This window comes from Crotalus tigris, unplaced genomic scaffold (genome assembly GCF_016545835.1).
Source record: "Crotalus tigris isolate CLP2741 ecotype Arizona unplaced genomic scaffold, ASM1654583v1 scf7180000024408.747909, whole genome shotgun sequence".
Lineage (NCBI taxonomy): Eukaryota > Metazoa > Chordata > Lepidosauria > Squamata > Viperidae > Crotalus > Crotalus tigris.
The window spans coordinates 176,567-464,924 of record NW_024100575.1 but is presented as its reverse complement, the minus strand read 5'-3'; the positions used below and the strand labels follow the sequence as shown (position 1 = coordinate 464,924).

At 36.5% G+C, this 288,358-nt stretch overlaps 1 protein-coding gene across 2 annotated transcripts; it reads left to right on the top strand.

Moving 5' to 3' along the window:
- Positions 1-93,291: 93,291 nt before the first annotated feature.
- Positions 93,292-221,748, top strand: CDH2 (cadherin 2). Of its 2 annotated transcripts, XM_039329711.1 has the most exons (17): positions 93,292-94,005; positions 108,531-108,645; positions 183,832-183,876; positions 187,444-187,661; positions 189,845-189,982; positions 191,817-191,972; positions 192,925-193,069; positions 196,291-196,463; positions 198,741-198,878; positions 199,619-199,804; positions 204,791-205,047; positions 206,536-206,678; positions 208,462-208,695; positions 209,101-209,334; positions 211,994-212,133; positions 218,425-218,589; positions 220,314-221,748. In XM_039329711.1, the coding sequence occupies exons 1-17, from the start codon at positions 93,931-93,933 to the stop codon at positions 220,518-220,520; spliced, it is 2,769 nt and encodes a 922-aa protein (XP_039185645.1). In that variant the 5' UTR covers positions 93,292-93,930; the 3' UTR covers positions 220,521-221,748. The 2 variants fall into 2 exon arrangements, with proteins under 2 accessions (XP_039185645.1, XP_039185646.1); XM_039329712.1 differs by lacking the exon at positions 183,832-183,876 and having other exon boundaries at positions 93,293-94,005; positions 220,314-220,520.
- The last annotated feature ends 66,610 nt before the right edge of the window (positions 221,749-288,358 follow it).

The window sequence follows — 288,358 nt, the reverse complement described above, 5'->3', positions numbered from 1 at the left end:
ATATAGGGAAGCTCAAGTAGGGTTCAGATGGCCTTTTCTCTAAGATGCTTAAATTGGATGTTTACACTGACCAGAAGGTTGAACCTGATGGCTTGAATGTTACCTTCCAACTGTATGACTCTAGGAACAAATCTTCCCAAGTAACAGATGCAAAGCCTTTCTATGAAGTTTGCTTTTAGGTAGCTGCCATATTGTTCAGATGTGGTACAATGAGGGTTTCTAGCCAATCAAAGCAAAGAGGGAAACCAGGAAGAAATCATGATTTGCTTTTGGGCATCCTTCCAACATGAAGAATCATTTGGTAAATACCACAATTTAAAAACAACACAAAATGGTAATTTGTAGCTTTGATATTCCAGGAGAAAAAATATGAGAATCAGACAAGCTACTTCACAGTTGGTTATACCCATGTTATCTAAATGCATCCACAGTGCCACTTTCAAGTTTTGATATTAAGAGATCAAACATAGCTGGGTGGAGAATTCTAGGAGTTGAAGGCCACATATCTTCAAGCTGCCAAGTTTGAGATACACTGAACTACACTAAGCCTTCATCTCCTCTCCAATAGTGGGATGATTCCTGACAACCATTTTAATTTATATCAAGCATCCATTTCCTATCACATTCAGACTGGCAGCTTATGATTTGCAGTGCCTTACCACCTAATAGTGCAAACCAGGTACAATAACATTTTAAAGATAAATCTCAAATCATAGATTGCAGTTACAATGCAATTTTCATACATATTATGGTTCACCCCACAATGGATGCCTGCCTATGGAGGAAGGAATTATAAAACAGAAGAAAGATGAAAGACAAAAATCAATGCAATAGCTTTTGTAAAAACCACCACTGCTACCCCACAAAAAGCAAAACAAATCCCAATGTTTTAAGTCCCATCAATAGTATTTGGATATAACAGACAATTTCTTTCTGATGGCTCTAGTCATTGCCCTACATTATGTTTTGCTTGAGAAATCAAAACATTCTCATTCATTATTCCAGATTTTGAGTTTCTAATTTCTTCAAGGCATCATGATTCTGGCATGCAAAAGCTGCGTTGTGAGTCAAATTGTAATTTTCCAATAGTATTCTTCTCTTGGTGTTAACACCTACTTTTTTTCAGAAATAAACAAAATCATTTTATAACTTCGTGGTGTTTTATTACCGGCTCCACACTCCATCATAGCCAAGATCCATAGCTTTCTATATAAATGGATTCTATTTATTCATTATAGTTTCTTGTGAATGGATCTCTAATCTCTTTCTTTTTTTATAGTTAAAATTACTTCAGAAAAATAAGAATTATCATTCACAAAATACTTTGATTAACATGGCACTTATAGTTCCATATTGCAAACAATAGTCAAGGTGAATTATTCAAAATTAAATAATTGTTCCTATAATTCTTACTATAAATCCATCATCTCAATTCCTTTCTGAAATTTTCAGCAATTGCTCTGCATTATTTTGCTTCTTAATCCTACACAAGTTTCTCATTTTCAATAAAAATCCATCTTGATTTTAACAGCAGCAGAAAACCAATAACCTTTTGTAGTAATTTAAGTGGAAAGTGCTTTATTGTTATAGCTGTTCTTCAGTTACACACTCTAAAGACAAAATGCTATTTGAATTACTTGGAAGTAATTCCCTATACATATAGTAGGAATTACTTTTGAGATTTATTTATTTAAATTTGTTACAAATACTCAACCCAATAGCTTACAGTATGAAAATAGTAAAAACACAGAACTGTACAGATAGTCCAGATTAAAACAATAGCTCCTAAATAGCTCAGCTGATCTAATGTTAGAGCGATTCCTTGTTCCGGCCCCTCAAAAGGCTCATCCTGTAGTGCCGGTGACAGGGGAGTACAGGGCCCTGATTGTAGGCTGCTGTTGCTTAATGCCAGGTCCGTTGTCAGCAAAGCCCCCCTTGTCCGTGATTTAATATTGGACAGCGGGGCGGACCTGGCATGTATAACCGAAACCTGGCTGGGCCCTGAGGGGAGTGTTTCCCTCTCGGAGATGTGCCCGGACTGGTTTGTGGTGCTTCATCAGCCTCGACATCAGGGCAGGGGTGGGGGAGTGGCAGTCATCGCTCGGAAGTCCTTGAGCCCTCGTGGGATTCCTGCCCCGGAGGTTGTTGGGTGTGAGTCCCTCCTATTGAAGTTGGGGTCACGGGTTCAGTTGGGCTTGCTGCTGACGTACCTACCTCCCAGCTGCGTTGCAACAGCCCTGCCTGCATTGCTGGAGTCAGTAGCCAGGTTGGCGGTGGAGTTCCCCAGACTTATAGTACTGGGGGACTTTAACCTGCCATCACTCGGCGATCACTCAGAGGCGACGCAGGAGTTCATGGCTTCCATGGCAACCATGGACCTGACCCAGGTAATTCAGGATCCAACTCATAGGGTGGTCACACACTTGACCTTGTGTTTCTCTCGGGGCAATGGAGACATGATCTGGAATTAAGGGGAATAGAGATCTCGCTCTTGTCATGGACAGATCATTTCCTATTGAGGCTGGACTTCAGAGCATCACTCCCCCATCGCAGGGAGAGGGAGCCGACTAGGTGGTTCCGCCCCAGGCGCCTAATGGACCCAGATCAGTTCCAGGAGGAGCTTGGGGAAATACCTGACTCCCTTGTCCACAACTCGTCCGGGTCCCTGGTTGCGGCCTGGAATGAGGCAGCGTCCGGGGCCCTGGATCGAATTGCGCCTTTGCGACCTCTCTCTGGTGGTGGTGGTCCCCGGAGGGCGCCTTGGTTTACTGAGGAGCTCCGGGAGATGAAACGCCACAAGAGACGTCTAGAGCAACGTTGGAGGGCCAGTAACTCTGAATCTGACCGATCACTATTAAGAGCCTATCTTAGGACTTATTTAGTGGCGATAAGGGCGGCAAAGCGTGTTCACTTTTCCGCACTTATTGCGTCCGCAGAATCTCGCCCGGCCGCCTTGTTTAGGGTGACCCGCTCCCGTCTTAAAGTGGAGGAGGCGGAGGAACCCTTGCAGGGGACAGCTGAGGAGTTTGTTCAGTTTCTGTCGGACAAAATCGCTCAGATTCAGAGAGACCTGGACTCCGACTGGGCAGTGCCAGCCGAGTTGCTAGGGGCTGGTCTTAGTCATGTTATCTGGAGCGAGTTTGAGCCTGTGACCCCTGATGAAGTGGACAAGGCCGTGAGGGCAATGAATGCCGCCACCTGTTTATTGGACCCGTGCCCCTCCTGGCTGGTTTCTGCCAGTATGGAGGTGACACGAGGCTGGCTCCAGGCGATAATCAATGCCTCCTTGATGGAGGGGTCTTTCCCGCAACCTTTAAAGGAAGCGGTGGTGAGGCCCCTCCTCAAGAAGCCTTCCCTGGACCCAGCTGTTTTGAAGAACTTTCGTCCCGTCTCCAACCTCCCTTTTGTGGGGAAGGTTGTAGAGAAGGTGGTGGCGTCTCAACTCTTGTGATCCTTGGATGAAACCAATTATCTGGACCCTTTTCAATCTGGTTTCAGGCCCGGCTACAGCACTGAGACTGCTTTGGTCGCACTGACCAATGACCTCTGGCGAGCCCGGGATAGGGGTTATTCCTCTATCCTGGTGCTTCTTGACCTCTCAGCGGCTTTCAATACCATTGACCATGGTATCCTTCTGCGTCGTCTCGGAGAGGTGGAGGTGGGCGGCACCGTATTGCGGTGGTTCTCCTCCTACCTCTCTGACAGGTCGCAGTCGGTGTTGGCGGGCGGACAGATATTGACCCCTAGGCGCCTCGATTATGGGGTGCCTCAGGGCTCGGTCCTGTCCCCCCTCCTTTTTAACATCTACATAAAACCGCTGGGTGAGATCATTCGGCGACATGGGGTGAGGTATCATCAGTATGCGGATGATACCCAATTGTATATCTCCACCCCGTGCCCTTTCAGTGAAGCAGTCGACGTGATGTGCTGGTGCCTGGAAGATGTGAGGGTCTGGATGGGGGTGAACAGGCTTAGACTCAACCCTGACAAGACCGAGTGGCTCTGGGTCTTGCCTCCCAAAGGCCAACTGGATGGTCCATCTTTAGTCCTGGGGGGGGGCAAATTTACCTCCTTCAGTGCAGGCACGCAACTTGGGTGTCCTCCTGGACTCACAGCTAAATTTGGAACAACATCTATCGACTGTGGCCAGGGGGACCTTTGCACAGGTTCGCCTAGTGCACCAGTTGCGGCCTTATTTGGACCGGGAGGCTTTACTCACAATCACTCATGCCCTTGTCACCTCAAGACTGGATTACTGTAACGCGCTCTACATGGGGCTACCCTTGAAGGGCGTTCGGAGACTGCAGTTGGTTCAGAACGCAGCCGCGAGAGCGATTGTGGGCGCGCCAAGGTACGCCCACGAGTCACCGATCCTCCGCGAGCTGCACTGGCTTCCTGTGGGTCTCCGGACGCAATTCAAGGTGTTGGTTATCACCTTCAAAGCCCTTCATGGCATAGGGCCAGGTTACTTACAGGACCGCATTCTGCCGCACAGCTCCCAGAGACCGGTGAGGTTCCATAGATTGGGCCTCCTTCAGGTCCCGTCGGCCAGACAATGTCGGCTGGCGGGCCCTCGGGGAGGGCCTTTTCTGTGGTGGCTCCGACCTGGTGGAATCAACTTCCCCCCGAGGTTCGAACTACTCCCACCCTGCCGGCCTTTAAGAAAGCCGTTAAAACTCTCCTGTTCCGGCAGGCCTGGGGCTGATGTCCCCGGGGGGCCGGGATATGATCGGACTCGCGGTATGACTGGATTATTTTATTGTTTTATGACTGTTTTTAACTTTGTACGCCGCCCTGAGTCCTTTGGGATTGGGCGGCATATAAATATTTGTAAATAAAATAAATAAATAAATAAATAATGTTAGGCTCTAGTACAACAAAAGTCTTCATGAATATAAATACAAAGCAGCAGAAGGCAGGACAAGAAACAATGGTTGGAAATTGATCAAAGAGAGAAGCAACCTGGAATTAAGGAGAAACTTCCTGAGAGCGAGGACAATTAACCAGTGGAACAGCTTGCCTTCAGATATCATCTGGAGATTTTTAAGAGGCTAGACAGTCACTTGTCTGAGATGGTATAGTTTCTCCTGCTTGAGCAGGGGCTGGACTAGAAGACCTCCAAGTCCCTTACAGCTCTATTCTATTCTATTCTATTCTATTCTATTCAATTCAATTCTCTAAATATTTCCAATTTACAGAATCCAAGTTGAGCTGCAAGCTATTTTCAGCCTGGCTTAATTTTGTGCTGTGGACATCTCCCCAGTCTGCTGTAGCTTTATGCCTATCTTGTCACACCCACCTCCATACCCCTTTTGTGCCATGAACCATCTCTTCTTAGGCTGGTTTGTGGTATAAAATAAAGTTAACCTTATCCTGTGCAAACTAGAAGGATATTTTCATTCGGATTCTATTCTAAATGTTTAGAAGACTGCATAGTTTCTATGTAGCCCAATTAAAATGTGCTTTTCCATGAAATAAATTAAACTGACCTTTCCATAAGTCTAGTTACTTGTTTCATAAAATGATTATTGACAGTCATTGCTTTGTTTCATGACAAGAAAAAATGCTCTCTCATTATTTCAAAGGGGTCATTGCTTTATTTCTGATGTTTGACTACTTTTCTCTTTGCCTACGGTGACACAACATTTGGAAGCTAGCAGAGCACTTCAGCAAAAGTTCCACTAAAACAAAGAGCAGTTGAAGTATGATTTTAAAATCTATGTTGATTGAAGCAAGGGTTCATGAAAAACATGACTGGTTCTAGAAGGAACAGCCAAGCGTTCACTGTGGTGCTTATCTAAAGTTCAAAATGTTGTGGTAGAGAAAAACAATAAATATATTATTTTATACAAAATAAGATAAGATTAAATTAGTATAAAAATAGAGTATATTGTACAAAATTAGATTAGATTGTTGTATTAAAAATACAAAAAAAGAGAAGGAATGTTGGTGGAAGGATGAAAAATCTATCTCTAAATGAACAAACAAGACAGACACAGACTTCAACAGATAATTAGGGCTGCAGAAAAAATAATTACAACCAGCCTGCCTTCCACTGAGGATTTGTATATTGTATAAGTCAGAAAGAGGGTTGTGAAAATATCTACAGACCCTTCACATCCTGGAAATAAACTGTTCCAACTTCTTCTGTCAAGGCAACACTATAGGGCATTGCATGCTAAAACAATTAGACACAAGGACAGTTTTTTCCCCCATGCCATTACTCTGCTAAACAACTAATTCTCACAACACTGTCTTATCCCTGAGGATGCCAAACCACCTAGTAGGGGCTTATTACTATTATCCTTCCCATCTTTCCCATTACCTATTTCCTAGCTTCTTATGACTATAACTTTGTTGTTTGTATCTTATGATTTATGATGATTCTATTTTATAGTTATGATCAGGATTTATCACTTGTTGCTTGTATGTACACTGAGAGCTTATGCACCGGAGACAAATTCCTTGTGTGTCCAATCACATTTGACCGATAAAGAATTCTATTCTATTCTATTCTATTCTATTCTGTTCTGTTCTGTTCTGTTCTGTTCTGTTCTGTTCATAGAAATTAATAGTAAACTTAAAGACATGCATGGTCATATAAACACTCTTTTCATATGCTGCATATTTTTTAATTACAGATAAGCTGCTATTGTGAAAGACGCAGAACAATTTCTTTCCTTACTTGGACACAAAGAGTTTTTAGTATGTGTAATGATGATGCAGTGACATCATCAAAGTTGCTCAGATGGATGCTTGCCTGCCTGCCTGCCTGCCTGCCCACTGCCTGCCGTCCACCTGCCGCCCACCTTGTACTACACTGTGGTACAGGATTTTGGAGAGACAATCTTGTCAAGGCCAGAGATTACTCACCCTGTTGTAAATCTGTGTAGTCTTTTTTAGAAAGAGAATGGCAATCATCATCTTTACCTGAATTTTGCTTTGCCATGCCTGTAATTTTCTTTGGCCATACTGTTCCTATATCTGTTGTTTCTTTTTTAATGGTCATTTACACAAATAACATACTTTGTATTTTGTCATTGTAATTATTGCTTCAAGCATTTTTTTTAAGCTGATATTGTTCTCAACAATCCAACTAACAAACAGGCAAAGAAATGAGTAAGAGAAACTTCCCAAATTTGGTGCTAAGCGACAATACCTTGCATATTTTGAATGGATCACACATACATGAATGAACATTAGAATCCTCCAGAATGTAAGACTGGTCCCTTTATATCCGATATGCTTATTTTACAAAGGGTTTTATTAAAATATAGATTATTGTTCATGTTTTCATAGATGTCTCTGTTACTGTTTCAACAGAGATAGACTAAATCACTTAGTGGAGAGTTGTCATGAATGCAGTTATAAGGATTGCATACTGAGTTTTTAAGATACTTTTTATTGATCTGTCTTTATCACATACAGTGTTGCAGGAGCACCCATTAAGCAGCTGAGATCCATTTTAGCTGTATGCAGGGAATTAAATGCCCAGTTCCTATTAACATTAATCAGAGTAGTCTGCCTAATTCCCTGCACACTATTCTGAAAGTGTACCCTCCTAACTGCCTAATGGGTTGTAATAAGAAAACAGATTGAGTAGCTTTGTAGCTTTTTTTATTTTGTAAATATAATAGGAAACAGTTGATACAGCATAAACAGCAGACTTGTCAATTCATTTACCTTCAAAACAGAACAGTCACTAGAGCTTCACTGTTGTAACTATATGCTGTTGTTATGTGACATGTGAAAAGACTAAGTAATTTAACATATGGAATGGCACAATGCAAAGACATCATGTTATACATATCGAGACCTGCTGGAACTGAGACTGTAGAATGTTCCATTTCAATTAAAATTTCTGCAGTTATGTAGAAGCCAAATTAAATTATATATTTTCAGAGAAGCCAGAATATTTTGTAGGAAAAGAAGCAGCAAATGATGGCCAGCCTATAAGGGTCAGCCCTTGTTTTGATGTCAACAATTATTTTCAACCTGCACAGTGCAGAATATTAATCCCATTTTCTTCTATCGTTTTTCATTCAATCTTACCAAAAGAGAAAAAAGAAAAGAAGGACTTTTTTAAAAAAAAATGCAAAAGAAGAAGAGAATTTTAGAGAAGTGACATTGTCATCGTTGAAATATCAACCTTCCTATGGTTATTTAATTAAAGGATAACAGGTATGAGTGTGAATGTCCTTTAATGAATCTTCATTTCTTCAAGTGCCTGCAGCTTCCCTGACTTTCCATCAGAGCTCCTCCCCAAAAGAAGGACATACAACAAAACAAAAGACAGAAACAAAGGTAAAATTCAACGTGATTGGTTAAAGTTGATACCATTAAAAGGTAGTAATAAACATTATAGATGACCTTAAAATTAAACTAATACAATCAAGTACACACTGCACCAAAACTGCTTTAACTTGTTTACCAAGCTAGCATGGTGTGGGTCATCCATATCTCCTAAGAAAATGTATCCAAGTGGGCTCTCATCACTCATCACTCTATGCCCCAAGTATCTCATGAGAAGAGAGCAGGCGCTCTTGTTATGAGCAGACTGGACAACTAGATTCAAGTAAAGTGTTATAAAATTCACAAGCGCAACACAAGCCAAAAACCAGCTTTCCATTAATGTTGTCTAGCAGCTAGCATAGAATGCCTCATCTCTTGGGGGAATTGAGGAAAAACCTCACTAGTAATTTCAATTTTGTTTTAATGAGATGTGAATTGTTATTTTATTTTTCCATCTGCCTTGAGTCCTTTTTGACAGGAAAATGGGAGAGAAAATGCATAAATAAATAAATAAATAAATAAATAAATAAATAAATAAATATTTGTGTATTTATTTGCAATCCTAGCAAATAAATATTTCCTCTGAGCATCTTAAAATGGCAAACATGTGCTCTAACCCAAAAAAATTGCTTCCTCTTGCTTTAAACAATCTCACCCAACAAGACCTGCAATGGGAAGATGCCACTACATGAACAGATAACTTACCCTCAATTATGGCTTTCATTTCAACAGGGCACAATCACTTACCTGAAAGTTTTAACCTTAAGTTTAATCATATGTCATCTGAAATATTCCACAAGGGGGAAAACAGATGCCCTCAGTGCTACTCCTGATATGGATGACTAAGGCATTATATTTCCTGCTCTTTTGTTCCATTCAAGTGTTTGCAGGAGCACCGGAATCTTTTGTTCTTGTCTTGCAATATTTCTTATGATCAAGTGCTACTCTTAGAATCCTTGCCAAAGCCTGACACTGTTATTTATGAACCATAAATCCTTACTGAACAAGTAATACCAAATAATTTCAATCCAATGCTGTGTATTGTGCTATTCAGTATGAGTAAAGCCATTGGAATCTGGCCTTTTGTGCCCACAAATATTTCAAAATGGGTGCATTCAGCTTTCGCTTTCTAAGCACATGCCAATCAAAAAAGATATTTTCATGCCAGACATTCAAGCCAGGCTTGCTGGTTTTGTCCATGATTTATCCTCCCAGATTATAATTAGAATGAAATTGCCAATCACCTTTTTATTCTTTATTTTATTTGCAGCTTTCTCTTTTTCTTTAAAAATGCAGCACATGATCATCTGTGAAGATCTGCACTGTAATTCAGATGTTGAATAGTAAACTTTTGTGATGAATCACTATCTCATGATCTCAAGATAACTGTCTAGATAATTCCTGTGAATAAATTTCTATAGACTGTGGGAGGGAACGGGAAACAGAGGACGAATAACTTAACTTTGCTCTTCAGATAACTTGGTGGCTATATGAAACACACAGTTTCTTTTCTACACAAGAGAAGGTAGAAAATTCTCCCTAAAAAATCCTGGATAATATTTAGAAAATTTCTGCCGTTACAAAATGTTTATCTATTATAAAAGGCCACACTGCTTGGATCCGTACACTGATACATTGCAACATCCTACTTACTATGTACTTGGGATGAACCTGATGCATATAAAGGCCAACACCAGCTAAAAAACTGCCAGCTGTGACTTCACGCTGTGAACAGATAATAATCCAAAAACAAAAAGTAGGGAAAACCATCACATTCATGATACTACAGTATATATGATATTGGCCCTACTTAACTTGGAATATTTCTCTGTCTTGCCAATCTCTTCCTCTGGGTTAAATATCCAGCTTCCAAAATATTAAAAAAGATTGTTAATTCCTCAGTGTTGACTGAGTAACAAAGAAAATGTTCATTGTTTTCAGAAGACTGCAAAAAGCATGATCAAAATATAATTTTTATGTATAAAATTTATAAATAAATAAACTACAAAACATAATAAACAGTAATACTCATTAACTTCTGAGCTGTCCATTGCTAAGGAAGAGACAAAATATCTAGTGACATTACTATTGAAGAAACAATGTGAGATCCCAAGAATATCTCAACTGTTTGTCTCCATCAGGAACCTACCACACAGACCAGTGGCCAATAATTTCACCTGCACTTGATTTATTTATTATTTATTTTATTTTTAAAATTTATAAGCCACCCCACTCCCAGAGGACTCTGGGCGGCTAACAATAGAAACACCATAAAACATAACAAAACAAACAGTACAAGAACAGTCATCCAGGGGTCAGATTTTATAAACCCCAGGCCTGCCGGAAAAGCCAGGTCTTAAGCAGCTTACGGAAAACCAACAGGGTGGGAGCGGTCCTAATCTCCGGGGGGAGCTGGTTCCAAGACATGGGTTCCATCACAGAGAAAGCCCTCCTCCGCAGCCCCACCAAATGGCACTGCTTGGCTGACGGGACCTGAAGGAGGCCCAGCCTGTGGGATCTAACCGGACGAAGGGAACTATGAGGTAGTAGGCGGTCTCGCAAATAGCCTGGCCCTGAGCCATATAGGGCTTTAAAGGTAATGACCAACACCTTGAATTGGACCCGGAGACCAATAGGCAAACAGTGCAGCTCACGGAGGATAGGTGTAACGTGGGTGTATCGAGGAGCACCCACTATCACTCGCGCGGCTGCATTCTGGACCAACTGTAGTCTCCAAATACTTTTCAAGGGTAGCCCCATGTAGAGCGCGTTGCAGTAGTCCAAACGTGAGGTGACAAGGGCGTGAGTGACTGTAAGGAGAGCCTCCCGGTCCAGGTAGGGTCGCAACTGGTGCAACAGGCGAACTTGTGCAAAGGTCCTCCCAGCCACAGCCATCAATTGATGTTCCAAATTCAGCTGTGGATCAAGGAGGACACCCAAGTTGCGAACCCGCTCTGAAGGGGGTATATTTTCCCCTGCAAGAGTCAACACTGGACAGTCGACATGATCCTTGGGAGGCAACATCCAAAGCCACTTGGTCTTGTCAGGATTGAGCCTGAGTCTGTTAACCCCCATCCAGACCCTCACGGCTTCGAGGCAACAGCCCATCACATCGGCCGCTTCACTGAGAGAGCTCGGGGAGGAGATATATAGCTGGGTATCATCAGCATACTGATGAAACCTCACCCCCTGCTGTCTGATAATCTCACCAGCGGCTTCATATAAATGTTAAATAAGAGGGGGGAGAGGACCAACCCCTGCGGCTACCGCATTCAAGGGGCCTTGGGGTTGACCTCTGCCCTCCCACCAATACCGATTGTGACTGGCCAGAGAGGTAGGAGGAGAACCACCGTAAAACGGTGCCTCCCACTCCCACCCCTTCAAGTCATCACAAAAGGATACCATGATCGATGGTATCAAAAGCCGCTGAGAGGTCAAGTAGCACCAAGACAGAGGAATAACCCCTGTCTGGGGCCCGCCAGAGATCATCCATCAGTGTGACCAAAGCGGTTTCTGTGCTGAAGCTGGGCCTGAAGCCAGATTGAAAAGGATCTAGATAATCCACTTCATCCGGAGACCGTCGGAGTTGGAGCGCCACCACTCTCTCTACAACCTTCCCCAAAAAGGGGAGATTGGAGACTGGACGGAAGTTATTTAAGTCAGCCGGGTCCAAGGTAGGCTTCTTGAGAAGGGGCCTCACAACCGCCTCCTTCAAGGATTGTGGGAAAGACCCCTCCCTCAACGAAGCATTGATCAACACCTGGAGCCAGCCTCATGTCACCTCCTTGGCAGCCGAGACCAACCAGGAAGGACACGGGTCCTATAAACAAGTGGAGGCGCTCATTGCTCCCACTGCTCTGTCAACATCCTCAGCGGTCACAGACTCAAATTCATCCCATAAAACTGGGCTAAGACCTGCCCCAGTCATCTCAGAAGGCCCTGCCCAATCGGAGTCTAGGTCTGTCCGAATCCGAGCGATTTTGTCTGATAGGAACTGCACAAATTCCTCCGCTCTACCCTGTAAGGGCTCCCCAGCTTCCCGAATGTTAAGTAGGGAACGGGTCACCCTAAACAGGGCGGCAGGGTGAGATTCTGCAGACACAATAAGTGCAGAAAAATGCGAACATTTTGCCGCTCGTATCGCCACTAAATAAGTCCTAATATAGGATCTTAAAAGTGTCCGGTCGGATTCGGAGTTACTAGCCCTCCAGCGTCGCTCTATACATCTCTTCTGATGCTTCATCTCCCGTAGCTCCTTGGTAAACCAAGGTGCCCTCCAGAATCCACAATCATGGAGAGGTCACAAAGGCACGATCCGGTCTAACGCCCCTGATGCCGCCTTATTCCAAGCAGTGACCAAGGACTCAGCCAGTTCGTGGAGGAGGGAATCAGGAAAACCCCCAAGCGCTATTTGGAACCCCTCCGGGTCCATTAAATGCCTGGGGTGGAACCACCTAATCGGTTCTGCCCCCTGCGGTAGGGGAGTAGGACCGAGAAATCTAACCTCAACAGGAAGTGATCCGACCATGACAAGGGAGAAGTAGCTATACCCCTTAAATCGAAATCACGTCTCCACTGCCCTGAGAGGAATACCAAGTAGAGAGTGTGTCCTCCCCTATGGGTCGGACCCTGAATTATCTGGGTCAGGTCCATGGTTGTCATGGAAGCCATGAACTCCTGAGCCACACCAGAGGATTCGCCGAGTGACAGCAGATTGAAATCCCCCAGCACCATAAGCCTGGGGAATTCCACCGCCAACCCGGCTACCCCCTCCAGCAGCTCGGGCAGGGCTATTGTCACATAGGTGGGAGGCAGGTATGTCAACAACAAGCCTGACTGAACCCTTGAATCCAACCTCAAGAGAAGGGACTCACACCCAACAACCTCTGGGGCAGGGATCCTGCGAGGTCTCAAGGATTCTCGGACAATTTCTTTCTTTGCTTCCTTCCTTCACAGTAAACAATAGACACCACAGCATTTGTCCACACCTTATCTGACATTTCTTCATTAGCAACTCTAAATATAAGTCAAGCAACATTTTCCCAAATGCTTCTTAGGATCAGTTCACTTGCACAGCATTAATATCAGCTATGTCTGTCATGTCTCTATGGGATTTTTATAAAGAGAAAACGTTATTAAAGGAGATAGTGTGGCTTTTTGTGAATTTGTCATGATACTGCTTATTAGATAAGAAGTATTTCCTGAAATCTTGTCAATCAAAATCACATTATAAATGTTTGCTGCACAGAGAAACAATTGGATAACTTGGCGGATTTATAATGAGGTATTAGGATTAAGTAACTACATCATTAATACATACATACATACATACATACATACATACATACATACATACATACCAGCCCATGGTACTGTATTGACTTCAGGGGAAAAAATGCCACCCAAATAATCCATAAGAATAAATTATAATTTTCATTTAAATAATTACTCTCCCACATATACATGCATATATTCTTCTCATTCTCAGTGATAATGGGCTATCTTAAGGCAAAAGAAAGAAAGAAACTGAATCTCTGTGAGGCTTATTTGTAAGAGAATACAAACAGTATAGTCTCAGCTTCGTCAAATGCTATTTAAGCATTTTATTTTTAAAAAAACTTAAAAAAATCTGTATTCTGCAACTTAGAAAAAATTACCGTATATGCCGGCGTATTAGGCGATCCGGCGTATAAGACGACCCCCGTCTTTATAGCCGGGCCACATTCCTAGAACGTCATCTTATACGCCAGAAACTACCAGTATTTCTGGCGTATAAGACGACTCGGTGTATAAGACGACCCCCGTCTTTGGCGCCGATTTCAGCGCTCGCGGAAGTCGTCTTATACGCCAGCATTTACGGTAAGTGGAATTTATCTGAAATGTTCAGATAAAACAGATGTCATAGTTCAGAATACATGCCAGAAGCCTACAAAGCATGACCTGGCTTTTAAATGATTTGCTACATACAGATTTCCTAATTTTTATAACTTCTGGCTATATACATCTCTCATTTCTATTCATTATCTCTACATGGTCCTCCAGATGCTGATAAACTATGGCTCCTCAAATCAATTTCCTTTAGCCAGATTGGGGAGTTGTTATACAGCAACATCTACAAAGTACCTTCTATGAATTTCCATATTCATTCCCCCTCAATTTTCCAAACCATTCCAGATCCCAATTCCTTTAAAAAAAAAAAAAAACTCTTCTTCATTTATTCCTATGCTTACATTGGCCTATTTTTTCTCCATCCTTTGCTTTTCTTTTATCTTTCCTTATCTTATAAGCAGATCAGGCTTTAAAATGAAAGATGTGCTTAATACTTCAACTTTTGATGAATAACAAGAGTAGGAGTGTTATACAAGTTCATCACCTTGAGTTATTTATAAAAATAATAAAGATGGGATTTAAAAAAATCTAAAAAAAAAATCATTCAACAGTAGAGGACACTTGGTTGTTCAGTCACCTTCTAAGAATGGCAAGCATACAACCTAATCAGATGAAAACATTGCATCATTACTACCATGATAACATTTCCCAATAATTTTAAACACTTTAAATCTCTCTCTCTCTTCTCTCCTCTCTCTCTCTCTCTCTCTCTCTAACACACACACACACAAACAAACGCACACACATACAATCTTATGTCCTTTATCTGTGGTATTCTACAAATCCTTAAACTTCATTGCCTATGTTGGTTGAGAATTCAGAGGGTTGTAGTCTATCTCTTTTGGAAGGAACCATTTGGGAAGGGCTAGGTTGCTGCATAACAAATGATATTTTGCTGCAATTTCCCTTTCATTATTGCATATGTTTTCTATTCAAAGTTAATGGAAATGGAAAAACAGTATTTATAAAGAGAAAAAAGGGGATATAATTATGTATGAACCTTACATAAACAGAAAAAAACACCCACACACATTATCTTTGCATTAAATTTCATGAAGCAAATATGGGTTAATACTATGGACAGGCATGCATAAGAATTGGCCTCTTGATAGATTTTTAGCTAAAACTAACAATTAATCATTACTGGCTGCTCCAGGGCAATTCTACTCACATGCATCTAAGCAATCAAAATCCATGACTAAGAAATTAAATTGGCCTAAAATTAATCATACACAGCAGTGATGATTTGATTCATCCAGATTAGTTACCAAAATTCCTCTAGAGGATTGTATGTGCAGAAGAAATGCCCTCCCTGCTGAAGATGTAGGGAACTAGAGCTGCTGCAGTATTAACCCCAAAGTCTGGTTTATATCTCCAGAGATGAAACGAATGGGAGCATGAATATAATTTTAGACACAAAAGCATTATATAGTATTTGATCTGTAACGTGCAAGATTGGGATCTGTTTTATGTTGTTTGTATGTAAAATATTGTCTTGCTAAAGTCTTGCACACTCCATGGTAGGCAAAAGTCTGATGCCTTTTTTCTTCTATGGTAAAATAAAACTAGACTCATAAATTTGTTATTTGACAACATAATTATCTTGTTCTTAAGTGCCCCTGATTTTACACCACCGCCCGCAGTGATGCCTCCCCAGCATATTACAATGAAGCAAAAAGGGCACAATCTGTCTTTACACTTTACTTCAGGCAATACCATCTGCCAAGGTATCCAGACCAAATAAGGTAACCCCCCCCCATCTGCCTCAATTAGCTGCTTTGCTTTGAGGAAGTTATTTTCTGCACATATGTTGCCCAGAAGACCACTGAAGGGCCACAAAGGTGGATAAAGTGCTGTCTTTCAGATGTACTTCCTTGGAGTATTTTGATCAAATCAAATCACTCTACCACAGTATTGCACCGCTATAATATATAACAGGCCTATGCAAAATTTTGAAAGAGTTCTTTGCTTCAATAAAGATTCACACAAAGCCACATATAGCAACCATAAGGCTTCTGAGATTTCATCTAGAAATGTCTACTGGATGTTGGAAGTGCCAGACTACTCTGAATTTACTTTGAAAAGTGATCATACCTATAATGTTTTAAGAGGAAAAATGCAAAATATATAGCTATTAATTTTAGAGTGGATTCTAGAATGTTTCTCAGTTTAATAAGATTAATAAATAGAAGACAAAGAATTTAACAAAAAATATGAAGATGCAAGATGAAACAGAAGTGAGGAATAAAATGAGTTTTCAGATTGAGAAGGTAAAATATTTGGGTATCATTATGGCAAATATAAACTGTATGTTATTTCAAAATAATAATGTTAGCACTGAAGTTAAAAAAGATGTTAAAATGGGGAAAAGTACACTACGGTATGCAGAGAGAATACCTGTGATTAAGATCAGGGGTCTCCAACCCTTTTGGGTTGGCAGACTGGTAGGAGAGGGAGGGACTGGCACCTTATGCACACATGCGCAAACCTAAATGTGGCCACATGTGCTTGCATGCATACAAACAGGCTGCGAGCATATGCACCACACAAACAGGGCTGCAAGCACGTGCGGGAGGCTCTCACTGATGGCGGCTCCTGTGTGAGGCTTGTGGTGCCAGCACTGCCAGGCTCATGGTGATGCTACCACCAGCGCAAGAATTTTACAGTGGTCCACAATGATGCCACCCCAGCTTGAGGCTCATGCCACCCCCATACATGGATCACTCCATGGCCTGCAGCAATGCCGCCCCGGTGTGAGGATGTCGCTACCCCATGCGAGCATCACACCATGGCCCGCAGTGAAGCCTCCCCAGCATAAGGCTCGCGCTGCCATTCCACGCGAAGCTCACGGCATGGCCCGCAATACTGCTGCCCCAGCACAAGGCTTGTGCTGCCACCCCATGAGGCTCATGCTGCAGCCCACCTGCTGCTTGCGGTGTTGCCACCCAACGCAAGATTTGTGGAAACACTGCCACCCACGCAATACTAGTGGCACTGCCACCGCCTGCACAACACTCGTGTCAATGGTGGCACAAGGGGGGGAGCATGCACACATGTGCCTGCACTGCCCAGCTACTCATGCAGCCCGGTGGCCAAGAGGCCATTGCCTGGTAGTGGGCCACGGCCCATAGGTTGGAGACCTCTTATTAAGATGAACATTTTCTTAGAATGTTATTTTTGTATCCAACAATACCTGTTTTGACTACTGATGTACCATTTGAAAGACGATTTGTCTAAATTTGTATGGTAGGAGGAAAAAACCACAAGTTAAATATAAAGTATTATCCAATGTAAAGGAGACAAGTGGATTGGTCCACCTACTTTGAAATTGTACTTTGTTGCTTGTTATTTACATTGGCTGAAAGAGTGGATAAGTTGAAAAAACATGGTCTGACATCTGGATGACATGGATTTGACAAAACTAAGGTACTAAAGAGAATATATATATATATACACCTGTCATTGCCAACCTCTACATGGAACACTTTGAAACCCAAGCTCTAGAAAAATCGGATCACAAACCCAAACTCTGGCTCAGATACGTAGACGACACCTTCATAATCTGGCCACATGGGAAAGAAAAACTGGACAACTTCCTCACACACCTCAACAGCCTACACCCCAAAATACAGTTCACCATGGAAACAGAAGCTAACAACCAACTTCCCTTCCTGGATGTCTTAGTCTACAAGAAATCCAATGGCTCCCTAGGACACACCATCTACCAGAAGAAAACACACACAAACCGCTATCTGCACGCTCTCTCACACCACCACCCAGCACAGATCAACTCTGTAGCCAGACACTCATCTCCAGAACAAAACGCTTAGCTGACGAACAACACCTAAAACCCGAACTACACACTCTCACCAATGTACTAACATCCAATGGATTCCATAGAAATAAGATTACAAACCTAATCCAAAAAGAAACCCCCACTAAAATCCAAGACAAAGAACAAGAAAATGGCAAAGCCCTCCTCCCATACATAAAAGGCACCACAGACAGAATCAGTAAGATCCTCCATAAACACAACATCAAAACAGCATTCTGCACAAACAGAAAAATATCCACCATCCTTAGAAACCCCAAAGATAAAATTGAATTAGAAAATCAAGGAGTATACGAAATCCCATGCACCACTTGTCCCACCACATACATCGGACAAACCAACAGAAGAATAAGTGCACGCATTGAAGAACATAAGAACTCAGTCAAAAAAGAGGAACCAACATCTTCCCTGGTCCAACACCTTAAAGCCACAGGACATGAAATTGACTTTAAAAATACCAGAACCATTGCCAAAAGTGAACATTTTAATAACAGAATAATCAGAGAAGCCATCGAGATAGAAAAACGCCCACACAGCATGAACAAGCGAGATGATACCTCCCGCCTACCAGCCATTTGGAACCCGCCCTTATTGACAAACGACTCCCTAACCCCAAAATCTTAAACCCCTCTGCAACTCAGACTAACCTGAGCACAACCAAACAGAACACTCCCCCAGCCAATCAGAGCACAGCCAAGCCCCTAACCATTCAGAACACACCTCCACCCAATCAGAACACAGCCAAGCTCCCACCCATCAGTTCATACCCCCACTGGCAGTTAAAAGGAAGAAACAGCTAAGACCACACATTGCTGCTCAAAGCAAGAAGCTAAAAACACCAGCCTGAAGATGACAAATGTGACTTCGTCGAAACGTTGCCAAGACACTTCCAATTCTACGCGGGAGAAAACCCGAACAACCAAAGACCTATATATATATATATATATATCAGTAAAAAAGGAAAGCGATCACCAGGAAGTAAAACACCAAGGTTTTAATAAATAAAATCAAGCTTTCGATGGCTAACATCTGCCATCATCGTCAGGATACAAGTTAGTCAGTGAGGAAACCTGCTTATAAGCATAGCCACACCTAAACTCTACGCATGGACCTTGTAACAGGTCCAAGCCAACTAATCCTTACTTTACTTACAGCCTTCAGTGATTCTTTCTTTTAGCTCTTACTTACATCCACCTAGCTTTCAATGGCTAGCACCTGCCATCATTGTCAGAATACAAGCTAGCTAGTGAGGAAACCTGCTTACAAGCATAGCCACGCCTAAACTCTACGCATGGACCTTGTAACAGGTCCAGGCCGACTAATCCTTGCTTCACTTACAGCCTTCAGCCTTACATACTGAAATGTATGTACCCAGGAATCGCTATTCTTCAATTTTTAATGTAATTTTTAATATATATATATATATATATATATATATATATTATATAGATAGATATCTATATATATATAGTCTATATATCTAATATAATGTTTTTCTGAGGTTTTCGCGGTATTTGTATGTAGGTTCTTTGGTTTGTTCGGGTTTTCTCCCCACGTAAAATTGGAATGTGTCTTTGGCGACTTTTCGACGAAGTCCCATTCGTCATATTCAGGCTGGTGCACCCCTGAAGATGACGAATGGGACTTCGTCGAAACGTCGCCAAGACACTTCCAATTTTACGTGGGAGAAAACCCGAACACCAAAAGACCTACTATATATATATATATATATATATATATATATATATATATATATATATATATATATATATATACACACACACACACCATTGTTACATTTCACCAGAGAAATTGTATGTAGGTACTTCAATTTATGTTGGAAATGGGAACAAGATGAAGAGACATTTTAGTTATTTATTTCATTTTTATTAGATTTTTTTTAATCCTGCCTTTTTTTTATAAATAACTCAAGGTGGTGAATACACATAATATTCCCTCCTCGTATTTTCCAGGCAACCGCAACCCAGTGATATGGGTTAGGCTGAGAGACAGTAACTATCCTGTGGCCATTCAGCCAGCTTTCCTGCCTAAAGCTGGACTAGAATGCACACCAAATACATTAATCTAAAGACTAGTGTTCAATTGAAACCAGAGATTTTTCTTCGGAGCCTAATGGATAGATGGAAAAATAAGTCATGGAACTTTGTTATTATATATAACTGCAGCAAGATCATTATATGCTCAAAAGTGGAAAAGTTCAACACTATCCACAATGCAGAAATGATGGTGAACACGATGGAACTTGCAGAGATGGCTAAACTGACTTTCTTGATAAGACAAAAAACAATTTTATTATTATTATTTATTATTTTCTGGAAATCATTTATAAGTATTTGCATGAAATAACAAAAAAATGAAAAATCATCTGGTTTTGATAATTAGAAAAAAAAATCTAGATAGTAGAAAAAAGACAGCATTTCTTTTTGTAACCATAGAGTAAAAGATAATTTTGTAATCATACTTGGATTTGCTGCAAAGAAAATAGCAAGATTCCTCCTTCTCTTTCTTTTGATCTTTTCTTTTTGCATTTTTTTATTTATCTTCCTTTCCTCTTTTTTTTAGAGTGCTAATTCAGATAAGCAAGATATTTTTCTCTGTAGATACAAGAATAAACATGGTTGCTCCTGCAACAAAGAGCAAGTTTAGTAGCCACATTTTATTATAATATTTTTTCCCATAAGGCATCACCTTTTAATCTGGGATACTGCACCAGAAAAATAATAACATGCAGCTATTGTGCTTCCTCAGTTGAACTGAACAACCGGTCTACAAAACCTCATTAGATTGTTGGCTGAATTGTCCCTGAAAGCTATACGTAACAAGCATACATTAATTATCCACAGTCCTGCAGTAAGGAAAGGGAATGCTGTACTTTCTGATTAATCAGAGTAATAACTCAGTCAATTACACATTTCCATTGAACGATGATGGTGGTAGTGGTGATGGTGGTGGTGGTGGTGGTGGTGGTGGTGATGGTGGTGGTGGTGGTAGTGGTGATGGTGGTGGTGTCAATAGAATGTGGATAATGATCAAACTCAGGAATAAAATCCTCTCATAAGAGGTTCATCTCTAAACCATTTCCTTAATGCCTTAATTTAAGAATTGTTCTTATATATAGATACATGATGATCTGAAACACATTGTGCTAATACAAGCATATGTGCCTTAGCATTCAAATTTCATTGTGGATTCTATATAGCCATACACAAATAAGCCATATAACCTCTAGCACAAAGACAAATGGGAAAAAAGGAAAAGTAAAGTTATTGTGGATCCTGTAGTGGAAATCAAATGGTATAGCTTTTTCATTATGTATATTTTTCTGTCTTATTTTTGTTTAAGTTGATCTAGAAGGGTCAGTGTGGCATAATGATTAGAGTGCTGGATTAGAACTGGGGAGAATCAGATTTAGTACCTCATTTTAGCAATCCAGGTCACTGAGAGATCACAGTCAGTCGCCACAGCTTTTTCTTTCTCTTTCTCACTTGTATTCTTATGATGGTTGGATCCATATACTAGACCATTTTACATATCAAGCTAACCAAATCATTTTATGAAATGCTTTCTTTTATGATTATATGGATAAAATAAACATGTTAATCTGCTTGTCAAAATTAAGTCTTCCCCACTATTTGTGAATGAGAATGCTTCTTTGAGAACCTAGAATAAATTAGAAGGAATTTACTCCCCAAATTAATGTCAAACATAGATTTTTTCCCAAATAACTTAGCAAACAGCATTTAATCTGACAATATAAATACTACATCTCAGTCAAAGCATAGCTCTTAACCATACTCAGGTATACATACAAAAATGGAGTATCTTTGATAATGAGTATTTAAATGATCATTTTGATAGCAGGGGGCAGCCCCTAACCATTTTTGCAATATATCAAAAAAAGTAAGTAGGTTGAGACCTGGTTATTAATTGATAGGATACCATATCTTATTGTAAACTGATAAGTTGAAAAAAATCTTGAAAGAAAGTGATCACAAACTATTTCCATTCTGTTGCCATGAAAACTACTTGGGCAGCTCACTAGCAGCAGAATTTGATTTGATGGAGACTTCAATTTTTAGCATAATCATGTTACATCCAATCTGTTGTTTTTCAAGTATAAAATGATATGAGCAACATAAACAAGTTAGTTGAAATTCATGAAAACACTGGAGTAGACAGTCCACACAACTGACATTGAGAAAATACCCTCCTCCTTTTGCAAGAAAATACTCTTCTGACTGTGACTGAAATGCGTGCTCTTTAATGTAACAAGATACAGTTCTAATGATAATATTCACTGGTTTCTAACCAGGCTCTGCAGGTAGTAACTGTTGAACTGAAACTTTTCACTTGGGGTGATAAGACTGAACTCAAAGTGGCAGTGTTTCAAAAACAATTCAGAAAAGAATCCAAGATTTTAGTTATGTAACTTATTGATGCTGCACATGCAACATGCTTTCATTCACTGGACTTTATATAAAACTCAGCACTGCTTTTCTCCTGGCAGAACAAAAATCATTTTTGCTAAGGATATAAAATAAAAAAATATTTATGAAATTAAGAATCACCAGTGAAGTCTTTTGCTTGGGTGAGAATGACAGTCAGGCAAGAAAGTTCTCTTCCTGTTGTCAGTGTGGGGGAGTATCAGAATCAGGAATTAGCAGGAATTCAAAATAAGCCAGACTTCAGGACAGTTATTTGCACTTGAAAAACCAGTGTATATCTTTTATAAAAAAGACGGTTATTGAATAGGACTTTGCAGATTTTCAAGGGGTTGCTTTCCTCTAGTGAAGGCTCAAGCATGACATCTCCTCCAAGCAGCTTTGTGAACCTACTCTACTCCAAGACTGAAGTCGCTGCATCACTTCATGTTATTACCACAACACTCTTCTATAGTTCCCTGCAGCAGGTCAGAGATGCCTGCATTTGCGCTCAGCAGAAAGAAAGAAACCTTTTCAGTTTTGCAACTGATCAAGGAGGCTGTAAAGCAACATAAAGCATCTCAGAGAAGTGAATCAGAATCTCCTGGCACAAGGCTGGTTCTGGCTCTCTCTGTTATTTTTCTTTCCTGGCCAAGCAAACTGTATATCACCAGGTGACTGAATCAAAGTATCATTTGATTTTCTTCCGTGTCCTGCAACAGCATTGCTCTGAGTTGTGTTGGAAATTGTAAAATGTGGTTTAATCATCACATTTATAGTGAATGGTATTAATCATTAACAAGGATCATTGACAAGGGAAGGAACCAGTCAGAGGATATTTTTTCCAGGCTGCCCTCAAACCAGGAGTCATTCTTTTATATAAGAATTTTCTTACAAGACCATAAATGCATAGGAAGAACCATGAACTGAAATTCTGCTGATTAAAATGAATTATATTTCAGTGTATGTTCTAAAATAGAACAATTACAAAACATTAATTGAGTGGCTCTTAAACCAGTCCAAAGTGTTGCAGATCATAAGACATGAAATGTATCCAAAACTGGTGATCAAAGTTCGAGAAACTGGACAGCTAAGTTACAGCTTCAGGGTGAGAGATAATGAGAACAATATTCAGGAATAATTCAAATTGGTCAAGCAATGGCATTTCAAATAGCAGAAGTACTAAATTTCACAGGATGGGGGTAGGGAACTAACAAGAGTGATACTTTTCTTTTAGACGTTGAGAACCATTGATTAATAGTTAAATACTGAAACTCTAATGGTGCCTTTCCTGGCACAGATGCTACACTTTTGGATGCTGCTTCAAGAAAGTCCTGATCCTGCAAACTGTCTTCCTCATTGTTTCATTCTCAGCAGCACTGTCTAGCACAACTTATGTCTGGTACTTTATCTTGGGATCCATTTTCCATTTATTTTTCCAAAGAAAAATGATTTGAAAAATTTATGTCAGCAAGTGATATCACTTGTTGGATTCATCATGTCCAATAGATATAAGGGTGGGAAATTTACACTTGACTTTTCTTTTATACGACTGTAGGGAATTGTTTTACTCTGTTTTAGATGATTGATCCTCCCAGTTGGTTAGTGGGGCTTTCTAAGATTTCATGGTGAACATTTTCTTGCTTAACGTCTTTGGAAATTCTCAGTCATCCAGGTCATGATTGTCCCAAAGGTGCTTTTTCAAGAGGCCTCTTGAAAAAGAACTTTTGGGACTTTCTTGCTTATTTATTTATCTGAATTTCTGAATGGCACCTCCATTTTAATGGCTATGGTCAGCTTATGGAAATGCAATTAAAGCAGATCTTTAAATATTATTAAAACATTATAAGAATCCTTTTGAATACAAATTAAATATAAATATAAAAGACTTAGATAAAGTTCTAGAAGTATCTCTTCTCAGGAAAAGTTTGTTTCTTTGTTTTTTTCCTACACTATAGATTCTATAGTATAGAGCAAGTTGCTCTATGACTCCCATCTACCCTGCATGCCTTTGTTTCAGGATACCTAGGGCAGAAATGAGTTGCCTCTTTCATCTGATTTGTAGGTCATGTTTTGTTATTTTTTTTTAGTTTATTTGCTCCAGTTTTGTAAACTTTATATTGGTTGTCATTATAAATTATCAAGAGTCTTTGGAAGGAGCAGAATACATATTTTTGTATAAATAAGTAAGATGTTTTGATCCTCTTCTGATACTTTATTTCAACCCCAGTGATGACTTGTTTCCTAGAATGAGTTCTACAAAGTAGAAAACAAAATTAATTGTACATGTCAAATGTATCAATGGTAAGGTCCACAAAGGGTGCACATTAATGACTTAAGAATCTGTGTTCAATTATTCCAGAACACTGAAATGTGCTGAGAGGTAAGTTAGATTCTAAAATAAAAACTATCCAGTTCCTGAAGTTTTTGCAACCTTTTCATATTTCTTTAACACTACATTGAATAGGAGACACATGCAGAAGTAGTAATGGGAACAAAGTAAAATGAAATTAATTCTAGTCAGTAAATAATTATTTAACAGCCAGAAAACATGTATTGGCACTCTTTACTTTTCTTAGCAATTATGTTGTATGAAATCCCCATGAAATAGCAAGTTTCACTGAGATAAGAACTGGGATTTGAACATATCGCAAATATTGTCATTGTTTCTAACCCTCCAACCTAGAGTGCCTCTCAGTTTTCATTGTGTCTAACTGATAACAGGCAGATCTGAGATATAAGAACTTATTTTGCATGAAATTATTACTTATCAATGACACTATATGGTTCCAATGGAAGTAACCCATTTTAAAATAATTTAATGTTCAAATTTTACTTGCAATTGTAACTTGCAATTGTGTGTCCTAATATCACTGTAGCACAAATAGGTATATTAAGAATTATGAATATTGAGTAGTATGGAAGCTACTTTGGGGAACACTTAATCTCTTTGAAAATTGGGATTATTTTCATTTTCATGATAATGGGATTTTTATTCTAAGATTGCTTGAAGGTATGTGCACTAATGGAAAGGAATGTGAATACCTAGACGTTCATTTATTTTTTCAGGGAACAAAACTGTACTGGTAGTGATTTTATTAGATGCAAATAAGTATTATACTAATAATACACAGAGAAGGAGAAGAGAAGGGAAACAAGAAGAAAACTTTGTTCCTAATTTTCAAGATACTTCTCAGCTATGAGAGTCATAGGCCATGAGATATGATTTCTATTTGGATTTCTACAAAGCCAATATCAATCAGAAATTTATATGAAAAAGCTTTTGAACAACATGAGAACAATTGGGTTCTTCTACATCTAAACTCATATTATTTCAGACAGGAAAAAAAATATGAGAGTTGTGGTAGAAAGCAGAAAGTATAAAAGCCTTATACTTGCACCTTACATTCTGGGAAACAAAGATGTCACAAACATGAGCAAATTCTAGCCCTGAACTTTCTTATAGAAATGCTGCTATTTAGGGTGGCCACATATCCATCTTTTCTAGAGTCTTCTTCTAGAGTTGTTCCATCATAATTACTTTTTTCAGAGTGTTCTCTATTTAGGTACTACAATGTCTTTTAAGAACCCTAAAAAGAGTTAAGAAGCTTTGAAGCTACCTGTTAATAACTAATATCAGGACAGTAAAATGAGAGGTCATTTCCTTACTTCTCACTTTAGTGAGGTATTCTGCCTATATTATGCTAATTAGGTCTAGATTTGTCTCTGTATAGATAACTACAGGCAGTATAAAAGGTATAAATCCTTTCTCATTTTTTGAAATGAGACATTTTCTCCTTTCAGGTGATTTGTAATTAGCTGCCCCAGGGGTACTTGTAAACACCCAACAACTATTTTACTTTCTGAAATTAGCATCCAAGAAGCACCAATGAAATTCTTTCTCATTGCTTTCTCTTCTTGAATGAGTACTTTTGAAGATATAATTTTGAAGATATAAAACCATATGATCAATAGTGTTAAGTCCTTCGTTCGATGGCGAATGAAGATCACACATGTTAGAAGTAATGGTTCTTTATTTCTCCTTCTGCTCACTACAACAACAACAGTGAGACTTGCAGGTCTCTGCTTTAGTGTCCGGATCTCCGGGCAAAAAGGCTACAGTTAATGGCGCGTTTTCGCGTCTTGCGCATGCGCGCAAGGCTGGCGCCTCTCAATCTGGTCCCGGGCAGGTTGCAGCAACCCTGGGACCATAGCAATGTCCCGAGCCTGCTTTTGCAGGCTCAGGACACAACAATAGAAACCCAGATTTGAAAGCAAAATCAATCCTTTTTTATTATATCATATTTTTCTTTTAATCAGAATTTTATTATTTTTAAGTTATGTTTTCTCACTGGATCATCATACAATTTAATTCTGTCTGCATAAAAAAGAGTTTAAAGCTCATATGCTTTGTTTTTCTTTAGTTCAAGCAATAAATTTTCTTTGTGATGTCATTAAAAAAAATACTCCACTAATATTTTTTTTTTAATTTTCAGCACATAGTGAATTAAGTGTGCTTTAAATTTTAGAAGAAATATGTAATTGTGAAGTAAATATATCAGTCAAATAACTCATGTTTTGTATTAAAAAAACTCAATTCTTCCAATACTCCTCTCAATTTTGCATGAGTCTATAAAGGGTGTCCTCTTTAGATATTTTGCTTCTCCATTTAATCATTGTGAGATGCCAATTGTGGCACAGGTATAAATATGTTTCAACAATGAGATTAAAATTACAAGAATTGATAGTACTTTAGTAGGAGCCTAAGAAGAATACTCAAAACATAAAAGTAAAGCTGAAGTTGTTTCAAATTGTTTATTTCTGTCTGCTTCAGATTCTGCTTCCTATTTCTGTAAGTCATATCCAGGTAACAATAAGATCTGGCACCATAATAGAAGATGAAAGCGGAGAAAAGATGGTAGAGAAAGAAGATAATTCTTTTCTTTTCCAAGGCCCCATTATCAAATAATAAGTCTCCTCTGCACCCACATTCACACACAAGTATAGCATTTACTACATTCATGAAATATTTATTTAATGATTCTTCTTGGAAAACAATGGTCAGAGAAACTTTTCTAGAGAGGGATGGTAAACTGAGAAGAGATGAAAACCAGTGCAATGAATGTCACAGTATGCCTATAATTAAATAGGCATATTGTGACATAAATTAATGTAAGTACACATCTAGTCATTGTAGTCTTTCTTTCTTTCTTCCGTTCTTTCCTCCCTTCTTTCTTTCTGTCTTTCTTTCTGTCTTTCCTTCCTTCCTTCCTCCCTCCCTTCCTTATCTTTCTTTCGTTCCTTCCATTGTTCCTTTTTCATTTAAAAAAAAACAGAATGGGGAAGTGGAAAATCTAAAATGGCAAAATCATGTAATGATACATAATGATAATGACATTACCATTATGTATCATTATATTATCTTTTTTTGGTAGATAATATTTTATGGATGTCCAGAACCCTTCAGCCGGTATACACTCAAGTTTTCATTTGACTGTGGAACATAATGCCAGAAACAGCATGTGTGAGGGTGTGATAGAAAATCCCAGGGTTTAGTCACTGATGAAAGCGGGAACATAGGATAGGAACATCAAATGATATAATTAAGCAGCTAAGAGAAAAGAAAAATATCTCCAACATCTTTATTTTGAATGCTTCACTCCATCCAAAAAACATTGTTAGAAAGTAATACTAAGGGTTGATGGCTGTATGTCTTCATTTATTTTGGAAGTGTTACACAAGGAACCTTGCCCAAAATTTCAAATGTGCCCCTCAGTTCTGGAATAATGGCTGAGCGATTTTCTGGATGAAAAATCCCATAAAAGTACATATACTTCTTTCTAAAGAATTCTAAAAGGCCCAAATGCAAAAAACATAGAGATACTATCCTCAAAAACTTTCTGCCCAAGACTGTCTTGGCCATTATTCAATGATACCAAGGCATTTAACAACAATGACCTAGCAACGGAATCAAGAATATATGGAGAAAAATCACCTTTATTTTACATTAAAGAAAAAAAGTAGGAAAAGGATATGTTTAAAAATAAAAATAATAAAAAAATTATTTATACCATCAAAGGAGATTCTAATGAACTGCAGATCTTACCCTGTTAATGTGCCTATTATCTATCATACTTCCCTCTGGAATATTGTCCCTCCAGAAATTAGACTGGGCCCCACTCTGACACTCTTTCATAAGGCCCTGAAGATGTGGTTTTGCCAGGGGGCCTGGAGAACCCAGAGTGGGATGGACCTCATTAAATGGTTGATTTGAATGTGTATTGTCACTGGGGGAGGGGGATATTTTATGATTATTTTATTATTTTTAAATTTTTATTGTTTTTTATTTTTTCTACATTGTCTTTTTATTATCTGTAAGCCACCTAAAGTGGCTGTGAATAGGCTATATAAATTAAAATAAATAAATAAATCTGTCATTTGTGAAACTGCTTTGGTTATGTTGTTATACTATTTTTTTCCTAAATTAGCCATTTTCTGAATATGCAGTGTGTTGAACTACAGACTAACTAGAATTAGCAGTGCATTGTAAGCCATATACATGGACAAAATCCCCCCTCGCATCCTGTATTATGCATATATATCTACTAAGTCTTTGGCATACTTAAGTATAATGAATGAGGACCTGACTTCCAGTGATGCTGCGTCAATGGCGGCTTTCTTCTGGCTGCCAGCCCTGGGATTGTGTGAAAAGCACACGGAAACAGCGAAAATCAGCTATCCCATGGCTTTAACACCTCCCCCTCGGGAGAAGAGGGGGGAGAGTTTTCCTTGGTAGAGGTAGAGCTCCCCTGGGCCTCCTTAATTATTTGGAGGTCAGAGGATGAGAGTTCCCTTGGAGCCTGAGTGTCCTCCACACTCCAGGATGCCTTTGCTCTGAGCTTTAGGAACAAAGCAAGACACCGCATCCACATCTGCATTTTAAAGGGACTTTAAAGCAGACAGAGCTGACCAGGAGAAGTAAAAATTGCAAGTGCTGGAAACTTTAACTCAGGGAGAAATAATCTTTTCTATATTTTAATTTGACTTAAAAGGAAAAATGGCGCTGGAATGTTGTTTCTTTGTTTGAAAGGACAGTATCAAGGAAGAGATATATTTGGCAACAAAGTTTGTTTATTTATAACATCTCTCTTTTTTTTTATAAGAAGTGGATTTATACAGGCAGGAAAATGGCTTCAAAGCATTTGGGAATTACTGCTGTTTCTAAAAGTACAATTCTTTCTTCTGTAGCATAACCTGCAGTGCAATCTAAACTTAAATCCTCCCCACCTTCTTCCCCACTACCTGTATTTACACTTAAAGATATTCAAGATGTTTTAAAGCAAGTAACACAAGAAATAAATAAGGAGATGGCTGACCTTCTTGAGAATAAAAATAGAGAAATGAGGGAAGACATATTGCTTGCACTTCAAGGGTTAGCTACACATATTGAACGTTTGGATGATCGGGTGGATGAAGTTGTGGAAAATACTGAAAAACTTGAAAGCAGAGTTGTTAAAGTCAAAAATAAGATTGATATAATAGAGGATGAAGCTACCATCTCACAATATAGAGATATGGAATTTGCATTGTGAATAAGAGATTAAAGGAGGACCCAAGAGAAGATCTGAAAGAGAAAGTGGCAAAAGCTATAGCTCCTATTCTGGGATGTGAACCTGAGGAATTATCAAGAGAGATGGATAAAATATTTAGGGTTAATTCATGGATGGCGAAGCAGAAAAACTTACCCAGAGATGTGATTATTTATTTTTCCAGGAGATCACTTCAAAATATAATTATTCAGGCTTTCTACAAACAGAGATTTCAAATTGCAGGTCAAAATATTATAATCTTAAAAGAAATACCTCCAAAAATTCTTAGAAAAAGAAAAGACTTTGCCTTTCTGTCTGAGGAGCTTAAAAATTGACAGGTCCAGTTTAGATGGGAGATACCTATTGGAATACTGGTGAATTATGCAGGGACACAATATAGACTTAATACAATTTCAAAGGGAGAAGATTTTTATACTTATGTCCTGAAAGCAGGTTCACCACCATCTTCACGACCTAAAGAATAGAAGAAAGGCTGGAAGATAAACAACCAGTTGAAAGTGTAGGAGATTTATTGCAGGCTGAGCCTAATGAACAGGATGATTTAAAGGAACAGAGGATGACTCATGCTGCGTATAGACGTAAAGAAAAGCAGCAGAAGCAGAAGACTAATTCTGGATTACTATAAAACCTGTGGGAGGGGCAGGACCGAAGAGATCAACAGTTGATCTTCAAGTAGTGTTTTAGAGGCTTCAGGCCACTAAATGTTAATGGCCTGAATTTATTACAGAAAAGAAAGAAAGTATTTTACTACTTGAAACAACATAAAAATGACATTGTTTGCTTGCAGGGACTCATATTGTTGCGAAAGATTAAAAGTACTTGATTAGTTCTTAGTTGGGATTGTTGGAGATGTGGTAGTTTGGATGCTATTTATTTTCATATCCGGTGGACTTGTCAAAATATAAAAGCTTTTTGGATTAAGATTTGGTGGAACATTCAAAAGATTTTCAAGAGAAAGATAAAGTTTACTCCACAATTATTTTTATTGGGTGTTATTATAGATTGTAATACTAAAGAAACTAATTTGAAGTTGAATTTGATAACAGCAGCAAGGTTATTGGTAGGGCAATATTGGAAGCAGGATTGCTTGCCTACTATAGAAGAATGGACGCTTAAAGTGTCAAACTTAGCAGAAATGGCTGAGATTTCTGCTTATTTGAAGAATCATTCACAAGAAAGATACATTTCGGTTTGGAGAAGGATAGATTATAATTAGAATAAATATGGGACTAAAAAGTTCTACTTAGTTTATGAGTAAATTTTAGAATATTATTATTATTAATAGCTTATTATAGTGGAATTTTTAGTTTTAATTATATGATATTATTATTAGTATTAGTATTGTTTAACAATTTGGATAATAACTAGTTTAATAATTAGGATATTATGTTTGTTTATGTTTTTATTAGTATTATGTTTACTTTTAATTTGTTTATATTTATGCTAAAGGGGAGTTAAAGCGCATTATGAACTTGGTTATTTATATAATTGGTTAATGATAGTTAGATTAGGATTATTATAATTGTAACCCTGTACTCAGATCTGGGAAGTGGGGGAGGGAGAGGGGTTGGTTTAGGGGTTTATATTGTAACTTTAATAAAACTCTTCAATAAAAAAAATGAATGAGGACCAGAAGCATCTGTAGGGTGGTGGGAGATGTCAAAAAAGTCAAGTTGGTAATCATAATTGTAGAAATGATAACACCCTTTTTTACATGTGTTACATGTAAAAAAGAACAAGGCTTCCTAATTGTACAGTTGCAATCACTTTGTAGGCCAGAGTTTCAGACAAATAATGAAGAAATTTGAAAAAAAACCAATTTAAGCAATGTTACTTCTACTTTAAAAATGGTTTACATTGTATTCAGATACGCTTATTTGGGAAAGATTTTTTTCTCAATAATCTTGATTTAAATCCTATCTAAGAGATGCAAAACTGGGACAAAGAAACTTATATATTATAGTCTGAAAGGAATTATGCTAAAACAAACAAACAAAAAGGGCATAAAATAAACCCCAGATGTTCTGAGGATATAGTGTTTCAGCATATTTTCCTTAAATGGATGTAGAATGTATTGTCTCATTAAAAATAGATTCATAGTTCCTCTGAGTATTCTTATGGAAAGACATTATATTTTACTTATCACATCTTGGTATGTTGGTATGTTGGCATAATACACACACAAACACACACACAAGCTTTCTGTGTTTGTGCATTATTCCAGCAGTTGTGCTAGTGATTTAATTCAGCATTTCCTCTCCACTAGAATGCAAATAAGTAGGAGAGTAAACTGGTATAAACTACAGACTGTTCTTTTACTTTCTGCTATCTTTCCTCAAATAAACTCAGAAAAGTAGAATAATCTGCTGGAGACAAATTAATATTATGTTCCCGTATTTCCAATTTCCATGTTTTGGGAATTATTTTTTCTTTTTTTTATATATAATATTTTATTAATTTTCCATTCAAGCATTTAAAAAGCAATGTGGTGGCTGGGTTAATCAATAATTCGATAACAAAATCTTTAGTACAAATCTCAAGTTACAACATCAAATATTTCCTCTCTTTTTTCTTTACATTTACTGTCTCATATTTAAGCTGATAAATTTCCTATTATATCAACTCAGTAAAAACATTAATATTACATTTATCAATAAATTTTTAGTTTATATGTATCTTAATTATTTTTTACATTCAATCTTCATAAACAATCCATATCCTGTTATTAATTTTTCCCCAGTTTTTAGTTTCCCATCAATATTCCAATTTAACCTTTGATATTTATAATTTCCAGGTTTTAGGTAACCAAGATTTCCCGTATCTCAATTCATAACAGAATCTACCAGTAATATCCAAAATACACATTTTATCTATTTGAATATAATCTTGTTCTATTTCTTAAAGCTATCTATTTCCCACCATATTAAATCATCTACTTAATAATACAATATCCCCTTTAATAAATCAAAACTATTATATATAATACCTGGGTTAATCAATAAATCAAATATATTCATAATAATTATTTTTTTTCTTTTACGTCTAATTTTTAAATATTAAACAGATAAAATCCTTATTTTCAACTAATTTCCAAATATTTTAAATCTAATGACCAGAATTCCCCTTATCTCAACTTCTCCCTTTAACCCTCTAATTAATAATATGAAATCCCCTCTAATAAATCAAAACCCCAATTTTCTTCAGCCTTATTCTGGCTTTCTTCCTTTGCCAAATAGGCTTCCATATTAGTGCTTTTAGATCGTGAAATAGATCTCCTTCTATTATTATCTGTTATTTGAAATAAAGGAGACCATTTAATTGCCATTTTTTGGAAGGGACTAGCCCATTTATATTCATAAAGTTGTCTCCCTATTATTCCAATTCACCATGATTGCCCTGATATATTTATCTTCCATTAAATCTGTTCTTCTTTCTCAAATTTCTTCTGATTTATATAGAAAGTATTTTCCATTTTCAGTGTTGTCACTCCCTTTTCTGGATTTTTCATTAACTGTATTTGTTGGTCAATTGAGTCCTCTGTCTTAATATTTGATTGTTCCACTTCTTCTGTTATCTTCTGCATTGTTAGTTGCTTGGGTGTAGTCAAAGTTTGGGTTTGCGTATTTAAGCTGGCGCCTTGATCTTTTATGTTAGGTTTTATTTTATCACAAGCTGAAAGAATGTTTCATGTATTGCTTTCAACATTGAAAGGATCTTTTTCTGGTATTCATCCATCTCTTTCACGTTTTTATAAATAGTCTTTATAGTAGAAGTCATTTGTCAAGCAAGATTTTATAGTCCAAGGTATTTCATCATCTCATATAGTAACTAATAGTCTTCAAATAAAGAGATAGGAAGGCAATTCCCCATATATAACTCTGAAAGTCAGTAAGGGTTTACATTCACAGTTCGAGTAGGCCAGTTATGCCACCCAGCTGTTCTCTTACAGCTGAGTTTCTCACAGGTCGTTCAAAAGGGGAAAAGAGTCTTATCAAAGGTCTGGGCTTTGAGCCAAACTTCTATTAAGAAATAACAAGTTGTAATACCAAACTTTGCCACAAGATGTTACTGATGCCGTTTAAAGTTTTTTAAGTCCAAAATTTTTATAATCCTTTTACCAATTTTATTTATTTATTGTAGATAAAAGCAAATGTCTCCAATAAAAATAGGAAAAAATTTGGTCCCAAAGTTTCAGGAACATATAAATGCAATTATATTAAAGTTATTCTTTTAATGCTTTAATTCAGTCGCCACTATTCTTAGAGGGTGGGATAGAAATTCCCTTCCCTCTCTCCTCACAGGGAGAAAGATACTTCAGGCAGCTTTTACAGGAAAAGAAAGTACTTAGGGTAAAGAGAAGTTCGAATCTCACCCAGTTTCATCCATGTTGCTTTCAAAGTGCTTGGTGGTAAGTTTGACTTCGGCTGTCTGCAGCCTAGTGATGGGCCATATTACTATGGCCGGACTTTCCTCTGCCGGTTTGGAGGCTTATCTCTGCTGGTTTGGAGGCTTATCTCAGATATCCTAGATCGAGCAGAAGGGCTGCCGCCCTCCTGTGAGCAAGCGGGGGTCCCCTCCTTGCTTGTTTTCCCTACAAGGTGACTTTCAACCCTTTCCAGGGTCCCCCCATGGAGCAAAACCGAACGCGGAAGATGGAGCTCACCTTCCAGTGGCCGGAGCGGCTGTGATGGCAAACTGGAAATTGGGATTTTTTTTTATTGATTGATTCAATTTATATAGCTGCCCATCTCACAGTAGGAACTCTGGGCATGTTACATCATTTAAAAACAACACAATAACCTAATACAAGCAACAACTGAGGACCTAAATGAGTCTAAACAAATAATAATCACATCACAAGCAATAATCAGCATTCTGATCCCCATGCCTGGAGTGCATCCATATCTTAAAGACTCATTATAAAAACTAGCATGTTTTTAATTTTAAATGAGTATTAAGTCTAACATTTTGGAAAGCAAGAAGAAGGGTAAAACTGCAAGAAGGATAACCCACAATTTTGAGAGGCCCTAACAAATGTATAGTTTGACCACCATGGATCTTAACAATATATGTATCACATCAAATGGCAACACCCAGCCCTAAGAATGCTGAGAAGAAGGGGACTTCTTAGCTTCCATGTATTTGAATGTAATTTTATCAGGAATCCCACAGCTGAAGGGTAGTCTGGGATATTTAAAAAAAAATCCAAAAGAAGATAGTGGTTAATCACTTCTGTACTGTTGCCAAGAAAACATGTATCCATGTATGTATTTTGTTTGCATATTTATTTTTCACAGCTTTAGGCTGCTCAATTCCCAAACAACAGCCAGTGGCTTTAAATTTAAAATATAGACACCAGAAGCTGGGCTTGATTCAAGACAGAATTTAAATATATTCCAAGTCTAGCCTTTTGAATCAAACATCATGAGCCCAAAATCAGCAGTTTTACAAATGGAAGCAGGGATTATCAAAGAAGTGAGTGAAATTTCGCCCAGGGAAAGCAACCTGGATACTGTAAACTGTTCATATCATTTAGCTATTATAAATAAACTTAATTGTTGTTGCTTAATTGAAAGATTCAAGCCATTTTATGAAGTAAAAACACCATATTAGTCCAAGAATATTTAATAGTAAAGGTTAAGCCATGAGACAGAGTTAAAACAGAATATTTTGGTAATAAAGCAATCCTATTTATATATGTAAAAATGAATATCTGTATAAGTAAATAAGCTCAATTTGAGAATTTAAATATATTATTATATAATCCCAGATTTAATCATTGATCTTTTCAAAAGATCTCAAGTAGAAAAGTAGCCTAAGTATCTGATGTCTTATAACAATTGGTAATAATATTTTAGAACTAGGACTGTTTTAAGGAATTTGAACATTTGGTGTATAATAACATTAAAAAACACAGTCTTAGGTTCATACTGGTGATGGATTCCTGCAAAATATAGTGTTAAAACTATGTATTCAAAATGGAATGTTTGCAGAACTTGAACAAAAAAATTAAAGTTTTATCTAGAATAGGCATGTCAAACTGCCAGTCCGCAGGCCAGATGCATCACAATGAAACCGTGCCCACCCCATTGCCGACAATAAGGGAAAAGTCGTGATATATCACGTGATGTCACATGACATCACGAGTTTGACATGCCTGATCTAGAAGAAGCATACTGGATAGAAACATCATAATCCAATACAGTAATTCTTAAAAGAATGACCTTGATGGCTTGATTTATCCATTTACTAATAATGAGCTGTGTCAGCCTACAGGTGAATCTTCCTGAAAATACCATCAGCCTAACATAAACATGAGGATCTCTCTTAGTTGCAAAGTGATGGAGCCAGGAAACTATAGCCTCTTCACTTTTGCTTTCTGGGCTCACCTTCAGCCCTTTTCAGTCTGCCATTAGTTGGTTGGAGATACTATTAAGGGGCCTATCTGCATTCCAGTGTATCCCATTTTATTACAAATTAGTTTTATGTCATGGTATTAAACATTTTTATCATATGCTCTCAGTTTCACAACAAGCAAGTGCTCTTAATTTCCTTTCTCTAAGAGAAGATTTTGGGTAAGTGCATAATTCTTGATTTCTCATTAGGAAAATTTAAAAAAAATATTTTCTCAAGGAGTGACATTTCTCAAGCAAAGACATCTCAGATCAGGAAGAAGGGCTTCCAAGAAAAGGTTCACAATAATGGAAAGATGTGCCATGAAAAAACAAAACAATATCCTTACAAACTCAGTTGTGACACAACTGTAAAATCTCAAAATACCATCAAAAGTATTTGCAAAATAATTTGAAAATGCTCTGAAAAAAAGAAAACAAAGCTTCTTTTACAATAAACTGAATGAAAAGTATTATGATTTACCATTGGTTAGTAGGCACAGTATGTCATACCATCATCAAGTGCAAAAATCAAACACTAATATATATTAATATGCATAAAGTGTATGAGTGAATTTCCTATTTACATATTCTTGGCAGAATCAGATCAAGTTTTGCTACTGAAGTAAAAACTCATTATGCATTTTAATAAGACAAGTTAGTTGGAAAAAGTATTACCAAACTTCTATTTCTGGTTACTTTAGCTAAGACAGCTTTACTCCTACATTGGCTGCCAAAATAAGGAGCTCCAAATTTGCAATTAGTGCCAGTGTCAAAAAGAAAGTCAAAAATTGGGTTGGCAGAAGACACATTTTGCTTTTTTTTTTTTGTCTGAATTGGTATAGGGGTTCCTGCCTAAGCAGGGGGTTGGACTAGAAGACCTCAAAGGTCCCTTCCAACTCTGTTATTCTATATAACTCCAGAAATACATATCACTTACACAGCTTCACTGAACTAAAGCAAAAGCTGTGACTGGTTCTTGAGGAAGTGGCTGCTAATCTAGCAGCAAGTATCTGCCAATGTCTCCAAATACAGGCTGGATAACGCTTGTTCTATGGGCTGGAACTGTGCTTGTTTAATTTTTGCAGCCCTTAGAGCTTTCGAGGCAAAAGCCACTGATATTTGGCACATGATAATTGAATAATAGCTACAAAAGGGTTTTTTTTTTTTGTGGTATCTAAAGCAGGACATTCAGATTCAGTCACAGTTTTGTTCCATATAGCATCAACCTTGTGAACTCTCAGGTTTCCTCTTTCCACTATGTATTCAAAATGGTATATAGCTCAGGTGTCAAACTCACCACGTCACATGATGTGTCGTGACGTATCACAACTTTTTTTGCATTGCTGGAGCTGGGGTGGGCACGGCCTCTGCAAGATGCAACCGGCTGGCAGTTTGATACCCCTGGTATATAGCATGTGTATATGTGCGTTTTGTATGTGTATGTATAGATATATACTTTCTTTTGAGAGCAGGCAACAGAATTTCATTTTTAATGTGGGCCAGTGTACTCACAATAAAAAATTGACAATAAAGCTTATCTTTTTAAAGATGAAATGAAAAATAGAATATGTGCAATCAGTTTAAATAATTGTAATGGATCCCTATTTTATTTTAGTCCCTTCCCGTAGCACCATAAAAAAGTTTTCTTTTCTTTTTTTTAAAGAGCAGGACTATCATTTTGAGTTCCTCCAGGAAAGGGAGTCAGTCAGTCCTTGGTGCTGCCTGAGATATTTTCTTCCAGATGTTTCATTACCCAACCAGATAATTGAATCAGTGTAAGTGAATGTAGAGAGGCAGAGGTTAATAAGACCCATGATCCCAGGTATTTTGATCATAGTGTATTTGGCTAAGTCAGGTATTTTGTGTGATACTGCTGCCAAGGATTTTTTTGTTAGTTAGGATCTATGAATGCAAAGAGTGCTTTGATATCAAATGAAACCATGACTTTATCTTCTATTTTTAGGTCTTTGGTTTTCTGGAAGCATTGTAGTGCTTTCCTCTAAGAGATGTCTTCTTTGTAAGTTCCTTGGCTATGTTGTATATTGGAGTCTGTGATAATTATACAATTGGATCAAGAAGTATATTGGGCTTGTTTATTTTGGGGCATACGTAGAAATGTCCCAGAATGGGTCCAATGCTTTTCAGACAGATAGATAGACAGACATGTGTTGTGGATCAGGAACCATATTTAATTAACTTATGGGTTCTAAATACCCCTCCTCTGCCCTTCATATTCTCATTTTCTGACCCTGTCTCTTAAATAATACCCTTATCTTTTTTTATTTATTAATCTTGACTAAAACTTACCTTTAGTAATTAGAATTTTTCTCTTGTTACATTTCCTCAGCTGGGTTTTTAGGAAAAGTAAAGAAAAAAAGATGAAGCCTTTCAATAATCATTGGCCAAAAGGATGAATCTTGCGCTTTCTGTTCTTGCTTCAGTGCATAGTGAAACTGGCAAGCATAGATATTTCATGATGCTGTCTGCATTGTATAATAGGACATTATTTATCTTGTGCCTAAGGCTAGATCTCTCTTTTGCTTCACATCACAATATGCCTTGGTAATTCAAGAAAGTTGGGTGTTGGCATATAGCTGAAATTAGCAAGACCTTTCCAGCTAATATAAGTAATGTGCATGGTTTGTCTAATCTTCTCATTTTGACTTGGTTACGGATGAAGCTGATTGAAAGACAAGAGCCATGCTCACATACCAGTAATATAAATATATATTTTAAAAGAACTATATTTTTTTCTTTTTCAAGGTACAAAAACTCCAGGATTTCTTTTCTGACTCATCAACAGTCAATTCAGATCTCATTAATTTAAACCTGGAATTAGGATCTTCCATCTTTCCTAACATGCATAATATTACATTGTGCCTAACATAATTTATTTTCCATACTTTAAGTGAGAACATTGTAAGCCACACTGCAGATAAAATCAATATCCTGACACTTTGAATAATACAAAAGATTTGAGTTATCTTGCTGAAATCAAAGAGACCGCAAGTTAACGCAAATGAAAAGAGACAGTTCTTCATCCTACTCTGCATAATTGACCCATGAACTGTATTGCTGCAAGGATTTCTCTTTTATAGTTACTACAATACTTATTTTTAAAAAGTTCACGAGAGAAGAGAACTGTATCATGTCTGATTACTCGCTATAATAATCAGAACTACAATCTGTATTTTCAAAGATCGTGTATTTCTGTTAATGAAAAACCAATGTGAAACAATATGTCCAAGTTATTTCTTGATTGCTATTTGGAGATAGGTGTGACTTTAGTGGATATAGGGCTCATGGAATCCATATAGTCAGGTTATATTTGGAGGGTAGCCTCTGAGACCCAATAGGCAAGTCCTCCAAGTGGTAAAGGAGATCATCATAATTTTCATAACATTTTTTCTCAAAAAACTGACTTGATACCGAAAATTTATTTAGTTGGTTAGATAGATAGTAATTTTAATTATCCTTTACTTATTTCATCTTGATTTTATAAATCAGCCTGGAAGCTTACTGAAGAGAAATATATAAATATTTATGATTGGATAAATAATCAAAATACATTTAGACTACAGACAGAATATTTTTTTAAAAAAAGAGCATGATTTTAAGCTGACTACTAAACATGCATAAACATGTAAAATAGTGACAAGAATGCAAAATGTATGATCTCCTCTTTGTGCAATAATATTTAGTGACTGCAAGAGGATTCCTCTTGAAAAAATGCATTTGGGTTTTTGTGTGTGTGTTTGTGTGGGATAATGGGACCCAGCAGATGCCAACAATGGCATTAGTTAAATGGACATCAATGGTGGTGTCTTTTAAAAGAATGGAAAAACATTCTTCTACTGAACATTCAAAACAAAAGTGCAGCTCAGGGCCACTTCTTTATCTTAGCCTAGTGGTAGAATAAATCGTGACTGCAACAAATGTTGCCAAGGAGATAATTGCAAGTGAAAAGTTAAAATACATCAATTTACAAATTTTCAGCTGTGCCTTTTCTGTCAGAGAGCTTTAAGTTCCAGTCTGCTGTGTTACATTAACCACCATAATGCATTTTAGAAGGCAGTGTTTCATTTTAATAAAAGGTGATTGCTAAAAAGTTTGATTTCCCCTTCTTTCCTATATTTTAGATCTGAAAAGCACTAATCTACAGCAAAGGCTACAAATTAGACTAAGAAGTCAGGCTTGTTTTAAGTTGGTTTCCTCCTAGATTCCTCAGTAGAATTTTAGAGCTCCTCCTGCAGTCACTGGCACTGTGGAACTCAGAAAAGGCCTATTGTTTAAGCAAGAACAGAAAAGGAAAATTCTGAAAAAGCTCATCAAATAAAGGATATCATTCTATAATTTTTCATATTTAGATAAGTAAAAGGAGGGAATCTCCTATTCAAAGCTGTTGGTTCTAGTTAATTCAACATGCAGAAAGATTTAATTTCTTCTTTCCTCTATGAAGACAGAATACTATTCAGCTTCAACATAATCTGATTAAAAACACAACCTTTGCCAGACAAATGTAAGGCACTAACAGAAATAACAGGAATTATTTATTTATTTATTTATTTATGAGACTTATATACCGCTTTAAGTGCAAGCACTCTCTAAGCGGTGTAAACCAGTAAGCAATGTATATATATATTTTACATTGCCCCCAACAATCTGGGTCCTCATTTTACCTACCTCAGAAGGATGGAAGGCTGAGCCAACCTTGAGCCGGTGAGATTTGAACCGCTGACCTGCTGAACACAGTCAGCTAAAGTGGCCTGCAGTACTGCACTCTAACTGCTGCGCCACCTCGGCTCTTATTCAGGTATATCATCAGAAGTAGAAGAAGTAAAGAGCCATTTTTAAAAAATGAATAATTTACAATCTTAGAGAGTGAAGAATTTGATTTTTTTGCTTCACTTACGAGTTTAAAGAGAGCCAGAGAAAACTGTTACAGCATTTCTAGAAAGAAAAATACATTCTCACCAGTTAGAGACCTGAATATTCAAAGATATTCTATCAAACATTGTTATATGTTTATACTTCTATACATTGTTACAAGGTGTGATTATGAAAGATAAAAAACTGCTGTAATATTAAAAGATTGACACAATTTTTCAGAATAGAAAAAAACCTGAAGGTTTATATTTTAACTTTTTTTAAATAAAAGAAAAATAGATTTTAAAAAATTGACACAATCCAAACTTATAATCTTTGCTTAATTACATAATTTCTTTCATTTTCTTTCATTTTGTATTGTTTAATTTTTGTTTTAATGATATCAACAATCTGCTATATGCATCTTAATATGAACAGAATTATAAAGGTGATTATTTGCCCTCTGGCTATTAGACAACTGTTAATTAGATTGTAGATTGCTTTGATTTATTTCCAGAAAGATGCTTTGAGAGTATAGCAGCACAAACAGGGCACCTATCTGTATCTTTCCCCAGGATAGTAAGGCTTTGGAATTTTGCATATGCAACATTTTGTAATAGATTTTTTTAAAAGATCAATAACATGCAATGATAATCCTTTTAATTGTTTAATCTTATCCAAAAATTCAAACCATCAATTTTGAGTTTTAGTAAACACACTAAATAAATTCTAAGTGGTTAAAACACTAAAATAGTTTATTTAATTTCCTGTCATTAGTTTAGAGACAATCTTACACCTAACAACCTGTAGTTGCATGTTTATTTAACATGCAACAATCCATAACTTTTGGATTGTTGCTTTGGTAGAATCATGCTGCAAATGCTGTATTATGGGTCCTGGAAATACAATTTGAGAATAAAAGGGAGTGAAGCTGATTGTATTGCAGGTAAGGTAAGACTGATGATTTTCTTCTGTGCTTCAGTGCCCTAAAGTATATGAAAATGAATTCCTCTTGGAGATTTTACAGAAAAGCAGTGTTGTGTCAGTAAGAAGAACGGTTTTGAGATTGTCTCCAGCTACCTGTTTCTTCTACTTCCACATGCGTAATCTTGCTAAGCACTAATGAAGTCTTAGTTGTAATTTTCTAGTGCTTAATCTCCTCCTACCAGTTTTAGTGTCACAAAGCTTCTCTTCAGTTTGTTTGGAGTCTTGCCAAGGCTTCAATGCGTACAACTTCCCCTCTTAAATTTCCTTGGAATGTTTCCAAAAGTAGATCCTGAATCATTAATTCTGATTTCTGGAAATGAGAAAGCAGGATTAGTTTTGGTCTTTACATACCAGAAGAGATTGCCTTTGGATATATGAAAATTATGTTTTCCTTCTATGCCAAATATATTTATAGATTTCCTTTGAAACCCCTTCTTCCAATCTTACTTCTTCCCTCTTGTCTTGTACATTAAAATCTTAGTTAATAGTGCTTTATTGCTATTTATTTTATCTTTTCAATAGATAATGCTTGGAAAGGGCAGTTGGGAAAGCATTAATGCAGTAAGATACAACACAAACCTTATTCTCCAAAAATAAGTATATATTGGATTTCAGTTAATCACAGCTACATTGCATGTTATCCCATGCAATCTGATGCTTGGATAGCTCTAGGGCAGTGGTGTCAAACTGCCCGCTCACATGCTGGATGCATCATAGCGAAACCACGCCCACCCCATTGCCAGCAATGGCAAAAAAGTTGCGATCCGTCACGACACATCACATGACATTGCGAGTTTGACATCCCTGATCTACAAAGTGACTTTCTGATTAGGAATGCCTACTACCAGCTTGGATAAGTGTACTTCTTCACACCATCTTGCACAAGGATGGCCTCCTTACATTAGTTCTAAATTGTTAAAAATACATTTGAATTGCTTTAGCTGGTAGATCATGTTGAATGCAGCAACTGGCTGTGTATGTTGTATTTTTCCTTAAAGAACTACCTTACTTTGCCAAATAGGTAACACAGTAGTCCTTGCATTCTGGAATAATCTCTGTCTTGAAAGTCATAAGACTCATGTCTGAATAAAGCTTACCTGAATTATTTTTGTTTATTTATCATTTTTCCCCCTTCATTTTTAAACTGAATATTAGGATAGTGTAAAATAATCATAAGAATGTTTTGCAACTTGCATTATAGTAAATAGGACACCTGTCTTTGAATAGTTTAAGAAGCCACATCTTTTACAAAGTGTGCCCAGCTGCTCTGGACATTGTCCCAGCTGTTTCTACAAAGCAATATGGCTGCACATGAACATGTTTGTTGAAGCACCCAGGAAAAGATTTGAAGCAGCCTTGAGCGAAGGATGTAGTTAATTGAATGATAGAGAAAAGTTCATATTAGTTCATTTTGCAGATCACCTCTTTTCAATGTTTTTTATCACTTTTTCCAGAGCTATTTTTATATTATTTTAATGTGCTGCTTGTGTCTTAATTTGTGAATGTAAACTGCTTCGAATTTTTAACAATGGAAACAATAATATGATCATGATGCTTTGGCTGTGATACATGCTCCTTCCTGTATCAAATGTTTTAGTTCCTAAGAGAAGAGAAATCATGTTTAGGTGTTTGTCATATATGTGTTTCACTTTGAGAGCGGGCAACTAAATTTCATTTTTGATGTGTGCCACTGTGCCCATAGTATAAAAATGACAATAAAGGTTATCTTATCTTATCTTTATTCAGAGCTATTTTTACATGATTTTAATTTACTGTTTGTATTTTAATTTGTATTTGAAAATGCTTTGAATTTTTAGTAATAGAAAAAATAATAATATGATGATGATGATGATGATTCCTTTGCTGTGATACATGCCCTTTTGTGTATCAAATGTTTTAATTCCAAAGAGAATTAAGAAACCTTTCCAGAAAATAAATGGGACTTTCTCTGTACTCTTTAGTTGGACAGGCCATGTATTATACAGTGCCATTTGAGAAGAAACATGAAAATAATTAGAGAGAATAGAGAAGTAGAAATATACAACTGAAACATACAAATTCAATTAAGGGAACAGTTTATTATTGTTATTTATTTTCTCTATATCTGCATTACATATGTGTTTGTTTTGCAGCTGTATCACATTGTGGATAAGAACTGGGTCAGTTATTCTGCTGTTAGAAAATGAAATTAAATGAAAATATGTTGCCTGAATCTATGCAGGAAAAATAGGTTTTATTTAACACTTCTGACATGCCGGGGTTAAGAGTGAGGTTGGTGTGTTGTCTTACATTGCATGAATATGCACATGAAGGAAAGGATATGCCTCTTAAAAACAGATGCCCTGTCACTGAAGAGCAGGTGGGAAAATTATCACCCTGCAGCAAAATGACTCTGCATTATATCCTGGAAGCCTGGCATCAAAACCTGACATTTCAACACAGGATATAATACAAATTAAAGACTTTGCAGCTATTCATAATTTTACAATGATGTCTGTCCTTGAAACTAGTTTCCAGAGTGATGGGGGAGGGAGATCTGTCTGCATTTAGAAGTGGAAGGAGGGAAAATAATGAAAGAGGAAACTTAAGATCTCTATAAATATGGTTCATAGGAAATGTGATGTTTTTCAAATAATCTAGAGTAACGAGGTTGCAAAGCGAGGTACAATTGTATATATACATTAAAAGCAAAAGTACATAAGCTTTTAAATGCTCTTGCTAGATCTTTGCATAATGTAATGAGCAGCTTTCAAAATCTTGATTTTAAAACTATAATCCAAATTTAGTGGCAAGTTTCTTTAAGTAAAATATTGAGCATTTTATCACAAGGAAGTGCATTTCTTTTTCTTTTCTTTTAAAGTTCAGTACAAACCATCTGGCTTTGTAGGTTTATACAATTAGGTAGTTGAGAAAATTATGCCAATATTGTTTTTGTTCTTTATCTTATTTGTCTCTTCCAAAGTTCACAATTAGAGAAGACAAATTTATTAAACTGGTACCATCCAGACTGTTATTTGTTTTTTGTTTTTCCCAGAAGCTTAAGGCAACATACAGAGCACTTCTCGTCTCATTTTCTTGTAACACCTCCATCAGATTGCAGGTTGGATTGAAAAATGATGGCTGGTTCAACGTCACACCTTGCATGGATAAGAATAAGTCTGAAGCTAAATCTCCAGGTCCCAACCTAAGTCCTTCATGAGTACTTCATCCCAGCAAGATTGGCTACATATATAATCCAATAGATCTGAAAGGTATTAGGCATTAGTACTTAATTAAGCATTCATATGCTAACTGGTGATAAAAATATCTTTTCTATTGTGAAAAATTATGTAAAATACAATGAACCTACTAAATTATGGTTTACTTTGGGCAAAGGTTATCAAATGATGCAATTTTTTAGGTATTAAGCAAATAGGAGAGGAAACTCAAAAATCATTTTCTATCCCATTGTGACATATTATTTACTTTACTTATGAATACAAAACCATTATTTTTAGTTCTTAAAAATTTAGTGGTCAAGATGTGTGGGTTTGCTTTCATAGGAATGCTTTTGCATAATACTGTAAGTCCCACCCTCTTTTAAACAGGGTGGAACTTCCCCTATTTCAAAGCAGAAAAAAAAGATTAAGAAATAACAAGGTTCATTTTGACATGTTTATAAACATATCTGTCTTATCACTATCATCAGTAAGTAATATTTACTGCCTTCATTAGGTTCTGTATTATTTTAGTATTATTTAGAAATCTCTGTCCAGATTGTGATGTCCTCCATGATCACATATATTTCTCATTAATTGGGTTGCCTCTGGAGGAATTTTTTTTGAAACTTGGATCCTATAACACAGGGGTCTTCAAACTTGGCCCTTTTATGACTTGTGGACTTCAGCTCCCAAAATTCCTCAGCCAGCATGCCTGGCTGAGGAATAATGGAAGTTGAAGTCCACAAGTCATAAAAGGGCCAAGTTTGAAGACCCCTGCTATAACCAATGCATCATATTCCTAATCTAATTAACACAGCATCTGCTGCAGCTTCATACTTCTCTGTTTTGAAAAATCAACATCCCATTGCAATAATGCAACACCAATTATTTATTTTCTTCTTTGTGCTAAACACTTAAGTACAATGAAAAGATTAAAATTACATTTGTCCATTTAAACAACTGCTATTGATTTTCAACATGCCTATAAAAATTTATCAGGTACAATAAAGAGTTTCAGAACACCTTCCTTGAACTTAATAGCTTTATCTGAAAATAAAATAATGAATAATGAAAACAATGAATACATTTATTCAGGAACCAATAGGAAATTGTACATAGATTCTAGTTCTTAACAAACAAGTTTTTCTTTTCTTTTTAATGTGTTGATTCTTTTTTAAACCTAATGTAACATTTTCAGTTATTTCAGGAACATGTTAGTATTATTTTATCTCTTTTTTGCCAGGAATCATTTTTTTTTTTTAACCTGGAGAACACACCTGGTCTTGGTAATTTTCCAGGTGCTTGGACAAAATGTATATTCAATTTGCATCTTCTGTTTTATTGGAAGACTATAACGGAAACTCTAGTTGAATGAGTATAACTATTTGTCAAACTATTTGTGCTTTGGCTATAGATCTCTTTCATTAAAGAATGTGAATGGCAGGATTTTAACAGCTTCTATCCCTAAATTACAGTATGATCTTCTGAGTGCTCAACATTCATCTCAGCCAGGATTTATTTAAGATGGTCTATGCACATATATATCCATACCTGCCATAGTTTGGAAGTAAGCAACTTTAAGTAAAACACAGAAAAGGAAAAACAAATAGTAAGCAAAAATAAATGGAAGACTATAAGGCAGGGGTGTCAAACTCACAATGTCACATGACGTGTCGTGATGTATCACAACTTTTTTTCCATTGCTGGCAATGGGGTGGGCGTGGTTTCAACATGATGCATCTGGCCCATGGGGCGGCAGTTTGACACCCCTGCTATAAGGTAACGAAAGGAAGTGCACCTCTCAGCCTTTTTTATTCTTGTAAACCATTCTCACTTCTAGCAACTCCATATGCCACTCCATAAATTGTCTTTTGATCTTTACATTTCTCACTTTAGAACATTATTTCTTCTCTCCATCTGAAAATAACCTGATCTTCACCATTGTCACAACCCAGACAATCTTCCTTAATTTATTTTTTGTGTGTTGTGACTCTATTATCGACATATTTTTGTAGGGTCATTCATTGTTATATTCAATTCACATTCAACTAGCAAATTTTATTTGTTCTTGACTCTTTCTCTTCTGGTTTCCTTATTAAGTGCTTCTCTCCTACTGCATTCAATTTACTTTTATATTTACCCCAGCATACCCATCAGCATCATTTGGCAGATGCCTGCACTGAAAATGATTCTACTCTGAGCTCTGTTCTCACATAGACCTATTAGCAAGATTTATTTAAGATTAAAGGATAGCGGTACAAAAATCTCAGCAAGTTGAACCAATATACTTGAGCATACATTGAAGATAAGACTTTCTGAGTCTTTTGTCACAGCTTTAGGGAAGAGAAGAAGCAGCTGTTTCATTAATAACTGGGGAATCAGCAGCTGGTTGTTTACATAAGAGATGCTTGAATTTTTATCAGCCTGAAAATCAACTCTTACAGTACCTGGTTCTTATTTCCATATAACAAAGTCAGTAGGAACACACTCTTATATGTAGCCATGTTGCTCTTTCAAAGAACATTCATTCCTTACAAAAGATAACACTCTACTCTCTACCTTTCCATCCAGCTTTCTGTCTTTAGTAACTATTCTACTAAGGTACACATATTCCTTTAATTGCTCCAGTTGTGGGTTATTTACGTATAAACTTATAATTAACTGTTCACTCTATTTTCCAAGCCAAACACAGCTACGTTTATTTTTTTTTTAATTTATGATTTTAATTCATCATACAATCAATATAACATTCAATGTAAATCATGTGGGTTTTCTGCCAGTAAGACTACAATATTTGCAAACATTCTTGTCCCCAGCCACTACAGTTCTACCATCACCACAAACATTCCTTATATATAAAATCCATAAATACACTGAACCACCAAGAACATTCATACATAAAGGAGAATATTTGTATCTCAGGGTTGAAATGAAGGGTCCTTAATGCTCTCTGAGCTTGGTTGTTTTCTTAAAGATGTTTCAGTACCCAAACTAGGTAACATCATCAGGACTAGCAATGATGGTGTTACCTAGTTTGGTTAATGAAACATCTGCAAAAAAAACAAGCAAGTTTGGAGAGCACCGAGGACCTCTCAAATATCACACGTGCTTATTTATCCCCCACTCAGTCCTAACCCATTATAAAGCATTAAATTTTTCTCACACATTTTACTACCATTGTAAAGTCAAATTATTATATTCAATATAACATAACTTTCAGCTCCACAATCATGGAGCTGAAAGTTATGTTATATTCCTTAAATCGTGCTTGTACCTTATATGATACAATTTCTATATACCCACAGTTGAAAGCTAACGTTTGTTTCTCATCACATTCATATATTTATCACTGACTTACTGAAGAAGAAACATGTTTTCTTCACATCCCTTCCTGGCGTTTCCCAAATTGTCACTCACTTCTCTCATACTCTTTTGATCAATATTCTGCTCACTATTATAGAATGGAGTATTAAACAAATTTCTTCCACTTGTCAGATACAAATTTAGTTTGGACAAACACATTTAAAAAGTTGCAAGGAGGATTCCTTTATTATGGCAATCAAAATAATGGCAATTCAACTACCCTAAGATAACATAATGTCAGAATTCTAAATTTCAAAACAGAATTTCAATTCAACTACTCCAAGATAACAGATAACCCAGCTATAAAGCTCAGGTAACAACTGTTGAAACTGTTTTTAAAAAGCTGTTAAAATAAATATTCTACTAAGAATTCATTTCCTTTTCCAAATGATTCTAGCCCTTATCAAGAATAAAGTATGAAATGACTGGCATAGATAAGTATATGTTTTAACAAAAAGCAAGGATTAAATAAAAGAAAATAGTAGGACTTAAAAGAACAATACAATTTCAGATTGTATTATCATGGTGGCTTTTCTTACCTATAGAATTATATATATTTTTCATCATTAACCAAGTGTATAGTTTACTGTTTATAGTTTTGTTCATGGTTTGTACTGTGTTAACCAAGTATATTCAGTTTAAAGTCAAACACAGATTGATTGATTGATCGGTCGATTTATTTATTCATTCAAAAATTTATTGACTGCCCATCTTACCATAGGGCAGTAGTGGTGAAACTTTTAGAGACCGAGTACCCAAACTGCAATGCAAAACCCACTTACGCATCACTGGGTGCCAAGTGGGCGTGGCCACTGAGCTGTCAGCTCATGCTCGCTCGCTCACTGTCCGCTCCGACTCGTGCTTGCTCTTAAGCTGTCTGCAGCAAATGCTGCTTCTGCAGAAAGTTGCTCCTTTTATAGCCTCTCGCCTATTCCCAGATTGTGCATGCGCAGAGAGGAAGAGGGAGCAGCTTGGCCCAGAAATGGCTCGTGTGCCACCAGAGATGGCTCCGCGTGCTGTCTGTGGCACATGTGCCATAGGTTCGCCACCACTGCCATAGGGTAACTTTGATTGATCTGTTTCTCCACTGGGTCTCCAAGCCCAAAGGCAGAGCCAATCTTGCATCAGGGGACAAGACATTCCAGAGGAGAGGAGCAACAGATCTGTCCCTTATCTTTTGTATTTCTATATGTTCTATATATGTACATTGCTTATATTATTTTCATTCATACTTTCAAAATACTAAATAAAATATAATATTTAAAAATATACTCTACAGTAGGAAAATAAAAAAGTATATTGCATTCCATTAGCAAACTACATTCATATTTGAATATTTTTTCGACACTGATGGCATTACTATATTTCAATGTTCTCACAACACTCCTGTCTTCCTTTTCCTCATTTTTTTCATTGACAATAACATTTAAAACATTCATTTCAGTTCTATTGCTTACATATTACTATCATTTCTGTTGTTCAGTAATCAACTAGTTTCTGACTCTTTGTGATGAAATGGACATTGTTTCACTAGCAGTATTTTTCAGAAATTTCTTTTTCAGTTCTTAAAAGCCCCTGTGTGTGACATCAGTGAAAGTCTCTCATCACATTGTCTTCTGTCAATCTGCTTTTCAATTGTCTGATTTTTCCAACCATAAGGGTCTTTTCCAGTGACTCTTATCTTCACATTAGGTCTTCAAATCATTTAGCTTTAGTTCAATCTTAGTGCGTCCTGATTTTTCTCCATCTAGTATTGTTCTTGCATTCAAGCAATTCTCAACAATTTTTCTTAGTACCACAGTTCAAAGACATTAATTGTTCTTTGTTCAGGGTTTCACATGGTCCAGTTTTACAGCAATATATTGCAGCTGGGAAAACTATGGCCTTCACAATATGTTGCGTTTTTATCATTTTGTGATGCCTTTGCACTTTAATGCATTAAATCATTATTATAGTTTGGATCATTCCCTTCCAAATCTTTAAAATACCCTTTCCAGCATCATTTCATTTCAGCTTCCTTTTAAATAATTTCATCACTTTTATTTTAATTCTATTATCTCTACTGGAGATTCCTTATTTAGCTGTTTTCAGCAACTTTTAAGACATGTTGTTTTCGAATTCCATCGGAATTTGTCTGCCTCTTTTAATACATCCATTTTTTGTTTTATTGATTATATTATTTCTGAGGATTCTGTTCTAGTGTGAAACCTGGAGAATTTGAACATGACCATGAGTCTATGGGACTTGGGCAGTTAGGGTCCACAGTCTGTATCTTTCTTCTTCCTCCCACAAGCACCTCAACACTGTCTCCCATAGAAATCAATATACTTCCATTTGCTCCTTTTTTTCTTGCCTGGTTGTGGCGGAGCCAGTAATCAATTTTTTAAAGATGGTTGATGAAAGTGACATTAATTATTTATATAATCTCTAGAATAATTAACTTAAAATATGCTTTAAAGGCTTTCAAATTATTTTTTTAAAACTTAAAATTAGGAGAATGCAACATATCCACCAGATAAGGAATACTGTTGAGATTTTAATAAGAATTGGATGTAACCACCTTGCCATTAGAAATGGGATTTAGGAGTAGAGAGGGAATTTAAGTTCAAATTTAACTCAATCTTTTGCCATATTTTTTACTCAAAATCTGCAGGATTTTTCATATAACTTTCAATTCTGTTAAAGTTGGATATGTCTTTGTTAGGTATATATTTAGAATATCAAATTTATTGAGCATTAAAAGTTTTAGATTTGGGGACTTGGATTAACCAAAAACAATTACACACACACACAAAAAGAAATCTGTACCTGATCTGTAGTACTTGACTGTAAGTTTGTTGCTACATCTTATTTATCAACATTGGGCTATTTGGGGAGGGAGGGAGGGAGAAAAGAGACAGATATATATATTTTTTAGAAATCTGGTCTACTTTTTCAAATTCTATTTGTAATTTTTTTCTAGTCTTTTGATCATTATGACATTATAAATGCTATTGCATATACTTTTCTCTGGGAATTAATGGCAATAAGAAAACAATAACTGCTGGATATGGAGGAGGAAATAAGTACCACTGCTTTTGCATGTTCCATGCATAATTATGTTATATATTTAGTAGAGTAAATCTGAAATTCCGTAATGTGAGAAGGTATCTGAAAGGGACTTCACTGATGTACAAGGGATAAGATTTGGTTGAATAGGTGGTATAAATAAAATGTACAGAGCTTAGACTGTACAATGTGAGCAAGAATTTCTCAAAATAATATTAATTAATATTAAAATAAGTAAAAATAAATAAATATATTAAGTGTTGATAAAAAAAAGTTGCCATTCATTCCCTTCACAGTGCTTCTCGATCCAGTGAGAACAATCATCTCCAAAATTAAAAGACTATAGATCGTTCTATGCTAAACCACTATTTCATATCATATTCTGCCTTTTACTTAAATTATTCTAACATAGTTTTCTCTTCAATGAAAGCAATAAATACTAGCATCAAAAAGAAAAAGTACATCATATTATGTTGTGCTAAAGCAATAAAAACTATAATTTTATTGGCAGTTTTACTACAAAATGCCATCTGCATCATATGAGAGAAAAGTACAATATTCATTTCAATATCCAAAAAACTGAAATACCTGCTAAGGGACTTAAAAATCAGAAAAGGATTTCATAATCCTTGCATCGTTGACACAGTGTAAATAATTCAATATAATAGTGACAGTACAAAGATATATGGTCTCTGAACTCAGTAACAGGACAGATTAGTAGGAAAGACCTATGTAAGATGAAATGTAAATTTTACTAATGAGCTTCTTCTGGACAGAAGAAGTTAATAAAGATTTTAATGAAATGAGTCAGCAGCTCTTTTCAGTTCATGAGGACAAAGAAAATTGCATCAAACACAGAAGAGTGGAAAGGGAGAAGGAGTTATTTATACTACCACAGTGAAAAGAAAAGCAGGCAACACATCACTAGAGACTTTATTGTCCATGTCAGCCCTTCAAGGTAAGAAGGAAGGAAGGAAGGAAACAAAATTATGACTCCTAATACTACTTTTATTATAAAATTACAGAGACAGAATTTTCATTGTAACCTTACAATAAAATCCAAATGCCATTTCTCCATCCCTTCTTTTATTTTAATGAGAACCTGAGAGGGTCTTTTGAGACCCCTATTCAGTTTTACCCCAGGTTGAATTTCTTTTTATCTGACTAATGTATTATCTTGAAGCATTCTTCATCCTGTTCTTTTGCCCATTTCAATCTATCATAGGTTATGATATTATTAGCAGTTCCAATTAAATCAACTGGCTGAAATTATTGGTATAGTCCAATACATCTGGAAGACATAACAAATTTGGAAGGCTTTAGACCACTTGTTTCTTTTCTCTCTCTCTCTCTTTTAAGCAAGATGGCACAGTTTTTCTCTGGCAACATTAAAACAATGCTGTTATTTTTCAAGTTGGGATATTGCCATCATATAAGAAATGTTAAGTGATGCCCTACATTTATAAACTGCAATAGAAACACAAACAATGCTATAAAATTGAGAATGCTGCGAATATTATCTGCTATCACAGTCTGTGTTTTTTTCTTGTCTTTCTCTTTATTTTTGTTTAAGAAAACTCTAGCAGTCCCTGGCTTATTTATTTATTTATATTAAATTTCTAGGCAACCCATTCATATACATGACTCTGGGCAAGCATATATACAGTTCAGCATACAAGACTCTTTTGCGTACCTTTTCCTGCTATTAACCTGTCTCTGTGTACAGCAGCACTCATTTAAAAAAAAAAAGCTGAATGTTTTGGCAATCAGTCCTTGATATTAGTTTAATAACTATTAAAAGAAGGTAAAAGAATGAAACCAACCCAGATCAAACCTATGGAAATAGCATAAAAAGAGCAGCCAAGAACAGTCATAAACACCCAAACTTTATAGGCTTACCCATACTATCAAGGTCCTGGGTTTGATAGCAAACCTAGGTCAGCAGGTTTGGAGCAAGCCTGGTTTCTTGAAGGGGCACAATATTCCAGAAGAAGGTCTCACAACAGGATTCTGGGACCTGATAGGTGACATTCTCCCATGGATGGGAGCTGGGATGAAAAGAGAAAGTCCTGTAGCAAATGTGCCCTAAAACATTTCCTGTACGTTTTATTTAACACAGTCAAGGGGAACTTTTACAACAATGATTAATTCAAATTCTCTTGTCATGTTGCATATTCATGCTGAATTAAAATTTCTTCTGTTTACTCTCATACTGAATACATTTTTGCCTGCTTAACAGCAATATTATTCATCCAAGTGGTTTTCATCTTCTTCTGTCTTGCCCCTTCTCGCTTACTTTGATGCCAAGTCATCAAAAATAATTGCTACCTATTTGGGGGAATCCATGTCAAATTTCACATGATTGAAATGTACCACCTACTGGTATCTTGCTTCTTGGGAATAACTTTCTCATTTTTTTCATCCGACTCTTCTCTTTCCCATACTACAGTTATGTTAGAGATAGAAAGAAATTAGGTGAAAGGGAAACAACCTGGAGACAGTGCTAATGATTGGCAAAGCAAAAACAGCTTCTCTTAGACAGGAAGAGCTGATGATAGGGCAAATACTGTGGCATAGATAACTTACTTGATACATGCAGCCTGCTTGTTTTGGAGTTCAATTATCACTTCCTACTTTTTTCCATAATATCAAGGACTGATTGCCAAAAGATTCATGGTTTTTTTTTTTAAAAAAATTGAATGCTGTTATACGCAAAGACATTTTAATAGCAGGAAAAGCTATGCAAAAAGAGTCCTATATACTAAACTGAAGTATTTAATTGTACTTAACAAACCAATATGGTTCTGTCATTAAATGGAGTTTATTTATATGAGCCATAAAATAACTTTCTAACTTTCCCCCGTTCTGGTGCTATTTAAAACACACACACATGGTTTTACTGAGCAATCAGTTCACCAAACAATCAAGTTGCTGGGCCCAATTGTAATTACTAGACAAGGACTATCTCTATTATAAAATTTTTTTAAAAAAGAATGCATAAACTCAATAGTTTGAAGAATAAGCATCCAGAGCATGTTGATTCAGAATATGCTTCCTGTTCACAGAGTAATTCCTGCAGTAAATTTATACATACAGAAATCTAGAAATCTCTCTGGTTCAGCCTTGTGTCCTTATAGTGGCCAGATCCAATGGCACTGGAAGTCCATAAGCAAATGTATTCTCCTATTCATGTATCCCAATGATTAATATATAAAATTATACTCCAGAAGCAATTAAACAACCCTCAAGATTAACATATACCACATTTTATTTGTATACAGTCCAGAGACCCTCTTTGAGGGTGATGGTGGTTTCTAAATGTGATAAATAAAATAAAATCTTCCATGATGAGACCTTTTCCCTATGTTGCCCAAAGCTGTTGTGTGTTATGATCACTAGCTTTTGTTTTGGTAACAAATTTCCTAGTCCTATTTTATCTTTTCTGAATCCCCTACCATTCACGTTAAACTGCTTTTGCCCCCAAAATAAAAAGTTATTGTCACATGTAATTTCACATATCAGAGAGATTGCTGGAGAGTGAGAAAAAAAGAGAAGAAATTTATTAGTGTCTGGGAAATGTTTCTAAAGTCAAACATTTCAGCTTTGTGATCTTCTCAAAAGAGATGGAAAATATAGGTCAGTAACCTTAACAGTAACAATACAAACTGTTCAATATCAGATTGTTGCAGATAAACAGCAAGAAAGAAAGTTGCTGGTTGTATGTATTCAGTATATCTACAAGACTGAAATTCTTACAAAGCTCTACTGGAAGTTTCACCACTCATTCAAGTCTTACAATATAGTTTGAACTACTTACTTGAAGGCCACAGATAAAGTGTTTTTTCACATATTCTAATTTAGGAGTGGTTGGATTTCCTCTCATTTTATATACTTGCCCTTTCAGTATTGGTGGGAGTGGTCTTGGTGGTTCTTAGGTTGTTGCTACGAAGAACAAAAATCAAAAGAAACAATGAAAAATTATAAAAGAATTATAAGGAAACAAAAAGACCAGCAAGGAGAAACCATTCAGCCACTAATGCTGGCAAGGTAAGCTTCTGTATATAAACCAAACCCCAAGCTCATTTACAATTATGATGTTATCTAGTTGGGTAATGAAACATATGGAAGAAAATAACCAAGCTTAGAGAGCATGAAGGAACCCACAGTTCAACTCTGAACTATAAATATTTTCTTCCATCAGTACTTACTTAGCAGTTGGGTTGTCCAGCTTCAGCTCTTCTGACTGTAGACATTTTACTCAAATTAATTGACACCCTAACATATCTGCCTGCTGCCTGTCACCTGGACCAGGAATTTAAATGGGTGGTGGTCATATCCAATTCAGTTCTTAGAGAAATACAAATGAAGAATTGATAGTCAGAGCTCATGGAAAGTCATCTTTGATTTGTAGGTAGGTGATCAGTACCATACAATACAATATTTTGAAATATAATATGAGTTGTAAATATCTGAGAAAGCAAGACAAATCTTTAATTTGTCTATGTTTTCTATGACATTATGTTTTCTTCTGTCAAGCTTTAAATAAGATTTCTCTATTTTATGACCTGAAAAGATTTGTTTTCTTTAAAATAACAATTATTTTATTATCCTGTGAGACACAAGATACCACTTAGCATTTAAATCATGTCAATGGCAGTATTATAGAAGTGCAATTCTGGACAAAAAAATGACACCACAAAAAAAAGACATCCATTATGGTTTCCATTTATTTCTTCTATCTATACTTCAAGATTAAATCTGTTCAATTTCTAAATGAAACAAGAACTTTAGTTAACTACTTTATATCCCACAGTTTTCTCAGCAAGCTCAAGCCTACTATTTACTTTCAGATTGTTCTTTCAGAACAGAATATGTTATTATCTATGCATCATCAAGAGCATACATTCTTCAATAAAAACGTAGAGGAGTTTGATATTGATGAAATGGAATTTATATTATTAAAGCAGTGGTGGGCAACCAAGAATCTTAGGATACATGCAGATTCCAAACTTATAATTTTCAGCTCCCAAGGCCTTCTTTGATTACTATTATATAAAATTATGGCACAACTTCTCACCATTTCAAGTCTGCAAACATATATCAGTTGTAATGCAACAGTTTATATGAAGAGCTCAACAGATTTTTAAAAATTAATCCTAAAAAATTCCCCTCTCATTCACCAGATCCCGCCAAAACCATCTCATACCATGGTCCTAGGTCCCTTCTCCTCCTCCTTGTTTGTAACTTTTATTTGTGTTTCCATCTCTGAACTAAAGTGGGAATGCTCCTTGTTCTTGGCTAGCCTAATTTTTTAAAAATAATCAGAAGAGGATTAAAGATCTAGACAGCAAAGATAATTATTATACATTGTGGGACAAACAAAAAACTACTAGGTGAAAACAAGATAAAACTGAAAATTCTGGGACTGCTGGATTTTATGAGACCTGCCAGATTGAGGAGGAGGCTAAATTATACTGTCATAAGATTGGAAGTTAAGACAGGATGAATACACATGAATATTTATTTAAAAATTAAAATGCATGTATTTATTTAAATTGTAGCTTTGTGTAATATAAACAAATGAAGCAATACAAAGTTATAATGAGGCTCATCATCTAAATTTTGGTGCATAAGATTCTCCCCGAGTAAAGCCATTATGTACTTATGCAGAAGAGTTTATCTTTCATCATCAGCCAGCACATGTGGTTATATGTGGAATGAAAATTTAACTCTGCATTTCCCATAGCAATCCCACATACCTTGGTCCTACAGCCATGAGAACCATAATGTTTAGCTGGTTTTAAATCAGAATTGGTTCAGGAAGAATGTGTTTTGATAACAAAGATATTTATTAATGCTACCAGGACAGGGTGGTCATATTGTAAGCAAGAAAAATTAGGAGCTCAGTTGCTAGCCTAAAATATTAAAACATACAAGTTCAAAACTTGATTTTCAGAGAACGGTAAGCTTAGGAACCAGGATCACAATGGAGAACAAGACTGTTTTGGCAGAGATTTGTTCAAACATCTGCATATGCAAAAAGTAATGCAGAAATATTCAAGCTGAGAAAAGAACTTCAAAAGAAGAAAGAGGAGAAGCACTGCAGAAAAGACAAAGATATGGAGAGAAGAACCAGAAAAAGGAATCTTGGGTCTTTTAAAATGTACTGAAAGGTACAAGTGAGATGGGGAATTTGAATTAACTGTTAAAATTAAAGCAGCAATTTGACAAAATGTTGATGAAATTAAATAAAATGTTATCTATGTTTTAAAGCACCTCCTGCTTTTTCTAACCATTGATAATAGCCATTTCATGCATAACTGATAACTCCAATGTAGACTAGTTAAAAATTGTAGTATATGGATATGGATATGGATACGTATATGGATATGATATGGATATGGATATACATATATGCATAAACAGATACATCATTGCTTCCTGGACCATTTTCCTATCAGTTGCATTAATAATATTCTTTTTTTAATACTGCATATAACTATTTTGCAATTATTTTTAGTCAGGAAAATCCTACAAACTGATGCTTTAATAAGAAAAGTAGACAATCTGCAACAATATTTTCTGAATTTCCTAAAATCACTAAGTGTGCAGTTTATGGGTGGGAGGAAGCTTGTGCAGAAACATTTTCTTCTTTTATAATGATCAAAATATTTGGTACCCAAGGATGTTATTATTGCCTAGCACCACTTAAAAAAAAATGAGTAATTTCTGCACATTGTATTTACTGTATTATAGAAAGTATAAACAATACATATATGAAAACATGCTGAGTATATCTGATAAAAAGTATATAGTGTGTGTGTGTGTGTGTGTGTATATATATATATATATATATATATATATATATATATATATATATATATATATATATATATATATGTTCAATGATGCAATCTTCGATCTCCGGGAAGAGTATACTCCAGTTATTTATTGTTAAAACAACATTTAAAACAATAAAAACAGTTATATACAAGATTAAAACAACTTAGCTTTCGCTGGTCCTCTCCCAGCGTCCTCAGAGTGGGGCTTAGGGGGTGGGAAGGTTCTTTTTATCCCCTTGCTGATCCAATTGCCTACTCATTGCCCTTGTGACAGGGCCACTCTTCCTGATTGCCTGTAACTGCCTTAACTGTTCCGCCCTCTCTTTTTTGCACTCCAATTTTGTATTTTTCTGCTCTGTCATCTTTGTGCCGCCTCCTCCTCCCTGCGCTGTTATTACCAACATACTACTCAATCCCTCCTCTCTACCCAATATATAACGTGTATTATTTTTCCAAGAACTACATGTTATACACCAGGGGTGTCAAACTGCTGGCCCATGGGCCGGATGCGTCACGCCAAAACTACGCCCACCCCATTGCTGGCAATGGGGGAAAAGTCACGATACATCATGACACATCACATGATGTCATGAGATTGACACCCGTGTTATACACTGACACCTCCTATTTACCTAAAAGTACTGGATGCTAAGCTTATGAGCAACTTAATGTGGAGCGCTTGCACATAGATTTCATTCAATTATCACAAAAGTTGAATTTAAAAGCTTACATGATTTTTTCTTACCACAATCATCATAATCATCTGGCTGAAACTTAATACAGTTGCATTAGTTGTTGACTCTATCCTCTGGAATCTGGTATCCTGAGCTTTAAGAATGTTAATACTTTTTGTCTTGGACTAAATGACATTATTAATTTATCTAGCTATGTATCATTTCTGCTTCTGGAAGCAGCTTTCCAGGTTTTCAGGCAAGAGTTCTCAGATCTACTTATAAATGCCATAGATTGAACCAGGCAAAGCTTCGCTATATCACTTATTTATGATCCTGTTCTTTGGAGGAGTCAGTCTGTCTTCATGGAATTCAAGATGGCTGGCAACATTTGTGACACTTATCATCTGTGTTCTTACATGTGTAGATTTTGTTAAGCACTTTGCCAGTTTCTTCAGAACAAAAGAAATACTTTGCAAGAAAGATCCTGGATCTCTTTAGCAAGATTTATTGAGATGAAGGATACAAGAATTTCAGCCACTGAACTATTTCCCATTTAGAACCAATTAAGTATGCCTCTGTGTACTTAACGTTTTACTTTTTTTCTAACAGCCTTCCTGTGAGATGTGGAGAGGCAGGCCTTTTCATTGATTATGGAGAAGCTTGCAACTGGTTATTTACAAAACTGTCTCCTGAATCGTATCTGTCTGGGAATCATTACTAATAACTGCAAAACCTGCTTGATCAGAGCTTATATTGAGATATATATATATAAAAGATTAAGCTGTAATTCAGCCTATCACCATCTGTTACTTTCCAGATACATTGGATGACTTCTACCATTTCCATTATTGGTTTCATAAGTCTAATAACAACTGATTGTTCTGGCTTGGCCTTATAGGAACTGTAGTCAAACACATTTAGAGAGCAAAAGATAAAGTTTGCCTGATATAAATCATTGCCCACCTTCAGACCCATTGATACACAAATACAAGTGATACAAATTTAAAAAGGAGGTGCACATTGTGGTATGATGCATGACATTCATTCTTCATTTTGCTGAAAGTATTGGATCCTGAAGACACCCCTGCTTGGCTGAAGACTCAGTGGCACTTAGTTAGACAAGAATCTTTATTGCAAGAATAAAGGCATATAAAGCAGTTGATCATTTGTTGCTAGTGCCAAAATGGACGTGGCACTCATAGGGAGCTTAAGCCTTAAACCTGAAGTTTTTCCCCCGCACACATCTGAATTAATAGCACTATCACTAGCACTTAGACTTATATACTGGTTTATAGAGTCATCATATTGTCCCCAACAATCTGGGTCCTTATTTTACTGACCTTGGAAGGATGGAAGGCTGAGTCAACCCTTGAGCCAGACATAATCAAACTGCTGGCAGTTGGCAGAATTAGCCTACAACACTGCATTCTAACCACCGCACCACCACAGCTCTTAATCGATACATAGAAGTTCTAAAACTGAGTATAACAATAATATAACAGCTATTGTATTTCTGCCCTGATTACCACTGAATCCCATCTCACCCATTTTACACGGCCTGCATATACAAAAATTCAATGGAGGGCAAGATGTTGTTGTTGCCTTCCAGTCAGCACATACACATTAGATCTGTGTCTGCAGATCCAACGTACTGAGCTAATATGCCCAAGGTGTACACATTAAGCTGGTAAGAAATTTTAGGAGTCTGAGAAAAGCTGCCAACAGCTATCATGTCTCAGATAATGGATAAATAAGCAAATAATAATCAATACATTTCAGAAAATGTCCCTAATAAACTTCCATTCAGAGCAAATGAATACAGGGAGCTGGGTAGTTTTAAATGAAGTTCCTAAGAAATGTATCCTCTACGTAAAGAGTTTTAGGATTCTGAAATCCTGAAAAGGGAAGTAAAAGAAATAAAAAGATTTCAATAGACAGAGCCCTAATTTTTATTTTTATTTTTACTGAAAATGAATATATGGGAGTCTGCAATTGTGACCTGCAAGATGTGCTCCATGTTTCTGTTCCTGCCTGAAAACAACTTGGCATAAATGAAAACTCTGAAGGACCTAAGAGACATAATTATGTACTTCAGGAGTGTTTAAGAGGCTGAAATGAAGCCTCTTAAAATCATTCAGTCAAAAATCAGAAATAACTTCTGATTATACAGAGCTTAAAATGGCATGATTTTCATTGTCTATATATTATTTCCTAGAGTATAAAAAAGGCAAATATGATTTAATAGTGATACTGGAGACCCAGTGAGATGATAGGACAGGAGCATTAAAACGTAATTTGTTCAAAAGGTACATTGGCAATAAAAAGGAAGGAGTTGCACTATGTGTTAAAAATACACATTTCAGCTCAGAAATGCTAATGAATGAATCTGGCAATAATGCACATTACAACTAACAACTAACAAAAGCTGTACTTTTGTTAGCATCTACTGAAACCTCACCAAGCAAATGAATAAAGTTGGGAATAAAGTTGTCCAACATCAGTTTTTTTTCAAAGATGCATAAAGTTATTTTATATATAACTTATACTTTATACTTTAATTATCTTGACATATATTATGACACAAATTGCCAAGAATGATCCTTCCAGGAAATTCCTGACTGATCTTGCCTGCAATTTATTCTTTGATACCTAGAAATCAAAGTAACAACACTTATCAGAGAATAAAATAAAAATAAAAACAATTATCTACTTTGAAACAAGTAGTAATTAGAGAGGGGTCAGCATGAATGGACCATCAGCAGGCACATAGAGATAAACAATATCTACATACCACTGAAAAGAGACAATCAAAAAATCCAAAAGGAAACAAAAAGACAAAAACACCTTCTCACCAGCAATCCACGTGAGTATCAGCAGACATTAACACCAAGATTATGTTATCAAGTTGCAAGATGACTCAAATGTGGGTGAGATGGTTAATATCTTGGAATCAAAATAAAATAAAAAATGATTTTAATAGGTTAGCAAAAGAAGCTGAAAACAATTCATAAATTTAGAATGGGGAAATACCTGCTAATGGAATCCCAATGAAGATAATAAAGACAATAAAAATAAGAAAGAGATGAACCACATTTGTGAAAAAGTACAAAACATATTTAATTAAAAAAAGACAAGCTACAAAAAAATATTAAACATGGGAGCCAGACTCCAAATGGGACTGTGCATACTCAGTAGACTTTAAGACTGAAGAATGTTAAATGTCCGCTAGAAGAGAAAAGGGAAAAATTGAGCAGAAAGAACATACTGATCAGTTTAGGTTGCTCTGTCCCATTTATCTTATTCAATTTTCCAAAGTACCGCAGCTGAAGCAGGGGAGGTAAGAATAAACAGCGATCTTTTGCTCTAGATCCCAGTTGTCATGTATAACACTGAGTATTCTTTTTGATGCTTTCTGATTTAATGTACTGAGTTCAGTGACAAAAGCATCAGAGATGAACGCAGCATTGCATATGATTAATACTAACAATGTATTACTAATAATAAATATTTCATAAATGCTGTCCACATGTTAAACATTGTAAGAAGACTTGAATCAAAATTAACTATGCAGTCTCACAGTCCTGACAGAAAAGAGTGTACTGCAGAAGCTGGCTTGGTTTTTTGTGGTTGATATTACTGCTCCAGCATGCTGCAGCTGCCAAAAAAACCAACACAGTCCTAGACTGATTAACAGAGGTATAGAATCAAGATCATGTGAAGTATTAGTACCATTTTATAATGACCTGGTAAGACCATACTTGGAATATTGCATCCAGTTTTGGTTGCCATGACATAAAAAAGATGTTGAGATTCTAGAAAGAGTGCAGAGAAAAGCAACAAAAATGATTAAGGGACTGAAGGCTAAAACATATGAAGAATGGTTGCAGGAATTGGGTATATATAGTTTAATGAAAAGAATGACTAGGAGTGATGTGACAGCAGTGTTCCCATATCTAAGGGGCTGTTCCCATATCTAAGGGGCTGCCACAAAGAAGGGGGGATCAACTTATTCTCCAATGCACCTGAAGGCAGGGCAAGAAGCAATGGATGGAAACTAATCAAGGAGAGAAACAACTTAGAGCTAAGGAGAAATTTCCTGATAATTAGAACACTTAATCAGGGGAATAACTTGCCTCCAGAAGTTGTGCTCCAACACTGGAGGTTTTTAAGAAGAGACTGGACAACCATTTGTCTGAAATGTTATAGGATTTCCAGTCTGAGCAGGGGGTTGGACTAGAAGACCTCCAAAGTCCCTTCCAAGTCTGTTATTCTCTATTAAATATCTAAATAACTAAAACCAAATAACTAAATATAAAGTAACTAAGACAAGATTATAAATACAAAGTAATATGTCCTATGTGGGAGGAATGGGTGAACTTTAATTATGCTTTTCATCATCACCTTAAAATCAGAAAGGCATATGGAAAAGGCGGTTAAATAAGGCTCAGTCAAAACAGTCTTTAAAATACTTTTCAAACAGCCCCAACCAAGCTCACCAAGTTGTTGTGGGTATAAAATCAGAAAAGAAATGAGTATGTAACTTGAGCTCTGAAAGAAAGGTAGCCAGCAAATGTAACAAATGACCAGATAAACAATAAAAGGTTGGGTTTTTTAGTCATGAGTACTGACTAAAATACAAAACACTGCATATAACTAATACTATAGTCTAGCTTATAGCTATTGAATATTTTGGCCTCACCTCCCACCCAGTTTAGTCTATTTTATGTTTTTAATTAATCTAAGAAATTATCACATGCCTTTCTATCTGTAGTGTTACTAAGTGTGTTAAGTCAATAGGAATAGTTAAGATAGCAAGAATATTGTGAAATACTGATGACTAATACTGTGCTGAAATCTATCATCTATTTTCTGTGATCCTACTACACAGTTCCCTTCACTGAGCAGCATTTCTGGCTGCTATTTTCCCAGGTCTGAAAAAGTCCTATGCAATTTTGGGAAATATTATGACTGTGCTTCTCTACCTCAGCAACTTTAAAATGCATGGACAATTTGCAGAATTGCCCAGCCAGCCAGTTACTGAGATTGAAAAACATCTAACTTCACTGCAGGTTGTAGTTAAGTTACAGGAAATCCATCCCCATCCACAAATACTCTATTTAAATACTCTACGGTTTTGGTTTTTTTAAAAAAATTAAACTGAGGAAGAATGGAGAAAAAGGCAAAGAATTCTACAGCACAGCATTAATAAAGGCTAAGACATTTATTACACCATTAGCTTTTGGAGTGTTTGCTTGAGAAGTAGCTATTTCAACATTGTCAAAGAACAGTTGGAGTGCCAGCACCATTTTCAAAACAGTCAATTCTACCGAGTGTCTGTTTTGTTGCAGTTTCTTTGTACAACCCAGCCTGTCTTTGGTAGGGATGGCCTCACTCACTATTTCTCCAGACAAAGCCTCTCTGGCAAATATTTATTTTCTGCTTGTTTGCCCTCATAGAATGTAAGTTTAAATACCTGTCTGTTCAAATATGTGTGATATAATCATGCCTTCCTCAGCTCTTAATTGTTTTTTTACAAATATTGTCCCTATCTATTCTGACTTGTAATGTATTGATTATTCACATCACTTGGGCAATATTTTTAATCACTCTTTGCCCAATTTTTATGCCTTCAAATTTTATAAAGAAGGCAAGGCCACAAATCTCTCATTTGCTCACATTATTCTATCCAGGGCCTCTAGAAAAAGAAATTGCCCCAGTCTTACATGAGTGGAGCAACTGCAAAATGGTACGATAAATAAAATACAATACATAAAATAATTAGATGAATCAATGTTTTTTCTTAAGGTAGTGACACTAGTAAGTTATAATACAGCTGTTGTTGTTTTAACCATTTAGTCATATTTGACTCTTGGTGACTTTATAGCAAGTGCCCTCCATGCTAAACACTATAAAACATGCAGTATAAAATACAGAAACAAGGGCTATTTCAATGTTTAAATTTTCAGTCCCATATTTCTATTTTCTGGGATGGTGATTTCAACAGATAATATAGAAAAGAATCAAAGATTAGATTGACATGAAATGTCATAAGAACTGAAAAGTGGCATGGTTCAAATGTATATTCTGCCCCCCATTCCTAGGTCTTTCATGGTCTTAAAACAGTTTCTGCCTAGGTGGAAAACTCCAAGGCTGGAGAAGTTGTAGACCTCACAGATAGAGTTACTATAAAGGTAACCCTCGACGTATGACTTAAGTGAATCTGACTTTGCTTGTCAGAAGATTGCAGAAGGTGATCACATGAACCCAGGATTCTGCAACTGTCATAAATATGAACTAGTTGTCAAGCATCTGAGTATAAATCATGTGACCATGGGGATGCTGCAATGGTTGTGTGAAAATGGTCATAAGTCACTTATTTCAGTGTCGTTGTAACTTTGAATGGTCACTAAATGAATTGTTGTAAGTTGAGGACTACCTGTATAAGGGTGCAGTGATCTGGAAAGAGTTAGAGGACTTCCCCCAACTCCACCCTTTGTTGCTACCACTAGTGATTGCCTGGATTTTTGAAGACCAGATAGTATAATTCTACACTCAGCTGAAGTCACTTGGGGTTAGAGAAAATAATTGGAATAAATGTGCAAACTTTCAGAACTCACCTTAGTTTTTAAACCTTCCGATCTTTAACTTTTCTAGCCAGTGAAGAAAGCTTGTTTTTGTCTTTAAACTGATTTTTGTATTCTTCTCTTTCTACCTAATTTACTTTCCGTTAACAAGTACCTATAATATTAAGAGCAATATTGATGTTCCTGAAAAGATCCTAGACATGAGATGCTTAATGGAGGATCACCTCTTTCTTCTTGATAGCATTAAAGATAAACATGTGTCAGCTTCTGAGAAATAGTTGATTGTTGCTAAGAAATTAAAATGCAGAATGGAACGGCAGTGATGTTACATTTCTTTGTAATACATCTAAGAGCTTAAAGAATATTTTAAAAATTGATTTGGGGAGGTGATAAAAGTTCAGAGATTTGAAAAACATAAAACACTACTATTGTTTACTGAAGACATATTCACAAAATTACTCACCACCTGCTAGAAATGTGAATTAAATCCTGAAGAAAATTCTACAGCTCAATACGTCTCTTAGATCTAATTTAGAAATGTGTGTGCGTCAGCAATAGAATAGGCAAAGTGTGGCCCCATTATTGCTATAGAACTGTCACTCTAACTAGTCTTAGACATTATAGCCAATCATGAAGGATTATAAGACCTGCATTCAAAGAACATCTGCACACCCATACATTGCTCATTTATGAATCACTATATTATCTCTGAAAATGTGCAAGTAAAAAGCATTGTTTTTTATGTCAGCCTTCTCCAACTGCCATATTGACTGCCAATGGGAGTTGCACTCCAAACCATGTGGAAGATTTCAGATTGAGGAATGTTGATATAGGTGATATGAAAGCTGTGCCTTTAATCTATGATGTTTATTCCATTTGTGCAAGCCACATGTTGAATCACAGAAGAGAGCTGCAATATGCTGCTTTAGTTTTATTTCTTTGCTAACTTTTCTATTTCCTTATTTCTCAAGGACTCATGATGTAGTATATTTAAAATCAGATTTCCAGAATTCAATAAATCAACCTCATAATTTGAAAAATGAATAATGCATTCATATTAAAACTAATATAATTATAAATAGCATTTTATGAGAAGATGTGAGCTCCCAATGCTCATGTTTCTTTAATGTAAATGTAAGTATATTGTAAATATATACTTATATCTGTTGTAAAAGGAAGTCAGAAGTCATTTCTTTGTATTTCTTTCTTTCTGCACTTTTTTTTGCTTTTTTTCATTCTTCACTTTTTTTCTCTTATTTATTTTTTCTCCTAATTATTAGTCTGTTAATTTTATCTATTTTAGAATCTAATAAAGTTGTTTTAAAATGTTTTGTTCTCTGAATTATCATCTCTTACCAAATCTGTATATTCAAGACAGAGTACCTTCCTGATGGCTAACGTTTCATATATTTAGTAGGTTATAAACAAAACCATGATGGAAACTAAGCATCATCTTTAAATACCAAAGAAACTTCTTAATATTTCATCAGTTTTGAGTTCTGTTAACTACATTCACACAAACTTTTGCAGGGTGGAATGAATAATATTATCTGTTTGCTGTAGCATCAGGAGTGAGGAAGTGATCTTTATTCCTTGGTTACCACTAAACATTTCAAGTCAACAGAAAGGGAGATATATACTCTAATTAGGGATTCCTTTCAAACTGCTTCTTAGGGTCTGGGAATGAAAATGGAGTCACTGTGGCAGTGACTCAGTATGGTGATCATTAGTATCAATCACTAAGGGAGAATGAGTTTTAATAACTATAAAAGTAGGTATACCTCAATTCAGTTCAAGGTCACTGGCCTACCAATTTATATACAAGCCATAATTGCAAAGTCCTGGGAGTATTTTCCATTAAACATGATGGAATTCAGTTTGGAGTAAATGTAAATCCCATTGTGCTAAAATTAAAAAAAAAAAACACCAAGTTATAGGTGGGCTTCTGCTTCACTGGATATAGAAAAATAATTACAATGATATTTTTAAATGGGAAATTGTTCATATACTTTGTGCTTAAAACATAGAAAACTGAGATGGTAAAAACTGCATTTTTATCAGTGTTTTTCAGCAACAGCTTTAAAACAGGTGCTTATCTGCAGGGAAACACTATGAATCATTCTTATGAAGTTTTAAGTATTATATTGGAAATTACTCTTTTCTCACCTGTTCTGATGTAAAAATTAATATGTTATATATTTGTCAATACACCACAGTTAAATCACCAATACTTCAGGGCAGGACCTAGTTAATTTAGTTACAGTAATGATTTGATTCCGTATCACATACTGATCATATCTGTACACTTTCAGGGCCAGAGCAGGATGTACCAAAATCTTAATGTATAATGCTCCACTTATACAAAATAATGCCAAATTGTTTTGGCATTGAACATAAAATGCTGCAACAGCAAATAAGAAAAACTGAAATAGTGAATATTTTGTGACTGTCTCATGACACTAAAATCTGCTCCCTGCAACTTTTTCCTCATTTGCCTAAAGAGAGGATTGGATTTATACATGCTTTTTTTATCTTCTGTAATTTTTGCAGGATAATATGTAGAAATTCAAAGTTGTTTACTATATAACAACTTGTATTGATTGTTGCTTAACACCTGGTAAATAACTTTGAAAGAAAAAAGTATATGTTGAACTTAAACTTTGGTATTTTATTTATTTATAAAGCCTATCCTGCTACAAGTCACACTATTCACCAGATTTTAAAATTATAAAATCAATAAACTATGAGCTGTGGATAGATAAAACAAATTTAACAAGCACAATAAAGGTCACCGTAGTAATACTGTTTTACCCCAACAGGGCAACACCTGTTAGTATAACACTAACAGAAGACTAAATGAAAAATGGGCAAAAAATTGTTCTCAAATAAGAATATTCTGAAATAAGAAGGGGTTCTTGTAACTGTAGTGCATATATCATTGGGAATGCAAAATGCATATTTTAAGACCATGCAAATGTATAGAAATGGTAGCCATTACCAGGAGTCAAGCATATTTTCAGTCTTCTTTGTTTTAAAGAAAAGTAAGTTTAAGATGCAATTAGGTAAATTCAGATAAGGAATATTGACAAAATCAGTTAAACTCACTAAAACATTTATTTAAATAAAACCTCTGAAGAGTTCACTATATCATACCATCTTGCTAAATTCCATGATAATATCTACAAAATTTGCTTTGGGAGAAGAGGATTCTAACAATAGTGTTTTTTTCAAGAGAGTGTGAGTGATTGTGAGTGACCAGTTATAAATTGTGGTATATCAATTTTCATAAATGTTATCTTGAAGCAAATGTCTATGGAATCATAAAAGCTTTCCAAGTCATTAGAACTTATTCAAATATTGGAATATTTGAGTTAAATATGCTGAAATATCACTGCAGCCTGAAATATCAAATCTATTCTTCTAACATTATCAGGATATCCATCCGGAATATATAATTGAGACGCAGTATAGTGTAGTGATTAAGATGCTAGCATAGGTATCGGTTATAGTTAGGATCCAAGTTTTAGTCCTCCCTTAGACACAAAAGGTGGCCAGATTGGATGGGAACTCAGTCACTGGGAATTCAAAAACTATCCATCTAGAAACTTGCATGAGCCAGCATGGTAGATCATACTTTATAATCTTCAATGAAAAGGTCTTTATCCCATCATTTTAGGAGCCAGTTAGTCTAGTGGTTAAGCACTAGGCTGGAAAGTAGAAGACAATGAGGACAATGAGTTCTAGTCCCTTAGCCATGAAAGCCAACTGGGTGACCTTGGGCCAGTCATTCTCTCCTAGCCCAACTCACAGGGTTGTTTTGTGGGGAAAATAGGAGGATGAAGGTGTGTTGGATATGTTCCCTACATTAATTTATTTGTAAAAATAATAAAGGTGGGATACAAATAAATAGATAATTTTTATGGTAATCAATTAAATCAAAGAACTCAAAAAGATATGGAATATATGCAATATGTACAGTCAAGGGGCAGGATGATGAATTCTACACAAGTGGTAGTTCCTCTCTTCCACATTTTAGTATGGATTCTATCCTTTTTGTTATAATTAATTTGCATATATCTAAATCTTAAGATCATTTCCCTGACTATAAATTCCAGTCAATCCAATGGATCTGCTTCTAAATAAATGTGCATATAACATTGAACTGTATAACACTTTAATCACATTCTTCATCTTTTTGTCTGGATTTTCAGTCTTAACTTTCTCCACAAGTCTCGGTTAGCTTAAGTCTGTATAGGAATATGACACAAAGCAGCCAATAACCTTTAATCTGTATGCTAGCATGATATCTATTGTGTTTTCCTAGCAAAAGATAGACATAGACATGCTGGAGGTGCCAGTAATCAAGAACAAGGGAAAGATTATAAATAATCAGATATGAAACAGCAAAGCCATGAGCAACATAAACAGTATTTAGATATAATGTATGTTGTTAGATTACATTGACATTTAAAAAGTATATCTTGGAAACAGATGAAAAACTTTTCTGAGGTTTGCCTTATATTATTATATAATTTTATGTCAGCAAACTGTCGCATAGAAGAAGCATCTGACACGCACAGTGCTGCTATTAAAATAACATCAAGAATATTCACTGCAGAGGAAAAAAAGAATGCCTGAGAAATAGTCTCTGCAGTCATTAAATGTACATCGTCCTTTATATCCTCATTAGATAACTAACATATAAAGTTTTATGTACAGATTAATAGGCAGAGACTGAGGGTATTTTGCTACTGTACGGAATATACAAAAATGCAGTTTCTTCATTGTTTGGAACTGTTGTTGTCCCTATTATGTTATATCTTTCTCACACATTAGGTAAATAATTATGGTTATTTATATGTTATTGATATTTATAATCAACCTTTCTTCCAGAGCAAACGGAGCTGCTCCCAGCTGCTCCCTCTTATTCCTGTTTTATATTAATAAGTGTCTTATGGGTAGATCAGGCAAAGACACAGCAATTGGCCTTAGATTACTTATTGGACTTCACATCTATGAGATGTTAATCTTATTTTCCCCAAAACTATGAGTAATCCAGTGGTATACCCATATAGTTTTTGATATTTATATAAGAAAACTGCATATATGCTGTGTAACTAATATTTTAACTGTGAACGCTACTATATGGTTTGTTATATTTCATTTTTTTAAAAAAATTACACTACACTACATTTGTAAAATATCTAATCAATTGGCTACCAGAACTGTTATCAATGTTGTAATTCTAAATGAATTTTAGATGAATATTAATTAAAGAGAAAAGATTGAATTAATCAAATATTCACTGTTGGAATATATATATATATATATATACATACATACATACATACATACATACATACATACATACATACACACAATACTAAAAATGCTGGGCATCACATTAACCAAGTTAGAAAGAAAAACAAACACCAGGATATAATAAACCAGGCTGTTTAATGTAAACAAGCCTGTGGTTAAAAAGAATCACTACAATCCACGGGCCAATGACGCACTCAAGGAGCTGGACGCAGAGACAGGAGGTTATATGAGCTGGTTCCCAGATCTCCTTTTACTCCAACTCTGACAACGTCGACAGTTTGGCCGACGAAAGCTTAGTGACTCTTTTTAACCACAGGCTTGTTTACATTAAACAGTCTGGTTTATTATATCCTGGTGTTCGTTTTTCTTTCTAACTTTGTGTGTGTGTGTGTGTGTGTGTGTGTGTGTATATGTATATGTATATGTATGTATATATATATATATATATATATATATATATATATATATATATATATATATTCAAGAATATTGGTAAAAATGCGACTCCCAGGCATAATTATAAATAAAAGAATAAAACACGATCACCGGGAGGGTTGAAGTAAGAATACTTTACTAAAAATATACTTATACTAAAAAGTTGCCAAGCTTTTTAGTATAAGTATATACTTATACTAAAACACAGTCTGGGAGCCGTGCACAAACGTTACTTGAACCTACTTAAACCACCTTTATTGCAATGGCCTTTTAGCCCTGACGATGCTGGGGAGTTCCCCCAGCGAAAGCTTGGCAACTTTTTAGTATAAGTATATTTTTAGTAAAGTATTCTTACTTCAACCCTCCCGGTGATCGTGTTTTATATATATATCACTTTGGCAGTACTATTTACTATTCATTGTTTTTATCATATGCAACAAACAACACAAATATATAATAATGCATAAGACATACTAGTTTAAAAATAGCATAGAAAATTTGCAATAGAAGTAAACATTTCCTCTTAAATATGAGGCAGAATGTAGAATGAAAGTAATCTTGTTTGGTGTCCTTCAACTTGCTTGATAGAGATTCCCAAGAGCAAATGCTAGGAAATTCTGGACTCAGCGTGCAGTGTTTTAACAGCAGAAATCTTTATAAATCAATAACAATATTTATACTGTCTTAAAAAAAATCCATTTAAAACATACCTCAGATTGTTTTACCCATCAGTTTTAAGTACAACTCATCACCACAGAAAGGCGTGTTTTTCATCAGCTTAAACTTTTAATTTTCTTTCCAGACAATAACAATAATCATGTCATTGCCTTTGGACATAAAGTCTGAAACTGAGCCTGTTTTTAAAATTAATCTCATTATTCAAAGTCACAATGCTGCACTATTTATAAAAATAGCTTTTCTTACAAAACAGAATATTTTGTAGGAAATAGTACTAGTTATACATTACTTAATAGTAATTTACTATTAATAATATCAACATTGTATGATATAATGCCCACTAAAAGCATGTGCAATGTATGAAAACTAATTCTACACCTGGTTGTTGTTTTTTAACTAATGTGTGCTCTTTGAATATCAGGCAAGTTGTAGGTTCTTTCACAAAATGTTTTTCATCTGAAATAACCCAGCACAAAATATCCATTTACCAGATGGCAAACCGGTGATGTTGATCCCCATTATCTCCTAGCTTTCTTCTAGGATATGTCCTACTATCTTAGCTTACCTCTGTCTTCCTGTTTTGGGCCAGAAACACATTCTTCCAAAACAAAATCAATAACATAAAACTGCAGCCACCCCTTATTTTATTATAATCCCTGGAATCTCTGTGAGGTTCAGAAAGATTTTTGTAAAACCAAAACAGCTGGAGACTGGCACTTTGTTTTTGAAACTCCTCATAAACTGTGTATTTTTAAAAATAAATAAATAAATGATAGCCTACGAAAGTCATTGGAGGTTGGCAGAATGCAGATTAACAGATGATGATGATTGATGATGGTGGTGATGATGATAATGATAATAATGATGGGCAGCAAATCTACCTCATGCAGAGAGGCTTTATAATTTTGAAAAGTATCATACAAAGATAGTAGAGAACCGGTGGCAGATAACTTGTAGTGACTTATCTTCTATTTTTTTCTGAAGCAACTACTCTTGGTTTACTTTTCATTATATAGGAAAATAATTATCTTGCACATTTATTTCTATTGTGATTATAAAGCCAGTATTAAAGATTATAAAAGAAGGCAAAAAAAAAAACATAGGAAAACAATACAATTGTGAAAAACGTCAGGGCATGAGACTTTTTAGAAGAGATCCTATTTTCTGCTTTTTAAAAAAATTCTGTCAGACTCAAATTTTTTAGCAATACAAGCAACTTTGAATATACCTTTCTATCTTAGAAAAGTATTACATTGAAGGACAGTGAAATGTTTATTGCTTCCAAGTTACAAATCATAACCACTGAACGCTTTTCTGTTAAACCATTTATGTTCCTAAGAGATGATCAAACAAGTATGCTGTTAGATATTGCATAACCCCCTAAAATAAAAGCCAAATAATATATTTTTCAAATAAGGATACCATTATGCAACACAAAAAATGGAGATTTAAAGTTCTGTTAGCAGCTATATCCTCAAATGTTTTAAAACTATTGTAGAAAGACTATTATAGAACTATATAATGGAAGGTATTGGTGTTTATTAATGTTATGTCTTCTCATAAGTTTTTTCTATCTAATTTAATTTAGAGTTTGAAAATCACAGAATAAATATTCAATGAATCCAACAAGACAGATGTTTAAGGTAAGAGATTTGGTAAAAGACAAAGAAAGAACCTATAGAATTTTCTGAACCAGGGACGCCGTTTTCTAGGTGAGGTGCCAGAGAAGGTCTTTTTCCAGCTAAATATAACTTAAATACAATTATGCAACCACTCTCTTCCCCTTATTAAAATATTTCACAGAATACCTTTCCCTTCACATTTTAAATTAGTTAACAATCGTAACATTTATAAATTTATAAATGTTGCATTTATAAATGCAAATAATTACTCATTAAATATGGTTCCATTTGCAAATAAGCTTCCTCAAAGCAGCCATGACAAGGCAAGCTTCAAGTAGATGAGCGACTTCCGTGGTTTGAAGGGTCGCTTTGGCAGAAGATTTTACTTGTGATAATATAGTAAGTGAAGCTTTTCTACAAAAATGTGTATAAACTTATTATTCAGGAATAATTTACATGAGTGCAGTACTGCTCACTTACAATTATTTTTAATTAATTTAGTTTTATTTTTTATGACTGAATGTTTTAATGTTTTAATTGCTTTATATCATACTTGACACTGAGATGGGTGGCATATATATTGAATAAATAAAAAAATAATTGTGATAGAAGATTTCGTTTCTGAGGATTGATATATAAATTAATGGTGTTAATTATTGGTTGATCCAAATTACATTTCCTGAAATTTCAGTCCTCTCAAAACAGTTTAAAGTAGCTCTTGCAATAATTTTAAAAACAAATACTATGAAATATTTTATCACAACAATAGGTAAATATCATGAGTCATATCTGAATTTGTGACAGCTATATAGCTGAAAGATATGATCCCACATGTCAGCAAAAGATGATGAGCAAACATTCTTACATTCACAAGATTGCTATTTCAGTTAATAATTGGATTGCCATGTACAGTAGATTGACAGCCAAAATGACATCTTTCAAGCATGTTATAAAATCTATTTTATTTTTTAAGCTTTTAATAAAAGATAGGATAGAGAATAAAGGAATTTTCCAGGATTTGTTCTATGAAGAATAACTGGTACAGATTAATGCATATGGAGATTTACAGTATATATTTGATACTCTGAAAATTACCTAGAGATTTTAAATAATGAAATACACAAGACAAAAAAAAATCTGGTTATCAGAGTCTGGTATTACAAAACCATGCATTACATCAGTTGAACTTATTTCTAATCAAGTCATTTTGGAAAGAAGAACAAGTACTGCATCACTTTGGCTCATTTCACTGATGCATTTCTCTGACGACAGAATATATATTAATAATAATAAAGTTGGAAGGGACATTGGAGGTCATCTAGTCCAATCCCCTGCTCAGGCAGGAAACCCTATACCATTTCAGACAAATGGCTGTCCAGTCTCTTCTTAAAAACTTCCAGTGTTGGAGCAGTCACCACTTCTGGAGGCAAGTTGTTCCACTGGTTAATTGTTCTAACTGTCAGGAAGTTTCTCCTTAGTTCTAGGTTGCTTCTCTCCTTGATTAGTTTCCATCCGTTGCTTCTTGTCCTGCCTTCAGGTGCCTTGGGAAAATAGCTTTACTCCCTCTTCTTCGTGGCAGCCCCTGAGATATTGGAATACTGCTATCATGTCCCCACTCGTCCTTCTCTTCGTTAAACTAGACATACCCAATTCCAGCAGCCTTTCCTTATATGCTTTAGCCTCCAGTCCCCTAATCATCTTTGTTGCTCTTCTCTGTCTCAACATCTTTTTTACATCATGGTGACCAAAATTGGATGCAGTATTCCAAGTGTGGCCTTACCAAGGCATTGTAAAGTGGTATTAATACTTCACGTGATCTTGATTCTATCCCTCTGTTAATGCAGCCCAGTACTGTGTTGGACTTTTTGGCAGCTGCAGCACACTCCTGGCTCATATTTAAATGATTGTCCATTAGGACTCCGAGGTCCCTCTCACAGTTACTACTATTGAGCAAGGTACCCCCTATACACTACCTGTACATTTGGTTTTTCTTGCCTAAATGTAGAACCTTACTTTTTTCACCATTGAATTTCATTTTGTGAGATAGCGCCCAGTGTTCAAGTCTGTCCAGATCCTCCTGTATCCTAAGCCTGTCTTCTGGAGTGTTGGCTATTCCTGCCAGCTTGGTGTCGTCTGCAAATTTGATGATTTCCCCATTTATCCTCTCGTCCAAATCGTTGATGAAGATGTTGAAGAGCACTGGGCCCAGAACAGAGCCCTGGGGCACCCCACTACACACTTCCCTCCATGTAGATGCGGTTCCATTGAGGACCACATACTAAGTATGGCCGGTCAGCCAGCTAAGGATCCATCTTGTGGTGATGCTGCCTAACCCACATTATTCTATCTTATCATTTTTCTATCTTATCAAGTATGAAGCTCAGGGTTGAACTATGAAGATCTTGATGCTCTCTGTGTTTGATTGTTTGCTTCCAGACATTTAATTAACAATGGGCCCTATCCAACAAAATGAGTTTCAATGTGGAGAAAAGCAGTTTTACATTTAGGCAGGAAAAATCAAAGGTACAGCTTGGGTGAGACCTGGCTCAAAAAAGTAACTGTGAGAGGGACCTTGGAGTCCTAGTAGACGATCACTTGACTATGAACCAGCAGTGTGCAGCAGCAGCCAAAAAAGCTAATACAATCCTGGGTTGTATAAACAGAGGCCTAGAATCAGGATCACGTCAAGTATTAGTACCACTTTATAAAACCCTAGTAAGACCACACCTGGAATACTGCAGCCTATTTTGGTCACCATATCACAAAAAAGATGTTGAGAGTTTGAAAAAAATTCAGAAAAGAGCAACTAAGATGATCAAAGTCCTGGAGACTAAAACATAGGGAGAACAGCTGTGGGACTTGGGTTTGGCTAGTCTAAAGAAAAGAAGAAATAGAGGAGACATGATAGCAGTATCATGTGGGGCTACCACAAAGAAGAGGGGGTCACGTTATTCACCAAAGAACCAGAGGGAAGAATGAGAAACAATGTTTGGAAACTGATCAAAGAGAGAAAAAACCTGCAATTAAGGAGAAACTTCCTACAGTGAGAACAATTAACCAGTGGAACACTTGCCTTCAGAAATCATGGGCACTCCATCACTGGAGATTTTTAAGAAGAGACTAGACAGTCACTTGTCTGAAATGATATAGGATCTCCTGCTTGAGCACAGGCTGAACTAGAAGACCTCCAAAGTCCCTTCCAGCTCTGCTCTATTCTGTTCTGTTCTGTTCTGTTCTGTTCTATTCTATTCTATTCTATTCTATTCTATTCTATTCTATTCTATTCTATTCTATTCTATTCTATTCTATTCTATTCTATTCTATTCTATTCTATTGTTGTTGTTAATTGCGAAGTCGTGTCTGACCCATCACGACCCCATGGACAACATTCCTCCAGGTCTTCCTGTCCTCTACCATCTTCTGGAGTCCATTTAAGTTCACACCTACTGCTTCAGTGACTCCATCCAGCCATCTCATTCTCTGTCGTCCCATTCTTCTATTGCCCTCAATCTTTCCCAGCATTAGGCCCTTCTCCAGTGAGTCCTTCCTCATTAGGTGGCCAAAGTATTTGAGTTTCAACTTCAGGATCTGGCCTTCTAAAGAGCAGTCGGGGTTGATCTCTTCTAGGACTGACCGGTTTGAACGCCTTGCAGTCCAAGGGACTCGCAGGAGTCTTCTCCAGCACCATAGTTCAAAGGCCTCAATTCTTTTGCGCTCAGCCTTTCTTATGGTCCAACTTTCACAGCCATACATTGCAACTGGGAAAACCATGGCCTGGACTATACGCACTTTTGTTGGCAGGGTGATGTCTCTGCTTTTTAGTATGCTGTCTAGATTTGCCATAACTTTCCTCCCCAGGAGCAAGCGTCTTTTAATTTCTTGGCTGCAGTCCCCATCTGAGGTGATCTTAGAGCCCAGAAAAATAAAATCTGTCACTACCTCCATTTCTTCCCCATCTATTTGCCAGGAATTGAGAGGGCCGGATGCCATGATTTTGGTTTTCTTAATGTTGAGTTTCAAGCCAACTTTTGCACTCTCCTTCTTCACCCGCATCAAGAGGCTCTTTAGTTCCTCTTCACTTTCTGCCATTAGAGTGGTATCATCTGCATATCTGAGGTTGTTGATATTTCTCCTGGCAATCTTAATTCCAACTTTTGATTCATCTAGCCCTGCCTTTCTCATGATGTGCTCTGCATATAAGTTAAATAGGCAGGGTGACAGTATACAGCCTTGCCGGACTCCTTTTCCAATTTTGAACCAATCAGTGGTTCCGTGTTCAGTTCTCACTGTTGCTTCTTGACCCGCATATAGGTTTCTCAAGAGACAAATGAGATGGTCTGGTACTCCCATCTCTTTAAGAACTTGCCACAATTTGTTGTGATCCACACAATCAAAGGCTTTTGCATAGTCAATGAAGCAGAAGTAGATGTTTTTCTGGAACTCCCTAGCTTTCTCCATGATCCAGCGTATGTTGGCATTTTGATCTCTAGTTCCTCTGCCTCTTCGAAATCCTGCCTGTACTTCTGGTAGTTCTCGATCCACATACTGCTGGAGTCTAGCTTGTAGGATTTTAAGCATAACTTTACTAGAATGTGAAATGAGTGCAATGGTGCGATAGTTTGAACATTCTTTGGCATTGCCTTTCTTTGGAATTGGAATGTAAACTGACCTTTTCCAATCCTGTGGCCACTGTTGAGTTTTCCAAATTTGCTGGCAAATTGAGTGTAGCACTTTTACTGCATCGTCTTTTAAGATTTTGAATAGCTCAGCTGGAATACTGTCACCTCCACTAGCTTTGTTGTTGCTCAGATTTTCTAAGGCCCATTTCACTTCACATTCTAGGATGTCTGGTTCGAGGTCAGTGACCATCTCATTGTGGTTATCTGGGATGTTAAGCTCATTCTTGTATAGTTCTTCTGTGTAATTTTGCCATCTCTTCTTAATCTCTTCTGCCTCTGTTAGGTCTCTGCCATTTTGGTCCTTTATCATGCCCATCTTTGCATGAAACGTTCCCTTCATATCTCCAATTTTCTTGAAGAGATCTCTGGTCCTCCCTATTCTGTTGTTTTCTTCTATTTCTTTGCACTGTTCATTTAAGAAGGCATTCTTATCTCTTCTAGCTACTCTCTGGAATTCTGCATTCAATTGGGTGTATCTTTCTCTTTCTCCTTTGCCTTTCGCTTCCCTTCTTTCCTCAGCTATTTGCAAAGCTTCCTAAGACAGCCATTTTGCTTTCTTGCATTTCTTTTTCTTTGGGATGGTTTTAGTTGCTACCTCTTGTACAATGTTGCGAACTTCCATCCATAGTTCTTCAGGCACTCTGTCTATCAGATCCAGTTCCTTAAATCTATTTGTCACCTCTACTGTATATTCATCCGGAATATGATTTAGTTCATACCTGAGTGGCCTAGTGCTTTTCCCTACTTTTTTCAATTTAAGCCTAAATTTTGCAACGAGAAGCTCATGATCTGAGCCACAGTCAGCTCCTGGTCTTGTTTTTACTGACTGTATACAGCTTCTCCATTTTTGGCTGCAGAGCAAATAGTCAATCTGATTTCTATGTTGACCGTCTGGTGATGTCCATGTGTAGAGCCGTCTCTTGGGTTGTTGGAAAAGAGTGTTTGTTATGACCATCGTATTTTCTTGACAAAATTCTATTAGCCTGTGCCCTGCTTCATTTTGTACTCCAAGGCCAAACTTTCCTGTTATTCCGGTTATCTTTTGGCTTCCTACCTTAGCATTCCAATCCCCCATGATGATAAGGACATCATTTTTTGGCGTTAATTCTATAAGGTGCTGTAGGGCTTCATAGAACCGGTCAATTTCATCCTCTTCAGCACCAGTGGTTGGGGCATAGATTTGGACTATTGTGATATTGAATGGTTTGCCTTGGATTCGAATTGAGATCATTCTGTCATTTTGGGGATTGTATCCCAGTATTGCTTTTCGTATTCTTTTATTGACTATGAAGGCTAGTCCATAGGGGGATTCTTGCCCACAGTAGTATACTTGATGGTCATCTGAGTTAAATTTACCCATTCCTGTCCATTTTAGTTCGCTGATTCCTAAGATGTCGATGTTCACTCTTGTCATCTCTTTTTTGACTACGTCTAGCTTGCCTTGATTCATGGATCTTACATTCCAGGTTCCTATGGAGAAAAAATCTTTACAGCATCGGACTTTCCTTTCACCACCAGATATATCCACAGCTGAGCGTCCTTTCGGCTTTGGCCCAGTCGCTTTATTCTTTCTGGCGCTACTAGTACTAGCCCTCTGCTCTTCCCCAGTAGCATATTGGACACCTTCCGACCTGAGGGGCTCATCTTCCAGCGTCATATCTTTTTGCCTTTTAGTACTGTCCATGGGGTTTTCATGGCAAAGATACTGGAGTGGTTTGCCATTTCCTTCTCCAGCGGATCACATTTTGTCAGATCTCTCTGCTATAACCTGTCCGTCTTGGGTGGCCCTGCACGGCATAGCTTATAGCTTCATTGAGTTACGCAAGCCCCTTCGCCACGACAAGGCAGTAATCCATAAAGGGGTATTCTATTCTATTCTATTCTATTCTATTCTTTTCTATTCTATTCTATTCTATTCTATTCTATTCTAATTAATTGACTAGATAACATCATCAGAGCTAGCGAATATGGAGTTTACTCCCTGTTTATTTTCCATTCCCAAGTTTTCTTGCTCGCCTTCTTGGGCATCTCATTTGGGGAGAAAAAGAATCTCTGGTACAAATGAAAGAATGATCCAGGATTTCTTTCTGTATTTTTCTGGTAAAGAAATGAACCAGAGAAGAATGAATTTTAAAAGGTAGGAACTTATCTGCTGTTTTGAGTTGACCAAATGTGTATATAGGTTAGAACTACGAGGTGTCCACATAGATATACAGACCAGCTATAAGTACATTGGCATCCTATAGTGTCATGGTAACCATGAGGATGAGGCAAAGAAGGCAGAAATATCCAGTAGCACCAAAAGATAAGAGCTAACTGAATAAAAATAACAAGTTCTACACCATCAATATGCACACTATGCCAGTCATCAGATACCCTGCTGATATAGTGAATTGGCCAAGGATGACTTTGAGGCTGCCAATGTGAACACCTAGAAGTTTGTCACAATGTACAGAGATTTCCATCCAAAGTCCAACACCCAGCCAGAAAGAGGACAGATGAGATCTGGTATCAAAGCCACTGTCCTGGATAAACCCAGAGCAGCCAAGAGTACATTAGTAAGATAGCATCCAAAGCTACTGAAACAATTCCTGTGGTAGCAGTAGACATGGATGGGATGAGGATCAAACAGAGAAAATCTCATGGCAATACAAGACCCTACATGGGATATACCATTGACAGATAGCTGAGGTAGCTAATGCTGGGAAAACCTACCACTGGGTGGAAAAGACTGAACTAAGGCACAGATCATAGTAGCATGAGAAACAGACAATAAGGACCAAATCCACAGAAGCAGAGGTCTACTACATTAGATAGGTGCAAACTATGCAGAGAGGCCTCAAAGACAGTCCAACACATAATGGCAGGGGTAAGATGCAAACAGGAACATCATATATTGAAATGTACATCCATGTGGCTGGTCAGAAACATCAGCAAAGTGTATGGGCTACACTCTTCCAACTCCAGACAGAAGATTCCACAGAAAATAGTGGAGAGTAACAGGGCTAAAGTCCTGTGGGACTTCCAGATCCAGATGGACAGGCAGGTACTGGCCAGTCAGACATCATGCTATATATAAGTTTTACTGGACCTGATTTTGCTTAAGTGTAAGAGAAATTTATTTGTTTTGATAAAGTGCTAAATGATTTTTATAAATTTGTTTATTGTCAATATTTAAAACTTTATGCAAGTAAGTTATTCATAAACATTTTTCAATCTTGAAAATACAAATAGAAGAAAAATCTCTGTGCATGCTCTAGAGATCTGTTTCCTTCCTTCCAAAAAGAAGCGGAGAAGTACTTATCTAGAGCTAAAAAGCAAAGGAGAACAAAGTAGGACAATTTCAGGAACAGAAAGTAAGTCTATTTAAATTTGAAAAAGAAGTTACATTTTAGTACATGTTGTCATATTTTGTTTCTGAGAAAACTCTGCAAAATATTTTGCTTTTGTAAATGTCATGACCAGGATAAATGTTTCTGAAAATGCTAATTGTTTATCTTTGTGTCAGCAATTTTTAATCATCTCATCACAATATCCACAAAACAGATTTACTAGCTACCATCTCAAATGTCACTCTGCTAGAGGTGCTATGGGAGTATTTAGTAGTAAAGGTCACCATGCAGGCATATATACTAAGGCACTTGTCAAAGTGGAATTATTATGACTCATCTGCACAGGCAAATTGATATAAACATAGAAGTAAAATTTCACACTTTATGATTAAGAGTATGTTAGGAAAAAACAACGTATGACTTCCAGCACTAGGTATCAGTACTGGCTCCGTATATCAATTCAGAAGTCTTACTGCTAAACTATAGTTCAACATGACCACTCTAAATTCAAAACATATTCATCTTATGGAAGATAAGGGAGTCATCCAAAGGCTTCCAAAGTAATTATCCATGTTTATCAGTGCAGCGTTGTCCTAGATAAAAATATACAATTGTAGATTTAAAAACTTGAATTTTATATGAAATTCCATTTAATTACTTATGGTAAAATGTCATTAGTTTATAATTCTAGCTCAACAAAAACAGGGTTGTGCCTATGCCTGAAAATGTGTGACTCAATTGTCAGTAGTCCAATACAGGTAGTCCCATTCAAAATTGTGACAGTGCTGAGTGAAACTACTGGTCCTTAAAGTTCTGGTTGTCACACCGGTTCAGGTGATTACAATCTGGATGTTTGGCAACCAGCTTACTTATGATGGTTGCAGCAATCTATAGTTACATGATTGCCATGCGCAATCTTCCCTGCCAGTTTCCCACAAGAAAAATCAATGAAAAAGCTGCCAGGAAAGGCCATAAGCTGCTCCAGTAAGTCTCTGCCCAGCTGCAGCCAGCCTTGGGCCTGAAATTGTTCTAAGGCCATAAGCTGCTCCAGTAAGTCTCTGCCCAGCTGCAGCCAGCCTTGGGCCTGAAATTGTTCTTGTGTACCACTGCAACCATCTGCACAGCTCTCCCGACCTGGTAGCAGCCAACTACCTGCCTGCTAGCTTGCTTGCAAACTGCCTGTGACCTGCAACTTCCTCCCTACTTCCTCCACTGATTTTGCTTGTGGGAAGTCAGGAGGGAGTTGCAAGTAAGTCCTCTCTTAATGATTCATGTTCCTTATGTAATCATTTAATCCTTGCTGTTGCTAAGTGATGTGGTCATGTAATATCACACTTTATGATTTCATCATTTAGCAATGGAAATTCTGGTCCCAAATAGCATCGTTAAGTGAGGACTACTTGTATTTCAAGAATGGCCTCAAGAACCCACTCATATATTCATATTCATATTCATATTCTCATATATATAATATATATATATATATATATATATATATATATATATATATATATATATATATATATATATATATATATATATATATATATATATATATATATATATATATATATATGTCTCTGTGTGTGTGTGTGTGTGTGTGTGTGTTTTCTGAGATTTTCACGGGTATTTGTATGTAGGTCTTTGGTTGTTCGGGTTTTCTCCCACGTAAAATTGGAAGTGTCTTGGCGACGTTTCGACGAAGTCCCATTCGTCATCTTCAGGCTGGTGTTTTCAGCTTCGTGCTTCGAGCAGCAATGTGTGGTCTTAGCTGTTTCTTCCTTTTAACTGCCAGTGGGGGTATAAACTGATTGGGTGGGAGCTTGGCTGTGTTCTGATTGGGTGGAGGTGTGTTCTGAATGGTTAGGGGCTTGGCTGTGCTCTGATTGGCTGGGGGAATGTTCTGTTTGCTTGTGCTCAGGTTAGTCTGAGTTGCAGAGGGGTTTGAGATTTTGGGCTGCCTTGCTATTTTTTGGCTTCGCGTTCGTGGTCGTGCTTTCTCTTCATGGAGGGTGTCAGTTTGCTTCATGTATGGATTGGAGGGGTTTAAAGTGGCTAATGATGCAGCTGTGGTCTGGCTTCTGGTTTGTGGTCGTGCCTCGTCATCGGTGTGGCTTTGGGTTTGTTTTTTTCGTGGGATGTGTGGTCACCACAGCTGCATCATTAGGCACTTTAAACTTCTCTCTCTCTCTTCTCTCTCTCTCTCTCTATATATATATATATATATATATATATATATATATATAGATATATATATATATATATATATATATATATATATATATATATATATATATATATATATATATATATATATATATATATATATATATATATAAGTTGTTCGGGTTTTCTCCTGCGTAAAATTGGAAGCGTCTTGGCGTTTCGACGAAGTCCCATTCGTCATTTTCAGGCTGGTGTTTTCAGCTTCGTGCTTGCTCCTCGAAGCACGAAGCTGAAAACACCAGCCTGAAGATGACCAATGGGACTTCGTCGAAACGTCGCCAAGACACTTCCAATTTTACGCAGGAGAAAACCCGAACAACCAAAGACCTACATATATATAGGAAGGGAGGGAGGTTAAAAATTTGGGTAAAAATTCGACTCCTGGGTATATTCATATTGTAAAGCAAATAAATAATGATCACCAGGAGAATAAATGAGAAAAACATTTAATAAAACCTAGCTTTCATGGGAAGCTTCCGACATCGTCAGGGTTAAAAGCAGTCGTTGGGAAGAAGCTTATAAACGATCACTAGGCACCTGCATCTGGCTTCTGGACCGCATCACCGGTCCCAGTTCGATCAGCACACACACACACACACACACACACAACCATACAGGCACTTAATCCAGAAACCCCATCTTCTAATTTCCTTGCTTAAGACTGTGTAGAAAAATCACATATTTATGCAGTTTCCATTATAACATTATATCTAATTTCTTTCATTAATTATTATTTCAATTATTTTTGGTTATGTTTTTATGATGTTCATTGGCTTTATGTAACCTGCTTATTTAAGCATTAGGTTTGGGGTCTGGCCAATTTATTGATACCAACCCTGTAGTTCTTGATTTAGGTTTCTCCAGATGACCTTGGTCAGGATATTTGCTTTTAGATTAGTTTTCTACCTATTAATAGGATGTTGTTTTTTCTGAACACTGCAGAACAGAGTTTCAGCTTTCATATTGCTTTATGCATAGCTGGATACTCATTTGTTAACAGATGTCGAAAGCTGGAGATTGGTATCCCTCGTTAGCACCCCATGGCCCTCTGCTATTGGACTCTGGACAGTATGAATTTTTAGTGTTCAGATTTATTAGCCTGCATTCTTCCTAGTTAAAGTTAATGTACAGTGAAATTCACACCAGCACAAAAGGTAATTTCAGACACTTAATTAATCCCTACTTAAACCTTATTTAGATAGCAGAGGTGATGATACATTTCCTTATGAATGAATCTCCTTTTGCTAACATCTGAACCTAGTGGTCCTTCAAGAAGAACTTATAATTCAAGGTGACTAAAAGCTTTACTAGTTGGGTCATGAGTCACATCCTGTCCAATCCATTTATAAAGAACATGATAACGCTGCCCGATTTACAAATAGTGATGATGCATGGCCAAACATGACTGAGTCTTCATCATCTGGAGAAATTCAAAGCGAGCTTCCTTCTGTAAAGAAAGAGGATTACATTTTTCTCTCTTGCAGAAATAATTATTTTGATTATAGAAGTTGAACCTCCAGAGTAGCTTGTTATTTACCTATATTTTAAAACATGCTACCATTTATGCTATTTTTATTTCCCTTTATTATCTTTTTAAATTTTAATATATCATAGATAAGGCAAAAAATACTGTCTGAAATTATGGAGGTGTAACTGAGCTAGATAGACAGTAGTTTGACATGAGGCAGCTTCTCATATGTGATATTTGCTCGGCTATGCAAAAATATTCAAGGGGTGCCTTGCGAAGAGCACTGACGCAAACAAAGCACCTATCCTCAAAGCATAAAAACAACTGAATCTCCCGGAAGGTTAACTACAGCTGCTTTAAAAGTTATTACCAAATGTTTGGTTTGCTTCTCTGACTAGCTCATGTTTAAGTATTTTTGTGTATACACAAACACATAAGCAGATAACCAGGGAAATCAAGGGAAAGCACTGCAGAAAAAGCATTTTTTGGAAGATCTTAGTTTTCGTATAAAGCTATTCTTTTTAGGAATCTGGACTACAAGATGTGTATCTCAACTCTATCCCAGCCTGGCTACAGCAAAGAAATGTCCAAATGGTCTTAACAACCTATGTATTGTGTATTATAATGATCAAGTGAAATATGACTAGGACATAGCTGGCCCAGTCTAATAATTATTCATAACTTAAAAGACATAAGCTACATTTATTGTTGACTGGAAGCTTTTTATGACTTTTTGTATACAATGAAAGAAACCTGTGATTTATTTTTCTGATGATTAGACAGCATAAATTATAATCTATGGAAAGAAAAGTGATGTAACTTTATGAAGAATGTCGGAAGCCACTTCTTTCTTTTCTATTTTTCTTTAACTTTTCTTTACTTGTACTTTTTTTTAAAAAAAATCCCTTACTATATATTATTAGTTCTTTTTATTTAAAAGTTTTCATTTTATATATACTTTGTATGTCTATGTGTCTGTGTGTGTTGCGTGTAAAACTTTTAAAGGAGAACAAATACAAGTACTAACAGCTATATATTACATATAGATATCCAAATACAAATGGGAATGTTCAGAGTGTACAACTTGTTCCAAAGCCAGAATACCAGAATGAAATAGAAAGAACTTATATAAAAAATTTACACCTTGCCTGATTTTAGTTTATCGTGCCCCGTAACTCATTGTTGACCATCTAACAGTACAAAAGGAAATCTGGAGGGTACAGAGATTTGCTCCCTTCACTCACTAACATTTCCTTAAAGAAGCCATATCTTTTTGTGGGTTTGCTCAATAGCCATGTGATCCCAAGAAAATACATATTATAGTTAAGGAAATATTAAGAAAGTGACTGAAAAGTTTATCAAGGTACTGTTGTCACCTCCTTAACTCAAGTGTACATTATCCTGGGGTCGTGTGAACCTAATAAAATACACAGCTTCTTTTAAGAATGTGCCAGTTGACATTGTAAGCACAGCTGCATCACTTTTTAAGCCCTTTTCCACTTCAGGTGCGCCTCAGAAGAAAAACAATTACACAGTATTTTATCAGAATGCTATTTCATATTTCCTTCTGCAATAGATTGAAAATGGAATCAGCAGAGTGAGGGGGTTCTTTTCAGAACTGAAACACAGCACCAACAAAGAGACTGTTATCTTCCCTGTATTTCCAGGTAGGTTTTTTAATATTAAAAAAATTACCACTTACTGATTTTCCTAATTTCTACCTTAACACTTATCACTAAGTCTATCTACAGTATACTATACTATGCTGAAATCTATGTCTATGCATTTATCTAATCCCTAAATAGTCTCATAAACAGTTCTATTCTCCTAATAAAGTCTTAACCATTATTAGCTATCTTCATGTTAACTGGGTCTGTTGCTATTAGCTGTTGTTCTGAACTGCTGGTGAAGCATTGGCTTTGCAACTTCTCAGTCTATGCTGGGGTAGGAAAAGGAAGATGCTAGCTGGTATAGGTTTTCAGGGTGTTGAGGATGATGGGCTCTGCCTCTCCTTTCAGCTGTTTTGCTGTGGTATGTTGAAGTCCAAGCCTCTTTCTCTTTCACCATCAATTGTCTGCTGAGCTGAAGGGCAGTTTTTTTCTCTCATCTCCCATGTGACACAAATCTTCTTCTAAAATACACCCACACATTCACACTCTAGTGTTATTATTGTTTTCTTTTTTTTTAGTTGGAAACCAAGCATGGTCCACTATACTTCAATTTCCTCTTCTTCCAGGAAAGAAAACAAAGGACAAAGGAAGAGCTCACGCTGGCCACTGCAATTCTTTCCTTCCCCAAGCATTAGCACAATTTTTCAAAGCAATTGGACAAAGAGGAATTTGAAGAAGTCTTTCTTTTCTCAATCAAAATTATTTGCTGAGCTAAGCATACTTCTAAATACATATTTTAGAAAAATATTAAATTTAGAAAAATACAACATATAGAAACATCTCCAAAATATACTTTAAAAACACACACAACGAAATCAAACAATCCTTAAAGAAAAAAAATAGAAACCAAAAAAGAGAATGATAAAAATTTTCCCAAAATGAAAAACTACTTTCTACACTAAACTTAGTCATTTGTTTACTAATAAATGCCATATAATACTATAGTATAATCTAAATACAAAACATATTGTAAAAATATCATAAAATCTTTCAAAGTATCACATATAGCTTTGATTAGTAGAGAATAATGCCTTTTCCAAGACAGATAGGTTACCCATTTCCAAGAATCCTTTGTTAACCTGTAGAATAACATCACCTACCTGCTTGGGTCCTGCTCTCTTTCCCCTATCATCTCAAGCTGAATAGAGAAATGGCTACTTTCATTCTAATCAACTGGACATGCATACATCCTTTATGTTTATTCTGGGTTATTTATTTATGTTTATTCTGCCCCATTCGTAGATAGCATAAATATAAATGATATTTTTATTTAGAAAAAAAGTACTATTGTTAAAAATACATTTGATTTGAGTCAAGGCACTGCAACCAACTGGGAATAGTTTCAGGTCCCTAACCAACATGCCCCAGTGGAGGCAGATTAAAGTCAACTTTAGTTGCTCTACTATTAAGGTAGCAGTAAAGTAGTGTTTGCTGTTTTCTATTTTTATTTATTTCATTGTCATTATTATTATAAATAACTCAAGGCAGCAAACATACCTAGTAGTCCTTCCTCTTCCCATTTTCTCCACAACAATCCTGCGAGGAACACTAGACTGACACAGAGCAACTGGCCCAAAGTGACCCAACTGGCTTTCATGCCTAAGGTAGGACTAGTACTCACTTTGTAGCTTGAGGCCTTAACCAGTAGATAAAACTGGCTCTCTTTTCCCTTAGCATTTTTTTGTTGTTGCTAAGGATATGATCTGATATGCTTCATTAAGAATGTAGTTGCTGATGCAACTAGGTGTTGGGAACTGACCAATTCCTATCACCTGCTTTAGACTGCTGAAGATACACACAAACACATTATCCTTTGATCAGCAGGTATTGCCTTTGGTTGTGATTTTGCTTGGGTTGCTATGAAGAAGAAAACCGATTTTGCTTGGGTTACCGATATCTGATCCCAGCACTAGTCAAGTCTTACATGGTTCTTTTAAACATGAATTTCACAATCTTTTGAAAAATTCATGAAATTAACACTTGTTCTAGCACGTGCTAGATTTTATTTGTGAACAAGTCACAGGTATGGCATTTTGTCACATCCATGGCCCATGACTGGGCAATTTGACAGTTGGCTAAACACGTCAATCACCTATTATTGGAGAAAAACCTGTGAGAAAAATCCTACATTCCCATTTTATTATAAAAGTCTGAAACTGGTTCATTGTTTACTCCAGTGGTTCTCAACCTTTGGGTCGCGACCCCATTTGGGGTCGAACGACCATTTCACGGGGGTCGCCAAACAATGTGATCCGCCATTTTTTCCCTCAGCTGGCGGCACCATGCATGTGTGCCGTGCGTGTGGCGGCGCATGGGGCAGCGCCGCACATGCGCGGCGCGTCCTTATGACTGGGGTCACCGGTATAAAAAGGTTGAGAACCACTGGTTTACTCAGTCAAGATTATGAAATCAACACTCAGTCTCCAAATAGCTTACTTGTGTAGAGCTTGGTCAGTCACAGAAAGGCCACATTAGATATGTTCCAAAGATGAAAGACACTCCCTCCCATTGTCATTATAAGCTGTACAACTTTTATAAGCAACGAAATTATTCTTATTTATTTGTATATTGCCTTTATTATTTTTACAAATAACTGAAGGCAGTGAACATATTCAACACACTTCTTCCTCCTATTTTCCCCACTGAGGTAGGCCTCAGATAGCTTCCTATATGGATATAAATGAAGTCATAGTATGATAAGCATCTGTAATGATATTTTAAAAAAAATATGAACTAAGCAATTTTTCCTATTGCAATGTGGCAAGCTGTATTACATGACACTGTACTACATGCTGCTGTACTGTGCCCACAATGGCATTTAACTCAAATTAAGCAAACACACTCTATTTTCCACATTACAATTGACCCTGGAATTTTTGTCTTCACTGCAGTCGTAAGTTGAGTCATCATGTGATTGGCCTCAATTTTTCAATTATTTTTGCAATGCCTGTTGAGTCACCATGATCATTAAGCAAATCATGTGGTTTTAAGCCTGAATTCAGCTTACCTAATAGGTGTTTTTTCCTAGAAAATGGCAAAAAAGTCATAAAATGTGATCATGACCATGGGATACTGCAGCCATATCCGGTATGATCCGGTTGCCAAGCATTTGAAATGGGATCTCATTGACTGCAGCGGTCATAACTTTGAGTGTGGATTGTTAACTTTGAATGGTCATTAAGCAAAGTCATAAGTTGGGCTACCTGTGCATACATCCCTCCCAGTCCACTTGATAGGAAGACTGATACGTTTGATAGTTAGTTTTCTATTGGCAGGTGATGATAGCTGGGAGGGAACTTGAATTGCTTTCATTTTAATCAAACTCATTAATATGGCAGAATAGACTTCTGCAATGGGGACAGCAATTTTTCTACCACCATACATTTTATTGACTAAAGGATTAGTGATAGTACTTGAATGTGCCCATGTGGCTATGCCCAGTAAAATTAAGTCATATTTCTAGTCAATTTGCTTTAGTATATGGCAACTGTGCAGAACTGAAACTCAATGCATCAGAATCAACCTGTGCTTGAATATATTCCAAGCTACTACATTTGCCTAATGGAGAGATCTTCTTTACATTACTGGTGAACTAGAAGTATTATCTCATTTTTGCTAAGGATATAAGCAAGAGAAAATGTTATTGAAAAGCATCAGTTGGCAGGACTTGCAAATAATGAAAGAATGCTGAAACAAGCAGGAAACTGGAAGATATAGCCCTCCCCTCAGGGAAGACAGGGCAAAGTCTTCCTCTGGTGAGCTCCCACCAACTACAATGTAGAGGTTGAAACCCCATGGATGGCTGCTATGCATAAGGCCACTCTGCACCGAACTTAAGTTTTTACATGCAGAGGGGAATGGCTTCATTTTGCCATTTTCCTTTGCATGTAATTTAGCCTGTAAGCATACTAATAAGAGTTCTAAGTAAACCTGCATAAATTTCCTTCTGCTTGCAACTGGTACAAGGCCGTTTATGAACCCACAGTGTTATTGTAAACAAGGAAAACAGCTGCAAAGCTCAAGAATCTCTATTTCAGCTTGCAAGAATTAAATTGGGCTAAACAGATACATTTCCAGCAGTGCAGCAACCTATGCTTATTTACCTGGGAGAAAGAGGTTTTACCACAGCAGGACTTATTATACAGTGAGAATACACAGGTTTGTCCTTATTGAATTAATATTGCTACTATTTTTCTCTATGTGAATGTGCAAACATACGATTTGGGTTTGCAAGACAAGTGAGAAATGGTTTATGCCTGTACATTATATGCAGATGAGGATCAATTCATTTTAATGCCTTATTAAACAAGCAATTAGTTACTCAGTAATAATTATTTAAATCAGTATCAGTGTAATGTTTTGTTCTGGCCTTGATCTTTTCTGGCAGGTGGTCTCTGCCCATGTACTGTACACATTCATGCATTGGCATATTACATGCATGCCTGCTTAGTGGGTGAACAAAAACCACCTAGAAATGATTTCAACAGGAGTTGATCGCTCTAGGTGACAAGGATAGGAAGCTGGATCATGTTAAGTCTGGTGCCTTTATATCTTTATTTTTAACTGAGGATGGGTGAGTGTTAAATGTAAACTTGCCTTGTTTTGGGGAGGCATGAACTTTATTTCGGTCTCTGTCCAATAAACTTCATTTTGAATAAGACACCCAACTATTTTACCTTACAAGTAATAAACGCAGGCACCAAACTTGGATGTCTAAAAATCCTTGGCTCACTTTACGTGGAAGCTGAATATTATAAATGCACTATTTTCCACCTTTTCAGACAAAGTCCGTTTTAAATAACTATTTAAGAATCAAAACAGCCACTCGGAGCACAGTGTATAGCGCCCATCCCCCCCCCCTTGTGCTTTTTCTCTTCTAAGGCTGGAGGCTTTGAAGCATGGACGCAAAACAAGTTTGCTCAGTGACCTGCAGGGTGACGGAAGATCCTTGCCGGCTCTGCAAATGACCCAGCACTGATACTTGCTGTTAACGGTGCACTCAGCAACCTTCCTAATTTCCGTTATGCAGCCTAACATTTTTGGCCACAAGGATTGGAGCTCAGCCCGGAGCCAACCAAAGCGTATTTTCCTCCCTTTTCAAAAAACAACATGAACAACAACAAAAAAAACAAACCCCCAAACCAACCACATTTCTTGACCAGTGAAGCAGGTAACGGATCGTAAGAAGGCGGGGAAAGCAAGATGGAAAAAGGCCATGGACGGAGACAAAAGGCTCGCTAAACCAATAACCGCAGGGCAGGAACTTTCCTAATTGGCCGGCTGGTCAAATTCCAGGCTCTTCAGCACTGGTGGGAGAGGAATAAAAACAAAAGCAAATGCCGCCGCCACCACCGCCTTAAATAACGATTTTTTTCCCCCCTCCCCAGCAGGTGGCTCCTTGCGAAGCGCCTTCAGACAATGGGAGCCCAAGCAGCGTTCCCTGGCGTCGACCAGCTCTTTGCTTTTTCGGCGTTGCAATTTCTCCCCTTCAGTCCGCAAATAAGAACACTGCCGAGCTTTCTCACGCTGGTTCATTAACATTTCTTCAATTCTTCCTCCTCCGCCTCCCCGGTCCACCTAAAATCACCCTCGCATTCGCGCGCGTGTTGTTCGTGCCATGCTAGACACACCCTGCCCCCTCCCAGACCCGGCAATCATTTCTTCGGCGCATCTCTGGCTGCGGCTGCAGCACAGGAGCTCAGTCTTTGGCGGTGGGGTAGCAAGCTGTGGGCGGCTGCCGGCCGAAGCAAGGGCCGAGCTGAAACCAGTGGTTTCTCATTGGCCGTGAGGCCGGCAGGGAGAGCCTGGGAGGAGGGCGGGGGGGGGGAGAAGAGAGGAGGCGAAGCCGCCAGCGGCAGCCTCGCACAAGGAAGAGCGCACACGCACGCATACACGCGGGCGCGCACACAGGCAGCCAGAAGCACGCAGCGCGAGCAAGGCAAAAGCTGCTTCGGTATTGTTATCCTTGGGAACGAGCGGAGGCGGCGGCGGCTGTTACCGCTGCTCGGGGAGGCTAGAAAGTGAAGGAGGCAAAAGGGAGTCAGGGCTAGCATGCAGAAACCGCTTAGCCGGCATCCGAGCGGCTGTGCCAAGGCACAGTTGGGGACGTACTAAGAAGGGGACCGACTTCGTCGGCGAAGGCAGCCTGAGAAACAGGAAGCGGAGCTATATTCCAAGGAGCCGCTACCCCCACCCGCCCGGATTTTAGACTGATTAACCCGCTGCCTTTTGTGTGTGCGTACCGTCGCCGGTACCCAGGACGCAAAGAAGAGATAAGGAGCCAAGCTGCCGCTGACCTAGAGCACAGTCGCCCTTTCCCTCGAGACCAGCCTTGCCGATCCTCCGCCAGCCTCTCCTGCTTTTCTCTTCTCACCTTGGCCCAAGGCGGTCGAGGCTCCCTCCCCGACCCGCGGACTTTTCGCCCCGTTTAGCTCTTTCCACGTTTGTGCATCTCTCCTCCCTGCCTTCGCCTCCATGTGCCGGAAAGCGGGAACGACGCCTCGGATCTGGCCGCCGCTGCTCGTGCTTGTACTGGCGGCCCTACAGCAGGTAAAAAGAGGGCGAAAAAAAAAAAGGAAGAGTAAAGGAGCTGGGCTCCGGGCTCTTTGTTCCTGACGATCCCGGCGAAGGGCGGTGGCGGGGGTTGAGGGACGCTACGATCGGACGGGCGAACTGGCATTGGGGAAGGGCGACTGCTCTTCAAACGCCTTGGAGGCTTGGTGGGCCTGCGGTTCAGGAGGGCAGCGGTGCGGGTTCTGGCGAAGGGGAAAGGACCGGGCTCTGGAACTGCAATTTGAGCAGAAGCAGCCTTGGGGAAGAGGCTTCAGCAGAAGCGCCCTCCCCCATACACCACCACCCGGCAATCCAGGAAAAGGAGTCGGGGTGCATCGAATGGGAATAGAGAATTTCACACTGCAGAGCCGGCTTTAGATTGGAGGTGGCGGAAGTGTCTGCTTTCTTGTCATCTTGCAACGGGAGTTAGAGACCCGTTCTTTTCTAGGACTGAGCAGAGCAGGTGGCTGCTTCGGCGTCAAGTCATACTTGAGGGATAGGTCAAACCCAGAAAAGAGATTGCGGAGTAAAAGGGGATAGGCGAATAAGTTAGAATCAAGTTATTCTCTCCCCACTGTTATGGGATATGGCAGTGGGCCTTCCGCGCGTGAGAGAGAAAAAACACAAAGGTGGCTGGGGGAAGAGCGCCGGTTGCAAAGAAAGGGACTGTCTGGGAAATTATTATATGGAAAGGCCAAGTAGGGCAGGTGAATGAAATGAAAATTGGGCTAGGTGCGAACAAGGATCTTTTTTTTACTTGAAGAAGACTAGAAACGGGACAGTCTTGGCGCCATCTCTTCCTAGGAGAGGAGCGTGGGAAAGGAATCACCGCTACCACCCACATCTTCCCCTGGGATTATGGAAATAGTAACGCCTTTCCTGCGGGCAGGCAGGAAACGAAACGCGCGGACTTGGTGATTTCGAAGTCTAGATAGGATGGTGGAAGTTACGCGACTAAGAAAGTTGGGCTTGTTTTCGGGAATTTTTTTCCCTCGAGTTTGGGAATAGAGTGCGGATTCTGTTCACCAATAGGCGTGGCGAGAGCCTCCCCAGCCTCGCTTCTCTGACTATCCGCTCACCCCGTTTGCCTGGAGCTCACTACGGCAGATGCTCCGCGTTGTCCCTAGTCATGCAACCTTGGAAGGTCGAACTCGGTGTATCATGGCACAGCCTGTCCCGTTTACTATTTCCGACTCCTTTTCTGTCTTCCTCGGTGCACTCAGGCAGGAGAAAAATGGAATTTGAATTCCTTTCCCAAGTCTACCGTTGAATAACGAGGGATTCAAAGTCGTATTAGTGGCCTGGAAGTATCGGGCAAGAATCGGGTGGCAATGTGCCAGATAGCCGCGCAGCGTCCAACAGGAGGGGTCAGGAAATGAGCCTGGAATGACTCTTAACAAAAGTAATTTACAGCCCCCAAAGTTGCAGTGGGTCAAACGTGTTTATAACGCCCCCTTCTGTGGACTCAGGTCCTGTGAAGAGAAGAGCGCTAAGCTGTTACCTCGCCCCTCAGCTCTATCCACTAATCTCTTCCCGGGAAGAATTTAATCAGCCTCTGCCTCCGCTCCCCTCCCCTCCCCTCCTCCCCAGCTTGGCTCCTGCTGTTTTCTGCTGCTACTGCAGCAACTAACGAGAATTTCCACGGGAGTAACCTGGGTTACTTTGGGTTAAAGCTTTATCACCTCCCTCAGCCAACAGAGGCTGGGCTGGCAAGTAGACTATTCCACCTTTACTTTTGGTTGAACTTAGTGCGGGCATGTATCTGCTACTTGACCTGCCACTGTTTTTGCATTTGGAAATTTGCAAGAAGGAATGTACGTAAATCTGTCCTTATTGAGAGTTAAGCATTTTCAAAGTTGGGGTTGTCTCCAAATCAGGGTTTTTACATTTGCTGAAAGTTTGAAAGCCAGTGTATGCTGATGGATTCCTTATATAGTACATAAAACTACATTGATGATAAAATGTAGTGGTCTCAACTTCCCTTTATTGAGTTTATGAGCAGCTGGAGATGAGCTTTGCACCATTATGTGAGTACAAAGGAAGTCAGGTGCATCTTCCAATAGGATTGGGATTAGGCTGAGGTTGAGAGGATGAAAATTACAGAGGGTCTGGGCTTTCCAGAATAAGAGTTTAGTTAACCCAGACAGAAAATGCATGGGTGGTACAGATTTTGGAAACTGATAATAGAGTTGTCATGGCTCATTAAATGAATCCGTGATGTTCATGGAATTGTCCTGGGCTGCAAGGACAGTCTAGATAATAAAAAAGGGTCTTGTTGCAGGGTTGTATCTTGTGAAGCAGGTATTAGTTAATAGAAGCTGTAGGCATTTGTCTGAGTTGAGGACTTACAGTATGCATTTTTGTACTTATCCTGTGGGCAGGGAATGTGGTTGTTTGAGGCCGGTTTAGATTAAATACATTTTATTTGATAGCAGGATATGTGCATTTGAGTTATGTATGTGCTTGCAGGAAAGCCTGGAAGTATCCTTGAATTGGTACCAGGGTTTGATGAACAGGTTGGACACTAGTTCTTTAATCAGTGTAAAAGGCAATCTTCATCTTAGTGCAAAAGACAAAGAGGAATACATTTCAGAGACAGATGGTACATCTGGCTCTTAATGGTATTTCTGGTTGGAACATATTTTTTAGAAAAGGTAAAGGGACTTTCTGCAGTGAGCTTGAGAAAAGAGTATTTCTGTCTGTATACGTGTTAATGAAGGGGGCTGCCTTTTGGCGCTGAATAGTGTCTGTTTTAAATATTGTGTGGCTAGATAATTAGGTACAACTGAGCCTTAATCATGGCCATGGAGCAGAACTCTATTCTGGAAATATGAACTGGATATTCCATTCACTGCCTCTAGGATGAGGAGCACTTTCTCTTGCTATAATTTTTATCTTTTTTTGCTAATTTTTGGTAACTTTAATGGTTTCTATATGCATTTAAGGTGTTCAAATATTTAATATTAAGCATTCGTGAGTCAAGAATTAGAATTGGATCTATAGTGAGATAAGAATGGAAACCATTTGTTCCCTGTTTATTAATATTTTCTGTGCTGGTAACACCTTTCTTGATCTCTATCAACCCATTGTCTGAATCTATATGATATATTTCTAATGGCTAGACTAGACAATGGAGATTGGTGCAAACTGTCAAACTAAACTTCATGCTATATGGAACTGTTGCCACTGCTTGTTTTTCTTGTGGCATAATCTAGAAATTGTGTGATTTTTTTTGTATAGTGCAAATCCATGTCTACATCAATCAGTGGTTAAGAACAAATTGGAAGGTGCATAATATAATGATGACATCCGTAACATATAGTTCATATTAATCAGAAAAGAGGCTTAGGGTTCTGTGTTTCAAATTAACCTTAAGGTACTGTTAATAGATGGGACAATTTTATACCATTATATTTCCTTTAAGTATATTTCATAGTTGTCCTCTATTACTTTTAAAATACTTTTTTTTAAAGAAAAAAGTTTTGTAATATTACAATTTTGTCCTCCTTCTGTTCCTTTCCCCCAAAAAACAATTTTCAATAAAAAGTTCTTATTTCTGTTATTCGTATTGGGAAATATCCAGGATTTGATATTTTGTTGCTTGTTTGTTTTGGTACTAGTATTAGTGATATAATCTAAATGTTAAAATAAAAAAAAAACTAATGTTGAGATTGTTCATTCATTTTCTGTGGAAGCTGAGAAGAATTTTTTTTTAAAGAAATGCTTTGTTTCCTTATTAAACAGTGAATTTCAAATATGTAATGCAGTATTAAATAAGAAACTAACATTGGAAATAATGAAATTATTTGACAAAATTCATGTTAGTCTGGTCAAGATGACGTACCTCTAAACATTACATAAATTAATGTTTTACAATTATTATGATACAATAAATAACATTACAAATAAATATTTAAATTATATTTACAATTGAAAAAATTCAGTTTATTATTTCAAAATATTATCCTTAGAAATTGAGCAATAATTTGAAGAATTTTTGATTAATTTTTACTTCCTTGGCTTAAGCTTACTTTGAGAGAATTATTACTGATCATCAGTAATTAACATTATCATCATGGTCCTGTTCTATTTGTGATGGACTTAGAACTGGGTTAACAATCTGTTCCTTCAATAGAATTATACTGCCATCAGGGAACAGTTTTTCTCTATTTTCCTGTCCGCTCCACTGTCCTGTGTACTATGAAAAACCGATTTTGAAGATAATGGAATCTTCAAAATCAACCTCTGTACATACTTTAAACCCAAGAATGTATGCAGTACAGTGAGACATGTGCAGATCTGTACATTGGAGAAACAAAATAACCACTTCATAAAAGCGTGGCACAACATAGAACAAATCCATCAGGACAAGATTCAGCAGTCCATCTGCATTTAAAGGAGAGAGGCCACTCTTTCGAAGACAGCAAAGTCCACATTTTGGACAGAGAGGACCGCTGGTTTGAAAGAGGGATCAAAGAGGCCATCTGTGTCAAAACTGAAAAGACCTCTCTCAACAGCAGGGGAAGGATACGACATCATCTATCTCAAGTCTACAAAACAGTCCTTTCAACTGTTCCAAGAAGGCTCCACACCCATTTGCACTATTCAGGTGGCTTTGAGGACGCAAATAAATCTCCAAGTGACCTCAACAACTCTAAAGGAATGCAAATGACCAGTTGTCTACAAGGAATATAAATCCTTCCATTCCCAACCATCCAGTCAGAGCTGAAGAAGCTTCTTGGATAAGAAGTGAAATGTCTTCAAAGATAAACAAAGTCCAATTGCCTCTTGAACAAGTGCCTTTGGAACTTCCAGACCAATTGTAACAACTGCTTGGAAGAAGTGCCTCTACTTTCCTCTCCTGTATTTGAATCACTTCCATCAAATCACCAGGATCTTCAAAATCCTAGGATTTTGTTGTTCTAATTAGAATGGGCCTAATTTTCTGTAGCCATTGTTGCTTCCTTTGCCTGATATTTCCAACAGGGTTGCATGGTTTGAATATTTTTTTGATCATTTATTCACCATAATCTATGGCTAGCCATGGTGACAGAATAGGACACCTGTGCAGTGATGTCACAGTTTTGCATATTGTATATCCTGACATTGGACCGTATATGCAAATCGTGGGACTAATATCTCCTCCCCTCCCTGATAGATCCCTGTGAAGGATTATCAGTAATCTGATAGATAATCAGTAAGATTATCTGGGACAGAATGAAAATAAAGCTTGCTACAATATTAATAGAAGCAAAACCTTATAAATTAAAGTAGTTTAAAAAGAAGGCTTTTATGTCATTGAATAAAATACTCTCATTTTACTGATGTATATGAATGGAAAATGTTTTTATTACAATTTAAATGGAAATGTATTTGTTAGATAATTCCTTGTTATCTTTCTGAGTTCAAGATGGCTCAGATAGGGTTTTTTCCCTTTGCTTTATCCATACAGCAATCCTGTAAACAAAGGTGAACCAAAAGTGATTTGAGATGCTTCAGACAAAATGTCCTAGATGAAATAGAGCTATTTTGGACTGTACCACTTTGAACCCTAACTATTATATAAGTGCTGATCACTATATTAACAATTTTAATTGATGCTTATTCCTATGCACTCTTATACAGTCATTATTAAACAGGAATTCCTAATTTTGACTAAGTGTTGTGTAAGTAGGACCAATTTTATTGATTAGTATTATGCAGGTGATTTCATTTTAGCATTTTCTTTAAAAAAATTAAAAAATGGTAAATATGAAGATGGACTGGAAAATGAAAATGCTATCTAATACCAGGTTTGTATTTTTTCCCCAATAAAAACTATTACTTTTCTGTGTTAATTATTGTAAGCTATTGGAGAGACTGATATAAGCAGACAAGCAGGCTATGAATAAGAAAATACAGGCAGATATTGACTTTATATATTATTAGCACAATGATTGGCAGCACATACCATCCAGATATTTGGGTCTGACACACAAGTCTTTAAAAACACTAGTATGCATATGGTTGCAAATCACATTTGAATTTAACTGAGTTTCTCATTCATTTGATACTGTGGTTTTTATACTATGATGGTCTACTAATACAGCTTATTCATACAGAAATAGAAATTAGGCGTGATCCTTTGTCATTTTTTGTCCAGTATTCAGAATAAAAGAGACGATAACAAAATGTAGCAGAAAACAAAAGGTCTTATTGAAATTTCAGGAATGAAAATAATATAGTGAAAGTAGCTAAAATACTATTCAGGTAGTCCTTGCTTAAGGGCAGAAATTGGGACCAGAATTTATACCACTAAACAATACAGTCATAAAACACAACATAGGTGACCATTCTGTTTAGCAATGGAAATTCCATTGTTAAGTGAGTATATCATGTAACTACAACTTCTGACTTCCTGCCAGATTCCCCATTGACTTTACAGGAAAGGTTAGGAATCATCATCACAAAACCATGGGACACTGCAATGGCAGAAATCCAGGTTGCTTGTCAACCAAGTTGTTGAACCAGAGTAGTTGTTAAATGAGGACTTTGAAATAATGCTCATCTGAAATCAAGTTCTTAGTTTTACTAAGAAGAATAAAGGTAAATGTTTGAGGATTGTTAAAATGTGCATTTTATATTAGAAATGAAGTAAATTATTCGAAAATATTAGTGATCTGTTTCAATGCTAGCCACAGCTATATAACTTCTACCTTGCTACAGTTAAGGAAAAATGGCAATTAGTTTATAGAATTTAAAGTATGTGGACAGTCAGTTTCAGGAAGGCATTGTTCCATCACTGTATTTTTTGTTTTAATACTAGGGCTGTGCATGTTTGCATAGGATTCTGAAGAAATGTTTTGCAGCTGGAATGAGCACAACTCTCTCTGTTATTAAACGACCCTCCCTTTTTTTCAGGATTCCACATGAAATTGAAAAAAGGTGCAGCTGCTTTAAGAGCTTCATGAACTGTGGTAAATCATTTGCTTAAATCAGCTGCATGTTGATACCTGAAAAAAGGGCTGCCATGTGGTAAATAGTAGCTGAGTTTGCAATTCACTTTATGAGCAGTTAGGTGAAATTTATTTCAAAGCACAACACGGTAGTCTGTGAAGGGCAAATGACAAAAAAGTATCATAGTGTTCTTATATAAACTTGCTCTTGTTCATCTGTGTGTGATGAAGTTGCATGTATGTTACAAAAAAAGATGGCACTTGCCATTTTGATTAAAGTATTGGATGCTTTGGACATTATACAACATGATCCCAATTTTTCTTATGAGAAGTTAACAGGAAGGATTCTAAGATTTAATGGTACAATTTAATGTGGCCAAATTGTTTAAAATAAAGCAATAAATTGGTGTCCTCAACAGAACCTGCTAAGTCATTCCAGATACTGCAGAAATAAATAAGTTGTATTTCTGTCTATTTTTTTAATACAGTGATATAAGGTTGTTGCTGTCTTTGCTTGCATTGATTATGATGGAAGAAAAAAGGTCCCATACATCTCTTAGCTGGCTTAATTTTAAGGGCCCGTCAGTGGGGAATGGAAGCATTTTAGTTCTGGTAAACCAAGTTTATTTTGACTTTCACTATTGACAAGGTCATTTGGGTTTTTAGCCCATGGAAGAATCTCCCAACCACCTGTATCTTTATAGCCCTTCCAGCAACTACATTTGTGGGTTATAATGTCTTTATCTCTGAAATTCCAATATAAGCAAACTTCCTATTCTGAGGACTTTTTAAAATCAGAGTTATATGAATTTGAAATCTAGGCTTGAATTTGCTTTTATCAAAGTAAGTAAACTGAGGTGTAGCACATGTAAGTTCTTTCTTCTCCAGTTGAACTGCAAACCTTTCTTTTACTTGGTTTGGAGTTCTCTATAACTTTATTTTGTCAGAACATACATCTTCAAGTTACAGAGTCATCCAAAAATAAAAAGGTTGTTTAAATATAGCCAGATGTTCATTTATACTGAAGATTACTTTGAAGATTTTAAGAGTTTTGAGACACTAGGAAAAATGAGAAGTATTTATTTAATTCAAAAAGTTCATTATTTGAAATTGCAATAGTATATTTAATGAGATTCAACCAGGATGATAGTTTCAGAGTATTGGGGGAACTATTTATGTATTTAGTACAACATGACTTGAAGACCTACAGTTCAGCCCAGGTGTTTGTTCTTAATTTTAGAAGAAATTGACATTTTGCTCAGTGACTTATTTATTATAAGGATCAGTAGTGTATTGAAGTTCAAGCGATACTATTTATAACAGTTTCAGAATTGGTTAGGAAAAAATACGAGAAAATGAAAAGCGTAAGAAAAAATATTTTTTCTATTTTATAACATATAATTAGGGAAACCAAAAATAAGTTAATATAAAAACAAGATAGAGAGTTAATCATAATATCAATCATAATATTAATACCAGCTCCTACTTCATATTTATTTACAGTTTATTTACATAGGCTCCATAGATATATTAGGGCTGCCTTTAGTCTGTAGCTTAATTTAGAGTCATACCCATCTACTCAAAAAGATTGAAGTAGTTATGGTGAAGCAGACTGGTTAGCAAAAGACTTGAGACAAGTCTGTATATTCATATTTGTAAATATTAAATAGATATGCTGTTATCTCTGGGAACACTTAATAGACTGTTGCTGACAGGACTAAAATGACAAGGTTTTATGCATTTGTTTATAGTTAAGAAATGGGATATGAGAGGGCAAGATCGTTTGTTGCACTTTTAAGAGGCGGACATATGCCCATAAAATTATTTATATTTGTTGTGAAGAAGGAAGAAGTGGATTCCTTATATATTTATTTTTTCTTTTTCTTCCCTTTGTTCTTATTTTTTTTTTCTATTTTTTCTTTTTTTCTGATCTTATTTTTTGTCTTTCATATTTTTTAATTTAGTTTTTTAGTTTGTATTCATTTATATTGCAATATTTAGCAAAATTATTATTAAAAAATGCCTGTATGCTATATTGAAGCCTGCATGTGGACATTTGGTTCAGTACCTACAGCCTATTGAATGCAAGAGGAGAATCATGTTGAATTGTTTCCTTCTCTAAGTGTTGTCTCTGGCAAAGTAAAATGTTAACCATTCTCTTTAAAAACTTTAAAGTCTTTAATGTTTTCTACGTGAAGGATTTTTATTCTCCAGGGTATATTACTTATGTGAGTTCTTAAGTAGAAACTTTAATTGGCTCTAATAGTCTAATATATGATTAGAATAGACTAAACTCAATGAATTTGACCATTGCAAAATCTTGAGTAATTATATATTACCAGATCAGCTTACAGACAATATGACCACAAGAGAGATATTTGATTGATAATATCAATAAGGAATAATTGTTAAAAGCCTATTATTGTTGAGATTTCTTTCTTTATAAATGTCTTAAAACTTCTAAGTACTGTACAGATATTAGAAATAATACAGATTCTGTCTATAGACTTTCTGCCTCAGATAAAACTAACACCCAAGATCTTGTTGAAAATTGATATTCCGTGACCTAGCTTGTTAAATTCATTGTTTGGTTCTAATCATTGTTCAATGAACTTTGCTCTAATTACTTCCCCTAAAGGTTTTTTTTTAATTTCTTGATTAATAAGAACTTAAATGAGTCTTCTTATGGTGAGCTATTGAAAGTTAAAGAAATCAAAAGTTTTCTAAGGATGTTATGTAATTTAAAAGATTAATAGGAGTGTTTTTATAATACTCTTAAAAATCTTGTATTATGAGATGTTTAAAAAAAACATGCAGAGAAACATTTTTTGCCACATTTCATTTTTTTTTAAATTAAACATTGTGAATTTTTCCCATTTTTTAAGTTATTGTGATCTGAAATTTCTGGAATATGTAATGTTTAAGAGGATGTTGCTTGGTTTGTAGCCTCATGTTGGCGAAATAAATGATGTTATAATGTACTTAATGTAGAACAAAACATCAGAAGCATGAATGATTTGTTTGTCTCTCTTTTAGGCAGGTAGACATGAGCCATGACCAATCAGAATTATTCCTTAGTAAATCAGTATATAGACCAAATTTCAGGGAGTGAATTGTCCATCTCCTTTCTCATTGTTTGAGCTTCATCATGCTTACTTTATGTTCTTTGCATTTCAGCTTTCCTTCTATGCCTTCTGTTATAAACTAGAGAGATTTTGGCTGGCTAATGCTTTGGTAATATAATTTGAAAATATTATGTGGTTTTCAAGAGGGTGCTGTAAGTTTTCCTTCTGTATCTTTGACAATAAAGTTAAAAGGTTTGTAGGGTTGGGTATTCCAGTCAGTATATTTTTCTAACAGAAGAGAGATAATAAAAGGCATCAGTTTTCCTAGTTTTAGGACTTAGTTTTACTCTGCTAAACAACAACAAAAGAACAGTGAAAAGGAGGATGTATATTGTAGCTCAGCACAGTATTCTACCCATTGGAGAAACCACAACCCTTTTGAATGTCAACTTTCTCTGAAGTTGTCAGTCATCGAAAGGTTATTTCCAATATTAAGGTATTATGGTTTAAACGTAAAGCAAGTGTAAATCATAAAATAATGTATTACATGTAAGAAAAAGAGGGTGGGGCTGGGAAGGATGTATTACTTAAATGGATATTCCCCAGCCTTATACTTTTCAGTGTCCCCAATCTTTCTGGGCTGATGGGGTGCTTATTTAGAATTTTTAGACTGTTAATTGTACTTTCATGAAATATCTGCCATGATATGCCCAGACCCAGAATGGCTATACACTAGGACAGTGGTCTACAAACTTGGCAATTTTAAGACTTGTCAAGTTCAACTCCCAGAATTCCTCAGCAACAATGCTGAGTTCTGAATTCTGGGACTTGAAGTCTTAAAGTTGCCATGGTTGGAGAACCCTGTACTAGGAGGTAAATTAAGTACTGAATTGCAGCCCATTATCATTTTATTTTCTATAGAAGCATCTTAGCTTGATGAGGAACTGAAAGGCATTTTTAGAAATACAGGCTGTGCTTATAGTAGGTGTGTGATTTGTAGCATTCCAGCTTCCTGTTCATTTTATTTTAATTAAAAGTCTCTAAAAATAGGTAAGTCAGGGAAATCACCAAGGATTGTATTTGAGGGTACATTACTTGCCTGAGATGACATTGGAGATTCAGGTTCTTTTAATGATGTAAACAATTTTATATATGCTTTTTTGTTATTAATCAGGCATTAATATGATCAGAATTAAAAAGCTGATTATTGGCCCTGTGGCTGTCACAGAACTGTAAATTAGCTTGTAGAATGATTTGGATTTATTTCCAGAAAGATACTTTGAGTGTATGAGGCACAAATGTGGCACCTGTTTGTAATATTTCCCAGGATCGCATTAGAATTCTGTATATACAAAAATTTGTATAGCTTAAACAACAAAGTTCAATAATGTGCACGTGATAATCCTTACCACAGGGGTTCTCAGGTCTGCTGCCAGCTTCCCAGTTACATTAATTTACATAAGCAAACAGCATATACATGGGCAGCACAGCCTTCCATGTGATTAGGATTATGTCTATTCCTGTTTCCAGCACTCATGTAAAGTCCCTTTCTGTGAGAATGATGTGAAAAGGGGTAAGACGCAATTTGAAAAGTCATCTTGAAAAAAGCCCAGATCTTTTATTGGGTTTTTCAGCCTAAATGATTTAAATTTAGTAGTAAAATAGATACTTGCTGACTGATTTTTTTTGGATCTATCTCTTTATAAGAGCAAATCTGAGGTTTCCACTAACATAATAACCATAGTTTTAAGTCTGTGCACTATATAGATCAAAATATAATGTTTGTGGAATTTATATTTGTGGAATTTATCTTTGGTTTTCATGAATATTTTTCAACAATCTGTTGTAAGCACAGTTTTAAAGTTCTTTATGTGGATCTGCCAAGAAACACCAGTTAAAAATCTAGACAATTTGTAATTAAAATCACTGTATTTTATTTATTTATAAATAAAATAATTTATTTTATTTATAAATAAATAAAATACAGTGATTTTAATGATCTGTCTTTAATGATCTATCTATGATCTATCTATCAAGAACATTTTGGCTTATAGTAATCAGACATGGCAGTAAAGTTAGCAGTTGATCTAGCACAGTTGACTTTCTGTGAAGGAAAGGCTGATTCCTATAAGTACTCTCTGGGTTTAGTAAACTGTCAGGTTTTATGCTTTATGATAGTATCTTATATAACAGGGGTCTTCAAACTTGTCCCAACGTGCCTGGCTAAGGAATTCTGGGAGTTGAAGTCCACAAGTCATAAAAGGGACAAATTTGAAGACCCCCGTTATACAGCAATATTATACCCAGAGTGCCAATCAGAATGTTGAAACCCAACATCCATAGACATGAAAAAAAGTAAGATGGTGGTGGTGGCAATGCAGTTGAAGCCTCTTCATTATACACATGTGTCATGTTGGCATATGTATAAAAACTTGCATTGCAATGTGTCAATCTCAAACTTGGCTTTTATGATTTCCTTCAATAAATGTCAATTTTTAGAACTAAGAAACAATATATTTAGTGCCACTTAACTGTGGAGGTTTGGGTACATTATGCTATTTCCTGTCATTTTTACCAGTTTGAGTAGGATTGTAGTATAGCCTGAATTTTAGAACCATTTAGTAAGACTTATATTTCATTTGCATCAGCTGTTTCATTAAAGTTATCTAGTGATATCTCAGCATTCTCAAGAATGTTGATTGATTTTTGCAAGGCATACTTCCTGGCATTAAATTTGATAGAACAATACCTATAGAAGGATGTGATTTTAATAGGTATCAGGACAAGTTTAATATGTTTTAGTTGCAATATTAGGAAATAACTTAAACATTTAATAAAATAAAAACCTTTGCTTATCTATTTTGTATAACAGTTCACGTCTATAAAGGGCAATTAACATATCCCCAAACATTCAGAGAGAACAACTTTTGATTCAAACTACATGATGAGCTGCTATGTACACATCACTGACTCACCATGAAGCAATAAAGAATAGCTAGTTTGGTTTTTCTGTGAAAGGTATAATGAATATATTAAATTCAAGTCTACTGCTCATAAAAGATTAAAAGAGGCTTTATTATTCCTTGAAGAAAAAACAAAAACAAAGCAGAGCTTTACATGCAGGAAAGAATGAGACAGTTTTCTTGTATGGAATGGCAGGAAGCAGTTTTAGGATTGGCAGTATGCCATAACTTACTGATTGAATTAAGTTCCCTCATTCCTCATGTGTTTCTGGCTAAGGAATGTTGACAATTGACTAATTTGGGGAAGAGACTAGTCTTGTTTTTTTGGGGGGGGGGGAAGAAAGCTTGCAAACAAAAGCATTGAAAATCTATGTTCCAAAGTTTTCATTTCATCGCACATTATTTTAATATACAGGAGTTTTTTTTAGTGTAAATGGTGTGCTGGAACAGATTGACAGATTCCCATGCATTTTATAGACTTGTTTAAAATCCTATTAATCATACAGCTGCCCTCCTAGGAATTATGTGTTTCTGAAGAAGTTCAAAAGGTATCAACTCCCTCCATATGTAACTTACAAACTTATGGAATGCATTTTGGCCTGAAATATTTCTTGTGTTCATTCCCTCTCCCTACTTCTTTTTAAGATGTAACCCTAATACTTAATTTTATGATACAAGAATCATTGCCACTCACATCAAATTATTTGGTGCTGTGTTTTGCTATGAGATATACAGGAACCTAAGATGGAAACAGATGTTAATTTTCCACTATTACGCCAATAGAAGTCCTCTTATTAAAAAGGTTTACCTTAATAAAAGAAACAGAAATCTCTCTCATGCATGGCTTGTTAAAACTAAGCTTGTGATATGTAAAGGTAAACTTATTGATTCATGAATAGATACACTTTCCCTGATATGAAAAAAAGTATCAATTCAGCCAAATTAACTATGGAAAATGGAAAGCAGTTTTCCATTCTGGTAACACAAATCTTTTATTTAGTCTTCCTGTATTATGACAAATGTTTTATGAGACATAACATGCTTTCTTAACGACATACTTGGTGTTTAGGTAGACCAACAAATTATATTTCTCCAGCTATGTACGTATATAAAGACTAAGTTGAAAAGATAAACCCAAAAATATATCGATGTTCTTAGTGATCATCTTCTTTATTGTTGTTAAAACTCACAAATGTATCATGATCAGTATCAGTACAAACTTCATTTTTTATAAGATTTAGTTCTAATGTGAAGAAATATGATTGTCCTCTCCCATAATTCTATTTCAGACTAGGTGACTGTTTTAGTTCAAACATTTGGTGGATTAACAAATCAAGTTTGCATATTATTTAGATCTTGCTGGACAAGTGAGATTTGTTCCTTCCATTCCAGTTATCAGAAAGATTAACCCTTTGCCTTTGGAATTCTAATTGCAGCCATTTGGAAACAAAGAAGCTGTTTGTACAAGATAGTAGCTAAATCACAGTTCATGCCAAGTTGAATGTTTCTCAGTTGAATGGGTTTGCAAAGTATTACATAAATTTTGTCTCGCATTTCAGGCACCTATAAAGGCAACTTGTGAAGAAGGCACATTATGCAAGACTGGATTTCCTGAAGACATTTACAATGCAATTATATCAAAGGGAGTAAACGAAGGACAGCCTCTTCTGAATGGTATTGTTGAACCTAAAACGTAGTTTCTTATTCTGTTTTATACATGGTACTCAATTCCTCTCTGAATACTGGATTTGGTGTAGTGAACTTTGAAACAATACCCATATTAGCTTTTTGGGGGGGGGGTATTCTGCAGAAATTGCTATTTATTAGAATATCCCTTGGGTAATTCACTAGATAAAATGTTTTTGTTTAATAAGTATAATTCTCAAGGTTTATTTATCAGAGAAGAATATTATGTTTCAAAATAAGTTCCACTACTACATCAGAAATTGATTTGCCTGCTATGTGGCAGACAGAACATCCATAGAAAGTTAAGACAGTGTAATATTTATTCCTTTGTATGCCTTTTTTCTAGAATAGATATTTTGTGAGTTTTGAAAGCTTTTTGTGAATTGTATGCTGACTGCTTCTACACATGGTAGGCAAACTCTACATTTGGATTTAAAATACTGCTTTGAGAGAAACACAATATCTTCAGTGTTTTTCTTTTCCCTACATATAATTTTAAATTGAACTTAACTTTTTTCATGTTTTGGTTTGCAAAAGGTTTGCAAAAGTAATGTAACATTTATTGTTGTCATATAGTTTACAAAAGCTACAGAATCAACATGCAATTATATAAATATCCTTTTAAAAACAAAACAAAACCTTGTTTGCACTTTTTCCAAATGCAGGGAAGGATGAGAATACAAATGTGAATCTGTAGAAAGACACAGACAATCATAACTTTCTCTACTCAATAATTCTCAAAATTTTAATTGGTGTTTTATTTGTTTCTGTAATTTGAAGAACAATATTCAAGCCCAGTCATTTCTCTGCTTTGCTTTCTGCCTGCCTGATTAATAGTTCTGGAGAAGTTAAAAATTTGTATATTTTATAATGCTTACATTAATATAGTAAAGGAATTGTTGCAGCATCAGTGTTGGTATACTTTGGTTAATATAATTATTTCTGCCTTTATATTTGTCCATTCTTTGTGCTAAATAATATTCATATTTATTTATATACATCTGTATATTTGACTGAAGTTTTAATGATCAGTATAGATTTTTGGCATATGAAACCATATTTTATAATTGTGAATGACATTGAAATTACTTTGTAGCTAATTTAAAAATTACAATGCTAATCAAGAAGATTGGTTTCAGCAAGTTCCAAATTTATGTTAAAAGAAAAACTAATTTGATTTATTCCATTATTTCACTCCAAAATAAATATAGTTTCATGGATCAAGAATTAAATAAAGAAAAAGATTTTTAAATGAGGCAGCAAATCAAACTGATCCTTGAAATAAAAGCTGTCTTTGTGTTTAAACTATTTTGCTCAACAGAATTTCTTGCAGTTATGTTTTTAATATTTTATTACAATAATTGATTCCCAAATCAATTTTAAGTTATTAAAAACCTGACTTAATAAAGTACTCTAAAACAGACAAGTATATTTCATATATTTGTTTAGAACTCAAATCATTTTTGAAAATAATGACAGAATATTCTGCAAAAACACTAACTAGTAGTTTTGTTTTATGGTGTGCTTTTCCCGTATAAACAAAATAAATATAAATAATATAATATTCTTAAACCAGTTCTATATTTAAGATACAAATTCATATTATCTAGGATAGAGTTCCTAACAGGTTTAAACAGAATGTTTGCAATTGATTTCTTTTATACTAATCTTATTGATGAATATTTTCCCTCTATAAAACAAAAGCTAAAAGCAAAACTTTTCACTTTTAAATGTTTCTATTCTGGATTTTTTTAACAACAACTTTTTGTAAGTAATTTGGAGCCTTAAAACAAAGCATCAAATTTTATCTAGGTCTTCGTCCTCAACTTCTAATAGGGATTGTTGAAGAAGAAAACATTTGGAAATAACAGAAGCTAAAACAATTGTACATACGTAAAGAGTAAAATCTTTGAGGAATTATGATCTTTGTTATGTATCATTTAAGAATAGTCTCAGTTAATTGGTAATAGACGGTGAGAAGCGATTTTCTTGCTCAAGTTCTATCCAGGGCAGACTCCTTTGAGCTCACTCATCCTTAAGAGAGATGAGGAAGGAACCAAGAAGTTAAATTAAAATTAAAATTAGATTAGATTAAATTAAGCTTTTCTGGAATAATTATAAATATTTGGGATCCTTGTATGCTAGTTTATCATATATTTATGACTCTGAAGCTATAGTTTATGACACTTTTTCATTGTGTCACGTTAGGATTAGCTACAGTTGAAAATTCAGGTGTAACCCTAGTTTGTAGTGAATAAAAAATTCCATAGCTGGCTATCGGTGGGAAGTAAACAAAATTGTGCCTTAGTTACATAATTGTGGTTTAGCAATATGTTCATATATATCAATTGTATGCTTCGGATTTTAATTAGACATAAAACATAAATCTACAATTCATTTGGATCAGGAATAATAATAAAACAGTCTCATACTGGTTATTTAAAATGAAGTAGTTCTTTTTTTTTCTTTAATACCCATGCTCCAAAAATGAGTACTTTTCAAGGCCTTCACATACATTTATTTTCAAATACTGTATTTATTATAAAGGAATACAGTCATAAATTCAATATACTATTGCCCCTTCCGTTCAAGAATCTCCATTTCCATTTTGTCCAGAAATCAAAGACTTTCCAATTTTAAAAATAAATGATTTGGGGAAAACACCAGACTTATTTTTCAGTAAATACCATTAGCAGTTTAGTTGATGACAGATTGACTGTGCTCCGCTTTTATTTAATGCCTAATTTTTAACAGCTTCTCCCACCATATGCTGAAATATATTGGGACTTTAGCTTCCAAGAATTCCTACCAAGTATGGAAGCCCCAAATATCTGAAAGGCATTAGATTACAATTTTTTCCATTAATGATGTCTTCACATTACATTACCATATTATGACCTTATTGCTAAAAATAAAAGCATGATCTATTTATCATTTATTAGTACAAACTAGTTTGAAGTAATTGAGTCAGTAGGTTTCTTCACCTGAATTCCAGAATCTTCTATATTTTCAATGAGAAAGGGTGTATAAATTAATTAATTAATGAATTAATTAAATACATACATACATACATGCAAATGGTTAGTACTTTTCTTAAGCATATGAGGCAACCACTACTTTGAAACATTCGATGATATATTCAAAATATGCTTGCTTAAAAGCAGTTTATATTTTGTTTTATAATGAATCATCCTATGGATTAACAGGAGTTACTTGACATCGTTTTTTTTTTTCTTCACAGAGTAACATCTTAGTCAAACTATTTTAATGGTTAATTTTCATAAAAGCACCGACATGCTTGAAAGCACATCATTTGCTGGTTTAAAGGCATCGTTGGATGGCTTTGACTTAAAATTTAATTACGCTGTCATTTTGAAGTACTGTTGTTGTCTAAAGTCCAATTTCTGGTTATTAAACTGGATGCATGTGACAACGGAAGTTAAGTGTAATTTGCAGAGAACCAGAATGTGGGTTTGGGGGAGGGGAAGAGTTCTAGGACTTGACACAAAATTCTGTAAATTCATTTAAGTTCTTGGGACTGATTCAGATTTATATCAATGTAAGATTTGAATTTTGCACTTTAATTCTTATGTATTTTCTGTAGAAATTGATGTAGTTTAAAGATTAAACTGTCAGTTTGTTGAAAAGGTAGAGATTTTATTTTGTTAGCAGTAAAATACAGAGAAAAGACAGATAAACTAGCTAAACTTTTCAGTTGTTTTTCTTCCTATTGAAATTTAAGACAGGCAATTTCTGTACATTGTTTCTCTTCAAAGTATAAAATTTATCTTAAAAAAGACTTCCAGTAGAAAACAATTCCATATCTTCTGAATGCCTTCTTACATCCCTGCATTCCTACATGAACCTTGGCAACATTACACTTTTATCAGCAGATGCAGCATTATTTCAAATTCAGCTTGGATCAGTTACAATGGGGGGAAATGTGCATTTTATTTTTTTCTCCATAAGTATTTTTTGAAACTTGTTGATTATAATTAAACTGATGTATATTTTTTGAAAAAGTATTACTGAAATATTTTTTCTAATACAGGTAATTTCTTAATATTTTTATAAATTATATATTTTTTCTTATTTTTAGGGAAGGGACATTCATTTCAATTTTTCAAAATCAAACTAATTGCATAATTCTTTTAATGTCATAAGTCATAATGTCATAAGTCAAATTTTACATTAGGCCTGTTCATTTAATGTAACAAGAAAATTCAAATGTGCTTTTGTATACTGTATAATTTGAAATTATATAGTTTTGCATTTTCCTTATTATATGAATTTTTTGCCAATTTTTTCCAAATGCATAGATTTCTATATGCATTTTTCCTAAAGTATCCACATTCTTTAAAAGATAACTGCATCACGAAATTCAGAGGAAAATGATTTTTTCAGTTTCTGTATTTATGTTTCTTTATAGCTGTAATTACTTTTTATTGTCTATATTTTAACTTATTTTAATAGTGCATTCTATGAAGATGATCAAATGGATAATATAAAAAGCTATTCCTTTTTTGGCTATTGCCAACTGTGTTTTGATAAGCCAAGTGCTTAAGATGCTGGCAGAAGAAAAGTGATTAACAACATTATTCTCAAATTAATATTTCTAGGTTATTTTCTAGAATAAAAAACTTTACAAAATGACTTTCACATAAAAGACCATATACATGTGCCAGTTTTAGTGAAACTTGCATCCAGATTGATAGGTTTTTTTCAAAAAAATTGGACCAATTTAAGGATAATAGTGTATCATAGCTGTTGGCCTTGATGGCATTGTGACTACCTCTGAAGGCATTCTGCGGAAAGACTATTGGAGATCCTTGTGCAGTTGTTTGGCCACTGGAGATGGGCCAGGAGTCTGATCCAGCAGATTACTGCTTATGGTCTTCCTCAGAAGAGTGCTGGTAAGACTGGAGATTTTTGACATTAATGTGTTGGTTTTCTATAAGGAATGAAATTGCCCAGTTTGATAAATAGCATGAGTTGTACTGTGCCCTACAAAAAACAGTTAGTACCTGATTAAAAGGGAATAATAAAAGTTGAAGGTCATGAAATGTCTTAATTATCAACAAATATGTTTCCACATATCAACAAATGTGAAAGCTATTTGGCCAATTCACTAGTATTCTTAACAGGAGTGCTGTTTGTGCACATGAGAAGTGTTGAAAGAGTCACGCCTAGCTTTTGAAAGGAGATGGCCCAAAGACACTTTGAACAATGGCTTTAGATGACAGCTTCTCTAAAGGATTCTATGAGTCCTAACGTTCAGTCAGCATTATTTGTCTGAATATCACCAGCTCCCATCTTTATATAAATAAAAATATTGAACATAATAATAAGAAATTATTTGTTAATTATTTGTTTTGAATAGCACTTTTTAAAAAAAAGCATTTAGCTTCTATAGTAGTCCCAAAATGTTTTTCTTTCTAATAATAGTGGCAAAATAATAAACATTACCCAATATTCTTTATACTACTATACTCCTTGTTTTTTAGACATAAATCCACATTTCAGCAACACATGATGAGAACTGTGGATAAATGTTTGGGCAGGTTTTATAGATTGCTTTAGCAGGGAGAGAAGAAACACAGATGAAAGCCAAGAGGGAACATATTGTCTAAAGTAGGCAGATATCTGTTTTCTAGTTGCAGCTTACTATTAACAAATGTGAGCACAGCAGGAGATAGAGCAGGAAGTGTAGTTAAGTGGTATATTAATTGTCCTTTCTAAAGGAATGGAGCTTTAGATGGAACAGAGATAGGGTATGGAATCAAAAAAACACTTACACTAAAAAAACAGTGTGAGTAAAGGAAGAAAATTAGTATAAGTTATGGGTCTGAATGCCTGTTTTGAGGAGCCTTATGTCCTAGTTTTACTTGTTCTCAGTAACAAAATGCAAAGAAATAATTTTCCACTAATTTTCTGTAGGAAACTAAATGTGACTATTTAAAAACAACAACAACAAAAAACAAATAGAAGCCATCCTCCAACAAAAAGCAAAAACTCTCCCAATTATTTCAGGGCCTATGATTAGCAGAACTCAATGGGACTTTGAGTTGATTGATTATGATGTGTTACATTTTTCTCAGATGTTTCTGATCATTTTATTCTATTTTTTTTGATAGAATTTTATATCTTTTTTTGTAAGTTAGCTAGGTATAAATCCAATAAATATATAAAAAGTGCAAATGTGTTAAATGGAAGATAGAAAATTACTAGATAAATATAATTTGTTTTTAAATGGCAAAATTTGGAGTTGCTTAAAATGCTAAAAAGAAATTAGCTCAGTGTTATAAAACGGTTATCTTGATTCTGAAGTACTGTAGACAATTTTATCTTTGGTGCTTGGCTGGTGAACTTTCTGGTATGCTCAGCATCCAACTGATCTCTTTATTTGGGAATGGAATGTTATTCAAAGTACAAATGTGCTTCTCCCACCCCAGGCAACCTCCTTCAGGTTGTTATCACATTTACTAAAAATGGCATGGGATCAGACACAGCTATTTGAATATAAAAGGATAATATTAAAAAAATGTTCTATTTCATATAGCAATTCTGCATTATTAAGTAATTACTTTAATTCTCCAGCATGATTGGATGGAGAATCCACAAGTGGGTTGTCTTAATCTTTCTGCTCAAATAAGATTAAGTCTGGAAAGTTGTCACGCCTCTGCTGTGCAAGAGCACCCCAGTTTTCGACTTAGTCTCTTGCTCAGCAGACGCGTAATTACTCCTTTCTACATTTAGCAGCAGGTTGTACAATTCCCTTGTGGATTTCTTTCCTAAATTGCTGTTCTGAAATTAGACTCAATCAAATCTTTAAATTATAATTGGACATTACATCTAGCTAGGGAAGCTTCCTTGATTGCAGGATTTCCCTGCAGGCTGCTGCCTGCCTAGGATTGGGGATGGGTCTCCTTACACACGAGTCGTTCTGCCGCTCGTAAATTGACTGGTGCTGACCGGCGCTGACGTGACCATCTCAAAGTTCTGCTGACCGGTGCTGAGCTCTGGCGCTCTAAATTGTTGCACCAGACCGGAGGTTTGCCGGAGGCAGATTCATCGGCCTCGACGCTGTTTAAACGACTCTCCTTAGCCTTAAACTACCCTCCTCGGCCTGCAGGAACCCTCTGGCGGCCGTTTTTTTCTACCTTTCTTAAGCCAACTGTCCAGCTTTTCAACGCAGCACAGACTCTTGTGGAAAAATTTGGGCAGGATTCCTTGGGGGATTCCAGAAACAGCACCAAACGCCACTAAATTCGTTCCCCTGCTGATCGGCTCATTGCCGAAGTCAGCGTTCTGCCTAAGAACTTACTGTAATTTCTGTGGCTTTCCCTGAGCGCGAAAATTGTGCGGCCGCCATTTTGGTGAGGCTCAACAGCTGGGTTTGTATTCCAGCCTCAGAGCTTATAGAGACAGTTGATTTTGGCGTGAATTCAACGCGGACACCATTTTGGACGATTTCAATCCCATTGCTGCCCTTTTGAGATTCAACAGGCACTTCTGAGGAGGGCAATCTCGTCCCAACAGGGACGCATTGCCTACATAATTACCCCCCACCCCCCTTTTCTTTCAACCCCTCAATAGCCAGATACCTAGAATTAGGTATTCTTTGAGGGAGGTGACTGATCACCGGTCACTTACAGCACTGGGAGGGCACGAAGACACGGGAATTGGCTCCACTAAAGCGCTTATCTCTATCAGCCACCATTGAAAGGTACATTAGCTGGAGAAGCTCTTTATTCAGGAGTGCCACATAGATTGGCTCCAGCATCACAGTTGGAAACGAATTGCCCAGTTAGGATGGCAGATAACTACATTCCTCCACCTGCACAGAGCATTACTGACTCCTCCGCCAGAAAGAAACACAAGTCCTCCACAATGGAGGCGGCAGGGAGGCTTAAGGCAAAAGCCAAAGCTCAATCCTCCAAAAAGCCTTCCAAAGCAGCTGAAAGGGAGGCCAGCAGGCATCATCAGGCCTTAGAAAGGGAATTCTCCAAGGCACAAAGGCTGACTCCAGGTGAGACAGCATTTAACATGCCTGCTCCACCTGTGATGTCACTATTTGAACCTCAGTTGGTTTCTCCTACTATAGCCCCACAGGCATGGTCCCCCCAAAGGGAGACCGTGCAGGTAGAACCCATCATTCCTAGCCAGAATTTAGATTCTCAAAGGGTTGCCACTCCAGGACAATCCAGGGCACAAGCTATTTTTACACCCACAGCAGCAGGGCTTCGCACCACCGAACCACAGGCAGCATGGTCAGATCATTTCCAAGCAATGATGGCTCAAGCCTTTGCCCAGGCTATGGCCTCTTCTGTTTATCAGAGGACCCAGCAGGAACCTGCAGCTCCATCGAGGTCACACCCCCAAACAGAGGCCCCTACACTTCCTCATTCGGACCCCTCGATCGGATCCTACTTCCAGGACAAGGAATAGGACTCTTAGGACTTCGAGCCGTCGGGATTTCTTCTGTCGGATGATGAGAAGACCTCTCCATCAAATCCGTCACCTTTCACCGGCTTGTTTGACCAATCCTTGTTTGGCTCACTGCTTCTAAAAGCGTGCACTTCAGCTAACATTGCTCCGGAACAGGAGGCTAAACCGGCTCCCTCTACATCTCAGGACTTGAATCCATTGTATTCTGAGCCAGGGGTACCACAGAAGCACATTCTCTGCCCTTCCTTCTTTCGCAACACGGTTCAGAAGAAGTGGGCGAACCTGAGATCCCTCCTTATTCTGGGGGCTTCAGAGAAAAAACTCTTCAATGTGGCCCCTTCCTTCTCATCCTTATTAGAGGTCCCTCTAGTGGACGAACCATTAAACTCTCTTTTTTCTAACCCCACTATTCCAGGGGACATGACCGAGGCTCTCAAGGCCGAGGACAAGAGATTTGAATTGGCCTTATGCAAATCCCATCAGGCTTCGCCATTGTCAGTAAAGGCGTCTACATCCCTGGCCTTTTTCGCCCGAGCCTCCATCTGGTTGCGTGAATTCCAAGATTTGATTCCCCCAGACCAGGTTCATGCCCATCAGAACCTGGGTAAGTTAATGGCCACATCGCAATATATGGCGGATGCTTCCCTCCATACAGCGAGGTATTCCTCACATGCCATAGTGGCAGATGTCTCAGTCCATAGGCTACTGTGGCTTAAGCAGTGGCATGCGGACTTGAAAGCCAAGTGGTGTCTGGCCACTACCCCTTACAGTGGGGGACATCTTTTTGGTGAGGCCCTCAATCCTTACCTGGTTGAGGGTAAGGACAAACGCAAGGTCATAATGCATATGAACAGGAGAGGGGATAAGAGATCTGGTGGTGGGGCAATACAGCATTACTTTCGCAGGCAGTCCTTTCTTTCGGCTTCCACTTGGGACTGGCCTCAAAATCCTTGCCCCTTTCCTCCAAGAGCAGATCGTCCCCAGAGCCGTCCTGCACCCAGGGCCAAGGCGCAGTTCCAGACCAGGCGGTCCTTTCGGGGCTAAGGAGGACATCCCTTTAGAAATACCAAGTGACTCCAGGGACGCTTCTCCTATAGGGGTTGACTATCACTCTATGCCAATGTATGGGAAGCCACTACCACAGAATGCTGGGTGTTAAACACCATTACTCATGGTCTAGCCTTGGAATTTTGGTCCATTCCTCCAGATCACTTTTGGTCTTGCCCTACCCCCAAGAACGCTATCAAAGCAAGCCTCATGTCGAAGGCCATTTCCCATTTATCGCAAATAAGGGCCATAGAGCCAGTTCCAGAGGATCAGAAGGGACTGGGGTTTTATTCCAATCTTTTTGTCGTCCCAAAGTCTTCAGGGGGCTGGAGGGCAATTTTGGACTTAAAGCGGTTGAAGTACTACCTAACTTACAGAAAGTTCAAAATGCAATCGCTCCAGTCAATCCTAGCCAGCATCAGGAAGGGGGATTTCCTGACATCGATAGACCTCACAGAGGCATACTTGCATATCCCATCCTTCCTGGGCATCACAAGTTCCTCAGGTTTTGCCATGCCCATCAACACTACCAATACAGAGCACTTCCATTTAGTCTCTCCTCGGCCCCCCGAGTATTCACAAAAATATTGGCCGTGCTGGCCGCCCACCTAAGACAAATTCCAATACGGGTCCAGTGTTAACCTGGATGATATTCTGATCCAGTCTCCATCTTCCAGTTGGCCCAATCGGATCTATCCTTTACCATCAGAACCCTTCATGCTCACGGGTTTTCCGTCAACTTTCAGAAAAGCCAGACGGTCCCATCAACCCGTCTCCTTCATTTGGGGGCGGTCATAGACACAGACACTTGTATGGTCTATCTGTCACAGGATCAGTGGGACAGCATACGGGCCCTAGTTCGTCAGGTCCGCAGGGAGAGGGTGGTCATCCTGACAATGTTGTCTCAGTTCTTGGGGAAGATGGTGTCCTGTATAGCAACTGTACCATGGGCACGGCTCCATGCCAGGGACCTACAGTGGCTTTTGCTCCCATTTCAAAGGTTGCGCATCAGTGCTTCCAACCAGAAGGTATGAGTTCCGCGTTGAATTCCCTTTGGTAGTGGGCTTCCCCAGCAATGACGAAGGGCACTTAGTTCAAGGAACCAGTCAGACTCCCCCTGACCACGGATGCCAGTTTGTTCGGCTGGGGAGCGCATCTTCAGTTGGAGCTGGCTCAGGGTCGATGGTCCAAGACAGAATTGAAAAACAACATAAACTCGTTGGAGCTCCGGGCCATACAACTGGCCTTATGCCACTTCAGCAGCAGGGTGGCGGGACAGCATGTCATGGTGCTCAATATTGCTGCAAATGCTCACATGAACAGACGGGACCAGGTCCAGGCCTCTCATGAAGGAGGCCCATTTGTTGGGGTCTTGGGCAGAGAACAATCTTGCTTCCATCAGGATGGAACATATCTTCGGAGTGGCAAATCAGCAGGCGGATTCCTTGAGCAGATCAACAGTGGACCACTCCGAGTGGCACCTGGACCCTGGCTTGTTCAGAGAGATCACGGACTGGTTTGGCCATCCGACCTTAGACCTCTTTGCATCTCCAGCCAATTCCCAACTCCCAAGATTTTTTTCCAGGTTCCCATCTCTGAGAGCAGAAGAGACGGATGCCCTTCGCAGTCCCTGGCCCAGGGAACTGCTGTACGCATTTCCTCCCCTACCTCTACTTCCAGCGATGATCTGCAAGGTCCTGCATGAACGGGCAGAGGTCATTCTGATTACCCCGCATTGGCCGAGACCCCCGTGGTTCGCCGACCTGATGGAGCTTTCCATGTTCCGCCCTTGGAGGATTCCTTCGGGTCGTGTTGCCCTCAGCCAGGGAGTCCTTCAGCATCCAGATCCTCAGTGGCTTCAACTAATCACTTGGAACTTGAGTGGCAGGCCTTGACCCGAGATTAATATTTGTCGAGGGTGATTGCCATGATCCAACAATCCAGGCGCCTCTCCACGAATAGGATTTATGATATCACATGGAGAAACTTTTGTCTCTGGTGTGCAGGACACAAGGTGGAACTCTCAGACTCCACTATCCCGATAGTTCTAGAATATCTGATGGATGGGCTGGACAAGGGGTTATCCCCAGGCACCTTCCGCAGACAGGTTTTGGCCCTATCTACGATGCTCCTGTGTGACAAGTCCGCCCCCTTGGCACACCACCCTATGGTGCATTCCTTCCTAAAAGGGGTGTCTAATTCCAGGCCAGCAGCAGTCCGGCATTATCCCTCTTGGGACTTACCCCGGGTCTTACAGGCCCTCACCTCGCCACCCTTTGAACCCATTACCACATGCACTCTGAGGTTGCTGTCTATGAAGGTGGCTTTCCTTGTAGCAGTCACGTTGGCCCGGCAGATTTCAGAGCTGGCTGCCCTCTCCGTCAGAGAGGGCCTGTGCGTTTTCTAGGCAGACAGGGTGACCCTGCATCTGGACCCTTCATTTATTCCCAAGGTTAATTCCTTGTACCATAGGTCCCAGGAAGTAGTGTTTCCGAACTTCTGTCCTAATCCCTCTCACGAGCTAGAAAGACAATGGCATACTCTGGACGTTCACAGAGCCCTGCGATGGTACATGAAATGGACTTCTGCCTTCCGTAAATCCGAGGCACTGTTCGTTTCCTTTCAGCCCTCTTCCATGGGTCAGAAGGTTTCCTCCATGACCATTGGGAGGTGGATTAGGGCTTGCATTGCCCAAGCATACCGGTCACAATTGTTAACCATCCCTGGCCGCATCACTGCTCATTCCACCCACAGTGCTGCTATATTGGCGGCTTAGGCGACCCAAGCTTTTATCGTGGAGATCTGCAGGGCGGCGATGTGGTCCTCAACTTCCTTGTTTGTCAAACATTACAGGATTGACAAATTTGCCTCCTCGGATGCCTCATTTGGACGGAGGGTATTACAGCAGGTGGTGTCTGCCACTGGAACTCAGGCCCAAACTAATCCCCCCTCTTAGGGACAACAGGGCTTTCGTATATCCCACTTGTGGATTCTCCATCCAGTCATGCTGGAGAAGGGGTGTTGCTTACCTGAACACCTTTTTTCAGCATGATAAGAGAATCCACTCCCTCCCTTTTAATGTCTGTTTAATCCTGTGTCCAGTATAGGATGAGCATACGCGTCGGACTAACATCTGTGCCTCGCCTTAGTAGCAAACTGGGGTGCTCTTGCACAGCGGAGGCGTGACAACTTTCCAGACTTAGTCTTATTTGAGCAGGAAGATTAAGACAACCCACTTGTGGATTCTCCATCACGCTGAGAAAAGGCATTCAGGTAAGACAACGCCCCTTCACATGCAAGGCTGGGAATTAATAAAAATTCTTCTAAAACCATTGAGGGTAGAAAAAATTCACAATTTCAACTTTATAAATATTTGTATCCCACATTTATTATTTTTATAAATAAATCAAGGTAGAAAGCATCCCTATTTTCCCCACAACAACATCCCTATTTTCCCCACAACAATTTTCCCTACAACAACCCAAGTGAGTTGGGTTGCGAGAGCATGTTACTGGCCCAAAGTCATATAGCTGGCTTTTACGCCTAAGGCAGGACTAGAACTCACATTCTCCTGGTTTCTAGCCTGAGGTTTTAACCACTAAACAAAAGTGGCTCTTCAATAGAACATGACAATATCTCTAGATAGATAGATAGATAGATAGATAGATAGATAGATAGATAGATAGATAGATAGATAAACTTTAAATGTTGCATTAGCTTCAGTAACCACCATGATGATTCCATCATCTATATTTTTTTTGTTCACACTTTTGATTTGCCACAATGCAGATAAAAGAACTATTGATGAGTAACTTCCAAATTGCTTCATGTGAAATTAATATTTTTTTAACAAAAGTTATATAAATTGAAGACTCATTTATAAATTGGGAAACTATTGTTGTCCAACAATACCATGTATAAATTCTTAGACCATTTCCAGAAATATCTGCAGGAAGGTGGGATATGTCAATGAACAATGAACGTGGTATGATGCTGCAACACTGCTTTCATCATTCTGATTAGAAGAGCCAGAATTTACGGATCGTTTCCATAAGTCAGCCAGTCTCAATAAATAAAACTGGCATTCTGAATAACACGTTATAAGACACTAAATCGATAACAATACAAATTTATTTATTTATTTATTTATGAGACTTATATACCGCTTTAAGTTGAAGCACTCTCTAAGCGGTGTACACCAGTAAGCAATGTATATATATATTTACATTGCCCCCAACAATCTGGGTCCTCATTTTACCTACCCCGGAAGGATGGAAGGCTGAGTCAACCTTGAGCCAGTGATATTTGAACCACTGACCTGCTGAACACAGTCAGCTAAAGTGGCCTGCTAACTGCTGCGCTCTAACTGCTGCGCCACCTCGGCTCTTCAGTGTTTGGAATGGTATACACAAGTTTTCAAAAGAATAAAAGTAGAGAATAGAAAGTTAAATCTTCTTATAATTATGGTTGGAATTTTTTTGAAAGTGTAATTCTGTTATTTAAAAAATAATAATATATGTTTTATACTTTAAAAAGTGTTGTATAATTTCCATAGAAAGGAGAATTCACCAATGGATTGCTAACCTGCTATCTGATGAGAGCCAAACCTGATACGTCTTCAAGAGCTGAGACCAAGTTAAGACTGGATCTCCTAGCAAGAGGGGCATGTCAAGTTAGGCTACTTGGTCTCAAGAGCAGGCAGACAGAAAACCCATTGGTGGATTCTCCATCTCCTGTACTGGAGGAAATCCATGCTGCTCGATGTGTAGCTGTAAATATTAATAAACTCATAACTAAACACATTGCCAAAGCATGATGGTTAGGTGGCATAAAAGAATATAAAATGATTACATACATAATTCTAAGAAGGCTATTGGTATAATAGATTTAAAACTGTAAACTGATAAAATTTAGTAGTCCCAGCCTTTTTCCTCTAAATTGACTAAATGCTAATTGGAATCCTCCCTTGATTTGCAAATTCTAATTTGGAATCCCCCCTTACCTTTCTCATAGCTCTGGGATCAGTGCTACTTTGGATCACTTTGGTCAATGCTATTTGGGGAGTGGGGGGGGGAGGCTTCTGCAACTTTCCTTCCCTCTTTCCCCAGGGCTCTGGGGAAAGATTTCGGACAGGCTTTGCCTAGGATATCCCTTGTTCTCCCCCCATTTCTTAAACAACTGAGCAGAATCTCGTGCTGCAGGCTTGAGATTCTTAGTTGAATTCGGGGCCTCTAGATCATCTCCGGTAGCCGGGAACACCTGTGCATGCCATTTTGGTTGCCGTCTAAGGCAACGAACTCAAAACTAACTTTTTTTGCCTGCCGTTCGGAGGCTACCTTGCTGAACTTGTTTTTGGCACAGCGCTTAGCGCTGCCATGACATCCGGCCCCAGCACCTGTGATCTTCATTTCGAAACCTCCGGTGCCGTTTCCAACAGGGAGCACGTTGCGGCCGCCATTTTGGGGCCACTGCCCAGGGCACGAAGTAAATAAAACACTTTAAATTTTCACTCGTTTGGGGTCTTCTCCTCATTGTTCGGGATAGGCCGCTTGTGCTTTGGGGGTTAGGGTCCTTCGGCCCCACTGCAGCCCCGTTAATTTAGCAGCATCTTGACGGACCCACCGCAACTGCCATTTTGAAAAATGCCACGCTGTCCTCCATCTAGGCCACATTGCAGCCCTGCCTAAGTGACTGTCTGCAGGCCTCTTCACATTACCATAGTGGAATTTTCTTGACAGATTGGGCCAAATTTTCTAACCATTCTTCATTGCAAATTATTTATTACAATTGACCACATTGTCCAGCCGCCATTTTGAACCTAATTCTTTCTTGCCAGGCCTTTTCTCAGGCCCTCTACGCCCTTCATTGGGAGTTTTTGCCTTTTCTGGTAGACCTTGACTGGCCACCTAAGGCCTCCGCGCGGAGCCCAGAGCGGGTCCCCAACCGTGCCTTCGGCATCTGACTCAATTGCCGTGATCAAAGCCCAGATAGATTCTTTTTGGTCAGGAGGTCAGGGATGCAGTCTTGTTACTTGTTCCAATTTCGCTTTCGCCAACTGCTTGCCTGCCAGAGCTTCGTCTCAGTTTTCCTGAGACTGCTCAACCAGGATGGAGGACTCAACGATGCCTCAACCCATGGGCACTGCCTCCCCATCCTCCAGTTACGGCTGCCACAAATCCTCTAATCAGGAGGCGGCAGGCAAGCCCAAATTTAAGACTAAGACCACTCTCAAGAAGCCTTCCAAGTTGGCGGAAAAGCAAGCCAGCCGTAGGCACCAGACTCTGAAGAAGAGGTTCTCCAGAGCTCAGAGGCAGGCCGGATTAGAGGCGGATCAAATGGCGGCCCCTGAATTTGACCTTCCCTTAGGCCAGTGTTTCTCAACCTTGACAATTTTAAGGCATGTGGACTTCAACTCCCAGAATTCCGCAGCCAGCAACGCTGGCTGTGGAATTCTGGGAGTTGAAGTCCACATGCCTTAAAATTGTCAAGGTTAAGAAACACTGTCTTAGGCCCTTCAACTTTGGCTCAAGGCGTGTGGTCCCTCACAGGGACGCCTGTCACGCTCAGCTCTCCTTCCGCATTGGTTCAACACACAACAACATCTCCAGATTCAGCCTCAGAGGCCATCTTCACTTCTACAGCCACAGGACTCAGGGGACCGGACATCGGAGACATTTTCTCTGACTGCCGCCTTGAGGCCTTGCTATCCAAGGTCGTGGACCGAGCTCTAGCAGAACGGTCCTTCCATCCACCTGGTCAGGGAACTTCCACATCAGCCATGCCACCTTATGTTCCTCCTATGGGGCTCCCTATACTTCAGGAGCCCACGTCTCCCACACACTCCTCCATGAGGGGCTATTCTTCCCCGCAAGTTGAGGAACAGCTGGACTTTAATCTGTCAAAGGAGGAGGAACTTCCCCCTAGCCCTCCCCTTCGGGAGGCCTGTTCAATCCAGCCCTGTTTCTTACACTGCTTCGCAAGGCCACATCAACGGCAAACATAGGGTCCGATCAGTTCCCTCAGTCGCAGGCAACATCGGATTCCAGCCCAAATCTGATATTTTTTGAAATGGTGGCAACCCAACATCACGTTCCGTGCCCCTCTATTTTTCTTAAAGGAATCAAGAAACAATGGGCCTCCCCTTCCTCCTTTCCTTCTGTAAGCGGGACTGACAAAAAAATATTTAGCACCTCCACAGACCTCACTGATGCACTGGAGGTCCCCAAGGTAGACGAAGCCTGGACCACTCTGGTATCCCAGATTGCAGTCGCTGGGGACATGTTGGAGGTGCTCAAAGCGGATGACAGAAAATGGGATCAAATTTTCCGGAAGACCCATTAATCAGCAGCATTGGCAATTAAAACGGCCACTTGTGCATCCTTTTTTGTCCGGACTACCCTTTTATGGCTTCGTCAGCTTCAGGCCAGAGTCCCTGCTAAGGAGATTCGGACACACCAGGACTTAAGCAAAATGGTGGCGGCCACTGAGTACGCTGCAGATGCAACACTTCAGTCAGCCAACTTTGCCTCTAGGTCTCTAGCATCCAACATCACAGCCAGAAGGATGCTATGGCTGAAACACTGGCAGGCTGACGCCAAAGCCAAATGGCATCTAGCGACTGCTCTCTATCTGGGCAATAATTTATTTGGGGATGCCCTGGCTCCATACCTTGTGGAAAACAAGGACAAGTGGAAGGTCATGGCTCACTTGAACAAATGGTCCAACAAACGTCCCGCTCCATATTTTCGTAGGCAGTCCTTTCGGCCGGCAGCAGGCCCAACAGTTACTCAGCTATCCTAGGATTCGCGCCTTCATCAAGGGTGTGTGCAACACCAGGCCTCCCGTGGTACACAGGTACCCCTCTTGGGAATTGCCTCACGTCCTTTGCGCTCTAACAAAACCACCCTTTGAGCCTATAGCTACTATTTCGTTGCGGAACCTGTCTCTTAAGGTTGCTTTCTTAATTGCCATCACGTCAGCCAGACATATCTCTGAGCTGGCTGCTCTATCGGTCAAGAATGACCTTTATATCTTTCACAGCGATCGGATGGTCCTTCGCCTGGACCCTGCCTTTGTGCCCAAGGTAAACTCGTTCTTCCATAGAGCACAAGAAGTCATCTTGCCAAATTTTTTCCCCAATCCTTCCCATGATTTGAAGCAGCAGTGGCACACACTGGACGTCCGCAGGACACTGAGGTGTTACATGAAGTACACGGAGCCTTTTTGTAGATCTGAGGCCCTATTTATCTCCTTCCGTTCAGTTTCTCTGGGACAGAAGGTTTCCGCTGGCACTTTTGGCAGGTGGATCAGGGCCTGTATCATGGAGGTGTACCAGTCCTCTTCCCTCCCGGCTCCAAGTCATCTTACTGCCCATTCCACCCACAGTGCGGAGACCTTTGCGGCATGGGCCACTCAGGCATCCATCGAGATTTGCAGGGCTGCGACATGGTCCTCGCCCTACCCGTTTGTATGCCATTACAGGATTGACCGCTTCGCTTCAGTGGAAGCCTCCTTTGGTCGGGGGGTCCTTCAGCAGGTGGTCTCTGGGGACGTAGATCCAGCCTTATCTGTTTCCCACCCTTAGGGACAGTGAGGCTTTGGTATGTCCCATTGGTGGATTCTCCATCTCCTGTACTGGAGAAGGGGTGTTGTCTTACCTGAACGCCTTTTCTCAGTACGGAGATGGAGAATGCACACCCACCCTTTAGGTCAGTTAGGCCGAATTTAAGGGTTTGAGAGCCAACACCTCGTCCACCTTCAGCCACTTTCGCCCTCGTTAAGACTGGATCTCCTAGCAAGAGGGTGTGTGTCAAGTTTGGCTACTTGGTCTCAAGAGCAGGCAGACAGAGAAAACCCATTGGTGGATTCTCCATCTCCGTACTGAGAAAAGGTTCAGGTAAGACAAAGCCCCTTCAACTTCCAATTGATGGAGAAATGCAATCTGACTTTTTGTTCCTTTATTTTCCTTTGAGTACTGTTACTTAGTATTATTCTTGCAAATAATGATTTCATATGATTGTACACCACTGTGTATCAATTGTTAAGTGATTCTTGAAATAACTTACAAAATGGAACATTATAAAACAGAATAAAATTACTTCTAATGGTGACTTAAAACATAATGTATTAAATGAAATAATACTATTTATACATTTATTCAATTTCTATACAGTAGCTGTGACTATAGTCTTAACTATGTAAAATATTTGATACCATTCATTTTTTATTAATCTGATGTTCATTCTTATGAATGATGTTGCTGATTTTGATTTAGCTCTACTGTGTGTATTGATTTAAGCCATTTCAGCCTCATATAAAGAAAGAGTAGAAAATGATGATAATAACTGTTTATTTAGGCAGGCAAGCAGTGTGTAATTCCTATGACTTCCAGCAACAAGCCTTTTTCTGCTTTACAATAAAATATGCATACTTTTTTTTAAAAAAAAGCCTAATCTAATTTTCTACAGAATTGGTTTTCCTATGATTTAATTATTGAAAATAAGTTTATAAATAATCGTGACTAATATGATTATAACTTTTGGATATTTATGATCCTGAATCAAAGATTTAATAACAGAAGCAACAATACAATTAAAAACATTCATTCCTTCCTTCATTCATTTATTTATTTATTGTATCTTACCCCATCATTAAATTTTAGCTAATTTACATTATAAAAACATTAAGGGAGCCTATAATGGATATTAGGATTCAGGCTGGGTCATAGCACTGATGTAACATTGGTCATACTTTTCAATGATCTTAGGATGGGGATAATACAGGCATCCTGGCTTCTTTGATGTCTCATCAGCCTTCAGTACCATTAATCATAGTATCCTTCTGAGATGGGAGTGGGAAGCATGGTACTGTAGTGGTTATCTTTTATCTGGTGTTGATTTCAATCATCATTGGTAGAGGATGATTGTCAAAAATCCCCATTTTGTAGATATATATCTACACTGGAGATAAAAGGCTTTTGATGAGGTTCCACCCAGGCAGGTGTTATCCACTGACTCATCCTGTTTAGCTCCCTTATTCACCAGGGAACTGGAGGAGATGAAGCAGCAGAAGAGATGACTTGGCACTTTGATGAAATAAGATGAAAGATGAATCTGACCAAGCAGAGGTTTGTTCAGGCCTACTCTCTGGTGATAAGGGATGATTTTGTGATACCTGCCATGTTTTCCCGAAAATAAGACTCTGTCTTATTTTGTTTTTTTCCTCCAAAAGAGGCACCAGGTCTTATTTTCAGGGGTATCTTTCCCACATCTCGCGGCAGCGACAGCCCTTCCCAGCCGGCCCACTTCTTCTGCGTCCAAAGGAGTAGCTTCATTCTGCAGCTGAGAATGGCGCTCTGGCCTGCATTTTGCAGTCAGGCCTTCTGAAAAGTCTGGAAAGGCCTCTGACTGTGAAATGCAGGCTGCAGCTCCATTCTCAGCTGCAGAATGAAACTGCTCCTTTAGCCACAGAAGAAGTGGGATTGCGAGGCAAGTGTGTGTGTGTTTTAGGTGTGTATCTCCCCCTAAAACTAGGGCTTAGTTTTGGGATAGGTCTTATAATAGGCCCATCCAGCCCCCCAAAATCAAGCTAGGGCTTATTTCCAGGATAGGTCTTTTCTTTCAGGAAAACACGGGAGCAGCTTTATCTAGGGTGGTAGGCTTCCTTTTAGTGAGGAACAGCTGCTGATAGCATTTTGCTCTAAGATTCACTTGAGTCTTGACTCCCCATGAAGAATCCTATGTTGTGACAAAGGCAATGTCTTGATTATGTGAACTGGAATTTCCAGATTTCTGGAAATCTGTATATGATTTGTAACACCTGAAGTATTGATCCATATTCTTCCTTCTTTCTTTGGAGGTCCAGTGGGGAGATCCAATACTCTTTAGTTTCTCCTGTAGCCTTGAGAGAGGCTGTAGTGTGCCCCCTTCATCATCCAGTGATGAATCACTTCTGTATCATTGTCAAAAAATTTACTTTTGTGCAAATCCATAAAATTGCTAAAAGTCAGATTCAGAAAAATGAACAATGCTTGAAAACAGATTTGTGACAAAATGTCATAAAATAAAATTATTAGATGAATGAAAAATATGAAAAATATTTATCAAGATGAAATTAAAAGAAAGAAGAAAAAACTCTTTGTGGGTCAAATATGGGTTGCTTTAAATTTTTTGATCAGTACTTTTGTGAAGTAGTTTTATTTTTATTTGAAATGATCTTCCAGAATAGATATTAACTATATATTATACATAATTTAAACATAATTATTAAATAGAATTACCGTATATTCCGGCGTATAAGGCGACTGGGCGTATAAGACGACCCCCCAACTTTTTAGAAGATTTTCAGGCTTTAGAAAGTCATCTTATACGCCAGAAAATACAGTACAATATTGAATTTCTGTTTATTGATGAGCACAATAGGAGCTCCTTTGCTGCTAGAAAGCTTTGTCCTGTCAGTGCTTATTTCTGTAAAAAAAATAGGGCTGGCCACTAGGGGGCAGATTGGTTTTAAATTCAGAGAACAGCTACCCGTATATTCCTGTGTATAAGACGACCCCTGACTTTTGAGAAGATTTTCAGGCTTTAGAAAGTCGTCTTATACACCGGAAAATACGGTAAATTTCTTGTTATCATTGGACAAAATTTATAGAAAAGCAACATTTTGCAAAACAAATGTAGGGGATTTGTTTGAATTCCTCCAAACTTATTATTAATGATATACATTAATAACCAAAATGTATTTTAGAGACTCTTAAGCACAAAGAATTGTGCCGTTTTTGTTATTTTTTTCTTCTTGAACTGTATATCATGCATGATCTGGCAAACAGTTCAAGGTTTAGCTAGGTTAGATCAATATGTTCAGATCACTTTGTTTAGTAAAATCGACGCAATGTAATGAAGTCTGTTCTCCAATTCCTTGCTAAGGATCACTACAGGGAATAAGAAGGTGTCTATTTTATTATAAATCATGAAAACATTATCTTTGAAGATTTTCCCGTTTTATATAAGGATTTAAGTATATCTTTCATTCTGTTTTGCTCACATTTTCGATATACTTTGCATTAAAGTGCCCTAGGAAATAAACTTTCATTTATATCAGTTAATTTTGCTTAGAACAGACATGTCTTTCCATACATAAGCCCATGAAAACACAAGGGCATACATTTTATATTCTCTGTTATAGCAATATCGTCCTTTTTTATTTTTTCCAGTGCACTGGAATGGTGGAAGTAAATTATGGAAAGGAGCTCTGTATTTCAGCAGAGAAAGTCTTTGAAAACAAAACAGAATCAAATTTGGTTTGAGAGAGAGAAAGAAACAATAGCTTTGAAAATGGGCTAAATCTGCTACAAAGAAAAAGACTCCCCTCCGTGCCCTCCCCATGCGACTAGCAGTTGAGTGATGGTTCAGGATGCTGTCTAAAATGCCAATAAAAGTTATTATTGACTGCAGATTTGGAGTTCCAAGTTCTTGGAAGTCAATCACATGAAATGTTGGAAGAAACTTGAGAAATATCACATAAGCTGCCTTCTTACAGCGTATAATATATAATAATGGAGTATAAAATTAATTTTTTTCCTCTTGCTGAAAGGAGTTTTCATTTTATTGCTTCATAAATGCCAAGATCATGTAATGCTATTGAGGTGGTCACCTAATATTCTAAAAAGATTTTCTTTCCTCTTCCATTACATTACAGTAAATGATTTAATCATTGCTAACTAATGAATACTTTAGTGGTTAAGTAACCTACTCTTACAAGTAACATTTAATTTCATCATTTTAAAACTTTTTAATATAATAAAAATAGGCCAAAAATGGGCCAAAGTTCTTAGACAGAGAACATTTTTTATTCCCTATAATGATGAATAGTGTTTGGAGTCCAATTGACTTCATTTTCCTTAGTTAACAGAGTGCTTCTCTTGTTCTGTTTTCTCACCATTGATACGATGGAACCCAAATCATTTTATAATACCATGTACCTAGCAGGGTCCAAACTGTCTTTCTAGGAAACCAATAATACACTTTTATTAAGAAGATTACAGGTTTGTTTGCAAGAAATATGAAAATAAAATCCCATTTTCTCATTATAGCTCACAATCAGCTTCAATAAACTAATAATTCAGGAATTTATTTCTGTCCAAAGCAGTGAAGATATAGTATCAAATTAAAAATGTTCTCCTTCTACTTTGTGGCTTGTATGAGTAATTTTCATTGATGCTTTAAATACATTTTTCCCCTGATTAAAGCAAATATTAATTAGAAATAGCATTTTTGTTCTTTTTCCTCTGAAACTTTTTTTTTCACTTATATATTCGGGGATAAATATAAAAGTGTTATCACTAAAAATACAAATCTATCAAATTGAAGATAAGTAGGCTAATCAATTTTTCAAAAGTATGCATATAGGAAAATATTGTATAAATCTGTTACCCTGTATGCTCTCATCTTCATTGATTCATAAAAAGTATATGTTTAAAATGCTTATCCAGAAATTCATTAAAATAATGTTTTTGTAAATTTCAGTTTTCAAGAGGCAAATGTTTTTTATTTGTTCCTAATTTTGTACTATATAGAAGTCAAAATCAATGCAGTATGATAAAATAGTATAAATAGCAATAAAAAACAGGTTGTTGAATGATATTTTACAACTATATCCAAAATAATTGCATAAATAGAAAGACATCACCATGTTGTTGAAGGCAGACATCTGGTGTAATTTATCCTTATTCCTGTCTGTTTTTCAGGCCTAAATCATGCTTATGCATAGGACCTTTTGTTTTAGAATAGGAATATGGTAGCCATTCTTGAATAGTATGAATTATTCTACAACTATTTGTAGAACTCTTGAGTAGTAAGATATTAATCAAAGAAGCAAAGAGTCTATTATAGGGGTGTCAAACTGTTGGCCCACGGGCCGGCCGGATGCATCACGTGGAAGCTGCGCCCATCCCATTGTTGGCAATGGCAAAACCGGTCCGATATGTTACGTGACATCATGTGACATCGCGAGTTTGATATGCCTGCTCCAAAAAGTTCTAATTAACTATATTTTAAGTATCAATTTAAATGAAACTATTATTTTCATTTATTGAAAGCATTAGGCATATCTAACCTTTGTGAATTACCACTGTTTTTGCCATGTCATCTTTTTTTTTTAAAGGAAAATAATATTTTGCTTTGAAATACTCTAATCTAAAATCATTCCATGTCATGTTTCATAGACTAAATAAAAACTAAACTTGGCTCTTTTATGACTCGTGGATTTCAACTCCCAGAAGTGGCTCAGCATGGAAACCTCTCCCTTTCCTCTCAGCATGGCTGGCTCAGGAATTCTGGGAGTTGAAGTCCACGAGTCATAAAAGAGCCAAGGTTGCCTACTCCTGGTATAGGACATTTGTGTAGAACTACTGACTCGTGTTAGCGGTATCAATAATAATAATAAAAAAGGTGGGCATTAGCTGTAGTGATACCTGATACCAATTATACCAGATTAAACTGTGAATGAAGTTCACAAGATTACTCATCCACAGAATGGTAGAAAAATATAGATACCATATAAGGTTGTATATAACAATCATATGACCTCAAGGATGCTGCAGCATTCCTGCCATTGTTCATAAGGGCGAAAGATAGTGGAGATGCTGCAGTGATTTTAAATTCAAAACAAAGTAACTTTTTGGAGGGGGTCTGCCATAACTTCAAATAATTGGTCGTAAGTTAAAGGCAACCTGTAGAGAAAATTAGATTCTTGGTATGTTGAACTTAGTCTTACTACATATCTTCTAGTTTGTTATATGGAAAAAGCATTTCTTCTTTCCACTTCATTTTTTTAATGCTGATTTTGTCTTCCACTGGAAAAAGTTGAAGTATTAAAGGAATAGTGCCTTCTCATCTAGAGCTCCTGCCAAATTTTATGTGTTTAAAAATGTCTATGATTTTATTAGAACTGTGAATGAATATTCAAGCATTGGCTAAGTGATAATACTATATTCTAATTATGGAAAACTTAACCAAATATAAGGATCTGTTTTGTTTTTAGGAAACTTGTTACTTGATTGCTTTCAAATTGGACATTGTATCTTGCAGAACATAAATAAATATGTAAATTACCTTACCTTAAATTATTTTAATATAGAGGTAACTAATTTGAGTCAGGTTGCAGCAAATTCAAGAGCAAATTATTAAGGTTGATCAGCTCCATAATAACAAAAGTTATCAATATCCATTAGGTTATATTGTTTAGCTTTCATTAGGAACATTATTTTGCTTTAATTTCTTAAAAATTCTAGACACTGCACAAAATTGTAAGAGTTCATTACTGTCTATTCTGTAACTTATAGGCAGCACAAAATGAACACCAAACTTGGAGTTAATTCCATTATATACAAATTAATACTTAGAAATGTCATGTATCACACACAAAATTATATTCTTTCTAATTTGGAATTGGAAATGAAGTATCATCTAGAGATCTTTAGGGGGATATTAAATAAGGATGTCTTTTTGATTTGTATGCTAGTTTATAAGACTTGTATAAACTGACTAGGGTAGCTGATCTGGTGCCTTCTTGTTTTTATTGAATTGGGAATTGCAGCCCAGTACTGATGGAGGATAGAAAAGTCTGTGTTTGAGCAGTTTTTAAAAAACAGCTGAAACAAGTTTCACATCTTTTGGTTATTTCATTCCTTTTACACATAATTACAATGAGGTAATACAATGGTTCACAATCTGTGGACTATATATTTCTGGGGGTCCACAATGCCATCATAGGGAGTCTGTGAAAGTGTGAAGAAATGTTATAATTTAAATCTTGAGTTACGCCTTGTGGGTCCAGGGCCTGTGGCCACAAAAGTTATTTAAAGAGGGTCAATGAAGAAAAGATTGAGAATCACTGAGAAAAGGTTTTGTTTCCAAAACTGTAGAATTTCCTGGAAATCTTGCATCAAATTTAATATTGCTAAAAGTGACATTGTGGGATCATTTAATATCTATAATGTTTTGTCCTAGCATATACGATATGTTTTGCATATAGAAAAACATTTCAAGCCAAATCAGAGATTACAAAGTTTAGTTCAGTGTTTTTCAACCTCTTAACTTTAAGAGGTACCATCCTGAATTAATATTGACTTATGAAATATGGCAGGCCTTGTTTACACATAATGCCAAGGGATAAACCATGATCAGCAGACCGCAAAGGCTGGATTTGTGCAACATGCTAATAAATATCTTTGTAGCATAGTATAATATATAGATACAGACATGGAATTATATATATATTAGTGAATTTTCTCTTGGAATGCCTGTACAGCTTTCTGGCTTCTACTTCCTTCCAAATTGGTTAGATATAGAAAGAGACAGAAAAAAGAAAAATAATACATTTAACTTTTTAATGTGGTACATAAAATGTATCTGAGTAAAAACGTGATTGAGATATAAAGAGTTCCTCACTGTTGTATGTTTTAGTTTGGTGGCAAAATAAATGTATTAAACTGTAGATTCATATACCCCGTTTATATACCAACATTATCTGACAATTGCATTTTTGTTCCAAGTTTAAGTGTTTTAAAGAAATAGAATATAAGGGGTGTAAAAGAGACAAGACTACTCAATTTCACACCTTTGGCTTTTCTTTGCCTCCTAAACATTTCCTTACTCTTTGGAATTCCTTAGTGCTGCTTATTGTTTTGTATGCAACAAAACAATGCATTTGCACTGCAGCCTAGGAGTGGGAGTCATGGCCTTACTATACAAACAGAAAATCCCTTTCTCTCCAGACTTTCCACTCAGCAAGGGTAGAGAAGAAAGAAGACACTGTGAAGGTTGTAAATGATTGTAAATGGGCTATAAAGTTATTTTTTTTAGTACAATCATAACTTTGAATGGTTGCTGAAAGAATGGTCAGTGAAGACTATCTGTAAATTACTACAGTTGACATCTAAAAGTAACAAAGCTATGGATATTTTGTAGAATTCATTTTCATGGTTCCATCCACTATCAAAAACCTGAAGGTATTTAAAATCCCCCCTTTCCTGCCTTGTATAGAAATACCTTCTGTTTCCACACTGCCACTTAAAAATCCAAACTAAAATGTTGACATATGTCTGTTTTAGCTTTAAATTAAAATGTCAGCTCTGAAATGAATATTACAAATTAAAATTTGGTAAACTTCAAAAACTGAATTTTTATTTTAAATTCCAAATTACACTGTATACAAAAAATGAAGTACTTATAATACAATTTCAAGTTGAAATAAGTGACTTTTAGAAAAATAATGTGGAGGAAATTTTAATGAAGTTTAGGAGTCTTCCATTTCCATACTCTTTTTTGTTTTGTGTAATAAGTCCAGATGAACATTAAAATGTCTTAAAAGTCACCAAAAACATTTTGATATAGCTTAATTAACAGGAGAACTGTGTGTGTTTCCTGCCTTGAACTATGTATAAAATAATGAAGGTAGGATATAAATAAATATGTCTTTCTCTTATTTAATTTTTCAAACAGGTAGAACTTTTAACTTTTTCATTAAGCTAGATTAGTTTTATTAGAATGAAAATATAAAAGCTCTGTATAAAACTACTTTTTAAATTGTGTGTGATTTGCTGTTGAAACTATATAAAGATACTATGCATATTAACCATGCATGTTTTCTACCAGTCCTTTTTGCAGCTTAATTATTAAAAAATTCCAGTTTCTTGTAAAATGTGAATGCACAGAAAAAATAATGGCAAAATATAATGAGAAAAATACATTGTTGAATTTAATAGCACAAGCAAGAAATGGTAAATTCCTTTTTTTCTTGATAAAATATTTGTACATTTATTTTAGACTAAGCTTGTTGAAAATTATAAGAAGATTACAAAAATAATAGATGGACCAAATTATATAACATTTTGTTAAACATCTTATTGTTATTGTTACAGATATAGTATAGTGGCTGGGATGAGGTTAAAGAGGACATTGACTACCTTGTTTTTCTTCTGCAATCAATAAATGTCTACCTTGTTTTTCTTCTGCAATCAATAGTTTGATATAGAAAGCAAACAAATTAAAATGGTAGAAATTGTAACATTATTATGAAATCATTTTAATAACTGTAAGCCCTGGAAATTATTCCTTCTGTAGTAATTATACAAAATGACCTCTCCCTTAAATCCGGTATGTGGACAGTAAATTATTTTCTCTCTCCAAGTATTAGTATTAAGGACAATAGTAGGCATGGCATTAGTTCCTTTCTCTTTTATAGACACTTAATGTTCAGAGAACAGCGAAATACAGTACTGAGTAGAATATCAATTTCTATACTCATTAATAATAAAAGTAAATCATGTGACCCATACATTTGCTATTCAATCAGCCTCAATACCAGATCAATAAAAGTTATAATTAAAAGCATTATTTTTACTTTTGTAATCCATATATGGTGGAAAAGGCTAGGAATAAAAATTGTTGCATTTTAATAGCACTAAAAATGCTACCTGTTATTCAGTTCACATATAAACAAATGAAAAAGGACTGCAATTTATTTGTAACCTTTATATAACACTACTGTTATTCTTATGTGGTTTTGCATCTGCTTCATGGCGTATTGGAAAATTAAACATTAGTAAGTCCCACTGCTTTCTTATAATAATTCTATAGAAAATGCTTATACATTTGGTTCCTAATAAAATGTTGGAGAAGATATGTGTTCAGACGACTATATCAATTTATAGCCATTCTGTCATAATGGAGGATGGGGGGAGGAAAGAGTCAGAGAAATTTTTCATATTTTTTTTGTCAATTTTTTGTTACTTCTTTTAATATTTACTGAAGCTTTTGTGTAGCTCAGCTTACAACTTTGTAAATTGAAATTACATTACAAAATGTCCAAAATAATTATTTTATCTTCAACTTTATTCAGTGCTAAAGTATTTCTTAAGCTTTTTTCCTCTTGTGGCCCCTTCTACTTTTAAAATTTATGGACCTCCTCCAAAGAGTTTTTGTTTTATTAGTTAAATTTATTGATATTCGCTGCATTTAAATTAAAATTAACACATTAGTTGCCACTATCACTTCTCACATTTGTTTGATGGGATTTTAATATTGTGATATTTTTCAACATAGGCTGGGAAATAATTTGGATTGGGAGGAAAGTTCTTGGTCCAAAAGTTTTTCAAGATTGTTAACTTGTTTCTGAAAAATGGACAAGAACAAATCTCTCTCTCTCTCTCTCTCTCTCTCTCTCTGTGTGTGTGTGTGTGTGTATGTGTGTGTGGTGTGAATGAATTTCTAAAATAGGAGTGATACCTGTGGAACCTACACAAATTCTCATAAAGATGTATGCCATCAGATACTGCTTGGAAAGAATTTGAATTCCTTTTATAGTAAAATTCCTCCAACCTCAGAATAAAGAAAGGAGAACATAGACCAAACAATCATAATACGTAAAGGTATAAATACAGTAGCATCAGGGTGCGGTGAGAATGAAAGATGGTGTGAGACACAAGAGAGAGTGGGAGGAATAGAACATATTTCCAAATATTTAAACATCTTTTTTTCTGAGTTGGGATATTTTAGTTGTATATACTTCAGTTTGCATTTTTTTTCTTAAGCATTTGTCTTGGATTTGTCTCAAAATTATAATTTATTGTTAGCTTGCAAGAAGTGATCATGATAAAGATATTACAAATTTTTATCTATAGAATACATAGTTTCTTATATCTACAAATTATAAAAAAAATCTTTATTCTTCTACTAATGTAAACAAAAAAGTAATATAATAGAGGTCTGTTCAGTACAACTATATCTTTTTCTGTCCTACACAGCTGCAGTAAGATCATGGGAAAAGTAAGTTTGTTTGAAAGAGCTGGCAACATATGTTATGTCCCTTGTGCATAGTCAGAAATGCATTTTTCCCTTGGAATCTGAAATTGCTACACAATCTTATTTTTGCAGTGTCATATATTTTCCAGACAATGTTACCAACTTAAAAGACTTTCTTAAACATCTAAATATTTTGTTAATGACATTGGCTTTATCAGTTACAGCCCATTAAAAAATTCTGGTAGTACTAAATACTTGTTTAACAGGATCCTTTTACTATAGACTGGAGTAGGTACAACATAAATGGGAAACTATCAATTAGCAATTACAATTTCTAGTAGTTGTTAAACAATTGATGTGGTAATTATGCAAAATGTATCATGTAAATAGAGTCTCAAAAAAAGTGTGTGAATGACATGTTTCACAGAATATTCTTAGTTCATTAGATAGTCATCAGAAAGCCATTTTCTGCTTTCTTCCCATGCACTGTATAGCCAAATTAGAGCCAGGGGGACTTTATTTAATGGATGTAGTTTGGGGATTTGTGTGGCCTTTTCTTGTTTTTGTTGTGCTATTAGTCATCCAGAGCTGTGTTTCCCAAGATGGGTGGCCATATAATTCTAATAATTAAAATACTTCTTTTTCTCAACAATTTAATAATCCATTAAGTTTCATATATGTTAGGGTAGGGGTGTCAAACTCAATTTCCTTGAGGGCCGCATTAGCATTGCAGTTGCCCTCGGGGGGCCGAGTGGGTGTGGCTAGGGTGGGTGTGGCTTACTGGGTGGGCATGGATAGAGTGGGTGTGGCCTACTGGGTGGGCGTGAGTTTGGCAGGCAGCGGGGTGCTTTTCTCATAGCGCCAAGAGGTTGAGCCGGGCGATGTGAAGCTCACCAACTTTGCACCTTGCTGCCTGCTGAAACTGGGCAGGCTGGGGGCTAGGCAGCATTGCACTTCTCATCAGATTCACGCCACCCAGTTCAGCTCTTGGCACTGTGAGGAGAGCGCCCTGCTGCCTGCTGAAACTGGGCAGGCTGGGAGCTGGGCGGCCTTGTGTTTCTTTTGGGATTTGCACCGCCCAGCTCAGCTTCTCGGCACTGTGAGGAGAGCCTCCCACTGCCTGCCGAAACCCTCCACTTCCAGGGGATTGTGCATTTCTTCATTCCTCACAAAGGGTGACACCTCCCCAGCATGCACCAAGGGGGTGGGGCCGATGTGGCAGGGGCTGGTTCCTTACTGTTTCCAGATGGCCTTGTAGAGCTAAGACTGACTGCGTTTCAGCATAGATGGCTACCACAAAGTTGTACATTGGCTCCCGGCCGGCATGGGCCAGGGCCAAGGCAGCGGGGGCCATTCCCTCACTGTTTCCAGGATGGCTTCATGGGCCACATGAAACCACTTCCCGGGCTGTATCCGGCACCCGGGCCTTGTGTTTGACATGTCTGTGTTAGGGTGATAGATGATGGAATTCACATATAAAATTATCAAAATAGCTACATCCATCCAATAGCTTTTGAGGAGAGAATTTATTTCATAGACATTGTTGTCTTTTCCAAAACAGTATTGAGTTTTTTTATGCAGTGTATTTCTGGATCTATTTCTGCACATCATCAAATATTTTTATTATTCTTATTTAGAGACCACACAAATCCAGAAAAATTTTGAGTGATTTACAGTTAAAATATGATCATACATAGCTATAAATGTAGAAGAAATATTATGAGGACTTCATCATTTACATTCAACTTTACCCTTAAGAATCACTATTTGAGATTTTGAATTTACTTATGTTGTCCTTTAAGCCCATAATTTGTAATTTGTGAATATAAATTCAGAGAAGGCTTCTAGTATCACTTGGCAGTTAGTCATTTTCAAAACAAGATTGGAGATCTAAGTAAGAAGCTATCTGTTCTTCATGAACTGTGAAGAGACAGCATTGTAGTCAAGTTAGTCCCTTTTATTAAATTTCTGTAGAAAAACTACGCTAGTATTAATGTTGTGGTCAACAGGATAAAAAGAGAAAAGCCAAAATACATTTCAGATCATCATTTAGATTTCCTCTGTGTTTGTTCTGAGGAAGAATATTTTTCTGGGCATGTGTAGTTAAGGCCTTATTTATTAGTATCGCCTAGTAATTAAACTGTATGGTACTGGAAGAAAAAGCATTTCTTTATGTTTTCAGTTATGATGATTTGACTCTCTCTGTGTTTCCCTGAAAATAAGACCCAACTGGAAAATAAGCCCTCACATGATTTTTTAGAATGTGTATAATTTAAGCCCCACCCCCAAAATAGGACCAGTTAAAATCATCAGCCAGATGGATGCATTTAGTACCTAAATATAAGCCCTAACCGGAAAATAAGTCCTAATGAGTCTTGGAGCAAAAATTAATATAAGACCCGGTCTTATTTTTGGGTAAACATAATATTCACTAGTTAGCTTCCACTTTTGTACTTTATACTTTTATCAAAATGTTGGACTAATGGGTTGCTAGTCCATAAGAAATGTGATCATATTTATATTTATTCTTTATTCTATATGTAGGATGTAGGATGTACAGTATGTAACATCACTTTTCCATATGCAAGCTTTAGTTAAGATTACAATATTATAAAAGAATTAAATAGAAGTTTTAAACTTCTGGAACTTCTTCAATCTCAGTCTACCAGCAAACATCTCTTGTGTATTTCAGTAAATATTCATTTGGAAATGTTCTCACCTTCATTTTAATTTTAAAAATGCAGCAAAACAAATTTAATAAATAAAACAACCATGCAGTTGCACTTTCTTATTAATCATACATCAGGCTATAAACCCTGCTTAATTTAAAATTAAGCTAAATTAAAATAAATTAAACTCAATTAAAGCAAGGTTGGGAGTGGTGGTCTCTGCTGAAGCCCTCGGTGGAGGCTTTTGGGCTAAACTTCAAATGAATTTTAAATTTAAATAATTTTAAATTGTTCAGTACAGTATATATAACCATTACTTTTTGCATAGGTTTTAAAGAAGAAGCTACCTTGCTAAGTGGAGGTAGATCTTTAAAGAGAAAGTACATGGCTTCTAATGAGAATGATAGCCCAGCATATTGTTTTACCCTGTATTTCTAGTAAGTAAAACATGTGCAGTGGTATTCTTTGAATGTCCTTGATCTAGAAAATGTAGTTATTGGAATAGATTAGAAAGAAGAAAACTTTATGTAAAATTGTGTAATGCAACAGCCCCCCAACCTTTTGGGCACCAGGGACCGGTTCAGTGGAAACAGGGTTTTTCATTGACCAGAAGGGGGTGTGGTTTCTCCTGCTGCCTGCATCCTGCGAATAGGGCTTTGCTTGTTTGCGTGCCCTGGTTTTTGGTGTGCTGTAGTCCAGTGCCGGTCCATGGGCTGGGGTTGGAAACCCCTGGTGTAATGTCATATATTTATAGTTACTAATATTATAGTTAGGGGACTTAAAGCTTCTGTATGTAGTTGCACCCATACATTTCATTAGGGCTTGTCTAGATTACTTTTTTTTTTTTGGCAAAAATAAAAGAACAAAATAAAAGAGTTTCCCCCTTCAGGGTACTGAAGCTGAATTATTTAGGCAGAAAAACAGTTCCTCTTGAACAGAATATAATGTAACTCAGGGTTGAACTGTTCGGTTCTTGGTGTTCTTGGTGTTCTCTGGGCTTGTTTTCTTGCAAACATTTTCATTAGTTGTCCAGGTAACATTAGTGTGAGAGAAACTGGGATTTGCTGGCTGTCAGTATGTAGTAGCTTGCCCCAGCACTGATGATGTTATGAAGCCTGTGAGGAAACATCTGTTAGAAAGCAATCAAGCTCAGAGAGTATCAAGAACGCACCAGAAAGACACATCTCATCCATGGAATAATACAGTAAATAAATTAAATAGCTATTCTTTCATGATACTCCAAGTTGCTGCTTAAAGCAAATGATAATGTTTATAAGTTTAATGATAGGACTTGGATCTCTTTTGCAATATGTTTAGAGAGATGTTGGTCTACAATAAACAACATTTTATAGGGAAAAATCAAACATAGGGAGAAAATATAATTTGAAATGGCTATACAAATAGTCAGCTCCACAAGGAAGATCAGACTAATGATTTTGTTCATTGTATAATTAGTAAACTTAAATAGATTATGTTTAATATGTTTGCATAATCCTGTATTTTGCTCTGGGAAGTCGGGGGTGGGGGGGTGGGGGGGTGGGGGTGGATGGGTTGAAGTTTAAGTAGTTCAGATAAAGTAGAAATAGTCCTATTGTATATAATATTAATGTTTTAATTTTGAGAGAGGAACTGCTCGGGCATTTCCCCTGGACCGCATCAAGAGGGAGGAGAAGAAGGTGAGAAGTTAAGTAGGAAGGTTGAGGTGAAGGAGGAGAGGGGGTGAGTGAAGAAAAAGAGGGAAAGAAGTAAGTTGGTTTGAGGTTGGGATGCGGTTTGGGGGGAAATGGGCGGGCAAGACCAAATGTGGTGTGTATCAATTTGTTTTATTTTTTATCTGAAGTATTTGTAAGATTGTTATGTATTGTAAAGTTGAAAATAAAAATTTTTACGGAAAAAAAAAGGAAGATCAGACTAAAAGCCAATGCTTTGTAGCTCAGGACTACTTTTATTATAACAGGCACAGTAATACAATCTTTCCACTTTGAATCTGCTTCCCTCCACCCCATTGTATCTTTGTGTGAATATGTCTTATCTGAGGTCTTTTCCTCAAGTTAGTCTTTTTTTGGCCAGGCATATCTGGCCATTTTCTCAAGTTACTCTCTTGGTAGCTCAATCTGCTTATCTGTTGTAGCCTTGGTAGTGGCTCTTTCAATTGCCCTTCAAGGTCATTCCCTTTGCCCTTTATAGGAACAGAATGTGTTCATTATAGTTATTTGTAGAAGTACTGAGAAGATAGGCAACTTGCCAGTTTGAATTACCTTTCAGATGTACTAAATGTCAGTGGGCCTTATCCTAATATATTGGTCTGGCACCAACTGCATCCTTGCTGAAGAGTATTGCCAGACCAAGGCATAGTTGTGATTTGAGACTATCAAGAAGCCCCTGGCTGTAAAATGTTTAAAACATGCTTAATTTTGATAATCCCTTGTGCTTGGTGTGCTGTTGAAGTTGACTGTTCAAATAGCTCTGAATGGTCTGGCAGCAGCTGTTTGATTAAAAACTGAGTACCAGCCTATCAGGATACCTTTGAACTGGCAGTTTCCCAAGTGTGCAGGATTGTATTTCGTCTGTTTACCATCATGACAGCTGGAGCTGTTTAGCTGCTACTCAGTATTTTGTCTTCCTCCAGTGACCAAAATTCCACTGACTGATTACAATGAAAAGAAAAAGTTAATGAAGGCATATGTTAAAGAGGTTTAAAGCTACAGGGGGTTGGAGGATGGAGGAACAAATACATTATAAGACATTATTGTTGAAAAAGGGGAATAACCTATTTAAATTAACTATGTATTTTTGATACATGCATTTATGTTTAACCTAACTGACTTTATAGTTTGTTTACAACTATAAACTAAAGAGGTTGAGTAAAATTTAACACAGCAAGAATTGCTGCAGGACAACTTTATGAAATATGTTATGGAGAAAACTGCTTATATTGTAATGGTATGTTTGAGATTCCTGTTGCATTCAGTAGTTGTGCAGGATGATAAAACGGGGAAGTTGTAATAAATGCCAATTGCGAAGCATCCAAATTTTGAAGTGTGACATGTTGCAAAGGTCGTAAGCATGAAAAATGATCATAAGTCACTTTTTAAAATTCCTTTGTAATTTTGAATGGTCACTAAAAAGATGAATGTAAGTCGAGGACCACCTGTGCAGCATATACCACATAGGTTCCTGGTTGACAATGGATCCAGTATATTGAGAAAAAGACAGCGTGTCCAATCAGAGCAACAATAACCATCAAAGCCATTTTGAATTTAGTAATTCTTTGTGAACATATCACCCCGAGGTTTGTTCTCACAGCACCATGAATTGCTCATATGGAAGCCCTATGTTTGAATGGAACAATGGGCCAAATTGGCAGGTAATTGCAGTATGTATTTTCCACTGGTCACTACTTGTACTTGTAGCACTTTCCAAAAGTAAGTTTGTGGAAATTTTGAATTTGAATTGTGATTCCTGATTTGTTATTTATCTTACAGTTCAGAAAAAAAAATGACTTTAAATTTCTGATTTCTAGTTTGTAGAGGATTCTCATTTTATATATAACATGAGGCTTTTTTTTCATTAATTTCTTTCTCACATCCTTGATGTTTTAATGTCAGGAAGAAATAAGCTGGCAGAGTAGGGCAATATGCCCTGACACACTCCTTGTTATAATAGGCCAAAACTTTTTACTGTTCTATGCAAATATGGCTAGTGGATAAACAGTGGAAAGAATTTGAAAGCAGCTCTGGTTTTCATTGACCCTGCAATGGTTAAGTCATTTTTATAAGAATCAATATTATGACAATGAAATATGTCTCATGGTTTATGTGTGCAGCCATTCAGTGAAAAAAATGAAATATTTAATCCACTCCGTTAGAATGACTTTAAAATCATTTAAATTAACAAACAAGAAAACAACAATAGCAAGCTCTATCCTTATTTGATTTAGAATTTCTGAAAAATAGGCTAGCATAGTTGTGGATATTGACTGAAATTAGGTATACATCAGTGACTTAAGTATATCAAATTATTTTGATATAACTGTAAATATAGGGAAAAAACCCTTCCTTTCTGAAACATATTGTATTGTTATACATCGACTGGCTTGACTGCCTGCCTGCCTGCCATCCATCTAGTTGGGTTAGCTCTCAGCAATCACATAGATTGATCTTAGGGATGATCAGTTACTGACCTGATTCTTTAGATCTTCCAACAATGTATCCATTGCCACTGTTATTGAGTCCCATGCAACTTGCTGTTGGTTGTTCTGTTGTTTGCTTTTCTTCTTCCAGGTTTCCAGCATTGTAGAGCACTATGGACACTTACACTTTGCATAATGTGTCCAAAACATGATGAGCTTGTTCATGAAAAAAAAGTGGCTTTATTTGTTCTGTTTTCTGTGCTTGCTTATCCAGCGTATTCTCAGGTCTCTTTTGTTAAATATAACATTACATAGAAAAAGAGCATGCACATAACAACATATACCTGAGTTGGTGATGCTCAGAAAATACATGCACATATATTAATAACTAATAAATGCTGTCCTCACATAATTGGTGAGCCTGAACCTCTTGTGGAGATTTGGGGATTTGTCTGGAATTGAGTAATGTAGTGCAATATAATTAAATACGCATATATTTATCTGTGTACTATTTCTGGCACTTTCAGGTTAGAGAATTTAGTTTATGTGGTAGAATAGTAGAATTAAAAGGATAAAAAGCAAAATATTCTTGCTTGAGAATGAGACTCACAACAACTGTTTGCAAAGCATTGTTAGAGTCAAGGTATTCTCAAGATAGAACTTTAAATGAATAAATATGTAACAACTGTAATAACATTGCTGTTGTGGATTTGCATATGTGGTATTCAGCCATGTGCTTTTACAAGAAGAGCAGGTGGCTTGCAACTCTCCTTAGTCCAACTACTGAACATGTGGTCTGCAGATGATGAAGCATCTGGGGGCCATAGATTACCTACTCAGCAATTTTAGAAAAGATTTTCTGAAATATCTGACTGTGTTGCACTTGGAGCTGCTGGTATTAAACTCTGAAAATTCTTTATTATTATCCATTCAATTTCATATAAGATGGTAAATAATTGAACAGTATTTTGTTTTCCATTGTTTCTTTTGGATTCTCTTGATGTTATCTCAAATTAGGAATGAAACATTGGTAACTGCACTAGAATCGAAGATGAACCTCTTTATTTATTAGGTACAAAATCATGCACATCTAAGGATGTGTTTCATATAAGTTCATTTCATAAAAACTAGAGGAACTTAATGGTCCTAAAGGGGCTTTCCTGGTATCTTAGATGTTTATTTTTAAAGTAGTATATATCAATTTTGAAGACTGCAGTTTGCATCTGTTTGCATCTGTTTGCATCTAGTCTAAGATATGTAGATATTTCCAAGAATAAAAGTGTTTATAGGATTTTACATCTCTACATTCTTTGCAGTTAACCGTATCCAGCAGGTATGTTAATAATTTTACAGTTATAGTTGCATTATTTTAATGCTGCTTTTCGATAAAAGTGCAACAAAATAATTAAGCGTTAAAATGCACCATCAATTGGATATCCCATGAGCTTGTTTTTCTTCATTTAACATGTAACACTTAAATGCTACACAAGGCAACATTGTCAGTGTTTTGACATAAGAGAGCGGAGTTTGCTGATTCTTTTTATATAGTACATAACAGCTTGTCCTAACTCTCTTGATTGTGGTTGTTATAGTTTTGTGTCTCTGTTGTGATTGGCCTACCTCTCTTAGTTGGCTGCATTGTTTCTTTGTAGATTGATTCTACCTGTTGTGTTTTTTATCTGTATGTGGTAAGGGATCATGTGCCTCAGGTTGTTTGCTTAGTATAAAATAGTATCATTAATTGTATTACTGGAAGAATTTTAATAAATACAACTTATCTCAGAATGTTTATTTTGAATTTTTATCTGCATTGAAATGGTTAAAGGTAGAAATTTCAATAAGAAAAATTATCTGATATTTTTGTCATAATGTCATTTCTTTTAAGATAGTCCTCAACTTATGACAACAGTGAAGCCTGGAATTTTGGTTGTAAGGTGTTGCAATCATAATTTGAGGCACCACATAATCAAGACACATTTTTATGACCATCTTTACAACAATTGTAAAGGAGGTCACTGTCATTAAGTAAATCACATGGCCTTAAGTCTAAATTCATTCTAAGGCAAGAGTTAGCGCATTTTCCTCCTGTAATATGGCTGCTTTGCTGAAATATTAAAACTGGTAGTAAATTGGTAAAATCCATCTGTATATTCATTCTTACAAATACCACAGTGTGTATAACCTTTGAACTTCTGACAATATACAAAGGAGGAACCTTGCATTAGACTACTATAGGTAGATTCCCCCCCCCCCCAAAAAAAAAAATTCCTATTTTTTTTCCTAGTTGTGAGGAGAGCATTTTTTTAAAAAGCAACACTTCTAGTTGTATGTCTGGATAGATCAGCAAACTTTCAGATTTACTTACCACCATTTAGATTAACTTATCTATTTTTGTACATCAGAAAAAGCACCTAAAATGCATAATAAGTGTTATACTGTTTCAGCACTCCTCCCAACTAGTAGTTCGAAAGTATGCAAATGAAAGTAGATGAATAGGTGCCACTTCGGTGGGAAAGCAACAGTTTTCTCCAGCATGATGACTGAAGAATCCACCAATGGGTTATTTTAGTCCTCCTGCCCAATCAGACCACGTCAAGTTGTCATGCCTCCTCATTATCTGGGAACCTCCCAGTTTTCATCTTGGTCTTTGCCCTTAAGGACGGGATTTCTTGATTCTCTCTCTCGTTGGAGCAGGTCTGATTAGATTTATTGATTTATTGGTGGATTCTTAAAAAGTTAGCAGAATTAGTGGAGTTTATTTCCCTTTCTGAATGATCTGTTTCTGTCTTTCTCTCCCTTCAGGGTTAGATTAGAACTTCTTTCTAGGAGGTGGGGTGGCCCTTCCCCTTCCCTGAATTCAGCACTCTGCTGAATCATCAGAATAATTGGCTTAAGAAGTGGGGAGAGATTTTTCCCTTCATGGGGGTTGTAAGGGGATTACTTGCAACTTCCCAGCAACGCGTGTACAATTGCCTTGCTTGGTGGCCGCCATTTTGAAGCCTCGTGGCTTCTTCCTAACTGGGCTCAGTCAGGAATTCCTATAGCGGCCGCCATTTTGGATTTGTGAAGGTCCTTTTTCATGAAAAAGCAAAAGGTAATTTCTCACGTGGCAAGGAGGTCTACCAGACGGTTCACTCCTTACAGTCGTCGGCAGCCCTTTCGGGCAGGGGCGGCAACAGAGTCTGCGCAACCATACCGTCCGCCTGCTCCTAAATCAGAGCGCTCCTTTGATAGGGCAAGTTATAGGGACAGAACCAAGTACCAGCCACAAACCAAACATTCCTTTCGTGGCAGAGGGGGTCGGAGGCAAATGACTTAGAAGGAGCTCCTCACATTTTGCGGCAGACTCACTTACTTCACATGCCAATGGGAAAGCACAAACACAGACTCCTGGATTCTACATACAATCAGAGAAGGCCTGTCCCTGGAGTTCAAATCCATTCCATTAAATCACTTCGTGTCTTGCCCAGCCATGAGAAACCTGGTAAAAATGGGGGTCATGGAAGACACCATCCAACATCTGCTCACCACAGGGCAATAAGAGGATGTTCCCCCAAGCCAGGTGAGGCAGGGATATTACTCCATCCTATTTGTAGTCTTAAAGTCTTCGGGGGGATGGAGAGCGATCCTCGATCTCAAGGGACTGAACCTCCATCTTCACTATAAGAGGTTCAAAATGCAAACACTGCACTCCATCTTAACCAGTATCAGGCGGGGAGGTTTGTTGACCCAATAGATCTGAAGGAGGCGTATCTACACATTCCTATCCTCCTAGATCATCGCAGGTACCTAAAATTCTGTTATCTCAACTGCCACTTTCAATACAGAGCTCTTCCTTTCGGCCTCTCCTCAGCCCCCAGGGTCTTTACCAAAATCCTGGCAGTGTTGGTGGCTCACTTGAGACTGATCCCCGTACGGGTCCAGTGTTATCTGGATGACATCCTGATCCAGTCCCAGTCAATCTCAGCCGCCTATTCAGACTTGGCCCTCACCTAAAGACCCTTCAGAACCACGGGTTCCTGATCAATTTCAAAAAGAGCCAGATAAATCCCTCTACCCGCCTGCTTCATCTGGGAGTGTGATAGACACAGAATCGTGTCATGTGTACCTGTCAGAGGAGAGACACAGGAGCATCAGGGACCTGGCTCACAGGGTGTGCAGAGACAGGGCTGTGGCATTGGCCACGCTTTCTCAACTCCTAGGCAAACTAATATCATGCATAGCAATCGTGTCGTGGGCCCGGCTACATACCCGGGATCTTCAGTGGTTCCTACTTCCGTACCAGAGACAGCATACCAGTACATCCAACAGACTGGTTCGGATTCCTCATCAGGTACGTTTATCACTTGGCTGGTGGACTTTATCGGCCGTTCACAAGGGGACCTTGTTCAAGTAGCCCAGTCGACTTCAGGTGACCACGGACGCAAGCCTCTTCGGTTGGGGGGCTCACCTCCAATCCCAGATAGCTCAGGGCCGGTGGTCGCAAACAGACCTCAAACACAACATAAACTGGTTAGAGCTCTAGCTCTCCAAAAATTCCACACAGCAGTCAAGGGTCAGCATGTACTGGTCCGAACACACAACATAGCCACAAAAGCCCAGGTTAATCGGCAAGGGGGCACTCGGTCCAAATCTCTCATGATGGAGGCCCAAGCATTGAGTTCCTGCGCAGAGAAACACCTGCTCTCCATCAGAGCCGAGCACATCTCGTGGGAAGCAAATCGACAGGCAGACTTCCTCAGTAGGTCGACAATAGATCATTCGGAGTGGATGTTACATTCAGATATCTTCAGGGACATATCAGTCAGATTTGGCCATCCAATTGTGGACCTGTTTGCCTCCCCGGAGAAAGCTCAGCTGCCCAGATTCCTTTCTCGGTTCCCCTCCCGGGGAACAGAGGGGATGGATGCGCTTTGCAGCAGGTGGCCACAAGGTCTCTTGTATGCCTTCCCCCCATTGCCTCTACTTCCAACAGTAATCAGGAAGATCCTGGAGGAGCGGGAGGAAGTGGTCTTCATCGCCTTTACTGGCCCAGGAGACCATGGTTCGCAGATCTGGTGAGTCTTTCATCCTCAGCTCCGTGGAGGATTCCCAACACCCAAATACAGCTGATATAGGGGGATCTCCAATATCCAGACCCCTAATGGCTTCAATTGACTGCCTGGCACTTGAACGCCGCACCCTAACCGGGGAATCTTACTCGGCGGTGGTGATTGATATGATACAGGCAGCCAGGAGACCGGCAACGAACCGAATTTATGACCATACGTGGAACAATTTCTGTCATTGGTGCGACAAGAAGCACGTAAGTCTATCACAGGTGATAATTCCCAGGGTACTGGAATATTTAATGGAGGGCGTCAACAAGGGGTTGGCGCCCAACACTTTATGCAGACAGCAGCTCTGTCCTCGATTCTGTCATGGGACTCCTCGGGCTCTTTATCACGGCATCCAGCCATCCGGGCCTTCCTTAAGTGGGTCACAAATACCAGACTACCTGTGATTCATAGGTATCCCTCCTGGGATTTACTTCGAGTTCTTTAGGCACTAACATCATCTACCTTTGAACCACTCAAAACGTGTTCATTGCGACACTTGTTGCTCAAGGTCTCCTTTCTAATTGCCATTACCTCGGTAGGCGCATTTCGGAATTAGCTGCCTTATCGGTTAGGAAGGACCTGTGCACGTTTCATGAGGACAGGGTAGTTCTCAGGCTAGACCCTTCATTCATCCCAAAGGTTAACATGGTTTTCCATAGGGCGCAGGAGGTCATCCTTCCAAACTTTTGCCCTCACCCGTCACATGAATTGGAATGACACTGGCACACTCTGGATGTAAGGAGAGCCTTACGTTGCTATATCAAGCGCACGAAGCCCTTCCATAAGTCGGAAGCCCTATTTGTGTCCTTCCAGCCTTTGTCAATGGGACAAAAGGTATCAGCTTCCACCATAGGTAGGTGGATCAGGGCCTGTATTTCAAGCACTTATGTCTCACTTGCCTTGCCAGTTCCTCCTCATGTGACAGCACACTCTACACGCAGTGCTGCTACAACCGCAGCGTGGGCAACTCAGGCATCCATTGAGGACATTTGCAGGCCGGCGACATGGTCGTCACCATCACCGTTCGTTAGGCATTATCGTTTAGACAAATTTGCTTTGGCTGAGGCCGCTTTTGGTAGACGTATCTTACAACAAGTAGTCACACCATCTGGGAATCCGTTCCCTAATGACTCCCACCCTTAGGGACTCGGGAAGCTTTGGTACGTCCCATTGGTGGATTCTTCAGTCAACATGCTAGAGAAGGAGCGTTGGCTTACCTGAATGCCTTTTCTCAGCATGATGATGAAGAATCCATTACCTCCCATATTAGAGGTCAGTCAGGTCCAGGTGGGATATTTGTTCTGTTAGTTTCTTTTATTACCAGCTGAGAGTCATCACGTCGAACTGTTGTCAATGGCTTTGCCTGTCGATGAAAACTGGGAGGTTCCCAGATAATGAGGAGGCGTGACAACTTGGTCTGATTGGGTAGGAGGACTGAAATAACCCACTGGTGGATTCTTCATCATCATGCTGAGAAAAGGCGTTCAGGCAAGCCAACGCTCCTTCCATGTACCTTTGGCATGTAGTCATTTTGGCCACATCATGACAGAAGCGTTGTTGGACATCACTGCATCCCTCAACTAAGAAACTGAGATGAGCACCACCCCCTTGAGTCGGACATGACTAGCAGGGAAACCTTTACCTTTTATCTTTTTTATTGCTTCAGATGTCTAGAAGCTATTTCTCACCCTGAGAACTAGGTGGATTTAGCTATTTGGTGATTCTTGCCAGTAGTGGAGAAATGATCAATGAGGAAAGCAGCATCTTGCCATATGCATATATGAAAAGAGTGGACTTTGAAGTGGTGTAACACTCTTTCATTTTGATTAAAGTGGTGGATCAGGAGGATGCCTCTGGTCCTCTTTTTTTGCTGTTATGGTATTTTTCATCTATGAAGCTCAAAGAATGGAAATATGTTCACACAATGGGACTGTTTACTTTCTTTGCCCAGAGCTTCCAGAATTTCCTTTAGAAGATTCCTCAATTTGTTAGAATAGATATTGAAGTATTGAGAAAGTGGTGCAATGGAAGAATTGTTGATGTCCAATTTCATTAATTGAAGTAATTTAGTTAATGCACAGGGACTTAATTGAATTCCTGGTCTGTCTGTCTTCTCTATAGACCTTTGAATTATATTAAAATAAACTGTATGATTTGGCAAGATAATTCAATAAGCTTCATAGTCAAATTAGATGAATAGTGTTTGATAACTTTTAGTGAAGAACAACTGTGCTGATTCTTGTAATAGGGCATTATTTGGGTTGTAACATACTTGCTGTTGTTACTCATTTTCAGTTGCTGCTGAGCAACAACATCTAGTTTCAATTCAAACATGGTAACCATTACTGATTCAGAAACTACCTCACAAGAAGTAGAATATAATCTTAACAAAATAAACCATTTAGTTAATTATGAACAACTGACATCTCACCAGCTGCGTGCCAGTCAAAAATGCGAACCCTGCTGAAGCTTAAATACTATTCTAAAGGAACCAGTATTGTTGCTTTTTGGAAAATGCTGTTTACATCAGAGCAAATAGTATTTGGTTCTTAAAATGCCAAATGTAAAATTACAATTTACAGTCTGATTTCAACTCTTAATGAATGGTCTGAAAAGTGAAGATTCTACAAAATGAGATAAACCTCTCTGTTTGTATTCCAGTTTGCTTCTTGTTTGGATTGTCTGTTTTCTAAATGCCATGTGGGTTTAAATTGTATACATTATGATTTAGTAATTAATATTATATATTTATGTAACATTTAATATTTGGATTTTTCAAATCCAGAATGTTTGGAAATAAGAGAAACACTTCAACTCTTCCTTTTCTTTAGTCTTGTTATTGTCTCTTACTTTGTCTGTCATTACCAAAAAATTAGAGATGATAGAGCTGTTTTCCTACCATATCTAATTTTTAAAAAATCAGTTTATGGGAAATAAGAAAGATGTAGTGGGTTATGCTTAATTCTTGGTATACAGGCAGAATGAGAAGATACATATTTAAACTATTTTTGTTAAAGTGTCAAACAAACTCAAGTCTTTTGCCAAATTACTATGAATGTCAGAATGAATCCCAAAAGTGATTTTAGTGCTGGGCATATATTTTCAACCTCTCATCAAAATACCAACAGTGATTTTCAGAAGGAATTAATTGATTATCTTAGTCCATATGGACTGAATAATCTTAAAAAGTACTCGTATTTAGGTGTGAAACATGTTTAAACTCTTTAAAAAATAGCCAGCATAGTACTTTAAGTCTTAATCTGTATTTAAGGAGAAGGTTACTAAGGAAGGCCAACAAAGACACATTAAAATTCGAAAGAGAAAATATCTACAGAAACAGAAGATTAGAATAAGGAATATGAAATTAGAAATTGGACAGACCAACATGAATAGCCAAAAGCGTGTGTGTGTGTGTGTGTGTGTCAAATGGATTAGTAAATATTCAAATGATCAATCTGTAAGTGTAAAAATGATTTTATGGGAGCAAATGTAAAATGATGTATATTTGAGAAACAGTGCACCCTGATCTCAAACAGTATACTTGCTGTATTTCAACTGTAGATAACTAAATCGCACATCTTGGGAACACTAGGTGAATAGCTAGTATCCACCCAGTCAATTCAATATGGCTGGGTTGATGTATTCTAGGATCCTTCAATTAATTAGGAGCCTGGAAGTGTGCCTTCTCTATGTAGGTAGTCCTCAACTTAATAACCACAATGGAGCCCCTAATATCAGCTGTGAGTCATTATGATTATAAGTCGCACCATTTTTACAATAGTCATAAAGCAAGTCACCGTGGTCATTGTTTCTTTATTCAGGCTAAATTTGAATCAATTATGAGAAGATTAAAAACTCTCTTAATAGTATGGTAGAGACAAAAATTATATGTGGAATGACTTTGGTGCAAAAAGAATGAAAAGTATCTATTACATTCAATATTTGTTACTGAATTGTACTTCAACTTATGAGATGAGCATCCATTTATTTTGTAATTTAAAGAATAACTTTTTTTATCTGACATATCAGATCATGGTCATTAAATGCTACCTTTATTGAAAAAGCATTCCATTTTGAGGGAGATAGGTGGTTTGGAAACATGAAAAAAATAATTAATTGTATCTATATGTTTTTTCTTCTGCAAATGCTACAATAATAATATTGGTGATGGGTGAAAACATGTGTTGAGAATTCCAAATATTAAATATATGAATGGAGCTTGTGTATATGTGTATTCTTCATAATGTTTGAAAGTTAGAAAATCTTTGTTATGACTACTCTTCTACTTATTTAGTTTCATGAAGCAATATGTTTTTTTAAAAAAGAAATTTTGCTTTAATGCTGCTGCACCATGCCATGCCCATACTATTTTTGAGAGCAATGTTTAATTTAAAAATGATTTATTTTATTGTCATCATTGTTTGAAAAAGAAATTCAGACCTTCCTTCGCTACTTTGAACAGTCCTTGGGATTCTGGCCATTGTTAATAAAAGCTGGGTATGATTAGGAAATCCTGAGCATTTAAAATCTAATTAAGTCGATTTATATTGGTCACGTTCATGTTTCTACTATAGTTTTCAAATTTTAAAATATATCCCCCATTTCAAATTTGACTGATTATTAAAATCTTGCAAGAGAGGCACTTCTGAAGATCAGCCACTAAAAATATAGAAAAAGCTTGTAGTAAATAGAGTAACATTTGGTTTTCCATTTTCTCTGCTTCAAATAAATATACATTTATTTTACCATCATTTTAATTGTTTTTCTATTAATTTCATGATACATTTATGAACTTTTAAGATTTGTATTTTAATTTTAATTCTTTTTAGGATTCATTTGAAGAAGGCAATAAGATAAAAATAGAAGAAACACGAATGGTTTTCTTTAGAACAACTACTAGTTTTGAAGAACAATATTTCATCCAAATTTTGTATTTACAAAACTGAAAACCAGTTTTGCTTTAATGATTAAACATTTTCTTTCTAATTAGGAATAAAGTAGCTCATTAGAAAGTAAGATTGAAATTGGAGGCGATTTGAAAAGCAGCAGTGTTTATTTAATATTTGTGACAGCATATAATAATATTTGGGAGTGTTTGTGTATTCTTAGGAAATTCTGTAGAAGAGGTTATGCATGTAGGTCATGCATAGGAATAATTTCTTCTTATTTTTTTCTTTTGTCCTTTAATCTTGGGTAAATTAAAGTCCCATTTTTCTATATATATTTTATAATCCAGCTCTTTAATTCAAACATCTGTTTATTTACATGATTTTAACAATAACCATGGGCCAGTTTCCAGTACATCAAATGATTCATGTTCTACCTACAAAAAAAGTAAAGTTTAGAAACAATTCTATATTATCTTTCCATATAATCAATACCTAGTTCTTGTTTCTTCTTCTGCATTGAAAACTCGATTTATTTTGAAAATAACTTGACTGATATCACCTATATTTAGTGTCTACAATGAAGAGTTGAGTGACAATATACTGTATAAACTGTTATGCCGAATACGTCATATACTTTTCAAGAAAAATTTACAAATGTCTTTGTGTGGTACATAATATCAATATTAATGTACATACAATTTAAGCATGATATATACCCTTTTAGCAGTATCAGTAAGCATTATCTTACGAATTTTATGAACATTATCAGAATATATGCAGAGGGGAAAAAGATTGTATGGTAAGTATTTTGTTTTATGGTTTGGGATATAGCAATAAACAGTTACTTACTTTATTCCCCATCTGCTTCACTACTTTGGATCACGTTTTGTAATTATTTTCATAGGATCATTTAGGCCATCAACATTTAGATAATATTGAAAGAAAACATAAGGCAAGTCTATACAACAGATGTCTACTTGTTTTATAGCTTCTTTTGTGTCCTGATTTCTTATAAGAATAGACCTGTGGCCTATTTAAGTGTAGATCGCATTCTTTTTCACATTGTCAGGGCATGTATTGGGTAGAGAATTTATTTATGTAGTTATAGGCAGCCTAATCCATATCCTTCAGTTGAATTTACTCCCAAGTAATTTGGTAAAGTTTTGCATTCAAATAATCAAATTGGTTTAAATTTTTAAATCTATTGAAAAAGCACAAACCATTTCCAGCTAATAATATTTTAAGTATGATACTGCAGCATTATTCATAAAGCATACACTTTTCACGTTAAGGTATCTAAAACTATGATTATGTATACAAATCCAACTGAAAGGAATAAAATTAAAATGAATGAATGTGAAATGTTTCAACAAGCAGGAAGATCTTTATTCTGACTTGCAGACAAACATTCTTAGCCAATACTCATATCTCCTTGGTAACTCTCTTGGTTTTCTTTAATATTCTGAGAACTAAAGTTGGCAAGATATAAGGACCAGAGGCTGGATGGAACTGACAAGTTTTCTGTGTTCTGCAGTAGGCAAATGTGCATGTGATTTCTTTTGCTGAATGCAAAACAGCTTTCTTAGCTTTCAGTTTTCCTTAAGAAAGTTCCTGAATACAAAGTGTAATATTTATTATAAGATTTATTGCTCTGCCAAGTATGAAAACTAACACTGAAATGTACATATTAACACTCCTAATTGTATGGGAGTGGAGCTTATACATTCACAACAAAATAAATCCATGTTTGCACATTGTCTTGCAAATCTCCTAACCAAGGATAAAATAACCAGTATCAGATTCAAATTACAACTCAAATGAATTAGTTAATCCAGAAAATGTGTTAAAATAAAACTGGAGGCTCCTGCACCAATCCTAGGCAAGTTTCAGCATTCCTTGTTATCAGCAATAGCTACCCTACATCAAACATTCACCTCCCTGCTTGACAAATATAATGGGACTTCTGGCAAATGTTCTGCCTTCCATGTTCATTATGAATTAAGTATCTGCCTAAGTCCGGGAATCTACCACAGACTACTATCAAGAAGGATGTATAATTGGCCTAATGACAGAGGGAGCTGAACAATGGGATACCTATTATGTGATACAGAATAGTCCAAATTTGGGCAATTTTGCCAATTGTGAGACTTAACTTTGATCAATGAATTCAAAGAACTACCAACTGTGAAATCAGGCACTCTGACAGGATAAGAACTCAATGCAAAAGTACACTGCTAACTTTCTATTTTTTGCATGGAATGTGGACTGGGATGAAAAAAGCCTAATCAAATGGTTTAAAGAAGAATTATCAAATAATAGTATGAGTTGAATTTAATTGTCAAGGCAACTCAGAAACTGATTGCATTAATCCAGATGATATACTTGGGAGAAAGTATGCCAGGACAGTACAAAAGAATATGCCACTATTCTATTTTATTTCATTCTCCTCACTTTTGACCTATATCTCTGAGACTTCAGGAATTAAAAATTGTTGGTCATTTTATGTTTCTCTTTTTAAAGAATCTATACATTTTGCATGTTGAGTGCTTTAACATATTCTCTTCCAAAGCTTCAACTAAATGCTGTATTTATGGGAAAGTAAAGCATTTTAGTAGGTTCCCTATACTCTCCAGATATGGCCTGTCACGAAACAAATCTTTTAAAGCTTTAAGCAATTTCCTGAATATGGGGTTGAATATCTGATTAGTAGAACTTCTTTTCAAGACTTTACACTATTATTTTGTCTTCAAATATAGTGGCATAATGCAAAGTTAAAAAATGAATGTCATGATCCAGTAAGTAATTTTAGCCATAAATTACTTAACCTCTTAATATACCCAACAAATAATAAGACATATTAATACCACATATTTACAGTATAGACAATGTATATAGGACTATTGCTGTGATGTTTGTATAACAGCAGATTTTGATTTCCTATTTTAATTAAGTTCATTTGGAATAAGATGTGTGTTTATTGTAAAGGCTTCAATAAATTGTGTTAAGCCTAAAAAGCTTTCAAAATAATTTTGTTTATGTATGTACAGGTAGCACTTGGCTAACAATGGTAATAGGAGGAAGATGGGCAGTTTTAAACATTTGATAAATAAATTAATAAATAAATTGGGACTGGAATTTTCATCGCTTAGCAATACAATCATAAATATAATACCATGTGACTGAAACTCCTGAGATTATTGTTAAGCGAGTTCCAGGCAGATTGTTGTTAAGTAAGGCACAAGTGGAGTTGGGGATGCCTGCTGCTGGGCCTGGGGACAATGTGCAAGTAACTCATGAGATACAACCAGATTGCTCCCAAGTGGAGAAGGCTACAAGTGACTTACCAGAGTAACTTGCAACTTTCCCTACTAGCTTCCCCATTAATTTTGCTTATAGGAAGCCAGGAGCAAAAGTCATAAAAGACTATCACATGATCATAGGACTCTGTAACTATCATAAGTTTGAGTCAGTTGCCAGGTTCCCAAATCATAATCACATGATTGCAGGAATACTGGTATGGTTGAAACTTAAAGAAGTGTTTTAAGTACCACTCATTCAGTGGTGTTCTAATTTTGAATGGTTGCTAAATAAGGATTATCTGTAGTGTCATTATGAGACAAAGATGCACATGACAGTTTTGAACTAAGAAAAATATCATTGTTTTTATAAACTAGATTATAGTATTGATGTGGTACCGTAAGAAAGTTACAGTAGAATAACTAATTCTTATGAATCTTCCTTCACAAAATACTAAGTCCTTAGAGTAAAAGCAGAGATTCCCACAAGATACGTTCGAAAAAAGTGGTGGATTTTACTGAAGTTAATAGGAATATTTCTCACCCAGTGTAATAGAAATATAAGACATTAATTTGCAGGTATTTATTTTACTCACCACCTTTTGAAAGATTTGATAAATTGATTAACTGACTAGCAGAATAAGCATGCAGTCTGGCTATCTAAATGTTAATTTGCTCAAAAGCGTCATTCTTTTCTATGCAGCAAAATAAAACAGAAAAATATTTTTTTGATACAAAAATAATCCACACCAAAAAATGTTTGGAAATTGAGCATTCTGGTTAATATTATAAATTGATGATATTATAGATTTCAAAGTGATGAACTTTTAAATATATCAAAGATCTTTTGCTTTCCTAACTATTCACAATGCAAATACATTTTTATATTTCCTGCTATAGAGCCACTGTGTGTATAATTTTACAAGTATTGAATCAATTTCAATATTTTAACAATATTTGAGTATATAAGATACTGGAGGATTGCTGTAACTAGAGATTATTTAAATTGCTGCCTACACTGGAAAAATGTAATGTTTAGAGTAGGGGTGTCAAGCTGCAGGCCCATGGGCCAGTTGCATCATGCAGAGGTCGCGCCGCAGCTCTAGCAATGCGAAACAAGTTAGGATACTTCACATGAAGCAGTGAATTTGGCACCCGTGGTTTAAAGAAAGCCAAGCTAATCAGTAATAGATTTAATAAAGGTAGTATTTGTCTTTCATAGTATACATTATAAAGCTTACTACAAATATATCAAGGAAATCTGATGTGGTCGAAAGGTATCTGCATTTATTTCCATACATTTAGCTCCCTTTTTGCCATCATTAGCTGCTGTCTAGGATGTATTAATAGCAATTTTCCATTGATGGCAATAATTTTTGAACTAACTTTATAATTGACAATTTCTGAGCTATGAGTTCCAATAAGTGATGAGATATATACATCCATAACGAACGGCTGCTGGAATTGGGTATGTCTAGTTTAATTAAGAGAAGGACGAGGGGGGACATGATAGCAGTGTTCCAATATCTCAGAGGCTGCCACAAAGAAGACGGAGTCAAGCTATTTTCCAAAGCGCCTGAAGGCAGGAAGAGAAGCAACAGACGGAAACTAATCAAGGAGAGAAGCAACCTAGAACTAAGGAGAAATTTCCTGACAATTAGAACAATTAACCAGTGGAACAACCTGCCTCCAGAAGCGGTGAATGCTCCAACACTGGAAGTTTTTAAGAAGAGACTGGACAGCCATTTGTCCAAAATGATATAGGGTTTCCTGCCTGAGCAGGGGGTTGGACTAGATGACCTCCAAGGTACCTTCCAACTTTTTTATTGTTGTTTTGTTGTTGTTGTTGTTAATAATAGTAGTGAATTGATTGTACCAACCAAATCTGCAGAGTTATGGTTAATCAAATCTTTTTTTAAGGATCCACATCTGGCCAAATAAAATATATATCACTATAATGAATAAAAATGCTGATGAAAGGGAAGCTGAATAGAAAACATCAACATAATCTCCATATGCTATATTTTAAGATTTCACTGACTTCCTTTGAACATAACAGAATATCTGAAATCTTATTTAAAAACGTTCTTAAATGTATCTTAAACATATTGTAGTGAGGTTGCAAAAACAAGAGTTTCTGTCTGTAGATTCTAATGTTAAATCTCTCAAAAGTTCCAAACAGTTGAGTCAAATTGAGTGCTGTTTTATTGCTTTAATACTTCCTGGCAGTTAAAAGTATTCCCAGTAATTGTGTAGCATCCTCCTCACACAATCAAGTTAAGACATTTGAAAATACAATATACTCATTCATTGAAGCAATCATTTATAGAAGGAAGGAATGAAGGCTATGGAATAGGTCTAACTGCAGAAGTTATCCTATTCAGTCTTCAAGGTGAGTTGTTTGATTTTTAAAAAATGAATGATTTTGATTTTCTTCCTGTTTTCAAGAGCTTTCACTGTTACAATCCTGAGTTTTTGAGGTAACAGTGCAGATTTGTCTTGGCTTAGCTTTTTGATATACTTGTTTTATTCTTGCCAAATATGAAATCTTTTCCTCTTGTTAATCATCTACAGTTCTGTTTTGTTATCCCTTTAAATTATACAAACAAAACTGTAGCTTGTAAATGCAAGTATGGTAAGTAATTAAAGGTTTTCTTCCCTAGTCTGTCAATACCTCTTAATAATGCTGATAGTTTTACTTTGTAGAATTTATCTTTGAAATTCTACTTATATATGTAAAATTAACTCCTGTTTATATCTTATATCCTCTGAGGATATTATGGTACCATGATTCCTCTTTAAGTGGTAAAATGGATGCTAAATTCTGCTTTAATCAGCTATTCATCTTACCAGCATTTTTCACTGCACCCATTCCCTTTCCCAACCAGGAAACATGAAAGAAAACAGGCTGAAAGCCTCAGCAATTTTACTCGGCCTTTTCTTTCTTTTGTTACTTAATACGTTAGATTTTGGTGTCTCCTAGACAACAGCATCTAAAAGGCTTTCTAATTTCAATCCTTTTTGGCTTTTCCTTCAGATCAGTGATGTCTACTTCCGCAGGCAACTAGTTATCAACATTTGTCCAGATTTTTTTAAAAATAGCAGACATCTTAGAGTTTCCCTGACTTTTTCCAAATAATCTGGTTTGCATTCAAGAATTAGACAGAAAAAAAGCAGCTTATTCATAGCATTATCACTACACATTTACATTACCAATAAGGCTGTGTAATTAATTTTCTTTTAAACCTGTGTGAATCTTTTAAAAAGGTTTATTATTTCTAGTACTAATGCACTAGTTTTTATATACTTCATTCAGGCAGCTTTTTTGGACCAAAGTACATTTGGACTTGTAAGAGCATATAACAGGCACGTTCACAAAATATCTGCACAGGAAATTACCAGTTTACAAAATGGCTGCCATTGTAACCATACTAAACACCAATTTACCATAAAATGAAATAGATTTCCATGGGTTTTTATCCTTTCAGTTACACTACTGTCGACCCCAAGATATTTTGCTTTGTATAACACAAGTTTTCTATTTATGTTAATTAAAGTAATCCTTAGGAAGAGGAATCATAAACTCTAAACCACATTGTCAAATCTTGCTTTAAATATGTATTTGAATTCAATGAGACTTATTTCTAAATATGCATGATATGCAGCTGTTATTTATTTAAAAGTAAATATTCCATTCCAACATTCATAGTGATGACATACAGTAATTGATCCCAGCATGGAGGGAATTTCTAGTAGTCAGTTTTAATAATTTGTGACAATACCTGCTCCTTTATATCTTTAAGTGATTGGTAGCCATCCTATCAATATTTATTTAGAAGTTGTTGGTCTTGCAATAACTTGGTCCAGATAAGAAGCACAGATAGAAGCTGTATCTTTATTGTAAGGCAGGGGTGTCAAACTGCCGGCCCATGGGCCAGTTTCATCATACTGAAACTGTGCCCACCCCATTGCCAGAAATGCAAAAAGTTGCGATACATTGCGTCATGTGACATGGTAAGTTTGACATCCGTGTTACATTAACAGAAACTTGCAAGTTTGAAAGTACCCCTCCTACATGCCACTTTAGCTGTCGCCAAAGGTAGGAATGATCCCTTCTGAGGTACTTTTGCTAACTGTCAGAATCCAATCATATTTCATCTTTAATTATCAAATATAGAAACTCCCAATTCTGCCTTCTTTGGATTCTGCCATAAGAGGGAGAGAAGGGGGAGAACAAAGGGGCTTTATGGCCCTCACTTCCTTCAGTACACTTCAAAGAGCTGAATGCTGAATGTGTGTTTATTGTAACATCAAAGCATTAGCACTAGAGAACCTTATCATAACAAAGCAGGGTACTTGCCTTTCATGTAGTTACCTGAAGTCTCCATTCAGACGGAAGAAAGAAGAAAGGGGGTGGAATTGTGATACTTGAAACTATCACTGGAAGGGGGGTTGATTGGGTGGGACTACTGGGGAACCCCTTAAAACCTTGAATGGAAGAGCTTGAACCCCAAGTCCTGTCTAGCATGCCTGCAACCATTTTCTCTTAATAAAGGATTCCTGTTGGAAGAATTATTCCAAGAGTTCTGTCTTCTTAAGATGCAAAGTGGGGTGGGTCCTTACACTAACTTTCTTCCTCTGGGTCAAAATTTTGTTTTCCAGACCATTGTCTAGAGCAGAGGTCCACAACCTTTTGGGCACCAGGGATCGGTAACATAGAGAGAGGGTTTTCCATGGACTGGAGGGGGCATGGTTTTGTGTGGATGGGGCTTTCCTTGTTTCTGCAGACTGTTTGCTGGCATGACGTGGACCGGTACTGGTCCATGGACTGGGGTTTGGGAACCCCTGATCTAGAGTATACAGTACCTGTTCCTATCTCTCAAAGTCATTCCTACTCTCTTCTATGAGTCATTTTCTAGTTTACCTGTGGGTGCAATTCAAGGTGTTGGCATCTATCTATAAAGTCCTATAGGGTCTAGTTATTTGTGGGACCATCTGCTTTCCCTAGTCCCTGCTTAGTTGGTCCAGTCTGGCAGAATTGACAAGCTGTAGTTTCCTTCAGTTAAGCAAAGCCATCTGTTGGGACTATAGCTGCACACCTTCTCCATAGGAATGCCTGACCTCTGGAATGAAGTTCCCCCTGAGATTTGAATGCCGTCCCCCTCCTGGTTTTCAAAGGACCATGGTGACAGGCTCTTTAACAGGGATGATTGATGCCTCTTTTCTTCTTTTTTTTTTGTTCTCTTCAGTTTTTTTTTCTGTGCCATCTTTTTGTTGTTGTTGCATTGTTATATTGTTTTGGGTGGTTTGTTTTTAAATATTTTTAACAATTTGTAAACTACCCAGAGTCACTAGGGGTTAGATGGCAATTAAATTAACTTAATTAAATTAAAATTAATATTTCTCTGTAAGGGATACAATATATTAGAAAAGAATGCTATATTTACAAGTGCTTAAAAAGTGGGTTCCAGTTTAAGGTTTGAAATTTTACTTCCATTGTATGTAACAGAGGATCATTCCATGTCAAGCAAGAATCAAATTATTTCCATTTATTGTTAAGTCATACGGTAGTTTGATGTTGGCTTCTTGTGATGTGTGAACACTTCTATTATGGTAGGATGGGATTATTCATGTTTCTCAGTATAAAATAAATCCCATTATGAGGTAGTATAATGTGTAAACCAAATATATGTAGTTACTTCTCTTAAGTTGTTATTATATTGGCTAAAAGTAGGTGAATATGATGACATTCTGTTGTCCTGTTTTAACTGCTTGTTTCATAGTTGTGACTTCTGCTATGAAATATATAAAAGTGCAGACAAATAATTCATATTGATGTTTTCAGAATCAGTCTAGAAGACATATATAGAAATCTGTTATCAGTTGTGCATCTCAAGAAAAGCTCACTTACTCTGAAATATAGATTGGCACACACCAGGCATGAAATATTGTGACAGAAATAGTTACCAGTATAGAAGCAGGAAGAAACAAATTCCAAATCAGACATTACTAAATGTTATTATTATTTGTAAATAAATAAAATTGGAAGGTGGGAAATAACTTGTTGTGGCCTAGACATTGTTACTAAGTATATGTAAAAAAAATGATTTTCTTCCAAGTGCAGGATAAAATGCATTTTAATAATTATAATTGATAACTTTAAGTGATACAGCATTCACACACAAGTTGATTTAAATGTTAAAAAAGAAGCAATTTACTGAAACTGTTTTGGCCAGTTAACACCAAGATTCTGATATTTATTTACACTATTCTACTGATCATTAATATCTGAAAATGCCAGTCTGCTTTCTTGAAGTGTCAAGGCTCCTGCTGACTTTCAGTTCTGCATGTAGATGAAAGAAATACATGCCTTTGAAAAGCTTTTTTTTAAAAAAAATATATTAGAATGTGTTAATGAAGCTTTTGACAGTGGATAAAATATTAAAGATAAAATATTCCATCGTAGTGAGCATGACCATGTATATTTCCAATTTTCTTTTGCATATTATAATGCTTGGTTATTAGCTAGAGCAAGTGTGGGAAAATAGTAGTAACAGAAAATCTGATAATTGCAATTTCAGGAATAAAATTAATGTGAAAAAGATAATTGTTTATAACATTTCCAATAACTGAAATATGTAAGTTTCTCTCCTGCGAATACTTGCTTGCTGCGCTGTAGCTTCAGTTATATAACTTACAGTGACCCTAGCAGAATGGAATCAATAGTCTAGGGAGATAATCATTTCAAGATGCTTAATAATCATGTTCTTTTTAATATCTTTACTATGCCACATTCAGCTGCATTTTTTCTAGAAGCTCCAGTAGTTTCCATAGGATTCCATCCCAGAAGAGTTTGTCAGATCCAAATAAAAATAGCAAAGTCCTCCTACAAAGGTGTGTGTCTGTGTGTGTTTACCCACCTATGGCCTTACCCATGAGTATGTATGGGTTTTTCAAACTGAGGAAAAAAATATACCCACAGAATTAAATTTTTGTTGTGTATTTTAGCAGCCAAAATGTTCTTATTTGTATGTACAGAATGTTAAAAAAGAAGTATACAGAATATGCCTAGTTAACTGTTCTAAGTACATATTATAGCTTGAAGCACTTTTGTTTCATTTATATATATGCTACTTAATTTGTTCTTTATGTTATAATCAACTGCATAGTTAGTAAGAAACTGTTTAATATCAGATATATTAAATAGGAAATGACATATATAAAGCAGTAAATATTCAGATTTACAGTTAATTGCCAATTATTATATTTAAAGCTTTATAAAGATGTGTGATGGACTTCCGGTGGTGTAGCGCTGGCGATGGCGGCTACTTTGTAGCCGTCCTCCTGAGACAGCGTTAAAACCGCTGAGAACAGCAGGCATCAGCTGTTCCGCGGTTTGAAACCTCCTTCCCGGGCCAAGGGAGGGAGGGGAGTTTCACCCTGAATAGTGGTTGAGCCTCTGAGATCCTCAAAGGAGTTTCTTTTGGGGTGAAAGGAGTGTTCCCACAGAGTTCAGGGTGTCTCCGCTTCTCAGGTGCCTTTGTCCCTTGTTGTTTGGGACAAAGCAAGACGCCGCTCCCACCTCCGCGCTTAAAGAGAACTGGTGAGTTATTTAAAAAGCGGACAGAGCTGATTAGAGGATTTTATTTTTTGATTTTACTTGGATTTTAAGTCTGGATTTCAAGTTTAAAGAGTTACTTTCATTTTCTTTTTTTTTCCTTTGTTGAGAGGGAAAGTAAAATGGCGATTTGAAGTTTTTTCTTTTAAGGAGACAGAATGGATTTTGTCCATTTAATTATTTTTTTTCTCTTCTTTTCTTATTTTTCTTTTTCTTATTACAATGATATTTTTGAAGGAGGATTTGGGTTTTTTGAGTTAATCTTCCTCTCTTTTGTTTAATTCTTTTTTTTCTTTTTTTGTATTTTTTAAGAAGGAGGAAACAGGAAAATAATTTTTTTTCTTTTAAGATGGCTTCAAAACGCCCAGTAATTTCTACAATTCCTAAGGTGATTTCTTCTTCGGTGATATTACCAGTGCAACAATCTAAATCAATATTATTATCCTCTTCTCCTGCACAATCATTAACGGTAAAAGATTTGCAAGATGTAATGGGAAATGCTATATCTCAAATTAGGGGAGAAGTGAAAGAGATTTTAGTGGAAAATAACAGGATCTTGAGGCAAGATATAGTTTTGGCTTTAAAAGGACTTGCCTCTGTTGTTGAAAAGTTGGATTTTCGTGTTGAAGAAGTTGCAGATAAAGTGGAGGTCTTGGAGCGAAAATTTGATGGCATGGAAAAAAAGATGGAAAATTTTCAAGATGAGATTCTTATGTTTCAATATAGAGAGATGGAATTCGCTTTAAGAATCAGAGGCTTGAGTGAACATCTGCAAAGAGATCTGAGAGAGATGGTTGCAAATGATTTTGCTGTGATTTTGGATAGAGAAAAAGAGGAAATACTCAGAGAAATTGAAAAAATATTTAGAGTTAATTCTTGGGTTGCAAAGCAAAGAAATCTGCCAAGAGATGTGGTAATTTACTTTGGGAAAAGATCCCTACGCAATGAAATTATACAAGTTTTTTACAATAAGAGGTTTCAGATTGCAGCATAAGATGTTATAATTTTAAAGGAGATTCCATCTAAAATTTTAAGAAGAAGAAAGGAGTTTGCTTTTTAGCAGATGAACTTAAAAAGAGGCAGATGCCATTCAGATGGGATATCCCGATTGGAATAGTGGTGAGCTATGCGGGGACACGTTATAGACTTAATACTGTTTTTAAAGCAAAGGAGTTTTATACTTCGGTCCTGGGAGCACGCTCATCGTCACCTATAAGGTTTAAAGTCTTGGAAGAGAAGAAGGTAGAATTGCAGTCTGAAGAAGCTGTATTGATGAAAGTTGGAAAATCACAGACTGAGGGGTCTCAACAAGTAGAGATGAAGGAGCAGAGAATGACTCGGGCAGCATATAAACGCAAGGAAGAGGAACAACAGAAGAAGGAGGTTAAGGATGTTTTACAAGAATTTGTTTCTTAGTCTGTGGGAGAAGCAAGACCTAAGAGTTCTTTGGCGCAATCTTCAATGGTAGATCTTCAAGCAGTTTTTTTGAGGTTATTGGTTAAGAGAGATGGGTAAAGAATGTACAGATTGCTTCAAGGTTATTGACAGATTATAGTCCATTGCGGATGGAACTGGTCATTGGAAAAGAGGAGAGAAGATTATGGAGAATGAAAACTTTAGATAAGAAGTGTATGTTTAGAAATTTAAGGAGCATTTAAAGGAATATTTTGTTTTAAATATGTATAAGGGAATTTTAATGGTATAATTAATGTTTATATGTGTATTTTGGATTGTGATGACAAAGAAAGAGGGATAAATTTATGTATGATATTAGGGAGATTGAATGAAAATTTTAGATAAGTAGTGCATGCTTAGAAACTTAAGGAGCATTTAAAGGAATATTTTGTTTTAAATACGTATAAGGGAATTTTAATGGTACAATGTTTATAATGTGTGTTTTTGATGGTGATAATAAAGAAAGATGGATAAACTTTATATAATATAGGTATGATATTAGAAAATATTGTTTAGCTTTTTGAATAATTTGTACTTAAAGTTTATAATATTTTAATGGTGGATTAGATTCTAACTAATTCACTTTATATGCAATATGATATTTTGTAATGTTATTAAGTTAGAGAGATGATTGGTTTATTAATTGTGAAAGAAACGGAAGTTTTGAATTATAGATATGGATAAATTTTATACAATATAAGTATGATATAAGAGAATACCATCTAGCTTTTGAATAATTTACATTTAATTTTCCTCTTTCTGTTCTTTATATATAATGGAGTTAAAGTATTTTACAATTTGTTTACTGATTGTAACTATATTTGTTTAAGGTTTATTTGGGTCTAAAAAAATTTTTTTTCTTTTTTTTCTTTTAAGTTCTAGTTAAGCCTGTATTCAGCTCTGGGAAGATTGGGGGAGGGTTTTGGGGTGGGTTGGGAGGGACTGGGGAAGGGGATTGTACTGTAAAAATTTTCAATAAGAAAAAAAAGATGTGTGATGTGCCTTGTATACATTGCTATAAATCAGTGGTTCTCAACCTTCCTAATGCCGCGACCCCCAACCATGTGGTCGTAAGTTGAGGACTACCTGTATTTTCCTGCGGGCGGGGAAGGAGGAGGTGCGCATGCTCCGCCTCCTCTCCTGCGGCTGGAGCTCACGCTGGGCAGGCAGAGGGTGCACGCAGACCGTCTCCCAGCAACGGCCTCAGCCCGGGAGCGCCACGCATGCGTGGTGCCGCCCCCTGCGCCGGCCGAGGCGTAGCTGGCAAGCGGCAGAGATGGCACAGGCCGACCACCGGCTGGGCCACCAGCTGGCCCAGCCTAAGGAAGGTACGCCACCCGCCGGGCCCCACGCATGCCAGCAACCTTCCCTGCGCCCGCTGGCCTCCCACTCCGACCCTCTTTTATTTACATTTAGTAGTTGCTCAGCAGGGAGGGGTGGAAATGTCCAGAAATCTCGCCTTAGCTGCAGACAACTTGCAGCACCATTTCCAGACTGGAACTTTTGGCGGGCTCGGCAAGGCAGAGACAGCCTGGACAATTCCTATTGGCTTTTAAAAGCCAATAGAATTAGACTCTATTCAAGAGAGTCTATTCTATTGGCTTTCGAACGCGAATAGAATAGAGTCTCTTGAATAGAATCTATTCTATTGGCTTTCAAAAGCCAATAGAATAAGAGGGAGTAGCACAGCTAAGGAAAAGGGGGGAAAAATGGCAGACTGCGTTGTTTGGTGACCCCCGTGAAATTGTTGTTCGACCCCAAATGGGGTCATGACCCACAGGTTGAGAACCACTGCTATAAATAATTATTTTTTTCCAAAAAGTATATGGAGAAGCATGACTTTTGACTAAAGCTCAGGTACATTATGTACAAGTTAATTTTGACCTATTGATCATGATACTGGGCATTTTTATATCCTTTATCTAAACGATTGATGTAGAATATATAATATAACTTTTCCATTTTTTTCCCTGCAAAACAACTTGTGGAGTATACTATTTTGTTAGTGGCCCAGTGTTGTTCAGTAAGATTTCATGACTAAGGAATCTGATCTCCTCAGTTCTGTTCCATCATTTCAACCATTATATTTCAATGGTTCCATTTCTATTTTCAAATTTCACTGTCATTTTTTGGGGGGTGAAATCACTGCCTTTGTTCATTAGTTGAATAATGTTAGATGGTGAATGATATTCACTTACTTTCCAATTTTATCTTAGGAAGATACTGACTATATATCATTATTTAACCAGTTTTACTGTATCATACCTAAGCAGCCTAAAGTGCTTACCAATATCTCATGTGTTGGACTTACAACAATAGGTATATAATTAGTAATAGCCAGTATAGTGTAGTGATAAAAGTATTGGACTTTAATCTATATAATTATGCTGGAAATTTTACATAGAAACATATAACCTGCTAAGAAGTTGGAGATTTGAATGCAGAAAAATAATTGTGTGATGCAGAAAATAAAGGGTGAATAATAAGGCTACATTCTCATGTATGCCATTTTAAACTTTCAGAGAAAAGATAGAACATTAATTCAATACATAAAAAGGATTAGCACTATATCAAACTGAAGAACTTTGGTGCTTTACCAATGCTATTTTTCATCATTTTTCATGGATATCACCATACAGTCATTATATAACTACATTTGACATAATAATTTTTATGGCTTCTTCAGTAAAGTAGTGGCAAAGTAGTCTTAAGAAAAAAACATGTTACAAAAGCAAGACAATTTTATTAAAACACCTACAAATGAATTTTTGTCAGCTAAATCACAGCATTATTTTTCCAAGAAAAAACACACTGTTGGCAAATGAACAATTTTTTTTTACAATCAAGTTTCAGACATGACTAATTATAGATCAGCAATTTACTTTATACAAATTATGTTTTAATTAGTTCATGCCTTATTACTTAAATTACGGGATGTATGTGTGTGTGTGTGTGTATGTGTATGTATATGTATGTATGTATATATATGTATGTGTGTGTAGGTTGCAGCTTTTTTAATACCTTATATGCAAACGTGGACAGTATGGGATAATTTTTGTATCGAAACATTACCATTCAACATTATGTCAACCTTTCAACAGCTAGCAGGCAAGAAAGTGGCAAAATAGTTTTCAAGAATACCAGAGTTCTGATAAGTAAATTTATTGTAGTAAAATTAATGAAACCATTATGAAAGAATTGCCATGTGTAATGTGTAAGCCTATTTACAATTAAATGAAAGCTCAATTTTGTTTATTAAATTGGGCCATTCCAATTGAAATCAGCTCCTAAATTCTCTCTTTTGTTTTAATAATGAACTGAAGTGGAATCAGTTTGCTTATTTGTGACTATGAGAACTTGCTGTTTTATCAGTTCTCCTTTCAAGATTTATTCTTCTCCATTCCTGGTGACTCTTTCATCTCTCTCAGATTTATAGCCGGCTTAGGAAGGACTTTATCTACAGACTTATTTTTCTTAAGGAGCTCGTGTATGGTCTGAACTTCATATAGAAAGTACAAGGCTGCGGGGCAGTGAAGGCAGAAATAGCACATCTGAAATGGTGACATGTGAGAAAAGGATACCTTTAAATATGAAAAAAAGAATGTTCCACACAAATGGGAGGATGAGCTAAGGTTTTATGTGCATATTCAGCTATAAGTAAGAGGTCAACCAGTTGACTTGCTGCTGATTCACATTGCTCCAGGATGTTTCTTCTGCCTGATTTACTATTGGCGAGGTGCTATAATTAAAGGATAAATGCAGCTGAACATCAAGTTGAAGAAAAGTCCTCCAAAACCAAACTGTATTGATAGTATCTAAACCAAGTAAGGACAAGGACAGGATGGGCATTGTGCATCCACCCGTGCTCTACTTGACTTCTCTGCTGCTTTGATACCATCAAACATGGTATTCTTTCTGGATTGGCTCAAAGGATTGAGGGTGGGCAGCACTGTGTTGTGCTGATTTGCATCCTTTCTGTGTGCTGTGTGCACAATTATTGGACAAGTGAGTATTTTGACCATATCATCATTGTCATGCATATTGTCCACCTCCAAGCTGTTAAACTTGAATGCTTATCAGGTGATGTGTATTTGTATAACGAGGGGGGTCTGGCCTAAGGAGATCAACACCCTACATCAGTGTTTCTCAACCTTGGCAACTTTAAGATACATGGATTTCAACTCCCAGAATTCCCCAGTCAGCATGAGTGACTGGGGGATTCTGGAAGTTGAAGTCCATGTTTCTTAAAATTGCCAAGGTTGAGAAACACTGCCCTATATCAAGGTGAGCATAATGATTAGGCAGTTTCTTTTCTTCAGACAAAATGGGCCAAAAGATTTAACTGATTTTGAAAAGTCAAAAATTGTAAAAAGTCTTTCAGAGAGATGCAGCATTCTTGAAATTGCTAAGATATTGGGGCTTGATCACAGAACCATCAAATGTTTTGTTGCAAATAGTCAACAGGATCACAAGAAACATGTTGAGAAAAAAAGACTCATATTAACTATGAAAGATTTGAGAAGAATCAAATGTAAAGCTACCAGGAACAATTATCCTCCAGTGCTGTCATATTCCAGAACTGCAACCTACCTGGAGTGTCCAGAAGTACAAGGTGCTCACTGCTCAGAGACATGGCCCTACCATCACTGAACAAGACACATAATTTGAAATGGCAAGACTGGGCCAAGAAATGTCTGAAGACAAATTTTTCAAAGGTTTTATGGAATGATGAAATGAGAGTGATTCTTGATGGACCAGATGGATGGGCCTGTGGCTGGATCAGTAATGGGCACAAAGATCTACTTCGACTCAGACATCAGCAAGGTGGACGTGGGATACTGGTATAGGCTGGTAATATTAAAGATGAGCTAGTTGGACCTTTTCGGGTTGAAGATTGGACTCAAAATCAACTCCCAAATCAACTGCCAATTTTAGAAGACACTTTCTTCAAGCAGTGGTGCAAGAAAAAGTCTGCATCTTTCAGGAAGACCATAATTTTTATGCATGACAGTGCTCCATCGCATGCATTGAAGTATTCCACTGCGTGGCTAGCCAATAAAGGCCTTACTTTAGCTGGCCACAAACAGGAGTGTATATCAGAGGTACTGACCCTTTGAGAGCTGAATGCAACGAAATTTCATTTTGATGTATGCCTATTGGTATACATTCAAAGTGACAATAAATTACTGTTATTGTTGTTGTTGTTGAAAGAATAATGACATGGCCCCCTTCTTCACCTGAGCTAAACACTATTGAGAACTTGTGGGCCCTTCTTAAATGCTAGATTTACAGTGAAGGAAAACAGTACACCTCTGAACAATGTGCTACTCCACAAAACATTGATCGTCAGCAGATCAAGGAACTGACAGACTCCATGAATGAAAGGCTTATGACTGTTATTGAAAAGAAGGATGCTATATCGGTCACTAATTTTTTTTTTTTTTGAAATGATAGAAATGTTTATTTGTACATTTTGAGTTGTTTGTTTATTATTCTCACTTTAACAAATGCAAATAAATGAGTTAGATGGGCAAATTTTCATTTTTTATTTAGTTTTGTTGTGAAAAGGCAAAAAAGGGGGAAGCATGGATACAAATAAAAATGTTGATAGAAGGAATTTTTAAGATAATTATTGACATGAAACAAGAACTTTTCTTACTGAGACTTACGGATATTCAGTTAGAAAAGACTTATGGAAGATTGTGATAATGATGATAATAATGATCACAACAGTGAAGTACTAAGATGTCTACAATAGAGGAATATGACTGTAAAGATGACAGATGACATTCTCAAAAATGATAAAACTGATTTGTTTGGTCAGGGATAAAATAATAGGTACTCTTAAAAGACTTAGAAGCCTTTTTTTATGGAAAAGAGTAAAAGGATAATTTATGGGTTTCCTGATTATAAAATGAATATGGGACAGAAGAGATCTCTATAATGTAATTTTAATAAACAAGGGGAGATAATAACTTTATATGTAACTGCTACAAAGATTGGAATTCGCTTCTTTGATTATAATTTCCTTTTTTATTTAACTGCATTGCTTTCTTTTATCTTTTTCTCTAACTTTTTAATATATTTCTTGTTCTTGTTTCTTTTATCTATCTAAAAATTTTCAATAAGCATTTTTTTTAAAAAAATAGGTTTCATTGGGATAAATTAAAGTACTGATTACAGCAAAAGCAAATGGTCTCTACTACTACTATAAGTTACATTATATTTGGTGTTTTTTTTTCTTCTGTCTTCAGTATATTAATAATATACTTTTTATTCTTCCCAAATAACATTCGAGTAATTTTGAATCTTGGACTTAACGTTACCAACCACATTTTTGTCGGTTGGAGAATTATTTATAAAACTACCATATTGATTCTAATTATTGGTATCTTATATTTAAAAAAAAATAAAATACGTTTGCTAAACACTGGCTTTCACAATTTCTTAAGAATCCTAAAACCTTTTTTAAAATATTTATACAGTTTTATATTCAAAATATGCAGATTATGATTACCTGTTGAAATCCTGTATGTTTTATCCTGCATTCCATTCCATTCCAATAATGAAATTAACATATCAGAACAGATAGATCTTGCATATAAATCAAGCTATTTAGATTTTTTATTAAAATATAAGATATTGTCCCTGACTAATCAACCAATTTTAAAAAGCAGAAAAAAATTAATAATTTTATGTATTCTATCTACTTTATTTTCAAGAGTATCCTGATACCATCAAGTTGAGGTTGTTGAACCCTAAGCACTGTCATTTTCTAGCTTCTATTTTGGTCAGTTGTTTTTAGCAATGTACTTGCTAATGAATTGAATTTTCTCTTCCTTGCAAACTCAATTCCCCTCTACAATTTAAATGAATATAGCTTTGATTTTTAGTAAATAGATATGCAAGACTTGGATTCTAACTGCCATGCAGATGGTATTCATCAGTTTGTTGAAATGATGGTGAAATAGATCAGTTGTTTTAGCTGCCAGTATTGAATTTTGACTCTCAGTGGCTGATAACAGGCTGTTGTTTCACGCTTTGCAGTTTTCTTCAAAATAGCAGTTCTATGTATTTGTTTTACTGGCTGAGTTTATTCTCTCTAGGATAACATTTTGTGTGTTTTGCACTCATATAAAATATTAGAATTTGGACACACACATCATGTATTTGCTAAGAAAAAATAAAATAAGTAACTTTGAAATTAACAAAAATAAAAGATATAACTTTTCAGCCTAGTGTTCAAAATGTAATTTTTAGGCAATTGGATATGAAGTAGTCACAATTGCTTTCTGCACATGAGGAAAAAAAAATCATTAAAAATCATTAAAGTTATTTCAGGACAGGGAAATCCTTTTACAGGAATAATAAATAAAAGCTATAAAATATTGTAGTCTTATAAATACTGTTATAGTAAAAAAAATCTCAATTTTGTATGTAATTAGACAAACACAGTACATTTATTTAGAAGGCACCTTAGAGATTATAAAAACAGTTCCTTTTCAGTGTCCATGCCCTGTTTAGATATTCCATGACTGTGACTACAAATAGGAAAATGTGACATCAGGCTCAATTATTGAAAACTTTATGGACATCTACTATGGAAGTGGTTTGTTGTGCGTTCTGGGATACTATTTCAACTTCCCAGTGTAGTCTGCAGCCCCAGTAATCCTTAGAAATTTCCTATCTAAGGTCTACTCTACTTAGTTTTAAACTTGGGCAGCATCAGCCACTCACACACTCTGCGCACTATTCCCATCCCATGCACCATCATGCATTGTTTCCAGCCTTCTCCCACATCCCTGCCCATCCCTTGCTCCTTCCTCCCTTTCTTACCTATCAGCCAGCCTGATATTTACAACTTCCTATCAGCTTTCTGAGAAGCCGGCATGAAGTTGCTTCACCTAAAAACCATGGGATGATGATATTCTAAGTAGTGCAATCATGCTTCACAGCTGCATTACTTATCATTGGAAATTCCAATCCCACTTGCCATATAAATCGAGGACTACTATACCTGGATCCCAGATAGAGTTTTCAGCAATATTCCCTAAGATGTTCCATGATATAAGGCATTATTCAAGGAATATCCAGATATTAGTGATCTACAACTTCCAGCCAGTCCATCCAACAGGAACAATGGTAAAAGATGCTGGAAATTGTATTTAGCAACATCTGAAGCTACACATTCCCTATTTCTGCACTAGAATATTTTTGAGTAACCAGCAGTATAGTGAACTATAGTATTCAGGAAACAATACAGAGAGATCTCAACTTACAACCATTCATTTAGCAACCATTCAAAATAACAATGGCACTTTAAAAAGTCCATTGCATTTATGACATTGCAATATTCCCATGATCATATGATCAAAATTTGGGTGCTTGGCAACTGGCATATATTTTCAGTAGTTGCATTTTGTCAGGGTCATGTGATAACAATGTGCAACCTTTCTAGTCAGATTCAAAAAGCAAACTCAACTGGGGAGGCTGGATTTGTTTAACAACTACACAATTCACTTAATAACTGCAGTAATTAGCTTAACAACCATTGGAAAAAAGGCTATAAAATCAGGTACAACTCACTTAATAACCATCTTGCTTAGCAACAGAAATTCTGGTTCTAACTGTGGTTGTAAGTCAAGGACTACTTTAAGAAATGAAAATTAATATTACAAAGATCTTACATCATTCCTGAAAAATCTCTCATTCTCCTGATACCCAAATGTGAATTGGGCAATAATTTCTGATGTATTTTACCTTACTATAAATGTCTTACGCAGTTACTATTTTTTAAAAAATCCCATAGTGTCTGATATCTGCAACATCCAATCTGGGCTTAAAATTCACACAAATTTGAAAAAGTGTTTCATGTAATATTCTCATAATCTGTAGTCCTTTCTTCTTTTTTCCTCTGTCTTTTTTCAGGAGAAGGTAGGAATGAATATTTTTGGTTCGACTTTTTTTTTGTTTCCCTTTGTTTTCTTCTAACAAACATCAATTTAGCATTCTGTCAACAGAATGTGTAAAAATGTCATACTAATGTACATTCTGTGTAATCTTTTTCTGGAATTATTTTACCCCTTTAAAAAATATTGCCTACATTTTAAATACTACCCAAAAATTATTTCTGGTAGATATATTTTTAATTACAGGGGTGATTCTGTCTCTCTTTCATTAAAAGAAAAAATATTTCCATTTTGTAACAGTTTTAATAAGATGAATAATGATAATAGGATTTTAAAATTATTTTGCTAAAATAAAGATACATAAGTTTTTCTTATTTTTTTTACTTGCATCATATAAGCTTCATGATAACAGTAACAGTGTTAAATATGATAGTCCTTTGCGTCCATATATGAGTCACACCATTCTGTAAACTGCGTCCTTCAAAGTCAAAAAGTAATATAGTAGTAAGAGATTAAGGATTTGAGAGTGAAAGATGTTATGTCTTATACATCCTAATGCATTGTATTGTTTTGATACAGTGATGTGTGTACAATGTTGCTTAAAAATCATTGGCAGTCTACTATTCAGATAACTTCTGAATAGAGAAGAGAAGATAAAAAAGTATTCTATCTATTAATTACAAATTAGCATGTCACTATTATAAGCATATAATTATTTGACTTTTTGATGCAGAGTTGAGTATTGCATTAAAAAGCAGATTGCATCAAAGTATTTGTTGTATTTATTTATTTGATTTTTATCCTACCTTTATTATTTTTATAAATAACTCAAGGCAGCAAACATGCCTAATCTTCGTCCTCCATTTTCTTCACAACAACTGGGATTAATTGGACTGAGAGAGAATGACCGGCCCAAAGTCAACCACATGGTTTTTTCTGTAGCCATGAACTGATTCTTTAGGTCTCCATTGGAGGGAGAAAGAAAGAGGGGGAAATCTTAACTGTTTCTAGCATGCATTCTTCTGGACAGATAGCTCCTATCTGTCCAGGGATTTGTTGGAATCAGCCTCCCAGCTTAGGAATCACAGCCCCAAGTGCTGCTATCATTACTGGGACCATTTTGGAAAAACCACTAAAAAAACATAGGAAACAATACTTGTACATGAAATTATTCTATTTTTTTCTTTTATAATGTTACATTAAATGTTACAGTTCAGTAATTGATGCCAGTTCCCACATAGATACTGAGTATTAGTACTACCTCAATACATTGCGTAATTTGCACAACATTGTTTTTGCATTGTGTCTTAAAATATGTCTTAATTTTGTGCTAATATAAGAGAACCTTCCTAGCATGTTCCTAGTATGTGTGTTGCCCATCTGTTTTCACATTCAGGCATCTTCCTTGAATTGATGTCTATATTTCTGCTGTTTATCACTTATTATCTCTGTGTCTATGTGTAAGTAGTTCTGTGTAGTGTTTTGATGGGTATAATGATTTCAAAGTATTTTGGATGTGCTCCTTTCATTTCTAGCATGTCTTGCACTGCCCTGTCTCTCATATTTACTGACAATCTTTATCTGAATGTAAGGAGGCACCTGACTCACAAAAAGAAAAAAAAACCTACCTGTTTTTGTATTTGATAATGCTTGATAATCATTATTGTGCAAATTATTTACTCTGATGGTATGTGCATCTGAAGAGGTAATGGAGGGGAGTCTTGGCAGCACAGTTCTTTCCTATGGAAGAAGCAGTACATTCCAGAAAGAAGCCCAAATTAGGGGATTGCACAGTCCCAAGGTGGTTAGGGGAAAGGGGAAGTGGTTCAGGGTTAGGCATATCCTAGATTCTGTTGGGATATATCTATTAGGGCAGAGGTTTATAGCTTTAGTTTGGCAAGATTCTGTCCATTAGTTATAGGAAATAAAGGATGGAATTTACTATGTCTTTGGCTTGGGCCTGACATTTACAGAGTGTATACTCAAATATATATATAATTTCTTTCCAAGTCCCCTTGTCAGTGTGAGGTTGCTAATCCAGGTTTTTGCATGAATGATAGAAAGAATTTAATCATTTACCACTTTAAAGGATCTTTCATGTTCAATTTGCATTGTGGCAACCCCCCGCCCAAACTTAAATCATTGCAGGCAGTTTGCAAGCATGGATAAGGTTGGTTCCAACCTATAGTAAGAAGGTAGAACAATTTACTGAGATTATTCATCTTAAAACCAAAAATAATTTGATTGTGTGGTTCACTGAAATACATCAAATATTTTATAATTAAAAAGAAAATGAAAGACAATGTTTTAGTGTTGTGTCTACTATCAGCCAATGAAATTTGTAAGAAGAGGAAAAGTTCACAGTCACAAGTCACTAGCCCAAGATTCTGCAAGTGATTTCATGCCTAAGGCATAACTAGAATCCATTTTCTACCCCAGTGGATTAACCACTACCCCACACTGGCTCTCTAATCCATAATATGAATGTTAGAAATTTTAAAGTCTTTTTTAAAATACATGCTCAGAATTTGAAATTTTCTGATGCAGGAGTCTCTTTGGCACCTTCTTGTTGTTATTGTTGATCATCAATTGTTAAATAGGTATTTATTCCAGCAGGCCTTCATTAAATTTGGCTGATTTTATTGGTATTAAAATTATTGTTGTATCTCTTCAGATTATTTTTGTTTCATCATTTAACTGTTTTATTTTTTCTTGTATAAGTGGAATAGCCTTGGATATATTTGGGTGCAAAGTAGATTTTCATCTACATTAATAAATAGTATTAATATTTAGTATTGCTTTTTCATTAACCAGAATTGAACATTCAAGAAAATTATTTTGATTATTTTGATGCTCATTTTTAAAGAATTGCATTATTTTATCCCTCTTTAATTTTGCTGGCTTCAGTAGAGTTCCACAAGAATACACAGATTTATTATACTTGCCATCTGTTTATTAAATAATTGTAATAGCCCAAGAGAGGCTGAATTCTCTCTATTATATTTGCATTGGAAAATAAAAGCTGTTGTCCAAATACAAATATATTATATTTCCTCTAAGATGTTTACCCCTTTCTGTTATATTTTCCACTAAAATGAAGGCAAAAAAAGAGGTAGTACTATGAAGGATTTTGTGTCAGTGACTGGGAGTGGCAAAAATTGAAAAGGATCATTGAATCGAATATAATTTGGGTTATATTGGAGTAACCTAATCTGTGCTTTTGCTGACTGTCACGATTCCTGTTTTAAAGAGCTGCATAGGCATTTCTATGAAACAGAAGTAACTTTATCCCCATTTTCTCTCTGGCATGCTTATTGTGACTTTATTCAATAAGCAAAGAGAATTATGGGAAATTAAATAGAACGTTTTAATAAAAACGTGTAAATGAGATTCACTGAACATTTTTGAGATTATCCTTTACCTTATAGGTAGTTTTAAAAATAGACGATTTATGTTGATTTGATTAGCTGAGGGATAGGGGAATAGCATTAACTAGAATGTTTTTTAAAAAAACTGATTGCAAAACATAATGTAAGATCAAGACTTCAAATCTTGAAATGTAATTTCGACAAATTAAATAATTTTTCCCATTTAGTATCTTCTATAAATTGTAGGCAGACATTCTAACCAGTTTTACAGTGACCATACTGATTGCTTTGATTTTTTTTTTAAAAAAATATTTAATTAATACAATAATCCTAATCTTTTGTTACATTGCATGTTCTTCAGAAACAAAACGATGTAATCTAATAATTAGTGAAATCATTGTTTTAAGTTGCATAAACATTTTCCATAATTTTTGTGCATCAAATTAATTACATTGTTCAATTCATTTATTGTTGTTGAATAGTGTCTTCCATGTGTATTGCTACTGCTAACCACCATTGAATTGCCAGCTACTAGGCTCTTCAAATTGTCTAGCAATTTTGAGAGTTACAGTCCCCACATGTTAGGAAGATGTTTAAACAAAGTTAATTTCATCTTGTATTTTATGTGCTTAGCTGCAGGAAATTCCTACTGAATTGAGCTAATTTCTGAACTACCATGAAGATTTAATGCAGTAATAACATATAAAAAATAAAAATGGGCTTTTTAGGGATGGGTACAAAAATAAATTTTGCTTCCAGATAGGACAACAGCTTCCTCGAAACTGCTAAAACAATCCACTTGGCTGTTTTCTGAGAAAAAAAAGCAGGCATAAAATTGGCATGAGTATTCTAATGGAACAAAACAAAATATTGTTGAATATTCCTGCTATCTAGAAAAGGAAAAGGAAATAGAGATAAGGTAGGACAAGTCAGCTACTGTCCGGCATTTTTTGCAAGGCAGCAAGTATTTTGTGCATGCCCAGGTCAGGATTATATTAGGAGTTAGTTTCCTAGGGCAGGAATGCAGAAAATCTAAACAGGCAACTGCCATGTAGATCTGAATATAGCAAATGTGAGATCAGTTTGTTATTTATTAGTGGAAAACATGGGGAAAGAGGACCCCAGATATCCAAGAGGATATCATGTTGGGAATCAGCTTTAATATTATTTCAGGTTTATGAGAAGCTTCAGGCAAATTCAAGCTTCTTGTAAGGAGCCTGATAGTTCATGCTTGCTAATAGTAGCCAATAGGATTTCTCTTCTTAAATACTTTTTTTGCTGCACTTCTCTTAGTTTTTTTTTTTTTTTTTTACTTCCAACTCTTTTTAGGTAAGAGATCCTGGCCTAGAAACCAAGAGTGAGTGCCTTAAGCATGAAAGATGGCTTAGTGACCTTGACCACTCATTCTCTTTCAATCCAACCCAGTTCACAGGCTTTTGTTATGGGAAAAATAAAAGGCAGGGCATTTGGATGCTTATCACCTTGAATCGATCAAATATATAAAAGGAGACCACAACAGTAATATAATAGTAATAATATGCCAGAATTGAGAAGACAACAGCGGACAGCAAATAACTATGTCTGCAAACAAGCTGAAGAAATAATGGACCACCTGGTTAGTTACTGGAAGAAGATCAGGTAGTCTGATTACAAACAACAGCATGACAAATGGGGCATTGGAAGATCTGCAAGAAATAGAGAAAGTAATAAAAAATAAAGGTGCTAAACCGCTAAAGAACTTTAGGATTCAAACAGTTTGAACTGAGTTTGTGATGCAACACAGTTAAGTATCACTGTGATAATGGTAATTGCCTGACAAATGAAAGCATTTAATTGAAGATTATTAATAAAATACATGAGATTAAAAATGTACAACTATTATGAATTATTTATATCATTAGAAACGAATGTACATCATTTATTTCTTCAATGTACTGTAAATGAGATTGCATACTTCACACCTTGCTCTTCAGTATATATGGGTTCAGTTGTTGTACATCAGATTTAATAAAATATAGTAGTCCCTAACAACCATTTATTTATTGATCGTTCAAAGTTATGACCATTCTACCACCCCTATGTGATTGCAATTCAGGCACTTGGCAACCAAACCACATTTACTGTCAATTGCAGCATCCTGTGGGCAGTTGATCACTATTTGCAACCTTTCCAGCCAGTTTCCAATAAGCAGCAAAATTGAGAATGCTAGATTTGTTTAATGACCACATGATTCAGTGATTCACTTAACGCCAATGAAAAAAATTGTCATAAAGCAGGTCTGGTGACATAATGATTAGGTTAATGATTGTATTCCTTAGCAAGCAAAATTCCAATCTCAATTATAACCATAAATTAAGGACTACCTATAACCTTATATGAAGCAGTAGGTGTGAACTTAAATGGACTCCAGAAAATGGTAGAGGACAGGAAGACCTGGAGGAATGTTGTCCATGGGGTCGCGATGGGTCGGACACGACTTCGCAATTAACAACAACAATAATCTTATATACTAAACCAAGGAAATCAGGACATATAGTGTAACTGAATAAATATTTTTCTCCATTATTAGTTCACTTTCTTTCTTTTTTTTTATTAAAAGTTTTTACAATTTTACAATAAAATCCCTCTCCCACTACCTCCCTACCCTCCCAAAAACCCTCCCCCCCTCTTCCCAGAGCTGAATACAGGGTTAACTAGAACTAAAAATACAAAACATTTAAACTTAAGTAAACCTCAAACAAAAGTTACATTAAAAAAAATCCAATATATATATATATATAATAAAAAAGTCCAATATATATATATAATAAAAAATACTTATTATCTTAAACTTTAAACTTTAAACATAAATTATTCAAAAGCTAAATAATATCTTTTAATATCATACTTATACTGTATAAAGTTTATCCATCTTTTCCACACCAAGAGATATTTCTCTTGCGATTGATCTTTCAAATAAGCCGAAATTTTTGCCTTTTCAGATAAATAAGAAACTTTAAAAAAACCATTCCTCCAAGGTAGGCAAAAATTCCTTCTTCCAATATTGTCCTATCAACAACCTTGCCGCTGTAATTAAATTTAACATTAAAATAATTTCTTTATCATCACAATCAACAATAATACCTAACAAAAACAATTGTGGAGTGAATTTTATCCTTCTCTTAAAATTTTTTTGAATATTCCACCATATCTTTATCCAAAAAGCTTTTGGTTGTTGGATATTCAAAAATATTGTCCAACATTTACTGTTTCTCTTTTGAGTAAAAAAATTTATTTGCCGAAACTGCATAGGTGAATGTCAAGTTTCAGGTTCACTCCACTCTTCTCAGATTACTAATAATTTTTTATTTTTCCAAACTCTCCCCCATACATATACCGTAATACTTATCAGATATTAAGATACATTCCCTCCACACTCACTCTTCTCTACCTTCTTTCTCCCTTTCTTCTCTTCCCTACTTCCCTCTTCTTCCTCTCCTCTCCTTAACCACTCTCCTTCCCTTTCTTCTTCCTCCAACCTTCCTACTTCCTTCTCCCCTCCTTTATCTTTTCTCTCTCCTCTCGTTTCTTCCCTCTCATCCCTCTTCAGATACAATTCCAAGCAGAGGAAAAAAAGTTTTAAACGAACAGTCCCCCCCCCCCCCGCCTTCCTGTCTCTGGCTCTTTAAGCAACACAGCCAGCCGAAAGAGACAGGGGGGAGAAATCTCACCACCAAAAAATAGTTTCATCTCCTTCATATGCATTTTTCAATAAATTCTCTCATACATTCTCCATGAAATTCTTCTCATACAAATATTTACTATTATTTTCACAGTTAGGGAAAAAATGGGTGGGTTTTGAAGGCTAACACACACTTCAACAAATTAATTCATTCAGTTCCATACTGACTGTTTGCATAAAACCATTCCACATACAATTATTTCATTTCATACTTTCTCCAGGCAAACCATATATTCTTAGCAAGGCCTTTTTGTATTGTTGTTATCAGAGAGGGCTTTGAGCCTCTTCCAAGTCTTGGAATAACACAGAACAACACAGACAAACGTATATACACAAATACTGTTACAACAACATTTATTTAGACATATAACTTGTCTTGCAAGAAGCGAGAAAAATGACAAGATGATTTCAACTAAAAAGTGGTTTTGAGGGCCCTAATCATCTCCCATTTTTCTCACCATTCCAAGCCCAAGCATAATATTCTGAGTGGCCACACACACACACATAACACACAACACAACCAGACATTTGTCTGACGGTTAACTTAATATATTGCAAAGTTTCAAAGCACTCTGAGGGAGTACATTTTGAGTTATGACTCTAACTAATAAGCAAAGAATTAGCCTCTTCAGAAGAAGCTGAAAATCCAATTAAAGATGTTTTTAGAAGGAATAAATTTTACTTAGTTGATGGGTCCATTTTTTTCTTTCTTGCCTGACAGGACTGAACACTATAGATGTTTATACTGAAGCCCAAGGTTCAAGATGTAAGTTATGCTCTATCTTTTAGCCTAAGCGTCCGATGCTCAGGATTCAAAGAACACTGTTTTCCTATCTCAGCCCACCAGCTTCCTTGTGTCTGCCCCAGGTTAGAGGAGGAATCTGAGTTCCTCCATGCCTGTCCTTGCTTTTGCGGGGCCGAGATAACTTGCAGCCCATACTTACTCACTGAGGGGTCTCGTAAGACGAAAGTGCACTTAGGGGTCTGTTCCAGATGATGGAAAGTATGTTGGCAGCTGCTTCTTCCCGTAGGGGTCCCAAAACAAAATGTCCCTGTTGAGGGCACCAGCTGTAGTAATCAGTCCTTAGTCATTGAAGGGTGCAAAGAAATGGCCCCATTATTAGTTCACTTTCATTATGGTTTTTATATAAGGGAAAAGGATCAGAATAACCCACAGAATTGGGATCTTGCAAAATGAAAACAATCATGACTTACTGTATAATTACATAGTATTAAAATGCAAGAAACGGTATTTATGTAGGTAATTTTTGGTCTGATAGCTACATTCACGTATGTCTATGATGAAACATTTGTATAAATAACCTATCAAAACATGATTCAACATGTTATTTTTCACTAATTGAATAATTTGTTTATATGTATTTCAGGTATATACTGTATTGAATTCTTTTTTACACAGCTCACTGCATAGAGTTTTCTGCCTAAAATATTTCATGTAGCTTGATCCTTCCCTCCCTGTAATTAAAAAACTAAGAGTTCTATTTATCTTTCTATCTCTGAAGGGTTTTTTTTTCTTTTTAAATGAGCAGATAAATAAAAGAGGAACAATGAGAAAGGAATATATTTAATTGCCAGGAAATTTTAAATCCACTGGGGGAAAAAATGGAGGGAACAGAGAACAATGCTATTTCAATCCCTTGCATTCACCCTTCAGTACTATTGCCAAAAAAAACTACTTGATGGTGTCTCTATGCAGGTAATCCTTTTTTAATGACTGGTCATCGAGGGAGCATTTGAAGTTATGATGGACCCCCAAAAGCTACTCAAGACCTGGTTCCAGAATTCTGACATGTGCAGATGCATACACACCCAAATTATCAAACAAGTTTAAATTATATTGGCTTATATTTTATAATTTATTTGGATATACTTTATAAGCATTTTTATTTTTTACTGTGAAAAATTGTTTTTATTGCTTTCTGAGTAATGCATTTAAATTGCAGTTTAGCTAAAGACAATGTCACAATACTGTGAAAAATGTGTCATCCTTTTCATCAGTTTAGGAAAATAACGCATTAATAATGACTTTCTACAAGGGGATTTTTTAATATAAAATCTAACCAATAATAACTTAAAATACAATTTTTTTCTCTTGAAAGCAGAAAGTTAGCTTGTTAACTGATCCAAGTTCATCTTTACAAATTTAATTGCTCAGCAGTTAACAAAGGAATCCATACATCTGTGTGTGCACAAGCATATACGCACAGGAAGCTTTTAACATGAGTACTTTCAAAGAATGATTTTGCCAGGACACTGTCAGTTTTATAAATTTTCAGCAAGATGCTGTTAAAAAAACAATTCCCCTTGAATTTTATAGTACCGAGTTGCCTCAAAAAACAATATCAATCAGGAAGGTACTAGCTTTCCTTTAGATATTTAAGCATATTGAGCTACAGAGAGACATTGTGATATCCATTTCTTAAGCTGTCTCAGATAAATTCTGGAATCTAGTCAGTGATTATCCAGATTATATTCCCATATTTCTATTAGACTTCTTCGGGTCTGTAAGAAGGAACCTATTTCCTACTTTAAAGGGAAGAAAAGGAGAGAGAAAAGTATGTTATCTAATGTAGTGGCATGCAATTTGTAGGTTCTGTACTTTTATAGCTTTTTATATCTTGTGGTAGTTCTTGTTCATTTATATGGTTATTGCTTTGACCACTTGTTGTATAGCTAGTTGCTCTTGAGCTCATAATAAGTTGTTGCTTTGACCACTTGTTGTATAGCTAGTTGCTTCTGAGCTCATAATAAGTCATGTAAGGTATTGTACTATAGATGTGGGTCTGTTTTTTCAGAATATATGAAATAATGTTAAGCTGAATTTTCAAGATTTTTTTATTAAAATATAGTATTTGTTGAGAAGAATTCTTCAAATTGAGAAGCAAATCAGTGATATTATTTACAACTATGATGAGCTGTGGAAAACCCAAAATTGGTTGGGATAGAGCAGCATTTCTCAGAGTATGATCTGTAAATCATTGATTGTCAGCTGAGTTATCTGCCATAACCTCCACACATTCATGGGTCACAGTCTATTTTCCATTTCAACCCTATATCCTTTAATAAGCCAGCAATCAGGTGCCAAGAGTCCACTTGCTTCTTAAGTCTTTCTTTCTAAGGATGATTTACAAGAAAAGATACAGGACATTGAATTGTGGTAAATACAATAGGAGTAGCAACCAGTGCCTTATGGCAGAGGTCCCCAACCTTTTGGGCACCAGGGATCGGTTCTGTGGGGAGAGGTTTTTCCACAGACCAGAGTGTGTGGGGTTTTGTTTACTGCCTGTACACAGATGGGGCTTTGTGTGGCCTGGTTGCTGGCATGCCGTGGCCTAGTACTGGTCCACAGACCAGGGGTTGGTGACCTCTGCCTTATGGCCATAAAGAAGCACCCCAAACCATCATACCTTTTCTTGGTCACGTGACCACATATTGGACGGTTTTGCTTTATGACTGATCATGGCATTCCAGGGTCACATGGCCAAAATTCCTGATGGTTTTTTTTTCCTGATTTCCAGCAAAAAAAATGTTCATTCAGATGAATGGGTTTGTTTAACCACTACCATGTTCTCTTTACAGTGAAAAAGGCTGTAAAATTACTTCCAGTCACATGGGTGCCTTGACTTAAACCACAGCAACTTATTACTGTAATTATAGCCTCAATATACATATAGAATAACTTTCTATAACCTAGGTAGGTCATCTTTTAACTCATGTGATCCATAATAGAAATGATACTAATTATATGAAATGTGCGTAAAATTTATTTTTTATGTTCTCCATAATAAAATTTCATAATGTCAGATTTTAAGGATACTTCTTTTAATCTATCTAGTAGTATCCTAAAAGATAGTATATATGTATAAAATATTTCTTTCTCATATTTTACTTTGTTGTAATCTGGGATTTGCAAATTAATGGTCCAAAAGAGACCAAATCTCAGGCTTTCATATTCTAGAGCAGAAAAGGTAGAAGGCAAATGTTTCAGAAATACGTTGGAAAAAAATTGGAAAGTAGTAATAAAGTAATTATTACATAATGCCTTGTTTGGTTATCAAACAAATAAAAAAAATCATATACTATTAAAAACTAAGCTTAATGTACTAGGGCGTGCAAAAAACAAATCAGTAGGAGATCTTAATTAAAACTTTTGCTTTGTTTTCAGTTAGCTATTGATTCATCGACATATTTCTTGCAAACAGTCTTTTAAAATGAACCAACATTAGAGTTGACTTATTTACAACAAATTATTCAGAATATCAGGGTTTTTAAACCTTTTTTATTATATATGTTGTGTTTTATATATTTGCAGTAAGATTTAGAAGCTGTGAAGCACACAGAAAAGTCCATTTTGAAAGCAGTGCACCAGCAGATTTCCGAATTGGTGATGATGGTGTGGTATATGCAGCTAGAAGCTTTCAGCTTTCTCCAGAACCTATTGAATTTTTCCTGTATGCCAGTGACAAAGAAACAAAAGAAGAGTGGCAAGTGATCATAAAACTAGGTCTTGATCCAAAGGATTCTGTAAAGGTAAAATGTCTTAATATATCTTAGAAATATATATGAGAATGGGGTTCATAATTTATCTTTTTTTGCCTAATTTTATGTGTTAAATATTATTAATTTTCAAAATACATTTTTCCATTATCCCATCTCACTGAAAATATGGAAGTTATTTGCATTTAAAATTTGCCTTTGTACGCGAGTACATTTTTAAAAGGTAGAAATTTAAATTGGAATGTCAAATATAATAAAAAATAAATAAATAAACAATTTGCTTTCCAGACCCATCAGTCACATTTATAACATTGGAACTTCAGATTTACAAATGTAACAGGAAAAGCAATTCTGGCAGAAAGTATTTTCTCTCCTTTGTGCCTCAATAATAAAATGTTGGGGTTGCATGTGTGTAAATTATTCATAACTCTACTGCCACTTTATAGAAAAGAGCCTCCTTGTGTGAAGTGCTCTCAGCCAAGGTGGAAAAAAATCTTGCTCAGTCCTGCTGCCAGTAAGCATTGAAAATGTGCATTGTTTGGTATTCTGCTATTTGTTTTTCTAAAAAGTATACTGGATAATTTATGTCAATAGATATGTACACAATAAAATTAACAATTATAGGCATATCTAAAAAAACATGGATTTGATTCATTCATGAAATTGATTTATATTGATATGCCAACATGGAACAGAGAATGAATTTACATTTAAATAATCAAGAGATAGCTCCTGAACTTGGGCAAAAGCTTATAATAATGAAAATTTTCATGCTGGTAATCTTGCTTTTTTCAGGGAGTTGGAATTTGCATTGGTGTTTGCTGGACTGTGACTTCTCCAAACCTGTAATCATATTTATGTAATCACAGAACTTGCTGTTCAGCTAGGATATCATATTTTTTCCAGCATGTTTTTACATAACATAAGCAAGCCCAGTCTTTTAAATAAGGTCTCAGATATACCTATTTGTGTACATTGAGTAGAACTTACTAAGTTGTTTGCTATTTCATATTTTGGAGAACTGTATAAATTGGGGGAGAGATACTTTAAAATTCTTGCTAGGCCAAGCTACTTGGTTGATTGAATACATTTGGTTTGGTGGGCCAGCTTAAAATTATTTTTTTATTCTGCATTTGTAGCTCATTAAAAGCATCGCCAAGTATATAGCTGGGCTTGTATATATATATATATAAATACTGGGTATTTTTTATAGGACTCTTAATTCTGGTCCTGAGCATGCTCACTAAAACTTTATTTAAAGATCAACATATTAATGTTTTAAACAAATAAAATATATTTCTATCTATTTACCAATAAATTACCTTAGTGCTGCAGGCGTCCTTTATCTTTTCCTATTAGATTATCTTACGTAAGATAGTTAAGATTATTCATTATTGTTGAAAACATCTGGCTTCCATAATGTAAAAAGAAACCATTATTTTTCCTATTCCACATTTAACTGAAAAGACCGAGTATTGTTTTAAAGGATTGAAGAAATATGTCCTTCTTTGTTTTCACCATATGCATAAGCAAGCTAGCAATCTGCAAGCTTGCTAGCTTGCTTTTGGTCAAGAACCAAAAGCCAGAATGCTTACAGATGCAGAGAAGAAATGTTGACACCCTGCAGAGATTAATACCTACTGTGTAAAGTAGGCCATCTACAGCATCCATCATGGCTGACATAGGTTTAAAATAATTACAACATTAATTCTATGGGATTTAATAGGGTCATAAATATTTGAGACAGTCCTTACTACTATGTATTAAAAGCTTCCTTAGAAACTCAAATTATATTTTAGCATACCCAGGTCTAAATTTAATGTACAGTAGCACATTACCTGAACTGTAGCTCCAACTAATGAAAAATATCTAAAGGCATACTGTTAAATTTGCAATGATATTAACTAGGTTGTAAGTGGAACATAAAAAGTATAAGGTATATAGAAAGAAGTTCTAATAAATTGCTTAAAAGTCCACTTTCTTTCTACAGACTTCTGATAAAAAACAAAGTAGGTATTTACATGGATCTTTTTTCTTATTCCATGTCATGTCATTTTGTGAATTTGGGGATTATACATTGTCTTTGGAAGCCTTATTTTATATCATTTAAATCTTTGTTCATTATGTAAATATATTTAAATATGTATATGCTGCTTTCTATTTGAAAAAACTTAGACAATTAATCTGTACTAATTTTCATTATCTATAATTGTAAGGAACAAAAGAAAATGGAAGACATTGTATTTCCTAGACATCACAGTGGCCATCTGCAAAGACAGAAGAGAGATTGGGTTATCCCTCCAATCAATTTGCCAGAAAACTCCAGAGGGCCATTTCCTCAGGAATTAGTTAGGGTAAGGCAGAGAACAGAAGAGTATTGTTGAAGGAGTTTAATAATGTTTTTCTGTATCAAAGAGCTGAGATGAAAAAAAAAATCCATGTATTCTTATAAAAAATGAAACCAGGATATTTACATGTAAAGGAAGAAAATAAACCAAACATGAGAATTTGTGTTGTATTCCTAAACAATTCTCCCTCAGTAGAAATCATAATAGAGGTAGTCCTATTATACTCTCAGTATTATATGTACTGTACTGTCAATAGAAAAAGAGAAGAAATATGAAAGAATAAGATAAAACTGTCTTTATTTGTCCAGGTATACTATAAATAGCTTATCAATATGATAAATACAATTGCACAGATTTTAAAAAATTGAAAGGATACTAAATTCTGATAGAATGTAAAAGACAAATTGTTATACAGTAAACCTTCAGATTAACAATATCCGTTTAATGGACTTTGCATATAACCAACAACATTTTCTTCCGGGCATTATTTCAAAATAAAGGAACAAAATCCCTTGTATTCATTTGCTTTAATATATGCCATTTGAAAAATGATATCATTTTTGTAAGTTTATATCAACTGCATAAATTTATGTCATTTGTAAAATGGTGTCATTTATAGTGATAACAGACATTCAGATTTGTGTGGTTCTCCCCTCAAATGGCTTTAAAGTAATGATTTACACATATTGTACATTCAATCCATATTTTTATTGAATGATTGTTGATATGTCTCTCTTTGGATTGTGAGTTGGGAGGCATATCAATTTTATAAATAAATATTTTTATATTTAAAAAATAAAAGATCAGAAAGCATTGGCCTAAGAGAAACCTACAAAAACTGTGGTTGTGCAAAATAACTTTCAAGAAGATTTTCTATTACCACTACTGCTTGTTATTGCATTGATTCCTCTTTCAACAATACTAATCAAGTCAGACCATGACTATCAAACATCAAAAACATCTACCAGACTATCTACTTTAGTCCTCTTTACATGAACTGTCTGATGATGTATGGAATACTGTAGAATCTTTGCTCAGCACTGTCTGAATATATAGCCAACTATTATAATGGCGTTTCTTTGGTGAAAGGAACATTTTCCAGTTGTCTCATCTTTCTAACAGAACAGGCAGTTTTGTTTGTTACTATGGAGGATTTCTTTTGACAGTAATAAATATATAAATATATATTAGGCCAGTGATGGCGAACCTTTTAGAGACCAAGTGCCCAAAAACCGCCTTGCCCCTGTCTGTCCTTGCCTCTCCTGCCCGTAGGGTGACCCACCACCTCCATGGCCCGCCACAGCAGATCGCCCAGGCGGCCCAGCAGCGTCATAGCGGCCACGCCCTCTGTGCCCTGCAGCATCATCTGTATGCGATGGGGCACGAGGGTGGAGTCTTGTCCCCATTGCCCGGCTGCCATGTCCTTGGCTGTGCTGTTCTGTGCAGGCTGCACCCAGGGTGAGTCTCCCCGGGGGGGGGCTGCTGGTGAGGAGGGGGCCACGGGGGTGGCAGGGCTGCGGCGATGGTGTGCATGCCCATAGAGAGGGCTCTGAGTGCCGCCTCTAGCACCCGTGCCATAGGTTCGCCACCACTGTATTAGCCATTGTGTAGATTACAGGTGCCAGTAGTACCCTTTATTAGTAAGAAGTCCAGTGTAGTTCACTTAAAAAAAGTTACCTTGCTGATTTTTACAATTAAAACAAAAAGCTAGATAAGAAAATGTAAATGATTTCTATGGCTGTTATGTGGTATGCATGCATGTGCATATTGATAGTTTTTTTTTTAAGTATCTAGTACTTCTGAATATATTTAATGAACTCACCATCTTCTTGGTATGTAGATCAGATCTGATCGTGATAAAAGCCTTTCCCTGCGATATAGTGTTACTGGTCCAGGAGCTGATCAGCCTCCAACTGGCATCTTCATCATCAATCCCATTTCAGGTCAACTATCAGTGACAAAACCATTAGATCGGGAGCAAATTGCTTCTTTTCATGTAAGTTTTTAATTAACTAAGAATAAAGTTTAAAATCAAAGATCTTATCTAGAATTACTTTCTCAGTTTAAGATTTAAAATTATGTGAATGGAATTAACTCAGATTTGATTTAATGAAATAGACAAAAGAAGCAAAATGAGAAACTATTATATTTTCTTTCAATTTCCAGTTACAAATTCAATCACATAATTTAGAAGAATGTTTTTAATGTGAAGCTTTATATGAGTATTAAATGGTGACAGTTATTTCAGAAATAAAAAAATAATCTACCATGAGATTTTTTTTTAATTGTGTATAGTCAGTTTAAATATAAACACCTTTGGGGTTGAAATTAATTGCATAAGAGAAAATAGATAAGAAGATGCATGGATAAATGGATTACTAGAAAAACATTTCTTGTTTGATGAATATTAAAAACTGAAAAGTGGAAGAGAAGGACATCTCAAGCAGCCCAACATGCCATCTAATTGTTGTTGCCTCTGGCAACAGACTCCAGATAAATTTTGCTTTGGGTAAAAAAGTATTTTCTTGGGCTATCTTACAAATTAGTCTCACAATTATTTTCATTATAGTATTATGATAATATGATGAAAAAATTTCCTACCTTCAGCTAATTCCTCCTGCTTCTGCTCTTCCTTTTTTTCTTCCTTCTTTCCCTCCTTTCTCCCTTCCAGGATAACATATTTTTTACTGCTTAGTATAGCAGCTTGTTTTGCTACTTTTAATAGCTACTTGCTACTTTTAGGCATTATGGGATTTTGATAATTCAAAATATTACTTTTTAAAATCTGTTTTCAAATGTCTGAAATGATCAAAAGAGGGTGACAAAAGAAGACAAAATAAATCAAGTTAGTTGATTTTGTTTAAAATGTCCTGCTATCAACAACAATTACCTTGTCTGATGATATCTGCTACAGGTTTTTCTGATTTTTTTAAAAATATCTTTTGCAGCTAAGGGCACATGCTGTAGATGTAAATGGGAACCAGGTGGAAAATCCCATTGATATTGTTATTAATGTCATTGATATGAATGATAATAGACCTGAATTCCTACATCAGGTTTGGAATGGGACAGTCCCAGAAGGATCAAAACCAGGTAAAATATTAGAGACTTAGTCATTTATTTAATATACTATACATATTATATATATTATATTTTAATATTGTAGAGACTTTTAAACATTTAACTTAAATTACACTAAGAAAATATATAGAAGTTAAATTGTATTTGTCTCAATAAAGAGAATTGGCTACAAGTTTCAGTTAATCAATCACATCTGTATTGGAAGGAGACAGAACTTGCCAGAAGCTGCTTCTTAATATCCCTCTTCATTGACTCAAAATAGCTTAATTTAGTTCACTTGATTTGACACAGGACAAATTTGTCCATAAAAGAAATCAGATCTGGATCTTGATTCAGATATCTGAAATTTCATGTTTCCTGGTGTTGACAGTAAAAAATAAACAGAATTATTATGGGATAATTACTACTTATGTACAAATTTGACATGTTAAATGATCTACTTTATGTATTCTTTTTATTGTAAATATCTGTTTGGTGTGCTATTAGCCTATAGAATTACAATTGTCTATGTCTAGGTTTGTAATATATCTATTTTATAAATTTTAATGAATTGATATTTGTTTCTGTTCCATGCTCTAGTTCAGTGATTCTCAACCTTTCTAATGCCGTGACCCCATAATACAGTTCCCCATGTTGTGGTGACCCCCAAGTGGGTGTGGCCACCAATAAGAGGGAGTAGGACAGCTAGGGAAAAGGGGAAAAAATGGCAGACAGCATGGTTTGGCGACCCCCGTGAAATGGTCATTCGACCCCAAATGTGGTCCCGACCCACAGGTTGAGAACCACTGCTCTAGTTGTAAAGACGATGACAGCTTTGGTAGTGATGGTATTATGTTATATTTAGACACAGTCTGCCAGATAATTCTGGCTTGATTTGGGACTTTGGACTGTCTGATCCTTCCCAAGGATTTAGGATAGCTAAATATATAATTGTAATATATGCACAGTTCCACAATGCAACATTTTGTAATTATGAGCCATCCCTATTTTATCCAAATGCTTTCCAGATCTTTTGTTGTTATGGTTGGTCACACAACCCGCCAGATCTGGCATTTTTACCAGCTATTGAGTACTTTCCAAGGATATGGAATAGGTAGATGTTGTTTAATGGTGTTGCTGTTTATTTTTTGTTGTTTATTCTTATTATTAAAAAATTGACATTTGACTCTAAAGTTTGTGGTAATGTCACTGTGTGTTTTAAATTGTAGTATACTAGTGAATTATGGTAGAAAGAAGCAGATTTAGAAATGGATGGCATGTAGTGTGGTAAAAAACCCTAATAACATAGCTGTAACATTGGTATATTCAAAGCTTTATTATCTTATTGTAATGTTAAAAAGGACTCTTAATATACTATTATTACCATCATGCTGCAAATATGATGAGGGAAGAACAGTTGGCCTAAAATCATCTAGTGAGATACTTGGAACAAAGAATTTCTTAATTGTAATTCTGAATCTTAAGTATCAAGCAACATTCCAGAAATTCTTTAACTATGTCCTGTATATTAGCAAATAAAACTGTATCCATTAGTAGAACAGATTTTCTATTGTTTTGCAGTAGCCTGACTAGCAAATCAACTGTATTATGTTATAAGATCTTTCTGCAATTGAAGGAGATGCAGGAAGAAAGCATAGATGTGAGAACTGTCTTGTTTTATGCAGTTTTATCAGCCCATTGAGAAGGATCAAGATTAGGCAACTTGATTGGAAATATGCTTTATTGATACAGGCTATTGTTACAGATTGTTGAAAGTCTAACAGCATTTCTCTTCCTTCTCTCCTATACTCAGCCATTATGTTTTATCCTTTTTTAATGCACACACATGCACTCCTAAATTAAATTTGAAAATTTACAGTACAGTCATTGCAGTAGAAGTAAGATTAGGTTAGATTATGACTGGGGAAACCATCTTCTGCCATGGTTATATATAAAAAGGCTTTGGGTCAATTATTTTGTCTTGAACCAATCAACCTTATAATTGTGAGTAAAAATCAGAAAGAGTGAATTATATTTATGTCTTTAGTTTTTAGAATAATATTTGGATAGAAATTTAACAAATACATTGCTGTGGATAGAGAGATGTAGAGTATACATGTAGATCTGGGCATCTAAAGTTAATTTCTTATAAATTGCTGGGATGCTACATTGTCCAGAAAATATATTAGCAACTTCAATATTCAAAAAAACTCAAAATCATAGTTTCACTACTCAAATTTGGGTTTTGGATATTAAGTTGTTATTCTGAAAGGAAATATTGAATTAAAGAGAACTAAGATATATACAGTATGCTTCATAATAGAAACAGAATGTTTCTTTAAACTTCAGTAGACAAATTGTATGCCTGAGTGGATGATGAAATTATATTAACAGGAAATTTAAAAGTGTGATTTATAGTAATCAAGTAGATCCAGAGAGAATCTGTACAATTACACATGCCAACTGTACAACCAACCTGGCTGTAGACATCTGTTTGTGACTTGGATAAGCAAATTTCTGATTAGCTCTTAACTTGGAAGAAATAATTTATGATGTATGTATGCAGTATATTCTGATGAATATTGAACAAACTAAAGAATGGATTGTTTATTTTTTTAATGTGAATTTTTTTCAAATCCAGTGATTTATGTGGATTTTAATAGAGTTTGGTCATTTTCTTCCTCCTTCAGTAAGCCAGACTTCATTTGAAATTTTATGCTGAATAAATGTTTACTCTCCTATCCTTTAATTCTCAATTCTGGAGCATGGTCAGATTTGTCCTGAGTGTATATTAGAGGTTACACTCTCTTTAATTGGTATGTTCTTTCATGGATTTTTGAAAACAGATTATATCTCATCACATGCCAACAGCTCTTACTGCTTCAAAAATCTGCAGTTTAAATGGTCACTATAAATGCCATTTATGAGCATTTTTATGAGCCTGTATGTTGAATTAACAGGCATTGTCTTACTACAATATTGGGGTTAATTTTCTATAAGATAGGTCAACGAAGCAGCAATTTAAACAGAATAGTTTACTTTTGCTTTAGTAGTAGGTGAATTTTTATATTTTATAAACACATGGCTTTTTTCTTTACTATTCCTTATTAATTACAAGCCTTAGAAAAATGCTTGATTTGAAGGGATATGATGTGTTTTATCAGAGGAAGTAAATATTTAAACCAAGGCTGATGCTTCAAAGTGCCTTAGTAAGACCCAAGTTTAATTCGGAGGATTATTGGATCTTTCATTAGGCACCTATGTGATGACTGTCACTGCTATTGATGCTGATGATCCCAATGTTTTGAATGGAATGCTGAGATACAGAATCTTGTCACAAGCCCCAAGCACCCCTTCTCCAAATATGTTTACAATCAACAATGAAACAGGTGACATTATCACAGTTGCAGCCGGACTTGACAGAGAGGTGAGACAGGACTGGCATCACACATCTTAAATTTGTTTGTCTTAGATGAGTGACTGATTCTGAATGTGTACTAGGAGGTTGAAAAACAAATAATTGAGATTTCATTTCCCCGTCTTCCTCTGTCTGAAAATGTAGATATAGATATTTTTAATATTTAGTTTCTTTCTGGCTTCTGCTTAAATCTTAGGACAAGCAAGTCATACGATGGGTTTGACTCCATTTTGGACCCTGTGATTCTCTGGAATCTCTCAGGATCTTGCACTGATTTTGTGTGCCCAAAATACAGTCCACCCTCCCCCTTTTGTGTGCATGTATGGCAAATTAAGAAAATCATGTACAATAACTTTTAACATATTTTCATAAACCACCATTGTATAGCTTAATCAGAAAAACCCACCCATACCTCCATAACAAGCAGGACTGTCCTCCCAATAAATTAAGAAAAGATTATCTCCATAAATGAAATCATGATTACCATTTATCTCTTTTCTCCCCAGACATAAAAAATAATCTTCAAAAGAGAAAAAAATTGTATCTCATTACTGAAATTTTTCATTCATTCATCAATCAATTTGTATAGCTTCCTGTATGAAACCAGTGACTCTGGGTGGTAAATAATGATAAAAGCAATTAAAATAAAAGCATGTTAAAATAATTAACATGATACAAGAAAGAAATACAAATAGCAGCAAGAGATATTGTAATCTGTTGGTACAAACATAACTAGGAAATAGAGTCCTTCATACATTCGGGAACTTATGCCTTGGCACACAGCCAGTCTGATAAGCCAACAGGTTCAGGGCCATCCTAACTCAGGAGGGAGGATGTTCCAGAGGTAGAGTTTATGACAGGCATGTCTCCCAATCCCTGCCAGCTGATATTCCTTGGCTGACTGGACCTGGATCATGCCCATCCTGCCAGAGTGGATTGAACAGGTAGAAGTAACTGGGAGAAAAGGGTCTCTCAACTAACTTAAAGCCCATGAAGGGGGGCTTAAAGTTGACAACCAACATCTTGAATTGCACCCAATTCGGGCAACCAGTGTAACCCATCAATATGATAGAATAATAAGTTTAAATCTTGAAATTTAAAAGAGTTCTTTAAATAATTTGGTTTTCCTTAAACTTAGATAGGTTTCTCTGTATAGAAAACAAATTTGTTTTTTATGTTACTTTATGAAATGAAATACATAAGAGCATTCTAAAAAACTGATTCTCCAGGAATTGCATTTTTCTTATAAATATATACCATTTTTAGCTGTATCAATAAACTACTCAGGGCTGTAACATTGTAAGGCAACATCAAAAAAGCCCTATCTTTATTAGTTTTCTTCTTAGAAGATGGTGAACTTTATGCATTAATATCTCTATTTCAGTCTAATAAATATTAGGATGCTTAATCTTATTTTTAAAATATTGAGGAAAATAATATTTCTTTTATAACTGATAACGTATCATATCAGATACATTACCAAGAAGTTGCAAGTAAATGCATCATAAAATACATTAATTATTTTCAAACAATTTAATTCTTGAAGTAAGAGAATTCCTCTTCTTAGGGAAGAATGTGTTCCTCTGTCTTTGGCTTTATTCCAACAATGCTTTAAGAACAGAGTTTCCCACCACTAAAGGCTCTTTTTTTTTTTTTAACCAAAAAAGAAGCTAGCTGTGCTGTTGAAAAAGAAGAGCTATCTGGTTTAACATTAAAAAAAATAATTTAGTTTGGGACTAGTTTCTCTTATCCTTGCCTCCACTGGTTTCCATAGTGATGTGGATAAGTTGTTGCCACCGTTACTTCCAGTTCCCCTCACCACAAAGCCTTGGCATTTTGAATCATTTGCCAAGAATGTGCCTTCCTATGCCTTCCCATGCTTAGTTCTTATGAGCCTTATTTTAAAAACAAATGCTAACAAAGCCCAACCTACTTTAGTTGTGACTGTTGCACAGCATTTGTGATTTTAAAATGATACTCTATATTTTCAAAAAGTCCTCTTCAATTGATTATTGCCTGTATTAAAAAAGCTGCTCTTATATATAGTTCTCCCCAAATGCTACCAAATAAAGCAAGAAAACAACACTTGGAATTTAGGCTTGTTCATTCTTCTTAATTACTGCAAGTCCAGTATCAGTTTAAGTGACATTAATAGAAATGAGCAATGTGATAAATGTACTGCATCACAAAAAAATATCACTTTATTGAATACTTGCTAACCACTTGGAATGTTGGCTTTATCTGTAACTGCTCTTGATGTCATCTTGTGGTGGTGCTTTTTTTTAGAAAGTACAACAGTATACATTAATAATTCAAGCTACAGATATGGAAGGAAATCCAACATACGGTCTTTCAAACACTGCAACTGCTGTCATCACAGTGACAGATATCAATGACAATCCCCCAGAGTTCACTGCCATGATTGTAAGTATGCAGTAAAGAAAAGGGATGTAGAATGTGAATACCTCTTATTTGCTTGCTTAGTAGACTAAATGCATTAAATATGTTTCTTATGAGAACCTCTGTTCCATATTTGCAGCCTCTCTAAATGAATGGAGCCAAGCTGTATTAGCTATTCAGTGAATTTATCTGACTTCAATAAGATAGTATTAACCATTATTGCACTATAATTTTGAATATATAAAAACAACATTACACATACAAATAGTCATTGAATTAAACGTATGTATTCTTTACTGAAAAAATTCTTTGTATATTAAATGTATAATTATTTTTTCCTGGCTCTACCAACTTTTTGTGATCAAGTGTGATCTTCAGTCTGAAAAATGACTATGGATCAATGAATTAGGATTACTTGCTACCTAAAGCACCAAATAAGGAAATGACACCTAAATTGTAGTGTTTGCCTAATGAACAAAAACATGTACTTGATTTTTTTTGTTCTGTGTCTTGAGTTTCAATCCATGAATTGCAACCTTCTTATCTGGGCAAGCTCAGGAAGGCTGGTCTAGCTCGTTAGAGTCAAACAGACATTAATTCCTTTAAAATATTAACTAATGTTCCCAAGATAGTATTTCTGAATGAAGATAATAATTTAGAAACGTGAAGGATCTTCAGTGCTTCAGCAGAGAAACAACATGATAATATTTCACGGATACTGAGCTGACATCTTGTACATAAGTATGTATGCTTTATATTTTTAGTTCTATGGTGAAGTTCCTGAAAACAGAGTGGATGTTATAGTAGCTAATTTAACTGTGACAGATAAAGATCAACCACACACACCTGCTTGGAATGCAGTATACAGAACGACAAGTGGTGATCCCACAGGCCGGTTTACCATTCTTACCGATCCAAATAGCAATGATGGGTTGGTAACTGTTGTGAAGGTATGTATTTGCCAAATTAAGCATGAACAGATGGGACATTGACTACTAAACTAGTTCCATTTTTCTAATGGCAAAATTTATCTATTCAAAGCCTCGGTATATACACGTGGTATTAGTCTACAATGGTTGTGTTTAAAGAACCTAGCTAATTTGTTCAAAGGAACTTATTCCACAGTATATCAAAATTACAAGTTTCTGTGCAACTGATTTTAAAAATTGAAATACTAAATAGTCTTAAATGATTTGATGTTCGACTTTCCTTTTCCAAATTGACTAAATAATATTTTCAAACTAAAAACAACTTCAACAATTCTGTACTTATGTGAAATATATTTAATTTAATATTGTTAAGATGCAATTTTGTCTGATTTGTATATGTAATTCAGAAAGGTAGTTTAGGATTATTTCTACATGAAAGAAAGTGGCCAAATTGAAATATTTCAAATCTACATATTAAGAAATCTGATGTGTTTTGTGTTGCACATTTTTTAAATTTGCAACAAATGGACTACATCAGGGATTTTCAAAAATATTTTAGATCACAAAACCTATTAATTAAAAATTACAAAAACTCTAATCTAAAAAATGGTATCATTTTTGTTGTATTCCAGAAAAATTGCTAACATTTAACTTTCTATTCAAGTGAATTTTTTAATTTAATTTAAGTCAGATGGCTATCAGCTATTAAGAAATAGCCACATAGAAAAACACATAGCTAGCAGCCAATTGTGGCTAATCAACGATTAACATAAACATTTCACAGGCTCTGACAAACCAACTCCTATACTTAAGTACACAACCATGTCTTTATAGCTTTGGCAATGTCTTGCATGATCAAGACCAATGTGATCCAGGGGATACTGTTGCAAAACCCACACTTCCTGGGTTTTCACAGGAAGACATTTCTTAACCAATAGGACCAGAAGTATGCTTGTCCTGCCAAATCTAATGGGAAAGGTAGAAGTGTTTGGTGGAGAGGCAAATAACCCAGCTCAATGCTGTGAAGAGTATTCTGGTGACCATCTGCATCTTGAATTGAACCCTGAAACATACTAGCAGCCAATTCCGTTCAAATAAGAGAGGTGTTACACTGAAGAATGCTTATAACTGCTTATCACACCACATTTGTGAACCATCCACAGTTCCAGAAACTCTTCAGGAGTAGTGGAATGGTAAAAAAAAATTGCAGTAATCCACTTGAGAGTTGACTAAGCCATGATTGTGTGCAGAGGCCCTGATCTCGGAATATATGCAATTGGTACACATTATGAAGTTATGCAAAAAAGCTGGCCTGTTCTTGAAAAGGAGAACCTTCAAATTGTGCACTGGTTCTGCTTGAATAGTGCAGCCCTATCTGGATTAAGAGATAGAAGGTGCCAAGAACCAGAGCCATGTAGTCTTGCTGGGGTTGAGTAGAAGCCTGTTCTTTCCCAAAGTCCCAGTTTCCACACATCAAGAAACACTTCCACTATATCAGTTGGCTTATGGTGGAAATATAATGTGATATACCTTCACATATTGTTGGATGATCTCATTCATCAGCTGTAGATGTCATGGTCCACTAGGGTTACACATAACATAATTTTAAAAATCTGAATTAGACCATGATATTTAATTTATAAATAGTAGAATTCTGATTGAGAACAGTAGGTTGGGCTGCTACAGATTTTTACTCTTGTTTTATGAATTTTAGCAGTTGCTAAAATTAATTGCATTATGTATAACAAATTATGTTATTTAGGATCAAACTATATGTGCAAGCAGCAGATCAATTTGTTTTTAAAACTCCCCAATGAATATAAATCTGCAGGTACAAACATAATTTAAAAGAAAAGTAGTGGCGACATATGGAGAATTGGATCAACTATGTGCAACCTGAACTTCCCATAGTCTCTTACTTCCTGCCTTTTTTCCCCTATTTGGGATCACTGCTATTACCAAGCTTGCAATTGAAGTGAAAATGGAGCTTAAGAGATGGACCTCAAAGTAGTCCCATGATGCCTCATTATATTTTTAAAATCATTGTCATCAGTTTAAATATGATGTGGCAAACTTACATTTAAACAAATACCACATTTATGAAGATTGCCACATCACAAATTTTCATTACCTTAGTTAGATTTTATGTTCATTACTTTAGTTTGCAGTAATAGATCCTGCCCTGAAGTGTAAAAGTAGCATTAATATGCAATGCCACAACTGTATTTGTAAGATGATTCAGTTTATGCATATCTGATAATGATAGGGAGAGAAACAATCATTTATGCTGTCATTCTTCATGACATATAACGGTTGCTCAGGCCAAGTTTCTTGTTTGGTAAATTAAAAATAATAGATATTATAAGATATTTTAATCACTTTCAGTACATATACTACATTTCCTTGCATATAATATTCCCAAGCACTCAAATCAAAGAGAAATCAAACAATAGTTTCAGTATTGTAGAATGTCTCTTATATTAGTATAAAAAGAGAGTCACTCTTCATATTTCTACATTATTTTGTTGTATATTTCCAAAAGTATAACATTTTTCATAAGAAATACATGATGATGTACTTTATATTCATGCAAAAATGAACCACTCAAGATTACAAACCAAAAAGGTATGAAACGAAAAACAAAACAAAAAAGCTAAAATTGAACTAAATCTCTGTAAAGAGGACGAAATGAAAGGCTCAAAAGCATAATCTATTTGAAGTAGCTCAGTTTGCTTCAAATTAAATCTTTTTAGACCTGTCAGAGTACAAGCAAGAAAAAAAGAAGGTAAAACTGAATAAATAAATGTGGAAGACTTCCCCAGACAAGCACTAAGCCCTTATTAGCCCTAATACAGTGTAATGATTCCTGAAAGGATTATATTTTATTTGGTAAGCAATCCCTGATTCCATGAAAACTGTACCTAAATTTAACAGAATAAACAACTAAATTGGAAATACGTTTGCAGTTTTTCAGCTCAGGATACTACTAATAATCTAAAAAAATTAATATAGGAATTGCCTTAACTACTTCCATAATATATGGAAGAGAAAATTACAGATATTAGGGATATCTTGATTTTTCTCCTCTTTTAAGCTATAGTACTTCCGGATATCAGACCTATGCTATGCCTTCAGCAAACACTGCAGTGGTCAACACAAAAACTTAAGAACTATACCTAACAAAAGAGTTATTTCACATCTTCAGATTTCTGGTTGTCAAAGGAATATACCTTATGACATGCATACAGCTTGGGTGGGAAATATATATATATTTAACTCACAAAAATACCCTGTCTATCTAATTCCAATTGTCAGCTTCTATTACTGATTACACAGTGGTGATTACAGATCTGCAGGGCCTTTCTGCAGTGACCATTAAAATATAAAATATGTGAGAATGGCATCCATTGGAGATATTTGATATAGGGAGCAAGTAGCAGAATATGTCTTATGACTTCACAATGAAACTGCTTCTTATTTAGTTACTTAAGGGCAGAGTTTACATTGTAATGTTATGATACGTACTTAAACACTTTAGTTTCGATAAAGATTAGTGTGGACCAAATTTAAAGTTAATAATTTTGCCAGATCCATATTGAGCTGCTCTACTCAACACATAATGATAATAGCAACTGTTCACAACCACTATAAATTCAATATAATCGTTTGTTATTTATCCCATACATAATTACATAATAAAAAACTGACCCTCAAAGAGTACCTATACCAAATACTTTTGATACTAAACACTGGAATACAATAGAAATAATTTTATAAGTGCAAAATAGCAGTTATATAATTGAACCATAAACAAATTCAATTAACTTGTCATATTAAAGTAACAGAGTCACAAGGGGGCTGTTAAAAATTCAAAACACATTAAAATTGTCCCAAATTGGAGGAAGTAGCATCCAACAAACATGTAATTTTCTAAACACACATTTAAAAAATCCCCATATGTATCTTCCAACTGCCCTTTGAAAAATGCTGACTACTTGCAATACTTAAAGTACAATATATAAACAGCTTCATATGGAATGAAATGATCTTTCTCAAGCTAGAAAGAAATTCCAGAAGCTGTTGAAAACAACTGCAAATTAAAATCAATTAATCAGTTCATAGAAAAGAACATTAGAGACTATTCTAGTCTTTGCATGTTGTTCCAATTAACAGATCTCCATGAGTAGACCCTTGTAGACCATAATAGAAAAGCCTGAGAAGAGCATCTTTGGGCTGTGAATATTCCCTATTGAAATTATGCATATGTTTTTATGGCTGCATAGAATGTATTACAGAGCCATACTGATTTGCAGAATGAAATATACAAATCAGAGTTGTTTTAAATTAACTAGACATTCAAATAATCATCAGAATGGTGTCTCTATTTGTAATGCAGTCAACTTTTGTCCAAACTAAAAGTTATGAGCCCACCACTTACTTACTTGTAAAGTCAGTTTTCAAACAGCTTGCACAGAGATTCTGTTTAAAAAACAGTTGAAATATTTATAGCCCACTTGTACTACATAAGACCCAACAGAACACTGAGGCACCTTTGAGTGTTTGTGCTGTGGATCAAAAAGTGTCATACTCTTCAAAATAAAAATGAAATAATCTGAGTAAACATTGAATTATTTAAAGTGGGACAGAATAGTTTAGGTTTTGTTTGGTTTACTGATTGATTGATCATGTGTCATCTAGCATAGTCATTAAAAATGTAAGCCACTAGAGATCTGTTTCATGCAAGGGAGTTTGGAAGAGCCAGTTATAATAATAGCTCTAGAGGGTAAGAAGCAACTTTAAAAGTGAAAAGGTCAGGTTTCTATAATAGTAATCACAAGGCTTTTACATATACTTGGTTCCTTCAAGTTGCAGATCTCTAAGATTTTCAAGAATCTTTAAGCATTTCTGTAATATTACAACTTCTCTTTTATGTTGGTATATTGTACTTAATTTTTTTTTGTGTAGCCCATGACTAAAATAACTAATATTCTGTTTTGCTTTTGCCAGCCTATTGATTTTGAGAGCAATAGGAAGTTTGTATTGACCGTAGCTGCAGAAAACCAAGTGCCCTTGGCAAAAGGAATACAGCATCCTCCTCAGTCAACAGCAACAGTATCCATTACAGTTATTGATGTGAATGAAAGCCCAACTTTTGTCCCAGTCACAAAGCTTATACGTCAGGAGGAAGGGATTCTTCCTGGGACTGTTTTAACATCATTCACAGCTCAGGATCCAGATCGTTTCATGCAACAGACTACTTTAAGGTAACATATAACTGCCTACATCATTTGGTTGCCTATAAATAAATGACTCCTTCCTTTTTTCTTTTGCGTGCAAGAATAATTGGAAAGTTGTTTAAAAAAGTATTCTTCATCTAAATCTCTATGATTTACAGATAACGTTTTATGCATCTGCACATACAGTGTTCTAGAAGTTAGAATTGTCTGGTGCAAGCAACAACTTCATGTCTATCCCATTAACACAGCTCTGGGCAAATACTTTCAATTTGTTTTTGACTGAAATAGAATTAGTATCTTTATCCTTGAACTGATCATTCTTCTAGTTTATAAAAAAAATCTACTATTGTTCCCAAATTCTATCTATCTGTGTTTTGTATTAATTGAGTTTCTGCAACTGTCATTCTCTTATTCTCAAAACTTTTATTTTCCCCACAGCATTCCTTCAGGGTAGCTTCATATCAGAGTTCCAATCTGTCATGGTCTGTTACCCTAAATTCTCTGTCTTGTCCTTAGTCATTTAGACCCACATTTGCTAAGTCCTCTTGCCAGTTGATCTGGAGAACTCTGTGTAGTATAAAAATAACTTCCTTTCCTCACTTTTTGCAGCCATTTTCTTTCCACCAATAATTTTGGCCTTCCATTTGAATCGAAAAATTGTCATGGTCCAACATGTGAACTAGATCTGTTTTCTTAGAGCAGGGGTCTTCAAACATGGCCTTTTTATGACTTTTATGACTTGTGGACTTCAACTCCCAGAATTGTTCAGCCAGCGTGGCTGAGGAATTCTGGAGTTGAAGTCCACAAATCATAAAAGGGCCAAGTTTAAAGACCCTTGTCTTAGAGTAATGCAGCCTTTGGAAAAATTGTCCTGCCTTTCGTCACCAGACCCTCTCCTATTCGTATGTCTGTCTTCCTATGCTACCTTTTAGCCTAGATTTTAGCTTTCTATCTGTACCAAGCATGCGATTAAAGTGTTTTCCATTGAATCAGTCTGGTTTAAATTTTAAGGACTCTGCAAATATTACTTGCAGAGTAGAATCCCCAAAGCAAGTAAAATTTTTATTTCTTTTTAAATTATTCTTGCTTAGAATTGAATTAACATGATATTCCACTTCACAGATAATTTAATGAGACTACAGCAGATCGTGTACTTTTTAATCATTGAGAGTTACTTTTCATCAGTGATGTAATTTGAATTTTGAATGGTTATGTAATGTTTACATGACAATGCTTTTAGATACTATACAGTTTTAAGCCATTGTATATATCTAGGGATATCAAAAAGTATTATGTAACTTTGAGTAATATATATAGCAAATATATAAATATGAAAAATATATTCAATAATATAAATTATTTTGCTTATTACATAAATATTTTCTCTAGATAGCATCTTTTGCAAAACCCCAAGTCTGTCATGTACAATTTATTTTCTATGTGACCTTCCTGCTGATGATTTGTTTAACCAAATGCATCCAATGTTAATATAGTGCTTTATGTTAATTTTTGCAGATATTCAAAACTTTCCGATCCAGCCAATTGGTTAAAGATTGATCCAATTAATGGTCAAATAACAACAACTAGTGTTCTGGACAGAGAATCACCACATGTGAAACATAATATGTATAATGCTACTTTCCTTGCCACCGACAGTGGTATGTGATTAATTTCAAAGGCTTATCATTTGTATCTTTGAGTGCTATGAATATCATCAGCAAAACAAGAATATGAAATACTGATATAACTGCTGTGTTATAATCACAATAAATTATAAGAGAAATTCCCTGGATATATAGGTATTGTTGTGGAGAAAGTAATACCTGAAAAGGAGTTATTTACTATTCTGTGACACCAATACTATTAGCAATTGGAAAGCCGAGAGCTAAGGGCCAGGATAATCTTGGCATTTTCCATTGACCTGGATACCAAGGACTGTTGAGGTTGGATTTTTCCCATTAAAGAAAAAAAGTGTGACTAAGGGAATCAGCCCATTCCCATGTGTTTGCTAGGAAAGATGTTGCTGCTCCAGTCTTGATTTCAGTTCAGTTCTTAAATCATGAACTTAAAAATAAGCACTTAGAAATTTTTGAATCATTGTAACTAATTTACAAATGGGTTAAACAACCTAACCTATTCACAAAATACTATTTTCATGTGTAAAATCTTCTTATGGAACTTTTTATTTCTATTATATTCTTTGCCATTGTCTGTCTGCTATCTTTATATTATTTATTTAGGAGCATATGATTTCTATTGTTAAAGTTATCAAATGATCATAGTTTTATGCTTAGCATCAAGGAGCTGTAATTTAGAAACCTCATTCATTTTAATTTTACCTCATTAGAATGTAGAGATACTAGAACATCTGGCAAACACCATGAGTCATTTTTTGTTTAGGTATAAAACAAAATATTCCTGACTAAGGAGGTATTTTTAACTAAAGATGAAGGATTCTTAAATACTATATTACTCAACAGTGGTGAGGTTTCAAAAGACCTGGAATCCTTAAAAAGAACTGTACAGCATTTTCTTCAGAAGGAGGTGGAAACAAGTAAGATGGCTGCCATGGTTCTACAATCAAAGTTCTCTCCTTTGTGTATACATGAGATGTTGCATGCCCATTCCAAAGGAATACACTGGAGCTTTGAATCCAATAGTGTGATAGTCATGAGCTTTCTAATACTTCACTTTTTAGATACTTCTATCCAAAATTACCAATTTCTACAGTCTGCTCTTGACACCTGTAAAACTTGCTCATTTTGAATGAAATAAAACCTCTTAATTCTTGAAACAATTTACAATTAAGTAATAAATCTATATAATTCTATTAGAAACCCAAGCATACTTTTTCTGTATCTGCTTTGATACAGGTTTTTAATCTAGTAACATCAGATAATTTTTTAAGCTCCAAAACAAAGTTATTCTAAAATTTCATAGGTTATGGCAACCTAATGAAATATATACCAGTGACATTCCCACTTGTTTCCATTTTGTAGTCAAAGTACTGCTACGTTGATGCTATTTTAAGGAAATGTGGTAATATACTGTACAACTTGCATGGTGTTCAGCTCCGATACAGAGATTCAAGCCTTATTCAGGCAATGTCACTAAGTTGGCATAGAAAAAAAAAACAATGTCTTTAATCTGGAAATACACATAAGCTTCAGAAAGTCAATTCAGTATGAAGATACTCTTCTACCTTCAGTCTGAATTGGAAGTTTTGTTCTTACACTTGAAAAACATTTTTCCAAGTCTGCAGCAATGTTTTTTTTCTGTCAGCTTAATTTTTATGTTCAGAAAAGAACTCTTTGTAGTCAGAAAAAGATGTTATTTAGCTTGTACATTTTTCTGTTAGTATGTTCTTGTATGTTCAGTAAGTAAAACAATCCTTTTTAATAGAAAGTATGCTTGTTTTATTTTGTGTTTGTGTCCTTAAAGGAATCCCACTAATGAGTGGGACTGGTACCCTTCAGATCTATCTGCTTGACATCAATGATAACGCTCCCCGAGTAGATCCTCAAGAAGCTACAACATGTGAAACACTACAGCCCAACGCAACAAATATCACAGCAATAGATGATGATATTGATCCAAATGCTGGACCATTTGCATTTGAATTGCCAAATTCTCCTCCCAGTGTTAAGAAAAATTGGACTATTATTCGCATTAGTGGTAATATATATTCCTTTTTATGACAAATTTTATGTGTTTGTTTTGTAACTACTAGTAGTCCCTATTAATTTTTATTTCTAATATTTTAAAGTGATTGTAAGAAAATAATATTCAGTTGAATTAAACACAGTACTAGGAAACTCAGTTTTCCCAGTTTTGGGATTTTTCTATTGAAGAAATTTGTTCATGGCATTAGATGATCTGATTCTAAGAGCTGGAATCAGCTTCTCATAGGTCTTTATATGCTTTTGGAAGAAAATTCAAACTAAGTTTTCACTTTGATGAAAGCTTACCAATAAATAACTTAGCTATTTCAGAAAGAGATTCTAAGCAGTTGTTCTCTGGTTACTTCGATTAATACCACAGACCATATTTATCCAGGCTTCTTTTCTTTTCTTTTTTCAGGTGACCGTGCCCAACTGGCTTTAAAGATCAGGTTCTTGGAGGCTGGAATATATGATGTTCCAATAATAATAACAGATTCTGGAAATCCTCCCAAGTCTAGCACTTCTATTCTGAAAGTGAAAGTTTGTCAGTGTGATTTAAATGGAGACTGTACAGATGCTGATAGGATTGTTGGTGCAGGACTAGGCACAGGTGCTATCATTGCAATTCTTCTCTGCATCATCATACTACTTGGTAAATCTTCTAACATTTTAGCAGTAATTGGGTATGTTATTATATGTTCTGAAAATGTTAAAGATTGATTTACCATGGTATAGATTCTTTATACATAGATGGGCTGTTGATGATTGATTTGAGAATATATAATAGGCAATGTTCTTGCTAAAACTTATGACTTCTTTCTTATGAGTATATTCTGAAAATATCTTTGAAATTTTAGAGCAAGCATTCTAGATGACATCTGAATGTCTTTGTGAACGGAATGGAGAGAGAGAGAAAAAGAGACATGAGATAATGTGTGTGTGTGTGTGTGTGTGTTTATAAATTTTATTTTTCTCACTTCTGTGCATGATAATCTCAAGTCCCCTACCACTGGCCTGGGAGTTTGAGGGTTCTTCTAGGCAAAGATTTCCAGTGTTGTTCCTGGGATCTGTTGGAGCCTCTCTTTCAATTTACCATCACTGGAACCACTTTGGCCTTAACTTTCCTCATCCTCTCTAATTTCTCCTTCAAGTCCAGTTCTTCATATTTTTCATACATACATCTTCCTAACATGGTTGTCACTACATTTATCACCATTGTGTCTTCTAGTCTTTGTCTGCTACCACAACGTTTGTTTGACCAGTACCTCCCTATACATGTAGATCTGGAAGTCCCACAGTACCTTAGCCCTTATTATTCTCCATAACCTCTGTGGAATCTCTCACATGGACAGGAGAGACTAGCCTAAACACTGTTCATATGTTTTTGTACGCAGTGCCAGCTACTTGGTTGTGCTGTTCAGTGTATACCGTTATTATCTGTATCTTACAGCCTGCCAGTACATATTGGACTGTCTCAGAGGCCTCTCTGCAGTCTGTACCTTCGAATTTGTATAGTGTGGTAAAGCCCTGCTTCTATGGATCGGGCTAATGTCAGTTCTTGTGCTGCTATGATCAATTCCTCAGTGCTGTCTTTTTGTCAATTGTTTTTCAGGCATTGATAGGATTTCCTAATGTCAGCCAGCAAGCTATCAGTGATACATCCTATGCAAGATATTGTCTTGCCATGGCTTGATCTTCCTTCCATGTCTTCTGTTGCCCTAGGCCAGTGGTTCTCAACCTTTCTAATGCCGTGACCCCATAATACAGTTCCCCATGTTGTGGTGACCCCCAAGTGGGTGTGGCCACCAATAAGAGGGAGTAGGACAGCTAGGGAGAAGGGAAAAAAATGGCGGACAGCATGGTTTGGTGACCCCCATGAAATGGTTGTTTGACCCCAAATGGGGTCCCGACCCACAGGTTGAGAACCACTGCCCTAGGCATTCTCTCAGCAGTTCATCTTTTGGTGCCATTTTATGTGTATGTGATAGATAGATAGATAGATAGATAGATAGATAGATAGATAGATAGATAGATAGATAGATAGATAGATAGATGAAAGAGAGAGGTCAAGATCTATAAATGCATACACACACATATATACACACAGAGAGAGAAACGTGTTTAAAGGTTGTATACTGACAGTAAAAGTAACCAATAAACCAACAGCAGCAAACCTATGTTATGCATTATAAATGCTTAGCAATTATCACATATTTTTCTTCTTTCATTTATAAGTATAAAAGTTATGCTAAAAAAAAACAATGGTAAACAAGATCTTTTGAATTATATGTTTCAAACCAGATAATGAGACATGGTCTTTGTTACAAACAGAGTGGTTTGGCATTCTGTATTGTTTCATCCTAACTCTCCCTACATGCCATTGATGTTCTGTTTTATACTTCATTACATAAAGAAATTAGAAAGCTAGTGTGACTGACCTCAAATTTATGTAATATGTGTTATGGCTGTGTTAAGCATTCATGACACATACATCAGAACACACTCTCTCAAGCACTAAAACTGGCATGTCTTTTCAAGGCTAACGTGAGAGCTTCAGAAAGTACTCTGACTCCCTCTGCGTGCATGTGCATGTACAACCAATTTTCTCTTTCAAGTGCACTAATTTATCTAATTATAATTCACTATAGTTTACAGCTCTGAGAATAACAGTTACCAAAACATTGAACTTATGCAAAGTACCCTGCTTTCATGAGAAACTAGCCTACTCCCTTTGACACTGAAAAAGCAGAAGGAAACACACTAGACTTCGCTCCCTAAATCACTTAAATATAACTATCTCATTTGAAAGCACAATGCTCACTGTAATTCTTGTGCTGAAACCCTAACCTTACTTCTAAAAAACTCTAGTAATCAGAGCTATTAGATTCTTGTATCTTAGATTGTTTCCTGTCTAGATTGTAAGTAGAGAAATCTAACAGTTGATTGTATTGTATATCTGCTATTGCTCTTCATTTATTTAGCATATGGCTGCTATGGCTCCCAAACCGATTTGATGCATTCTGAATGAATTCTAACCAATTGATCATTCTCCCTCCGCATAATGCAGTTTCTTACACCCTCTTCTTTAATATTATCTTTTTGATGATTTTTGGAATTCTCCAAGTCCTATACATCCTATATAGTGTTAGGGAATGTAGTAGAAGGAATTTACTGCTTCATTCTTTTAAGTTGCTGAAGCACATAAATTCCCGAACAGATAAGTACTGAAGGTGTTCATTTCTTGTATTTTTAAAAAGAACAATATAAGAAGAAACAAATAAACCTTCCACTTTCTTCTGCATTTCATCTAGTTCTAGTTCTAATGTTTGTGGTTTGGATGAAGCGCCGTGATAAAGAACGTCAGGCCAAGCAGTTACTTATAGATCCAGAAGATGATGTGAGAGACAATATTCTCAAATATGACGAAGAAGGTGGTGGAGAAGAAGATCAGGTAAGATTATGTGTTTATAAATGAAATCTTTATACTGTATTATACTGTATTGCATTGTACTGTAGTCATTATAAGACATCAAGCAAAAAAAAAAAAACAAAAACAGGAAACCATGAGTTCTAGTCCTGCCTTAGGCAAAGCTAGCTGGGTAACCTTAGATCAGTCATTTTCTCTTAGCCCTTGGAAGAAGGCAGTGGCAAACCATTTCTGAAAAACCATATTTCTGAAAACTTTCTGAAAAATTGCGCCAAGAAAAGTCCAGGGACCTCTCCAGGCAGTCTTCAAGAATCAGACATGATTGAACAAAAGAAAAATACATACATGTATTGTTATTGTTATGTGTAAAATCACAGCAGCAAGTTTTTTAGCTGGTATTAATCTTCATATGCATTGAGTTCTTCCCCAGAGCCTACATTGCTGTAATGTATTGGTGTACAAGATGTATAAATCCAAGCAGTTGGACTTTGGAAATTAACAAATGGCAATTTGGTCAGTGTACAGATTTTCTAAGTGCATCCAAAAAAATTTGATAGAGCACCCAGATAAACCACTGGGACCACACAATCTGTTTATGGCACAATCTTTCAATTTTTATTTTCAGATCTTGAAACTTGGTGATCTTTTCCAATACTTCATCTTCTGTTCTACTATCCCCTTGTATTGCCACATCAATTATTCACACTTTCTTCTTTTTAGCCACAATTATATCTGTGATTATGAGCCAAGACTTTATCAATCTTTATTCAGAAATCCACAAAATTTTAAGTTGCTCATTTTCAGTTACCTTTTCAACTATATGTTCCCATCAATTTTTAATTTATTGGTACACAATCAGTTTTTCAGATATTACAGTGAATTATTTTGATGACTCTATTTTGTTCTTATTTGGAATCAATTTGTGCAATCTTCTTGCACAAACTGAGTAAATGATCTACTGGTTCTTCTGCTTTTTGTGCAATCTGCAAATCAAATAAAATTTGAAACATTTGATGATTTTTTAAATTCTGGCCTTAATTTTCTTAGTTCCAATAACTTGCTCTTGAAACAGTATGGTTTGTTACAAAATTAGCCAGATGTTTAGAGTGGATTTGACATCTTTATCCATCTATTCCCAAGGACCTGGATAGGCAGATGTTTGTGTTTGATAGTGTTAATAGTATCAATGCAGGAAATAAAATGTTCCGAATAAAGTTATCTTTTGCAATTGAGTGATGGCGATGCCAGGGGTGTTCAAATGGTGGTGCAGTTGTTTTGGGATTGCACCCCAGGCACCTATTGCTATTGGTACTACCATTGTTTTATTTTGCCACAGTTCTAATTCTGTTTGCAGGTCTTTTATTTTGTTAACTTCTCTAGTTTTTTCTCTTCTATTTTGTGGTTTTCAGGTACTGCTGTGTCCACTATCTAGACTTTTTATCTTTCTTATGGGTTGTTGTTAAATCTGGGACGTTATGTGACAAGTGTCTGTCAGTTTGAAATCTAAAGACCCTTTCCTCATTTTCTATACTACATTTTATGGTCCAACCAGTTCTTGCTTGCAGGCAAATGTTATTTCTTGCAGATCTTCTAATGCACCATTGTTGTTAATTTGTCATGCTGTTGTTTGTATTCTGTCTATGTGATATTATTACAGCAGCTAACCAGGTAGTCCACTGTTTCTTCTTTGCAGAGGCGGCATTTGCTGTCGCTGTCTTCTCAGTTCTGGCTTTGTACGCATTGTTCTTAAGGCTTGGTCTTGTGCAGCCAGAATTAGCCTTCTGTCTTTCTTCAATTTTCAACCAGCCATTGCTAGATCTTGCTGTTTTCAGCTTTGCATGCTATTTTTTTTTAATGTACTGTCCATGTAATACTTCACCTTGTCATGTCTCTTTTCTCCATTTGGTCTTTCTTGTCATCCAGTTTGGTTTCTACAGTACTCAGTAAGCTTTCCTAATATACTAGCTTCAATGTATCTTCTTCACTGTCCTTTTTTTTATCTTCAACCATTTGATGTGCTTGCAACATTTCATATCTACCTATTTTCCTTGATAAGTAGAGTCTGTCAACATTTTTGCAAGGATGAAGGACATAATTCATAGTCATTTTCTTCCTATTCAGAGCTTTTAGTGCTGCTCGAATATAGTCCACTATTCCAATAGTGAATCTAATGGTTGGAATTGTCCAGATAGTATTTCCTCCACTGAGTTTGATTCTGAGATCTTTTTCACTTTCTTGATGTATTAATTTCTAATCTCCTTGATTTCACTGTGCTTGATGTTGTCAGCCTGAAGGGTGCCCAAGTATTTGTGGTATTTGTCCACACTATGAGGTCTTTGGTGCTCTCTGAGCTTGGTTGTTTTCTTGCAGATGTTTCATTACAGAACTAGGTAACATCATCAGTACTAGCAGTGAAGTGCAGAGACCCCCAAGTATCCCACAGTTCAACCCTGAGCTACAGATTTTATCTTATGTTCACCCTGACTCATGATGTTATTTCAATATGCCATTTTGCTTCCTTCAGTTTTCAGTATTGTCTCCTGTTGATGATAAGGGTGGTATATTTGTCTAGTCCAAATTCCATTGCAGTAATTTGGTTGTGAAAACAGAGTCTTGAGGAACAGTTCTATTTCACTTGGCCTTTTCCAACACAGTTTCAGATCATTGATGTAAAGGAGATGGATAGCCTGGTAGATTTGATGTTTGATAGCCATGGCTTGACTTGTTCAATATTACTGACAGTGGAATCAGTGCAATGCCAAAGAGTAGTGATGAAAGTGAGTGTCCTTGAAAAATTCTTGTCTTGATATTAACCTCCCCAGTCTATAATTATTGACCAACAACTGTTGTCTTCCTTTCTTCTATTGCTCTTTCGCACAAGCCTTTGATGTTTCTGCTGATTTCTAATATTCCCACACACTTGATTATCCAATCATATGGCACGGGGTCAAATGCCTTCTTGTAATCAATACAAACTACACTCAGTTTGGTCTTCCTTCTCCTGCAGTATTCCAAAAACTTGTCAGTTAGGAACTGATCTTTATATGGTTTGTTGAACAGTCAACTATATAAGGAGTCCCCAACCCCTGGTCCGTCGACCAGTACTGGGCCCCGGCATGCCAGCAACCAGGCTGCACAAACAAGCAAAGCCCATCTGCAAGATGCAGGCAGCACACAAAACCACGCCCCCTCTGGTCTGCAGAAAAGCCTCTCTCCACGGAACTAGTCCATGGTACCCAAAAGATTGGGGACCTGTGAACTAGATGTTTAGATTAGATTTGGCAGATTTATCTACTAGCAAGTCCTTCCCAAAAATCTGTGATATTATTATGTTTGTATAATCAGGATTGTTTTTCACATTTGTGCTTTTTATATTGTAGGTGTGAAAATCAAGCCTGTACATTGCCACAACTGCTTGTGTTTGAAAGCTGTCACTATGTGCATCAAAAGAGACTAATTCTTTTCTCTGTAGGGAAAAAAATAGAGGGCTTCTGATTACTTTGAATAGCTTTTCCCAACCTCCTTGTCAACATAATTTGATACGTTTGCAGGCAGGCATAATCATCAAATAACAAAGTTGGCTGCAAAACACCTGGGATTACTAAACAGGAATAATAATTTCACTCTATTTTATACCCTTTACTCATGCAATCAAAGACAAAGATGTATGTTTGTAAGGATGATTCAGAGCCATCAAAACACATAGGATGGCAGTCATTGAGAATATGACTACATTCAAAAATGTGTTTTGCATTAAAATTGATGCTTATGGTAGTACTTGGCATAATGTAAGGTTAAGAATTAAAAAAAATGTAGAGGAAGAGGTCAGTTTTTCCATTACTATGAGTAACTTAATAATGCTTTTATTGAATTATTTCTTATTGGATGAAAGAGATTATCTAGATTTTTATCAGTCATGGTTTAAACCTGGATATGGGCAGAAATGGCGTTAGTCATGCATTTGGATGAAATGGGAAAGTACATTCATCCTTTCTTTGCTTGATATCTGGATGGTGATCTCCCTCTTTTTATGTCATCTGTATCCTGTATCATACTGTATCCTGGATTAACTCTGAAGACTGGGTAGCATGGTATAGGGCTCTTGACTTTTTTTCTTCAGGGTAAATTCCAGTTGGCAAGGATTGAGGAGGAGAGGTCCTACTCTCAGCCCTTAGGCGTCAGTATTTTATCTCTGCTCTTTAACTTTTACATGAGACCACTGGGTGAGCTAATCCAGTACCATGATGTCTAGTTTGGCATATCTAGAGAATTAAATAAATTAAATACTAGAGAATTAAATAATGCTGTTGATGTCTTATCTCATTGTCTAGAGCAGTGGTTCTCAACCTGTGGGTCGGGACCCCATTTGGGGTCGAACAACTATTTCACGGGGGTCACCAAACAATGCAGCCCGCCATTTTTTTCCCCCTTTTCCTTAGCTGTGCTACTGCCTTTTATTCTATTGGCTTTTGAAAGCCAATAGAATAGACTCTCTTGAATAGAGTCTAATTCTATTGGCTTTCAAAAGCCAATAGGAATTGTCCAGGCTGTCTCTGCCCTGCTGAGCCCGCCAAAAGTCCCATTCTGCAAACGGTGCTGCACCAGTTGAGTAGTCCTCGACTTACAACCGGTTGAGTAGTCCTCGACTTACCACCGGTTGGGGGGTCGCAGCATTAAAAAGGTTGAGAACCACTGGTCTAGAGGCTGTGGATGTCTGAATGGGAAAAAAATAGGTTTCAGCTGAACTTTGGCAATACTGAGAGGCTTTTAGTAATTGAGACCTTCTTTTTTCTGGAATTGTGCCTTCTTTGGTGCTGGATGGTTTTATGCTGCCCAAACATATCCTTCGGGCAATCTGGGCATCCTCCTAGATACACAATTTCTGCTCAAGGAGCAAATAACAATCACATTAGAAAAGCCTTCACACAATTTTATATTGTGTACCAATAGCACCCATTCTTAGATCCTTCCATTTGTAGAATTTTAATGTGCTCTATATGAGCTTTCCTTGATCGTCCAGAATCTTCAACTGATGCAAAATATAACAGCATAGGATGTTATGTGTGTTCCTCATTGATACTCTTCTCCATGAGCTACATTGGTTACCAGTTTGTTTCTGGTCCAATTCCAGATGCTGTTTTTGACTTTTAAAGTCCTACAGGGTGTGGGACTGGGTTATTTGAGGTACTGCCTTTCTTCAATTACATCTTCCCATGCCACAAGATCTAGCAGAGAGGGCATCCTGTGGCTTACATAAAATAGGTTTTTATGTAAAAAATAAAAATTATGTTTTTTATTATGTTAGGCAAGTGACCTTTTTGTAGTAAATTTTCAGCTGTATTGTTATAGACTGAAGAATTCTTGCCATGGGTTTTCTGTGCAGGAATGAAAAATATAACATAAAATCCAGGCCTATTAATCTCAGGGACAAATCAGATCAAATTTCTTTTTGCATCCAATTGGATAATAAACTGAATATTTGTTTTTGAAAAAAATAAAAATAAACGATTAAATGTAGATTTAGAATTACAAATCACAAGTTCTTAATTAATACAGATATGTTTGTAAATAATAATCCACATAAATATGTTTATATTTTTAAAAAGTAAGAAAGGTTTTAAAATTGTATTTTTGTTCTTATAGCCTTAAATTATATATTTGTAGATTTTACTGTTTGGAGGGTCAGGGATGGCAGCTGAAGTTGTTTGGAATGCCTGCATCACAAAAGATAGGAATTAATCTCTGAGTCTAAAACAGTGGTTCTCAACCTTTTTAATGCTGCGACCCTCCCCCCCAACCGGTCGTAAGTCAAGGACTAAACTGGTCGTAAGTCGAGGACTTTCCCTGCCTGGGAGCACCACGCATGCGTGGTGCCGCCTCCTGCGCCGGCCGAGGCGTAGATGGCAAGCGGCAAAGACGGAGCAGGCCAACCACCAGCTGGCCCAGCCCAAGGCAGGTAAGGCACCCGCCGGAAAAAGGGAAAAAAATGGCGGACAGCCTTGCTTGGCGACTCCCGTGAAATGGTCGATCGACCCCAAATAGGTTGAGAACCGCTGGTCTAAAAGAAGACATTTCATATTGTTCTCAAATGTTCTCTAAATGGGATGTGGGGATTCCAACATCTTTTCAGAGGTCTGCAAATCAAATAAAGTAAATATTTTTAAATTTCTTAGATCAAAGCTCTTTGAAATCCTCAGTCATTTTTAAGAATATAAAAGGATCTTGAAACTAAAGTATTTGAGAACCACTGATCCAGACCAGCTCTCTTGGATGAAAAAGCAGGATATAAATCAATATCTTACGTATCATTTACAGGACTATGATTTAAGTCAGCTCCAGCAACCTGACACTTTAGAACCAGATGCCATCAAACCTGTTGGAATAAGGCGGCTTGATGAAAGACCTATTCATGCAGAACCTCAATATCCAGTTAGGTCAGCAGCTCCTCATCCTGGGGACATTGGAGACTTCATTAATGAGGTAAATTGAAAGCTGGAGAAGGAGGGAAAACATATGCCTACTAGGGCCAATTATGAACAGCATTTATATCTAAAGAATAATGATCTTTAAGGAATTGTTGATACAGTTACAATGATGCAGATATAAATATTGCTTTTACGTTCAAAAGCATTTAATTTATTTAAATGGGAAACGAATCAATTAACTTTCTTGCATTGGTATTAGTCATACTAAGAAAATATTTGTAGCTAAGAATTGAACTATGGAGTTCTTGGTGCTCTCTGAGCTTAGTTATTTCCTTGCCGATATTTCATTACCCAACTAGATAGCATCATTAGTGATGATGTTATCTGGTGTGGAAATGAAACGTTTGCAAAAAAAACATTGAAGCTTAGAGCACCCCACAGAATAAGGGATCTCTGCATCTCTCTGGCAGGGGGGTAAGGGAGACATATTTGACATCACAAAGATGCTGCAACTTGTGGACTTAAATTAAATTTAATAATGCAAGAATGTACTTGAATCATCACAAATGCCATCAATTTGATAACACATGGTTTTATGAATGCACTGCATTTTAGTACAGTTCAATACCTGCTGAATTTTCAATAGATAGGGTTTGGGATCAGTAATCTCTATTTGTCAATCAACAAATGGGAAATTGTATGAAGAAATTATGTCATGCTAGCTTTTTCTTTTTTTAACAACCTGGGGAGTGCAATTTTTCTTTTCTGGAAACAATTATAAGTTAAAATATTATAGTTCTTCAAAATTAACTTACCTTTTTAGGCAACATTGTGAAATATTAATCTGTTCTTTTTTCAGTGTTCTAGAAATTTTTATATTACATGTACATCAGCTTATTTAGAACATGAAATGCACAAATTTTAACTTTTCCATAATGCAGATTTTGAGTCTTTAGCCACACCTTTGTAAAACTATCTTTTTTCTAACAGTTTGCACATAAAGTGCCTTTTCTAGAACATTGAATATTTTTATAGTTTTATCCTATAAACCCAAATAGCATAAGAAATTGTACATCATCCAAAGCCATCAGTCGATACTGAACTACTATAAAATACAGAATTTAAATGACAAATTGCACTGAGGGTTTTCTTTAAACTATTGCTGGGATTTTTGATAATTTATTCGTAGTCAATATCTTGAGAGTAAAAAGATTAAAAGAAGTGTCCTCAATTTTCTTCCAAAATTGTACTTTATTTTTTTTTAAAGTATGAAAGGAATTGACATGTATGTTTATGTGGACAAATGAAGCCTAATTTTATTTGCATATAGTTCTTTTTTGTTCTAGTTTAGTTTTCAATTTTAAAAAATTCAAGAGACACAACAAGATTGCCATTTAATTCTCAATGAATATTTTCATGCCAGCTATTAATAATTTACAATGTGTTAAATAGTTAAAACTGTTGAACTAGAATGAAAGAATGTTTTAACTGGTAGCCATTCATATTCACATGGCATTCTTTTACAGTTTTTATTCTTGTTGCATAGACATAAAGTGTTCCAATCTCTTTAATAATTAGAAATTATATAGAGCGAGAGGCAGGAAGGATAAGCAAGTAATTATAGCTCTCCTTACACTTAAGTTATTTCTGGAGCTGCTGCTAATCCAGACATTTTCTCATGGAGTAATCACTCAAGTTTGGATCTACACCATTCATGTGAGAAATGATTGGGGTAGTGTTCTTATTTTCTTTCTTACAGTTTTCTCCTCCTGTTTACAGGGACTAAAAGCTGCAGATAACGATCCTACAGCTCCTCCATATGACTCTCTTCTAGTCTTTGACTATGAGGGAAGTGGTTCCACCGCTGGATCTTTGAGCTCCCTCAACTCTTCAAGTAGTGGTGGCGAGCAAGACTATGATTATCTAAATGACTGGGGTCCACGTTTCAAGAAACTTGCTGATATGTACGGGGGAGGTGATGACTGAATGCCTTAGTGGCCAGCATTGCATTTGGACAAGTACAAACCTTTTCACTGGTATTCCCAACAAGCGTACAGAAGCTAGGCTTTAACTTTGTAGTCTACTAGCACAAGTGCTTGCAGAAGGCTTTGGCATAGGCTGCAAACCTATTTGGGCTCACTGGGAATATCAGTCATCCAATGCTTTTTGGAAAAAAAAAGGAAAACAAACAATTGAGCTCAGTTACACTTGAATTTTACAGTACAGAAGCACTGGGATTTTATGTGCCTTTTTGTACCTTTTTCAGATTGGAATTAATTTTATGTTTAAGGCTTTAAATGGTACTGATTTATGAAAAATGAAGAAAAATCACATTGGGGATGGGGAAGAAAGTGCAGTCACCAATATGCTTCAACATGCTTTTACATTGCATTGCTTTTGTTAAAATAACAAAATTGAAAAAACCTCATGGGAACATTTTGTTATTGGGGACATGTGGGGAAAGAAGGCCATGAAAAAGATGTACAATACTTCTAGTTTTAGATGCTAGGGTTTTTCACTAAAATTCTAAATCTTATGCAGCTGGTTGCAAATAAAGGGAGTTTTCATATCACCAGTTTGTAGCAAAACTGATTTTCTTTTCTTATGATAGAATGTTTGACACATTTTGGTCTTAATCCATATACACATTTTTTTAAAACATTTTCCAGTACTTTTTTTCCCACTTCACTGTAAAAATGATATGTGTACATAATGTTTTATTAGCATAGTCTTTGGGAAGTGCTGAAACTTCCAAACACGTGTATGTATTATTTGGACTATGGATTCAGGTTTTTGCATGTTTATATCTTTTGTTATGGGTAAAGTATTTACAAACAGATTGCAAACAAGTGACATTGATCCAATTGTTGAGCTGTAGTTAGAGTACTCAAGGTTTGAGTTTTTTAAATTAATTTTTTGTTTGTTTTATTTGTTTGGGGAGGGCAAACAGTTCTTAGCACAAATGTTTTACATAATTTGTACCAAAAACAAACAAAAACTGTGTGAGAGCGAGAGAGAGAAAGTGAGAGAGACAGAGAAAGAAAGACTGAAAAGTCAAGGGGTAGCCTTATCCTTACGGCTCAAGTAACTACACAGTATGTTAAACAACCAGAAAGATGTTTGACAACAGCTTTGCCTCTGTATTATGTACCAGAATATAAATGATACACCCCTGACCCCACTGTTCTGAATAAAATGCTAATTTTGGATCTTGTGACTGAATTGTTTTTTTTTCTACTTGAATGATCTGTATTGAAATTGCAACAGTAACAACAACCACTAATAGAAACTGCTAATAAAAATAGTTAATGCTTTATTGTTGTCTTCCTAAATTCTAACAAATTTTAAGTTGCTACAGGAATGACAATTTGTATACTAGGATTCCATAGTTAGAAGGACTGCTTTCGATATTACAATCAATGTTAAATCTTCACATACAGTTTCTTGAAGCATAAAGATATTTTATCATTGAAGAAAAAATGAAAGCAAACTATAGTTGCATAGTGATCAAGATGTTGAACTAGGACCTGGTTTAGATCTATTCTTAACCATGGAAGCTTACCTAATGACTTTTTGCCATTCATCAAATGAGCTTCCAATTTATGTCAGTCCAATATAAATTCCTAGTTGTTGGAGAAAAAAGTTAAGAAAATTTTTTTTAAAAATTGAGTGGGGAAAAAGTTGGATTAAAACTTTAATAAATATACATGTATTTATACAACATGAGTGCTAGGTTTGAGTTAAATTTATATCAAGATTTTACTACAGACAAAACCAATGAAGGAATGCATGGGAGATGAGCAAAAGTGTATGTGTTGTACTCTGGAAAACACATCTGGACAAAACACTAAAAGAAAAAGCTTGAAAAAAATTCCATTTATTTTGCCACATAATTAATCAGTTCTGTTTGAGTAATCAGTGGAACAGCTTGCCTCCAGAAGCAGTAAATGCTCCAACACTGGAAGTTTTTAAGAAGAGACTGGACAGCCACTTGTCCGAAATGGTGTAGGGTTTCCTGCCCGAGCAGGGGGTTGGACTAGATGACCACCAAGGTCCCTTCCAACTTTACTACTATTATATTATAATAGATTGCCATGAAAAAAATGGGAATTATGGTGTACCAACTGCTAGATCTAAGTAAAACATTTGGAAGCCGTAACTTCATTTTAATTATCATTTTGGTATTTTTCTTCTGTCTTATACATGTCAACTTGATAAAGTGTGTGAATTTAATGTATTTTCACTGGTTTTTAATCAGAATCACGAATATTTTCCTTAACATGTTAATATTTGAGTTTCCTACAATTCAGAAGTGAGATCATGAGATTGAAAGGCCATCTGAAGAGAGAATCGGGGTGAAGCGTCAACAAGACCTTATATAATTACATTATTTTTGCAACTATCAGAATGTGAATTCTTGGAATAATTTTTTGAAGTTTTGTAATTTTTAAGATTCTGTAATTTTTATTAGACTCAAATAAGTCCAGCTTTAAAATAATAATGTAAAACTTAGTTTCATTGATTTCAGTAGTATTTTTCCAACATGTGGATGCCAACTGTCACAAAGTTAAAATTATTTTAATTTTAATGAAAATGGTTGTTGATGCTGTATACAATAGAATGAAATAGGGTAAGAGTACAGTTTAAAATAAGATCAAAAACACAGGCAAAAAAGCAAAACCAAAGTAATAACCAAAACCAGATTTATAAATATAAGTTACAAGGCAAAATGATACCTTTTGGTAATTTGCATTTCCAGCATAACTGCAGAGACCATTAAAAGAGCAATGGTTTCTTTTATTTTGACTTTTCTAAATCACAATAAAATAGGAAATGTCACACATTGTGGAAGGATATGCACAACCAAAACTTGCACATCACTTATGGATGGTTGCCTAAGGAATTGAAAGTATATTACATGCTAAGCATCTGAGAGGAATCCAACTGATACCTAGTCTTGACCTTTTCCTGTTATGTTGCCAATGAAGATACTGGACTGCATTATGAAACATAGTCTATTGCATTAAGATCAACTGGCATTCTGGAAGCGTATCTTACCTGCCTATATCTGTCTGTCTGTCTATCTATCTCCTACCTACCTACCTACCTGTCATCTATTTGTCTATCATGAAATTTAGTTGCCATCTATCTGCCACATTTCAGTGTTTTATAGCAACTGTTACAGCTTCAGTTCAATTTGGCTTCTGGTGATTTCACGGACAAGCCATATATTTTTCTTGGCAATGTAGGACCTGGTTTAGCAGTGTCACCTTTGAGGGTTCTGTCTGAAACTAACTAGCATTAACCTAGCCTACAGTTCTTTACCAGTTTTTCATGATGATCCTCTAACTACTAGCCAAGATCAGCCAAGGTCATATGCTGCTACATATAAACTAGATTTGTTTCATAGAAATTGTGAGCAGTAGCATAATGAAACTTAGTATTCATTTCTTTAACTTTGCTTTGACTCTGCAAAAATATTGTCTGCGTTTCACGCTGGAAATGAGTATTTTCTATTTTGTGGGAAATGCCAGTTTCGATTTCCCCCCCACAAAATGGAAAGGACTATCTTGAGTTTTCCTGCATAGGAGTTTCCCAAAGGTTTATGAGTCCTTTGCAATTGGCAGCTGGCATACTGTTTTAAAACTCAGATGTCAAGGAAACATAGGAAACATTTTGCTTCCCTCAGCTCCACGCTAATAGTCGTACTGTTGCAGAATCACTATATAACAGTATATTTGATGAACATTGGAAAGAAAGAAGGTGGGAAAACATTCAGTGGTGTTGAATTAATGTTAGTTTTTGGTTGAGGTTTGAAGTCAGAGATGTATTAGAAGTGTTTCATCTTGATCTACTCTATAATGTACAAGCTCAGTTCTTTGCTCTTGCTTTATGTTGATGCTTTATAAAAGGCTTATAGTTTCCTCTAAAATTTTAAATGAGAATATGCTTTCATTAAAGTTGAAAATAATAGTAATATACTTTGGGAAGTAGATAAGCTGCTCTCATTATAAATAAGAAAATTTTAGTCAGTTGCTTTAGGTTATTGTTCGGTACTTTGGTCCAGATGCTGCTCTGTTAATGTTTTAATTAATGATGTCTGAAACAAACTATTCACAAGTAGGAAAGTTCAAAGGTTTTTCTTGCTCTTTTTAAAGAATGTCTTGCCAGAATTGCTTCACTGATTGTCAAAAGGTCAGGTGAGAAGGGTAACTGATGGACATTTAAAAAAACTGAATACTGCAACTTGTTCCCACTCTTGTACTTGTATACCAAAGAAGACATGAAAAAATTAGTCAAAGATCCTGACAGATCCATAACTGTTATTCCAGGCAATGTATCTTAAGTAAGTTGAATGCATAATACTATTATGAATATTTTATGTGTGTGTGCACACATGTATCTGAGAAAGAGCATAGAAGGAAATTTTGCAAGCACTTCCTAATATATTTCATATATGCATCACTGAACAAATTTCCCTGACCTCTCATGGTATAGGTATAAGTATTATTAATACTTATTGCTCATCAAATGCAATAGAAAACTCTGTGCATGGCTATGTATGTTTTTTTACTTCTGCAGGATTTGATAATTTTCTATTTTGTGAACTGCTCAGAAAATGTTTGCTTACTAATCTACAATCATTGTATCACTTTTAATATTATTGTCTAAGTACACCAAGTTCTTTTTCTGTATCAATATTGGTTTAAAAACACACCAGACTTAAGACTTCATAGTTTCAGAAAAGGTCTTTTCCAGATAGATTATGTGACCTTCTATGTTAAGAAAGTGCTGGGTACTGGGTATGTATCAAAATAGTGTTCCATCTGTAAGCTATGAGTTTTCCTTTAATTCTGTTAATGCTTACATTATATATTCAGTACCTGAGAATGTAATCAACCTACTGGCATTATTTCGTTCCTGTACATAGCATCTCAGGGATACAATCACATAGACAAATGATATTGCAATTTTATCAATGGGTGTGGGGGATGGGGAGATATTTTATCTTATTTAATATAGGTATAAAATGAATAGTAACAGGATAAAATTGGTTATATGGAATTTTGTTTATTGTGGGCATTTTTTAATGCCATCCATTAAGCCATTTTGATCATGAATATTTTAGTGATCTTTTGTCTGAAGGTACAGTTTGCTTATTTCTACACTTGTAGTTCTGTTATGTGTAATTTAGACAATTATGTTAATTTTATTGTTTTACATAGTAACACTGACAATCACGTCCATTGCAGCCACATCATTTTAGTAAATTGGTGGCAAAAACATTCTTGGGAGAAATACATGTTAAATTATAGAAGTCAAATTGAGCCATTAATATGTGTCAGATGTATGAAAGAACAGCTGGTTCAAGTTGGTGACTTACGACTTGAATATGACATTATTTCACTGTTCTGCTGAAATAATAAAGTTAACCTCATTCATTCTCAAAGGATGAGAACACAATTATTTACCTACCAATGTTTACATTTTGATTCATCAAACTTGTATATGCCTTTACATATTAATTTAAACTCTAATTGTATTTTTAAAACTTTTAAAAATGTTTCAAGATGCCATTAAAAATACATAAGATTTAAATGATCATGTTCTTGCCAAACCTGAAATGGCATAAAGGTGTTGTGCATGTACCTTGTCCAATCATTTACAATAGTCCCCCCTTTTATAAGACATTCCAAAAATGTGGGACTGTGTAAAGAGTCATTTGCCTCCTATGAATAAAACATGTACAACCCATCATTACCTGGAAAAGAACTGCATGTACCTATTCTGTATGAGTTCATCCCTTAATTCAGTTTTTATTTCCTCTGATTAGGACTTAGAAACTACATGCCCAAATTCTGTCTTTTCTGAAACCTTTCTCCAATGTATTTTGCCCACTTTGCTTTGTCTCCCATCACCTGTGGACCTACCTGATTCTGTTCATATTGACCTTAGCCAACATGAAGCCCTATACATATTAAATTCAATTTTAGGTGACAAAATAGTATTTATTCAGTGACAGATAGAAATTTGTAGTTACAAAAAATGATTATGAAGATTTTTAGGCATCCAGGTCATAGTTGTCCCAAAGGTGCTCTTCAAAAAACAATTGGACCTTCTTGTTTTTTTCCTTGAAAATAGATATTTCATGTATAGTATCCTCAAATGCCAACAAGATGCATTCTTCTTCAGGCCAATCAATCAAGCTTTCTGTAGGTCTTCCCAAAAAAGTGCCCAGTTCAAATTTACTCTCTGGTACAAGTCATAGAAGAAGTTCAGTTTGACTGCACACATCCAGCATTCTTCCTTTCCATTTGTTCCAGAAAAAACTCTAAACAGTTAGTGAAATTCAATAGCATTCTCATCAGATATTTTCAGAGTGGAAAACAATGTTCGTGACTTGTTGAAAAGCTAACAAATGCTCCTTTCAAGTCTATTGACAAGCAATTCTATCTCATAATGATATATGACAATGCAGTAAGCTGATTTTACTAGTGCTCAACTTAGAACCATTTGTTTAATGACTGCTTGAAGCACAACAGCACTGAAAAAGTTTTTTCACACTTATGACTATTGCAGCATCCTCAAGGTCACATGGTCAAAATTCAGGCACTTGATAACCGGCATGTATTTATAATGGCTGCAGTGTCCAGGGCCATGTGATCACCTTTTGTAACCTTCTGATAAGCAAAGTCATTGGAAAGCCAGTGTGGTGTCCTGCTTGCTCTCTCTCCCTCCCTCCCTCCCTCCCTCCCCCCCCTCTGTCTCACACACACATACACACACCACAGGTGGTAGGAGAGTTCATTTAGGCTTCCAAGGCTGAATTAGTATGCCCCAACAATTCTCTTTGTTGCAATGAGTTGAACAGGCTACTCAAAATAAGCCATAATTAGATCACTGCAAAGACAAGGCAAGTCGACTAGGCAAAGGCAAGTCCACAAGGCAAAGTCCAAAGTTGAAGAGCATGATACTGAAGTTCAAGGCACGAATCTTGAGGCTGAAGGACACACAGTAAGGAAAAGGCAATTCTTCTTTATGAAGAGTGGCAGCTGTATGCCCTTCCACCCAAGACCTTTGTTCTTCCCAGCTGCAGCTGTGCCTCTCCTGTCTCTAGTTCAGCTGGATCCTCATCCAGTTGCTTCCCTGTGCTCGGCCCTTCCCCTCCTGATATACCCGGGACCAGCTCATCCTCCTCCAACTAGCATCTTTAGAAGTGTCTGGGGAAGTGTGGGGGGGGGAGTCATCACAGCCAGATTCAATTAACAACCATGTTACTAACTTAACAACTATGGCAAATAAGGTTGTAAAATGGGCCCAAACCCACTTAACAACCATATTGCTTAGCAATGGAAATTTTGGCTAATGGGATCGTAAATTGAGATCTACTTGTATTCAAAGTACATGGTAGAAGGATAAGGAATGCCTATTTTATGCAAATTTGCTTGAGAATAGAAATAATAGTTGAATGCTGTAGGGAGTATTCAACTGACAAAACAGAATTTACATGTTTAATTTTTAAATCCTCATAAAGACATAAAACCAAAGGTAGCAGAGTATCCAATTTATTTCTACATCAGATCAACTACTATCACATACTATAGAAATATAGCTAAGCAATGACAGACCTCACTGCTGAATTATAGATTCCTGATTTTGCTATTTTGATGTATTTTATTATCGATTTGAAACATTTGCAAGCAAAGCTTGTATTGACCTATCAAACTTTGGCTAATACTTCTTGTTCATTATTTCCTTACAATAATAATATATTACTTTTGTATATAACATATTCATAACCGTACTTTATCAGCAAAACTCAGGATGATATAAATGATAAAACTAAAAAGCTCATTAAAAAAAACAAATCACAGTAAAAGAGTTGCCCTTGTGTTCCAAACTTTCTCAGTGATACAATGGTTAATTTAATGCATTCTGAAGCTCACAGACAGAGAATGTTCATTCCCAATTCCTCCCTAATAGCTGGCATTCAAAGCATGCCATAGTGATTCCAGAGCAATTAAAAAAGATGAGCAAATTCCACAAAGATTTCATTGTCTTTTAAAGCCATTTATTAAAATCTAGCCAGATTTTATTGTCATTATTGTAGTGACATGGAAAGGCTGCTGGGCTTTACTTTAGCTGTCTTAAGTCTTAAGGCACTCCAGAAACATATGTAAATTTAAAAAAAATGAATAAATAGTCACAGTACTTTTGCATTTACCAGATTAAGATGTAGTAAACACCACCATGAGACAAAGTTCTTCTGATGCTGAGGACAATCATTGTGTGTCATAGTCATTCCCATCGTTAGAGAAAGTAATGCTGTTTCCTCATATAGCTTGCTCTGAATAACTTTAACCACTGCCAATTGCTAGATTAAATTGTTGGCCGGATTTTTCTTTTGGATATTGAAGACTTGGTGATTTATGAATCTACGGGATGGAAAATTTTATGTTCCACCCACATCAAAGAATGTTGTATCTTAAACTGTGTATGTATAAGTCCAATGGGTTTTCGTGTGTGTCTGTGAGAGAAAAGGCAGCAAAGATATTTTCAAATCCAAATCAATTTTCCAAAAGCATTTCCAAAAGCAAAAATTGTCTTTGTGAAATATATTCTTTTCCATACTGTGGTTTTTATGTTGTCTTATCTTTTCTCACAAAGCCTGCTGCATTTTTGTTTTCTCAATTTTTCTTGTTAATATGTTTATAAAGATTTGCTGTGCAGAGCCCAGTGATCTTTTATAAATGTGGAAGTGTCAGTATTTTAATACAACTGATTTATAGACTTATTCTTTCAGATATAGCACTTCATGTTAAATATAGCTATTTTTTTCTATTCTGCCATTTGCTCACTTTCTTTTAATTTGATTTCTTTAATATTTGTAGCAAAACACTATTTTTACGAAATTATGTCATAAAATGCTCATATTTGTGTAATATAGTATGAGTGAATTGAATTAGCTTGAAGTCATTAAATAGTATTTAATTCATGAATAGAGAATTCATGCATATTATATATACATACATATATACACATACATATATTTATATATATATAAATCTCTCTCTTGTGCTTTCTGAATCTGAGGAATGAATAAGAGAATTTTGAAAATAATTCTTGTAGTACTGCCTGCATTGGAAGATAAACTTCATTAATGTGCTGTGTGTGACTATAGATAAAGAGATCTGCTAGAGTCTTTTCTTCAGTGCAATATCTCAGAAAAGTTAGATTATTATATTACATTTGTTATCTTCAGTTCTGTAGGGTGAGTTTATAAAAATCCAGCTACCTCCCTGCTCTATAAATCAAAAGTAATGGTCAGATAACAGCAAAAAATAAATTCTGGCTCAACAGCATTAATTACTTGAGACATTGGAGGATTGAATAAATACTGGGGGGGAAACATATACTGTGGAGGTGTCTTAGATAAAGAGATTTTTCTTTATCTAAGAAAAGTTGAAAAGGCACAACTAAACAAGAAGTTCTGTACATCCTACATTCTTGCAGAAAGTTTTTGTTTGTTTTGTTTTTTAGGTCTAGCATGAGAGTCCAAGTAGTTTGAGGCCAGAATTAATACACTGTTTTTCAAATTCATGATTGAATTGTGGGAGGGAGGGAAGGAGGTTAAAGACTTCTTATGTCTAAGAATGGATAATGTAAGTCACATCCATAGTATGGGCTTGCTTATAAATATTTATATAAATGATTCTCTAGCTAATAAATAAAAATTAACGAATAAATAATACATCCTGTTTCCAGATACTAACTCCAAATATTGTGCATTTATAAGTACTATATGCTACGAAAAACAATATGGTCTAAATGTGGTGATATCTATACCTTTTTAAAAAGCATTATATTGTTTGGGATTAAGATTGGAGAGTTTAAATCCAAATCTTATCTGAGCAAAACCTGAAGTCTTTCAGTTCTGCTCAGCTGCAATTCCCGTGACTCCCCCTCTGAAAGTGATTGAGGAATGTTGGCAAATAAACACCACACAAGTTAGCATGCCAAAAAGACCTCGTTATGCAAAGTGGTTTGTCATATAGGAAGAAAGTTCATTAACCACCCGAAGGCACTTTGGGAAGTTGTGAGGCAGCGCATTCAGGTGGAATGGGAACAAACAAATAGTATACATGTTGAGGATAAATCTCTCCAGATTGTGAAGGCATGATTGTATATTGGTTTTCTGGGAGCCGTTTAAACCTGGAAGATGACAGGTAAAAGGGGCTACAATGCTTATCTTTCTTTTTAATAATCTGAATTGTATAATCAAGGAACAGAAAATGTGTGGTCGTTCAAATAGTATTAATCTCCAATTTCCATCTGCCATTGCCAGCATGACAGTGACAAGCCACAATAGGAACTATAGACCAGCAACATTTAGAAAGCCACATATTGACCATTCCTGCTATAAATCATTGCTTCGGTATAATGAAATAAGAAAAACTTGAGTTAATATTCTATTTTTAAAAATCTTTGACTTCAGCCATAATCTTAAAGATAACTCCTTTAATAATTCTGTAAAAATGTGAGTTACTTTATACTTTGATTATTGTCAGTAAACATATTTGACATACATTATTTCTCTAAAGATACAAAAGATTTAGAAATTACATATTAAGCCCTAACTTTATCTGGTGGTGAAATAGCAATCTTCTTTTTAGTGATGCAATCTGCCACATACTTGTACACGACACTGACAGTATGTCACTGACTGTTTCACAACCAGATAGTTTACAAGCAAAAGATTCATTGAGGTCTGTTCATGAAGGAGGCAGGCCCTTGGCAAAATGATATTGGTAATACCATCCTGTTCCCTGATGGTCAACATTTTACGTTAATATGATACATAATTCAACACAATCAACTTAAAACCTCCTTAATTGGAGATTAATACATTATTGACAATCAATTATTTCTTCCAGATTCATGATAACTCTGCATCAAGTGGAAGATCAAACAGATTCCTTCCAAACCTAGCAGACAACTTTGTCTCCCAAAAAGTAGAGAAGGGAAACTAGGGGATTAGCCATTTTAGATCTAATTCTCACTAACAGAGATGAAATGATAGAAGGTGTTGAAGCCATAGGAAATTTGAGAGGAAGTGATCATGCAATATTGGAATTCAACATTATGGAAGCACAACCAATAGAACACAGTCAAACTAGAGTCTTGGACTTTAAGAGAGCTAATTTCAATAAACTTAGAGAGGACTTGGGAAGGATTCCAGGGATGAGAATCCTCAAGGGGAAAACAACTCAAGAAGCTTGGGAAATTTTGAAAAGTGAGATAATAAAAGCCCAGTCTAGCACAATACCAACAAAGAGGAAAAATAATAGCTCTCAAAAGAAACCAGCATGTCTGCATAAAAAACTCTCTGATAAATTGAAAGATAAAAGGACATGCATAGAAAATGGAAAGAGGGGCAAATAATTAAGTCAGAATATCAGCAAATAGCCCGAGCCTGCGAAGATGAAGTGAGGAAAGCTAAGGCTCAAAATAAACTAAGGCTTGCAACCAAAGTCAAAAATAACAAAAAAAAAACTTCTTTCAACATGTAAAAAACAAGAAAAAGGTGAAGGCAATGATTGGTCCATTAGTGGGTGAAAGTGGCAAGAAGGTGACAAGCAACAGGGAGAAAGCAGAACTAACTCATTTTTTGCATCTATCTTTACACAAAGGGAAAAAACAGACCAACCTACCAAAAATAGTGCCATAAAAACAGAATAGAAACACAAGTTAAGATAGGCAAGAAAACAGTAAATGAGCACCTGTCCAGCCTAGACGAGTTCAAATCACCAGGACCAGATAGATTACGCCCCATGGTTCTCAAGGAACTGGCAGATATGATCTCAGAACCATTGAACTATATTTTTCAAAGATCCTGAAGCACTGGGGAACTACCGGAGGACTGGAAAAGAGCTGATGTAGTTCCCATCTTCAAAAAAAGGGAAAAAAAGGAAATTACAGACCTATCAGCCTGACCTCAATACCTAGGAAGATTCTGGAAAAGATAAACAATGAATCAGTAAACACCTAAAGGCAAACAAAGTCATTACTAAAAGCCAACATGGATTTGTCAATTCTCATTGCATTCTTTGACCAAGTGACAAAATTAGTGGATCAGAGGAATGCTGTGGATATAATTTACTTGGACTTCAGTAAGGCATTTGATAAAGTAGATCGCAACCTACTACTTGATAAGATAGAAAAATGTGGGTTAGACAGCATCACCAGCAGATGGACCCGTAGCTGGCTGACCAGTATTCAGCATGTGGTCCTCAATGGAACCGCATCTACGTAGAGGGAAGTGTGTAGTGGGGTGCCCCTGTTCTGGGCCCAGTGCTCTTCAACATCTTCATCAATGATTTGAACGAGGGGATAGATGGGGAACTCATCAAATTTGCGGATGACACTAAGCTGGCAGGAATAGCCAACACTCCAGAAGACAGGCTTAAGATACAGGAGGATCTGGACAGACTTGAACACTGGGCACCATCTAACAAAATGAAATTCAATGGCAAAAAAGTAAGGTTCTACATTTAGGAAAAACCAGAGATACAGGTATAGTATAGGGGTTACCTTGCTCAATAATAGTAGCTGTGAGAGAGACTTCAGAGTCCTAATGGACAATCACTTAAATATGAGCCAGCAGTGTGCTGCAGCTGCCAAAAAGGCCAACACAGTGCTAGGCTGCATTAACAAAGGGATAGAATCAAGATCACCTGAAGTATTAATACCACTTTACAGTGCCTTGTTAAGGCCACACTTGGTCACCACGATATAAAAAAGATGTTGAGACTCTAGAAAGAGTACAGAGAAGAGCAACAAAGATGATTAGGGGACTGGAGGCTAAAGCATATAAGGAACAGCTGCTGGAATTGGGTATGTCTAGTTTAATGAAGAGAAGAACGAGGGGGGACATGATAGCAGTGTTCCAATATCTCAGGGGCTGCCAGAAAGAAGACAGAGTCAGGCTATTTTCCAAAGCGCCTGAAGGCAGGACAAGAAGCAACGGATAGAAACTAATCAAGGAGAGAAGCAACCTAGAACTAAGGAGAAACTTCATGACAGTTAGAACAATTAACTAGTGAACAGCCTGCCTCCAGAAGCAGTAAATTCTCCAACACTGGAAGTTTTTAAGAAGAGACTGGACAGCCATTTGTCTGAAATGGTATAGGGTTTTCTGCCTGAGCAGGAGGTTGGACTAGATGACCTCCCAGGTCCCTTCCAACATAATCATCATCGTTGTTGTTGTTATTATTATTATTAACTTGGGGACAGCAAGAAATTTTGTATTGAGTCTTCCCTTCAGAATGTGAGATGAATATAAAATTCTAGAGGGACCTCACTGATATGACTAATTGAGATAGCCTTTAATTTTTTTTCCCATCACTATAGTCTGTGGCAAAAAAAGAGAATAGTTTCCCATTATTGCCTTTTGCATGAACAGTGCCAGATGGACTAACTGCATCATTACTGAAAGGCCTTTGTTCCAGCTGTTGTGAGTAAAGGGGGAAAAATAGGATTATCTCTGTGAATGTGCTTTCCACTTTTAATAACTGTCTCAGTGTGGGTGTGTATTTATATTCAGGAGCAACATTGTGCTCATGAATAACAAGAAGTGCTAAATCTGAATTGTAAGGCTACCCTTCAAGCATTCCAACATAGCATTAGATGTAGGCTTCCAATTGCTGAACAAATTTTAAAAATCAGCATATCTACCTGGTAATAGTAATAGTAATAGTAGTAAAGTTGGAAGGGACCTTGGAGGTCATCTAGTCCAACTCCCTGCTCAGGCAGGAAACCCTACACCGGGGGTAGGCAACCTTGGCTCTTTTATGACTGGTGGACTTCAACTCCCAGCATAGCTGGCTCAGGAATTCTGGGAGTTGAAGTCCACCAGTCATAAAAGAGCCAAGGTTGCCTACCCCTGCCCTACACCATTTCGGACAAATGGCTGTCCAGTCTCTTTTTAAAAACTTCCAGTGTTGGAGCATTTACTACTTCTGGAGGCAGGCTGTTCCACTGATTAATGGTAGTATATTAATTTGAAAAGAAAAAAATGAGTATACTAGCCCAGAGGCCTATATCAGGAGGCCTTATAGTTGAGCTATATTCTGACAGTGTTCTTCACTTCTTTGAAACTTCTTTGAAATCCTATTTCCTACAGAGAGGGTCAGTATATTTATATTTATTTTACTATGCAATTGCACCAAGAAAACTGATGCACTAGGCTTCCAGAGCAGGGATGTGAAATGTGGAGTCTTCTAGATTAAATTACAAATCCCAGCATCCTTTACTGTACAGCCATACAGTCTGTAATCCAACAGTATCTAAAGTCTTTGTATTTGGTAAATTGCATCCAGTTTGGACCGAAACAGAAGAAAAGATTCTTGATAGAGACATACCAATGCAAAAAATGTTGCAGATGAAAGCCCATTATGGATAAGGCATGACTGATTAAGTATCAGCCCACATGATATTTTTGCCAATATGCCAGGAATATCTTTGCCTGGAACTTTCTGCTCCACCTTTGCCATTTTACAATGACTATGAGTAAAAGTAAATGATCATATTTTCTTAAATACTACTTGGGAGGGCATAGTATTAGTTGTGTTATAAATGTGATCAGTTAAAGAAAAAAATTTATCTACATATAGATATAACAACATCATACTAAGCCATAAAGTGGTTTATCTGATCTTGTTATATAAACCTGGCTACTATGATCTATCAACCTTAATTTACAATTTGGTGTATTATATGTGAAGAAGGCAAGTACAATTTATACAACAAACCAAGATTAATATGAACCACATGACAGAGAAAGATTGACCAGTACAGGTGAGGCTACCCATAGAAAAAATATATAAAACTAATATACAGCTTTTATTTTGGAAAAGAACAGAAAATAATAGATTGGCTCTCTCCACTGAGGTTTGTCAAGACTTTTAATAGTTGGGGCAAATTGGATTTGACATATAAGTACTGGAACACTAACTCTGTTGTTTGAGCTGTCAACTGTATCATCCATTTGCTTTGATGTTTGAAAAGGGCACCCCACAATCACTGAAGTACAAAATAATCCCTATTCCATTCCTGGTTACTCTAAGCTACACTGGGTCCAAGTTATGCAATCACACTTCAACTTAGCTAGGTCAGCTTTTCTTTGGCACTATTCTCTTTTCACATGGGGTTTCATAAATCTTCAGATACATTCCATATACTGTTGCCCACTGATGAATTTCCTCCCTGCTGTCCCTTCACTAATCTGGAAGCAAAACAGAAAATGCTAGCACTTCAAAGCTTTTGCTCTAAGTAGGCTTCTTGCCTCAGTGTCTATTCATTCCATTCTACAAAACCCTTTTAGGGTGCATTTGCATTTAGAAGTATATAAGGGAAGGGTCAATATTATTTGGGAAAAAATATCAAAAACTGAATAACATTTCAGTCTGCCAAACCTTTCCCATTTATACAAGACAGAAGAAGGCATATAGGCCAGCTAATATCCCAGGTTGTATCTGCTATGTGCAAAATTCAGTATGGCAAAGAAAGTCTTTCTTGCAGTCTAATCAGCTAATTAGAGGTTTTGTCACAGTTTTATGCTCTTGCTATAAAGTTACATTGGCTGAGGAAATTGCACCTTATCTCCAGCGCGTTAGGAAAAGATTGTTTGCAAGTTGAATTTTTTCTTTAATTGAATATCCTGGGATTTACATGGAGGAAAATAATGCCTACCAGCAAGTACCCACTTCTAGTTACACTCCTCAATTTTTAAAATAAAGGCTAATTTTCTAGCTTTCCTCACATGTACCTCCTTTCTTGCTGTGTTTTTTCCCCTGGTGCCTACTGCCTTCCAGAAGCAACACAAATGGAATCCATATTTAGAAATGAAACAATTTCTACAGCCTGAGCATTATGCAAAACACCATTCAAGTGTGGGCATACAGGAGAATAAGAAAGCAAACTATGTTTTAAAATAACAACATGATTTTTGGGGGGAGGGGATTACATTTATTCTTTTGTCTTTTTCTTTATCCTCAATTTGCTCATATAACTTTGTGATTCGCCATTAGTAACGTTAAAAAAATAGCCAGAATCAAATTCATAACAAATAAAGTATGCTTGGATGGAATATAATATGCCTTTGTTCATAATTATTCACATTAAAAGATATATTTTTATACCACATTTCTGTGTTAACCTTCTTAAATCAGATTATTTCTTGCAAAAATAATCTACTAATCAAGTACAGTGAACAGATACAGTTGAGTTATTCATTTTAAATAAATGTTAAAGGTATTTGGCCATGAATACAATTTAATACAGAATTTATTGGCTACTGCACAAAATATAAATATTGAGGTTTACTTGTTTATAATGTCTTCATTGTTGATTTTTGCAAGTAATTGTACAGAGTCATAATACCTACTTTTTCCACAATGTAAAACATCTCTTATAGATACGAATTTTAATAAAATCAATATTGAAGAATTTATACTTATCTGTATTAACTGCATTGCATGAAGATAAGCCAATTTTACTTTAAATGTGAACATTCATCATGTTTGAGAATATATTAAGCGGTTTATTTAGGATTAGGGTTTCATGTTTGATATTTCTATTAGAAGCAGACAGATATTCACAATGGTTTTAGAATAGCAGTTTCCACACAATAAACTGGACTTCGGTCAAGCCATATTTTACAGTATGGGCAACAAAGATTTACACAGATTTAACTATAGTAATTAAAATGGTTTTTCTCCTCCTTTCTATATTATATTTTCTCCGATATATATCCTTTCTCCAAAAAGATTACACAATAATAATAATAATAATAATAATAATAATAATAATAATAATAATAATAATAATAATAAAGTGAGGCACTACCTTGACGTGATTGTGGGGCTTGTGTACTCTGAGAAGGTGAGAGCTATGCCAGAGGTTCAACCATACTGGACAGGTCTCATCAGAGGAGTCAGACAAAGAGTGTGTCTCCCATAAAAAATATGGTGAGATGTAAATTGCAGAATGCCGTACCGGCTCGGACGTCGCCCGGGTTAACAAGGTCCGTGCTAGATATTGGAGTTCCTGGATATCTGGTGAAAAATGGGTTACAGGACTCAGGACTGTTGGCTGAGCAACCAGGGCCAGCAGCTGCAGAACTACTGGAAGAAAAGATGTTTACCCGTCGCAGATACACAGTGATTGAAAACAAAGAAATAATGATCTGTTACTACAGATCAAGTCCAACAAGAAGAGGATATCTAAAACGAATGCACCAGTTCTGGAAAGAACAACATCCAGAATCAGAAATAACAGAACAGAGACTAGCAGATCAACGCCGATTTATAACACGAAATAAAGTATTCACAGAAACAGAATTGGACAAACTGCAAAGGTTTACCCAAGGCAAAGAAATCAAAGCCTTACCAGAAGTAATTCAGAATGTAGAGGCAAACCAGGGGGAGTTGGCAGTGAAGGAATCCAGCAGAGATATACAACTGTTCTCATTTGGAAACCAGGCACCTCTTCCTCAGGAAGAACAAAACCCTCTAACTAAAGAAATAAAAGAATTGAAACAAAGAATAACTGAGCATCTAGAACAGCACAAAAACAACAGAATAAGGCTACCTGCATTGAAGCTTGTTCCAAAGAAACAGCTAGCACAAGCATTAAAAGATGCAAATACTGCAATATCAAGTATAAGCACCAATTCACTGCAAGAAACAAACCAACTAATGTACAGCACAGCTGCAGTTATAACAGAATACCTGGGATGCAAAATCAACAAAAAAGAAAAACAAACAAACAGTGCACCAGAAAAATGGAAGGTTAGACTAGAAAATAAGATCAGCAAGTTAAGATCACATGCAAGCAAGCTAGAACAGATGAAAGAAAAGAAGCTGAAGAACAAGAAGACCAAAGAATACCTAATCAAGAAATACCACTTAGAAACAAGGAAGATCAAGGAAGCACTGGAAATAATAAAGCAACAAATAACAGCTATAGCCAGGAAAATCAGTAGATATGAAGCTCGAATTGCAAACTATAGGCAGAACCTCCAATTTCAATCCAATCAGAAACGTTTCTACCAATCCATCAATGGAGAAACTGCAAGGAATCAGTCAGTACCTGACAAGGAAGAAACAGTGCAGTTCTGGAAGCAGATATGGGATAACCCAAAGAAATACAATAAGGATGCGGCTTGGTTAAAAGAGGTGGATGCAAATAAAACAGAAGTTGAAATGAAAGAACTAGTAATAACAACAAAAATGGTAGAAAAAAGAGCAAAGAAAATCAAAAATTGGTCAGCACCAGGTGAAGATGAACTGCATGGGTTTTGGTTGAAACATCTAACTGTTATACACCCACTCATTGCCAAGCAGTTCAACAATATACTACAAGGAGGAGAAATTGAAAAGTGGCTAACAACTGGGAAAACCTACCTAATAATGAAAAATCCAGCAAAAGGGGCAACACCAGGTAACTACAGGCCAATTACCTGTTTACCAACAACTTTCAAATTACTAACTGGTGTGGTAGCTGATGCAGTACAACAGCATCTAGTTGAAAACAATCTCTTTCCACCTGAGCAGAAAGGAAACCGCCCCAATAGCAGAGGAACAAAAGATCAACTCCTAATAGACAAAATGATCTTGGAAAACTGCAAGAGAAGGAAGACCAACCTGAATGTGGCATGGATTGACTACAAAAAGGCATTTGACTCTCTGCCACATGATTGGATAATAAAGTGCCTAGAAATAACAGGAGTCAGTAGAAACATCAGAAAATTTGTGCAAAGATCGATGGCACAATGGAAGACACAGTTGCAGATCAATGGTGAGAGGCTGGGAGAGGTTAATATCAAGAGAGGAATATTTCAAGGAGATTCATTATCACCATTACTATTTGTTATTGCACTGTTTCCTCTGTCAACAATACTGAATAACTCAGGACATGGCTATCAAACATCAAAAACATCTGCCAGACTATCCCACCTCCTTTATATGGATGATCTGAAGCTGTATGGAAAAACATCATCTGAAATAGAATCGCTGCTCAACACTGTCCGTATATATAGCCAAGATATTGTAATGGAGTTTGGCTTGGACAAATGTGCCACACTTACTATCAAACAAGGAAAAATAGTGAAAACTGAAGGAATCAAGATGCCCCACGAAAATAACATTAAGAGTCTGGATGAGGAAGAGTACTACAAATACTTGGGTATCCTTCAAGCTGACAACATCAAGCACACTGAAGTCAAGAAAAAGATTAGAGGTGAATACATCAAGAGAGTGAAGAAGATCTTAAAATCCAAACTCAATGGAGGAAATACCATAAAGGCAATCAACACCTGGGCAATCCCAGTCATTAGGTACACAGCTGGAATAGTGGACTGGACTCAAGCAGAACTAAAAGCAATGGATAGGCAGACCAGAAAAATAATGACAATGAATCATGCCCTTCATCCACGCAGTGACATTGATAGACTTTATCTACCAAGGCAAATAGGTGGGCGTGGAATGTACATCTACATCAAGAATATCTGAAGAACAATGATGAAGATGCACTGAAATTAGTATATCAGGAAGGGACTACTGGAGAGACCAAACTGGCCTACAAGAAAGACCAAATGAAGAACAGAATAGAGGCATGGGAAGACAAAGCACTACATGGCCAATACATGAAAAAAATAGCTGGGAAAGCAGATAATAATAAAACCTGGCAATGGCTAAGAGCAGGAAAATTGAAGAAAGAGACCGAGGGACTAATTCTGGCTGCACAAGACCAAGCCTTAAGGACAAATGCATACAAAGTCAAAATTGAGAAGACAGCAACAGACAGTAAGTGCCGCCTATGCAAAGAAGCTGAAGAAACAGTGGACCACTTGGTAAGCTGTTGCAAGAAGATTGCACAGACTGATTACAAGCAGCGGCATGACAAAGTAGCAACAATGGTGCATTGGAAGATCTGCAAAAAATATCATTTGCCTGTAAGCAAAAACTGGTGGGATCATAAAATAGAGAAAGTCATAGAAAATGATAAAATTAAACTGCTCTGGGACTTCAGAATTCAAACAGACAAGCACCTGCAACATAACACCCCAGACTTAACAATTGTCGATAAGAAAGACAAAAAAGTCTGGATAGTGGACGTGGCAGTGCCTGGAGACAGCAGAATAGAAGAGAAAGAACTGGAGAAGATAACAAAATACAAAGACCTACAAATAGAAATAGAAAGACTGTGGCAAAAGCAAGCAAGGGTAGTACTAATAGTCATAGGCTCCTTGGGTGCAATCCCAAAACAACTGGAGCACCACTTGAACACAATTGGCATTGACAGGTTCGCTATTAGTCAATTGCAAAAGGCGGCCTTATTAGGAACTGCTTCCATCCTGCGACGATATCTGTAATACCATCAAATATCCACATCTGCCTATCCCAGGTCCTGGGTAAGGACTCGATAGGTAGACAAAATGCCAAATCCAGTCTGAACATCTGGCTGACTTTGTGATGATCGATAATAATAATAATAATAATAATAATAATAATAATAATAATAATAATAATAATAATAATAATAATAATAATAAAGTTGGAAGGGACCTTGGAGGTCATATAGTCCAACCCCCTGCTCAGGCAGGAAACCTTATACTATTTTGGACAAATAATGGACTGGCTATCCAGTCTCTTCTTAAAAATTTCTAGTGTTGGAGCATTCACCACTTCTGGAGGCAGGTTGTTCCACTGGTTAATTGTTCTAACTGTCAGGAAGTTTCTCCTTAGTTCTAGGTTGCTTCTCTCCTTGCTTAGTTTCCACCCATTGCTTCTTGTCCTGCCTTCAGGCGCCTTGGAAAATAGCTTGACACCCTCTTCTTTGTGGCAGCCCCTGAGATATATATGCTTTAGCCTCCAGTCCCCTAATCATCTTTGTTGCTCTTCTCTGTACTCTTTCTAGAGTCTCAACATATTTTTTACATCGTGGTGACCAAAACTGGATGCAGTATTCCAAGTGTGGCCTTACCAAGGCATTGTAAAGTGGTATTAACACTTCACATGATCTTGATTCTAGCCCTCTGTTAATGCAGCCTAGTACTTTGTTGGCCTTTTTGGCAGCTGCAGCATACTGCTGGCTCATATTTAGATAATTGTCCACTAGAACTCCAAGATCCCTCTCACAGTTACTACTATTGAGCAAGGTACCCCCTATACTATATCTGTGCGTTTGGTTTTTCTTGCCTAAATTTAGAACCTTGCTTTTTTCACAATTGAATTTCATTTTGTTAGATAGTGCCTAGTGTTCAAGCCTGTCCAGATCCTTCTGTATCTTAAGCCTGTCTTCTGGAGTGTTGGCTATTCTTGCCAGCTTGGTGTCATCTGCAAATTTGATGAGTTCCCCATCTATCCCCTCATCCAAATCGTTGATAAAGATGTTGAAGAGCACGGGGCTCAGAAAAGAGCCCTGGGGCACCCCACTACACACTTCCCTCCATGTGGATGCGGTTCCATTGAGGACCACATGCTGACTCTGGCCGGTCAGCCAGCTACGGATCCATCTGGTGGTGGTGCTGTCTACCCCACATTTTTCTATCTTGTCAAGTAGTAGTTGTGATTGACTTTATCAAATGCCTTACTGAAGTCTAAGTAAATTATGTCCACAGCATTCCTCTGACTGATTATACTCAGGAGAAAAATATGTGTGTCATCAAAAAAACTGGTTGATTATACAGTAATGTTTATGCTGAATTTGAATGTTTTCAAAATTTCTATATCAGGCAAAGTTTTTTAAGTGACACAACTTTACTTTAATAAAAGTTGCCTAGAATAATGACTGTAATGGAGTCTGCCCAGTACAGTCACAGGTGATTATGGTCATTAAGCAAGGGGGTCATATGATTACCTTGCTTAATGACCTCCATCCCTGCTCTCCCTGATGCAGTCGTTAAACAACCATGTGGGTCATTGAGCAAAGCATGGAGTGAGGGTGAAGGTTCATTCTCCGAGGTTGTGGATTGGTTTCTGAACGTTTCATTACCAGGCTGGGTAACATCTTCAGAGGCATTTAGGAGATGTCTGTGTCAGTGCTCTTCTATTTATAAGGGCTTTGGGTGTGGGTGTATCAAGTGAGGATCTTGTGATGAATCATCAGAGACGTGTCTTGTGATTGGTCTTGTGATGAGGTGGTTACTTTAGGCCAGGATCATTGGAAGGTTAAAATAGAAAAGCACTCACATAGACATCCCCTAAACACCACTGAAGATGTTACCTAGCCTGGTAATGAATATTGTGCAAAGAAAGAAACAAAACCTTCCCAAGTAAATAAGTAGACTATTTACCACCTTCTTTTTCCTGAAATAAAAGATGTATATTTTGGCCACTCTTTTTAAATGTAATTTTTTTCCTGTTCCTATTGTCCTACTCCCTCACAGAACATCAAGAACAGTACTTTATACTGTATATCCAAGCTGCAAGCCAAGCAGAAGTGCAATGATCTTTGGAACTCCACGGATATTCTGTTTCTATTTTTCATACTGAATCTTTTCCAAAAGTAGTTTCATGTTCTCATATGATCCTTTCATTTTAGCAGCATGAACTGTAGTTTATTTCCACTATTAAAAAGGACACCTTTCAAGCTAATTTTCAACCTAACAATGAACAAGCACCACTCATTTACATTGTGACCATAGCTAAGATTTCCATAACTGAACACACATCTTTACAAAATATTAGTCTATTTTCTTGGGAAAAGAATTCATTAAATTCATTATGGTGGTTATGAAATATTTAGTATTATGAAAGAGAAGATTCCAGTTTTTAATTCTAAATCTAAAAGTTTAGCCTGCTTCTCAAACATGAATTAAGATCATTCAGAACCCATTATGTCATTAAATGTTGCTCATTTGAAGAGCAGACAGCTTGAAATATTGGGAAGGACTAATATTTTTCTCTTTTCTGTTCTGTATATGCACTATCATCACTAAATTCATTACCAATAAATGTTGTTTTGGGAGGTTTTGATACAGGCAACTCTTTATTACTGTATGTGAGACTAGCCTCATTGCAGATGATAAATCAGGGTATTTTACAGAGTACTTTCTTTTGGGGGTGATCTTGGTTGTGCTTGTTAAGGAGAAACAACAGTCTAGTTAACAGTCTATTGCTCCCTCCAAAGCTTAGGAATGGCAAATGGTATATGGTGGGAGCTCTTTAGGCATCCTTGTTGAAGTCTAACACATGTCACAAATGTGAAAGACCCAAATCTTACTTTGGTCATTCATTTTACAACTAAAATAAATTCACAATATTTTTTGACAAGTAGGATAAAGTTTTGTTTCAGAGATTTAAATGTTAACTTATCACACACATAGCAGAAGGTATCAGGATGGTCTATAGTTTTATGGCATGATAAGGGTATATAAATTAACACCATACCTTTATATTTAATGTAATGTTTAACTTGAATTCAAAAAATAACCTGTTGTCCAGGTAGAGACTGGGTTCATGTATACCCATGTATGAACATGATTCAAGCTGCACAGTTTGCTGTTCTGTGAACTGTCATGCCTTCTGCCTTTGTCTGAAGATTTATGCTAGAGAACAAAAAATAACTGGATTCTCCTCAATGATTGTTATAAATATGCTACTGTAGTTAAAATATAGTGACACAATGTCATTAATTGAACAGATAATGAAGATGAGTGTCCAAGAACTAAGACTAATAGAAAAAAAATCTGACTTCATTTTTTGATTCAGAAAGAGTCTGCTTACAACACCCATTACAATGCATGTGGCAAAATTGTTGTGGATCAGTGTTGCATAAAAAACAATACAAATAACTCAGAAGATTATTGTTATAATTTTGTCTGAAGCACTTTGCCATTAATGGTGTCCTCCTCCTTTGTGAAAAAACCACTTAAGCAAAATACCAACTGTATTTTTTCTGAATCCGGAGGACTAATTTGCAGGAGAGAGGTCTCACCCACTTGAGGGAATGTATCCATCTGTCGTTCAGGGACTGTTGCAAATTATAATGTTTCCTGCTTGAATGTGTCTTCCCTTCTTCCACCTCCCAGCAGGAAGTCACAACCAATCAGTGTGCAGGACATGCACCCCAAAATTGGGATTTCAGAGATGTGTGCATCAGACCTCTGCAACCCTCTGCAACCTCTGTTTAGCCATCAACTTCTATGTCTGAAATATCCACCCAGAGTGTGACACTCTGTGATGCAATATTTATAAATGTATGTATTATACCTTTGGACTGTATGCTCCAGCCAGTATACCAATGGCTTCCCATTAGTTTACCCCCATAGCAACAACAATGTAAAGACAGTTGACAGAGAGATAACAAGAGGCCTCAAAACCTCCAAGGAAGTCCTTGCCAACCCAGGTTTCAATTTGCTTCTCCCTGAAAATAAGTGTACTTCTGGCTTACAACTTGTGTAACACAGGGAGAATGCTACAGTGAAATTAAGTTTACATATACTTTTGGGCATATTGTGACTCTTATATGCTGAAGAAAAACTATGGCACTGGGCAATAAGAAACTTGATATTGTACGCACCAATGCCATGATTTAAGCAAACTTCCATTTTTGAAACTAGCCAGCTAACTAGTAGTCAAGATTTATATAAATTAAAATTGAATTATGTTTAAGAATTTTTTTGTTGATTGCACAGGGGCAGCAGAATTGGTTCAGCTATATTGTATCTTGGCTGCAAACTGTCAGACAGTAACAAGATTGCAATAAAATAAGATAAACTTTATTGTAATTTTTTTACTGTGGACACACTGGCACACATTAAAAATGAAATTCTGTTTCCTGCTCATGTATATATAAAACATTGTACTGCCATCCAATAGTCATCCTATGTTTTGCAGGCCAGATATGATAGCTTTATTTGTTTGTTTGTTTGTTTATAAAATGTAATGGCCATCTTAAGTCTTAAGAAAATATATCACCCTTTCTGCCTGGTTTACAGACAGTTCAGTCATGATATTACACTGAACCATAGTTCATCTATTCCTTATTTGTGCATTCTGATTCTTTTCAGAAATGACAGCTTTGCTTCTGTCAAAAGGTGGATCGTTCATTTCATCTTTTCATTTAACTTGTTGGTTTTCAAAAAGAGCTGATAAAATTCAATCTGAAACAAAAGGAAAATTATTTTTAAATGGGAATGGTAAGAGTAAAGAATATTGAATATGTATTATATATGTGAAATTGTATTTTATTGTCTGCTGCTAATTACCTTAATGTAGAAGCATTTCAAAAACATATTCAACAGTTTCTTCAAAAGTAAGATGGAACCCTTCTGTCTTCAACCTGATTTTTTTATATATATCCTGAGAAGGTATGTCTTTTAAACTATGCAGAGCATAATCTTCAGTTGATTCTGAACTCTATGCCAGTGATGTTTTTAAAGAAAGCAAATAATTTTAGGGCTAGGGAAAGAGGGACAGAGAAAGACAGAGGACAGAGAAATAAAGAATTTTATTTCCCAGAATAAAATCTATAATGGTACCCAGAAAACATTATTCTGTGAAAGGCAGGGAACATTTTGAATAGAACAAATGAAGAGGTTGCTCTCCCCACTTCTACCCTCCCCCAGGAATTACTTTTTTATATTCAACAACAACTATACATCAATTGTAACTTTGAGGGTAGCCAAGCTTCTAATCTCAGCCTTTAAAATTACTGAACTACTTTTATCTGCTGTTAGCTAATCAAAGGATGCTGAGTGCCTCCATCTAATTTGTCACTTCAGACTTTTCTAAAATCAACAGTGATAACAGTGGGTGAAAAATGTCCTATTCATATTTAATGATGGCTCCACAATAGACCCCAAAGATCAATATTAAGATCAATTATTCATTTTGTTCTGATGGCATGGGAAAACTGCCATACTGCCCCTTCTTGCATTGTCCTTAGATCTAGGGATATTTGCCATTATGAAGTCCTATAATAAAGGAAAGTGCCATTAAATAAGGACATGTTTAACCAATAAAATCTGTTTTATTCTCCTTTCCAACCCTTCAAGTCCACCATGATGTTTGTTTCATTTCCATTGGATTTTTTAAGGGGTTGATCAAGTAAAATAGAAACTGGATGGTTTGGGAACTTGTAGTTTTGACCTTTTTTTGTTAGCAGAAGTCCATTAGCCATGAAGACATGGCTTGCTCTTTTTACAATATAAGTTTTCAGTCTCGGTGGTGGACTTAGATCATGTTACAGTTTAAACAGTATAAGTAATGAAAATTTTGGGCAATAATGAATAGTGAATCTTGATAGGTCTATCCAGAAAATCACACATATTGTAAGTAGGTTTGTATTGAGTCAATTTATTCCAGATTTCCAGCATATAAATTATCAAACAAGTAATTTGTAGAGAAATTCTAGCAAACTAACTCCATAGAACATAGATTTAAGTCAAACAAAAGGATCTATAAAAACAACATTGATTCTTCACTATTTACATGGTCAGCCATGTAAGGAAACAGCTAACTCTTTAAGTAAGTAAGATCTTAGACTATGGTTCATTAGGCTTGGGCTGGGGAATAGATGCTAGATTGGGGATGGAATTAACTATCTGAGTTGGAAAAGCTTTTTCATTTACTCAACAAGGAAGCTGTTCAATTAACTAATACCAGAGAGAAAAAAATTTCTAGGCATAGTTCTTCAACCATGATTCAGTTTTTGATATGAAGCCAAAAACTCTGAACCTGACTGGCAATCTGACGTGGCCCCAGATATTGGGAACAAAAGTCAACTTGATTTAGATTTAAGAAAGAAAAGAGGTACATATCTGTTCTTGCTGAACCAAAGAAGAAAAGAGACATCCCAAAAGTATTTGTTCATATCTCAGGAGGAATTTGCTTGCTACCTTTTCATGAAGGAATGTTGCAAATTGAAAGACATAGAACAGGATGGACTTTGATTGCAGTATCAAGTACAGTAGCCTTAAGAAAGTAATCTTAACTGTAAGTACAATATTAAGTCCACCAATAGAAATAATTAGCAATTACAAAGAAATCTGAGCATGTGATATCCTAATACTTCCATCACAACTACACTCTGCCATTTCAATCAATATTTTAATGAGTTTTTTTGTCTCCATACTTTGTGGTGAAAAATACAATAATATAAGATTAGGTACTGGCATGAGACACTTCCTTTTACTTATTAAATCAAAGGAAAATAAGCAGGAATAAAATGGTAGTTAAGTAATAACAAAATATGGCAGTGACCCATAATATGCTAAAAGATTTCTCCTCAAAAATGATTAAGGCTGTCAATTCTTTTAGCTGTAGTTTTCATAAAGCAGAATTCTGTAATTGATTCCACCATACAAAAGTTTTATCGATTACAATTTTAGTCTGACAAATAATCCAGTAGTTAAATAAAACCATTCCTTCATTATGTGTTATTAAATGAGACTCAAAATTCAATGGATTGAACTGAAAGTATCCACAGGAAGCCAAGGTTTCATCAAAATGATACTATGATGTTTCAAAGAAAGCTCCATCCTTAACATACTTACGTGCACAATTGCAGCATAAATACAAAATAGATGAAGTTTGTTCTGTCATTTGCCCCTCCTTAACGCACCCCCCAGCCAATGGATAGAACATTGAAACTATGGATTCAAACATGTGATTCTGTTTGATTGCAATACATCTATTATGTTGCAACTTAAATGTTTTCTTTCTCTTTTTAAACCCTAATCCATAGAAATTGACAGACCAATCTATAAAGATATTTAGATAGAACTTTTACCTATAGAAGTTTTCCATTCACTGGAAGCACTGATAAGAAAATGGTGCATTTGTAAACTCAAAAAAGAAAAGAAAATATAAAAAGCAGAACATTTCACAACTGCAGCTTCCAAGCAGAGACATTCCAAATACTGGCATTAAACAAATTAAGACTGATTTTAAAAATACAATGGAACACTACCAGCACTCTACCTCCAAAAAGACCCCTACTATCTTTAATCGCTACTTTAAATGATCCCATCTGGCTTTCAATACAATTTCTTTTTGACCTTTCAAGAGCACCAAAGGGCATCTGATTCTGGAAGATCATCTCTGTAGAGCATAGTTTAGTTTAGACCACCCTCCCTTTTCTCCTTAAACAAAACCCCAGAATTTCTCCTGTTTTAAATTTTATCTTCTATTGCCTTTCCCAATTAAAACATTATTAAAAGCTGAAAATTCTTGAAGTCACTAGAAGGCATGGGGTAAAGTGTTCTATTAATTCCTGCTGTTCAGCTAGAACTTTTAATTATATATAGCCACTTTTCAACTGCTTTTTATTGCGTACATGTTTCTTCAAGTTACTTGTTCCCTCCTATGCTTCACAATGGTATCCTTCAGCACTGCCCTTGCATAAAGTTGAGGTTAAAAAAAAAAATACCAGCTAGTCTCCTCTCAGTTCTAGAAACACTTTACCATAGTAAAACCACACAGCACTGTGTTTTGTCTGGCCATACTGGAACATCCATGCAAAGAAACTTAGACAAAGCTCTTGTCCCCTGCTGACTAATGGAAGAGTGAAACTTGAATTTGGTTGCAATTTTTTATTGTTGTTATACCCTATAACAATCATTATATTAATAATTACTATAATTCATTTTCACCAACATTATCACAGTGCTATATTATGGTTCAAGATAAACTAAAGAGATGGGAGCTTCCGGTGGGAGGTGACGGCGATGGCGGCTAGCTTTTAGCCGTCCAGCTGGGGAAGTGTCAGAGCCGCGGAGCGCAGCGCGCATCAGCTGGCCCGCGGCTCGGAAATCCCTTCCCGGGCAAAGGGAAGGGATAGAGAACGCAAGAGTAGAGGTAGAACCCCTGAACCCCCTCTGGATTTATTTCTAGAGGGGGTGAAAGGAGTGTTCCCTCGGAGCTCTTGCTGATCTCCGCCTCCCAGCTGTTTTTGCTTCCTAGGAAGCAAAAGAAACCGCCGCTTCTATCTCCGTGTTTACAGCATTTTGGTGAGTAATTTTTAAACGGACGGAGCAGTTTAAAGGATTTTTTGTTATATTTTAGGTGTTTATTTTTTTTATCTTTTGATTTTTACTATTTTTCCTCCTTTTCTTTGTTATACTAGTGAAAGGACTTAAGATGGCGTTTTGAAAGTGTCGGAGTTTTTTTTTCCTTTCTCTTTTGTTTTACTTTCCCTTTTTAAGGATTGTTTTTTGCTTTTGCTTTTGCTTTTGGCTTAGAATTTTTTCTTTTGAATTGTTTGCTCTTTTACTACTTATTCTTGGGATTTATTCTGGACTTTTAATGATTATAGTTTGTCTCTTTTTAAAAATTCTTTTTTTCTTTTTTTCCTCCTCCCTTTTTGGCTGGAGGGGAAAGGGAAGTGACAATTGTGCTTTTTAAAATGGCTTCAAAGAGGCAGCAGCCTTCCTCAGTACCCAAGGTTATTTCTTCTCCTATAACTTCCACTGCACAGCTACAACAACAATCTAAACATGCACCACCGGCTCAGCCACCACCCTCCCCTCCTCTACCTGGACTTTCAGTGCAAGAGGTTAGAGGCATAATGGGAGAGATTGTAGTTCAAATGAGAGAGGAAATGACTCAATTTGTTTCACAGATTAAATCAGAAATTAAATCTGATCTCAAAGAAGAGATAACGGGGATAAAGTCTAAATTGCAAGAAAATAATAATGAATTACGACAAGATATACTGGCAGCTGTTTCAGGTTTGGCTACTGTGGTGGTTAAGCTCGATGCAAGGCTTGAGGAAGTGGAAGACAAAGTGGACTCTTTAGATGACAAAATTCAAGACGTGGAAAGGAAGGTGGACTCCTCACAAGAAGATATTTTGATGTTTCAATACAGACAAATGGAGTATGCTCTGAGGATTAGAGGCCTCAAGGAAGATATGAATCAAGATTTGATGGAGGTGGTTCTTAGTGATCTGGCGCTGGCTTTGGATATGGATAAAGGAGAATTACAGAGAGAAGTAGAAAAAATTTATAGACTCAACTCCTGGATTGCTAAGCAGAAGAATTTGCCCAGAGATGTGGTGATTTACTTTACAAAGAAGTCCCTGCGGAATGAGATTATACAAGCTTTTTACAACAAAAGATTTCAGATTGCCGCCCAAGATGTCATCATTCTAAAGGAAATCCCATCTAAAATTTTAAGAAGTAGGAAAGACTTTGCTTTTTTAACCAATGAGCTTAAAGCTAGATCGATGCCATTCAGATGGGAAATTCCGATGGGTATTGTTTTGAGCCATGCTGGGACACGTTACAGATTGAACACAGTTGACAAAGCTAGAGATTTCTATACTTCGGTCCTGAGTGCAGGCTCAACTTCATCTGGTCGGAAATCTTTTTTTTTTTTTTTTTTTTTATTGAAATTTTTCAAAAGTTTTACAAATAAAAATCCACCCCCCCCTCCCCAACCACCCCACCCCCCCCCCGACTTCCCAGAACTGAATATAGGATTATTTAACAAATATTTTAAAAATAACATTTGCAATTTATAAAATAATTAATAATAATAATAAAAATCACAGTAATAATATATATAGAAATAATATACATAACATAAACTTTAAAATGAATAATATATACTAAAAAAGAAAAAAAATAAAAAATAAAAAGAGAAGAGAGAGAGAGAAAGAAGAAAGAAGAAAGTAGACGAAAAATAAAGCATATATATATATAAAAAAAAAAAAAAATATATGAATAATAATACATTAAAAATGTATATATATAAAAAAGAAAAAGAAGAAAGAAAGAAAGAAAAAACAATCATTACAAATTATAAAAAGGCTAAATAATATTTTTCCATATCCAAATTATGTTGTATAAAATTTATCCATTTTTCCCATACCGCAAAAAATTTTTCTTGAGATTGCTCCTTTAAGAAAGCCGAAATCTTTGCCATTTCTGCCAAATACGAAACTTTATGAAACCATTCTTGTAAAGTAGGCAAAGATTCCTTCTTCCAATATTGTCCTATTAACAACCTAGCGGCTGTAATCAAATTTAACATCAATATAACCTCCTTAGCATCACAGTCAATAACAATACCTAGTAAAAATAATTGCGGAGTAAATTTTACCCTTCTTTTAAAAATTCTTTGAATATTCCACCATATCTTAATCCAAAAAGCTTTTATATGCTTACACGTCCACCAAATATGGTAATAGGTAGCATCCAAATATCCACATCTCCAGCATTTCGGCTGTAGATTAGGGTACATAATGGACATTTTCTTTGGGTCAAGGTGCCATCTATAAAACATCTTATAAAAATTCTCTCTTAAATTTTGCGCTTGTGTGAATTTAACATTTCTTATCCAAATAAGTTCCCAAGTATCCATTGAAATCGTTTCACCAATATTCTGTGCCCATTTAATCATACAATCTTTAACTAGTTCAAGTTCTGAATCTAATTCCACTAAAACCCCATAAACTCTCTTAATATGGGTTGGCCTTTGATCTCTTACTTGTTTTAAAAAAATTCCATCTTCTCTAAGCCAGCCCATTTTACAATCCATCTTCCATCTATCCACTATTTGTCTATATTGGAACCATGAATAAGTTAAGTTTTCATGTGTTAATTCTTCCAAAGATTTTAACTGCCAGTCTTGGCCATCCCATCTTAATAACTGTACGTAAGAGACCTTGTCCATATTTACCCCTTTCCTTATACCTTCTATGGCATGCCGAGGTATAGCCCATAATGGTATTTTGAAGTCACTTTTATAATACTTTCTCCACACTCTTAGCAAAGAGTTTCTTATAATATGAGACTTAAAAACCCAATCCACTTTTTTATTAAATATTAAATAGGCATGCCATCCAAAAAATAGGTCCCAGCCTTCCAAATGAAGTATTTCTGTATTTGTTAAATTCACCCAATCGCTAATCAATGTCAATACTACAGCATCATAATACAATTTCATATTTGGTACCTTGAGTCCACCTCTCTCACGAAAATCTTGCATTATTTTAAGTTTCACCCTTGGTTTTTTCCCTGCCCAAACAAATTTATTAATACCTTTTTGCCATTCATCTAAATTACGTTCGTTCTTTAAGATAGGTAACATTTGGAACAAAAAAATAAACTTTGGCAGGACATTCATTTTAATAACTGCAATTCTGCCCATAAGGGATAACTGTAAATTATTCCAGTTTTTTAAATCCTTCTGTACCTCCATCCACAGCTTTTCATAATTATTTTTATACAATTTTACATTAGAAGCAGATAATGTAACCCCCAAATATTTTACCTTATCAACAATTTCAAAGTCTGTTAAGTTAACTAGAGCCTGTTTATCACCATTAGTCATGTTTTTAGCTAATATTTTGGTCTTATTATTATTAATTTTAAAGCCAGAAACACGTCCATATTGTTGAATCAATTGTAATAATTTCACCACCGAAGAAACAGGTTGAGACAAAGTAACAACCAAGTCATCTGCAAAGGCTCTTAATTTATATTCTTTTTTATTAATTTCTATTCCTTTTATTTCTTGAGACTCCCGAATTTTAATCAACAAAATTTCCAGTGTTAAAACAAACAATAACGGAGACAACGGGCATCCCTGTCTTGTTCCTTTTTCTATTACAAAAGCCTCTGACAAACCCCCATTTACAATAATTTGAGCAGTCTGTTTTTGATATATATTGGATAATACTTGTAATATATTTTGTCCAAAATTCATCTCCTTGATTAAACACAGCATAAACTGCCAATTCACTTGATCAAAGGCTTTTTCAGCATCCAAAAATATCAAGCCTGCAGAGACTTGGTTATTCTTTTCTAAATACTCTAATAAATTAATAATTTGTCTAACGTTATTCTTCATATACCTTCCAGTTATAAAACCCGATTGATCCCTATGTATAAACTGCTGCAAGATCCCCATAAGCCTGTTAGCTAAAATTTTTGCAAAAATTTTATAATCCACATTTAAAAGAGATATAGGCCTATAATTTTTAGGCAAAGTAAGATCTTGACTATCTTTTGGAATCAATGATATAAATGCATTACGCCAGGATGGAGGGATCTCTAACCCCTGTAATAAATTATTAAACAGTTCACACAACGGTTGGATCATCTCTTCTACTAAAGCTTTATAATAAATAGATGTCAACCCATCCGTACCCGGCGCTTTGCCCAATTTCAATTGTTTAATAGCTATAACAATTTCTTCCTTAGTAATTAAACCGTTAATCTTTTTTTCCTGATCTTCTGTTAATTTAGGAAAGTTGACTTTGCCTAAATAATTATTTATATCTGTAATTTGAATATTGGTACCCTTATATAATTTTTGATAGTATTCTAAAAAAGATTTCTTAATCAATTCTTTCTGATAAACCAATTTACCATTATAATTTATTTTATCTATATTCCTCTGTTTCTGTTTTTTTCTTAACTGATAAGCCAACCATCTCCCTGGTTTATTAGCATTACAAAATGTATTTTGTTTCATAAATAGCAAATTAGTTGCAGCTTGATCAGCCATCAGCATGTTAAATTGTGTTTTTAACAATTTTAAAGCTCCTTTAATCTTTTCATCTAAGGGATTTGAAATTAAAAGTTTCTCTTTTAATTTAATCTCCTCTTCCAAGTCTTTCCGTTTCTGAATCTGTTTCTGTCTATGCAAATTATTCATTTTTATCAAAATACCACGCATAAAAGCTTTACTTGCATCCCAGACCATTGACATTGATGTTCCCTTGTTCATATTTAAAGTAAAATATTCCTTTAAACATTCCTTTAATTTATGAACATTTTTTTCTTGTTTAAATAAATTCTCATTCACCCTCCAGGATCTCCTATCTTCCTTCTCTACAAACAGTTCCATCCAAACTGGACTATGATCGGACAATGTCCTAGGAAAAATTTTTACATTCTTCAACCCTGTTGTATAAATCTGTTGTGATCAAAAAGAAATCAATTCTTGAGAAAGATTGGTGTCTATCTGAGAAAAACGTAAAATCCTTTTCTTCTTGATTACGTTCACGCCAATAGTCTCTCAATTCCCAATCTTCTTTCATGTCAAAAAAGGCTTTAGGTAATTTAGCCTGTTTAAAAAAGGTAGAAGAGCCTTTTTTGTCCATTTGTATATCTAAGACACCATTCCAGTCTCCCATTAAAATCACGGATCTATAGTCCAACAAAGTTATTTTCTGATGTAGTAACCTATAAAATTGCTCCTGTTGCTGGTTTGGTGCATACAACCCCACAATAAGAATTTTCTTGCCATATAAACCAAGTTCAAGCATAACATATCTTCCATAAGGATCTGATTCTAACAAGGTAGCAGATAAATTCTGTTTAACATAGATTACCACACCCCCTTTCTTCCCAGGGGCGGGAGATACAAAATGAGATCCCAAGCGAGGATTATTTAAATATTTTTGATCTTTAGCTGTAATATGAGTTTCTTGCAAGCAAATAATATCATTGTTGTGTTGTTTCAAATAGTGGTAAATTTTTTTTCTCTTTTGAGGAATGTTTAATCCATTAACATTCCAGGACAGGAGCTTTGCCATCTCCCTTGGCCTTCAGCCTGGAGAAGATCCGCTCAAATTCTGCTGCTGATGAATATGTAGCAGAGCTTTTGGGTCTTGCTCCTCCCACCGGCACTGAAGCAATTTGCTGAGTAGATTCTTCAATTTCTTTTTCTTTTTCTTTTTTCTGTTGTTCTTTTTCTTTACGTTTATGTGCTGCACGGGTCATTCTCTGTTCTTTAACCTCTGGTTGAGACATCCATACCACCTGTCCAGCAGTCATCATCCCTGTACCTTCAGATTTCTGTTCCATCTCTTTGTCACTCAAGACTTTATGCATCATGGGCAAAGGAGAGCCTGCTCCCAGGACCGTTTTATAAAATTCCTTAGCTTTAGCAACTGTATTAAGTCTATAACGTGTCCCCGCATGGCTCAAAACAATGCCCATCGGAATCTCCCATCTAAATGGCATTTGTCTTGCTTTAAGTTCATTTACTAAAAAAGCAAAATCTTTTCTGCTTCTTAAAATTTTAGGGGGAATTTCCTTTAAAATAATAATATCTTGGGCAGCAATCTGAAATCTTTTATTATAAAAAGTTTGTAGAATCTGATTTCGCAAAGACTTCTTAGCAAAATATATCACCACATCTCTAGGCAAATTCCTCTGTTTTGCAATCCAAGAATTAACTCTATAAATTCTTTCCACATCCCCACGTAACTCTTCTTTATCAATATTCAAAATAACAGCCAAGTCATTAATCACCATTTCCATCAAATCTTGAGTTTTATCTTCTTTCAGACCCCTTATTCTCAAAGCATATTCCATCTGTCTATACTGGAACATAAGAATATCATCTTGTGAAGTCTCCACTTTTTTCTCCATATCTTGAAATTTATAATCCAAAAGTTCAACTGTTTCTTCAATTTCCTCTACTCTGGAGTCCAGCTTCACAACCACTGAGGCCATTCCAGATAGAGCTAGAAGTATATCATCCCTCAAAATAGCATTATTCTGTTCTAAAAGCTCCTTCATCTCTTTCTTCATTTCCTCCTTAGTTTCAGATTTATTCTGATCCAAAAGTTGTTTCATTTCCTCCCTAAACTGTGAGACAGCACTTACCATTATTTCTTTAATGTCTTGTGCTGATGTGCCAGATGGGGGAGGTGAAGGTGGAGTAGATTTAGGTTGCTGCACTGAGGGTATTATTTTAAGTTGTTGTTGCACAGTAGAAGTAGCAGGAGAAGAAGTTACTTTAGAAGCTGCAGTAGCTGGTTGTCGTTTTGAAGCCATTTTAATTTATCTTCCTTTCTTCTTAAAAATACCAATAAAAATAAGTAATCCAAAAAAAAATTAAAAATAAGATAAAATAGAATAAGATAAGATCAATCTAAAAGTCCCCAAGAATAAAAAAGTAAAAAAAGTAAAAAAAAAAGCAATATTAAACAACAATTCAGCCGATCCGTCTTTTAAAGGAAAAAAAAAACTTTCAAAACGCCATTTTACTTTCACTCTCACTTTTCCGCCCAAAAAAAAAAAAAAAAAAAAGAGAAAGCTCAAAAAAATAAAAAAAAAATCAGCAAATACTAAATAAACTAAATAAACTAAAAAAAATAAAATAAAGCTAAACTATAAATAAAATCCTTTAAACAGTTCTGTCCGGTTTAAGATTACTCACGGTTTCTTTAAGTACGGAGATGGTAGCGGCGTCTCGCTTTGTTTCCGAAGAAACAAAGACAGCTGAGAGGCGGAGAAGGCAATGAACTCCGAGGGAACCCTCTTTCTACCCCCCTAAAAATAAAAATCCAGGGAGAGTTAAGAGGTTCTACCTCTATTCATGCGATCTCTACCCCTTCCCTTCGCCCGGGAAGGGGATTGCGAGCCGCGGGCCAGCTGATAAACGCTGTGCTCCGCGGATCTGACACCTTCTCAGGAGGACGGCTACAAAGTAGCCGCCATCTCCACCGCTTTGATCTGGTCGGAAATCTTTGAGTGGTAAGGAACCTGAGCAGCAATCTGAGGCACTAGATTTGGTTTCCGCAGGGATGATAGAAGTGGCAAAGCAACGCCAAACAGAGGCTAAAGAGCAGAGGATGACTCGTGCAGCCTATAAGCGTAAAGAGAAAGAGCAACGTAAAAAAGAGCCCAAAGAGAATTCTCCTGGAAGTGCATCACCGCCGGTGGGAGGAGCAAGACCCAAGAGTTATGCAACACACGCAGCTCTGTCAGAGTTTGATGGTGTCTTCTCCAGGCTGCGTGCCAAGGGAGATGGCAAAGTTTTTGACCTGGAATGTTAATGGATTGAATTCTCCTCAGAAACGGAAAAAAATCTTTTATTATTTGAAGCAACATACCCAATGATGTTATTTGTTTACAGGAAACTCATATTCTACTTAAAGATCAGAAATATTTAGTTAATGCTCGTTTGGGATCTCATTTTATATCTCCTGCACCTGGGAAGAAAGGGGGAGTTGTTATATATGTCAAACAAAACCTGCCAGCTTGTCTGGTAGAATCAGATCCCCAGGGGAGATATGTGATGATTGAACTTGGTATTTATGGTAAGAAAGTACTTATAGTTGGACTTTATGCTCCAAATCAACAACAGGAACAATTTTATAAACAGTTACACCAAAAAATAACTTTGCTTGATTATAGATCGGTGGTATTAATGGGTGATTGGAATGGTGTCTTAGATACACAAAGGGATAAGAAAGGTTCCTCTCCTTTTCTTAAACAAGCAAGGCTACCTAAAGCCTTTTTTGATATGAAAGAAGACTGGGAATTAAGGGACTATTGGCGGGAACGTAATCAAGAGGAGAGAGACTTTACTTTTTTTTCTGACAGACACCAATCTTTTTCAAGAATTGACTTTTTCTTGATTACCACGGATTTGTATAATAAAGTAAAGAATGTAAAGATTTTTCCTAGATCACTGACGGATCATAGTCCAGTTTGGATGGAGTTGATTCAAGAGAAAGAGGAAAGAAGATCCTGGAGAGTTAATGAAAATTTGTTTAGACAAGAGAAGAATGTTCAAAAACTAAAGGAGTGTTTAAAGGACTATTTTGCTTTGAATATGTACAAGGGGACTTCAATGTCAATGGTATGGGATGCAGGTAAAGCATTTATGCGCGGTGTTTTGATAAAAATGAATAATTTTTATAAGCGAAATCAGATTCAGAAACGTAGAGAACTTGAAGATGAAATTAAACTAAAAGAAAGGGCTTTGATTCTAAATCCTTCTGATGAAAGTACTAAAGAATCTGTAAAGTTATTAAGGTCACAATTTAATATGTTGATAGCAGATCAAGCTGCAACCAATTTATTATTTATGAAACAAAATACATTTTGTAATGCTAATAAGCCGGGGAGATGGTTGGCTTATCAATTAAGAAAGAAACAGAGACAGAGAATAATAGAGAAAATAAATTATAAGGGTAAACTAGTTTCTCAGAAGGAATTAATTAAAAAATCTTTTTTGGATTATTATCAAAACCTATACAAATCTACTAATGTACAACTGTTAGATATAAATAAATATTTAGCTGAGGCAAGTTTTCCTAAACTGACTGAGGATCAGAAATATGAAATTAATGGTTTAATTACTAAGGAGGAAATTGCCTCAGCAATTCAACAATTGAAATTAGGGAAAGCACCGGGTACGGATGGGTTAACAGCTGTTTATTATAAAGCCTTAATGGAGGAGATGATCCAACCATTAAATGATCTTTTTAATGGTATCTTACAGGGTTTAGAGATTCCTCCTTCATGGCGTAGTGCCTTTATATCATTGATTCCAAAGGAGGATCAAGATCTTACTTTACCAAAAAATTATAGGCCTATATCTCTTTTAAACGTGGATTATAAGATATTTGTAAAAATTTTGGTAAATAGGCTTATGAGGGTGGTGCATCATCTTGTGCATAAAGATCAATCAGGGTTTATAACAGGAAGGTATATGAAAAACAATGTTAGACAAATTATTAATTTATTAGAATACTTAGATAAGAACAACCAAGTTCCTGCAGGGCTCATATTTTTAGATGCTGAAAAAGCATTTGACCAACTGAATTGGCATTTTATGCTAAGAGTAATGGAAGAAATGAATTTTGGTGAAAACATATTACAAGCCCTTAAGGTAATATATCAAAAACAAACAGCACAACTTATTGTTAATGGAGGTTTGTCGGAGGTTTTCACAATAGAGAAAGGTACTAGACAGGGGTGTCCTTTATCGCCATTGTTTTTGTTTTAACATTGGAAATATTATTGATTAAAATTCGAGAGTCTCAGGAAATTAAAGGAATATATGTTAATAAAAAAGAATATAAGTTGAGAGCTTTTGCGGATGACTTGGTTGTTACTTTGTCGCAACCTGATTATTCTGTAGTAAACTTATTACAGTTGATTCACCATTATGGTTTGGTCTCGGGTTTTAAGATTAATGTAAATAAGACTAAAATTTTACCTAAAAATATGTCGAGTCAGGAGAAGCAGATTTTGGTTAACTCGACGGGTTTTGAGATTGTTAATAAGGTAAAATATTTGGGGGTGATGCTGTCTGTTTCTAATGCAAAATTATTTAAAAATAATTATGAAAGGTTGTGGGTCAGGGTACAGAAAGACTTGAAGAACTGGGAAAAGCTGCAATTATCCCTCATGGGAAGAATTGCAGTGATAAAAATGAATATTCTACCCAAGTTTCTTTTTTTGTTTCAAATGTTACCAATTTTGAAAAATGAGATTAATTTAAATGAGTGGCAGAAGGGTCTCAATAAACTTATTTGGGCAGGGAAAAAACCAAGGGTTAAGTTCAAAATTATGCAAGACTTCCGTGAGAGGGGTGGACTCAAGGTACCAAATTTGAAATTATATTATGATGCGGTGGTTTTAACATTAATTAGTGATTGGGTAAATTTGACAAATTCTGAGATACTTTACTTAGAGGGAGGGGATTTACTTTATGGGTGGCATGCCTATTTAATATTTAATAAAAAAATAGATTGGGCTTTTAAATCTCATATTTTAAGAATTTCTTTACTTAGGATTGGGAGAAAATATTATAAAAGTGATTTTAAAGTACCATTATGGGCTATACCTTGGCATGCGATAGAAGGAATAAAAAGAGGGGTTAAAATGGATATGGTGTCTTATAGACAGTTACTTAAATGGGATGGACAAAACTGGCAATTAAAATCACGCGAAGAATTAGCACAAGAAAATTTTACTTATTCTTGGTTCCAATATAGGCAACTACTAGATAGATGGAAGATGGATTGTAATGTGGGTTTTCTTAGAGAAGATGAAAATCTTATTAAGCAACTGAAGGATCAAAGACAAACCCACATTAAGAGAATTTATGGTGTTTTAGTTGAATTGGACTCAGAAACGGAACTAATTAAAGATTGTATGATTAGATGGGCGCAGAACTTTGGTGAGCCAGTTTCATTGGACACCTGGGAAACTATTTGGGTGAGAAATGTCAAATTTACTCAAGCACAGAATTTAAGGGAGAATTTTTATAAAATGTTTTATAGATGGCACCTTGATCCACAAAAAATGTCTTACATTTACCCTGACGTGCAACCTAAATGCTGGAGATGTGGTTATAAGGAGGCTTCCTATTATCATATTTGGTGGTCATGCAGAGAGATAAAAGCATTTTGGATTAAAATATGGTGGAATATCAAGAGAATTTTTAGAAGGAGGGTAAAATTTACTCCGCAATTATTTTTGTTAGGTATTGTTACAGATTGTGATACAAAGGAGGTTGTATTGATGTTAAATTTGATCACAGCCGCGAGGCTGTTAGTTGGACAATATTGGAAGAAGGAATCTTTGCCTAAATTGCAGGAATGGTTTTTTAAAGTAGCTTATCTGGCGGAAATGGCAAAGATTTCGGCTTTCTTAAAGCAACAAACGCAAGAGAAGTTTTTTGCTATCTGGGACAAATGGATAAAATTTATACAATTTAGATTGGGCATACAAAAATATCATATAGCTTTTTCATAAGTTTTATTTTTATATATATTATAGATATCTTTTTTATATATATAAATATAAAGTTTTTAATTTAATTTTTATTTTTTTTTTATTTCTTAAGCCTATATTCTGCTCTGGGAAGCTCAGGGGGGGGGAAGGGAGGGTTTTTGGGAGGGGTGTGGGGTGGAGGTTTTTTTTTTTATATGTATTGTTTAATTTTTTTTTCTTTTGTATATGTTGTTTTTTGTTCTGTATTGTTCTTGTTTTTCTTGTAAAATTTATAAAACTTTTAATAAAAAAAAAAAAAAGATAAACTAAAGAGATATCCTTATTTTAAAAAACTACAATTTAAATGTAATTATTTAGGTACCAGGTATTTTTACTGCACAGCGAGGAACATCTGCACATTGAAAGCTCGGCAGGTTGAAAGCTGGGCAGATTCCTACATCCAGGATTGGAGTTTTGGAACTGTTTTTCTCTTATTTTTTCCCCACTTCTGTTTTTTTTCAGCTTTTTCTCCAATTTAAAAAAAAGATGCCTTCCTAATGCACCAGATCTAAAGTTGATGTACATGAAAGATTTCTTGTCCATTTTCTGGGATGCAGGAATAAATAAATTTAGAATGTTTTGACTCTTGGGTCAACCTGCTCTGTTCTTACATTCCTCTGACATAATCAAAACTCAGTCTCTATCACTGTCAAAACATCAGCTGTAATTATTCACTAGCATCATATCTGGCCTATACAGTGGATATAAGAATCCATGAAATTTGGAGCATAGTATTGAACTTGCACTGGGAATATCCATGTTTAAATCTTCCATCCCGCCACAAAGATCAAAGATTTAAATCTTCCATCCCACCACAAAGACTTTTTGCACAGTCATCCTGTCTTTACAACCACTTTAAGGATTGTGGATTAAGATAACCTATCAATTAATGTATGGAAAAAATGCTTTTCTGCCTCCATTTCAGTAGCAGAATTACTGTACATTTGTGCTACTTCCTAGAGTTCTTAAATGAGTCCTCATCTGAGGTATAGACTATAGCCTAAAGATGTGAATCTTTTGTCCTTGGCACATAATGACTGACATTATCCATGATTTTCTCTGTCCTTTCTCAAGGCATCTTCTTTAGATTTTCTGCAGATCTGAACTGTGACAGTGCTGCTTGTTTGTTTGTGCATTACACAGCCACTCAGAGGTTTAAATGGGTTCAGTCCAGCTGTGACAGTCCAAACAAGATTTCTGCTTTAATCATGATCTTCTCCATTCCTTTGGAAGAAAATTTAATGGTAGACTCACCCCATGGCTCTTATGGGATACATTACCTCATGTCTGTCTTCACAAAGGCTTCTTTTACAAGCTGGCACATAACCAGGATATCCTGTGATGAACTTAGTGGCCCCAACCATTGACTTGTTAAACATAGGATTCACTGAACAGTTAAAACTATATTACCCATAAGCCATCTCTTAAGGAAACAGCATTTAACCCTTTAAATGCCAAACATTCTAACATAGAGCTCATCTAACTGGCTGGTCCAGCACACCTGCCAAATATAAAAGATTTCTGATGGACAGTGTGGGAGAAAGTGAAGGGTGAATTGTTCGACTGATATTGGCTTAGTCAAATATTTTTGATGATGTCTTAGTTATTGACCTCATGAAGAAGAAGTTATCTCCAGCCTTTTGATAATATACTTAGCAGTACCAAGCTCTAATTTGTCACAGAGTTTGGTGCAGGGATTTTCCAGCAAAGCCAAGGATTCCTCTCCTCTAAAAATATGATATGCTGTGAGCCACTGAGTGCATCAGCGAAGCTCTGCAGCATGTCTACCAACCACAAGCTTCCATCCATATCCGTGAACTTATGTACAAACTGTGTTAATTAGCAGTATCTTAAACTAACTTAATTAGTGAAGGCCATCTGGCTTGCAATATGTCCCAAGATGCTTTTGTGGGCTGAACAAACATCAGACCTATCATTCTAGCATACAAATGACATATATTAGATGCAGCTTCAAACATTATTTTGGCACAAGTTATCAGAGTAGGAGCATCATCAATTTAAAGCTTCTTAATATCATGTATGACTAAGATAATATATAAAAGCAAAAGAATATTCAATCAGTTTTAGCATATGCATCTGTACTCCTTCAAACATATACATATGTATGTATGTATGTATGTATGTATGTATGTGTGTGTGTGTGTGTACACACACACACACACACACACACACATACATATATATATATGGACAAGAAGCAACGGATGGAAACTAATCAAGGAGAGAAGCAACCTAGAGCTAAGGAGAAACTACCTGAAAGTTAGAACAATCAACCAATGGAACAACCTGCCTCCAGAAGTGGTGAATGCTCCAACACTGGACCTCTTTAAGAAGAGACTGGACAGCCATCTGTTCGAAATGGTGTAGGATTTCCTGCCTGAGCAGGCGGTTGGACTTGATGACCTCCAAGGTTCCTTCCAACTTTATTATTATTATTATTATTATTATTATTATTATTATTATTATTATCGATCATCGCACAGTCAGCCAGATGTTCAGACTGGATTTGGCATTTTGTCTACCTATCGAGTCCTTACCCAGGACCTGGGATAGGCAGATGTGGATGTTTGATGGTATTACAGATATCGTCGCAGGAGGGAAGCAGTTCCTAATAAGGCCGCCTTTTGCAATTGACTAATAGCGAATTTGTCAATGCCAATTATGTTCAAGTGGTGCTCCAGTTGTTTTGGGATTGCACCCAAGGAGCCTATGACTATTGGTACTACCCTTGCTTGCTTTTGCCACAGTTTTTCTATTTCTATTTGTAGGTCTTTGTATTTTGTTATCTTCTCCAGTTCTTTCTCATCTATTCTGCTGTCTCCAGGCACTGCCACATCCACTATCCAGACTTTTTTGTCTTTCTTATCGACAATTGTTAAGTCTGGGGTGTTATGTTGCAGTTGCTTGTCTGTTTGAATTCTGAAGTCCCAGAGCAGTTTAATTTTATCATTTTCTATGACTTTCTCTATTTTATGATCCCACCAGTTTTTGCTTACAGGCAAATGATATTTTTTTGCAGATCTTCCAATGCACCATTGTTGCTACTTTGTCATGCCGCTGCTTGTAGTCAGTCTGTGCAATCTTCTTGCAACAGCTTACCAAGTGGTCCACTGTTTCTTCAACTTCTTTGCATAGGCGGCACTTACTGTCTGTTGCTGTCTTCTCAATTTTGACTTTGTATGCATTTGTTCTTAAGGCTTGGTCTTGTGCAGCCAGAATTAGTCCCTCGGTCTCTTTCTTCAATTTTCCTGCTCTTAGCCATTGCCAGGTTTTATTGTTATCTGCTTTCCCAGCTATTTTTTTCATGTATTGGCCATGTAGTGCGTTGTCTTCCCATGCCTCTATTCTGTTCTTCATTTGGTCTTTCTTGTAGGCCAGTTTGGTCTCTCCAGTAGTTAGTAAGCCTTCCTGATATACTAATTTCAGTGCATCTTCATCATTGTTCTTCAGATATTCTTCCAAAGCCATTTTTTCTTCTTCAACCATCTGATGTACTTGTAGCATTCCACGCCCACCTATTTGCCTTGGTAGATAAAGTCTGTCAATGTCACTGCGGGGATGAAGGGCATGATTCATTGTCATTATTTTTCTGGTCTTCCTATCCATTGCTTTTAGTTCTGCTTGAGTCCAGTCCACTATTCCAACTGTGTACCTAATGACTGGGATTGCCCAGGTGTTGATTGCCTTTATGGTATTTCCTCCATTGAGTTTGGACTTTAAGATCTTCTTCACTCTCTTGATGTATTCACCTCTAATCTTTTTCTTGACTTCAGTGTGCTTGATGTTGTCAGCTTGAAGGATACCCAAGTATTTGTAGTTCTCTTCCTCATCCAGATTCTTAATGTTATTTTCATGGGCATCTTGATTCCTTCAGTTTTCATTATTTTTCCTTGTTTGATAGTAAGTGTGGCACATTTGTCCAAGCCAAACTCCATTACAATATCTTGGCTATATATACGGACAGTGTTGAGCAGCGATTCTATTTCAGATGATGTTTTTCCATACAGCTTCAGATCATCCATATAAAGGAGGTGGGATAGTCTGGCAGATGTTTTTGATGTTTGATAGCCATGTCCTGAGTTATTCAGTATTGTTGACAGAGGAAACAGTGCAATAACAAATAGTAATGGTGATAATGAATCTCCTTGAAATATTCCTCTCTTGATATTAACCTCTCCCAGCCTCTCACCATTGATCTGCAACTGTGTCTTCCATTGTGCCATCGATCTTTGCACAAATTTTCTGATGTTTCTACTGACTCCTGTTATTTCTAGGCACTTTATTATCCAATCATGTGGCAGAGAGTCAAATGCCTTTTTGTAGTCAATCCATGCCACATTCAGGTTGGTCTTCCTTCTCTTGCAGTTTTCCAAGATCATTTTGTCTATTAGGAGTTGATCTTTTGTTCCTCTGCTGTTGGGGCGGTTTCCTTTCTGCTCAGGTGGAAAGAGATTGTTTTCAACTAGATGCTGTTGCACTGCATCAGCTACACACCAGTTAGTAATTTGAAAAGTTGTTGGTAAGCAGGTAATTGGCCTGTAGTTACCTGGTGTTGCCCCTTTTGCTGGATTTTTCATTATTAGGTAGGTTTTCCCAGTTGTTAGCCACTTTTCAATTTCTCCTCCTTGTAGTATATTGTTGAACTGTTGGCAATGAGTGGGTGTATAACAGTTAGATGTTTCAACCAAAACCCATGCAGTTCATCTTCACCTGGTGCTGACCAATTTTTGATTTTCTTTGCTCTTTTTTCTACCATTTTTGTTGTTATTGCTAGTTCTTTCATTTCAACTTCTGTTTTATTTGCATCCACCTCTTTTAACCAAGCCGCATCCTTATTGTATTTCTTTGGGTTATCCCATATCTGCTTCCAGAACTGTACTGTTTCTTCCTTGTCAGGTACTGACTGATTCCTTGCAGTTTCTCCATTGATGGATTGGTAGAAACGTTTCTGATTGGATTGAAATTGGAGGTTCTGCCTATAGTTTGCAATTCGAGCTTCATATCTACTGATTTTCCTGGCTATAGCTGTTATTTGTTGCTTTATTATTTTCCAGTGCTTCCTTGATCTTCCTTGTTTCTAAGTGGTATTTCTTGATTAGTATTCTTTGGTCTTCTTGTTCTTCAGCTTCTTTTCTTTCATCTGTTCTAGCTTGCTTGCATGTGATCTTAACTTGCTGATCTTATTTTCTAGTCTAACCTTCCATTTTTCTGGTGCACTGTTTGTTTGTTTTTCTTCTTTGTTGATTTTGCATCCCAGGTATTCTGTTATAACTGCAGCTGTGCTGTACATTACTTGGTTTGTTTCTTGCAGTGAATTGGTGCTTATACTTGATATTGCAGTATTTGCATCTTTTAATGCTTGTGCTAGCGGTTTCTTTGGAACAAGCTTCAATGCAGGTAGCCTTATTCTGTTGTTTTTGTGCTGTTCTAGATGCTCAGTTATTCTTTGTTTCAATTCTTTTATTTCTTTCGTTAGAGGGTTTTGTTCTTCCTGAGGTAGAGGTGCCTGATTTCCAAATGAGAACAGTTGTATATCTCTGCTAGATTCCTTCACTGCCAACTCCCCCTGGTTTGCCTCTACCTTCTGAATTACTTCTGGTAAGGCTTTGATTTCTTTGCCCTGGGTAAACCTTTGCAGTTCGTCCAATTCTGTTTCTGTGAATACTTTATTTCGTGTTATAAATCGGCGTTGATCTGCTAGTCTCTGTTCTCTTATTTCTGATTCTGGATGTTGTTCTTTCCAGAACTGGTGCATTCGTTTTAGATATCCTCTTCTTGTTGGACTTGATCTGTAGTAACAGATCATTATTTCTTTGTTTTCCATCACGGTGTATCTGCGACGGGTAAACACCTTTTCTTCCAGTAGTTCTGCAGCTGCTGGCCCTGGTTGCTCAGCCAACAGTCCTGAGTCCTGTAAACCATTTTTCACCAGATATCCAGGAACTCCAATATCTAGTGCGGACCTTGTTAACCCGGGCGACGTCCGAGCCGGTATGGCATTCTGCCAATTTACGTCTCACCAATTATTTTTTATGGGAGAGACACTCTTTGTCTGACTCCTCTGATGAGACCTGTCCAGTATGGTAGAACCTCTGGCATAGCTCTCATCTTCCTCCGAGTACACAAGCCCCACAACCACGTCAAGGTAGTGCCTCACTGGGGGATTATTATTATTATTATTATTATTATTATTATTATTATTATTATTATTATTATTATTATTATTATCAATCATCGCACAGTCAGCCAGATGTTCAGACTGGATTTGGCATTTTGTCTACCTATCGAGTCCTTACCCAGGACCTGGGATAGGCAGAAGTAGATGTTTGATGGTATTAGAGGTATCGTCGCAGGATGGAAGCAGTTCCTAATAAGGCCGCCTTTTGCAATTGACTAATAGCAAATTTGTCAATGCCAATGGTGTTCAAGTGGTGCTCCAGTTGTTTTGGGATTGCGCCCAAGGAGCCTATGACTATTGGTACTACCCTTGCTTGCTTTTGCCAAAGTCTTTCTATTTCTATTTGTAGGTCTTTGTATTTTGTTATCTTCTCCAGTTCTTTTTCGTCTATTCTGCTGTCTCCAGGCACTGCCACGTCCACTATCCAGACTTTTTTGTCTTTCTTATCGACAATTGTTAAGTCTGGGGTGTTATGTTACAGGTGCTTGTCTGTTTGAATTCTGAAGTCCCAGAGCAGTTTAATTTTATCATTTTCTATGACTTTCTCTATTTTATGATCCCACCAGTTTTTGCGTACAGGCAAATGATATTTTTTGCAGATCTTCCAATGCACCATTGTTGCTACTTTGTCATGCCGCTGCTTGTAATCAGTTTGTGCAATCTTCTTGCAACAGCTTACCAAGTGGTCCACTGTTTATTCAGCTTCTTTGCATAGGCGGCACTTACTGTCTGTTGCTGTCTTCTCAATTTTGACTTTGTATGCATTTGTCCTTAACGCTTGGTCTTGTGCAGCCAGAATTAATCCTTCGGTTTCTTTCTTCAATTTTCCTGCTCTTAGCCATTGCCAGGTTTTATTATTATCTGCTTTCCCAGCTATTTTTTTAATGTATTGGCCCTGTAGTGCTTTGTCTTCCCATGCCTCTATTTTGTTCTTCATTTGGTCTTTCTTGTAGGCCAGTTTGGTCTCTCCAGTAGTTAGTAAGCCTTCCTGATATACTAATTTCAGTGCATCTTCATCATTGTTCTTCAGATATTCTTCCAAAGCCATTTTTCTTCTTCAACCATCTGATGTACTTGTAGCATTCCACGCCCACTATTTGCCTTGGTAGATAAAGTCTATCAATGTCACTGCGTGGATGAAGGGCATGATTCATTGTCATTATTTTTCTGGTCTGCCTATCCATTGCTTTTATTTCTGCTTGAGTCCAGTCCACTATTCCAGCTGTGTACCTAATGACTGGGATTGCCCAGGTGTTGATTGCCTTTATGGTATTTGCTCCATTGAGTTTGGACTTTAAGATCTTCTTCACTCTCTTGATGTATTCACCTCTAATCTTTTTCTTGACTTCAGTGTGCTTGATGTTGTCAGCTTGAAGGATACCCAAGTATTTGTAGTATTCTTCCTCATCCAGACTCTTAATGTTATTTTCGTGGGGCATCTTGATTCCTTCAGTTTTCCCTATTTTTCCTTGTTTGATAGTAAGTGTGGCACATTTGTCCAAGCCAAACTCCATTACAATATCTTGGCTATATATACGGACAGTGTTGAGCAGCGATTCTATTTCAGATGATGTTTTTCCATACAGCTTCAGATCATCCATATAAAGGAGGTGGGATAGTCTAGCAGATGTTTTTGATGTTGGATAACCATGTCCTGAGTTATTTAGTATTGTTGACAGAGGAAACAGTGCAATAACAAATAGTAATGGTGATAATGAATCTCCTTGAAATATTCCTCTCTTGATATGAACCTCTCCCAGCTTCTCACCATTGATCTGCAACTTTGTCTTCCATTGTGCCATCGATTTTTGCACAAATTTTCTGATGTTTCTACTTACTCCTGTTATTTCTAGGCACTTGATTATCCAATCATGTGGCAGAGAGTCAAATGCCTTTTTGTAGTCAATCCATGCCACATTCAGGTTGGTCTTCCTTCTCTTGCAGTTTTCCAGATCATTTTGTCTATTAGGAGTGATCTTTGTCCTCTGCTATTGGGGCGGTTTCCTTTCTTGCTCAGGTGGAAAGAGATTGTTTCAACTAGATGCTGTTGTACTGCATCAGCTACACACCAGTTAGTAATTTGAAAGTTGTTGGTAAGCAGGTAATTGGCCTGTAGTTACCTGGTGTTGCCCCTTTTGCTGGATTTTTCATTATTAGGTAGGTTTTCCCAGTTGTTAGCCACTTTTCAATTTCTCCTCCTTGTAGTATATTGTTGAACTGTTTGCAATGAGTGGGTGTATAACAGTTAGATGTTTCAACCAAAACCCATGCAGTTCATCTTCACCTGGTGCTGACCAATTTTTGATTTTCTTTGCTCTTTTTTCTACCATTTTTGTTGTTATTACTAGTTCTTTCATTTCAACTTCTGTTTTATTTGCATCCACCTCTTTTAACCAAGCCGCATCCTTGTTGTATTTCTTTGGGTTATCCCATATCTGCTTCCAGAACTGCACTGTTTCTTCCTTGTCAGGTACTGACTGATTCCTTGCAGTTTCTCCATTGATGGATTGGTAGAAACGTTTCTGATTGGATTGAAATTGGAGGTTCTGCCTATAGTTTGCAATTCGAGCTTCATATCTACTGATTTTCCTGGCTATAGCTGTTATTTGTTGCTTTATTATTTCCAGTGCTTCCTTGATCTTCCTTGTTTCTAAGTGGTATTTCTTGATTAGGTATTCTTTGGTCTTCTTGTTCTTCAGCTTCTTTTCTTTCATCTGTTCTAGCTTGCTTGCATGTGATCTTAACTTGCTGATCTTATTTTCTAGTCTAACCTTCCATTTTTGTGGTGCACTGTTTGTTTGTTTTTCTTTTTTGTTGATTTTACATCCCAGGTATTCTGTTATAACTGCAGCTGTGCTGTACATTAATTGGTTTGTTTCTTGCAGTGAATTGGTGCTTATACTTGCTATTGCAGTATTTGCATCTTTTAATGCTTGTGCTAGCTGTTTCTTTGAAACAAGCTTCAATGCAGGCAGCCTTATTCTGTTGTTTTGTGCTGTTCTAGATGCTCAGTTATTCTTTGTTTCAATTCTTTTATTTCTTTAGTTAGAGGGTTTTGTTCTTCCTGAGGAAGAGGTGCCTGGTTTCCAAATGAGAACAGTTGTATATCTCTACTGGATTCTTTCACTGCCAACTCCCCCTGGTTTGCCTCTACATTCTGAATTACTTCTTGTAAGGCTTTGATTTCTTTGCCCTGGGTAAACCTTTGCAGTTCGTCCAATTCTGTTTCTGTAAATACTTTATTTCGTGTTATAAATCGGCGTTGATCTGCTAGTCTCTGTTCTGTTATTTCTGATTCTGGATGCTGTTCTTTCCAGAATTGGTGCATTCGTTTTAGATATCCTCGTCTTGTTGGACTTGATCTGTAGTAACAGATCATTATTTCTTTGTTTTCCATCACTGTGTATCTGCGACGGGTAAACACCTTTTCTTCCAGTAGTTCTGCAGCTGCTGGCCCTGGTTGCTCAGCCAACAGTCCTGAGTCCTGTAACCCATTTTTCACCAGATATCCAGGAACTTCCAATATCTAGTGCGGACCTTGTTAACCCGGGCGACGTCCGAGCCGGTATGGCATTCTGCAATTTACGTCTCACCATATTTTTTATGGGAGAGACACTCTTTGTCTGACTCCTCTGATGAGACCTGTCCAGTATGGTTGAACCTCTGGCATAGCTCTCATCTTCCTCAGAGTACACAAGCCCACAACCACGTCAAGGTAGTGCCTCACTGGGGGTTTATTATTATTATTATTATTATTATTATTATTATTATTATTATTATTATTATTATTATTATTATTGATCATCGCACATTCAGCCCAATGTTCAGACTGGATTTGGCATTTTGTCTACCTATCGAGTCCTTACCCAGGACCTGGGATAGGCAGATGTGGATGTTTGATGGTATTACAGGTATCGTCGCATAATGGAAGCAGTTCCTAGTAAGGCCACCTTTTGCAATTGAGTAATAGCAAATTTGTCAATGCCAATGGTGTTCAAGTGGTGCTCCAGTTGTTTTGGGATTGCACCTAAGGCACCTATAACTATTGGTACTACCCTTGCTTGCTTTTGCCACAGTCTTTCTATTTCTATTTGGAGGTCTTTGTATTTTGTTATCTTCTCCAATTCTTTCTCGTCTATTCTGCTGTCTCCAGGCACTGCCACGTCCACTATCCAGACTTTTTTGTCTTTCTTATTGACAATTGTTAAGTCTGGGGTGTTATGTTGCAGGTGCTTGTCTGTTTGAATTCTGAGTCCCAGAGTAGTTTAATTTTATCATTTTCTATGACTTTCTCTATTTTATGATCCCACCAGTTTTTGCTTACAGGCAAATGATATTTTTTGCAGATCTTCCAATGCACCATTGTTGCTACTTTGTCATGCCGCTGCTTGTAATCAGTTTGTGCAATCTTCGTGCAACAGCTTACCAAGTGGTCCACTGTTTCTTCAGCTTCTTTGCATAGGCGGCACTTACTGTCTGGTGCTGTCTTCTCAATTTTGACTTTGTATGCATTTGTCCTTAAGGCTTGGTCTTGTGCAGCCAGAATTAGTCCCTCGGTCTCTTTCTTCAATTTTCCTGCTCTTAGCCATTTCCAGGTCTTGTTAATATCTGCTTGCCTAGCTATTTTTTTAATGTATTGGCTATGTAGTGCTTTGTCTTCCCATGCCTCTATTCTGTTCTTCATTTGGTCTTTCTTGTAGGCCAATTTGGTCTCTCCAGTAGTCAGTAAGCCTTATTATTATTATTGTTGTTGTTGTTATTATTATTATCAGCAGATAATTCCATTAAAAGTAACTGTCAACTCTACAAATGAACATGGCTGTAGCCATTTTCCTTCTCATCCTAGGTTGCCACATAAAATGGATGGAGGGGGATTGCCTAGGTGCTTCGTTAGTCAAAATAATCTTTTGTCCCGTGGGAACCAAAGTCATCAGCTGCTCCCGAGACTAAGGACTGAGCGTTGCATAAAATGCCCACAAAATAAGTATATTGGGGAATGTAGTTGCTTGCACAGCTTTTATGGGTGGGACATTTAATTTTGTATTGGAAAATTGTTACTTGTGTATCCAGACTTGGTTTCACTCTTGACAGTGCCGATATATTGTAACTAATAAGCATGTACTTTGAGGAATTTGTAAGCCTCGGAGTTCTGCTTTATTCATCTCTGTCTATTGAAACCATGACAGTAACCAGAAAATAAAAATGTGTGGGTCACAAGTAGTTCAATAACAAGATGCAATATAAATTGCTGGTGGAAGATCTTAAATTGTTCACTAAACCTCTGCCATTGACTAGATTAATACATAGCATTGAGCCATTGTTTGCTTAACTGTGTTTTATTAAAAACCATAACTGATGAAGGTTACTCAAATGGCAAAGCCAAAATCTAAAGCAATATCTTAAGCATACTGTGGCTTTGTACAATGTCTGAATTTTAAGACTTCCTGTAGATAAAGTTATTATAGACCAGTCTTCCTCAAACTGATGATCCCCATAAGTGCCACTGTAACTTGTGTTATTTCTGGTTGTGTAATCCATCAATCTGGAGGTCATCACATTTGAAAAGTTTATTGTACATTGTACACTATACCAAGGAGAAACTTGTATGATTCTAATGGGTTACAGAGATGTGACTTAATATACATCTTCAATTATAAAGAAAAATTATAGCATCATCCAGACATATAAAACTAGGTAGAACTGCTAGAACATCACTAAAGAGGGAAACTTTATTCAAGCAATAAATTAATTGCTATATTTTTGTTACACACACTCTCTCCATTTGATGCTATCCAATTTGTATATTAATTTCACATTCCACTTCGGCTATAATTTAGTTTTAATAGCAGTCCCTTTACCTCACTTTTTCTAGATTTTTTTTTATCATCTTGTCTGAAGAAAACAATTTGGTACTCAAAAGCTTGCAAAGCTATGAAAAATAGTATGAATTTTTGACTATGTGGTTATATTTTTAATAAATTATTTTTATATTTTCCAAATTGTAACTGATGGGCAATGCATTTAGGGAAGTTAGAAGAGAAATAAGAATAAAAACTCATCAGAATGTTTAAAAGATATCAATCCATCATAATTATTTATTATTTATCCGTGCTAAAATTAGCAAAAGACAGAATCTTAGAAGACAGTTTTATGGAGAAATTATTAAGGGAATTATTTCAATTTATCTGTTAGCAGCAGATTGAGCTCTGTTTGACCAAAAGACAAGGCAGATCTTGTTTGTAAACACATTTTCCCATCTTCGTTCAAATAAGATGCTCGGACATCATGAAACACCTTAATTTAATATTCAGATGCAGAAATAATTACCAGCAATTACGAGAAAAGGTACAAAAAGCTCATCAGAGCTGGAAATTATTCTACAAGCATATGGTTTTAGTCAACCAGCAATTTAAAATCTCAGAAGAGGCATGCGGTTATCCAACATATAACATGCTATCCTAAACCACAAACCTAACCACTAGCTGATATTTACAGGAACTTGTGAATCATACTTTAAGTAGATAAGAACAGATGTGCTGGTTTAAAATGGTTTCAGAGCCCCTGATGCTTGTGCATTCATCTCTTTAATTACTTAATGCTGGTAGATAAGAATTAGAAAACCTGAATCCTGCAATTCTGGCTTGTTTAGACACGTACAATAATCTGTAAACACCAGATTGATTTGAGAGGCTTAAATAAAAAAGGAATTCTCTTTCCTACTGCTTTCCTTTACTAGAGGTTGCTTTAAACATGCATGAATGGATGTAACTAATAACCAAATGTATTATTGGTTTTTAATGCATCAAACATTCATACTTGCAATAGGTTAACACCCAATAACTTTTTGCTATTGTTCTCTCAAATAGTACCCAGGTTTCTTGAAATTTAGATTCTAAATCTTATATATACTTATCAGAGACTTACAGCCATTGTCACCTTAGGGCAGGGGTAGGCAACCCAAAACACTCAAAGAGCCACTTGGACCTGTTTCCCACCAAAAACAAAACACTGGGAGCTGCAAAACCCTTTTGATATCTAAAATGAAGATAACACCATTATATACACACACACATACATACATACATATGTGTCTTTAATAATTTTGAATATAGGAATCCCACGTATGGACATTTAAAGTCAATCAGATAAAAATAAAGAGCTCTGGCATGTAAGATAAAAGGCTTTTTTTATTAATTGCTGAGCTTTCGTTAACAACCTGTTAACATCATCAGAGCAAAGGGCTAAATGAGAAGGGGGAGAATGTGCATAAATTTACATAACAGTTAAAAAAAAACCACAAAACCAACCACAACTAATAAGCATAACAAACACACACAAACATTCCAAATAATTGTACCCAACAAAACACACACACACAACAACCCTACACCAAACAAACTGTCAGAATCCAATTATACTTCATCTCCAATTATTAATTATAGAAAACCCCATTTCTGCCCTCTCTGGATTCTGCCATAAAGAAAGAGAGGGAGGTGAACAAAGGGGCTTTATGGCCCCTACTTCCTTTGGTACAACTTCAAAGGGTTTGAATGTGGTTAGCACCAAAAGGTCTTATCATAACAAAGGAGGCTATTTACCTTTCATGTAGGTTATCTGAAGTCTCCATCCAGACGGAAGGAAAAAAGGGGTGGGATTGTGATGCCTGAAACTGTCACTGGAAAAGGGGGGTGATTGGGTGGGACTACTGGGGAACCCCTTAAAACCTCGAATGGGAGAGCTTGAACCCCAAGTCCTGTCTAGCACGCCTGCAACCACTTTTTCTTAATAAAGGATTCCTGTTGGAAGAATTATTCCAAGAGTTCTGTCTTCTTAAGATGTAAAGTGGGAAAGTGGGGTGGGTCCTTACATTAGACAGGACTTGCAAAATTAATCCACCTGGAAGGGACACCCTTGCTGGGGGATTTTGCAAAAAATTACCATGTCAGACAATGGAGCAAGAGAGGGGAAAACTCCCTGGAAAGAGAGCCGCTGACCCAGTTGGAACCTTGCCAGATGTTGGGATCCGAGAGGTCAGATTCCTCAGGAGAAGAAGTGGTGGAGACACGGGACCACAAGCCTCGCTGGTCAATGGGCGTTGGAAAGAAAAGTGAGAGGAGAAAGGAATCAAGAAAGGTGACCCTGAGATGGGGGACCAAGCAACCAGAATGGAAGCAGGAGATGGAGAGGAGAATCCTGAGCCCTACGGCCGCCCCAGCTCCTGGAGCCGCAAAGGGAGAGACATCAAGGGGGAAGTGGAACCTGCAGCCCCGGGGACATCTGCTGATCCAGTAGTCCCCATCCCCTACTGAACCACAGATGGCGATCTGGACGGAAGACACTATCACCAACAATGGAGGCACCGATCCATTCCAAGACGTCTGCCATTGGAGGTGAAATTCAAAGGGGAGCCAACACACTTGGGGTTTTTCCTAACCCAAGTCCTCAGCTACATGGAGGAATGTGGGCAGAACATCCCCAGTGACAAAGCCCGCATCCGGATCGTGCAATCTGCCCTGGATGGACCGGCTGCAGATTGGGTGGTGAACTTGCATGACTCCAATGCCCCAGAACTCAGTAACTTCAACGCCCGGTGGCTGAATATACACAAGAATTCCGGGCCATTGCCAGCAAACTGAATTGGCCAGAAGACATCCTCCTTAGCCATTTCAAAGACGGACTAAATTATGATCTATATGACGCTTGCCTGCCCCGAGGGGACCCACACCAAATTGAGGAATGGTACATCTTGGCAGAGGAAACAGAGATCGACATATTGAAGAGACACCACCGAGGAAAACAATGGAGCCGCCCTCCGCCTGAGCTGACACACGAACCGGTGAAATCATCGGCTACAGCCAAAAACCAAATGGGGTGTTTCAAGTGCGGAAGAGAAGGGCATCGAGCTGTAGAATGCCGCTCCAAAGCCCCCCAGCACAACCCAGACACATCCCCAACCAACAAATCCAGAAAGTCTTCAGCTAAGCCAAAAGAAACTGCCATGAGAATGATGGAAATTGCGGAACCCCCCACTTCTACTCACCAAGGGGAAAAAACTCCAGCCTACACCACAGGGCCGGTGGATGCCTCAGATGACAGCTCGGAGGGCGAACCCCTGGTAAGTGGACACATCACACCCATCCTCAAGACAGTGACTATATTAATCCCCCCCCCCCATGCCCGAAGCTGTGAAGATGAAAGCCTTAAAAGACTCTGGCTGCACCCGCTGCCTCATTAGCCCAACACTAGTGGGTAATCTGGGCATCCCATCCAGGAGACTGGAACAACCACTCTCATTTGGCCAGTTAGATGGATCCATAGCAGGGGGGGTGCCAGCTACCCTAGCCACTCTGCCAATACACCTCTCCCTGGGCAACCATGAAGAGGACTTAACGTTTGTGGTGACCCCAGGTATGGAATGCCCAATGATTATAGGGATGGAATGGTTGAAAAAATGGAACCCCTGGGTAAATTGGAGGACGACAGAAATCAAATTCCCGAAGGGGGACCCTATGGACTTAAAACCCCAAGGGAGGCTACCACAATCAAGAATAGAAAAAGCATACATAGGAGAGGAAAAAAGATTAACAGAAATACCAGAGGAATATAGAGACCTTGCTGAAGTTTTCAGTGAGGAGAGGGCAGATGAGCTCCCCCCCACCGACCCACAGACTTACCATTGAATTCAAGCCTGGGGCAAAACTCCCGAAGCCCAGATTATACTCCATGAGCCCAAAGGAGAAGGAGGAAATGGAAAGATTTAGTTAAAAAAACCTAGAGAGAGGTTTCATTGAGCCAGCCAAGCCTAAAGTGGCTGCCCCGGTCCTCTTTAGACAGAAGGACGGCTCTTTACGCTTATGCGTGGATTATAGGGCCCTGAATACAATCAGTGAAAGCAACCTATACCCTCTACCCCTCATGAAAGACATGCTGACATACCTATTGAAAGGGAAATTTTTTTCTAAACTAGACCTAAGGGAAGCTTACTATCGTGTGAGAATTAAGGAAGGGGACGAATGGAAGACTGCATTTAACTGCCCCATGGGGTGCTATCAATTCAAAGTCTTGCCATTTGGACTACAAGGGGGCCCTGCAGTCTTTATGCAATTAATCAATGACGTTCTAAGGGAGCACCGGTATAAGGGGGTCCTGGTTTACTTGGACGACATTCTTATCTTTACTGAAACAAAAGAGGAACATGTCAACCTTGTCAGAGCGGTTTTAAAGAAGCTGCGAGCCGCCCACCTATATGCCAAACTCTCAATATGAGAATTCCATCAGGAAAGGATAGACTACCTAGCTTATCGCATATCCCCCCAGGGCATTGAAACGGACCCAGAGAAGGTCAAAGCAGTATTAGATTGGGCACCACCCCGCACAAGAAAGCAACTACAAAGTTTCCTGGACTTTGCAAACTTTTACCGCGAATTCATCCCCTCATTTGCCCAGATAGCCTTGCCCCTCACTAACTTACTAAAAATGAAGGGAGCATCCTCAGTAAAACTTAGCCAGCCGCTAACATGGACAATGGAGTGCCAAGCAGCATTTGAGAGACTAAAGAGACTTTTTTCTGCCGAACCAGTACTAAGGCACCCAGACATGGACAAGCCCTTCGTAATACAGGCAGATGCAAGTGATGTGGCAGTGGGGGCTGTTCTATTACAAGAAAACAATGAAGGGGTATTGCAACCCTGTGCATATACATCCAAGAAACTCATGGAAACAGAACAGCACTGGCCCGTATGGGAGAAGGAGGCTTATGGGATACGTTGGGCATTACTCACGTGGCGCCAGTTCCTGGAAGGCAACAAAATTCCCTTCCAGGTGTGGACTGATCACAAAAATTTGGAAGCCCTGAAAACGTCCAGGAAACTCAATCCCAAACAAGCCCGCTGGTCCCAGCATTTTCATCAGTTCCAATTTAAGCTCAAACATTTATCAGGAAGAAAGAACTTCCTGGCAGATGCACCTCGCATCTCACATGCCCCAATATAACAGCGCACGAACCACAGACTCTAGACCAATAATGGCAGAGTCACAACTGGCAGCACCAGTAACCACAAGAACCCAAGCCAAATTAAAACCACAACTGGACAGCCAAACTGGAATTGAATTCAGAAAAAGTTTGGAAACAGATGAATGGTTCCAGAAAAACAAAAATGTGTGCAAAATGAGAGACGGGTTGCCTTGGGTGAGGGAAAAGTTATATATACCAAAAATCCAAAGAGTCACTTTCATGCAGCTTTGCCATGACACAAAATCAGCAGGGCATTTTGGATTTGTAAAAACTTTACATTTAATTAAACGGCAATTTTGGTGGCCATCCATGAAAAAGGACATCGAAAGCTATATAGCCAGTTGTCCAAAATGTGCCATGGCAAAGAGGTTGCAAGGGAAATTGCCAGAACTATTGCAAATAGTGGCAAGTCCCTCAGCCCCCTGGAGAGAAATAGCCATGGATTTTATAGTGGAATTGCCAGAAAGCAATGGGAATATTGTGGTCTGGACGGTCACGAACTTGTTTTCCAAACAGGTGCACTTTATCCCTTGCCAAAAGATTCCCACTGCAAAAGCCTTAGCAAAACTTTTCATCCAGCACATTTACAGATTGCATGGGGCACCCCAACGCATCATCTCTGACAGGGGGGTGCAATTTACATCTGCATTTTGGAAGGAATTTTTATCCCTCTTAGGAACCACTTAGGGACTGACATCTAGCCACCACCCACAAGGAAATGGGTGGCTGAAAAAATGAACTCCGTACTTAAGCAATATTTAAGATGTTTTCTTAGTTTCCAGCAGACCGATTGGGCGGACTTACTCCCTTTTACAGAAGTTGCCTACAATAATGCAGTCCACTCCAGCACAGGTTACACTCCTTTTCAAATAGCCACCGGTCAAAGTTTCAACCCCATGCCAGAGTTAACCACAAACGAACCAACGATCCCTTCACTGAAAGAATGGATGGAAAAACTACAAAACACCTGGCCACTAGTTAGAAAAGCACTAGATGAAGCTAGGCAGGCATACAAAGCACAAGCCGATAAAAAAAGGGTTGAGCCTACACCATTCATTATAGGAGAAATGGTGTACTTATCTACAAAATACCTAAAATCCCTACAGCCCTGTAAAAAACTTGGACCAAAATATATAGAGCCTTTTCCAATTAAAAGAATCATAAATCCAGTAACAGTAGAATTAGAATTACCCAAAAATCTCAGGCAAATACACCCAATTTTTCATTGCAGCTTGCTGAAAAGAGAGCATCAGTCACCTCTACGGCCTAAAATCCCCCCACCACCACCTCCAATCATGGTGGAGGGCGAACAACACTTCGAAATAAAGGAAATCCTTGACTCTAGGAGATATCATGGAGCAACTCAGTACCTAATTGCCTGGAAACACCTCCCTCCTTCACAAAACGAGTGGGTCCATAAACGTCATGTCAGAGCCCCGAAGCTATTGAAGAAGTTTCACACAGAGCACCCTAACAAGCCTGACTAATTTTTATACCTGTTTTGTTTTCTTTCAGGTGGATCTCTCTTATTTTTAAGGGGGGGCGGATGTCAGAATCCAATTATACTTCATCTCCAATTATTAATTATAGAAAACCCCATTTCTGCCCTCTCTGGATTCTGCCATAAAGAAAGAGAGGGGGGTAAACAAAGGGGCTTTATGGCCCTCACTTCCTTTGGTACAACTTCAAAGGGTTTGAATGTGGTTAGCACCAAAAGGTCTTATCATAACAAAGGAGGCTATTTACCTTTCATGTAGTTTATCTGAAGTCTCCATCCAGATGGAAGAAAGGAAAAAAGGGCTGGGATTGTGATGCCGGAAACTGTCACTGGAAGAGGGGGGTGATTGGGTGGGACTACTGGGGAACCCCTTAAAACCTCGAATGGGAGAGCTTGAACCCCAAGTCCTGTCTAGCACACCTGCAACCACTTTCTCTTAATAAAGGATTCCTGTTGGAAGAATTATTCCAAGAGTTCTGTCTTCTTAAGATGTAAAGTGGGGTGGGTCCTTACACAAACTATACAATCCAAGAGGCTGGCTAAAAGGCATGCTGGATCTACGCGCCAAACAGCTGACAAGCGCGACTTTTAAAATGGTCTTGAGACTGACTGCTCTATGCCTTTAAGAGCTTCTTGGGCACATTGTGTGCACATGCCTCACTTCAACCTTTTTTTTTAACTGTTATGTAAATTTATGCACATGCTCCCCCTTCTCATTTAGCCCTTTGCTCTGATGATGTTAACAGGTTGTTAACGAAAGCTCAGCAATTAATAAAAAAGCCTTTTATCTTATATCCCAGAGCTCTTTATTTTTATCTGATTGACTTTAAATATACATACATATATACACATACATACATATACATATATAAACATGTAGACACACACACACACACACACACACACACATATATATATATAAACAAAAGATTTATTTCTCCCATATTTGGGTCGACAGGGTGCATCAAAAAGCACTCAAGGTCTCTCTCTCTCTCTCTCTCTCACACACACACACACACACACACATATCATAAAGGTAAAAAGGGTATATGCAATGTTATCTTCATTTTAGATATCAAAAGGGTCTCTCTCTGTGTCTCTCCCCCCCTCTCTCCCTCTTTCTCTCTTTCTCCTCTCTCTTTCCTCTCCCTCTTTTTCTCTCTCTCTTTCTGCCCTTGATCTGCAGTCCTCTTCCCCCACTCTTTCTTTCTCTCTTTCCACTCACTCTCTCTCTTTCTCTCCCTCCCTCTTTCTCTCTTTCTCCCCCCCTCTCTTTCTCTCCCCCCTCTCTCCCTCTCTCCAATCTTCTGCTCACCTGGCAAGCTGGCTTCAAGCTGTTCTCCAACAAGCTCAGGGGTAGGCAACCCTGGCTCTTTTATGAGTCATGGACTTCAACTCCCAGAATTCCTGAGCCAGCATAGCTGGGCTAACTAGCTCTCTCCTGCCCTTCCTGCTTCCTGCAGAGATGCAGCAAAGGGAGGAGCTCCGCCCAAAAAGCTTTTCAGCTCTTGGAGAACACCATGAGTCCACTCTTTTTTTACACACACACACACACACACACACACAGAGAGAGAGAGAGAGAGAGAGAGAGAGAGAAGAGAAGCACCTCTTTCTGTCTCTGTCTCTGCAAATAGCAGAGGAGGCTGGGAGAAGCAAGGGAAGGCTCAAAGAGCCACATGCGGCTCTGGAGCCGCAGGTTGCTGACCTGTGCCTTAGGGCATGCTTCCAAATAGAAATGTATGAAATTTATAGAACTGCACTCTTAGTGTTGAATCAAAATGTAATAAGCCTTATTTAATAGCTATAAAACATGTTCTTGCCAGATTTATTTTATTGCTATGCAAATAAAGTTGACTTACTTTGTTAAGAATAAAACAGAGATTATATTGAATACACTGCTAGAAACTTATCTTGTTAATTAAATGGTTTCCTTGTCTATTATTGCAGCTCTGTGAAGAACTGTTAGAAAACACACAGTTGCCTACACATTCTGAATGAGCTTTCTAACACTCAGATTCACACTTCAAATGCAGATTCATTTTTCTGAGGAAATTTGGTCATAATGATAAGTTTCTTTATGAGGCAAGAGTTCCCATTATTGAATGTACATAATCTCATTTGGAATCTGGGTGTTCCTTTAAAATAAGAACAGGTATGAAAACAGCTGATCTAATTTTCTGGTGGTTTGAAATGGTCCTTATCATATAGGAAGATGAAGCAGATTTTTTTTTTAATATCGATCACCATTATCGATTTCATGGAGTGCTTTCCTAGATTTCTGCACTGAAGCCCTTTTAGACCTTTCAAAATGTGGCACAAGGGCAAATCTCTACTTTTTTTTTTTTTTTTGCATTTATACCAAGCATGGAGGCAAGGATGAAAAGGAATTCCATTTAGGAGCAAACAATTGCACAATACCAAGAATGCTTACATGCACACAAAGAACACAATTAACTTACATTCAGTTATGGAAACATGTTTTTTATCAGTACAGAATGTAAAAAACAGGATACTTTAACAAGACAGCATTTAGCACATATAGTACCTCATATGTAAAATTAGGGATAAACAGATATAATTCTAAATATAAAGGGCTGATCAAAAATTATTTTTACAATATTACAGCCCTTTGCTTCAGGATGGCAAATATCTATCAGGAATTCAAAATTCTGTACTGAAAGCCAGACCTCCAAATATTGTTTTTTAAGGTGCTCAGGAAAACATACAAAGTTGTAGTCCATTTTAAAGTGAGATGTGTGACATGACCTGTACATGTAACTGACTTGTAAATGTACATAGGGAACTTCCATTTCAAGGCAATTGCTTTTTCTGAAATGGCAAAAAAATCTGGAATGCCTGGAATAGACAGCTGGTGTATTGCTAATTATTTCTGTTCAATTTAAACTTGATTGCATTGACTGGGCTACCATATGTAGAATGGCTTTCAAGGAAGACACCCAGGAAAGGACAATCTTGGATACATTTTATACTGGAATTAATAAGAGTTGAGAAATAGAAAGACTGGTTATCTGGAACAACCCATGCTTTTTCTCCCCTCTTATGTTGCTATCAAGAACACTCTGAGATTGCATTGACTTCTGGTGAAGAGTCACAGTGAATTAAGTATTTCTGAAGGAGCAACCCTGATTGGCTGCCAGATGGTGATTTCTGGCTATTAAAAATCAATCTGGATAAAAAAGAGTTCTTGAGAATATCTGTGTGAACTCTGGAAAGCTGCTTCTCATGAGTAAACTGTAGGAATTGAAGTTTTTGCAGTTGGCTTATGAGTCCCTTGACTTGGAGTTGAGAGGCTCCAATTGAGTTGAGGGGTTCATAGCTGCAATGTAGTTTATTATGTGGACATAATGTTCTGTCAAACCTCATTTCTAAATTGCTTTTGGAAATTGCTTTTTAATTGTTTTTTAGTTATTAGAAACCTCTGTAATGTAAGTTTTAGAGCAGCAGATGTGTTTCCTTCAATTCCCAGTGAAAGAAGTTTTAAATGCAAATTTAAGGATTTTTTTCAAAATCTTTTCTTTGTATAAACAAGAAAGGGGTGGTTAAAACATTGATTTTAGAAAGTTTCAAATGAACGTATTGTCTAGATCAGCGGTTCTCAACGTTTGTGTGACGGCGACCCGTCACACAAACGTTATGCGCATGCGCGGCGCGGCGGCGCCCCCATGCACAGCACGCATGCGCGGCGCCGCCCCCGGAGGGGAGAAAATGGCGGATCGCCGCCTTTGGCGACCCCTGAAAAATGGTCGATCGACCCCAAATGGGGTCGCGACCCATAGGTTGAGAACCGCTGGTCTAGATGGACTCGAAATAAGATTTTGAAATTAATTATAAGAATCCTTCCCATGTGAACATGCTGTTGTTTTGAATTCCTAAAAAAAAAATATGAAGGTTTTCAAGGTTGGGCACTAGAGGGAATCAGAAGGAAATAAGATTACAATTAAAGGAGAACATTTACACTTGACTTGCTAACAGAAAATAAAGCAAACTACTTTAACACCAGAGATATTAAATGATATTTGTTTAAAATGAATCCAGAATATAGTTTTGAACATCTCATCTATTATATATAGATTGTGGTTCTTTTCTATATTGGATTTACAAATGAGTCTTGTTAAAGTTTTGAAGGATATTGTGAGAAGGGACAAAGAAAAAATGAAAAGGATAGTAGGATCCTTCTAGGACAGTGGTGGCGAACCTATGGCACACATGCCAGAGGCGGCACTCAGAGCCCTCTCTGTGGGCACGCACAACATGCCTTGGAAATAGCCGCCCGCTAACTTGCCGAGGTCCATCTGGCTGGATGCATCCCAGCACCCATGTGCTCGCTGGCCTCTGTGTGCAGAGGCCGATGGTGTCAGGCAGCAGCCACCCCAGCCCCTGCCTTGTCTTGCCCTGTGACAATAGCTCCCCCACCCTGCCTTGCCTCACCCCGCGGGATGAGCCTCCTGCTCACTGCCTCACCTGCCAGAGACCCCCTGGATTTCCCCCAACCCTCCCCAGCCCCCACAGGTGTCTCTCCCCATGAGCAACATTGAGGTGATCACACCCACCTTGGCCACACCCACCTAATCTGCCATGACCACCACAGCCATGCCCACCCAGTGGGCCATGCCCACCTGGCACCCGGCGATAAATAAATGAGTTTTGGGCACTCGGGCTATAAAACAGTGGTTCTCAACCTATGGGTCGGGACCCCATTTGGGGTCGAACGACCATTTCACGGGGGTCACCAAACAAGGCTGTCCGCCATTTTTTCCCCCTTTTCTTTGGCCACGCCCCTGGCACCCGGTGATGTATAAGTGGTTGGGGGTCACCACAACATGGGGAACTGTATTATGGGGTTGCGGCATTAGAAAGGTTGAGAACCACTGCTATAAAAAGTTCGCCATCACTGTTCTAGGATAATATCTGAAGATATTAAAGATCAAAATTATTAAAAATAAAGTGAATGAATATGAACTTTTTTTATTAAGGGTAATGTAGATACGTTGTTATTTCTGTTAATCCTTAATAGACTTCTGCTGACCAGGATCAAACAATGATTCTTTAAAGATTTGTTTATAGATAAAGGACACAATATGGGAAGATCATTTGTTATATTTAAGAGAAAGTGATAAATTATTAAAAATGATCCCACAAGATTAGGGATTAGAGTTTGGACAATGTTGCTGCCAAATGTAGTGTAATGATTGCAAGAGTACTATAATGTGAGAGATGAACTTAAATCACAAACAAGTTCTGTTAACTGCAGGAGGCACACTATGATCATAGACTTGTGACCTGTATGCTTGTGGGAAAATGGGAGGGTTATGTACATTAGTTTGGTAAAGTGGCCAGTGTGTTAATTAGAATCCAAGAGAACAGGAATCTAATCCTCATGAAACACATTGGAAGACCTCAATCAGTCTCATTCTAACAAATCTAAGTGTTTTTAATAATAATTTGATTGACCATTACAATTAAAAGATGCAAACTAAAAAGGATTGAGAAAATATGAAGAAAAAAAATCCAGGAAAGAAAGAAGGGACAAAAAGAATATATGAATAAATGACTTCCCCTTTCATAACAATTAACTTTCTTTAGTACTGAACGTAAAGGATTTCTTTCCATTGACTGGTATAGCTGAGTAAATATGTACACTCAGTTACAAGATAAAAAGTAAAAGGCAATCAGGAACTCTTTGAAATTCTTTCTAAAGAATGGACTGAAATTGTCTTTATGGCAACTAGTTCTTTACTTAATATTTGTAAATGTTGTAAACAGTGGAGAATGGTTTTCTAAGATTTTTCTATACCCATCTTTTGACAGGAACGTATGGGATCACTGCTTATAGCAGAGGTCAAGAAGTGATCTTGACAATTCCCCGGCAGCTTTCTGTTGCTGCTTAGAAGGTTATAGGATCCTCAAGAACCACTATTATATTTGTATATACATCTTACATGAATGATCTGTCAACAGCTTATCCAACTCTATCTCTAGTCAAAAACCCCGACATTGTTGGCAACTGTTCTTTCCAGGAAACAGGGAATTAGTCTCCAATGTTCCTTCCATCAGATATTCAATGCCCTGACTCTGATTCATTCATTCATTTATCCCTTGTATCAGAGCAGTGATTCTCAATCTTGGCAAATTTAAGACATGTGAACTAGCTGGCTGGGGAATTCTGGGAATTGAAGTCCACATGTCTTAAAGTTGCCAAGGTTGAGAAAAATTGCATTAGATATACAAAAACTTCATAATTACTATTCAGTGGAGGACAGAAATAGGAGAACTTACACTGGATGTGGTAACTCTTTTTACTAGTATACCATGTACAGTAATTACACAGATGTTTATGCAGCAAACACTGGTGCAATAAAATAAATAACATCTAATGACACTTTTTAAAAAAATCAGATTTAGAAATATTATAAATAGGGGGTGATAATTTTATTTTTTAGAAAAAGAAAGTATTATCACTCTACCCTTGACAAAATTTATGTAATGGATAGAAATAGTTAGCAACGTATTTACTACTAGGAAATTAGTACTGAAATAGCTTTTAAATACATGCAAATTTTGTTTTGTATTGTGCTTTAATTTAATAACAACAACAATAATAATAATAATAATAATAATAATAATAATAATAATAATAGAAGAACTGGAGAAGATAACAAAATACAAAGACCTACAAATAGAAATAGAAAGACTGTGGCAAAAGCAAGCAAGGGTAGTAGCAATAGTAATAGGCTCCTTGGGTGCAATCCCAAAACAACTGGAGCACCACTTGAACACCATTGGCATTGACAAATTCGTTATTAGTCCATTGCAAAAGGCGGCCTTACTAGGAACTGCTTCCATCCTGCGATGATATCTGTAATACCATCAAACATCCACATCTGCCTATCCCAGGTCCTGGGTAAGGACTCGATAGGTAGACAAAATGCCAAATCCAGTCTGAAGATCTGGCTGACTGTGCGATGATCCATAATAATAAAATTGGAAGGGACCTTGGAGGTCATCGAGTCCAACCCCCTGCTCAGGCAGGAACCCTACACCATTTCGGACAAACAGCTATCCAGTCTCCTCTTAAAAACCTTCCAGTGTTGGAGCATTCACCGCTTCTGGAGGCAGGTTGTTCCATTGGTTAATTGTTCCAACTGTCAGGAAGTTTCTCCTTAGTTCTAAGTTGCTTCTCTCCTTGATCAGTTTCCATCCATTGTTTCTTGTCCTGCCTTCAGGCGCCTTGGAGAATAACTTGACTCCCTCTTCTTTGTGGCAGCCCCTGAGATATTGGAACACTGCTATCATGTCCCACCTCATCCTTCTCTTCGTTAAACTAGACATACTCAATTCCAGCAACCGTTCCTTATATATTTTAGCCTCCAGTCCCCTAATCATCTTTGTTGCTCTTCTCTGTACTCTTTCTAGAGTCTCAGCATCTTTTTTACATCATAGTGACCAAAACTGGATGCAGTATTCCAAGTGTGGCCTTACAACTAAACTGAGTAACATGGGTTAAGGTGAAACTTGATTTTTACAGGAGTAGAAAATACCTTTCAGGAAAGGGGGGAGGGGAATCTGAAAAACTGAAATCCAGGAGAAGAAATAGAATGGAATTGGTAGAAACCTGAATAACAGTAGTTTCTTCTGCAACATCTCATTTGTCTTATTTTTCTCATAATACAAGAAAAAGGGTAAAACCAAAAACTGGTTTTCATATAACGTATACACAAGAGTAATATATTTTTCATAAAAATATTTTCTAAAGATTTTCAATTGTGGTAGAAAAGATAAAAATGTTGTCAAAGGCATTGCATTTCTGCTTTAACTGTCAATCATTCCAGAAAAGGCTGGTAAAAACTAGAAACATTGATAATATTAATTTTTTTATTATCTTACAAGAAAAGATTGTTAGAAAAAAAAGGAGAAAAAGGAGAAACTAATACATTTCAGGTATTCAAAATTATTTCTCAATGACACAGATTTGAGTTTAGGGTAATCATCTAGAAGACAAAAATCCCAGGAATCTGATTGCTGAGCTACTATAAAAGATTGATACTAAAGCTTGTGATCTAAATTGTTTCTTTCCTCTAGGCCAGAAGTCTTTGCACCTTTTTAATTTAAGATAACCAAACTATTCTTAATCAATGTATACAGTTAAATGTATCTGTGTTTTATGCAATTTTTTTGAGGGAATTCCCTTGCACTTTCCCCGAGGTATCTGATAACTTATAATAATTGTTTTTAATCCCTTTTAAAGCATTTTTTCAGTCTAATGAAAGATCCAGAAAAAACAAAATACTAATATTAATTTCAGCTAGTACCATAAAATTCAATGATTTGCAGTTATTAATAGAAAAAGCACAATTGTTTCATTCATTCCAAAATGCAAAATTTCTATTAGCCTTGGATAAAAATGAATGAAAAATGTATTATTTTTTTCTTTGTTAATTTTTACATAAAGGGCAGATGGTTAATCTGTGCAATCAGGAATTTGCTGATAAATGCTAATCTTACTTACTCAGTATAGGAAGCATTCCATCTCTACCAAAAACCTAGA

What these genes read in the sequence shown, in the direction of transcription:
- CDH2 (XM_039329711.1), top strand. Translation starts at nt 93,931, where the DNA reads ATGTGCCGGAAAGCGGGAACGACGCCTCGGATCTGGCCGCCGCTGCTC. An exon ending in GACTATTATTCGCATTAGTG is followed by an intron (nt 208,696 to 209,100) that starts GTAATATATATT and finishes TTCTTTTTTCAG; the next exon opens with GTGACCGTGCCCAACTGGCT. An exon ending in CTGCATCATCATACTACTTG is followed by an intron (nt 209,335 to 211,993) that starts GTAAATCTTCTA and finishes CATTTCATCTAG; the next exon opens with TTCTAGTTCTAATGTTTGTG.